General features: G+C 52.8%; 2 protein-coding genes across 4 annotated transcripts; both read left to right on the top strand.

Annotated features, from left to right (window-relative positions):
- Positions 1–4,360: 4,360 nt before the first annotated feature.
- PARVB (parvin beta) lies at positions 4,361–117,615 on the top strand. Of its 3 annotated transcripts, none has more exons than XM_057743114.1 (13): positions 4,361–4,527; positions 63,059–63,148; positions 65,986–66,056; positions 80,879–80,981; positions 87,767–87,907; positions 89,473–89,588; positions 92,660–92,718; positions 95,484–95,503; positions 101,798–101,859; positions 104,381–104,449; positions 108,863–108,964; positions 113,246–113,318; positions 114,600–117,615. In XM_057743114.1, exons 1-13 carry the CDS (start codon positions 4,413–4,415, stop codon positions 114,674–114,676), a joined length of 1,098 nt encoding a protein of 365 aa, XP_057599097.1. In that variant the 5' UTR covers positions 4,361–4,412; the 3' UTR covers positions 114,677–117,615. The 3 variants fall into 3 exon arrangements, with proteins under 3 accessions (XP_057599097.1, XP_057599096.1, XP_057599098.1); XM_057743113.1 differs by lacking the exon at positions 4,361–4,527 and adding an exon at positions 9,016–9,161; XM_057743115.1 differs by lacking the exons at positions 4,361–4,527; positions 95,484–95,503 and adding an exon at positions 9,016–9,161.
- Positions 117,616–127,562: 9,947 nt separating this feature from the next.
- PARVG (parvin gamma) lies at positions 127,563–151,570 on the top strand. Its single transcript, XM_057742511.1, has 13 exons — positions 127,563–127,696; positions 129,488–129,582; positions 131,175–131,239; positions 132,514–132,616; positions 133,187–133,327; positions 134,961–135,076; positions 136,294–136,349; positions 139,185–139,207; positions 141,381–141,439; positions 141,665–141,733; positions 143,854–143,955; positions 150,650–150,722; positions 151,181–151,570. Exons 2-13 carry the CDS (start codon positions 129,504–129,506, stop codon positions 151,288–151,290), a joined length of 996 nt encoding a protein of 331 aa, XP_057598494.1. The 5' UTR covers positions 127,563–127,696; positions 129,488–129,503; the 3' UTR covers positions 151,291–151,570.
- Positions 151,571–212,043: the final 60,473 nt, after the last annotated feature.

The following is a 212,043-nucleotide window of genomic DNA, read 5'->3' as shown; positions in this document are numbered from 1 at the left end:
CAGCTGAAGCATTAGGAAAAATGACATCTTCCTGCAATGCCCAGTGCCTGTCCATCGGTGGGGAAGACGTAAGAATGGCAAGAGGACCCGCAACTGCCTGGAATTGGCACGTGCTTGTGGAATGTTTGTTCCTTATTCTTAATTAAGCCGATAAAGAACTGGACCCTTTGGAAGCCACAGTTCAAATGCAAATCAAATGGTTTTCTGTAAGGGGGGGCAGCTTCATGTAATCTGATTTTCATAATTATTCTCCAAATGTAAAGTGCAAGCTGAGCCATGGCGCAGGCCATACGTAGGTGGCGCGCTAAGAAGTGGAAGGCCGAGTAGGTGGGGACAGGAGCTAAGATCATACTTCTGCTTCTTGTTAAATTATTTCTTATTAACAACCAGCACTTTCTGGGACTTGCCTGGTGGCGCAATGGTTCAGAATCCACGTGCCAATGCAGGGGACACGGGTTCGATCCCTGGCCCAGGGAAGATCCCACATGCTGCAGAGCAACTAAGCCCACGCACCACAACTACTGAGCCCATGAGCCACTACTGAAGCCCGTGCACCTAGAGCCTATGCTCTGCAACAAGAGAAGACACTGCAATGAGAAGCCCACGCACTTCAATGAAGAGTAGCCCCCGCTCGCCGCAACTAGAGAAAGCCCAGGCACAGCAACGAAGACCCAACACAGCCAAAAAACAAAACAAAAAAACCCCCAAACAAACGAAAAAATAACCAGCACTTTCCGACCTTCAAGTGAATATAGATGTTTGCTGTTCTGAAAGCAATTTGGAAAGCTGCTCTGGAGCGAGGGAAATTTTGGGGGGTTCAGATCACGGTCCCTCCAGCCTCTAACCCTGAAAAAAAACCCAAATTCATCCACAGGCAGCAAGTCATTTCTTGATTGTCAGCTGCTGCGCACACGAGTCAAAAAAAGCCATCACAACTAGCACAATAACAAATAGCTTCCAAGCTGCATTTGATAGGAAATCTGACTATTCTCCAGTCCGAGAGCTGGAAGGGAAAGAGAGCCCATGAGTGCAGCATTTTTGTCTGAGGCTGAGAGGGCCATCCCTCACCTCGGGGAAAGGAACGGCAATGAACTCTACTGAGAAGTAGCTGCTTTGCACGGATTTCTCAGCAACACGTGCCATGCTTGCATTGAAAATATAATTATGTTTCTATACACAAGATGTCTACAAAATTCCAGAACGCTACTGTCATGTGAGGCCCGGGTCAGTTCCTCTTACAATCGCGAATCACCTGGCTGTGGCGCGTAGTCCTTCCTGAAATAGGTGGGCTGTCGGCAGGACTTGAGTATCTTCTGGAAAGATTCTTTCATGGTGCAATGACATCTTTTAAAGTAGGATCCGACCCATCTTTGCGGTGTTCCAATTAGCAGTGACTGAATGAAAACTGTAAATTCGGTGTGCCCACTGGGAAACCAGACCCACTGCTGAAATACCCAAATGATGCATTATTCACTGGGCACTCACCACGCGCCCAGGACCTCGTTCAGGAGGTCAGTTCTTTCCTATTTTCTTTCCCAAGGTTTCTTTTCCGCTCACTCTCTCCTGATTGCAGACTACCCCACCAGCCACCACCCAGGATCTCTAGCTGCACCGAGGGAATTGGGAGGGTGGGGTGGCTGTGGGCCTCCGGAAACGCTGTGCAGCATCTGTGCGTGTGTTTCTTGAGTAGACAGTTGCCGGGATCAACTCGGCGACTCGAGGTGAGTGACGGGTGCCGCAAGCTTGAAGAAGACACAGACACAGACTGAAGAGAAAGATGGGACCGGGGGACTCAAGACCTCTAGGATCAAGAGCCTCGCTGATTGATCCCACGTTGCTTTTATTGAGTTCTCGGCATAGCCTAAGGGTCTAACACTCCCAGGTTAATCCCATAAACAATCAAAGGCCTCACATGACTGGGGGCAATGATCTTTGTTTGCCTCCTGGGTCCTGATTTGAGCTGGGCGTGGAGAGCAAAGCAGCCCTGGGGGCAGGAGACCTCTCTCAAAAGGATTAAGGGTCTGTGCCCCACCCGTGTTGGCCCCTCTGCGACTGTGCCTGTCTTAGGTTGTTCCTCCCTTGAGGAATCTTACCCGTCTCTGGCTAACCAGTCATCCTCCAGGGCCAAACACGGTGATATAAGGAAGGCTCTATGCACCACCCCTGTTGGCCCCTCTGCGGCTGTGCCTGTCTTAGGTTGTTCCTCCTCTGAGGAATCTTACCCGTCTTTGGCTAACCAGCCATCCCTCAGGACCAAACAGGGTGATATTAGTCTCCACGCCCCGCACCCTCAGCTCCTCCACTGCTCAAGCAGGACATTCTGAATCCCATCGCTTGGCCCACATACTTCAACATTTTCAATGTTTCAAAAAGTTTCCAGAATGTCTTCCCACAGACAGTCTGTACCTCATCAGATTCTCACAGGGGCCAGAGACCCCCTGCCCTAGATGACAGCCTCCCTCAGCATTCACAACAGTCTAGCCTTGACTGTGCCATGATCTCATCAGGACCTCAAGAACCACATTTACCATCATCCTGTGTTTTCCCCAGCGTGGTCAGTGACACCCCGAATCAGGCCATTCAGGTAAGAAGCCTTCACTGTCCCTAAAACCAGCATCCAATGCTTCCCCACATGTTGTGGTTCGCAGCCCTGCAAGTTCACTCCTTTTGTTTTCTGTTTTGTTTTTTTTTTCAGCCACGCTGCACAGCATGCATGTGGCATCTTAGTTCCCAGACTGGGGATCGAACCTGCACCCCCTGCAGTGGAAGCTCGGAGTCTTAACCACTGGACCACCAGGGAAGTCCCTGAGAGTTCGTTCTTATCTATCCCTTCCCTCTGCTATGGGGAACTCTTCCAAATTTGTCTCCGGCTTGCAGTTTTGCTTCAACCCATCTTCTGCATCAGCCCTCTGCTCAGACCCCTTCCGGGGCTCAGGGCTCCTGGTGCGGGATCACTGATCTCACTGCCTCACCCAGTCACTCAGTCACACCAGGCAGCCTGCATCCCTGGCTCACCTTCCACCTCCGAGGTACCCGGGTCTTCTCTGGCGTTCTCCCTTTCCGTCCCGAGTCTTCTTTCCATCGACAGAGTAAGGGCATCCGTGTCCCTTCATCTCCTGCACCTTCTCTGCCTCCTGCTCCCCTCCCACCTGGCTGGGTACCTAACTTCAGGGTGTGCATGTTCCCCTGGGTCACCAGCTCCTGGAGGGCAAGGCTCTGCCTCTGTGGTCAGCACATCCCTGTGGGAGGACAAGGCCTGGCACCGCTTGGCCGACAGAAACCTTTGCTGACGGGAAGTGAGGAGTTACAGAGCGTGCCGTGGGGCACTGAGCCAGTCCAAAGGGAGATGGAAAAACAACGTTAACCACACGTGCAGACCTGGTCGGCTGCCTCTGATAGGCCTATCAGCTGGTGAAGGACCCCACCCGCCATCCTGGGCCCAGCGGTAAACAGACTTAACTCTTCCCATTCCTTCGTGTCTGGGGCTCCTTCCACGTATGAGGGTCTCGAGAAACCTGTTCACGTCCCTCCTAAGTCACCACGGCCTCGGGACTGGTCCTCCGGCCTTACTCCTCCCCCACCCTTGGTCACACATCACCCGGAGTCAACTTTGTATAACCCAAGTAAGCCCGTCACCTCCACCTTAACCCCCTTCCTTGGCTTCCAGCACTTACAGGGCCTGCCTTGTCGTCGTCTCTCTCCTCCCTGGAGCCCCCGCACCTTCCCCGCTGGTCCTGCTCTTCCCTCCACCTGAACACCGGGCCCTGACTCCACACCAGGGCTCTTTCCTGTGTCTCCACATCACCTCTTCGGGAAGCACCCCGAGCTCCCCTAGGGCACTGCCCACCGTACTCCAAGCTTCTAGAGGGCGGGGATGGGTCACAGGGGTTTCCCCAGCCCCAAGCCTCGTTGTGGGTAAAAGCTCAGCGAGGCAAATGACGGATCTGTGCGGTTATTTGACGCACATCGGCCGCGCAAAGGTGGTGGCCGTGGCTGCCTCGCCGGCCCCCGGAGCCCAGGTCCGGTCTCCAGAGCCAGCCGGCCAAGCCCAGGGCTCAAACGTGTAGAACAAAAGGAGGCAGGGTGAGCCCTCGCTCTGTCCCGCCGGCGGCGGCCCTCAGGAGCCGAACCACCGCTCCACTCTGAGAGTGCGCGTGACGCGCGGCGTGGGAACGGCCGGCGGCCCGCGGGCTGGAAGGGGTGACCGCGGCGCCCGCGACGGCGCAGACCTCGGGCGGCGGGCGCCGCGGGGTCAGGGGCGGGCGGGGGGCGGGGGCCGGCGCCGGGGCCGCGCCCTCCCCCTCCCCCTCCCCCTCCCGGCCACTCCCCGGGGCGAGCGGCGGCGGCGGCGACCAGGGCGGCTCCCACACGCGCTGCGCCCGCGCCCGGCCGCCGGGGTCCCCGCGCGCCCCATGTCCTCCGCGCCCCTGCGCTCTCCCGCCCTGCGGCCCCACAGGATGAAGAAGGACGAGTCGTTCCTGGGCAAGCTGGGCGGCACGCTGGCGAGGAAGAAGAAGGCCAAGGAGGGTGAGTGCTCGGCCGCCGGCCTCCCGCCGCGCACGCGCCGCGCCCCGCCCCGCGGACCCAGGCGCGTGGCCGACCGCCCCGCGCGCCCGCGCGCCCGCCGCCCCGAGTCCCGCCGGGACCCGACTGAGTGGCAGCCGGGACCGCGCGGACCCGGGTCCCGCCGGGACCACTCGGATCCGGGTCCTGCCGGGACCCGCTTGGGTGGCTGCCGGGACCGCAGATCCGGGTCCTGCGGGGACCCGCTTGGGTGGCTGCCGGGACCACGCGGCCCAAGTCCCGCCGGGACCGCGCGGACCCGGGTCCTGCGGGGACCCGCTTGGGTGGCTGCCGGGACCACGCGGCCCGGGTCCTGTCGGGACCCGCCTTGGTGGCTGCCGGGACCACGAGGCCCGAGTCCCGCCGGGACCGCTCGGATCCGGGTCCTGCCGGGACCCGCTCCCGTGGCTGCGGGCACCGCGCGTCCGCTCCTCTCCCGGCCTCGCGCTCCCGGCACCCTGTGTCCGCTGGGCCCGTGCAGCGCGCAGCCGTGACCTTCGGGGCAGCCCTTGACCCTCGCTCGTTCCTCTTCTGAGACCTTTAAACGCCGGCCGGGAACCAGCCGCGAGCCAGGCCGTCCCCCCTTCCTCGTCCAGCCCCCGTCGGGCTCCCGGCGCCATCTGACGGCGTGTCGCCTGCTGAGGGCAGGGCGTGAGCCAAGGTGGGGCGAGCCCCGGTCCTCGGAGGACAGCGCCGCGCCCGCCGCCGCCGGAGTCGCCGTTTATTTGGTCCCCTTCCCCGCCCGCAGGCCCGCTCGTTCAGCTCTTGTGGCCACTCACTCGATGAGCATTTACTGGGCACCAGTGCTGGCCGGGCAGGCCGGGGCGCGCCGCTGTGCGTGGTGCGGGGCTCTGCCCGGGGTGCGGGTCCAGCCCCGGGGAGCTGAGGGAGGGAAGGGATGCGAGGAGGGAGGGAAGGGATGCGAGGCGGGCGGGCCGGAGGCGGCGAGGCCCGCCGGCAAGGACTCCGGAGGCCCCTCCATTTTTGACTCCACGTGTCCACGAAAATAATTCCGATAAACCTCCTACCACCTTTTACCTTTTTAAAGTTTTTTTTAGAGTTGTGAGGGATGTGACTTCTGACCTCTTGCTTGTGTTCTTTAAATACTGCGGTGCCCTAGGCCTCTCCCAGGGCTACATTCCTGAACTTTTCCTTTGTTCTGGCCGGGAGATTCCTCCCCTGGGCCAGATTCCCTGGGGGTGAGGGTGAGTTATGCTGGGTGGCTGTGAACTGGCTGGTGGGAGCTGGCCTCAGGCAGGATCTTGGGACAGAGTCAGGGGAGTGAGTTTCTTAAACCACCTGAGCCTGACCTGTGCTTTACAAAGTCTTCCTGTACCTGCAGGATGAATGTTCCCCCTCCAGGGACATGTGTACCCCAAGGACATACTTAAAGACACACCGTGTCCCCATATTAATTTCTCCCTTTGAAGTGTATATTCCTAGATGCCTGTGACACTTTACCTCTAGGGATGAGTGTGCTGCTATGCACTTTCCACCCAGGAATTTGTGTGTGGGGTGGGGGGAGGGGCATGCATTTCCTACCGGGGTTGCTTTTACCAAATTAGATGACTCAGTTCCCTGAGGGTAGGGCCTTTCACCTTTAGTTTATCAATGAAAAAATGTTGCCTGCCAAGTCAGTAGACAAAGGATGTTGCAGCCTTGGAGCCCCTACAGCCATCCCGGAAGGGGAGCCCTGAGGAAATTCAGGATGGAGAGAAAAACTCCTGAGCCCTCAGCCACTGCCCCCCCGCCCCATGTACCCAAAGAGACGCACCCCCATGGAGCTTAGGTGCATATTAAAGAAATGCCTTCAGTGAGCCAAGACTTTGCATCTTCCCATACATGGAAAAGCGCTAAATTCCTTAACTTGAGCTATCTGGTTTTCTTTAATTAACAGTAATGTTTTCATGTTCCGATTACCTGGTCTTTGAGGCAAAACCTCCTACGTATCCTGGCTCCCCTCTTGCCTCTTTGGAGTGGTCCCTCAGAGCTAGCTGAGAGGCAGCATCCTGGACTTATGTCCTCAGTTTCTTCCACTGAATAAAACATTCCTCTCAGCTTTTGGGTTGTGCACTTTTTTCAGTTGTTCCAAGCAAATTAGCTGCTCCTCCCTGAAGCCTGGCAGTTAGCATCCAGACTGGCTTGTATTAATCTCTGTCAAATCACACCTCCTAAAAGATGGTGATGAATGGCCTTCACCCCTCCCTTCATCATTCCCGCCACCTCTCTGACCTGCGGCCTCACTTGCGGTCCTTGCTGCCCTCACTAAAATCATTTCAGTTCCTCTTTATGCCTTGCAGCAATTATACACACAAACGTCACACCCTTTCCAATTCATTCATTGCCCGTTGTGGGACCGTAGGAAGAAATGACAGACAAGGCTCTCTATTTCATGGACCAGGGCATCATTGGAATACATAAAACAGACCAATCATGCTATAATGAGGTGTGCCAGGAGGAAGATGTGACAGTGCAATCAGACGGATGCCCACGGAAGACCTCAAAGCAGGTGATGTTTGGGTTGAGACCTAAGGAACCAGGAAAGCAATCTCTCGCAGAATAGCAAGTCAGCAGGATGTCCCGAACGATGACAGCTTTTTATAGGTGACATTTCCACTCTTGGAATATGAAGAGCACATGACCGAACTCGTGGACTGGCCCCAAGTTCCAGAGCGAGGTGTGTGTCCTTGCCTACATGAGCTGGCGTGCGCCTAGAAAATCGAGGGCCGATCTGGTTTAATTTATATATACCAAGAATCACAGTGGTCAGACCCATCCTGTGATGAATCAAATAGGCACGAAAACAGCAGGAGAGAGATGCTTCCTCTCTGTACAGCTGCGTTGTTGTTGTTTTCGGCCATGCCCTGTGGCTTATGGGACCTTTTTTTGTCTGTTTTTAAACATCTTTAAAAAAAATTTTTTTTAAAATTTATTATTATTATTGTTATTATTTTTTTGGCTGCGTTGGGTCTTCGTTGCTGCATGCACCCTTTCTCTAGTTGTGGCATTCGGGGGCTACTCTTCGTTGTGGTGCATGGGCTCCTCATTGCGGTGGCTTCTCTTGTGGAGAATGGGATCTAGGCGTGCGGGCTTCAGTAGTTGCAGCATTCGGGCTCACTAGTTGTGGCTCCTGGGCTTAGTTGCTTTTTGGCATGTGGGATCTTCCCGGGCCAGGGATCTGACCTGTGTCTCGATTCGAACCCCATTCTCAGCCACTGCACCACCAGGGAAGTCCCGGCTTGTGGGATCTTAGTTCTCCGACTAAGGATTGAACCCTCACCCTCGGTAGTGAAAGCGCTGAGTCCTAACCACTGGACAGCCAGGTACTTCCCAGCTGTTGTCCCTTTGGTGTGTGAGTTAGCTGAGTCCCCTGCCTTGTTTCTCAAGATTGGGGTGCCTGGCACCCTCAGAGGTTCCCCCCATACAAACAGAAGGTCACAAACACTAATCGGGCTCGGATGCAGGAATTTGGGGCGGACTGGCCTGGGAAGGGCTCAGCGGCTTCTGTCTGGTCTTACGGGAAGTGGAGAAGGAGGCAGGAGCCGGAGGCCAAGGTGCAAAGGCTGGAGAACGAGGTCCTAAATGACTGAGAGTTGCCAGTATTCCTGCGGGCCTGTTGCCTTGGCAACCTGCCCTTCCTGCCATTCCTGTGGTTCCCGAGATGGAGCAGGTCCTGGCCCGACTCGGGCCCTGTAGGAAGGCGCTCATTTGCCTGCCAGGAACCGATCCGGAAGAGGGGGCTTTGAGGTGTGCTGGGCGCTGCCAGCTGCCTGGTGGGTTTCGTTTCCTTTCTGTTAGAAAGTCCACAGTGAATTCAGGAGCATGGGTGGGGGTGGGGGTGAGGATGCTGGGACGAGGACAGCACTGCTGAGAAGTTAGAGGGTGGGGGCCCTGGGGCATTGGATCTGCCCCCCACCCCGCCCTGGTTGGCGGAGCTCGTGGCTGTGACAGGCACGGAGGGGCGTGCTGGGGTGAACGTCCTGGGGGGAGTCACATCGGAAAATGTGTTCTGGGGTTTGGAGGAACCCATGCAGGAAGTACCCATGGATGAATTGACAGCGTGATTAAGCCTGATGTTCTATGGGAGGGAACCAAGTCGCGTCATGTGGTGGCCTGGTTTAGAAAACGGAACTGTGACGAACTGTGGGGCGTTGGGAAAAGTAGCAAGAAACACTTAAAGAACCCCCGAGCTCTCCACAGAAAGCCTGGGGACTGTTAAGAGCCACTGATTGAAGTGGTCTGGTTTTACTGGTGCTGGACAGAGCAGGCGCAGAGGAAAACTCCCCACGAGGGCCCCCTGGTGACCACGGGTGACAGCCCACAGGTCCAACGGGCCAGGATGGACGAGGGGCACCCCAGGGACAGATGCCCTAGCTGCTGTGTGACGTCCTTAGAGGCAGGTGGTCACCTCTGGGGCAGGGAGGCCCTGGATGGAAGGGGAGGGGTGGGGTCCACTCTACCCATTTGCATGAGAGGACCCCACCTGCCCTTGGCCTCTGCCCTCTGCCCACACACCAATGACCACTGCTGGGCTGCGCAGTGCCGAAGCCATCACAGCCAAGCCCGGAGGTTCTGTCCCTCCTGCTTTTCCGAGGAAAGTAAGTATTAAGGAAGTTCCTGTTCCCTGATTACTTTTCTTTTTTCGTAATTGTATTTTTTAGAGCAGTTTTATGTTCTCATTCTCTAATGAATTATGATGTGCAGCACCTTTTTCTAGGCTCGTGTGTCGTCTGTACATCTTCTTTGGTGAAATGTCCTTTAAGATCTTTGGCCCATTACTTTTTAAAAAATATTTATTTATTTATTTACTTGCTGTGTTGGGTCTTCGTTGTGGTGTGTGGGCTTCTCTCATCTGCGGTGACTTCTCTTGTTGCGGAGCACGGGCTGTAGGTGTGCAGGCTTCAGTAGTTGCGGCACTCGGGCTCAGTAGTTGTGGCTCATGGACTCTAGAGCGCAAGGCTTGGTAGTTGTGGCGCACAGGCTTGAACCCCTGTCCCCTGTAGTGGCAGGCAGATTCTTAACCACTGCACCAGCAGGGAAGTCCCTGGCCCATTTTTTAATCAAGTTGTTTGATTTCTTTTAGTTGAATTTTAGGACTTTTTGGTATATTTTGGATACAAATCTTTTGTCAGGTGCGTCTTTGGCAAACACTTTCTCCTGCTCTGCAGCTCGTCTTCTGGTTCTCTTGACCCTGGTCGTCTTCTGAGCACTTGATGCAGAAATAGAGATAAATGAGCAAGATATTGACTGAAACCTCATGAATTAGACTTAAAGAGACACCAGGTGGCTGTGACCTTGAATTGAGGGTTGAAGGTATTACGTTTCTTTTGTGGGCTTTAAATAACTTCTAGGAGAGAATCTCAGTCTCAGGCCTGGGGGGACACACAGCCTGGATTTGGGGTTCTGGGTTTTGGCTGTTAACCCCTGTGTGTTCCCGTCAGTTTGCCCTGTTCTTTGTAGAGTGATGAGCTGCGTAGATGCTGTGTTGCCTCCAAATACCATCCCACTTCAGCACTGCTCTGTAATAAGAGTACCGGACAGGGACTTCCCAGGTGGCGCAGTGGTTGAGAATCCGCCTGCCAATGCAGGGGACACGGATTTGAGCCCTGCTCCGGGAAGACCCCGCATGCTGCAGAGCAACTAAGCCGGTGCACCACAACTATAAAAAGAAAAAAAGAGTACTGGACAGAGGTGCTCTGTAATTTAGCCCTGCAAGGTAGGACTTTTCACCTGCCTGCAAGTTACCTGCGAGGTGGGAATTTCCCCCTCATTTTACAGTTAGGGAAACACAACCTTAGCCAGTAGCCACTTCATGGAAGTTTAAACTAGTGGTTCTCAGCTGGGGGCGATTCTGCCCCCAGGGGATGTTGGCAGTGTCGACTGAGGTGGGGGTGCTAGTGGCATCTAGTGCCTGGGGGCCAGGAATGTTGGTAAGCGTCCTATAATGCACGGGACAGCCACACGCAACGTCGGGGAACCGTGCTGAGGTGCAGAAACCTGGTGTTTCTTTCCTGAGGTGTCTCCAGAACTGAGAGAAGGTTGGCCAGCCCCAGGGGTTGGGCAGCTCCTTGGGGCCTTCAACCACCAGAGTCTGGAAATGTCCCCCCACTGCCCCACTGTGAACCCAACCTTGACCCCGCGCCGGGGGCTCTCAGTTCAGTTTCTTGAGGGGGAGAATCCAGACGGCCCCCCGGACCAGGTGCACGTGGCTGGGCGCACATGGCCGGGCCAGCTGGTTACAGGCAGGTGTGGTCCAAGCATGGAGTCACCTGGGGAGCAGGGATCCTGGAGGGAGAGGGGTGTCCTTGGCAGACACCCCGATCTGGAGGTGACAGTGAGAAGAAATGGAAAACTTTTGTGCAGGCTCAGAGGAAGTGCAATCAAATCCTCCCTAATTGCTTCGGGTGGTAGATGGGAAGGAGGAGGCCAGGGCCCCCGTCCCAGAATAGCAGACGGAGGAGGTGCCTGTGAGCTCCGAAGACCTAAGGACGCAGGGAGAAGAAGCTTTACCTGGCAGCTGGGCTGGTGGCAGGCAGTCACCTGATCCAGGCCTGTCCTCAGGAGCCTGTGGATGCTGTGGGGAGGGGGCAGGCCAGTGTGGTGATGGACACCCAGGGGGGACACACAACCAGGATTTGGAGTTCTGGCTGGAGGAAGTGGTCCCCTGGTTGCATGTAAAGGCTGGCTAGGAATTAGGAGCGGGGCGGGGGTGGGGTGCCCTGCAGGAGACCCCAGCTAGTCCTGCTGGGGAAGTGCAGGCCATTCAGAGTGGCCAGGCTGTGGTGTGGCATGTGGGCCATGGTCAGCCTCGGGGCAAGCTGGAGTGGTCACTGGGCCCTGTCATGCCCGGCACGTGGGAGCAGTGGGCGCCAGTGACCCACCTCGGCTACTTTAGAGAGTCCAGTGTGGAATGAACCGGAGTGGGGCCACTGTTGAGGAAGCAGTTGGAGTGTAGGTGCAGGCCGGGTGGGCTTCCTGGAGGCAGCGTGCTGGCTGGGAGCAGCAGGATTCCTGAGACATGAGGAGGTGGCAGCTGCCGGGCGTGATGCAGAGGCAGTAACCCAGATGCTGCTCTGAGACGCGAGGAACTTTGCATAGAAACACATTAGACGAGGCCCCTGGCCCTGCTCCCTGTCACTCTCGGGGCTGATGCACCTGCAGAGGCGTGGCGTTCATGGCTCTTCGGGACATTTGCATAGAGAACTTTTGGGGGCAGATGGCGACTTTGAGGTGATTTCCACATCCTCTTTAAGCAGATCTCAACACACCCTCCCACTTACCTTTGAAAATAAAAATGGGATAGTATCCTTCTTTGCTGCAAGATAAGGGAAAGGATTTGTAATGACTTTGGTCTCCTTTGGCCAGGGAGGTGGGACTTTTGGGGGTTTCTTAGCGTTTCCAGTCCCCGTTTGCTCATGTGATAGCCTTGATGGTCTACCCTTAGGAAGTTAACTACAGATGATGGTTAAGGTGGATTGGACTCGTAACTTACAAGAAGGGAAAGAGGGTGGCTGGTACGAAGGGGAGGGAGGTGAGCAGGTGAGGGACCAGGGCCATGTGCATGGTGGGTTCTAGAATGTTCTATGGGAAGAGAAGTCCCTGTAGGTCCTATTTGAATTCAGTGGGCTGTGGGGTTCTCTGCAGACCCTGCCACGTTTCTTGCTCCAAACCCTAATGCCTCTTCTTTAAACAGAGCTGCCTCTGTCCGTGGGGGCTGCTCCTGGTCAGAGAGGGAGGTCAGTCTGTCTGCTCCTGTGATGCAGGCACTCCTCAGGGAGTCCCTGGAAGTCACTCTTCTGTTTTCCTCTCTCTGGCTGAGAGGAAGTGGCCTTCAGGGGGCTTGGTGTGGCTTTGTCAAGTTTCCTTTAATTATTATTCCGATTATAATCTTCAAATCCAGTTTTTCTCCTTGTTTGTTCCACCGATGTCCAGATGCACCCGGGGCATTTCAGAGGGAAACACGTAGGCACATCAGCGTGTCCCACACTGGGCTTTTTTCCTGGCCGTCTACTGAAATCGCTCGGAAACTTTGCTTCAACAGAGAACGGCAACGGTGGTACTGGGCTCAGAGTGATGACTTTATGTTCATTACCTTTCAGAAATGGCTAACTCTCTGTGGTCCTCCTAGCATGCTGCTTATACCTGCGTGGTCCCAGAAGACGCAGGTCGCCTTGGCAACCCCACACTCAGCAGAGGAGCTCAGCTTTGAGTTCCTGTCTCCACTCTGTGGAATTAATATTTATCGCGCAGCCCGAAGTTACTTGCCCTTGCCTTCCCTGTCCGGTCGTCAGAATGATTAAGGGATGGTTAGAAGATGTAAGTGGGTAGGCGCCTGCTGTGAGCGGATTCTAAGTGCTCCGTGTGATTGATTTCCCCCCGCTGCTGTGGTTGGCAGAGGGCAGGTACCTTCAGCCAGCCATCTTCTTGTTTTCAAATATGCGGTTCCATCACAGGAAAGATGTACCCTAAGAAAGCATGTTTTCTCCTTGCATTAGCCGTACACTGAACTTTTTAGGTTTTGGATGAAAAATGGCTTTACTTCCTAATGAGTATATTTATTATTTACTATGTTATGTAAAGGCTGAAGAACATATTAGTAAGTCTAGGAGTACCTTATATGTTGGCCTAGTGATGTTGATCTGCTAGTCTGTACTCAGTGCTGTTGGGGTAAGAGAATATAAAAAAGGACGGCAATCAGTTCTAGAAGCTTTTGGTGGCTTTTGCCTCATTGAGATGCTACTTTTTTTTTTGAAGTATAGTTGATTTACAATGTGTTAGTTTCTGGTGTACAGCAAAGTGATTCAGATATATATATATATATATATATTTTTTTTTCTTTTTCTTTTTTTGGATTCGTTTATATGTAGTGGTGGGTATATATTAATCCCAAACTCCTAATTTATCTGTACCCCCCCTTCCCCTTTGGTAACAATAAGTTTGTTTTCTATGCGTTTGTTTTCTTCTGTTTTGTAAGTGAAGTTCATTTGTATCACTTCTTTAAGATTCCACATATAAGTGGTATCGTATAATATTTGTCTTTCTCTCTCTAGCTCACTTCACTTAGTATGATCATCTCTAGGTCCATCTATGTTGCTGCAAATGGCATGATTTCTTTCTTTTCTATGGCTGGAGATGCTACTTCTTAGTAACATGAGAGGAGGCACCGCTTTCTGGTTTTAAGAGAAAATGCAGAGAGCGGCAGGTTGTGGCATCATCCGGTCCCTGGGGCTGCCAGCCCCCGAGGCGTCGCAGAATCAGCTCTGGGAAGCCAGCGCTCCTTTCGTTTTCTGCCTCCTTCAGGCGTCCGGGCCGTGGGATCCCCTTCGACACTATGTGTTTCGCTCTCTGAGTGTTAAAGCTTTGGGGCCTCACTTCCTCATTTGTGAGGTGGGGACATGTGGGGGAGGTACCAGCTGTGTGTTTCCCAGCCCACGCGGTCTCGCTGGTTCCCAGAAAGGCCATGCGTTCCTGGGGGAGGCTGTGCAGTGGTGGGTGGAGGCAGGCCTCCACTCACATCTGCATGCTGCGGCCCTGCTGCTGCGTCTCGTCCAGCCTCTTTGCCTGACCAGCTCACTGGATCACGGTGACATTTGCCCTTAGGTGACGTGAGGGTAAAATGCAGTACAGGTCTTATCAGCATTCGAGTGCTCAGTAAGTGTTAGTTATTGATAACGTTGACCAGTGAGATGTGGACACAGAGCTGGTTAGTGGTGGCACAGGGCCCTTTCCACCTGAGCGCTCCACTGATAATGCCTGCCTGCCTCTGTGTTAAGAAGGATTCTGAGGCTGCATCTGGGCCGGGGGAGAGAACGCTGGGACTAATTAGTCAAGCCTGCCATGTATATGGAAGGGTTAATTGCGGAGCGACTGTCCTCCCCAGAACACAAGCCTCTTCTCACTCTGGTCCTGTATGATGTCGGCCCTTCTGGCCGTCTCTGTCAATGTGTCCCGTGAAGGCGCTAGTTGGCAATTGGTAACAGAGTGACATAAAACTTTTACATTCTTTTCTTTTTAATTTTAAATTTTAAATTTTTTATTTTTTGGCCGTGTTGGGTCTTTGTTGCTGCTTGTGGGCTTTTTCTAGTTGTGGCAAGCGGGGGCTACTCTTTATTGCAGTGTGCGGGCATCTCATTTCAGTGGCTTCTCTTGTTGCAGACGAAGCACGGGCTCTAGGTGCTTGGGCTTCAATAGTTGTGGCTTGTGGGCTCAGTAGCTGTGGTGCACAAGCTTAGTTGCTCGGCGGCATGTGGGATATTCCCAGACCAGGGATTGAACCCGTATCCCCTGCATTGGCAGGCGGATTCTTAACCGCTGTGCCGCCAGGAAGATCCCTAAATTCTTTGCCTTTGGGGAATGTTGGGATCCTACTTCTTGTCCTGGCCCACTGTGACCAGGAAGTGCGGTGCACGCCCCCTTGAGGTGTGCGCTACAGAGAAATGGAAGTTGCCGTGCTTGCAGAGCAGCAGGTGTTCCTGAGCCAGGATGCTGTGGCCCTGGAGTGTGACACCAACTCAGCAGGTGTCCTTGCCCAGCTCGGCCTCCTTCCTTGTCAGCAGCCTGAGGAAGCAGAACGTTCGGCAAATCTGGGCCGTTTCTTATGCTTGCACGTTAATTAGCAGTTGAGTGCTTGCTCCTTGAGCTTAGGCGTTCTGAAATGATTGTGTCTGGTCTGGGTCTTTGAACCTTGACTTGCTAGTCAACCAGAGAGGGTCCAGAATGTTGGTTTCCCCAAGTAAGACCATCTTAACAGTTGACGCCTGTCATTTTCATAAGTTAGGTGTTTTCATACTTTCATTTGAAAAATTACAGTTCCACAGGATCTAGCTTTTAGTCTAATATGAAGTTATTAAAAAGTTAAAGGGGGGGCTTCCTAGGTGGCGCAGTGGTTGAGAATCCACCTGCCAATGCAGGGGACATGGGTTCGAGCCCTGCTCCAGGAAGATCCCACATGCCGTAGAGCAACTAAGCCCGTGCGCCACAACGATTGAGCCTGAGCTTTGGAGCCCGTGAGCCACAACTATTGAGTCCATGTGCTGCAACTACTGAAGCCCACGTGCCTAGAGCCCGTGCTCTGCAACAAGAGAAGCCACGGCAATGAGGAGCCTGCGCACCACAACAAAGAGTAGCCTCCACTCACCGCAACTAAAAAGAAGGCCCGCGCCCAGCAAAAAAGACCCAACAGCCAATAAAATAAATAAATAAATAAATTTATTAAAAAAAAATAACAGTTAAAGGGGGTGTGGAACGTTTCCTAAGTCCTAGGGCTCGCTTGAATCCAGCTCTCCCAGAAGCGGCTGTCAGGTTCGATGGAGCCGCTGCTGCCCTGAGTGCTGCTCCTCCTGTTGCCGTAGAGTCTGGTACAACCATCCAGGCACTGCTTTAAATACACGGGCAGAGCATCCTTTGAGCAGGCTGGGGAAGGGGACGCTGTGCGTGTGGTATTCAAAGTTCATTGTTGGTATAAATGCCCTTTGAGGGACGTCTTTCCCAAAATCTCATTGGAAATGTCTTCAGCCCTCTATTTTTTCATTTTGAAAATTAATATTATCTTTCAAAGTAAGACCTGAACAAATCCATACTTGATATATACATGCTTAATAGACGAACAGCTGGCAAGAAGTGAGGGAAAAGTTAAAAGAATAAAAAAAAAAAAAACCCCAAAACCCAAAAGACCAAACCCGTCCAGAATGGAGTCTACAGTGGTCGTGCTCACGGCCGAGGCTTGTTGGCATCCGTGGTGTTCCAGGCACGCTCCACGTGTGACCTCATTTAATCCTCACTCAAAGCCGGAAAGTGGGTACCGCGTGGTTACTCCCATTTTGCAGATGAGAAAACAGAGGCCCAGAGAAGTGACCTCCTTTGCAGGAGGTTCTGCCCCTGGGCCGGTGAGATTAAAATCTTGGCAGCCTTGGCTCTTAACTGCCACCAGCCTTGTCAACTGAAGAGTGATTCAAATGCAAGTGACCTTCCCAGCTGGCTGGCAGCTGAGTCATTGTCATTCCTGGCACTTGAGATGCACACAGCCCCTGGTAGGAAGATGCTCCCCAGGAGGCTGATGAGATCCAGGTTGTGCTGAATGGACTCCGTTGGCATTTGCAGAAAGAAGACAGGACCCGGCGGCTTTGTGCCACTCTAGGATACGGTCCAGGCCCCTGTTGGCCCTCCGTTGCCTGCCCCGCTCTCGCCCATCTCCCCTGTCCTCCTTGGCTTGGCGCCCTCACGTGTGCTGGTCCCTCTGCCTCGGCGGCTTGAACGTCAGCCTCCAGCAGGTGGGGGCCTCAGCTGCCCTATTGGCCTGTGCCTTCCTGCTGGAGGTGGAAGTCTCTGCGACCGTCTCCCGCTAGCCTGGGTCCCCCGGCCTGGTGTGTCGCTGTCTCATCTCCAGAGATGATAAGAAATGCTCTCAGCCACTTAACATGGTCTTTGTGTATTTGCTGAGTGAGTGAGAGGCAGTCTGTGCAGTGGTTATGGCCATTGACCTGGGGACCCACCTTTGAGGGTTGCAACTCATCTTGCTGTGCTCTGGGGCTTTGCCCTGGGGGGAGGTACTGCCCTGAGCCTCAGTTTCCTCTTCTGTAAAGAGTGCTTAACTCACAGGGTTGTTGGGGAACTGAGTGAGTTATGAAATGAAATGATGTAAATTAAACTGGGCCTGATGAAGCAATGGTGTGGGAGGAAATATTCCTGTGATTCAGGTACCAACTCCGCTTCCATCACCCGCCGTGATTCTGACACCAGTTCCGATGTGTGTGGGATTGTTGTCCACACCAAGTATTTCTCTGACTCTAGGGTCAATTCAGTTCTGACACTGTCTGTCCAGAGATGGCATCAGATTCCCCAAGCTAAGGACTCAGCCCCACAAGACTGGCCCCACTTCAGATGCCAATCACGAGTTCAGGTTATTTATTACCTGTGCTTCTCACCGACTGGCTATGAATCAGAGGTTTTCACAGCCCTCTCCTTGGGTTTGATTAATTTGCTAGAGCGGCTCACTGAGCTCAGAGAAACATTTTACTCACTAGGTTACTGGTTTATCATAAAAGGATATAATGCAGGAATAGCCAGGTGGAAGAGATGCACAGGGTGAGGTATGTGGGAAGGGGCACACCCTCACCTAGTACCTCTTTGTTCACCAATCCGGTCCTCCTGGGCTTTTATGGGGGCTGCATTATGTAGGCACGAATGATTAATTCATTGGCCATCAGAGATTGGCCAAATCAATCCCTAGCCCCTCTCTCCTCCTTGGAAGTTTGGGGGAGGGCCTAAAAGTACCAACTCTCTAATCACATGGTTGGTTCCCCCAGCAACCAGCCTCCATCCTTAAGTTACCTAGGGCCTTTCCAAAAGTTACCCCATTTACATAAGACATCTTTATCACTCTCACCAGTTAGGAAATTCCTAGGATTTTAGGAGCGGGGGCCAGGAATTCGGATGAAGATCAAATATATATATTTCTTTTTATAAATCACCATTATCCCAATTTCCAAGATACATGTCTGATAGAGGACTGTTGGATAGAGGACATGTCTGATAGGTGTCCAGGATATATAAAGAACTCCTTCAACCGATAAAAGAAAGACAACCCAATAAAAGAATAAAGGTTTGAACAGACACTCCATCAGAGAAGATGTACAAATGGCCAACACGCGTCTGGAAAAGACCTCAGCCTCCACATTGTTAGTCGCCCGGGAAATGAGCCACAAATTGGAAGCAGAGGGACACACTCTACACCTGCCAGCATGGCTGAAATGCTCCCACCAGGCCTCAGCGAGGATGTGGAGCAGCTGGAAGGATTGTGAATGCTGGGGGTGGGGAGGGGTTTGCAGTGGTGTCGTCACTTAGGGAGTCAGTTTGGTAGTTTCATAAAATCTAAACCCGCGTCCTCCCTATGACCCATCAATTCCAACCTGAGATATTTGCTCAAGAGACACGGAACCGTGTGTTCACAGGCAACCTGTGCCAGAATGTCCACAGCGGCTTTATTTGTGCTGGCTAAAACCTGGAAACAGCGAGGCTGCCCATCAGCAGAATGCAGAGGTGGGCGGGGCTACTGGGCAGTGAGAAGGAACAGGTACCAGTGGACACGACACGATGACCCTGAAAACCGCTGTGCTGAGCAAAGGAAGCCAGAACCCAAGGAGCACACACTGTGACTCTGTTTCTCAGCAGAAGGAGTTCTAGGCAGACACTGCTGATCTCTGGTGGTTGTCTGTGGTGTGGGATGAGACCTGGCTGGGGAGGGGTGGGACAGAATCCTCTGTGACTATGAAAATGTCCTCTATCTTGATCGGGGTTTAAGATAATCAGGTGCATGCATTTGTCAAAACTCCTTGAATGTGCACTTAAGAATGTGCATTTCAATGTATGCAAGTTTTAACTCAAAAGAAAAAAGGAATTATAAATAAACACTGCACTCTAGTTAGTGATGTGTATGTTTAGGGGGAGAGGTATCGTTGTCTGCTGTTTACTTTGAAGTGCATAGAAATTAAGATGGTGTGGCAGCCGACGAATGGCCTCCAAAGATGTCCACATCCCCATACCTGGAGCCTGTGGCTGCATCACCTTACGTGGTAAAAAGGACTTAGCAGATGGGACTTCCCTGGTGGTCCAGTGGTAAAGAATCTGCCTTCCAATGCAGGGCATGTGGGTTCAATCCCTGGTTAGGGAAATCCCACATGCCTCGGGGCAACTAAGCCCTTGAACCACAACTACAGAGTTTGTGTGCCTCAACTAGAGAGCCCATGTGCTGCAAACTACAGAGCCCACTCGTCCTGGAGCCTGCGCCCCACAACTAGAGAAGAGAAAAAACCTGCATGCCACAACTAGAGAGAAGCCCGTGTGCCGCAATGAAGACCCAATGCAACAACAAACAAACAAACAAACAAACAAACTTGGCAGGGCTCCCCTGGTGGCACATTGGTTAAGAATCTGCCTGCCAACGCAGAGGACACGGATTCGAGCCCTGGTCTGGGAAGATCTCACATGCTGTGGAGCAACTAAGCCCGTGCGCCACAACTACTGATACTGTGCTCTAGAGCCTGCAAGCTACAACTACTGAAGCCCATGTGCCTAGAGCCTGTGCTGCACAACAAGAGAAGCCACAGCAATGAGGAGCCCGTGCACCACAACGAAGAGTAGCTCCCGCTCGCCGCAGCTAGAGACAGCCCGCACGCAGCAACCAAGACCCAGCACAGCCAATAAATAAATAAATGAATAACTTTATCAAAAAAAAAAAAAAGGACTTGGCAGATGTGATGAAGTGAAGGAACTTGAGATGGGCAGATGCTCCTGGATTATCCAGGTGGGCACAGCGTCCTTATAGAAGGGAGGCAGGAGGTCAGTGTATGGAAAAGAGATGTGTCCATGGAAACAGAGGTTGGAGTTGGAGTGATGCAGGGCCACAAGCCAGGGAACATGGGTGCCTGTAGAAGCTGCGAAAACCAAGAAACAGATTCTGCCTACACCCTCCAGAAGGAGCACAGCCCTGCTGACGCCTTGATGTTAGCCGGTGAAACCTATTTTCGACTTCCGACCCCCAGAACTATAAGATAATAAACTTATATCGTTTTAAGCCACTACATGTGTGCTCATTTGTCAAGGCAGCTACAGGAAACAGATGCAGATGGATTGCTGGATAGATAGAGGGATGGATGGCTGCATAATGAAACAGTTACAGAAACATGTTAGCGGTAGACTCCTCCAGGCAGCGGGCGTACAGGTGTTCACGGTCAAGTTCTTTACATGTTTCTATATGTTTGAAAATTGTAATAATGAAATTTTTGGGAAAATGCCTGGGCCAGGCCCATAATAAGCTCCCCTAGGTGTTAGGCATCATTCTGTCAGCATCTCATTATCTTTTTTTTTTTTGGCTGCGCTGCATGGCATGCGGGATCTTAGTTCCTCGACCAGGGATCGAACCCGGGTGTCCGGCAGTGGAAGCACGGAGTCCTAACTGCTGGACCGCCAGGGAATCCCGTCATCATTGTTGTCATGACCACTATGGCCACTGCCCACTTTATCCATCAAATACAGAGGAGGTGCAGAAAGAGAAGGCCGTGGGCTGGCAGTAACTGGTTGGAAATAATAAAATATAATGGGACTATCATGACCTATTTGGACAGTTGCTTCCATTTAAGATAACTTGAGAGAAGAACTCAAATGAAGGGAGGGGAACTCAGGCTCCAGAGCACAGCCAGTGTCATTTGTGCCAGTTGGCCGATCGGGTCCAGGCTGCAAACCTGTGCAGAGATGGGACCGAGGACGGTACCCTGGGGGCTTTGTCTTCATCCTCAAACTCCCTGCGCTGCTGCTGCTTCTGAGGACGTCTGCGCTTTGTTAGGGGAAGACAGTGTTTTAGTTAAGTCGATGTAGAAAACATATTATTAGTATAATGAGATTTTAATGATTTGAAATTTTGTTGGAGCCGCACACAGAATTTCAATCTTATTGTGTGCAGCTGGGCTTGGTTTTATTTTATTTTTTGCTCGGACCCCATGACAAAGACACATTTCTACTATTATTATTAAGATTTTCTTTCTGAGAGCCCTGCTTGTAGGCTGCCCGTAGTTTTCTTGTTTTGAAAATCCCTTGGAAGGAAAGAATATCCTTTCTGTAAACACTTAGCTGACCTGATCAGAAGCAGAGATTTATGTCTGCTTAAGGGTATGCCAGGTGTCTGCTTATTATTCGTGGTTGCCACTAAGTGGAGACGGCCCAAATGTTCATCAACAGCTGAGTTGAAACACGCAGTGTGGCCTCTTCATATAGCGAAATATTATTTGGCGATAAAAAGGAGGGATGTACTGTACAGGCTGCAGCAGGGATCAACCTTGAAAACCTGATGCTCAGCGAAAGAAGCCAGACACAAAAGGCCACATATTGTGCGTTCTATTCGTATGGAATGTCCAGAACAGGCAAATCCACAGAGACAGAAACTAGACTAGTGATTGACAGGGGCTGTGGGCTGGAGAGTCGCGGGTGATTGGCGATGTGTCCGCGGTTTCTTTTTGGGGTGATGGAAACGTTCTTCAGTTGATTGTGGTGATGGTTGCAGAACTCTGTGAATAGAGCAAGAATCATGGAACTGCACACTTTATAAGTGCGAATTGCATGGGGTGTGAATTCTATCTCAATAAAGCTATTAAAAAAATAGTGTGACGCTGAGAGCAGGAGCTCAAAGCTTGTCCTGTGTCCCTCCAATTGTGAATCAGTGTCCTTGCATGTTTCCAAGGTGGGATCCTTAACCTGTGGGGGAGGATGGGGGACCCTCCATGAAGCGTGTTGACTTTTTCTATTTGATTCTGTTTCATTTCATTAGAGAAATGTGCTGGTCACAGCGTGTAGGACGGATTTCATGACCCAGAGGGTCCTGGCAATGATTTTCAAGTGTTGCTCTGAGAGGTGCAGGGAGGGGGAATGAGTCGGTGGGTGTTAAGGGGCTGAGTACTCTTGAGGGATTTATTGTTGGCTCTGGTGTCCGATGCTCCAACCTGGGTTCTCCGCTGTCTGGTTTGTTCACTGTTATTCATGAATCGTTGACCTTCCAGGCACGTGGTCATGTATCAGCGCATTTGCTGAGCTCCCGTGAGACCAGCTACCAGGGAGGGACGGGCGACCAGTGGAGTGGCCCTGCCCTGGACGCTGGCCCAGCCCTCTTGGTGTTGATACCCCCTTGCTCATGCTGTCCACTCTTTATCCCCTGCTGAATGACCTTGGCCCCCTTGCTAAAACCAGTTGGCCATCGGCTGTGGGTGTATTTTGGGCTATTCTGTTCCACTGGTCTGTGTATCTAGCCTGTGCTAGCATCACACTGTCTGCAGCTTTGTAGTCAATTTCCCCCACTTTGTCCTTCTTTCTTTTTCAACATTGTTTTGGCTCTCCAGGGTCCTTTGAGAGTCCATGTGATTTTTAGGGTGGATATTTTATTTCTGTAAAAATCGCCATTGGGATTTTGATAGGGATTGCATTGGATTTCAAGATTGGGTTGGTATTGTTGTCTTTTTTTAAAAAAAATAAATTTATTTATTTATTTATTGGCTGCATTGGGTCTTTGTTGCTGTGCATGGGCTTACTCTAGTTGTGGCAAGCAGGGGCTACTCTTCATTGTGGTGCATGGGCTCATCATTGCAGTGGCTTCTCTAGGCGCGCAGGCTTCAGTAGTTGCAGCACACGGGCTCAATAGTTGTGGCTCGCGGGCTTCAGAGTGCAGGCTCAGTAGTTATGGTGCACGGGCTTAGTTTCTCCATGGCATGTGGGATCTTCCTGGACCAGGGATCGAACCTGTGTCCTCTGCATTGGCAGGCAGATTCTTAGCCACTGTGCCACCAGGGAAGTCCTGTATTGTTGTCTTAACAGTATTGTCTTGCAATCCATGAACATGGGACGTCTTTCTATTTAGGTCTTTCTTCCTTCCCTTCCTTTCATGGGATTATGTAGTTCTCAGTGTGCAAGTCTTTGTCTTCTTGGTTAGATTTGTCCGTGGGTGGCCTGTCCCTTTAGATGCTGTTGTACATGGAACTGTTTTGTATGCCAGGTTTTGAACTGAGCGTGCAGCCCAGGTGGTGCCTGGTTCCTGCTCTTCAGGGCCCCTCTCTTTGGCCCACTTGCCTGGTTCTTGCCACTTTGCTGGGATCTCACCCCTGTGGTTGGATGTTGTTGACAACCAGGGGGGTCGTGCCCCTGGCTGCACTTGGCCGACGGGGGCGGGGTGGGGGTGGGGGGCTGACTGCAGGAGGGGTTGAGCCCGTGGCCTTGGAGTTGGACCAGGTCAGCTCTCAAGCGGCCACCTGGCAAGTCTGATAGAGGCTGGGGGTCTGGGCACAGAGGATGATGCAGTTGACAGTCATGAAACCGAGGCAGGCTGTCTTGATGATGCTTTATTTCCGTAGGCAGCCCCCTGGATACACCTGATTAAATGAGAGGCAGAGGGGCACTTACTACCCCGGTAGCGTCAGCTGGAGGGATGTGCTGACCAGGGACCGTTCTGCTGGATCCCGGGTGGGGCCACAGGGTGTTCTCACCGGCTCATTTCCTTCACTGGTTCAGGACAGCGTGGAGGGCGCGGCTGGGGACTTGGAGGCTGAGGCTGGCGGGCTCCTGGGCACAGAAGCTGTTTTTTTGGTCCCCTGTTTCTTGTAGGCAAGACTGCAGCCTCCCTGACCTTCCCTGGAGGGCAGGTTTGAGCAGTTGCTCATCAAGGGAGAAGCGGCCAAGAAACCACCGAGGGCAGATCAGAGGGCAGATCAGAGGGACCGGAGACGCTCCCTGGATTAACAACAGGGCTTCCATGCCCAGGAGCCCCACAGGGTCCTGCTGGGTTCAAGGCCAGAGTCTGCTGACCAAGCTTCAGGGCCCTTATCAGTGAGGTTGGGAGCGGCCGCCTGATGGCCGATGACCTTGAGGATTCAGCGAGGTCCTGCCCGGAAGGCTTGAGCACAGGGCGGCCTCGCGGGGGCTGCGGTTTGTCTTCCTTCTCATTTTCACTGCCTTCTCGGAGCCAGCATCCTCCTGCCAGCTCCCTCTCCGGCGCTGTTCACTCTCAACTGCTCCGTCCTCACAGCAGCCCTGGGGCCGGGTGTGTTGTGACCCCATTTCTCAGATGAGGAGTGAAGATGCAGAGGACAGGGGCCCTGTGGCTGGCCCGCGAGGAGCTGGGATGCATGTGGCACCTCTGTCACTCCTCGCTGTGGACGATACCTTGGAAGCTCCGGAAAGTACCTGGGCCGCACCCCGGCCACTCCCACACGGGGTTTTAATGACAGCTGGGGGAGTGACTGCAAGAGGATGGGCAGGCTTGTGGTTCCTCCACCGCCTTCTACTGGGAAAATGCAGTGTCATTCCTTCCTTCCTTCCTTCATTCGTACCTTTGTTGAGCAGCCTTGGGAATAGGGCCTGGAAAGTGCCGGCACAGCCCCTGCCCCAGGTGGTCCCAGAACAGACAGACTAGACCCCCCGATGCTCCCCAGGGACAAGGGGTCCAGCCCTGGCCTGGGGTCAGGGAGGCAGGTGCCCCTGCAGGGGTGGAACTTGGGCTCCGAGCTGGGGGATGAGTCAGATGTAGCAGGAAGGGTGGGGACAGATGGAGGGGACAGCACATGGGAGGGCTGAGAGGTGAGTGGGGTCATGAGTTGTGTCCCCTCGAGTTCAGGCATTGAAGTCCCTGGTTCCTCAGTGTGACCTTACTTGGAGGTAGGATCTTTGCAGAGGTAATTGAGTCAGAGTTAGGTTCTAGGGTGGTCCCTCATCCAGCGTGAATGGTGTCCTCATGAAAAGGGGAAACCAGGACACAGACACAGATGGAGGGAAGCCGTGAAGCCCCAGGGAGAAGGCAGCTGTCTGCAAGCCCAGCAGAGAGCCCTCAGGAGAAATCAGCCCTGGATCTTGGACCTCCAACCTCCAGGGCTGTAAGACAGTTTCTGTTGTTTAAGTCACCCAGTGGTGTGTGTACGGCAGCCCAGGACAGGAATACAGTGTCTGGTTGGAACACAGAGGCAGTGGCCAGGGATTGTGACAGGTGAGGCATGGGCCACGTAGGGCCCCGAGTCTGGGGCCCCTCTCTGGCTGTGACCACTGTTGGCAGAGGTGGCACTGTCCACTCAGGTTGAGGACCAGTGCCAGGCCAGTCCTGTGCCACGGGGAGGCCTGCTCCTTTCTGGGCCTCCTCTTTCAAGGTGTATTTATTTTTACAGAGAATGCCTGGCAAAGTAATCAGAGTAGCAGAGCTTTGCTGCAGTGTGACAGGAGGGAAGCAGGGCCGTTAACTTGGGGGCATTTGGTGCCGGGGGTTGGTCGCTGTTTGGGGCAGAGTGTGGCCCTGGTCGTGGGTGTCCGTCTCCCCACGGACACTCAGGGCCCTTTCCATCCCAGAGATGCGGGCGAGCAGCCTTTGCCGGAACCCCAGTGAAGAGAAACCAAACAAAATCCCCAAACCAAGACAAACCAGATCGGGGGCCTTGCATTGAAATGGGGTGAGACTTAAAAGAAATCCTAGAGGCTCAGCTTTGAGCCAGAGAGGCACAGGTCAGGATCGTGTAGGTGGTAAGGGACAGAGACGCAGCTGCATAATTTCAGGCAGAAAGCTTTGGCTTAGGTGGGTGAGCCTTAGAAGAGACAGAAGGGGCTGGTCTGGGGAGGCCTGGCCCAGAGATGGGCGCTGGTACGACCCTGCACTGCGTGTGTAGCTGGTATCCCACCCAGCATCAGGGCCCCACCTCCCCTCCCCTCCCCTCCCCTTCCCCCAGGTCAGGTCACATGTGCACCCTCAGCCCATCCAGTGTGTCCCACCCTGTCGCTGGGGTGGGCAGTGGGCTGTGCTTAAGATTGGCTAACTCCAGCACCGAGGCCTCCTGCTGCAGGTCCAGCTCTGTGGCTCCGCGGTTGTGCTCTGAGCTGTGCCTCCTCCCGAAAGAAATCAGATGAGAATTGAGTCTCACTGGCAGGTGAGGAAACTGAGGCCCTGAGAGGGGGTGGGAGCCAGGTCTCTTGTTGAATGGTCTTCTCCCTGGGGTCCTATGTGAGCTCATTGTACACAGGTGTCAAAATGAAGGCCACCGACTGTGAATGTGGTAGGTGATCAGCGTGAGAGGGACGCCTTTTCTCCCCCCTTCCCCCATTTCCGGCGCTAGCTGAGAATGGAAGGTCCATTTCTCAAGGTTAGCTGCGGTCTGATTCAATCTGGATATTGTTCCACACTTTGAACCGGGGTGAAAATATCCGCCCCGTGAAAATGTGAGCCGGGGAGGTACAGAGTGCAGAGGTTGATATGATTTCTCCAGTGGTAAAAGGCCCTCTGAGGCCGTGGCCTCACCGCTGTGGTGGCCCCATTGATTGCTTTTACTGCCCTGGTGTTGGAGTGATCCGATTTGAAGCACGATTTCTGAGCGCATTGCAAGCAACTTTGGGGACCGCAGCAGCCCTGGAGACTCACGCTGGAAATCAAGCTCAAATTGGTGCTTTGTTCCTATTAAAGGCGGCAGATTTCCGCCCAGGATGCGGGCTCAGGTGTCTGGAACAAGGAGCGAATGGAGCTTAGTGCCCGAGCTGTTGGCACCTGATTCAGCCCCTGCTTGTCTCTGGCGGAGACTGGACCTGGATGCTCCCACCGTGAACAAGCCCTGAGTTGTGGGCACGTGAGGCCCTGGGTGTGTGCCAGGGGCTGGACTCACCCAAATTCCTTCCTCTGCCTCCCTCCCAGCCATCATCTACAGAGGGGTCTGCAAACTTTTACTGTAACAGGCTAGACAGTAAATGTTTTAGTCTTGTGGCAACTACTCAACTCTGCCCTCGAAGCCAGCAAGGAGCCATAGGAAATACTAAACCAATGGGCCTGGCTGAGCTCCAATAAAGCTTTTTTAGCAAATTAAGCCAGGGACCAAAATTTGCCCCTGGGCCATAGTTTGCTGACCCCTGGACTTACAGCATAGATTCTACTCCCTCGATTTGGGGTATGTATTTAGTCCTTTATTTATTTATTTATTTAAATTTATTTATTTATTTAAATTTATTTATTTTGGCTGTGTCGGGTCTTAGTTGCAGCCTGCTGGGTCTTCATTGCAGCCCGCAGGCTTCTCTCTAGTTGTGTTTTGCGGGCTCCAGAGCGTATGGGCTCTGTAGTTGTGGCATGAGGTCTCTCTAGTTGTGGGATCTTAGTTCCCCAACCAGAGACTGAACCTGAGTCCCTTGCATTGGAAGGCAGCTTCTTAACCACTGGACCACCAGGGAAGTCCCTGTTTTTAGTCCTTTCTGCTTTCTTAAACTGATTTAAAAAGAAATCCCCCAATCCCCCTCCCCTGCAGCAATGTTCTGCACCCTTTAAGACTCCGTGTGCAGATTGGTGGGGAGAGGGAGACAAGACCTGGGTCACTTGTCCCCCCTTAGCTCGGTGACCTTGAGCTGGACTCAGCCCGTTCCCTTCTCTGAACAAGGCGATTGATGCCCACGCCTCCCTCGACAATCTCCAGGATTCCTTGAAGAATTACACCTGATAAACGTGTGAGAAAGGGCCTTGTGAACTCTCAGGTGTCATCTAAGTGTGTGCTCGTTTGTCACCAGGCGCATGTGTGGAGGAGCACATTGTGCAGGGAAGTGAAGACAGAAGCCGAGGCCGGGGCAGGCGGAGATTTATTCCACTTGAGCCACCCTTTTGGGGGCCGGGTGTCTGGCTTTTGCCGTCTAATGTGCAGAATCCCTGTGTTTCTCCCCCGTGCCACTGGCTTCCGAGCTCCATCTGTGCTGAGTTACGGCCACGGAGGGAGAAGCATAGATCTTCCGTGACACTTTAGCCATAAAAGTCCTTCTGCTGGTTAGTGGAAAAGGTCTCATTTGACAGGTGTCATGTAATCAAAGACATGTGCTTCGTGGCTGCAAATTCCCTGCTGCAAAATAGGTATAATTCTTACAAAGCGAGAGAGGGCCCGGAAGAGGGCCCACCACTCGGGCTGTTTATAGGCACTGGGGGATTAAGGACAAAGCAGAGAGTGTTCTGCTGGCCCAGCTGGAGCTGGATATAGCCTATGACTCCATCCCCAGGCGTCTGGCCACAGGCTGGACCTCATGCCAGGTCAGCGAGCATGTGAGCAGGTGATGGTAGCGAGTGGGCGTGGCCACGCCAACGTCCAGCTTTGCCCCCGCGGGAAAGCGAGACAGGCACTCCCTGTGTCCGCTCTCCATGGCAGGAGCCCTGTGGGTAGTCGGTTCTGCACGTAATAAATGAAACTCAGGCCAGGAAGTGCTTTTTTGCGGGGGGGGGGGGGGGCATGCCGCCCAGCACGTGGGATCTTAGTTCCCAGACTGGGGATCAAACCTGTGCCCTGTGCAGTGGGAGCACGGAGTCTTAACCACTGGACTGCCAAGGACGTCCCCAGAAGCACTTTGCTTATGTGAATGTTGTCAGCAGACCAAGAAGGGCCCCGAAAGGAACATGAATGAAGATATGTGTCATGGGGCCTGTGAAATGTGACCGTTTTAGGAAATAGGGTTTTTGCAGATGTGATTAAGGTGTAAGTAAACACGAGGTCATCCTGGAGTAGGATGGGCCCTAATCCAGGATAACTGGGGCACTTAGAAGAGGAGGGAGAGACGCAGTCCCACGAGGGGAGGAGGCCATGTGAGGACAGAGCAGGGTTAGGAGTGATGTGGCCACAAGCCAAGGACTGATGGCCACAGCCAGATGACAGGAGGAGGCAGGACGGGTCCTTCCCGGCGCCTCCGGGGCGGCACAGTCCCGCCTACACCGTGGTCCCAGACTTCTGGCCTCCAGACTGTGAGCGAGTGAATGTCTGCTGCTTTAAGCCACCCAGTCCGTGGGCGTGTGTCACAGCAGCCCTAGGACACGAATACAGCCTCAGCTGGCCTCTGACCTGCCGGTTGCCTGGTTCTCCAGGCAGTGCGGTTGTGAGTGAAATTCGAAGGTCGCAGGGAGAGGTCAGGTTAAACTGGAGGCACTACGTGAAAGCCCTGTCACCCGAGAGGTGGTGTGACTGGGACCGAGAGGCGTTGTGACTGGGACCAGCGGGCCGTGCCGGACTTGCTCAGATGTTGCTGGGTAGACCCTGGGGAGATGGAGGACCTCAGCCTCCCTTCCTCACCTGATTCTGAGAATGCAGAAAGGATTCCCGTTCCTGCTGTCACCCCAGCCCTAAGTCCTCCACGCCTTGAAAATATGAAGACTGTTATGGTTTTCGTTAATCATTGAAAGGTTGGCAATCTTTGTCTGTAAAGGTCCACAGGACAAATACTTGAGACTTTGTGAGCCATCTGGTTTCTATAGAAACGACCCAACTCTGCCCTGGTAGCGTGAAAGCCGGCGTATGTGATATGTAAACGTAGCGGTATGGGTGTGTGACAGTAAAAGCTCATTTACAAGAGTGGGTGGTGGGCTGGATTTGGCCCACTGGTTGCACCTTACCAATTCCTGGTTTAAACAAATAATGAAAAAATACCCATTTGTATGATCTGTTCTACTTTCTAGAGTGTTCTTAGGTGGCCATTTACTATATTCTGTTATTGCTACCTGTGCTTTTTACAGGGACCCCCTGAAATGAGTATCAGAGCGTAATGTGAGCATTGGACCAGTATCCTCGGTTACTTTCCGTGTGAGAGGATGAAGGGCCTGGTACCCGGGTGGTACTCAGTGTGTCTTTTCCCAAGCTCCCTTCTCCTTGGGAACCTGGGCATTAAAAAATAGATCGTAAAAAAAAAAAAAAAAAAAAAAAGTAGATCGTGACACAGCCTGACTAGCAACAGCCCCAAAGTGAAAGTAACCCATGTGGCCATGGAAGGAAGAAATGAAGCAAAATGTGGCGTATCCAGACAAGGGACTATGACTCAGCCTTAAAAAAGGAGGAAATCCTGACACAGGCTGCAGCACGGATGAACCTTGAGGACATTGTGCTGAGTGAAATGAGCCAGTCACAGAAGGACAAGGACTACGTGATTCCATTCACAGGAGGCACCAAGAACAGTCAAGTTCACAGACTATTGAAAGTAGAGTGGTGGTTGCCAGGGGCTGCGGGGAGGGAGAAGGGGGAAATTATTGTTTAATGGGGACAGACTTGGGAAGGTGAAGCGTTCTGTGGATGGAGGGTGGTGATGGCCGCACAACGGTGTGAATGGACTGAATGCCACTGAACGGTCTACTTAAAAATGGTGAAAATGGTAAATGTTATGTTACGTATACTTTACCACAATTTTTAATTTTATTTTTTAGTTTTTATTTATTTATTTATTTAGCCATGCTGCGTGGCTTGCGGGATCTTAGTTCCCCGACCAGGGATTGAACCTGTGCCCCCTGCAGCGGACGCACAGGGTCCTAACCACTGAACCGCCAGAGGATTCCCTACCACAATTTAAAAAAAAAAATTGGAAAACTCTCATGAATTATATTGCACCTACAAAAAAGTGTGCATGTGTGCAGTGTAAAGAATGATGGAAAAGTACCCACAGTCCTACCACTCGGCTTAGATAACACCGTCTGCAGCCCTCACCCTCGGGGCCGCTCCCTCCCAGCAGGGGGGACCACTGCCCCCTTGTATGTGCCCTTAGCACCTGTGCCTTACCTTGCGGTATAACTACACACACACGCTCTTCTGAGTTTCGGGGCTTTGCCTGACTTTGAACCTTACGTGCCTGGAGCCACACTGTGTGTCCCCCAAAACTCCGGAGATCGCCCACAGCTCAGCCCAGCTCTGGCCGGTAGCCACGCCGCCCACCTTGGCATGCAGTGTCACATGCCTCCCGGGACCACAGGAGCTCGGGAGAGGGTGATGCGGTGCCAGGGCTGCACGTGGATTTCCTGCGGCTGAGTTTTGATCTGAGGCAGGAAGGCACGTGGGGACGAGGGCTGACTCTGGGTGCTGCTGGGTGCCTGGCTCCCGGCTCTCCTCCTGATCTGCCCGGGTGAGTTACTCTACCTCTCTGTGCCGTCACCAGTTTCCCAAAGCAGGTGATGGGACAGCATCAGGGTGTGAGGATGACCATGTAAGATGCCCAGTGGGGCAGCCGGGTTAGCCTGGATGGCCGAGTTCTTGTTGGTTGGGCGTGATGCTGGTAGTTTCTCTTCTCACTTTTTTTTGGCTGCGCCACACAACTTGCGGGATCTTAGTTCCCTGACCAGGGATCGGACCTGTGCCCCCTGAATTGGGAGCACGGAGTCCTGACCACTGGGCCATCAGGGAAGTCCTCCCTTCTCACTTTTTTGCTGCTTGTCTCAACCTGGCAAGAAAGCTCAGCTTGTAACCTTGTTCCATTTGTGAGAAGATTAAACACATTTAAGAGCAAATTAAATTAGGGGATTTGTGATCGTTAGCTAAGTTAATTATTTTTGGAAAAATGTAATGTACCAAGCAGGATATAGCGCACGGTGGCATGCTCGATAAATATTTGTTAGAACGAAAGGGTAATTTGACAAGCCAATCAAGTCATATATAATGGGATTATTTGGCTCTAAAACTAATGAAGTGACAGCAGAGCAGTAACGGCTGCTAAAAATAATCCGTGTGCTTGTAGAACGTCCAGAGACAAGAGAAGAGGCTCGAGCTGGATCTCAGCCCAGAGCAAGGCCCAGAGTGAGCTGGTACACTGGGTCCCAGGAGGCATGCGAGGGGCATCTGGGACCGCCATCTGAAGCCTGAATTCTTCAGCGCTCCAAGCAGACCTGTCTCGGGGCCGCCCCTGCCTTAGCCACGCTCAGGAGCCTGTAGATAGAACCGGGACGCCACTTTGTAGTTTGTGGTGTGCCCGAAGTTCAGCTTGGATCCTGGGGGCTGGCGGCTGGGAGTGGGGGACCTTTCCTTACCTTTTCCTAGTTCCTGGTGGTTCTGGCAGTCCTTGGTGTCCTTGGCTTGTAGACACATCAGTCCAGTCTCTGCCTCTGTCATCACTTGGCCGTCTTCCCTCTGTGCGTCTCTGTTTCCAGATTTCCCTTGTCTTGTAAGGACACCAGTGAGGCCACCCTGAATCCTGTATGACTGCATCTTAACTTGACTACATGTGCAGAGGCCCTGTCTCCAGATAAGGTCATGTTCACAGGCTCCAGGTAGATGTGAAATTTGGGGGGACCCTATTCAACCCACAGTCCTGTGCACTTTGTAACTGTCTAAAACCTGTTACTTGTTATAATTATTTTTATTGATTGATTGATGATTGATTGATTGATTGATTTAGTGGTGTTGGGTCTTTGTTGCCGCCCATGGGCTTTCTCTAGTTGCGGTGAGCGGAGGCTACTCTTCACTGTGGTGCTTGGGCTCCTCATTGCGGTGGCTTCTCTTGTTGCAGAGCACAGGCTCTGAGCGCTCAGGCTTCAGTAGTTGCAGCACATGGGCTCAGTAGTTGTGATGCATGGACTTAGTTGCTCCGTGGCATGTGGGATCTTCCTGGACCAGGGATCGAACCTGTGTCCCCTGCATTGGCAGGCGGATTCTTAACTACTGCGCCACCAGGAGAGTCCCTGGTAGTTATTGTTACTATTATTATTTTCTTAGAAGAGCGAGTGATGGGGCTAAATCATATACACCTAGTGGTTCGTATTTCATCTTGACTCTGCACACTCTGAGGTTCTTCTGGAAAAGTGTTCTTGGTTTTGAAGGAAAAGGGAGCAGGAGGATGGGTATCTCTCGTTTCCTTTGAAAAAGACTGTGTGAGGCTTGTATTTGCACAGTGCCCACAGCTTACAAACCGATAAGCCCTTTTAGATTAACTTCTGCTTTATAATCTTGTCCTGTACACTTTCCCAGCCATGAGAGAAACAAACATTTTCTCTGACATGTACTCCACTCACTGTCACCTGGGGACGTTCAGTGATCTCGCCTCATGTCCCATCTTTGTTATTAGGGGAGGAGACGGCTGTGGCCACACAGTGTGCGTGTCGGGTAGAAATCCAGAACATCCTGCACATGGTCTCGATCGTTTTGGCTGAAGAGATGCCATACACCTCTTCCTTTTAAAAGTCTCACTTTGCCTGTTTGACAGGTATGGAGGACGCATCATTCAACAGATGTACGGGCTGCTGTCACTTGGTTTTAAGGAGCGCTTGTCACTCTCCTTGGGGCGCGTTGCTTAGTACAGTGTGGAGGGGTATTCTGTCCCAGGTCGCATTTCCTCCACCTCGAGGCTTCTCTGCTTGTAATGGGAGGAGACCTTCTTGCTTAAGTTCTGAGAAGGTGGAAAGGACATTCAGAAATGGAAGGTAGCTTCCTGCGTGAGAATTTCATGGCTGGTTGTCACGGGAGCATCTTCAGCTGCAATATCTGGGGTGAGAGGAACCACCTTCGATAAGAAACAAGTAAACATTTGAGCAGGAGAAGCTTGGGCTGAGCCAGAGATGAAAGAAATTGGTGATGAGAAAGGTGGGTGAAGGTGGGAGCTTCGGGGTCCAAATCCTGGGCTTTCGGGGGTGGGCGTGAGTTACACCCAGTGCGACTTACTCGGTCAGTGGCATCTGGTGACACAGCTGTATTAGACATTCATGCCTGCACGGAAGTCAGGATAAACGCGGGTTCTTTGAGCACGGGCCAGGGTGACACAGTTTGATGTCTCTCAAGGAGAGGAAGTGGAGGAAGAGCTTAACCAGACAGCCGAGGTGAGCTGCTGGACTCAGTTCATTCCTTCTTCTTTTTTAAATTTAGTTTAATTTAATTTAATAATTTAATTTAAAACAATTTATTTTCTAGAGACAGGGTCTTGCTATGTTGCCCAGGCTGGAGTGCAGTGGCTTCTCACAGGCGCGATCCCACTACTGACCAGCACGGGAGTTTTGACCTGTTCTCTTTCTGACCTGGGCCGGTTCACCCCTCCTCAGGCAACCTGGTGGTCCCCCGCTCCCGGGAGGTCAGCATACTGATGCTGAACTCAGTGCGCACACCCGATGGGCACAGCGCACTGCAGCCCGGAGCTCGTGGGCTCAGGCGGTCCTCCTGCCTCAGCCTCCCGCGTAGCTGGGGCTACAGGCGCGCGCCACCGCGCCCGGCTGCTGCTTAAATATATAGCCCTTCTCCTCATTCGCGGCAGTTGTAGCCTCTGATGGTGCTGAACCTCTGCTCCTGGGGAAACACAGAGGGAGGCTCCTGATCTATGTAGAACCTTGTTTTCTCTGTGCTTCTGTTTAAAGACACCGTATTAAATACGTAATTCTGATTCAGTGATGTTGAACTTCAGGCCACCCACACTGTGACTCGTGCCTGAATGAGGCTAATCTGACACCTGTGTTTTCTCCAGAAGGCCCATCGCAGCATTCCTGCCCGTGGAAACACTAGACAGCACTTCCCTATGCTTGGGGCCGTTTTATTTTTTTATTTTATTTTTAACATCATCTCAAATTTTATTAACAGTATTTTATTATTAACAATATTCTTTAGTATTAATAATATCTTACTAACAGAAGTAAGGTATAATAATTATGTGTTTAAAAATATATTTCATATAACCAGCAAAATGTATGTCGTACATTCAGTATGAAAACATATAGGAAATAAGGAGATCTAGTACGATCTTTTCTAAGGAGAAAAGAATGTTCTTTGTTTGAAATTGTATTCTCTGTCTCAGTGTCTCTTCGTCTCTGTCTCTCTGTATACAGCTAACCCATGAACAACTTGGGGGATGGGGCACTGAGCCTCTGCACAGTGGAAAATGCACATATAACTTCACAGTTGGCCTTCATATCCACAGTTTCACATCCTTGATTCAACCGATTGTGTAGTACTGTAGTACTTACTACTGGAAAAAAAAAATTGGGGGCCGTTTTAAATAGTGAAATCACCAACAAAAAGCACAAAGACGTGCAATACGTGGCCCTTAACGGACCACGGGAAGGATGCTTGTTCGTAGTACGTGAGTGGAGTAACATCATCTGGGAACGTGCACATCAGGCAACTCAAGTTTTTGACTGCTCTGCACACACGTGGCCGTGAATGACCACATACGTACGTGCCAGGAGGACTGATGGTGGGGGTTTACGGATAGTTTTCGTGAGTAGATGGACTCGCAAGTACAGAATCCACAAACAGGGAGGACGGACTGTACTTTGTCAGACAAGTATTCGTGTTTCCTCTGGGCGTCCCTCGGCGTCAAGGTTTGGAGGCTGGCGGAGGGGGATGGCTGGGCGGGAGAGGGCTCTCCGGGGCAGGGGGTCCCAGGGTCAGGCTCCTGCCCAGGCGTGGGGTGGTCCAGTGCTGTCACCGCTGTGTCTGGTCCATTCAGTCCACCTAGGCTGCTCTGTGTGGAGAGCCACACTCAGAAAGGACAGGGTCTCATTGCTGCACAACAGAAATTAACACAACATTGTAAAATAACTATACTTCAATAATAAAAAAAAAAAAAGAAAGGACAGGGTCTCTGCTCTCGAGAAGCCGGCCGTAGCTGCTCTGCATCTAGACAGAACTGCCAGCCACCAAGCTTGTAGCCACACCGTCCAGGCTGCTTGGCGACAGTCGAGTCACCGTCGAGGTCCTGTGTGGGGTGTGCCCCCCGACGGTCTTGTCTTCCCAGCCCTGGATTCTCGGATTCCTTTCCCCTCCGCGTGTCTTGTGGGTGGAATCACATACGACCTGGCAGTGGAGGCCACGTTAGCTGAGCAGATGGTGCAGGAAGTACCCATGGACTCGGGTTTGTGGAAAGGCCAGTGAGTCCCCCGAGGCCGGGCTTAGCGCTCGGGAGGGTCTGCAGCTTCGGATCCGAGGCCCTCGGAGGTTGACGGGCACGACCTTGAACGGGGCAGACCTCCGGGGCAGGGCTGGGAGGGTCCCTGGCTCAGAGCATCACTCAGCCGTGCAGCTTTTTCTTTCCGTTCATTTCCCCGGTGTGACCGATTGTACGCACTGCCGGGGGCTCTGGTGCAGGGGGTACTGGGTGAGTCCCCTGGAGCACCTGTGGGGCCGAGACTGCCTGCCCCCAAGAGGCTTGTGGGAGGCCATCCTCACTGAGACCTCTGGCAAGAATGACAGTGCTGAGGCAGTCAACATGTATTGAGCGCCTACTGTGTACCGGGCAGGCGGCTCCGGTGGAATCACCTGCCTTGAAATCACCATGCAGTCACCCATCTTTTCTCCTTCAACTTAATGCTTTGCTTTTTAGAACTTAGTATTGAGGGATTGCCAGTAGAGCACCCACGATTGATTCAAACAGAAGTGGGTAGAGAAACACCTTTCTCCCAGGCAGAAATGTTTCAGTAAAAAGGTAGAACTTGTACTTCTTTGGCTTTTCACAGATTGTATCGAAATGGATGTAATCCACCTGTCACAGGAAGTAGCAGTTAACCTGTGTAGAAAATAAACTTACAGTTATGGGGGGGTAAGGGGGGGAGGGATAAATTGGGAGATTGAGATTGGCATATACCCAGTACTATATATAAAATAGATAACTAATAAGGACCCACTGTATAGCACAGGGAATGCTCCTCAATACTCTGTAATGGCCTATGTGGGAAAAGAATCTAAAAAAGAGGGGATATGTGTATATGTTTAACCGATTTACTTTGCTGTACAGCAGAAACTAACACAACATTGTAAATCAACTATACTCCAATAAAAATTATTAAAATCAAAAACAAAAACACCCCAAAACAGTTAACCTGTACTTGGTTTAGTCTGAATTATCTTAGTAAAGTGTTGCCTCCATGCCCTTGCCTGTCTGCATAGCACGTAGCATCCTGTGAAATGCCGTATTTACTTATTGATGTACTTTTCTCCCACTTCGAAGGCGGGGCCTTTGTCCTCTCGCTGCCGTGCCCGGGCCTGAGCGACACCTGGTACGTCGTAGGTGCGCAGCGCACGTCTGGGTCAGGGTCCTGACCTCGAGCAGCCTGGTGCCCCCCTCCCTGCCTCAGTTTTGTCACCTGTTAAGTGGGGATGGTAATAAGAATCCTTTCTGGCTGCCTAGGGGGCTGTGATGAGGGTCAGATGAAATAATGGGTGTGCAGCCTCCTATTTTATTCTAAAAATGGCACAGAAGGCGCTGGCTGCCTGGCCCAGCATCCCGGAACCCCTAGCGCCTCGCAGGTAGGAGGTGCTGGGTGCGGAGATGGTGAATGGATGAAATGTGAGCTGCCCTTCAATTAAAATTGTCTAAACCTCGCCCTTTAAGATGGCACCGGGGTCTCCTGATTCTTTTATAATTTTTCAAGCACAGCCATGTTCCTTTAAAAGCGGGACAGTTTTCCTTTCGTGACGGACCCTCTGTTATCCTTGCCCCCCAGGAGCTGGGTGCTGGCTCCGGGCGTCTGCCTGGCCCAGCTGGCAGACGCAGAGGTGCTGAGATGGCCCCGCTCCCACCCTGCCAACCTCTGGCTGCAGACCTCTGAGGGGGCACTGGCACTCTGAGACGTGGCCATTTCTGTTCTCAGGAGGACCAGGGCCCTCCTTTCTGAGTGCCCACAGGATGCCCTCGTCCTGCTTGAGCTGAAGAGGCACGTCCTCGGGCACCGTAACAAAGTCCCAGGGCCTGGACGCTGAAACAGCAGACATCTGTGCGCTCATGGTTCTGGAGGCTGCATGTGTGAGATCCAGGTGCCGGCAGGGCTGGTTTCTGTCCTTGGCTTAGGGGTGGTGTCTCCCCTGTGTCCTCACCTGGTGATCCCCCTGTGTGTGTCTGTGTCCTCACCTCCTCTTCTTACAAGGGCACCCATCATACCGGTTTAGGGCCCACCCAGATGACCTCATTTAACCTTGGTCACCTCTCCCCAGACACAGTCATCTTCTGAGGGCCTGGGCGTGAGGACTCCAATGAATGGATTTTGGAGAGCACAGTTCACCGCAACAAGCTCCTTCATCAGGTGGCCCACACAGAGGAAACGGTAGACCACGATCCGCTTTGGGACCGTATCGACCTTGGGTTCCTCGAAGCTGCTGCCTCGGGTCCAGGGTCTCGACTCTGGACGACCGTTGGTTTGCACCAAGTCTGGGGGCATCCTGTGCTCCTGATGCCTTTGCCTGGGCTTGGCTGGGTCCACCGGATAGCGCTGGGAGCAGGCGGCCGTGTCCCATGACTTCCTGCTGCCCCAGAGCCCCTGCCAGTGGAGGGCCTGCTCCGGGCACCAGTGTCCCTGTTGGGCTCACGTACTCCCTGCTTGAGCAGACCTGGGGGCTGGCAGGTCCGTCAAGCCATGTTCTGCAGGAAGCATGAGTTTGCCTCTGGAGCTGGGGGTTGCTAATAACTGCCGGATAAGGGCGAGTAGTGCTTCCTACCAGGGCCCATACAGATGCATTTATCCCTGCGGCAACCCCGCGAGGTCGGTCACCATTAATCAACCCCATTTTACAGACTGAGGGAACCAGGTACGGACGTGTGGCCCGCCCAGGTCACCCAGCCGGTAGGTGACTGGCCCAGCTTTGAGGCCAGACAGTGTGTCCAGCGGCCAAATCGAAGAGGAGTTTAGGGCAAAGGTGGGTGTGGTTCTACTTCTGCATCCTCCCTCCCCATTCTAGCATCTTCCTCGGTCCCCCCACCCTGAGACGCCAGTGCTCCAGGAAGCAGATCTGCCAGTTCGGGCGGCCTCAGTTCCTGCTGTGGCTTTGTTTCTGGTGTTTGATTTCTGTTGTCATGGGAACAGGGTGACAAGCGTTCCTCATTAGTGCTGGGCCTCCTGGCAGTTGCATCCAAGAGATGCAGCGTGGGGGATGCGGGCCTGTGTTCTGCCTTCTCTTTGGGGCAGGAACAGGGAACTGAGTCCACACTCGGACCCTCCCGTCCACCTGCCCGGCAGCCAGGTCTCCAGGCCCAGGCCAAGATCGAAGGCTTATCTGAGGCCAAAGTGTATTGTTCAGCTTTTTTGCTGAGCCAGACAAACACGTCTTAAGTCACACACAGGAGTAGATACTCCCTTCCTTCCTTCTTCTTGCCTGTGGGTTGTTTCCTGGGGAGCAGTTTGCCTGCCCATTGAAGCCGTTGGCAGCAAAGATAGAAATAATATTTTGTGGTTTGCGGAGTCCTATCGTGTAAAAACAACCCCGTCCTCCCGGCAGCTTGATCCCTTGTGGCCTTCCTCAAAGTCGCCCGAAAGGGGCCTTTCCCTCAAATTGCAAGTCATGGCAGCGTTCCTGCCCCTATATCAGCACCCCTATATCATCGGGGCGTGTGTCTCCTCTGTCTCTCTGCTGAGTCCCCACTGGCCTCACGCTTGCCTGCACTTCTAACGCCTCCTCCAGCCGCACCTGCTTCACCAGTGAGTGCTCCCTGGTTTCTTTCTCATTGGTCTCAGCAGAAGCTAAGCCCGGGCCAGCCCTTACTCCTTCTCTGCTTTATGGGGGTAGGTCATTTAGACCAGAATGGACCCTGGGCCGGCCCTTGGACTTTCCCCTGGAAGGTGGTGAGGATGCGGTGTGAGGACAGAGGGGAAAGGGGGCCCTGGTATCCCCCTGGGCCCAGATGGGCGGGCGCCTGATTTGCGGAATGAAGCCTGTTGGGAAGTTTCCATCACTCTGGTGGATCCTGTGGGTCTTTGGGCCTAGACAGAGGAATGGTGTTGGGAGCGTTTTCAGGGGCAAGTTGCAATTAAGATTTTTTTAGGGCTATCTGTCATGATGGATTTCTCTCTGCGATCTTTTGGTTTTGTCTTTCCCTTAAAACTGGCAGTTCTTGGCCAGTATCTGACTCTTCTTGTCACCCCTGGAGAAGAGATTCGTTCTGCCTTTTCTTCAGTGAAAGGGGCTTTGCGTTGGGTGGTCTGGGGGCGAGCCCAGCTCTGCCTTGATTAGCACTGATCATGGCAGTTGGCGTGGTCCCTCTGACGCTCGGCTTTCCTGCCTGTGAAATGGGGACAGTGGTACAGCTGATGTGTGCTGAGTTCTCTGGCCCCAGGGACTATCCCAGTCTCTCTCTCCTTTTTTTAATACTAAACATTTATTTATTTATTTATTTATTTATTAGTGTTTGCACTTCATTTTTTTAAAGAACTTTTATTGAGATAGTTAATAAAAGACAATACATTGCATGTATTTAGAGTGTACAATTTGGTATCCCAATCTCCCAATTCATTCCCCCCCAACCCTCCCTGCTTTCCCCACTTGGTGTCCATATGTTTGTTCTCTACATCTGTGTCTCTATTTCTGCCTTGCAAACCGATTGACCTGTACCATTTTTCTATATTCCACATATATGTGTTAATACACGATATTTGTTTTTCTCTTTCTGACTCACTTCACTCTGTATGACAGGGATCATCTCAGTCTCTTAACGTGCTTTGTCTCATGCAATCTGTGTAACAACTTTATTTTACAGCAGAGGAGACTGAAGCACAGAGAGACTAACTAACCCGCCCAAGGTCACACAGCAAATGGGAATGGGAGTTGGGAGTTTAGTTGGAGCTCTTAACCTCGGCTCAAGGCTTGAAGGCCATCTTCCTGGAACCTGTTGGGGACAGAGTGAGATGATGGTTATTCAAATGCTCATGTGTCTCTGACACCAAGATGGCTCCCCCACCCGCTCCTTCCCCTCTGATGGAATAAAGAACATACATCTTCCCTGGGCCTTGCCTGGCGTGTCCTTAAAGAAGGGACGTGGGTGCTCTGGTCCGCAGGTGACCAAGATAGCCCTTCCCTCAAGGACACAGACTGATTTTCACCTTGATCATTCACGTAGGTGTGTTGGGACGTTTCTAGGGGAGAAACCAGCCACTGAGGGAGGGTTTTTTTGTTTGCTTGTTTTGTTTGTTTTTAATTAATTAATTGGCTGCATTGGGTCTTCGATGTCACACACGGGCTTTCTCTAGTTGCGGCGAGCAGGGGCCACTCTTCATTGTGGTGCGTGGGCTCCTCATTGCAGTGGCTTCTCTTGTTGCAGAGCATGGGCTCTAGGCATGTGGGCTTCAGTAGTTGCGGCACATGGGCTCAGTAGTTGTGGTGCATGGACTTAGTGGCTCTGTGGCACGTGGGATCTTCCTGGAGCAGGGATCGAACCTTTGTCCCCTGATTGGCAGGCGGATTCTTAACCACTGCGCCACCTAGGAAGTCCCTGAGGGAGGGGTTTAAGGAAAGTGAATGCAGGGAGGATCTTAGTTCACACTCTGAAGCAGCTCTTTGGGGACAATAGAGTTTACAATAAAAGGCAGAAAGCTATTGAACAGGCCAGGTGGCCCTTCACGGGCAGTGCCTGGAGGGGATGGGGGGGATGAAGGGGCTTGGTGGCTGATGGAAGGGCAGACCCTGTCTGCTCTCCTGGGGATGTGATGGACTTTGGTCCTCTTGCCTTTTTTCCCCCGAGGGGGTGGATTACTGAGTTCACCACCTTCGCCTGGGAGAATCACAAGGTGCATGGGCACAGTCAAGGCTCTGAGAAGTCCTGCAGAAAAAGACACCTGTTCAGCTCTGCTTCCCCCAGAATTTCCGCCACTTCTTTGACTCTGGCTTAATTCATACAAGACCTGTGAATGTCCACGTCTGTGAAACTCACTTGGGGAAATATTGATGGGGACCAAATAAATAGGGGTCCTGCTCATAGATATACTACCGTTTTCCAGTTTTTCTCAGGTTCTGTTGGACGTTAAAAAACTAATTTGAAAGTGGTGTTGAAATGTGTTTTCTCTGTCCGAAGAGTACAACTCCTGATGCGAGGAGGAGGTCTATTAAGTTTTCTGTTGGAAAAGGGGTCGCCAGGCTGCGAAAGCTCGGGAACCTGAGCCAAGAGCCGCCTCCTTCCGTTGTGGCTCCCTGGCCACCTCCCCCCACCCCCCACAGCCTGTCGATCAGCCCCCCGTTCTCTTTTTGCATCTGGAGGTCTTTTCTGGAACAGTTCTCATCACCCCTCCTTCCTGACTGCAGATGCTGTGTGTGAGGACAGAAGTGCTTGGGCTCAAGTCAATGAATGTGTATTTATTCTGGCTGCTGTGCTAGCGGGATCTGCAGGACAGGTCCCAGACCCATTTCTTACTACCCATGGGAGCTTGACTTTACCTTCCCTATCGGTAAAATGCCAAAGACCGAGGCGGCCCACTTGCTCCGTCGAGGACCCCTGCGGCCTTCCCCGCCTGCCCAGAGCGAGGCCCAGGAGAGCAAAGCAGTTGCTGCCTCTTCTTCTGCATCACTGCTGCCTGCTGCTTTGTTCTGCCTCCCCGCTAATTACCTGTCTACGGGATCCAAGACGGTAAGAACTTTCTAAGATGTAAGCGTCTGTGACTTCCCCATGTCTGTTATTTTGTGGAAAGGACTTTGCAGTTGGGTAGATTGGTTCCAGTGGAAATGCCAGCATTTAGCTGCCTCCTTGGCCAAGTCGCCTGCTTGCCAGGCCTCCGTTTCCTGGTCTGTAGTGGCACCCCCGTCCCCGGCTATCCCCTGGAGCCTGAGTGAGCTCATATGAGGCTGTGGGGTGGGCAGGACCTCAATAGAGGTGGACTTCCTTCCTCCCTGGCGTGGGCCTGTAGTCTCCATCCCCAGCCTGCAGGCCTTTCTGCATTGGGGGACTTCGAGTTACGCATGAAATGGGACAAGAGGAGGAAACTTGAGAATGAAGAGCTGGCAGTTTGCTGAATGGGACTTCAGAAGCATCCTCTCTCTTCCCGGCTTGCTGGCCAACCTCCTGATACAGGAGAATGACCCAGGGCAAAGGAACAACTTCCCCTGGCCACTGGGAATGTGAGGATGGAGACTGGCACTCTCTCTCTCTGCCCTGCGGGCCAGGCTCCTTGAAGACTTGACTCCAAGGTTACCTCCTCCAGGAAGCCTGCCTGGGCTGCCATTCATTCCCTTCTGGGTCCCCAGCACCCTCACGTACCTCTGTTATTTGTGTCCTGGACACTGAGGCCGTCCAGGCAGGGTCTGTGTCTAAATCGTTGCCCGGCCTGCCCAGCAGCAGGCCTGATGTTAGTGGACATCCACTAAGTGGTGGTTGGATGAGTGAATAGCGGGTGCAAACAGCCAAACTCCATCATGGTTACACTGGAAAACGTGCATTTAAAAAACAGACTTCTTTTACTAAGTGGAGGAAATTTACATTTGCACTTGAAACTAATACAACATTGTTGATCAACTATACTCCAATATAAAATAAAAAGTTAAAAAAAAGAAATAATGGATTTACTAACCTTCTACATTTGTATTTTAACACCTAAAACTTGCACCTGTTCATGTATGGTGCCCTTTGTTGAAAAATATTGTTTAGAAATATAGCCACTAAAAGGTATAAACTTTCGGTTACAAGACTGATAAGTTCTGGGGACCTAATGTATAGCACAGTGATTATAGTTAATTAACTATATTACATACTTAAAGTTGCTAAGAGAGTAGATCTTAAATGTTCACACCACAGAAAGAAATTGGTAATTATGTGACATGATGGAGGGGTTCGCCATGGTGGTAATCGTTTTGCAATATATAAATGTGTCAAATCAACACATTGTTCTCCTTAAATGCATACAATTTTATATGTCAATTATATCTCAGTAAAGCTGGAAAAAAGTAAAAAAAAAAAGTGGATTCATATAGCCACCCCTACTTTCCCCAGCTCTGCCGCGCTGACCTCTCAGTCACCACCTGCAAATAAAGGGAACTGAGAGATGAAGTGTGTCCCTCCCGTTATTTTCTCCAAACAGAAGTTTCCATGCAGCTAGGGAAGTGGGACACGCCTTTGAACTTGGGGTTCACTTGAACAGAAGCATTCATCGCTGGTAGAAGGCACAGAGGCAGCCTGGGAGGGGAGGGAACATCCTTCTGAAAGGGAGGAAGCAGATGGGCCCTAGCAGGCTGCGGTCCAGGACAGGCTCAGGGCCTGCCTCCCTGCCCTCCAGCCATGCCGATGACCTGTCTGCACACAGTAGGTCCTCAAAACTCTCACAGCCTATTTGCTGAGCATCTGCTGCAGGCCTGTGCCCTGCATTTTACATGTTCTCTCACGAGTCCACAACCTCAAGGGAGAGAGGAGGTATGGTTAGGGTACATATTTTACTTGGGATTCAGAGGACATCTGTTGAAGGCCTACTGTGTGCCAGTCCCTGAGCTGGGCTTCGAGGGTACAGGCAAAGGACCCTGTGCTCAGGGACTGTCTGTTCAAGCAGGAGACAGACCATTTCTTTTTAAAAATTTATTTTATTGAAGTGTAGTTGATTTACAATGTGTTAATTTCTGCTGGACAGAAAAGTGATTCAGTTATACACATATATAATAGTTTGCATCTGCTGTGCAAAATTCACAATCCATCCCTCCCCTACCCTACTCCCCCTTGGCAACCACAAGCCTGTTCTCTATGTCTGTGAGCGTGTTTCTGTTTTGTAGATACATTCATTTGTGTTGTATTTTAGATTCCACGTGTAAGTGATATCATATTCTATTTGTATTTCTTTCTCCAACTTAGTATGATAATCTCTTGGTCCATCCATGTTGCTGCAAATGGAATTATTTCATTCCTTTATATGGCGGAGTAATATTCCATTGTATAAATGTACCCTATCTCCTTTATCCATTCATCTGTCAACGAACATTTAGGTTGCTTCCATGTCTGGGCTATTGTAAATAGTGCTGCAGTGAACATTGGGGTGCATGTATCTTTTGAATTATAGTTTTGTTCGGATATACGCCCAGGAGTGGGGTTGCTGGGTCATATGGGAGCTCTAGTTTTAGTTTTCTGAAGAACCTCCATACTGTTTTCCATAGTGGCTGCACCAACTCACATGCCCGCCAACAGTGTAGGAGGGTTCCCAAGACAGACAATTTATTAAAACATAAAAAAACACTGTGATGACTTTGGGGCAGGAATGAGGTGGGGTGCTGTACCAGTCGCCCAGGGGACTCTGGGCTGTCTGTCCAGGAAGGGCTCCCTGGAAGCGTGAGAAGGGGCTGGTCATCCAAAGCTGGGGCACGGCTTCCGCAGATGGACCGAAGGAAGCCTGGCCACGTTGGAACAAGCCCTGTAGTTTTGAGCTCCATGGTCCATTCTGTTGACGTGGGGGAGCAAGGCTGACAGAAGAAGGTCCCTTAGCGCCGTGACCCTGCGCTTGGGTCAGGGGAGCCTCCGGGCAGCAGCTGTCTGGGCCACTCAGGATGCTGGCTCACACTTGGCTGGCCTGGCTGGCCTTGCCTGCCCCCAGCTGTCACCAGTGTCCAGAGCTCTCACCCTGCCACAGCCCGTGGCTTTCTTGGGGAGGGAGGGTGCCTGGTTGCCAGGGCAACCAGAGGTGGGAGGCCAGGCCCTCGGGCAAGTGGCTGAGCTGCCTGCAGCCCCAGGGAGCAAGGACGGGGTGGGAGTGCTGATCCTGGCCTGCGGTGCAGAACGGCGAGGACCCCCACTCGCATCTCGCACCCTAGGAAGGAAGGGGGTGCAGGACAGGGGAGCATCACTCGCTGTCTGGTCCCCCTGCCTCCCAGCTGCCTGCTGCAGTCCCTGGACGGGCTGGTGAGGGTGTGTGGGCGAGTGCCCAACACACAGCAGGTAATGAAGGTGGGTGGACATGGCCGTGGGGTTCGCCCTTGTCCTTGGGCCCCCACCTCATGTCCACACCAGGCCAGAAAGCAGAGGGACAGAGGAGGGACACACACTGCCCTCTGTGCCAAGGAGACCCACGCTGTGGGCCCCCTGGGGGCTGGAGGCTCTGGAGACAGGGACCCTGGCCAACCTTGGTCCTGAGGCTGAAGGATGCCCACACTGTACTTAGTTAGCGGAGTTAGTTTGAGAGCCAGGACAGCAGCCTGGGGTCTCAGTGTCCTGGGGCTGCTGGTACAAAGCACACACACGGGGTGGCTCTCACCACAGAAGTGTGTTCTCTTACAGTCTGAAGGCCAGGTGTCCAAAGTCAAGGTGTCAGCAGGGCCGCACTCCCTCTGGACCCTCTTCTTGCCTCTTCCAGCTCCTGGTGGCTCCTGTGCTCCTGGGCTCGTGGCCGCATCCCTCTGGTCTCTGCCTCTGTCTTCACGTGGCCGTCCTCTCTCTGAGTCTCAGTATCTCTGTCTTCTCTTCTTTTAAGGACCCCAGTCATTAGTGTGCCCACCCGAATGACCTCATCCCAACCTGATCACATCTGCAAAGACCCTTTTTCCAAGTAGGGCCACGTTCACAGGCACCAGGGGTTAGGACTTCGATATGTCTTTCGGGGGCTACAATTCACCCTTGATGCACGAGGAGTTCTCCCAGACCTGTCCGCCCCGAGTGCTGGGCAGCCCTCAGAAGGCTGCAGTCGGCTCGAGAGGCCTGGCAAGGGTCCTCCAGAAGGATGCGAAGGGAGGTGTCAGGCGGACACCTGGGGGCCATGCACCTGCCCAGGTGTTTGGGGAACTGCAGGGCTTCCTTGCTTGTTTGCGTTGATGGGAAGGTTGTCTGCTCACAGCTTTAAAAATCAGTGATAATATTGGCAGGTAGTTAAACTTTACAGCTGGGGAAGCAATTGTTTGAGAAGTGGTGGAAAGACATCTGGGGTTATTCGTCAGTTAGTGGTAACATAGGTACAAACAGCAGGGTCCTTGAAAGCCAGGGGCCATCGTGCAGAGCCACGTGGCAGGGAGCACCAGGTTGGAGTCCCAGGCTCGGGCCCTGGGTCCTGGCCCTAAGCCCTACAAGCCCTGTTTGCATCCTTCAGAGGCGATACTGTGTCGAAACAGCAGGAGCTTCCCCTACCCTTCCAGAGAAGCCCTGCCTTAAGGTCATGTCCCCATTTTTACTGATGATAAAACCTACGCAGGGAGGAGCGAACTTGCTCAAGGTCACACACCCAGATGAGTAGTTAGATCCGGATTCTCACTCCTGAGTGAGTCCTCTTCCCCGCTCCCCATAGCTCCCCACCGCCCCCGCCGCCACCCACCGGCCAGCATTCTCGTGTTGGAGCACACGTGGGAAGAGCAAGGGAGGAATCTGTTTTTGGTGACTTGAATGATGACCTGGGGAAAGAGCTAGTGAATCCTGCAAACATTTGAAAATAGCCAGTCTGCTACCTGAGGACCTCATGGGCTGATTCCTGGAAGGATGGTGGTGGGATGGAGAAGCCAGGTGCTCGCAGGACAAAGAGGGCACACAAAGGTCCAGGCCTGGGAGGGGTTGTGGGGCACAGCTGTGGCCGACAAGGTCAAGCCGTTAGCACATCCCTGGCTCCTGCAGGCCGAGGAGGAGAGCGGTGGGCCATCTGACCCCCTCACAGCCTTCGCCCGAGGCCTCTGGGCTGAGAAGCCGCTGGTGGAGAAGTGACTTCAGATCTTGCTGATCGTGAGGCTGTCCTGCTCTTTTTTTTTAATTAATTAATTTATTTTATTGGCTGTGTTGGGTCTGCATTGCTGCACACGGGCTTTCTACAGTTGCGGCGAGCGGGGGCTACTCTTCCTTGTGGTACGCGGGCTTCTCATCGCGGTAGCCTCTCCCATTGCAGAGCACGGGCTCTAGGCACGTGGGCTTCAGTAGTTGCGGCACATGGGCTCAATAGTTGTGGCTCACAGACTCTAGAGCTCAGGCTCAATAGTTGTGGTGCACGGGCTTAGTTGCTCCGCGGCATGTGGTATCTTCCTGGGGCAGGGATTGAACCTGTGTCCCCTGCATTGGCAGGCAGATTCTTACCCACTGTGCCACCCTGAAAGTCCTGTCCTGCTCTTTTTGCATGTAAGTTAGTACGTTCTAGTGGATTCGCCATTAAGCAGGCAACCTTCTCGGCCTCACAGTCACATGAGCGACTCATGGGGACAGTCGTGTGCTCATCCGCGGCATTGATCGGATGTGTTCGTTGTGCTTCTGTTTGTCCTGCTCATGTGACCGAGGCCATGCCTGTTTCAGTGACAGTCTTCTGCTCAGAGCTTAGCCTGGTGCCTCATGCAGAGCAGGTGCTCAGTAAAGCAGGTGCAGCCAAAGAATGTTCTGGGCCTTTTGAAATGACATGGAGTAGCTGGGGTGCCTTGAGGCGGTGTGAGTTTCCCGTGGCTGCAGGGTCAGTGGCTTGAAATAGCACACACTTTTTATCTTATAGCTTTGGAGGTCATAAGTCTTAAAATCAAGGTGTCGGCTGGGCCGTGTTCCTTCTGGAGGCTCCAGGGAGGTTCCTTTTCCTGGCCTTTTCCAGCTTCTAGAGGCTCTCCATCTTCCAAGCCAGCAGCCCTGCATCTTCCAGTCTCTCTCTGCTTGTGTTGTCACTTTGCCTTTTTCTCACTGACCCACCTGCATCCCTTTTACAAGGACCTTTGCGGTGCCACTGTGCCCACCCAGATAACCCAGGATCATCTCCCATCACAAGATCCTTCACTCGATCACATCAGCAAAGTCACTTTTGTTTGGAAGGTCACCGTTTCCAGGGATTAGGACGTGGACATCTTTGGGGGGCAGGGGAAATTATTCAGCCTACCATAGAGACCCCCAAAGAAGCAGAAAATAGCTCCTATGAGTTCCAAAAAGAAACACCAGAAAGGAATGTTGGAGTCCTGAAACATTTCTTCATCCATTCACCAATTCACTGTTAACTCACCAGGTGTCACTGAGTGCCTCCTCTGGGCTGGGCCCTGTGCAGGGAGCTGGGGAGACAGGCAGGCCTTTCGTCTGTCCTTACGGTGCTGTGGACACGAATCCAGTAGCACAGACCCACGTGTGCCTCAAACGTCATAACGCTGGGAAGGGAAGGAAAGGAACGGAACAGGGAGCAGTGGGGTCGGGCATGGTGGGTGGGGAACCCGGCTGGGCTGGGGCTGGCAGGGAGGGAGTCTCCACGTGCCTGTGGCTCCCACCTGCGCCTTTGGGGCTCTCCCTCCAAAGGCCCGTCCCCGGGAACCCCAGTGGGTCCTGAAGGTCCTTGTACTTTGTTGCCTTGAGTGTCGCATGCATTCCGGGTGGAGCCGCCAGCCCCAGGGGCGCGTGGCTTCATGCACCCCGGCCCCGAGCCGCCTGCCTTTGGAAGGCACCCCTCTGCCTGGCCGGCCGCGGATTCCCGTGTTGAGATGAAAGCTCCGCGGGCCGGGCCCGGCTCGCGGGTGCGGGTGCAGACGCGCCGCTAGAGGGCGCCGTGCTCCCGGCGCTTCCCGCCCGCGGGCCCCAGGTTCTCCGCGCTGCAGCGCAGGTGCACCGAGCATCGGGTCTTTTATCTTCAAGTGACTTACTGATTTCATCTTCTTATTTTGTCAGCAGAGCACACTTTGGGACAGTAACGATGAGGCTGATGAATATGGGTGTCGCGGCGCAGGGACCAGCCCCGCTTGCTTTTCCCTCTGCTGCTTCTGTTTTCTCTTCCCAAGCACGTTCTCTCTGGGCCTGTTGGCCTTGTGGGGCCGGGCCCGCTGAGCCTCCCGTGCCGCTCCGCGTGCGTGGGACACAGCACACGGCTCAGCTCCCAGGGGCTTGAGACCCTGGCCGGCAAACACAAGATGTTGATGTGACTTTTTCTTTTTTGAATTGAAATATAGTTGGGGACGTCCCTGGTGCCGCAGTGGTTAAGAATCTGCCTGCCAATGCAGGGGACGTGGGTTCGATCCCCTGTCCGGGAAGATCCCACATGCTGCGGAGCAACTAACCTCGTGCACTACAACTACAGAGCCCGTGTGCTGCAACTATCGAAGCCCGAGTGCCTAGAGTCCGGTGGCCCACGAGAAGCCCACGCACCACAGTGAAGAATAGCTCCAGCTCGCCGCAACTAGAGAAAGACTGCATGCGGCAAAGAAGACCCAACGCAGCCAAAATATATATATAGAGTTGATTTACAATATTGTGTTAGTTTCAGACCATTTGCAGCAATATGGATGGACCTAGAGATTACCATACTAAGTAAAGTAAGACAGGGAAAGACATATGATATCCCTCATATGTGGAATCTAAAAAATAATGCAAATGGGCTTATTTACAAAACAGAAACAGACTCACAGACTTAGAAAACAGACTTACACTTAACCAGAGAGGAAGTAGGGGGTAGGGGTAAATTAGGAGTTTGGGATTAACAGATACGGCTTTTTTTTTGGATAACTCTGAGTTTCTCTGGGGTTTCACCCCTCTGCTCCTACCTTCTGCTTCTTCTAGACTCTTTTTCCCTTATCGTTAATTAATGACAGATTTTCATGATCAGTGACGGAAGTCACTTTCAACGACTCACTTAGAACCAGCATGATTGACTGGTAGACATGTGACAGATGGCCCGTCCCCAAATCAGGGGAACAGAGCGCTCACATCAAAGGATTTGCCACCAGGTTAGGACGAGTGGAGCTAGGGTGCCGTGTCTGCCAGGAGCCTGAGCTAAGGGGGGCTGAGAAAACCAGAGGGGTCGGGGGAGGCTGGCCTTGGGAGTGTGGTCCAGCTCTTCCTCAGAGGGGTGGGGAACGCGCACGCACTCTTGGGGCCCCTGGCATGGCCAGCGCCCTCGCGCATCCCTGGACAGGTGTGTTCTCCTGACCCGGCCTACTCGGCCCCCTCCGCCTCTGGCGCGCAGCTGCATTTTAATTTAACCCCGAGTCAGCTAAGCAATGCTTCTGAGCCTCCTCTAGATTCTGAGCTTCCTGCTCTTGGTCACTGATCGCGGGTCGCATTGACGGCAGCTGGCCTGGCTCCGGGAGGCACGTCACGCTTGACACTTTTCAGGACAGGCGTGGGGAGCTCAGGTCAGGCTGTGTTGCTGGCCCCGTCCAGCTGCCACCCCGATGTTGTACGTAGAGTTGCAGTTCTGTTCTAATTCAGCCTAATTAGTGTCTGTTTTAAATGCTCAGCGACCTGCGAGATGTTCGTGGTGATGTCTGAGCGGTACATGCTGGTTCTTCAAGGTTAGATACGCCTGGTTTGCAGTGAGGGGGATGTGTCAACGTCTGGATTCTTGGAGAATTGGTGACCTGGGGGTATGTGGCCCCTTGTCAACCCGAACAGTTAATTAATGAGGCTGTTTCACACCTCGACGCTGGCAGATAACTCAGGCTTTTGGGATCTGATTTGATTTGGTTCCGTTCAGGCAAGCACAGTTTTGTGGGGTCTCCTCTGTGTGTGGGGCCCACCTCTGGGGGCTCAGGGGTGATAGGACTTGAGCTCTGCCTTTGGGGAATTTATAATCTAGCAGTCAGACATCCACACATCTGCTAGGTTGGTAAACCCAGGAGCTCAGGGGCTGTCTGACCTTGCAGCCGGTATGTGCCTGGTGGGCCTGCAAACTTGCCGAGTGGGTGACTGTATAGGACACCACGCGCTCCAGGTTACCCAGTGCAGGGGCAGGTGACGGTGTGAGAACTGGAGAGATCCAGCGTGTACCACGTGACTGCTGCTGGATGCACCATTTTGTTTGTTTGGCTTTTTTCGGCTGCGTGGGGTCTTCGTGGCTGTGCACACGGGCTTTCTCTAGTTGTGGAGACCGGGGGCTCTCATTTTGGTGTGCGTGCTTATCATTTTGGTGGCTTCTCTTGTTGCGGAGCACGGGCTCTAGGCTCGCGGGCTTCAGTAGTTGCAGCACGGGCTTCGTTGCTCTGGGGCATGTGGGATCTTCCTGGACCAGGGCTCGAACCTGTGTCCCTTGCTTTGGCAGGCCGATTCTTAACCACTGTGACATCAGGGAAGTCCCTGTCTTGTTAAATTAGTTGTCACAATGCAGGTTTGGTTCTGACCCCTCTGCAGAGGAGAGGTGGTGAAAGACGGAAGGACTTAAAGCCCAAGGTCATGGGATGTTCTGTGACTGTCCTCCAAAGCCTCCCCTCTCTCTGCTATTCTGTCTGCACCGGCTTTGACCCTGGGCCAGGGATTTGGAGGAGGGACAGGTGCCTCTGAGCAGGGTCACAGAAGAGGGGACATTTGTAGTGAGCTTTGCAGCTGGGCATGGAGGTCCTGGAGGGGGTACAGCCTGGAGGGGTGACCGTGCCTGGCCCTGAGCTCTGCAGTGGGAGAGGGAGGGGGTGGGATGCTGTGGGGAGGGGTTTGGGTTTTGTTTGGGGAGCGGCGGAGGATCAGGACGGTGTGTGGGCAGAGGAATGACCCTGTGAGCTTGTGTTCTGGGGACGAAGTCTGGAGACCTTTGTGGGGGGCGGAACTGAGGAGGGAGAGACCAGGAGCGCCACCTGGCCGTCCACAGATCCATCCCCGTCTCAGGTCCCCGGGGATTCTTTCCACCTGATGCATTCGAGAGGTGACTTGAATAAGCTGACCCACTTGCTTTCTGTCTGAAAAACCGACCGAGTCATCACTGGTCCCTGAAGGATCAGTCATCCTTTTTTGAGCAAGTAGCTCAGGGCCCCTCCCGTGTCCTGCTTTCTGCTCGCCAGGTGGTTTATATGGTAAAACCTGACATTGAAGTTTCACCTAGAAGTCTTTCTTCCTGTTCTCCTTCCCACAGACAATTCATTTTTCTGTGGTTCTCACATTTTTCTGATCATGCAGGGTTAAGGAGAGGAAAAGGACTGCTTCTGAGCCAAGGGAATCATCTGTTTGAGCCCCAGCTTTTTCTGTATTTATACCTAAGCAGCCTTTGCTATTCGGAAGACCTGCTGTCCCAGAGCGGGGCAGACCGCTTCCTTCCCGGTGGTCCCCACTTTGGATGCGGCAGCGGGTGGCTGGTGGGAACGCACTCCAGCGGGTGAGGTTTGGGGATGTTGCCCCAGAGGCAGCCTGTCCCAGTAAGTCCCTAATTGCAGAGCAGAATCCTTCCTCTTGAGGCCTCACCCTCCGCACGGCCACATAGCAGTAATTGGGTTCTTGGTGACCCACGACGCTCAGGCTAATGTAAGCCTTAATGGAAACGCTCTTTTTCCACCCAATTAAGTGGCTGGAGGTGGAATGTTTTGCAAGAACAGCTTGTTCTCAGTTCTTCTGACTTTGTGTCTCTTACCTAAATTCTCTTCTCAGCTCCATTTGCCTCTGTAAACGCATTTACGGTCATTTTATTTACTCTATGACTGTTTATTGGAGGCTTGTCACATGCCAGCTTTTGCACAGTGCCCGGCCACTCCTTGGTGGGGCAGGGCAGTGGGCACGCCACGACTTCCTGTCAGGGGATATGGGTTTGTAGCTGTCACGTGCACAAGGAGCTGTGGGAACCCAGAGGAAGGGCTCTCACTCTGCCTGGGGGGGTGGGGGGACAGAGAATGCTTTCCTGAAGAATCTGGGGGACCTGGTGGAATTGGCCAGATGTAACACGAATGGCATTTTAGGGGGTGGGGATAGTTGGGGCAAAGGAATGGCCTCATTGGAAGGTGATGCAGAAGCGTGGGAACTGCCTCTGTGTCAATGAGAGATGGGGTTTGTTCTCAAGAGTCTTTGGGTACCACTTTGAGGGGTTTGGGTTTTGCCCTGGAGTTGGGGGGAGCTCTGGGATGCTGTACACCAGGGAGTGACAGCCAGACAGTCCGCAAGTGACAGAAAACTCAACTCAAAGTAGATTAAGAGCAAAATGGAATTCGTTGGTACCTTTGACAGAAAGGTCCAGAGGTGGCCAACCTCAGGTAAGGCTTGATCCAGCAGACAGGCAGCATGGTTAAACTCTGTTCTCTTAGCTCTGTGGACCCAGTGCCTTCATTTCCAGGTCCTGTGTGATGGTAAGACGATGGCACAGCTTCCACTTTCATCCTTTCTGGGTCAAGGCCAGAGGGAAAGAGTGCCTGTCTCATTCTGCATTCCTAGGGAAGTCTCCTCATAGCTGTTGGCTCTAATTGGGCCAAGCCCATCCCTGACTGTGTTCTGGAGAGGGCAGTGTGCCCACTGGCTGAGGTCTGGGATGCCTGAGAAGGGCATACGGATGCTGGGGAGGAGAAAAATTGGAGTCCAGGTGGTCACCTGCAGAAGGGGAGAGGCTGGCTCAGGGTGGGAAGAGGCCTAGGAAAGGTCTGTGGAAGGCTGGCTGGCCATCCAGGTGAGAGGTTCCCTCCCCGCCCCACCCCCTGGTCTCCCCAGGGACAGGACACAGATGCAGAATCTTCAGAGGCCGGTTCTAGGTCCCGCATGTTGGTCCTTGCCTCTTTCTTCTTTGCACTTGCGCACATGTGGGGGCCTTTTGCCTTCAGTCTTGGTCCTAGGATCAGGTTATCATTTTGTGTGAGCTGTTTTGCGTGATCGGGGCTGTGCCGTGTGGTTCCCTCTCCCAGTTTCTCTCTCCTTTTCGTTGTTGCTATGTCTCCTGAGGCTGGCAGTGCTGCCAGGAAAAGCCCCCGAGCCTCCCCTGTGTCCCAGAGCCATGTCTGCTGTTGAACTCATTCTGCTGGGGTGTGGGAAGCAGCCCTTTGAAATACAGGGTCCTGGGAGAAGCCAGGGTGGCCGGTGGACACGTTTGTTATTGCTGCCGAGACGGCAGCTCTGCATTTGGCCCAAGAGGGATAACAGGGATTCATGGAGAAAGAAGGAACGTCTGGATTCTCTCCGAAGGCGGGACGTGCTCTGTGCTTCCCTTTGGTCCCACTGAAAGCTGGGTGATTATGTGGTTTTGGGGTACCGTGGGCCTCGGGTCGGTTGAATCCATCCCTGAGCAGCTGGGCCGGCTCGGTGTGACTCAGTCTTTCAGGGAAGACCTCACCTGTCATGGGAGCTCAGCATGATAGCACGTGAGGTGGGCGCCCAGTCCTTCCTTCCTGAATACCGGAGCCGCGGCGGGTGCTGGCCAGTTTGGGAGTTGTTGAAACCTGGCCCCTGAGTCGATCTCTAAAAGGAGCGCAGAGAGTCACTGGCCAGCTCGGGTTTCAGGAGCAGGGAATGTCCTCTAAGTTCTTGCTACTGAGGTGTGGTCTGCGGACCCACATCAGCAAAATCAGCTGGGGGCAGGTTAGCGACGCTGAGTCTCGGACCCTCCCCAGACCTGCTGGGTCAGGACCGGCCTCTGAGCCCAGGGCCGCCTCAGTGCTTGGACGTTTGGCACCTGGGCTGAGTGTTAGGAGGGTGAATGGTTAGCCAGCCTCCTGCTGGTGATGGGAGAGGAGGTGACAGGGAGGTCCCCATGGAGACGGGGTCACTCGTGGGTGCTGTCCCAGAGCTGGTCCTTTCCTACCCCGCAGGTCTCCCGTGCTGGGTTCCCCGAGGACGCGGGCCCCTCAGTGCCCCTCACGCAGCTTCCCCTGGCACACCCAGGTGGCTCCGCCCCGCCCCAGCAGCGCCCCAGACAGCGGCTGTGCATTGATCTGCTCAGTAAAAGCGCAGTTGGGCTCAAAATGGTCCTGAGGAAAGGCGCTTCCTCCTAGGTTCTGAGCAGTGTGGAGGCCCCTTGCGTTCAGAAGGGGTTTTCCTGAGCGTAAGCGGTGTGGATGGAATTGCCTGGGGAGATCAGTGACTCCACTCCCCAAACCCACTGCTCACACACAAGAGGCGTGGTCTGTGTGGCCCTCTGTGACTCCCTCTGGGGACTGCAGCTGACACACGGGCTCTCTCCCTGCAGACCCTCCTGAGGGAAGCCCAGGGTCTGAGGCCTCCAGGCCAAGGCATCGCCTAAGGCAGGTGGGGGCCATCAGGTCTGGACGGCTGCACAGCCTGGGTTCTAGTCCTGCATCTCTGCCTTTAGAAACCTACCCAGGGGCTGAGTGCCTCAGGCTGGCTCAGCTGCCCCTCTGGTCTCCTTCCCTGTAGAGTTGGCTGTCACCTCCCTTGGGTCCCTGCTGTAGAGCATCTGTCTGTTGTCTGTTCTTTTAACTTTATTGTAATTTTCACAACTAATGAATGAACACAGTCATGGCAAAGCCTTCCCAGTCTCCTCCTTTCCTGCCATCCCTCATCCCTCCCAGAGGTGATGCTACTCTTGTCCTGTTGGAGCACATCCTTTCATTCCTTTTTCTATGAATTTAGTTGTGTACACATAAAAACACACAGTTTTGAGTTTTTATTTATTTGGCTGTGCTGCAAGGCATACTGGGTCTTAGTTCCCCGACCAGGGATCAAACCCATGCCCCCATGCAGTGGAAGCTCAGAGTCCTAACCACTGGGCTGTGAGGGAAGTCCCAGTTTTGAGTTTTCTGATTCTGTACTTTATATAAATATGCCGTATTATTTTGAAAACTGCTTTTTAAAAGTCAACTCCAGGACTTCCCTGGCGGTCCAGTGGTTAAGACTCCACGCTTCCATTGCAGAGGGCATGGGTTTGACCCCTGGTTGGGGAACTAAGATCCCACGTGCCACGTGCTGTGGCCAAAAAAAAAAAAAGTCAGCACTGTCATACATATATTGCACTTAATTAATTGTTTGTGTGTTCCTTAAGAGCGTTCTCTGTGCCAGGGGTTAAACCAGGCTGCTGGGTGGGAGTGGCGAGGACACATCCTTCCCCCTGTCTGCGCCTGCACCGGACTGCCCCAGCGCCAGGGCCGGCCCTGTGGGCCTTCAGCCAATGTTCATTAGAGCGGCACTGTGTAAAACCTGAGGCTTGTCACTGTCTGAACAGGACACATCTTTAGCTGCGAGCTCTTGATGTGGGGCCAGTGACACCTGTTGACCTCCTTTGGATTTTGCCTATTGCCACGCTCACGCACTTATTTCACCTCGAGAAACGGCATGGAAACTCGTGGCCCAGCAGAGCAAACCCCGTAAGTCAGATGTTCAGGCCGAGTGATCCTCACAGCCACGGTGCCTTCTTCTTCCTATGGTCTTGTCAGCACAGTTCAGAAACTCATCCTCCGCTGAGCAATTACAGCGAGTTACACGTACGTAAATATACCGAGCTCATTACCATGGGCTGGCATCCCCGTGACGAGGCCAGAATCTCTTCCTCAGTGAAAACAACCAGACCTGCCACTTTAAAGGTTAAGAGGCTCTTTCTTGTATGTTTCGCTACATGCATCTCTGAAAATAATTCCCCCCTTCCCCACATCTGGGGCAGGAAGGGCAGCAGCTGTCTCCGGGGCTGTTAGTGCTCCCCACCTTTTATCCTGGGCAGGATGCAGTCACCCATCCCTCGCAATCCCTCCCATCTGGGAGACAGAGGCTGGAGTCCTGACCTCCAGTCCTGGGAAGGGCCGGGCCTCCTTCCCAAGGCCTTTACGAGGATGATGCGCCAGAAGTAGCTGACCTGTTTGAACTGTGATTGGTAGGTCATTTGATCACCTTGTCTTTGGATGCCAGGAAGGTTGCCCAACAGCATCACCCCCCAGCTGTCTGGACTGTGGGTGTCATTGTTCTTGTTTAGATCTTATTTAGGCCCTATTTTCACTCTGCTGAGCTGTGAGATCTTTACATGAAGTACAATTTGATTTATTTTTAGAAGAACTGTTCTCTTAAGAAGACCTTCATGGCTGATGAATTTAGTTATTCTGATAAATTGTAACTTCTGCAAAGAAGCCATCCCTCTGAGCGCAGATGGGTAGTGGAGATTCATAGAAAGTTCTCCCTTCCCCAGGGAAACCTGGAAAGCCTCATTGAACAGAGATTTTGTCAGGTCCTTCTTATACACAGAGTTAATCCCGGCTCCCTGTCCCCAGCCGGGGGTCTGGGGGCCGTGAACTCACGTGGGGACACTCTTTCCTTTATCCTCCTTTATTTTCCCTGGTGCCTCTGAGGACCACTCCATTTCTTTGAGTAGGATCAGTTGTAACTGCAAGTGGGTACGTCTTGAAAAGGGCTGCTTAAGTGTCCAAAATTGAGGCAGCTCTCCTGCCGTTTCCAGATTCTTCTTTTAGCCATGGAGCTGGGTGGGGGCAGTGGGGCTGTTTTTGTTGGCGTTTTCTCTTTGATCTTGGTTCAGACGGCCCTGCTGGAAACTCTCCCCCTGCTCTTTTGTTCTCTGTGAAAACCAGGATGTGTGCATATGATGTAAAAAGCCCTCATAGGTGGCAAATGTCTCTACTGTGTTGAAATGACACACTTAGCAAAATGTTGCAGAGTGGAGTTGTCACCGCTTCAGCCTCCAAGGGCTGCAGCTCGCCCACCACGGGGTCTTTTTATCCTTGCTGAACCCCCCGCAGGTGAGCCCCAGGGAGCTTCCTGCACCCCGTCTTTGCAGGGGGTGCGGTTGTGGTTGCCCCCTCCTGCCCCGGCACCCCTCACGGAGCGAGAAGCCTTTGTGTTTTCAGATCTGTGCTTTCCCTTGTGGGTAACCTTGCTCTTTAAAAGCAGCCTGCTTTCAAAGCTGCGTTTTCCTAATAATGTCAAAAGGAAAAAAAAAAGGCTGCCTAAAAGCCTTTTTTGGGGAAAGAGCCTGGGCATAAATAAATAAATAAATAAGTGAAACCCATACAAAGAAAAAGATAAAAAAAAAAAAAAAATCAGGGATGGGACCTTCGCGCTCGGCCTAGGGTATAAATGGCAGGCTTTTTGTGAGATGTTTGAGGTTTTAGATTCTGATTCTCTTCCTCCTTTTTATGCTCTTGTCATTCCAATCAAGAGAGGTGGTGTGCTTTTTAAACCTTGCCTGGTCTCTGGGTGGAGTGATGGAAAGAGAACAGGCTTTGGAAACACACATCTCCCTCCGTTCAGCAGAGGCCGGAAGCTGGCGCTTACCGAGCGCGTATCGCAGGCCAGACATTGTTCTGCATGTCAGGCGTGTATCACCCCATTTCACAGATGGAAACTGAGGTACAGAGCATTTACGTAGCTTCTCAGTGACCGAGCTGGGATCTGAAACCAGCAGGCTGGCGCCCGGGTTCTAAGCCCTTCATTGTGCTGCTCCTTCGATATAAAGACCTACTATGTGCAGGAGCCGAGTTAGCACTGGTGTGGGCACACGGTCCAGGAGAGGGGTAGTTACAGGGCTGGCTGTGTGATGTGACCTGGGCAGAGGGAGCCGGGGATGGGAGGGGAGCACCCAGGAGGGCTTCCTGGAAGAGGTGGCCAGCAAGCTGAGGCTTGAAGGTGGGTAGGACTTAGCTGGGCATATTGCGTGAAGACCAGGTTGAATTGGGTTTAATCCTGATCCTGGGGGCTTATGGTTATGGTATATCAGATGCCTGCTGGGCCAGCAAGGACCAAGCTGAGACTAGCCACTCCCTCACAAACCTATTAGGAGATTAGATGATGGAAAGTGTAGAAGGTGCCTGGCACATAGTAGGTGCTCAGGAAATGCTAGTGGCCCTCTTCCACTGACAGGCAGGGATGTGGGTCGGACATTTACTGCAGCCTGGGGTTGTAAACCGGCGGTCCCTGGCTGGCCCGCAGAATTTGAATTACTTGCTCACATTTACAAATTGGGAGAGTCTATACAAAACCCCAAATTTCTAGCTTTTTTGGAAAGCGCCTGAGATTTGGCGATTGTGGTCTGCGTCGTCCACTCGGTGCCCTGGGGCTGAGCAAGGCGTGGCTGTCCCCAGAGGGGCACTGGAGCTGTCACACACGCTCCCTGGTCTGCCTTCTGAGCCTCCTCCAGCCTCTGTCCCTCCTGGCACTTCCCCAGCCCCGTGTCCCCCGTGTGGCCCACGGCCCAGAGTGTCACTGCAGGAAGGTGGACCTGGGTGCCTTGGGAACGCATTGCCTGTTGGGTTTAGGGTGGACAAGGACAGACACTTAGGACAATGATGAATCCCTGGCCCCGGGACATCGAGCCCCAGGCCCTTTGAATGCCCACACCCGCCGTGCACACCAGACGCCAGTGGATCTGTCTCCGTGACTCAAGATAGTTGGCATTTCCAGTCTTTGAAGTGCCTGATTTTCTGGCAAATGGACCAGTACTTTCAAAACCAAGACATTCCTGGGATGAGTGGAAAGCCACTGACCTGGCAGAGTGGGAGAAAGGCTGTGGTTCAAGGGGAGGCCCTCCTTCCAGATGCCAGACTGACCCTCAGAGGATGGTAATCAGATTTTGACTGAAGGCTCCTCAGTGAAGGGGCCGTGTCCCTCAGGGAACCCAGGCCGTGGACGATAGCAGAGCCCTTGAAGAGGCATTGCTGAACCCCACTGTGGTTCAGCAATGTATGTGGCCACCATGTACAGCTTCCAGAATCCCAGCTCTGATCTGCCACCCACAGGCTTTGCATGGAGTCCCAAAGTCCCTTTTTCTGGATTCTTGCCATCTTTCAAGGCCAAGTTCAATTACTGCTTCTTCCAGGAAGCCTTCCCTGGTTCTCCCTGGGGTGAACTCACTTATTCCTCAGAAGCCCCTGTGAGGTAGGTACCGCTGCCACCCCCACTTTCCAAATGGAGAAACTCAGGCTGAGCAAGGTGAAGGGACTTGCTGGAGGCCACACGCCAGCACATGGCACAGTGAGATCCGAACCCGGGGCTCGTGACCACAGACCGACCTTGTTTTTCTCAGGGCGTTCTGCTTAACAGGCCTGTGGAATGTGCCTTTGGCCCCGAGTCTGGGCGGGTCTGTGAGAGCATTTCTCTATTACAGCCACAAGATCGGCCCTGTTTAGTGTTATCTTTGATGTTCAAGGGCGGTGTGGAAATTTCTCTGTTTTCATGTGACCCAGTTCCTCTGCTTTGAAAATGCCGTTCCCGTTCTCCTCCCCGCTCCCTGTTTTTGAGATCAGGCAGCCGGGCTCCTGGAAGCATCTCTTTATCGCCACACCCCCACCCTACCCGCCACCAGTCGCTCTGGCCCACGTGCCCTGTCCAGGTGAGCCGATGACCCGTGTGGCGGCTCTGGGGCTCCTGGGAGGAGCTGCGGGCTTGTAGTAAGGGCCTCACCTGTGCCCTGAAGCCCACCCGTGCAACCCTGCACTCACAGGAAACCGGGGTCTCTCGTCCTTCCGCGGCCGTGAACATAACCATCACAGACGGCCTTGACTGGGAGGGACCTCCCTGGCCTCTCTGTCCCCCTTCCGTGATGTCGGCCCAGGAAATGCGAGTGAGGAGCCCGAAGCTGCTGCACACACCCCCTTGCCGAGTTCGCGTACACGTCTCTCCTGCACACGCGGACTTTTGTGAAAAATCCCCTTTTCCTCCTTCCCTTTTCTGCCTTGGAAAGCTCTTTGCTGGTTAGAAGACTTTGTAACTTGTTATATAGTAAAAATAATTGCTGAAATTTGGTCTGTTTTCTCCGCGGGTGGGTCCGAGTGACCGGTGGGGGTCTTTGGAATGTTGTTAGGAGAACTGGCGGGGGCGGGGTGGGGGGATGCTCAAAGTCGTTTGCTCATGAAGGTGTTTAACACGTGTCTGCTTCTTGCACAGAGACAAGCTGAGGGTTTGGGGGATAAAAAGATGGCTGGGGGGGGTCCGCTCCTGGGATGTGGGGTGGGGGCGGGAGTGGGCGGGGACTGTGCCTACCTCCGACTGCAGGGCTGACCTCCAGATCAGAATAGTGTTGCCAGGGGTCCTTTTTGTCTTCTCTCTTCTTCTAAACTGTGGTAAAATATACATAGCATAAAATTGTACCATTTTAACCCTTTCTAAGTGCACGGTTCAGTGGGATACAGTTCGTTCACACTGTCACGCAGCCATCACCACCCTCCATCTGCAGCACACTTTTTCATCTTCCCAAACTGAAGCTCTGTCCCCAGTAAACACTGACTCCCCATAACTCCCCTCTGTTCCCAGCCCCTGGTACCCACCATTCTACTTTCTGTCGCTGTGCATTTGACTCCAGGGACCTCACGTAAATGGAATCATACAGGGTTTGCCATTTTGTGTCTGGCTTATTTCACTTAGTATAACGTCCTCAGGGTTCATCCACGTGGTAGCGTATGCCAGAATTTCCTTCCTTTTTTCGGGTGAATAACATTCCATGGTGTGTATGGACCACATTAGTGTATCCACTCATCCATCAGTGGACACTTGGGCCCTTGCCACCTTTTGGCTGTGAATCATTGTGTAAGTCATTGCTCTGTAGAACGTGGGTGTACAAGGGAGCCCACACTTTCACAGTCTCGTATCAGGGCCTTCCTGATGTTAGAAGCTGGCATCCTGGGCCCCACTGCCATGTTCCTTGTGAGAGACAGAGAGTGGCTTGTCCCCAAAGCTGGGTCGGTGGCTGAGTCCGGAGGGCCCACCGTGTGCCCGGCTTTGGCCGTGGAGCCTGCCGTGCGTCGTTTCATTCTGTCCTTCCAGGGATCCTGATGCTTTGAGGAAACAGGCAGAGAGGTTACCAGACAAGCCTGGGGTTGGACCACCCTGGCCTGCCTACCCCAAGGCTATCATGCCCAGTCCTCTTGCTGCTCTGGCCCCGTCCCTTCAGGTCCCCGAACTGGAGAGGTTCAAGGTTCCAGGGGACCACAGTATTGAAAGAGGAAGTAGGTTTCCACCTCTGAGGATGTTTCATGACAGAGGAGAAGGCCTTGAAACTACCACGACATTGTAAATCAACTACAACTATAAAAAAAAAAAAAGAGGAGAAGGAAGGCCTGGGCACTTGTCCCTGGAGATCGCTGAGGGAGAGCCCGGTTTTGTGGCGTGTGGTCAGGGACTGTCCCCCAGCAGTCCTCGGCCAGGGCTGGAAAGGTGCCCAGCGCCCCCTGCACCCACTGAGGGGGGCCTGGCGGCTGGAGCCTGGAGTCTGATGCAGTTACGGCTGGTGGAAGAAACGCAGTGTTGAACGGCGAGGCTGTTCGCCTCTGGTGTCTCAGAGTGACCCCCTGGCCAGTGTGCCTGGAGGTGCTTTCCTAGAGGATCTCAGTGCGGGGGTCGAGGGATCCTTCCTACACCGTGGAATCCAGCCCGCTCCTGTCATCACTGTGGTCCCTACGACTGTTCAGGGCGCCCTCCTCCCCAGCCCCCGGCACCCCGTCTGCCCTCTAGACACGGTCCTGTGCTTCCAGCTCCGAGGCTCTGGACCCAGCTCGTTGGATTCTGCTGTCTGTTCCACTGTCCCGACCGTGGGCACTGCCTAGCGTCAGACCAGCCAGATTCTGTCCTGTGAACATGGCCACGGATGACAGCGCTGCCCCCGATTCTGGGCTCGCCTGTGTGCTGCGTGCCGGGAGGGGCTTCACACCCGAGTCCGCGGCCAAGGATGCAGCTCTCCAGGCGGGGGAGGGGAGCCTGCCCTCTGCGGACCCTGTTGCTGTGATCCAAGCTTCGTCCATCCCAGCAGCCTTGGGCAGATCTAGAGGCATCCAGAAGCTTCCGTGTCTTAGTCATGGATTCCGAAGAGTGGGGAAAACAGCCTGGCAGGGCTTGGCGGGAATCGGGAACTCTCTGGCGTGGGTGAAGAACTGCAGAATGTATTCTTGGTTCGGAGCATTTTTCCTCAGACTCTTTCTGGGCAACCAGCCATTTAGGAATGTTTGTCAAATGCTTAAAAAACAGGAGTTGATTTCTCTCTGTTTCCACTGCCAACATGTGAGGCCACAATATTGCATTTATACTAACCGGCTTTTTCCTTTCTCTTTCTGCCCGACAGTGAGTGACCTGCAGGAAGAAGGGAAAAATGCCATCAACTCGCCAATGTCCCCTGCCTGGGTGGAGGTCCACCCTGAAGACACCTTGCTCGGTAGTATCGATTCCTCCAGCTCCTTGTCGTGGGCGGGTTGAGCTTCCTGGGTGTGTGGTTGGCCTGGGAGGGGCTGAAGAGGAGCACGGCAGTCGTGGCCTTTTGATCAGACATCTCACCGGGCTCTCAGCTCAAGGTCATGTTTAGAAAAGTCTGTAGGAAAAAGGCAAGCCTTCCCTTGTAGGTTTCTGCCTCTCTGATTGCAAATGTCAGTTTTATTGTTATTTAAGTCCGATGAGGCCAACAGATCTGGAGCTGACTGCCGTTGAAAAGGTGGTTTGTTAAACTTATGGCTCCCAAGGTGATGGGAAGGGCAGCGGGGGCGGGTGGGAGGCAGAAGGAGTGTGGGGAAGGCACAGCAGGAGGCTTTGTTGTGGTTTTCACGGGAAGGAGTGGGTGAGGCCGGGTCAGTTAGCAGGTTTGGGTGGGCTGGTCTGGGTAATTTCAGGGGCCTCTGGGGCACAGGGGCTGCCCTGAGTTGTCTGTACCTGGTCCCAGGTGATTAGGGCTGGAGGGGTAAGAGCCCTGTGTGAGCTCAAAGAGGTGGCTGGCGGGGAGTGGGGGGGTGGGCTCTGGGTGGGTTGTTTGCACATGAAAGGCACTCACAGGGGACACGTTTGCTGTCTTGGGAATCAGCTGGCTCTCAAGGGGGAGTCCTTCTAGGTCCCCCAGGCCCCAAGATGTCAAAGCGTCAGAAAATATAGAACATAAGAAACAGGATTAACACCCCTCACCCCCATCTCTGCACAAGTTGGAGCGGCCCCAACGCCAGGGGCTTGCTGGGTGGGACCTGCCAAGTGGTAGTGGCCCTGCACGCACCTCCTCGGGACTGCATCCCAGCTGGCACCGAAGCAGTGACGGCCTGGACACACTTTCCTTACAATGTGTTTTGGGATCAGATGGATCTGGAAGGCAGGCTCGGAACATTCTGCATCTTTCCAAACCCTATTTCAAAGAGAAGTCCCGGCTGATGCCCCTGCTGTGGTTCTCACCACGGGGCCAGGCCAGCAGGAGCTGCCGGGGAAGAAGTGCAGAGGCAGGTCCAGGCAGCCGACCCGCAGCCAAGTGCTGGATGGGCTCAGAGGTGCCGCCGGGGCCCGCCGCAGCTCCCTTCTGCTCTCGGGAGAGCGTGACCCTTCGTGGATGCTGTCATGTTTTGTCTTCGGTCTGACTGCAGCTGCTGCCCAGGCAAACAGCTGTCTTCTGGGGAAACTGGGGACAAGCACTGTTTGGAAATGACCCCGATTCAGAGCAGGGTCCCCCCGCCTCCAACAACCCCAGTACTGTGGACATTTAGCCCTGGATAATTCTTTATTGTGGGGGCTGCCCTGTGTGTTGTGGGGTGTTGATGAGCATCTGTGGTCTCTACCCACTAGGTTCCCGTAGCATATTCCACCCCCCCCACCCCCACCCCAGGCCTCCCCCTCCTCTCCTCTGTTGGGACGACCAAAAATGTCTGGACGTTGCTGCGAGTCCCCTGGGATGGGGGTTCGGGGGACTTGATTGCCCCTGGCTGAGGACCCTGCTTTAGACCAGGAGTGCTAGAAAATAGATTTACTGCCAACGTGTGGCAGGCTGTTATTTTCTCAATAGGCCTTGAACCTGCCTTCCCCTGGGCCCTCACCCTCCTGTCTTGCCATTTTCTAAATAGCTGCTCTTGGGCTGGGAGCTGGCGTTCTTCCGTTTGCTCTGTAAGCTTCTGCTGGCCCCTGAAGCTCTCATGACCTTGATAAGAAGTGGCCTGGTCAGCACCTGGCGCTGAGAGCCTGCGGGTGAAGGGGGTGTGACGTGGCGGGGAGAGGGTGTTAGACAGGAGCAGCACATGCAAAGGCCCTGTGGCCGGTGGTGGTGAGAGGCTGGCTGAAGGGCCAGCGAAGGCGGGAAGGGCTGGATCAGAGGGTGCTGGAGGGAGCTGGGAAAGAGGCTGCAGAGGGCCTTGGGGGCCACGTGGAGTACGCTGGCCTTGATCCCAGGAGTGGCGGGAGGCTGCTGAGGGCCTTAGCAGGGACATCACAAGCGACCCCTCTGTGGTCCCCTGCAAGGTACCTGGGGCATCGCTCTCAAGCAGCAGGTTGGTGTGACTCCAAAAATAGTTCTTCTACTTTGTCAGGTTTTAAATTCTGCTGTCACTCAAAGCCATTTCAGTGCCACCTACGTGGACAGGGTCCAGTCGTGGGAGCCTGCGTGGGCCCCAGGACCCTGGGCATCTCCACCTGCACGTCCAAGGGGCCAGAGGTTGTGCTTCTTTTCCGTCCGTTTGATGCCCCCGGCCAGTTTTGTTCGGCAGCATGTCTGGCCTCCGTGGGTCTTTCCCCTCAGCTGTCCACTTAGTGCCACTATCTCACTCCCTCTGTACAAGCTTGCTTGTGCCCGTGGTCCATGGGTCAAGGCCAGAGCACAGAGGGAAAAACAGACATAAACAGAAACAGAATATGGATAAACACACTTTGCTGTGAAACGTCCCTTTTTTTTAACTTCTTTTTTTTTTACTACCCCCCCCAACTCCACGGTCTTTCTTTCTAATATACTTGTCCATACCATCTTATGTACTGGCGCGCTTTCTTGGTGAAAGACAGCTCTGCTCCGTGTTTATTAATAGTGACTTTTCCCCGTGGATCTGATTCAGCCCCACCCCCTTCCATCCCTTCTCCTGAAAGGTGGGGGCGGATGCCCCATGGCCTCGCAGAAGGCAGGCCGGCCCACCCGGGCCGTGTGACTGGCTGCAGGGCTGCTCACGGAGAAGGCCATGGGGTCTCTGCTCTCAGTCCGCCCCCATCTGTGCGAGGGAGGCCGGCCGCCCCCACCGGTGCTAACCCGCCCGTCCTCTGTCCCCGCAGAGGAGAACGAAGAGCGCATGGTGATCGACCCCACCTCCAGGGACGACCCCAGATTCAAGGAGCTGGTCAAGGTGAGCACGCGTGTCCTGGCTGGGACGTTTCTGCGAGGACAGATCTTGGGGTTCAGGCTGTTGTGGGCCAAAGGAGCAAAGCCGGGGGCTGATCAAGGGCCTTAATGCTGTGTTCACTGGAGGGACGTGGAGAATGAGGCTGGACGGCCTGGAGTATCTCCCCGGGGCCCAGCCCCACGGGCGCCTCTCTGACCACTCGCTCACACTCACGATGGACCCAGTTACGCGGGGACCCTTTGCTTAAGACTTGGAACCAGCAGCTGCAGTGAATGCTCACGGCGCCTTGCAGGCGGGTTCAAGGCGTTCAGACTCTTTATGGAGCGAGAGGAGGGGTTCAGAGGGGGCTCTGAAAAGCGGGCATGTGGGCCTCTCTGGCCACTCCTGTGATCCTCACCAGATGCTGGTGCCCCTGCGCTGGGCAGCGTCAGATTCTGCAGTGTCCGGACGTGCGGGGACCGGCGAGGCCAGAGGACCACCGCCTGGTTCTGGAAAGTCAGGGAAGCAAGGCCAGGCTGGACCACTGGCTCTGGGCTCCTTCGGGATGTGGTAGCTGCTTGTCTCTCCCCGCAGGGGTCATTCCTAGCGTTGGCCTGTGTCTGAGCGTGGATTGCAGTTTTTTTTTTTTTAATAAAGGTTTGTTTTTGTTCGTTTGTTTGTTTTGGCTGCGTTGGGTCTTCGTTGCTCTCTAGTTGTGGTGAGTGGGGGCTACTCTTCATTGCGGTGTGCAGGCTTCTCATTGCGATGGCTTCTCTTGTGGAGCATGGATTCTAGGTGCGCAGGCTTCAGTAGTTGTGGCACGTGGGCTCTATAGTTGTGGCTCGTGGGCTCTAGAGCGCAGGCTCAGTAGCTGTGGCACACAGGCTTGTTGCACCGTGGCATGTGGGATCTTCCGGGACCAGGGATCGAACCCATGTCCCATGCATTGGCAGGTGGATTCTTAACCACTGCACCACCAGGGAAGTCCCACGGATTGCAGTTTGATTGCTCTGATCTAAACCACAACAGGGCTTCAGAGGGAATTCCCCAGCCAGCAAGGGCTCCAACAGCATCCTCACCCCGTGAGCCCTGATGCCAGCGGACCCAGGCTATGCAGACGCCGTTTAGCACAGGGCACATATCCTATGAAAAGTGCTTTTCGAAAGTTTTTTCATCTTAACCACTGCAGTTGGGCCCAACGAGGGGCACAACCGCCTTTTCACGAGGGATCCTTCAGGAAACACAAACCCTTTGCAAGTTGTAGCTTTTAAAAAATCGAAATGGAAAATGTCCATTTTAGGGCCCACCCCAAAATGTTGATCCTGAGCAACTTAAGTTGCCTAGTTTATTGATTTCTTTTTTTTCCCCCTGAATACCCATGGTGTTATTCTGAACAGAAGCATGTCTGTGAGGAAGAGTGACCCTGCATTTCAGTCACCAAAATGGTATCCATAGGCGATGTGTAGGTAGTAGAAGGGGATGCCCTGTGTTTGTCAGGGTTCTCCAGAGAAACAGAATCGGTAAGCAATGGCCCTATCTCTACCTCGCTATCTCTCTCTCCATCTCTTTCTATATGTCTATATCTATCTATCTATCTATCTATCTATCTATCATCTACTTATCTATCATCTATCTACTTATCTATCTATCATCTATCTATCTATCATCTATATCTATCGCTGTATCTATATCTCTGTCTCTCTGTAGAGATTTCTAAAGATTGGCTCCTGTGATTATGGTGGCAGCTAAGTCCCACGATGTGCCCTCTGCAAACTGGGGACTGGGAAAGCTGGTCCAAGGGCCTGAGAGCCCAGGACAGGACGTGGACATCCCAGACAGAGAGAGGCGAGTCCAGCCTTCCTCCACCAATTTTTTTCTGTGTGGGCCCTCCCTGGATTGCATGCCTGCTGTCACAGCAGCCAGAGGAAACCAATACACCAGACCGAGCTCCCTCCCGTCCCTAAACTGCTGGCCTCCTTAGCTGTAGCTCAGGGTCTCCGTCCGCTTGGGAGCAGGGCCGGCCTTGCTGCCTTGCCAGTTTCCAGGAAGGGCCAGCTGCCAGACACGGAGAGGTCTGCTCCCATGGCCATCCCCCCAGCCTGGAGCGCACATGGCTGGAGATGGGCAACTTCTGGAAGGTTCGTATGCTCTCAGACTGCAAATTGTATCTGGAGGCTGGTGGCTTATTTTCCAAAACAAGCATAAACACAGTGAGCAGGACAGCAGCGTCAGGCTGGCTGGCTGTGGCTTGTCGGTTGCCGTCGTGGCACGTGGAGGGGATGTACGTGAGATACTAGTTCTCGCTAACTACAGGGCTTTTAAACAGAGACGCACGCATGTGGGTGGGGGCCTGGGAGATGCCTGGGCTGAGCGCCGGCTGCCCTGCTTGGTTCTTGTTTGTCAGGTAAGGGGGGGCCTCAGCGTATCCCTGAGTCGGGATTCACTGGCGACAGGGAGCTGTCAGTGCCGCCTTCTGCTGGCGTGGGGGGCAGCTGGGTGCAGGCCCGGGGCCGCCTGCACGCGCAGTCCAGGGTGAGCTGCCCGTGGCCTGTCTTGGGGTGCTGCCAAGCCGGGCACCCTCCCACGTGCTCTGGGCCGGCAGCTGTGCCGCCTCCCTTCTGCCCCCCCCCCCACCCCCCAGCCCCTGAGCCTCCTTGCCCCTCCTTCCTTGCGCAAGCGGAGCACCTGCCCGCCCGGGTGTGAGGTCAGGAGGCTGTTCCCCTCAAGCCCAGCCCCACCCCTGACACCAGCTGTAACTTTGGAGGCCCCAAGGTGACCCAGAGTTTTGATAGTTTGCTGAAAGGACTCTGGTTATGCTCACGGGCTTCATTATGGTGAAAGGATACGGGTTGAAATCAGCCGCGGAGGAGGTGCAGGTTGTTTTGGGGGCAGGGCATGGACCACATGCAGGCCTGAGCAGGTTAGGGTGGGGTCCAGCTGGCATCCTGACTGCTGGCCACATCCCAGCCTTGGGACCATCGGGACCTTTCTGAGGAAGCACGCTCAGCCCCCTGGCTTCCTCTCTCAGTTCTCCATCATCTGCGCTTTGTTACCTCCTGTCTTGGCCCCTGTCCTGTCTCTCTCTGTAGACGTACCCCTGCTGACCCTCCCACCTCAGCACTGTCGCCGTTTAAAACATGGTGAGCTGCCCTCTGCTTCCTGTACAAAAACCCTGGCTCTGGCCAAGTCAGGCGTTAAGAATGAGGCCGTTCGTTGAAACGTTCTTTTCGAGCACCTGTTGTGTATAAGGCAGGGTGAAGGGGTGAAGGGGTGGGCACGGTGGGCTCTGGAGCCGGCTTCCTGGATTCAAATCCCGGCTTGGACTAAAGTGGGGGAACCGTTATGCCTGTCTGCAAGCATGAGGGTGACGTCAGGTGCCACGCGCCTGCTGTCTGGCAGGTGCTGTGCCGGGCGCTGGAACACGGACTCAAACAGGGCAGGACAGGGAGGTTGGTGCACGGGCAGGTCTGTGGTTCGAGTTTAGAAGTGAGTATCCTGTGGGCTCAGGAGCTGAAAGACTTATCCTATCTCCTCTTTGCAGGTGTTCCGTCCTGCGGTCCTTTTCCCTAGCATCCTCCAGGAACGCCCTGCATCTCTTACAGGGTGAATAGCTGGTGCTGCCCGGGGAAGATAGCAGTTTATCGATGAGATCCTTTATATTGTTAATGATCCTTGAAAGAGGGAACGGCACTTCTCGTGCTTCCCAGAGTGAATAGCCAGAGAGGGGCCTCCACACTTGTGGGTGTGTTGGTCCACGGCTGGTGGCCATGTCATCGCCGGGGTACGCAGCCTTTCTCCCCGTGAGCAGATTTCACATCTCATCTCCCAGTTTAGTGGACAAGACTCCTGTGGGTTGTTCAGTTCTGTTTTCCCCTCTGTTTGCCCCTGTGAAGAATGTCAGCTGCACGAAGATGGTCTTCTGGGCAGAAGATGGTCCATTATCCCTGCGTGGAGGTGCCTAGTGTTGCGGCTGGCACTGCACTTGGCCGCGACAGCCTCCTGCCGGTTGCCATAAGCCTGCATCCTCAGTGTATTAAGCCACCATAAGCCTGTTTGGACGTAATTAAAACATAACTGTCATAGCTTTGGGGGAGACAGGCTGCAGGTCCCGATTATCATTCAGAAGGAACTCAGGGGGAAGTAATTTTTTATTCTGGTTAAAGCAAGCTTGTGAAAGGTCTGTGCAAAGAGCCCTGTGCCGAGGGTGTCATTAATAAATGTCCTAGACCTGCGCCTGCAGGATTCGGGGTTTGCAAATGAGTACGTCCCTAAAAATAAGGACTGGTGCCATCTTTAAAAAGTGTTTTGTGAAATGGAGGATTAAGACGAATGACCTGGGCAGTATGAGGACAGGGTGATCGATGGTGGCCAGGAGGGGACTGCACCTCTGTGAGGACGGCAGTGAGACTGGGCAGCGGATTTGCTTTTGCTTTTCCATAGCTGTCCTCCGAGGCCCGTTGCGTGACATGTGACTTTCATCCCTTTCTGTCTGTTGTTTTCGTATTTGGACTTTGACCAGGTCAGAAATCCAGATGGGATTTTTCAAGTTTTAGTTTCTCCATAGCAGAAACATCCCTCATGTGTTTTCAGACAGGACCTTGCTGTGGGCCAGGCAGCCTCTGGAACCAAACGTCTGCATGCCTGAGAGACCTTTCTAGGTCTGTAGGCGGCCCTGCGGTTGGTTTGAGCACCTTCCACAGATCTGGTCCTAGTTTAGCCCCTGCGGCGATGGCCTTGAGTGGGCTGGCAGACATGTCGAGGGACAGATGAATATGTGACCAGGTGGCACAGACGCTTGGAAGGAAGCCGAAGCGGGAAGCAGGGTGGTCTTCTCTCCCCTCTGTTTTCGGTACCTAGGGCAAGTTCAGAGGCCGCATGGGATGCACGTGCCGGCAGGTGTGAGGGCCAGAGAGGGGGGCAGTGTGGCTGGAGCCTAGACAGCAAGGACGGGGGTGGTCAGAGGATCAGAGAGGTGGCAGGGACGCAAAATGGTGTTTGACTCCCGGCGGGGGGTCAGGGCTGGTGGGGGGTGGGGTGGGGGGTGGGGTGGGGGGGGTGGGGGAGGACTAGCTCCCTCTAGTGGCCATGAGAGGACCAGCAAGCAGCTGCATCACCGTAACTGCCCCATGTGGGGCAGAGACTAGGTCAAGTTTCTTTACAGCTCCAATGCCTAGGGTGGTGTCCACGTACACTAGGCTGCTAGTTATGCTGAGTAAATCAGAAGGGGGCTTCTGACATGCCGAGAACTCCGGGGGTGGTGATGCTGACGCCGGCGTAGGTCACTGGTTTTGATTAGCACTGGCCACTAGGTCATCTCACCAAATCCTCACAATAGCCCTGCAGAGGTAGATGCTAGCACCTGCCTTCTAGAGATTAACTTCTTGATAACAGGGTTATTGAGGTAGAATTCCCGTACCGTACAATTCAGGGGTTGTTAGTGTGCTCCCAGAGTTATTCCACCATCACCTGAGTCAATCAAGGTCATTTTCATAACCCCCCAAAAAACCCCATACCCATCAGCCCTCAGTCCCACATCCCCCTTCTTGGTCCCTGGCAACCACTTTTTCTCTATAGAATTATTCCATCTCTGTAATTTGCATACTCTGAATATCTCATATAAGGGGAATCATACCATATGTGACTTTTGTGTCTGGCTTCTTCCCCTTGGCTTCATGGTTTTAAGATTCATCCGTGTTGTAGCTTGTATCAGAACTCCATCCCTTTTCATGGCTGCATAATATTCCATTGTAGGGCTATACCACCGTGTGTTGCTGCATTCTTTGTCGATGGCGTCTGGATTGTTTTCACATTTTGACTAGTTTGAATAGTGCTGCTATGAACATCCCTGCACAAGGTTTTGTGTGAGCTTGTGTTTGCAGTTCTTTTTGGTATATACTTAGGAATGAAATTGCTAGGTCGTATGGTAATTCTGTGTTTAACCTTTTGAGTAACTGCCAGACCGTTTCCGTAGTGGCTGCACCATTTTACACTCCCCCACCCCCCAAGCAGTGTATGAAAATTCTTCTACTTTCTCCTTGGCAACAGATGTTGTTGTCTTTTTTAAAATAAATTTATTTATTTATTTATTTACTGGCTGCATTGGGTCTTCATTGCTGCGTGCGGGCTTTCTCTAGTTGAGGAGAGCAGGGGCTACTCTTCTTTGTGGTGCACGGGCTTCTCATTGCAGTGGCTTCTCTTTTTGCGGAAGTGGAGCACAGGTTCTAAGCACACGGGCTTCAGTACTTGTGGCACATGGCCTCAATAGTTGTGGCTCACGGGCTCTAGAGCGCAGGCTTAGTAGTTGTGGCGCACAGGCTTGGTTGCTCCGTGGCATGTGGGATCTTCCCAGGCCAGGGCTCAAACCCATGTCCCCTGCATTGGCAGGCAGATTCTTAACCACTGCGTCACCCAGGGAAGCCCCAACACATGTTGTTGTCTTTTTGGTGATAGCTACCCTAGTGGGCATGAAATGATGTCTCGTTGTGGGTTCGATTTATATTTCCCTGACAGCTCATGATGTTGAGCATCTTTTCATGTTATGGCCATTTGTATATCTTTTTTGGAGAAAAGTCCATTCAGAGCTTTTGCCCATTTTTAAATTGGGTTGTCTTTTTATTACTGAGTTTTAAGTGTTCCTTATATATTCTAGATACAAATCCTTTATCAGGTATATGATTTGCAAAATCTTCTCCCATTCTATAGGTTCTCTTTTTATTTTCTGGATAGTATCTTTTGAAGTACAGATGTTTTAAATGTTAAGTCAAGTTTATATATTTTTTTCTTTCTTTCTAATAAAATATTTGTATACTTATTTATTTGGTTGCACTGGGTCTTAGTTGTGGCAGGTGGGCTCCTTAGTTGCGTCTTGCTGGCTCCTTAATTGCAGCTCATGGGCTCCTTAGTTGTGGCATGCATGTGGGATCTAGTTCCCTGGCCAGTGATCAAACCCCAACCGCCTGCATCGGGAGCACAGTCTTAACCACTGGACCACCCCACGGAAGTCCCTATCTATTTTTACTTTCGTTGCTTATGATTTTGGTGCCATAGCTAAGAGATCATTACCCAGTCCAAGGTCATGAAGATTTACCTCCATGTTTTCAAGGAGTTTTAGTCCTCACACTTATCCGTCTGAATAGAGGTCTTTGATGTGTTTTGAGCTGATGTCTGTATATGGTGTGAAGCAAGGGTTCAGTTTCACTCTTGCATGTGGCGGTCCAGTTAGCCCAGCACCATTTGTTTAAAAGACTGTCCTTTCCCCATGGAATTGTCTTAGCCCCTTATAGATATCAGTTGACTGTAATGTAAGGTTTATTTCTGGCCTCTCGGTACTATTTCATTGGCCTCTATGTCTTTCCGCCAGTATCAGACATTTTGGTGTTCTAGCTTGCTGGTGAGGTTTAAAATCAGGAAGTGTGAGTTCTCCAACTTTGTTCTTCTTTTCCAAGATTGTTTTGGCTTTTGGAGGGTCTCTTGACTTTCCATTTGTATTTTAGGATTTGTTTGTCAGTTTCGGCAAAGGAGCCATCTGGGTAGTGATTAATTTTTATAAGTGGCATCTATTATTATTTTTTCTAATTACCAAAGTAATATTTACTGCTGAAAACCTGGAAGACAGAAAAATCAAACAGAAGGCAGTGGTAATTTTTAAATTTGTGTCCCTCCAGACTTTTTCTTTTGTGCATTCAGCTTCTCCTACACAAAATTTGAAATTTACCAATTCCCGAGTTGGTAAATGTCTAGGAGCACATTTGGATTGTCACCTTAGGAGAAACTTCTGGAATAGGAATTGCTAGGTCACATAGCACACACAGGGATAGAAAGTGATTTGTCTTCTTTTTAATGAAGACTCTGAGGAACCAGAGAGGTTAAGTGACTGGCTCAAGGTCACACAGCAAAAACTCTGGTGAAGCTGGGTTATTTGCATATGAGGCTTGTGCTTGGACTTTGTGATAGTGGAATGCTGTTTGTATTAGTTTTCTATTGCCAGGTAGATTAATGTTATCAATGCAGTGGCCTAAAGCAACATCTGTTTGTTAGCTCACAGTTCTGAGGTCAGAGGGCTAGCGTGGATGGCCCGGGTGCTCTGCTCAGGGTCTTGTGAGGCTGAAATCAGGCTGTCAGCCAGGCTGAGTGCCTTTCTGGAGGCTCTGCTCCTGCAGGCACCCACCTTCCTCCCCACCCAACTCCCTCCCCACCCTCAGAGCCGGCGGTGGGGGGTCCCCATCCTTGTAGCCCTCTTCTGCCATCTGGGTCTCTGACCTCTGGATCCAGATTCGAAGGACTCACCTGATGAGGTCAGGCCCTCGGACAATCTCTCTTTCCTGAGGTCAGCTGTCCTATAACGGCCTGATCACAGGGTGCAATTCCATCATTTCACTGTCCTGGGGACCTTGTGGGCCTGTCCACTGAGATCTTTGGGGCCGTATAAACATTCTGCCTACAAAGCTGTTCTAAACTCTTGGCTAAAAATTACCAGTGACCTTGGGAGCATCATTAGCGGTCACTTCCCTGGTATTTATGACATCTGGGGGTGGGGTGGGGTTTGAGGCAGCAGGTGTGGTCCGTGGCCTCAGGGCGCTCTCAGTCTGCCTGAGGGTCAAGGGTCAGCAGGGGCCCCCCCTGCCCCCCGCCAAGGAAGGGCAGAGGGGCCAGGAGGAGGGGAAAGCTGCTTGGGCAGGGGGTCCGCAGGTGAGAAGCAGGGCGGGCTGGGAGGACTGGGGGAACCCCTGGTGGGGAATCATTCTGACCAGAGTGGAGCCAGATGGGTGGGTGCTTTGAAGACCAAAAACGGGGATTAGGATCCCTAAGCCTTGCATCTCTGCGCTTACTTTTGTATCTTAAGTTTAAATCAGACACTTTCCAAAAAGTTACAAACCAATAAAATCTCATTAAGTGGCCAGAATAGGCCCCGTGGAGGCATAGATGCTGGGGTCTCAGGTCCGTGGATGTGGGAGTGGATTCTGGGGTCCAGGTGCTGGGTCAGCCTCCGGGGGCCACGGCTGGTGACATGACAGATCTCGTGGTCTTGGGGGAGAAAGTGTGGTGTTTGGACTCGTGCCCCGGGACTGCTGACAGCACGGTGATGCTGTGATTGTCCGAGACGCCGGCCCAGGTGGAGGCTGTGTGGGTGGCAGCTCCGTGCCCCGATGGGCGTCAGCCCCTCCTGGCCTCCCTGCCGAGGCCACATCTCGCCACCCCCACTGCCAGGCCCTCTTGCCCCGACCCCCAGGATCCCACTTTCTGCTCCGCTGTTTCCTATCCTGCCCTTGAATGTGGCTTCCTCTGCCCCGGGGGCTGTGTGACCCTGCAGGTCAGATTTCTTTGTGACCGCTCTCATCTCCCTCTGCCGCGTCTCCAGCTGGACCTGGACTCCTGGAGGGCGGGGGACACGTCTCCTTCACCCCCCACGGCCTGACGCCAGGAATGTGCTCAGTGACGGGCATTGAGCTGAGTGTATGTAATACGGTTACTCTGCTCCAACAGTGGCTGTGAAACCCCTGATGAAAGGACGAGGTAGCAGATTCCTAGAGCTTTGTGGAATTAAGGGCCCGAGAATCAGGGCGCCCCTGCCAGGAGCCTGGTTGCTGGTGGCTGGGAAGGTAAAGTATGGGGCAGGTCTGTCTGTGATCCCGGATCTGCTGATTTCGGCTGTGTAACCTGGGCCCAGGGGGGTGGATGCTGGGGCCTGGAGAGCTCGGTGGGTCTCTGCTCCATGACGTCGGGGCCTGGATGGGGCAGGTGTCCTCTCAGCTGCTTCCAGACCCCCCCCGCCCCCGGCATCGCAGTGCCGACTGTGCCCTGCCACCGTACCTGGTTTCCCCTTTGTTCATGGATACCTACATCCCCTGGCCCAGCGTCTTCCTCTCTGCCCCGCCTACACCATTTCCGGCCACTGCATCCACAGAGATGCCCCGTTCCCCAGCTCCTTCCTCCATCTCCCTCCTACCCCCACCCCTTACCCCTCCGGAGCCTCCACACCCAGCCCCACTCCCCCTAGTGTCCGCTCATCCGCCGCCTCCTCCCGTCCTGGCTGGCCCAGGTGAGAGTCCAGGGCTGGGCCCCCCGCCCCTGGCCCTGGAAGTCCCACCCCCGACCTCCCAGGTGGTTCCAGAGCTACAGCTCATCCCACACCTCCTTCCTGTCTCTGCTCAGGTGCCACCTCCTCTGAGAGGCCCCCCGACCCCCCCCCACCCGATCCCCAGTGACCCCTCTGCCCTCTCCATCCCCAAACTCTGTCTAATTCTTCTCAACAGACGTTTTAGAACCGTTTTCAATTTACAGGAAAATAGCAAAGGTAGTGTGCGTGTTCTCATATTCCCAATTCCCCCCTTATTAACATCTTAGATCAACACAGTACATTCGTTATATTAATGAACCAATCCTAATACATTATGATTAAATAACACCCACCATTTATTCACACTTCCTTAGTTTTTACCAGACGTACTTTTGCTATTGCAGGAGCCCACATGACATGAGTCGTCCTGTCTCCTTAGCTCCTCTGGGCTGTGATGGTTTCTCAGGCTTGCCTTGTTTTTGGTGACCTTGATGGGCTTTTTTTGGGGGGGGGGGGAGGGGGCTTCCTTACACTTATTTCAGTTTAATATTGTTTTTTAGTTGATTTACATATACTATCAGGAAACACTGTAGTCTCCTCCATACCTAGGTCCTTGATGGTTTTGAGGAGGACTGGGCAGGGGCTTTGTAGGATGTCTTTCTATAAGGTTTTTTTTGTTGTTGTTTTTGGCTTTTTTTGTTGTTGAAGATTTTTTTGATGTGGACCAGTTTTAAAGTCTTTATTGAATTTGTTACAGTATTGCTTCCATTTTATGTTTCGGTGTTTTGGCCACGAGGCATGTGGGATCTTAGCTTCCCACCAGGGATCGAACCCACACCCCCCTGCACTGGAAGGCGAAGTCCGAACACTGGACCGCCGGGGAAGTCCCTATAAGGTTTTGTCTGATCTCAAGATTAGGCTGGGCTTGTGGGTTTTGCGGGGAGACCACAGAGGTGAAGTGCTCTCATCCCATCTCATCAGGGCACACGCGACAACGTGCTTGATCACCATGATGTTGACCTTGACCACCTGGCTGAGGTGTATTCAGGTTTCTCCACTTTATTCTGACTTGGTTTCCTCTGGAACATCAATCACAAACTGGAAGTATGCGTATATTTGTAGGTCTTTTAATGTCTGATTGGAAGGTAAGGTCCTCAAGAACAGAGACCTCTCCTGTATTATTTATTCCTGGAGCCTGGCTCATAGTAGGTGCTCAGTAAGTTAACGGATGAATGCAATGCCTACTTAAGGAGCTCCAGTGCCAGAAGTGAGTGCTGGAGACAGAGCCACAGACAAGAGGTCATAGTTTCTGCTCTCACGGAGTTTAAAGTCCAGCAGGGAGATCATTGCAAACAAGGATGTGTTCCCATTGCAAACATGAACAGGGTCGGGGAAAAGGCCTTTGGGTGCACTGAGAGCCACGATTTGGGGATGTGGCCTTGGTGGAGTCAGGGGTCAGAGAGTGATAGAGAGCTTGAGACATGAAGGATGAGTATGGGCTAGCCAGGCAGTGATGAGGGGGGTGTGTTCAAGGTGGAAGGACTAGCATGTACAAAGGCCCTGGGGCAGAGAAGAGCTTGGGGATTTGAAGAACACCAGTGAGGAGACAGGGTGCTTGGTGGGGCTGTGGCAATGGCCCGGGAAGGTGGTTTGGACAAGGGCAATGGGAGAGGAGATGGTGGGAAATGGATGCAGTTAAGAAGTGGGATGAAGGGGTGAAATCCAGGCTTCTGAAGCTGGAGGATGGTGTCCTGTTTCCTTCTCAGAGAAGGGGCAGGTTTGAGGAGCAGCGGGGCGAGTTCAATTAGAGATGCTCATGGAACACCTGAGCAGAAGAATGGTGCAGAGATGGGGCTGGACGTTTAGGGGTTTCTGGGACAATGTGGGGGAGGGCATTGGACGTCACGGACGGCATGAGCTGGCCTTGGAGGAGAGTGGAGAGAAGGCAGAGGAGCTGTCCAAGGTGATGCCCTTTAAAGATCTGGAGGAGAAGGAGGTGTCAAGGAGGACACCCTGACACAAAGAAATCGGGAGGGTGGTGAGAGAGGAGGGCGGGAGCTGGGTGATGGGAGAAGGTGCTGAAAGGTGGGAGAGAAGGCAGCTGGGTGGGGAGGTCCAGCTCCCAGCCTCCCAGGATGCTTGCCCACCAGGAAAGGAGATGGAGCAGGGCTGCAGCATGGAGTCAGCTCCATCCTGCCAAACTTGCGGGGATGGCTTTGACAAAAGCAGAATGCCACAGGGCTGAATCAGAGCAGACCCCTGTGGTCCTTCCCTCCCACCCCTGAGTCCTCCGCCTGCTTTTGTCTGTGGAGAAACTTTAGCCAAAGAATAAGTTTAATCGGAGAAGTGAGAAAATGCAGAAACAAAGGAAAACAGTCAAAGGAGACCAAATAATAATAGGTTAGTCATTAAGCAAAGTCAAGGACCTTTAGTTCTTCCTCAAGGGCTATAGAAAGCATCCTGAGCCGTTTCCTGTGAGCTGTCTTGTAGATACTGAAACCCCCACCAGGTGGACGAAGTTAACTGCATGATGACCAGGTTGTAGCCGTGACAAAAGCTGCCACAATTCCGAGAATTGGCCTCAAAGAAATGGAACAAACTGACCCTGGAACTGAAGATTAACTGTACCTAAAACAATCAAGATGACGCTGGTCAGACCACCGATGACCAATTTCAAGATGACTGTAGAGCTGATTGTGCTGTTTCTTTTTTTATATATATAAATTTATTTATTTATTTATTGGTTGTGTTGGGTCTTTTTTGCTGCGCACGGGCTTTCTCTAGTTGTGGGGAGCAGGGTCTGCTCTTCGTTGCAGTGTGGGGTCTTCACATTGCAGTGGCTTCTTATTGCAGAGCATGGGCTCTAGGCACACGGGCTTCAGTTGTTGTGGCTCACAGACTCTAGAGCAAAAGCTCAGTAGTTGTGGCTCACGGGCTTAGTTGCTCCTCGGCATGTGGGATCTTCCCAGAGCAGGGATTGAGCCTGTGTCCCTTGCATTGGCAGGTGGATTCTTAACCACTGCGCCACCAGGGAAGTCCCTGACTGTGCTGTTTCTGCATGTAGTCCCCTCCCTCTGTCTGTAAACGCTCTTGCCCACTGGTTGTCATTGCTGGGGGAAGTCAGCCTTTGGGCACGAGTCTACCCTCCCCCATCCCCGTTTGCTGGCATCCAAAATAAAGCAAACTTTCCTTTCCACCATCCTTGTCTCTTTATTGGCTTTTGAGCAGCGAGCAGCCAGACCCCACTTTCGGTTACAGGGCTGCTCTCCTCTTTCTTCCTCCACTCTCCCCTTTAATTTACTTTTACTTCTATTCTTCACAGGATTGTGTGTCTGATTTAATATTTTCGAGTTAGTGGGAAAATAGAATATACTTCACAGAAGTTTGCTTTGCGGCCCATTTTGCAGGTGGCATCTGTATCAGAGAGTGACAGAGGGTACTCTCGTCTGGACGTGTGTCCTTTTGTTTATCTCTGAGAGGGCCAATCAGCGCTCATTTCCAGGAGGTTATTGGGACTGATTAGTTTTATTGGTTTTTCTTGCACAGGGAAGCCATGGGCTACGTATTGTTTTGATCAAGCCTGTTCAGGCATCCAGTTCATTTTGCGGAGAAGCGCCTTAAGCAGCGTCAGCCAAATGGAATTCTGTTCAGTGCAAATCTTATTTCTCCATAGATATTTTCACGATGGAATCTGTCTTCTTTTATGATATGTTACTCTGTGAATAGAAGGAAAACTTGTTGAGAAAAGGCTGGTCTAGAGAAATGAACACGTGTCCACATAAAACTTGTACACCCACGTTGATCGCAACACTGTTGACAACAGCCCAAGAGTGGTGACAACCCAAAGAGTCCATCAGCTGGTGGATGAATCCTAAAGATGCGTCTCTCCACACAACGGACTATGATTCAGCCGTAGGAAGGAACGAGGTCCTGACATGTTGCTGCCACCTGGGTGAAACTTGAAAACAGCACCATAAGTGAGAGAAGCCAGACACGAAAGAAAGATCACGTAGGATGTGATGCCTTTCCTTTGAAGTATTTAGAACAGGCAGATCCATCCAGAAAAAGCTTTTGTGGTCCGCAGGAGCTGAGGGTGGGGGATAGGATGGGGAGTGCCTGCGGATGGTACAGAGTTTCCTTTCGGGGTGATGAAAATGTGCGTCAGTGGAGCGTGGTGATGGTTGCACACCTTGTGAGTGTATGGGAAACCACTGAATTGTACGCTTCTAAAGGGTGAATTGTGTGGGATGGAATTCTATCTCAATAAAGCCGTGAGAAACACAGTGTGCTGCTGGCAGCAGGCTCTCAGAGCTTGTCAGTAACGGCCACTTAGGATCCCCTTCTCGCCACAGCTTTGGGCTGAGGGCGATCGGGGATGGTTTTGGTGCAGATATTAAGGGCAGGACAGGGGTGGATGTTTTGTGGCTCACCTTGTCCTGTCTCAGGCCCTGGGGGGCAGTGTTATCGACGTTTTCTCATTCAATCCCCTCTTCTCCACGCCGTGGTGAAGACCGTTTCCTTTGGCTGAGTTCCCGCAGGTACCCAAGTCCCTGCTGGGAGGAGGCCAGTCTTCCCACGGTGCCGCCCCCCGCCCACCCTCCCGTGAATCCCACGGGAGCCCCCGCAGCCCGGGTGGGAGCCGCTTGCCCATCCCTTGGGCTCACCTGGCGCCTGCGCTGGGGGCGTCTCAGTGTCCAGCGGCTCTCCGTGCCAGTGCTTGCTCTGGTCACCGCCCGGTCCTCCTGGCACCCGCAAGCGAGGCCGTAATGCCCGTCCGTCCGCCCCGCAGGTTCTCATCGACTGGATCAACGATGTGCTGGTGGAGGAGAGGATTATTGTGAAGCAGCTGGAGGAGGACCTGTACGACGGGCAGGTGCTGCAGAAGCTCCTGGGTGAGTCCACGGAAAGGGCGGCCACTGCGCGGGGTGGCCCCGGGGCTGGACCACGCGGTTCTCTACGTGTTGACATCGGTCACTCATCCGTAAGCCACAGCCTTGACCCTATGGCTCCCAGGTGCTGGCCCCCAGGGCCCTGGGCCTCATTTGAGCTCCAGGTCGCCTGCCCTCTCACCTCTCAGGTGGGCATCCCACCGGAGCTGTGGCCACGGGGCTGCAGCGGGTCACGCACAGCTTCCAGAACTGTCTGAGGCCTTTGTGCTATTGGATGCACGCGTCTGAGGGCAGCACAGAGACGGGGCACGAATGGGGCGCCATCTCCTCTCTGGGGCAGCCCTCCCTGCTGGCCTGCACCCAACCAGCTGTGAGCACCTCTGGCCCGTGCCGGCTCATCCAGCGTCAGGGTGCTGGAGGGGGCAGCCCCCAGCCGTGCCCTTGAGGGGCATGATTTAGACGGCGGAGGGCGGAAGAGGCGAGGAGGCGGACTGGCTGCGGATGCTCTTTTTATGTCTGTCCATTGGGGACTGAGTTCCTCAGTGAAATAACGTCTGTGGAGCACTTAGCACAGGGCCGGCCACACGACCTGCAACAAAGACAGCAACAAAGACAGAGAAATGAGGTAATTAACAACAGCGACAAAGACAGATAAATGAGGAGGAAGAGCAGGGCTGGCAGGCCCCCTGCATTCCTCTGAGCACCGGGCACTCGGTGACCATGTGTCAACCAAGTGAGTGAAGAAAGCCCTGCAGTTTCCTTACCTACAAGGACGTGGGCTCCTTTTAGAGGAAGTGAAAAGGGACCAGATAGGGGAGTGTTTTCAAGTGTTTGTCTGGGTCTGTTGGACATCAGCACCTTCCGCAGTCTCCCGGAGGGACCATTTGCTGAACGGCCCCCAGGAAGCTCTGGTATATTTTCAGGGTCCCCAGATCCCTGCGAGGGTGGCCTGGCAGACTCAGCGTCCCCTTGTCCATTAGGATAACTCACCTCCTAAAGGTCCAGGGGCCCCCCCCGGCATCGGTGGGGTGCACACCTGCTCCCTGGGCTGTTCCTGCTCACGCTCCTCACCCCTAGGGACCCCACAGACAAGCACTGTCTTGTGCAAGGGACCACCTGCAGAGTCACTCCTTGCAGCACTGGGATGGGATCACGTTTTCCTCCAAAGGGATGTGCTGGACTTCCTAGGAGGCGCAGTGGGTAAGAATCCGCCTGCCAATGCAGGGGATGTGGGTTCGAGCCCTGCCCTGGGAAGATTCCACATGCCACGGAGCAACTAAGCCCGTGCGCCACAACTACTGATCCTGTGCTCTAGAGCCCATGAGCCACAACTATTGAAGCCCACGTGCCTAGGGCCCATGCTCCACAACAGGAGAAGCCACTACAATGAAGAGTAGCCCCCACTCCCAGCAACTAGAGAAAGCCCATGTGCAGCAATGAAGACCCAACACAGCCAAAAAATAAAATAAATAAATTAAAAAAAAAAAAAAAAAGGGATGTGCAGGGGCGGGGGTGTTGGCGGTGGCGGTGAGTCAGGCACCTGGGGTCTGCGGGGTGCTTTTGTGGGGGAGAGACGCTGAGGGAGAGCAGACAAGAGGGGCTGGGGCTGGAGGGGAGCATCCCGGGGACGGCTGAGCTTGGACCTGCAGGATGCACCCCTGCAGCTGCCCAGATGTGGCCTTGGCTCAGCCCTGCATCCTTCCTCGGACCCGGGTCCTTCCAGGCGGGTTTGCACGTGCAGCACAACGGCTCTTACAGACGGTCTGATCTTGAAAGAAAATGTGCAGGGTCGTGGGGAGGGGAACCGTGTCACGTACCTGGCTCTGAGGACGTGGTGGTCCATGGCCCACACGTTGTTTTGTCCTTGTTTAGTCAGTCCTCAAGAAACACATTAGGAAGGAGAAGATTTTGTGTTTATTTTGGTTATTCCTTCGTTTGTTGCATGAATATCCTTTGGCCTATTGTGTGGCAGGTGTGGGGATGCAGTGGTGACAGGAGGGAGGAGGTCCCCACGTCCCACCACCGACACCCGTTCTGGCAGAGGGGAGAAAGAGAACCTTTGTGCAGCGGGTCAGCCTAAAACACAAATAGATGCTTTAAGAGAGTGACAAGCCCTAGGGAGAAAATCAGAGAGGGTTAAGGGGTGGTGGGGCTGGGTTGGGTGGAGGGGCCAGGCGGTCAGGGGCAGCCCCTCCCACCGGGGAGCTGACATCCAAGCAGGCTTCTGCACAATTGGCATGGAAGGAACATTCCAGGCTGGGGCTGTGGAGAGAGGAAGAGTCTGTAGTGTTTAAAGTGAAAGGAGGCTGCAGGAGGCGGGGTTGGACAGATGAGGCCAGATCACGTCCAGCCCTGGTGGACAAAGGCTTTTATTCCAAGTGACGGGCAGCCGCTAGAGGATTTGAGCAGGGCCATGACAAGATCTGAATTAGAGTTTTAAGAGGTCGCTTGGGCTTCTGGGTGGATGGACAGGGAGGAGGGTTGGGAAGGGGGGAGGTCTATTAGGCCACTGGGAGGTCAGTTAGGACACTGTCACGGTAGCTGGGGCATCAAATGAACTGGCTCCGTCCAGGATGGAAGCAGACAATATTTTGGAGGTTAAAGCTGTCGGAGGCCTCAAGGCTGATGGCCAGGTTTGTGGCCTGAACAGCTGATGAGTGAGAAGGTCTGTGGGGGGTGGGGATGAGGAGGTGGGTGTTGCATCTGCCAGGGCTGAGATGCCCTGGGCCAAGAATTAAATCTTTGTCTAAGCTGGGAACCCCCATCTTAGAATGAGCTTCTTTGGTACAAGAGTGAATCTGAAATCTCATCAAGATTGTTGAGTAACTGTCACAATTTTGTTTTTAAAAGCGTTGGTAGGAGGATTTCCCTGGCAGTCCAGTGGTTAAGACTCCGAGATTCCACTGCAGGGGTCACGGGTTCGATCCCTGGTAGGGGAACTAAGATCCTGCATCTTTTTTGGCCCTGTGGTGTGGGCAAAAAAAGAAATGTTGGTTGGAGCTTTGTGGTTTTCTAGTATATCGTTGGTCCAGCCATTCTCAGCGCTGTCAGGTGCTAGAGTGCTCTCGAGGTCATCGAACCGGACACTTGTGATAATAGACGGTCACTTGCAGCAGAGAAGGATGGAGGAGGGCGTGGCTCTTAGGCGGACACTGTCCACAAGGATTCTACTGATGGTGAAGCCGACCTGGGTATCAGCTTCCCTCCCTCTCTATGTAAAGACCTTGGACTTGAAGACTTGGCTGTTGGTGACAAATGATTGTTTGTTGAAGCAGTCCTTTGAAACTGCTGCTTTGCTCACTGCCCAAAGGAGATGCTTTCTAAGATTTTCAGAAGCAAACGTAAGCGTGTTGTGCTCACTTACACTTTTATTTCTGATTCTTTCTGCATGCATCACAATTTTTTCAAGTGATTGGCTTCCCTCACCCAATCACCTGAAAAAAACTGTGTCCCTAAGCCTTAGATCTAGCCATGTGGTCGTGGAAGCCTGGCTCTCAGCATCATAGGACCAGTTCTAGGTGGGCCTCTGCATCTCAGCCTTAGCCGCCTGTAAATGATGCCAGCGCCCTTCCTGGGGTAGAGTGTCAGGAGCATCTTAGAGCAGGTACCCTGTAAGAGGTCCTTGCCTGATCCAGGCATATCCTTTTGGTCCCCTCTCCAGTTGGCCCCAGCAAATGTGGCACTTGATCTGAAGCTGCTGTGGCTGTCGGTGAGTCCTGCTACATCTGTTTTGTTATTTGTAAGGCATAGCAGGAGGCTGACTTTGGCTCAGGCAGCCTTTTTTATCGCAAAGTAGCTGCCATTCCATCCTGTTTGAATATCGTGCATAAGTACTCCTTGATAAGGCAATTCTACAGTCTCTGTGTGTCAAGTGGTTTGACATACCACTTTGTTGAAGAAGAGAACAATGGAAGAGAATATCCAGATATTAACGGAACATCACAAGATCTTGCCTGGTCATATTAATGATGCTGTTACGCTGATGAGATGCCGTAGTAAGCAACGTGGTCACATGATCCTGGGGCCCGGGGATGCCAGGAATGATACTGATGGAGGCATTCAGCTCTTTACTTTTCAAAGGCAGAAGCTAAAACCAAATAGGAGATTGCAGCTAAATGCCAAGGCCAAAGCTGACTTCTGTGCATCTGTAGAGAGAAGAGGTCTGAGGACTGGGCCCAGGGGGGTGGTCAGTGGTCAGAGGAAGGGCCAGCACAGGAGTCTGAAGGGTCCAGGCGGGAGGGAGGAGGAGCCAGAGGAGATTGCACTCAGGAGGGACCGAGGAGGAGGTGGAGGAGGTAGGAGCGAGGGAGATGAGGACAGAGAACAGACCTCTGGGTTTGGCCAGCTGTGAGTCACCAGTAGGCCCCCAGATGTGCCCATCTCCTTAAGAAAACCCTGTGCCAGGGCAGGTTTCAGGGGTGTAACTCTCCTGCACTTGCAGTGTTGTCCGGGTGGACCACCTGTGGGCAGTGACGATGCCCACGCTGGAGCACGGAGGGGGCTCCGGGCTGGCTGTTGTCCTGCTTCTGACTCAGAGCACACCCTTCTCCTTGTGGAAGGCAGGCCCTTCCTCGTGCAATAAGTGTTCACAGCCCCGCATTCAGCCGTTGCTCATGTTTTCCTACCACTGCTGAGCGTCCGCCCCATCTTCCCCTGGCTCTTTCCACACTAGGAAGAGGGGGGCCTGGCCACGCCCAAGCCCTGGGCTGCTCATCGGCGGGCAGAGGGAGGCCGGTGAGGCGGGCAGCCAAGGACCTTGTTCGCTCCCACACAGGGGCGTCGCCCGAGACGCGGCGGCAGGTGGCACCCAGGCACGGCCAGCCTCCTTGGTTTCTGTTATCAGCTAAGTTGCATCCCCGCCAGAATTCGTCAGACCTCAGGGTGTGACTTTATTTTGAGACAGCATCTTTAAAGTTAAAATGAGGTCGTTGGGGTGGGCCCTCAACCCATCGGATTGGTGTCCTTTTAAGAAGAGGAGACTAGGATGCAGACACGCATAGAGGGATGATCAGGTGAGGATGTCTACAAGCCAAGGAGAGAGACCTCAGGGGGAGACCAACTCTGCTGACACCTTGGCCTTGGATTTCTAACCTCCAGGACTGTGAGGAAGTACATTTCCACTGTTTCAGCCACGCATCCTGCAGTGCTTTGTTACGGCAGCGCTAGCAGGCTGAGGCGGTTCCCTTCCCTTCTTCACGGATGACTCCTCCCCGCCCCCCGACCCCGGGTGTCATGGCCATGTTCAGTCTGCGGCTTTGGCTGGTGGAAGGGACAGCAGAGATGGGCCAGGCTCCCTGTCTCTCCCCGTGGGCGAGACTCTCGGACCACCTGACTCTCTAGGGGCCTGCTTCCTTCCCCAGGGGCCCCTGCTCCATCCTGTCCCTGGTTTTTGAGCACCCGGGACCTGCTGTGTATTTTCAGAGGGGTCATGTGGACAGACAGCTGTGAATTATTCAGCTAAGGCCCGTTAGATACAGATGGAGGGAATCAAAACGTACGAACAGGAATCATTTCCGTCCTCTGTTGAGCTGCTTGGTTTTGCCACTGGCACTCCCTGCCCCCCAGGTTGGTGTTCTTCAGGTTGGCTGACCCCCCACCAGAGCTTTCTCGTGCCTGTGCTGCATCCAGTCCTAGGACAGTGCCTGGCGCACAGTAGGCGCTCAGTAACTGTTTCGTAAGCGAAGGAGTGAATGAATGATTGGAGTGTCCCGAGCCTGGCGGGTATTTTAGAGTAACGATAGGATCCTGATGGGGGGATATAGAAGCCGCTTGTTTTTGTTCTCATCGATGGAGGGGAGGACGTGGGGGAGACAGTGTTGACGTGGCAGGGCCTCTGGAGAAAATACCTTAAACAGAACTCTGCTGGGGACCATGTGCCAAATGGAAGCCCGACTTGAGCCCAGCCTGGACTCCACTGCCTCTGCACCTCCTTCCCATCAGGGCCGCTGCCAGCAGCTCGGTGCTGAAGGCGCGCGGTGCGTCAGGCTCCGTGCCCAGCACTTTGTTGTCACCCTCCCAGTTCCTGATCTCACCCTGTCCTGGACGTCGCTTCTGTTGTTTTGCAGGATCTATCGGGAAACCCCCGGGTCTTGGAATGAGTGAATAGGCAGGAAGCCTGGGAGCCTTCCTTGCCTGCCCTGGGCAGGTGTGGGGTGAGGCGTCCCTCCTGCTCCGCTCGGGAGGGAGTGCAGGTGCACAGGCTGGGGCTGGGGTTCAGCCTCGGTGATTGAATCTTGAGCAGACATAACCAGGCTTGTCAGCTCCTCCAGGTTGCTTCCCGCTCACTCTGGGTGAGAAAATTGTCACACGTATCTCAATATCTCATAATCCTTCTTACCGTGGAGCCCGAGTGTTAGAGAAAGAAGAACGGGAATGAGTGCGGGGAGGCAGAGGCAGCACCCGAGGCCCTTTTTATTTTCTCATCAAAGTCCTCTTCCCTCTGGGAACCCACCGGCCCAGCCTCCTCACCTCCGGTCCCGTCTCCGCAGGTCACCTCCTTGCCTCCCAGTGGCACCTCGAATCACCTTGTTCATTCCCTGTGCCTAGACTGTTCCTGGGCGGGACGCCCACACTTTCATCCTTGAACTCCCGCCCTCCCTTTCATCCTGGTGTGATTTTCTCAGGAAGAGGAGTGACTTGAAAGTTCCGAGTTCCGTGGCTTAGCATCCTGGTGGTCCCCACCTCACAGAGGATGGGGAGACCTTGCTGCAGCCGGTTGACCAGGCGGCCCTGAGTCCCTCCAGCTTTTCCTGACACTCTGCCTTTTGCCCTTGTCCTTCTCGTTGCAGAAAAACTGGCAGACTGCAAGCTGAACGTGGCCGAGGTGACCCAGTCCGAAATAGGGCAGAAGCAGAAGCTGCAGACGGTGCTGGAGGCCGTGCAGGAGCTGCTGCGGCCCCACGGCCGGGCGCTCCAGTGGACCGTGGACTGTAAGCGCCTCCGGGACGGCGGGGGGAGTGGGGGTGGGGGGGTAGGGGAGCCGGGCCTCTGGGCTTCCCGCCACGTCATTCACGTGCATGTCCAGCCTTGCATTTTAAAACCCGGTGACAATCCTGCTCTGAGAGAGGCAGCCAAGAGAGGACGATGGTGGCGTCCCCACTCCCGGGAGCCCGTTGATAAGGGACTTAGCTACGCCCGCGGTGCTCTGGTTTCCACAAGCTTCAGGGTGGAGAGGCACCGTTTCTGGTTGGGTGGGTCAAGAGAGACTTCCAGAGGAAGGGTGGGGATTTGGGTTATAAGACAGAGGCAGCTCTGTGGGGTTCTTGGAAGGACCCCCACCCCGGATACCAGTGGCACCAACACCCAGTGAGCTGTGTTAACTGATGACTCACCGATGCACGGCCTCAGGAGCTGATTCAGGTCGGCCCCCGGTACATGTCTCGGAGCGCGCGGGCGATAGGAACACGTGGCATCACATATTTCCAGGCAGGACATAAACCCGGAAAAGGGAGGCACTGACCAGGACCGGCTGGAAAGGGCTTTGTCCTGCTGCCCCTCCCCCAGCCTCATCCCCAGGGCGGGGCAGCCGGGGTGGCCTAGAGGCTCTCCCTGCCGCCAGGGTTCCCCATGCTTGGGTGAGGCCAGGGTTCCCCATGCTTGGGTGAGACCAGGGCTGTAGTCAGGTTCGCCCCTGGCTGCTTGGCAGCGAGACCTAGGACAGACCCAGGCCTGCCTCCTGGGTTGCGGGGCTTGGGGAGGGGAATCCGTAAAGCCCCGGACAGGCTGATGATAACCTTCCACGCCCTGGAGAAGAGCCGGTGGCCAGGGATGGCAGCCAGGGCCCGAGCAGGGCGGGAGTCCCGTCTCACACCCCCAGGCGCCGTTTGCCCTGCACAGCCTTCCCCGTGCAGACGGCTCATTGCGTAGAGGGAGAACTTTTAAGCCCCCGAGATAATAACAGCACGCTGTGGTGGTGGGTAAGCGGCCAGGTGACCCGTTTTCCCTGATCTTTCCCTTTTCTTGTGCTGACTGTATGTTCCTACTCACCCTCTCTCCTCGCCACCCAATTCACTCCTTTTACGAAAACAAGCTTTTGAAAGTGGTTGCATAAGTCACCTGAGGCCAACAGGAAAGAAAAAATTAGAAGCTGGAACTAAATTCCCACCGGCTGCTCCTCAGCTCTTCTCCATGTTTCCACGGCCTGTGGTTCTGCCCGGGGTTTTCCTCTGAGGTCTCATTTGCACTCCGTGTCTTCATTGCCTCCCTGCCCCCCCCCCCACCCTGCCCCCCCCGCCACCCCTGTTTTTTTCTTTTTAAATTGGAGTATAGTTGATTTACAGTGTTGTGTTACTTTCAGGTGTGCAGCAAAGTGATTCAGTTACACATACGTATCTATTTCTTTTAGATTCTTTTCCCTTATAGGTTGTTACCACATAGCGCGTGTAGTACCCTGTGCTATGAAGTACATCCTTTCTGGTTTCACTGCCGTTTGGAGGTGGGCTCGGGGTTCCCAGCTCGTGATCTAAAGCGGCCCCCTTCTTCCCTCCCCGGCTAGCGATCCACGGGAAGAACCTGGTGGCCATCCTCCACCTGCTGGTGGCCCTGGCCATGCACTTCCGGGCCCCGATCCGCCTTCCCGAACACGTCTCCGTGCAAGTGGTGGTCGTGCGGGTGAGTATCGCCAGCCTGGCAGTCGGCGTGCCCGTGGCTCCGCCCCAGAGGCGTGGGCGCTTGTTCCTCCTCTAGTCTGCCTGCTTTCTTCTTTTTCCCCTGAAGAGGCTACCTTCTATTTTTCCTCTTGACAAAAATGTATGCCTTGCCCTGGCTTCAAGGTAAATGATGGCGCAGGAACAATGGCATTGATTTGAAGAGAGGCGGATTCAAAGGCACGAGTGCGTGGAGGTTTCATTTTCCACATTTTTGAAAAGAGCATTCCTTTCCTCTGCAGAGCCAAGTAGCTGGAATTCAGCCCTCTTGAGTGAGCTTATTACTGGAGAGGGCTAAGGCAGGCGGAATGAAACAGATACCCCGATACTCTAACCAGAGGCTGTCCGCATCCCCTCCCCATCACATCCGTCATCCCCCGTCATCTCTTTCTGAGGGTCGTTTCTCTTGCTTCACTTGGGAAAATGTAACTGGGGGCCAGGGTCCTTCTGACAGAGGTGGAGTCACCTGTCTTGTCGATTTCCCCTGCGTGTAAGGGCGCAGACCCTGCTCTGGCTTTGTGTGTGCAGTCTCGTCCTGTATATGTGTATTAAGCATCTACTGTGTCCCTGGGTTCTGAAGCATCCGCTGCTTCTGCCAGAGTGCTGAGGTTACGCTTGGAACTTGGATGCCTCTCGTGTTTCTGTCCCTGGAGGTTGCAACTCCACGCTGTGCTCTGGTTTTTAAATGTATCAGTCCTGTGGCCTCTGTGGTCTGCAAGGCTCTGGCTTGACCCTGTGTTTTCTGAAGCCATCTGACCCTCTGTTACCCCGGGAGCTCAGCCCCAACCCAATGGGCAGGAATGCCCCTTTCTGCCATCAGGCGAGTTTTACCTGCCACTTGGCCCCGTTTGGGAATGTTTGTGGTCCGTGGTGGTGATGGGGACAGGGGACCATTCCTGCTGCCCTCATCTTGGATGCTCAGTCAGAGCGGTTGGCTGGGAAAGGCTTCCCAAGGACACATGAGAACATGGTTCCCAAACCCATGTACGTCAGACCCCGGGCCTCAAGAACACTCCACAGCTCAGGAATCGGGGTATTTCCTTTCAGGCCTGCACTTTGGTCCAAGAAAATCTTTGGGGTTTGCAGAATGTTTTACTGGCCTGGGCAAGCACTCGCTGGTGCTTCCTTCCTTGACCAAGGTCACGGGAGGACTCTTTGGACTACTCCCAGAGGGGGATGAAGGGGGCAGGGGAGGCCCCTGGGGACTGCCCCTGGCCTGTCCCTCCACGCCAGGTTATCCAGTTGAGATGGGGAGATTCAAGAAGGGTAGCGGTTCGTGGAGGGAAGGAATGAGGGAAGGGCCGCATTTGCCACCCGGCAGCGTGGCCTTGGGAGATCACTTGATTTTCCTGGGCTGCAATGCTTTCCCCATAAAGTTGAGATTCTACTACAGACTTTTAAAATATTCAGCCTCATCTGCCCCATGCCCAGCCCTGCGTCTGGTATCTAGTGGGTGCCTGATGCACATGTGATGTGTAAGTGGATAAAATGTCTCTGCCCTCCCCACCCCCACCCCGTGGGCACTCCTGGGAGTCAGCCAGGTGGGGCCGTGCAGAAGCTGACAGCCCCTGATGCTGGTTAATCTTTATTGATTGATTGATTGATTGATTGATTGATTGGCTGTGTTGAGTCTTTGTTGCTGCATACGGGCTTTCTCTAGTTGCTGCGAGCAGGGGCTACTCTTCATTGTGGTGCGTGGGCTTCTCAGTGTGATGGCTTCTCTTGTTGCCAAGCACGGACTCTAGGTGCACGGGCTTCAGTAGTTGCAGCACATGGCTCAGTAGTTGTGGCACACGGGCTTAGTTGCTCCGTGGCATGGGGGATCTTCCCAGCCCAGGGCTCGAACCCATGTCCCCTGCATTGGCAGGCAGATTCTTAACGACTGCGCCACCAGGGAAGTCCCTGGTTACTCTTCATTCGCTAAAACCAGTGGTGAGAGTTCCCTGGAGGCCGAGCTCAGGAAGGCTTGGGGAGCTTGGATCTCAACAGGTGTCCAGGTGGACTGCCCATCAGGAAGTGAGCTCCCCGTCCCTTGAGGGGTTCAAGTAGGGGCTCGAGGTGGGGGTTGGGTTAGCAGGCCGCCAAGCTCCACCCTGAGGTCCGGGACATGCAGGCTTCCCCTGCAGCACCACCCTCCTTCCTCTCCCCCACCATCTTTGCCTCTCTGTGCTTGCCGTGCTCCAGGACAGGTGTGTCACACACCGTGTTAGTGTCCTAGGGCTGCTGTAACAACATCCCACAAACTGGGTGGCTTAAAACAGCACATGTTTGCTCTGTCACATAACGGAGGCCCGAAGTCCAAATCAGGAGGTCGACAGGGTCCCTCTGAAGGCTCTAAGAGAGAGTCCTTCCTTCCCTCTTCCAGCTTCTGCCGGCTGCCGGCACTCTCGTCATTCCTTGGCTTATGGACACACCCCTCCTGTCTCTGCCTCCGTCGTCACGTGGCCTCTTCCCTCTGTGTCCAGGTTCCTGTGTCTCTGTTTTCTCTTCTTCTAAGGACACCGGCCGTTGGATAGGACCCATCCTAGTCTGTTATGATCTTATCCTAACTCATTACATCGGCAAAGACCCTATTTCCAAATGAGGTCACAGTCTGAGGCTCGGAATGGACGTGACTTCCGGGGGGACCCTGCTCAACCCAGTGCACGTCTGTGGTTTCATCTGGTGCCTCCCTCATGTCGTGTGTGCTCCTTCACGCTGCTCGCCTCTCCCAGCTGCAGGACGTCGAGGATTCCTGCGGGAGCTGGGTGTTTCTCCTGAGACCCCCACAGGAGAGCAATGCCGGCTCTCAGAGCGATGTGGAGAGCGGAGAGCGGGGGAGCGGATTGGGGGCAGGTTCTAGCCACCAAAGGGTCACCCGTGTGGTCACCTGCGGTCCATCCCCGGGCGTAGCTCGGGTGTTGAGCCGAACCTTTGTTCTCTGCTGTCCCCGAGCTGGTCTCCCGGCCCCGGGGCCATCTGTACACGGCTTCAGCTGCCCTCCTGCCCTGTCTGCCTGCCTGGGGTTGATTTATGTGTTCATTTTGGGGTTTTCAGAAGCGGGAAGGCCTGCTACACTCCAGCCACGTCACGGAGGAGCTGACCACGACCACCGAGTAAGTGGACCCTCACCCCTGCCCTCAGGCCCGGCTCCAGCCAGGGACCCGCACACGTGGGGCCGTTTCCCATGCCGTGTCCCTTGACCTTGGGACGGGATTTTCTCACAAGCGTCCACCCTAGCTTTCTATCCTGTGTGCACTTTCTTCAAAGTCTTTTTGTTTGTTTTGTTTCTGTTTGTTTGTTTGGTATTTAAATGAGGAATTCCAGCTCTTTTATTTCTTCCCAAAGAGAAAAAATGAGCAAATACATGTGGCATAGGAATTAGAACTTATTTACACTGCCTGAAATCTTTTCTGGAAAAAGACAGGGAATAATAAACAAAGAAAAATATAATTGATCACCTTCAAAATCTCTTATAACGATGAGGGGAAATTTAAAACAGTGAACTTTCTTATAGGCATGCTAAAGACATCAGAGTTTTTAATGTGAGAACTAAGTTATTCTCGAAAGACTCTGGACTGCCATTCCTTATTTTGGAAGGTGAGCTTGAAGAATGTTGAGAGAGAGAGAGTCGGGGAGAGGTGTTTAGAACGGTCCGAGGGACCTGTTGTCCTGATTTATTTATCTGTCTACCTTAGTGCCGTCGGAGGGAGGGGGCCACGCCTCTAAACTAGAACCTTCCTTGGAGATAGTCCTGAGCGAGTCCTTGCCTCTTGGAGAAGGCCAGAGGGCAAGTTTTAAGACGTCTAAAAGGCTTCAGATCTGTTGAAAATAACAAATCAAGTGGCTCTATTTTGCGTGTGGCTTTTGGGAGGCCTTACACCACCTTGTGAAGGATTTTTAAAATCCAGTGCATTTGTGCCTCCCGACTAAACCTGTTTCAGATGAAACAGAACGTTAAAAATTGATCGTCTGAGCTCACCCACCTGCTCAGTTCAGGGAGTGATTAATTACTGTGTCATGAATTCATGTATGGGCTTTCAGAAAGCGAGCTGACACAGGAAACCACTCCCGGCGTGGGAGCTGTCAGGTAGACGGGAGAGACGTGCAGCCTGGCGTGCGGCCTGACGCGTGTGCACATCTGTTCCGAGCCCACGGGAGGGGACGGGGTGGGGGAGCTGGGGAGGGGGTGGGGACGTGGTGCCGAGCCTGGCATTGGTGGCCTCGGGCAGCTGGCTCAGCCGTTCGGAAGCAGGAGGAGGGCGGCTTTCGGGGAATCAGGAGCGGGCTGGCGTCTTGGTTATCCATCATTGTGTGACAAACCCCCGCAACCAAGGGGCTTCAAACAACAGTCATTTTATTTGCTGACAGTTCTGCGGGTCAGCAGTCTGGTGGTTGCCGCTGGCGGCTGAGTGCCTCTGTCCCTCCCGTGTCTCTCATCCTCGCGGATCTGGGCTTCCCCCTGGGTGCCCTAGGTTCCCCAGGGAGTAAGAGGGCAGCCGCGGGCCCCTGGACCCCTGCACGCTGTGTCCCCACCTTCCGTGGGTCAGAGCAAGTAACGGTCACCCTGGACGGGAAGGGGGAGGCAGATGGCCCACCAAGGAGGGGAGTGGCCATGCCCGTGGTGGGGGGCACGGTGGAGGGTGAGCAGCAGTGGGACGAGGGAATGCCCTGCTTTCCTGGTCTCGCGGTGGGTGAGGGAGCCCTGAGAGGTCGGCAGGGGCCAGCGGGAGCTCTGTCACCAGAGCCCGCCCCTGGTAGAGCAGCCTCCGCGATTCACAGCAGTAGCCGGCACACAGAGGGCCTGCTGGGCGCCCGGAGGACGTGGTCCTGCTCCTTGAGGGCTGGCGGTGTAGCTGGCAAGAGAGGTCGTGTCCGCAGACATGTGAAACCCAGCCCAGGGGCCTTGTGGGAAGTGCTGTGTGACCCTCAGGGAATTTCCGGCAGTGGGAGGAGCCCCCCAAAGTCAGGGTGGAGAGAGGTTTCCAGCAGAGGCCACCCAGCCTCCTGCCTGGTCTCCCAGACTCCCGGTTTGCTCTGTCCTGTGGGTCCCCTCCTCCAGGAAGCCCTCCCTATTTGCCAAGCAGGAGGGGACTGGCTTCCTTTTAGTCCCTGTAGCATCTGCTGTGTCACATAGTGCACGCGGGCTGTGTGGACGTGTGGGCTTAGGAATCTCTCTCACCACCAGGCAGGGCCATGGGGTATTTGTTTCTGTATCTCCGTGGCCTGAACATAGTAGGTGCTTGAGAGACTATGTGTTACATGGGATGGAGGCAAAGGACGTGAGTCTAGAGGGATCTGGGGATGCAGTGAAGGTGTCTGTCTCTCAGGAGGCTGGTGCGTGGAAGGGAACCGGGCGTTCGTGCTCTCAGACCCTCAGGGAGGAGCCAGCCGCCCGCCCTTCGTGGTTTCCGCTCTCACCTTGACTCAGGGCCCAGCCCGTGGTTCTCCAGGATCCCTTAGTTTCACGATTCCCTGGAAGTACATCCTGACCCCTCACCGAAATGGGACCTCTGGGTCATCTGCACCCTGGCATTTTAAAGTTGAAACTCCAGGTGCTGGGAGACCTGTTTTCCGCTAAAACGTTCTCCGTGTTATAACCGCTCCTGTGATTAAACGGGCCCCCAAATGGCATTAAAGGGGTGGTTTAAATAACGATGGCGATTTGCTGCTGGTTTTGTGCCAACATCTAGACTCCACACAGCACCTCTCCTTTGTAATTAGAGCGGGAGAGAATTTATCAAAATGTGACGGACATTTTTATAAATAACCCTTCGACGGGGCAGCTGGGGGCTCGCACCTGCGGGTCGCTTCCCCCACCTCCCACCGTGCCGCCAGTGACTCGGGCCCCGCTGATGGTTCTCTCTGCTCTTGTTCGCAGGATGATGACGGGTCGGTTCGGTAAGTAACCCTGGGCTGGGGGAGGGGTGGGGAGCCTGAGGACACTGCGGGGTTGCCCCGGGAAGCCCCCGGGGTTGCACTCGTGGCGCAGGGGCAGCAAGGCCCTGGGTGCGTTGCGGCGTGTGGGTGGCTTCTCAGAGCCATGGGAGGCTGGGCGGGGATAAGCAGAGTGCGGTGGGAGGGAGGGAACCGGGGTAGAAGGGGGCTGGCGATGTCCGCTGGAATGGACAGCAGAATCAGCTAGCCGGAGGGAGCTTCCCTGTGCCACGTGCTTTCATATATAGTTTCCACCTTAAAATCTCCGGCTTCACAGACAGAGTCAGGCGACCTTGGCCCTGGTCCCAGCCGGGTGGCCTTTGGCCTGCCCCTTCACCTCTCTGTTGCCCGTCTGTGAGGTGGGACCTCGGGGTTGTTGAGAGGATTTCATGAAATAATCAATGTTCGCTCTACTTGGCCCAGGGCCCGACTCTCTTTCTCTGTTAGTGTTAGTTTCTCTATTACTGCTACTGTTGGCGGCCGTTCGCAAGGAGCTCTTCCTTGCCCCGTTACAGCCCCACGACCCCATCTTCATCTCAGCAAGGGACGGCAGTTAAAGGGACAGCTGTGGCAGCGTTTCAGCCCTCAGGGATGGGAAGCCCCCAGCTCTCGGCTGCCGCCGAGCAACCTGAGCCAGGCTCACCGCTTTGGGGAAGATTTCAAAACAAGAAGCCCTCGATTCCTCCCCCCTCCCGCCAGATACTGTGTCCTCCAGGGAGCTGAGAGGGGAGCGCGGCTGTTAGAAGGAAAAGTGGAAACCAAATAGAAGTCTCCCCCGTGCCTTGTGAGCTTGCTATCCAGAGCTGCTCCCTAGCTGCGGGGGCCTCGGGGTGAGGGGTGCACCCCAGAGGCACCCACGGGCTTGGCCCCGGGGCTCTGTGACCTCCTGGACGGATGGCACTGCTGCTCCTCCTGTACAAAGAGGGGGTGCGGCTCTTCAGTTCTCAGAGACTTTGAACGAGAGAAAATGCAGCAATTACATGTCCTTAAGCTTCCTTAAGTAGTTCTTGAGCTGTGCTGGTCTAATGCAGCTTTCACTATTTTTTTAAGTAGCAATTCAGTTCTTTTTTATGTCTTTATTATTAAAAAACATTAAAAAAGGGAGAGGAAAGAAACCCTCCTGTGACCAATTGCTGAGAGCACAGAGCAGAGTGGGGAGTGCAGCTCCTAGGGCCGGCGTGGGGCGCCCGGAGTAGGTTGCCCCGGTGAGGGGCACGGTGCCTCCTTCTGTCGCCTCCCTGTCCTTTCTGCGTGGAGGGGCTCAGACCCCATGCGACTGTACAGGCCCAGAGTGGACTTGAGTGGGGCCCTTGGAGCATCGTTAAGTGCTGCTTTGTTTTCTGTGTGTCTTCACTTCCCTGTGCAGGACCGGCCTAGTTTGAGGTTTGGGGGACTTGGGGAGACTCCGTTCAGCTGGGGGCTGAGTGCAGCCTCCTGTGCAGAGGGGGTGGAGGCTCAGCCAGGAAGCACCTGGCAGCCCTGAGAAGGTGGACAGGACGGTGGCTCCCTCTGAGAGCCACGGGAGACGGTCGAGCATCGGGGGGCTGTGGCACCCCGAGAAGCCGAGGAGTCTGGAGTCCTTCTCATTACTCTCGAGGCCTGCCTGTGCTCGTGCAATGCAAGCAGGCCGTTAGTGGGTGACAGGCGACTCGTCCACCCCCAGCTTCCGCTTCGGCTGACGCAGGCCCCGAGGTCTCCTGGTTACCCAAACACACGGCCGCTTCAACCTCCCCCCAGGGGTGCTGGTCCCCCACTGGCCCCTCGAGTTGGTTCCCCCTGTACCCCATAATCCGTCACTGTTCTCCCCACCCCCAGCTTGCCGTAAGCTAAAGCCACAGCTCTTGCAGGGGCTTCCGAGACCCCTTAGACCACCCCTCCTCTCTGGCCTCCTCACTGCCCTGCATGTCTGTGCACCCACAAGAGCACCCAGGGCACCCCCTTTCCAGCTTTTGCACGTGCGGTACCCTTGGCCTGAAATGCTCTCCCTCTAGATCCCCCCATGGCTCCCTCCCTCAGCTCCTCCACCTCCACGTATCAGGGAGGGCATCCCTGACCCCCTGCTGGAGTCACCATCAGTCCTCTGGCTCGCCACCCCCGCCCCCACCTAATTATTTCTTTCCTCCTCCCCTTGCGCACTGGGAGCGCTTTGCTTTGCTCGGTGCCTGGCAGACTCAGGGGGCCTGGACAGTCGGGCACCCTCCCTTGGCCCTCCCCTCTTTCCCTTCACACGTGGCTCCTTGAACTGTAAGAGTCCTGTGGGCTGGGGCGTGTACCCGTCCCCTCCAAGTGCATCCCCAGCCCTGGGCCACACACATTCCGGGAGCTTCTGGAACAGCAGGCAGACCTTCCTTGCTTGGCTAATGTCTGCCAGGGAGGGGAGGGGGCTTCACAGGAGCCGAACTCTTGGCCTCCGTTTCTCACATTAGCACTCTGAGTGGGGGGTGGGGGGTTCACTGTGAACCTCCCCCAGGGGCCCCCGTTACCCGCCTCCTGTGGGCATCACTGTCCTGGCTGAGGTGGATGGGAGGCCTGTCTCTCCCCAGGGGAGCTGGGGAGCTGCAGCCTGGTCTCCATGGCGACAGGGCTTGCTGGCTACGTCTCCTCCGCAGGCGCCCCTCCCCCTCCCAGGCTTCAGGATGTTGGGGAGAAGCTTTCTTCCTCTTCTTCCTGGTCTCCACGTGGCCCCTGGTCTCTCCCCATCTCGTCTCCCCATTTCTGCTAATAGTGCAGCTGGATCACACCATTCCTGGTCACCACCCTCCACAGCTCCTTTCCCTGAGGGACCCTGCCCCTGTTAGCCTCCCCTCAGGCCCCTCTGGCTTTCTTCCCCCTCTGCCTGGAACGCCCTTCCTCCTCCTCTTGCCCCAGCGAGCCCGGCTCAAATGTCAGGGCTTCTGTGTGAAGCCTTCCTCCAACTCCGGGCCTGTGTCCGTGTCCTCAGACTCAGGTGCCCAGGGACCAGGCCGGTGATAGGAGAGAGGGAAATGGCTAGAAGATCAAATGAGGAAGGGCTGCCCCTCAGCCTCCGTGTTGTGTGCGGTGGGGAGTGCTGGGGTCTGGGGCAAATGGGCGAGTCTGCGCCCCCGCTTCCGTGGGTGACTCGTCGATGCCGGGCACAGGGGTGGAGGCCCACTGTTGCCTCAGCTTCCATTTCTTCAAGAGAAGCCAGAAATTCAGAACTTTTGGACAGACCTTCCAATTTTTTAAAAAATGTTGACTCAAACACACAAAAACCACTTTATTTGGAGTAAACCTAGCATCCCTGAAAGTTGAACTCGGGCAGATTCTGGGGGCCCCTGGCTGATTCGGCCACTTTCTGCATCTTTCTGGCCTTTTTGGTACCTGTCCTTTTGTACTGCCTCCCCCAGCCTGCGCCCCTCCCGGGGGTGGGACTGCTTCCTGTTCATCCCTGTGACTACGGCGCTGATTAGGACGGGGGCCGGACAAGAGGGCGACCTGAGCGACAGCGACACACCTGCTGGGCAGTGGCTTGGCTGTTCATTCACCGCCTTCCTTAGTTCTTACACCAACGGTGAGCTAGGGACTATTTTCACTCCGGCCTCGTGGAGGGAAGCACTTTGCCTAAGTCACAGGCACCAGGCTCTCAACCGGATCTGTTTACATTCCCAAGGCCAGGCACACGGCCCGGCCGTGACGCCATCCAGTCCCCCGGGTGCAGGTGAGCGGCGCCGGCCTCCAGACCCTGCGATGGCTCCCCTGCCGTCCTGACTCTGCCAGCCCAGCGGTGGCCCAGCTAAATATACCCGGCTGACGTCAAGGCTGCTCTGCTCCTGGGGGTTTTCTTAAGCTGCATTTAAAGTTTGTGTTTTGCTTTGTAAAGACTTAGCTTTTTTTCCCCCGCTCTTAGTGGGCTGTCTTATTGAGTATAATCTGACTTAGATGATTATAAAAATAATTTACAGCTGCTGCGGTAGGAAAGCTGGAGGAGGAAATTCTGCAGGGTTGGGCCTTTGGGTCGCTGTTGGCCTTTAGGTGAAAAAAGCGAGGTGCCCCTCCCCAAATGCCCCTACGCAAGTGCGCATGTGTGTACATACCACACACACACACACACACACACACACACCATACTCACACACACACCTTCCTCTTTACCCCTCACCTTCCTTCCTGCCGCCCACCCCCAAGGCCAAGGAGGAGGCTTCCTGGTCTGGGCTGGACCAGGGCGTGAGCTGGGGTGGTGGGGGGTGGGGGGGAGCGAAACGGCTGGGATGCTTCCCCCAGGAGAAGCCCCAGCTCTGGCTCACTCAGCTGTGACCTGCCTTCTCTTTGTCATCTCCTCCCCCACCCACTCCCTGGGTCAGGCAGTGTGGCCCTGAAGCAGGCCCTGGGTCATCTCTGGTTCTGGGCTCCAGCCCCATCTTCCTGCCCTGGGCCCCCAGAACTCCTCGTGTTTGGGTCCAAGCCCCAGCAAGTAATACAGAGTGTCTCTGCCGGCCGAGGTCCTCTGAGCATACATCACCCCCAGGCACCTTGGGGGGATGGGTGGCTTCTTGAGGACAGAAGTGGGAGCCCCAGGGCCTTCAGTCCTGACAGCAGCTCCCCACAGCCCTGTGTCCACCCTGGAGACCTCAGCCCTCCTGCCTGGGCTCCGGGGTGCAGTGGCTTCTGTCTGCCCCCATGTGACCTGCCACGGCAGTGTCAGGAATCAGGCCCCCGGCCTCCAGCCAGCCCTATTCTTGTCTTGTCCAGCGAGAACAGTGTTGCCTCGGCCTCCAGTGGTCTCACAGCTAAAAGAGAAGGGGTTGAGTCTCTGTTTTTTGGAAGGTGGGTTTAGGCCTGTGAGTGGCAGCGGGATCCCTGGGAGAAGGAAGGTAGGTGGGACATGGTGGAATGGGCCACTTCAGGCCCTGCAGATGTTCCCACAGAAGCGGACACCCCAGGAAGAATAGCTGTGGAGAGTTCTGGGCAGGATTTCCTTGTTCTTTCCTTTGCTCTGAGCCCTGGCTGTGGGCCTCTCACTCTTCTGGAGCTGGTGACAGTGCAGGAACGAGTGAGACAGTGATCTGGCCTGCGAGGGCTGACAGCCCAGCAGATAAATAAAAATAAAATGTGCTCTCAAGTAGTGAATATGTGCTGTGAAAATTGTGCCAGGGTGAGAGGACAGATAGCGGAAGTGAGGTGCTCTTCTAGCAGATGGTCCTGGAAGGCCCGTTAGAGGAGGTGACATCTCAGAGCACCCTGATGGAGGTGAGGCTGGTGAACAGCAGGTGCAAAGGCCCTGTGGTGGGCATGTAATGGAGGAGCAGCTGAGAAGCTGTTGGGTGGAGTGAGGTCAGGGGGGATGAATGTGTTAGGGGGTGATGCTGAGCTCATGGACCCTATAGGCCCATGGGAGAGAGTGAATTTTATTCTATGAGTGATGAGACACTGGTAGAGAGTTTTAGTCAGGGCAGGGAGGGGGAGGGGCAAGGAACGACCCAGTTTACACTTTAAAGGCCTCACTGCCTGCGGGGAGAGTGGATGGGAGGGGCTGGGAGTGGGGGAGGGAGACCTATTAAGCAGGAAGTTGTAGCCGCCCCCATGTGAGGGGCGATGGGGCGTATATGGGGGTGGCAGCTGTGACCAGTGGGGCAGGTGGTCACATTTTTTTTTGTTTTGCTTTACTTTTATTTTATTTATTTATTTTTGGCTGTGTTGGGTCTTCGTTGCTGCGCGGGCTTTCTCTATTTGTGGTGAGCGGGCGCTGCTCTTCCTTGCAGTGCTCAAGCTTCTCAGTACAGTGCCTTCTCTTGTTGTGGAGCACGGGCTCTAGGCTCCAGGGCTTACGTAGTTGCAACATGCAGCCTCAGTAGTTGCGGCGCATGGGCTTAGTTGCTCCGTGGCATGTGGGATCTTCCTGGCCCAGGGATCGACCCTGTGTCCCCTGCATTGGCAGCAGATTCTTAACCACTGTGCCACTAGGGAAGTCCCCGAGGTGGTCAGATTTATCAGTAAGATTTACCAACAGACAAGGAGTGTGGGAAAAGAGAGAGAGGCAAGGACACCTCAAGTTCTTGGATGTGACGGGGGCAGCTGTATTGCAGGTTGAAAGATAGAAACCAAGTTAGAAGGACCCTTCGAAGCATCTTTTCCTTGATTTTGCTCCTCGACAGACCTGCCCCTGGGTTCTGGCAGGAATGCAGACGATTCTAGGCCGGTTGAACATCCTAAGGGATTAGAAGCTGCCTGGTTCCTGGGATGGGCAGGGGATTAGAGCAGCACCCGTGTCTCCTTAAACCCTTCTCTGTGTCTCCACAGAGCGGGACGCCTTCGACACGCTCTTCGACCACGCCCCGGACAAGCTCAGCGTCGTGAAGAAGGTGAGCTCTCCATCGGAGGTGTGTTTCCCTCCATCTCTGGGGTTTTTTTTTACAGCATGAACTCCATGCTGGGAAGAAGGTGGGAAAATGTTTGAAATCTCTGCAATGTTTGCCACATGGATTGAAGTGTAATTATAGTCAAAAGTGTAACTGCAGTGCATAAAATTAGCACCTTTTAACTCAGCATCTCTGCTCCTGGGTATCTTCCTGCCCACCCGCCCCGCTGCTGTGGAGTGAATTACCCCGCCAGCGCCAGGCGGAGATTCATTCTGAATCAAAGCTTTTTTTTCAACGTGGAAATGTTTTCCAGCGCGTCAGCCTGCTGGCTCGCACTGGCCCCGTTCCTGTGAAGCTGCATTCACAACATGCCTGGTAAACAAGCAGGCGCTGCTGGCAGAGCTGTTCTGAGCTGCATTTGGCCCATCTCCCCTAGACGAGAGCACCAAGGGGAGGCCCTTCCTCAGCCCAGGCAGCCTCCTGGTCAGCCTACGGATGGAAAAAACCATGTGAACAAGGCTCCGGAGTCAGGGGCTGGGGAGTGGCGAGCTTCCAGGGGGATCTGCCCGGATGGCTTGTTCTCCCCGCCAAAGGAATCAAGACTCGCTGCACATCGAGTTATCTAAGCATCCGTAGACCTCTCAGGAAGGCAGTGGTGGGATGGATCTGAGCCTGTAAAATCTGAGCCCTTGACCCTGGGGAGAGCGCTCTCTGTCTTGGACAATTTCCCCACACAGGTTTCTTAATGCAGGACTTCTCAGTGCCTTTAAGATGCTGACCTGTTTTGCAGGTCTCCAAGAGGGGGCTTGGTGGGAAGCATTTTCCAAGCTTGGTTGTCCGTAGGGAGATCTGTTTATTTGGGGATAGAACACATTAAATTCCCATGGAACCCACGTTGGGAAAATGCTGGTCCAGGCTGGGACAGTGAGATTATTAGTTCTTGCAGCACTTTGCAAAAGGCTGGCAGGACCATCCCAGTGGTCCTCCTGGGGCGGAGCCATCTTAGTGTCCTTGGGTCAAGAGCGACACTCCCTGGGGTTTCAGAGCCGTGCCCCCCACCCCCACCCCGGCCACGTCCGGCCCCCAGACCCTGCTGGAACCCATTCAGTGGATGCACAAGAAGAGGATTCATATCTGACCCCCCAACTTGTCATCTGTGTGACCCGGGCAAACAGTAACCCCTTGCCACAGGGCCCCATCGGTCAGGACGGAGGCAGCCCCTGTGAGAGTAAAATGCGATCACTCTCTGCGAGGGCCAGGCACAAAGTAGGCAGTTGCTAGATGGTGCTGAATGTGATGTGGAGTAATGTTCCTCTTTCAGTAGATCTGATGCTAATTCGTTCTTTGGAAAGGCATGTCTTGGGGACCCCAGCAATAACCAAGGCAAAATCTTTTTCTCGCCTGACAGCTTCCTGCTTCCAGCCTGGCCCTTCCCACCCCGACATTGGGATTTGTTGCGTGAGGGGCTCCTGAACCCCAGAATAAAAGCGGGGGGACCCTGTCCACCACTCCAGGTCCCTCCAGGGTCATGCCCTCCTACTATCTCCCATCCCACCCACATCCAGCCCCAGCTGGAAGATGCTGGAGGGGTTGCACATGGGTGCGTGGCCTGGGTGGCTCCTCCGCCCACTCCCCTCACTCCCATCTCCCACCTGCCCCCTCCCCCTTGCCCCCCTCCCCCCCGCATCTTCCAGGGATCCACACACTTTTCATCAACACCCCCCATCCCGCCCCGACTCCGTGTGTCTCACATGCTTTGCTGTATCTCTTGATTCTGCCTTGCCTCCACGGGTGTGTTTGGAGCACTGTGCCTCGGACTTCAGGGCAGGGCTCTGTCTTACACACTGTCTTGTGTCCCCAGCAGCAGGCAGAGTGCCGGACGCACAGTAGATTTGGTTGGAATGGATAAGGGAATGACATCATGTGCGACGTAGGCAGGAGCGGGGGGGTTAGGTGTTGAGTTTCCATTAAAGTTGGGTTTGATTACTGAGAAAAGTTGCAGGTGGCAAGTTTTAAACTTTCGCCCGAGAGGAGAAGCCAGTGGCCCTTTGTGCATTTATATCAGGGCTCAGAAAATCTCTGGCGCCTCTTCCTTTACTGAAACTCTGATGGGCATGGCTCCAGGCAGCCTTTCTCTCTCAGCCTTTTGTAGTTCAAGGTTACATCTAGCCTACGTTTAAGCATTTTATCATCTCCCCCCTGACAGTCATATTCTCCTTGAGGGCACTGAGTGTTCTTCTGGAGGGTTCTTAAATGTGGTGCGTGTGTGGGCCGCAGTGTGTGCACGTGGGCTGGGGAACAGAGATGTAAGTTTCTTCTCCGGCTGGGGTAGGCTTAGGCATCATCCCATTAAAACCAAGGGTTATTGTAAGAACGTTTTGTTTTAAACACGAGCCTTTTATTTTAGCAAACAGAGGAGATTAGGAAGCGTTTCACGGCGCCAGGGACGGCAGATGTTGCATCTGTCCCCCCACGTGGGAGCTGAGTCTCTCGCTCAAGGTTCCCGTGTCTCTTTGCCTTGCAGTCTCTCATCACGTTTGTGAACAAGCACCTGAACAAGCTGAATTTGGAGGTCACGGAACTAGAGACCCAGGTAAGCCGTGTTCTGGGCCAAAGGAGCCTTTGTCCGGTGTCGTTTTCAGCCAGCTTTCTGATCCCCGGTGGGCCGTGTGAGCAGAGCAGACAGTGTCGTGTTCGTCTAACAAGGAATGCCCATCCTCTGCAGCTGAACAGCTCCAGCCCCAGCCATCCTGACCTTCCTCAAGACCCTCTGTCTTAATTTCTTGGAGCTACCAGAACAAAATAGCTTAAACAGCAGACATTTATGTCCTCATAGTTCTGGAGGCCAGAAGGCCCAGATCAAGGTGTCTGCAGGGCTGGTTCCTTCTGAGGCTCTGAGCGGGATTCTGTGTCAGGCTCTCTCTCCCCCAGCTCCTGGTGGCTTGCTGGTAATTTTTGGCGTTCCTCAGGTCATTCGATGTTTCATCCCAATCTCAGCATTTCACGTGGTGTCTGTATCAGGATTTCCCCTTTTTGTAAAAACACAGTCCTGTTTTTTTAAGACCCACCCTAGTGTCCTCATCTTAACTTGATGTCTTCCTCAAAGACCCTGTTTTTCTAAATAAGTTCACACTCACAGATTCTGGGAGTTAGGATCCCAACACATCTTTTTAGGGGGTTACGTATCAACCATGACACCTTCCAAGGTGCCACCGCACCCCCACCAGAGCCTCTGTGTGGGTCCCTCAGTGTGGAAGGTTCGGCCCCCCTGCTTCTGCTCTCCTTGGCTGCTCTACACTTGGCGCCGTGGCTGGCACCCAGCAAATGCTCGCTAATATCCCGCGAGTGAACACGCACAAAATATTTCCCCTGCAGTCGGTGTAGAAAGTATACTCCCCACCCCCACTCAGAGCGAAAGCAGTGTCGTGAACATATGTTTCGAGCACTCAGCAAGCATGAAAGACAAAATATAATTTTCCCAGGATTAGCTGGGTGCTTGAATTTGGTGTTTTTTGAGTCCTGGGTACCAATTTCTCTAATGTGCAGCTGATCCTTCTTAAACCCCTGGGCGATTGCATGCGTTCCTTTCTCTTTCTTTAACTTTTCTCATTTGCTTTTCTAATTAAAAAAGTAATTCAGGTTCACTGTAGAAATGTCTGAAAATGCAGATAAGCAAAACAAATAAAAAGCATCCATAATCCCATCACCCAGAGATAACAGTGCCGGGGATTTATTCCACATTTCTCTACACGGAGAGCTCATGGCGGGCAGCATGGGTCTGTGTTTGAAAGCCAAATGGTCCGCTTTTACTGCGTATATTTATTTGGGCATTGTTTGAAACACTCCTGTTTTTCTAGCAGTTTACTAAAATATTGCACATTGAGCCTCTGAGTATTTGCGGCTTGGTATATTCACAGTCCAGAGATGTACTCACAGAAAAGGGACGGTCCTTTTTTCTATGCTCCCTAAACTGCCCCGCCATCCTCTCCAGAAGTAACGAGCTACAGTTAATGGTTGGCTGTGTCCTTTTCTCGGTGGTTTGTGTGCAGAGGTGTATTATTGGAAGCGGCAGTGGGTCACACTGGACAGCTGTTTTGTAAAGTGGTTTTTGTTGCTAAACAGTGTGGGCGTCTTTTTGTGTGAGTGTGTGTGTTTCTGTCGAGTCCTTTTCATCCTCTCGTGTCGTCTGGTCTGTCTGTCTGTCTTCATCACTTTTAGTAGCTGCCTTCTATTCCGTCCTAAGGGTGTGCTGCGTCCTCACGATAGGACGTTTCCCGACCGTGTAAACAGCTGCACCGCGGGCATCGTTGCACCCGGGTGTTTGTGACCTGGTCCGCTTGCTTCGGATAAACTTCTAGGAATGGGGTCGTTAGAGCAAAGGTCGGTGGTAACACGGAGGGCCCAGGAAGGTTTGCCCGCAATGGTGAGAACCCACATCCTCGCCAGCTGTACCCTCCCGTCACTGCCCAGATGGCTCCGCACACCAGTATTAATAGCCAGACATCTTAGGCTAGACTCCGAACTTAAATTTGCCTTGCTCTCTATTTACTCAATATGTCCATTTTTTTTTTCTATCACCACACAATATGACGTAATATCCTAAAAATATTTTGAACCAGTGGTCCACCAGAAAAGATCACTGGCCACGGAAATGTAGATTTTTTTCGTTTTGTTGCAAAGGAATCTGGGTATTTTTATAAATATGTTCATCATTAAAGTCTTGATGTCCTGGAGGTCAGAGGCTCAAATTCCTGCTCAGGGTGTGTATGTGTGTGTTCTCCTTTCTTTTTATTATAAAACCACTTTTATATTGTGGGCGGCTTCCTAGCTCTGGGATACTGAGCCAGTTCTTCAGCCTCTCTGAGCTTTCCCCCACGTGTTTAAACTGGAGACAGTAGATAATTGTGAGGCTCAGTGGAGGTAGTGCATTTGAAAGGTCAGTAATACGTGATGAAGACATGTCACAGGAGTGTGGGAGAGATGGTCACGCAGAAGAGAAGGCAGGGAAGGGACGTGGTACCCAGGGGTGAGTTAGAAGATGCCTTGGAAATCAGCGAAGACTCTCCGGGCATGTCTAGGCATCTTGGTGCCGCAGTACCCACTCTCCACACCTCCTGGCAGGTGATGGGGGCAAGTTCTTCTGTTTCCCTGGATTGGCTCGCTGTTGATGAGAGAGCAGTTTTGGGGGTGCGCTGGCTCAGTGTTGCAGGGGGAAGAGCTGCCAGTGCGTTGCACCAGCACTGTCGGCCAGAACCAGCTACGGTGAGGCGCACGGAGGTTTTAGAAACCCTTCTGATCTCCTTAAGGAGATGAGTAAGCGACGTCCTCACGGTGTGGAAGCATGAACCTCGTGACACGCAGGCCAAGGGTCATTGATCAATCAGATCATGTTAAACCAGGGCCTGGAACGCTCTCCCCGGGAAGGACCTGCCCCTCCACACACGATGGCCGTGTCCCTCTGCTGCAGCCGTTTCTTAATGTCCCCGTCCCCTTCCCCTTCCAGAGGACAGGGCTTTGGAATGTTGGATGCTTTTGATTTTGACTTTGTATCTAATGTTGGGGGCCTCGGTGGCCTGGGTAGGATGGCGGAGGGAGTTGCCACTGTTTCTTTAATAACGACATCCTCCCTCCGGCAGGTCCGCTTTCTACTGCTGCAGTTGCTGGTCTAGGAAGCGGAAAGCCTCCTGGTGTCCGGCCCCTTGCAGCTGTCCCGTTGTCCTGCGTGGCAGCCTTCTAGCCCAGGGCTGACCAGTGGCACTTTCTTTGCTGATGGAAATGTTCTATCACAGCATCACCCGATCCAGGAGCCACTGAGCCACTGGCCACGCGTGGCTCTTGAGCACTTGAAGTGTGGCCTGTGTGATGGAGGAGCTGAATTGCGTACTTTAATTAAATTTTTAAAAATTTAAAGTTAAGAGTTCTGGAGATTGGTTGCACAATGATGTGAATGTATAAAACATGACTGAAACCTACACTTTCAAATGGTTAAAATGGTACATTTCATGCTATATATGTTTTACCGAAATAAGTCAGCATCATTCCAAAGAGTTTGTAAAAATTTCAGTAGGTGTATGCGGCCAGTGGCTACTGTATTGGACCACACGGTTCCAGAATCTGGAGTCTGGGGTCCTCACTCATCTTCCATCTGAAGGAGACCTCAGAGATACCACGTCAACCCTCTGGGAGGATGGGCGGGTCTTGCCTGCCCCCAGGTGCTGCTGGTCCACGTCCCAGAGGCCAGGCCGTGTCTCCTGAGCTTGGTCTGCCCCTCCCCTCGGGCAAGCTGTTCTGCCCTCATCGGTCTCCATCGCCGTATCTCTAACAGGAGAGGTGCTGCCTTTCCTGGCTTATGGGGGCGGGGGGTGGGGCCCGGACGGAGAGCAGAGTCTTTTGTTCTAGACCCCGGCCCCCTCTTGTGCATGGGGGGTGGTGCTGGGCCAGGTGGCAGGTGGGGGCTGGGCATGTGGGGTGTGGCTGCAGCCTGCTGATTAGGGCCCAGCTAGAAAGCCCTCTGTCACCAGGGCATGGGAAGGCCTCACCCTACACTGTGAACACGCGAGAAGGCGCTTGGGCAGCTGGCAAAGGGAGCAAGCAGAGCAGGGCAGCAAACCCCAAACCAAAGCACAGGGCACCCTGCGGGCTGTGGATTAACCACGCTCCCAGCTGGCACTGACGGAGCACGCCCTCTGTCCCTGCCCGGCCCCTCCTGCCCCACAGGGTCCCCATGACAACCCAGAGAGATGGGGGACAGTGTTCTCCCCAAGGTCAGTGGTCTGGTCCTTTCCACGTGGCTGCACTCCATCCCAGACACACATCATCACATCCAGTCTCGAGCACCCGCTGTGCACCCTGGTCCTTCACCTGATTGCAGGCTCGCCCTCCTCAACAAGGGATGGATTTTTTTTTTTTTTTTTTACTTTAAAACATTTTCCTCCTTTCGAGTGGCTGCAGAGTGTTCACCGACTCCACACGCGGCCCAGAAACATTACCACGTGTTCCTCTGTAGTTTGCAGATGGCGTGTACCTGGTTCTGCTCATGGGGCTTCTGGAAGACTACTTTGTTCCCCTGCACAACTTCTACCTGACCCCCGACAGCTTCGATCAGAAGGTACGTGTGTGCATGGTCTCCGTCCCGGGAAGGGTCCGGGACGCGCTCGTCCGAGTGCACAGTGTAGAGTCCCCTGACCACTCTTTCTGGAGTCTAGCTGCATCCTCTAAAACATACATGCTGCCCAGAAATTGGTGTTGCAATTAGCCATGACCCTCAGGAAAAGGAGGACACCCGTGGGCAGTGTCTGACACGTCCAGGTGTCGTGTGCCACGTTCTCTTCGGGATCTTCCCCCCGGGACGAAGCCGGTTTTAATAATTGCAGCCAAATGTCACTAGCCTTGCAAATCCTTCCCCTGTTTGTGCCGTACAGATGTCCCGTCTGGTTTTCCCGCTGCTTCATGAGCTTCCTGTAATCCCGTCTTCAGTGGCTGTACAAAGTCCACGCGGTGGCTCCGATGCTACTGTCTCCCTGTCCCTCACTTTTGGGCAATCAGCTTGTTTCTTTATTGTTATTAAAATAGAAGGCATTGTCATGAATACACACACACACACACACACACACACACACACACACACACACACACGTGTGTGTGTGTGTATATTTTTTTTCATTCCTGTGGATTGTTTTCTAGGAAAATGCCTCAAAGAGGATTGTTTGGGTCAAAGGGCATGACCTTCACATGTGGGATGCCCTTGTGACCAGGTGGTTTGCCTCCTGCCAGGGCTCCCGGAGGTCCAGCCATCCCAACAGTATCGAGTGCATCACTTTTAGAAACTTGGCTTGTGGACTGACCGTATTGCTTGAACTCGAGAGCATCTGTGATTTAATTTTCCCAAAGCTCTAGACCCGCGAGTTGGGGCGGCAGACAGTGCAAGCGGGTGGCGGCAGCCAGAGAAACCTCCGGAACCGGGCCAGTGTTTATCAATCTGCCTGCTTCTGGCACCTCGAGGGCGGTTTGCTCGCAGCCAAATGTCGCTGCCATCTTGCCTGCTGAGATAGAATCAGGGCAGATGAGCGAGGTCCTGGCAGGTCCTCGTCCGCGGTGAGCGGAGGGAGTGGGGATGCTCGGGGCTGTGCGGGGCCGGTCAGGAAGCAAGAAGACGGGCAGTTCGGTGCCGGGGCTCATCTTGCATTTCCCGGCCCGCGTGGCTGGCTGCAGAAGCGTTGTTTTGGAGAGGGCTTTTCTTTGTTCAAATGAGTACAAAGACTGACGAGAAGGGTGAATTCGGCCAGGCTGTCTGCAGCTGGGCTTCTTTCCGGGACAGGCTCTGCCGGGGCAGGGGCGGCCCCTCCCAGCTCGGCCTCCTTCCCTTTGAAACGGGATGACAGTCTCTGTCCGTCACTCTCTGGCCTGGGAGGCATGAGGCCTGTTTGGGCCGCCTTCATCTCTGACTGGGAATCAGGAAGGGAAGGATGCTCCAGGGGACGGCGCCCAGTGTGGTGTTGGCCCGTCGACCCTCGCAGAGGGGACCCGTTGGTGGTGGCCCCGAGGGCCACTGGAGCTCTCCTTGGAGGAGGCCGGCCTTCTGCAGGGTCCTTATCCGGCCGCGTTAGCCCCCAGCCCCCACCCGTGGACTGTCTGCTTTCCGCCCCATGGGGGGGGGTGGCATTAGGGCACCGCTGGGAGGTTCCTCATGAGCCGTGGTGGTCATTACCCTGCAGGTCCTCCTGACCACCTTGCAGGTGGTGGCTTTCCCTGCTGCGTAGACCTGAACCCACTTCAGGCTTGTCCCAGTGCCTGAGCTCCCAGGCACCTTGTCCAGGTGTGGCTGGGTGGTGGTGACGTGCAGAGGGACCATCACGGAGCATCCCCGGGGACTGAGACTCTGCGAGGCACTGGGAGTTTTTGCAGCAGTGAGAGGGGGGTGGGGGTGTGTGTGTGTGTGTGTGTGTGTGTGTGTGTGTCAGAGCCGGAAGAGCCACTCCTTTTCGGGACCCTCTACTCTTCTCTCGCCTGGCCAGGTTTTTGAAAATCCTTTGCATTGCAGAGAGGATGCACTTTAGGGTCCTGCCTGTGGGCTGGTTCCCAGGAGCAGAGTGGGGCTTTGGGGTTTGGTGCATGGCCGGGGGAAGGGGTCTCACACTCTGGGATCACAGTCAGGGAGGTCGCCCCACATCCTGGTCAGGAGCTGTTTGCTCTTCTTTGTGCCGAGTCCGTGGGGCCAGGCTCCGGGGATGCTTCTCTCCCCGGGCAGAGAGGCTGTGGGGGCTGAGGCGTGGCTCTGAGAGAAACGGGAGGAGGATGGGGGGGCAATTTCCTACCTGGCGGTTTCCTCAAACTGAGAAGAAAGCAGAAGGGAAAGCTTGCTCAGAACCAATCATGGGACTTCCCTGGTGGTCCAGTGGTTAAGACCCCACGCTTCCAATGCAGGGGGTGTGGGTTCGATTCCTGGTCCGGGAACTAAGATCCCACATGCCCCATGGTGCAGCCAAAAATAAATAAATAAGTAAATAAATAAAGTAAAATAAAAGTTCAAAAAAAGTCTACAAAGTATTGTTACTTTAAAAAAAACTAATCGCTCTTGGGCTGAGCAGCTGCGGAGAAGCAGGACATGGAAGGGTGGTCCCCCCACCCCCGCCAGCTCGTCTCTCCGTGGGGCAGGGGTGGGGCCGCCTAGACTTTACCTCGCTCCACACCTGTGCTGGGGGCGGATCCTGCAGGCCTGCGGCCCATGGAAGACACCTGTTCCCACGCTGGGCTGACGTCTAACCTGACTCTTCTTCCGTTTCTTCCTCTTTGCCACCCTGGCTCCGTGTTCTCTTAGAGCCTGTTGTGCGTGTGTGAATTCGGGGATCTGGAGGGCGGTCAGCTGATGGCCGAGGAGGCAGGATGCTCTTGGAGAGAGGGCACAGGTTCTGAATACAGACCTGGGTGGGCTGAGTCCCAGCCCCATCTCTCGGAGCCTTGCGCCTTTCTCGGCGCAGACGTTTAGCCCCGGCACCTCCTGTGTACAGTGGGAGAGCACTGACCCTCCTGTCCGTTTCCCGTGCTCGTCCCACTCCCGAGGCCCAGCCAGGTGCAGCCCTCCCTCCAGGCCGGCTCCGGGCTCTGCAGGTGGGGCTCTGGCGGCCAGCCTGCTGTTCCCCCTTGGCCTCGGACACGGCCCGCGCGTCTCTGCTCATTTGCAGCCCGCCCAGCCCTGGGTGTGAGTGGCCCGCCCCTGCCCCGCTGCCCTGGAATGTGCCCCCCGTGCCAGGGCCCAGCTCCTGTTGATGTTTGGCAGACGGTGGCATCCTTTGCTTCGGTGAGCGCTGCCCACCCGGTGTCGCCGTGGCCCGGAAGCTTCCCTGCCATACGCTGAGTTCTTGTGGGCTTCGTTAACTGGGGGTTATTTTACCAAATGTCTTTTTCCTGGTTAGTTACTAAACCACATCACATGCAAACCCATGTTTCTGATTCATTTGCGGTGAAATCATGAAAATGTTATTGCTTGAAGGATAGTTGGTTACGAAGAGCCCTAAAGTCCTTTCTAGCTTGGACATTGGTGATTTATTTCATTTTTTGGTCCCCCGCCCCCCTTTCCCACCCCCACCCGCAGGCTTTGCTCGAAGCAGGCGTCTGACTGGCTGTGATTTGGGTGCTCACCAGCATGTCTGTGGTTCAGGTGGGCTTTAAATGCAGCAGAGAAGGCTCTGTGTCTAATCTCTGCAGCAGCTGGTAGCCGGATGCGAGCTTCGAGCATCCTTGGGGGCTGAGAGCCACCTGGAGGAGGTCGTGCGGAGCCGAGAATGTGTCCACCTTTCTGGGGCACTGAGCAGGTCGAGGGGCAGGACCAGAGCCCTGCTGCAGCCACCCGTGGCCCGACTTCCGTTCCAGCAGGGTCCACGGTGCGTGCCCCGGGCCAGGGCCGCCCCTGTCCTGCTGAGAGCACAGCTGTCACACTCGGCTCGTGTGAGGCCCTTCCGGCAGATGACAGTGGCTGCTGTGTGCTGGGGACGGTGCAAAGGGCTGGGCACCTTTGGGAAGTGACTTGTCCTCTCTGAGCCTGGTTTCCTCACCTGTAAAAGGAAGTCCCTGTCACTTGTCATCACCTGGATGGGTCGGGGTCTGGGGACTCCCAGTGCTTGAGGGCAGGCTTTGTGCCTGCGTCCCTGCCTGTGCCAGCTGCCCCCTGGCGCTGGTGAGGGGAGTGAGGACTGCCTGGTGAGTGTGCGTCGCCCTCAGCGGACTCCCTCACCCTCCCCATGCCCACCCCGTGCCCTGCCCTGGGCACCCCGGTCCTCATGGGCAGTTATTCCAAAGGCTCCCTCTGTCCACACTTGCTCCCATCTCGTCCTTTTAGAAGGAAAGCAGATGGCTGTGGCCCTGGTGCTCACTTTCCTAATTTCCTCGGCAGGTCCACAACGTGTCGTTTGCCTTTGAGCTGATGCTGGACGGAGGCCTTAAGAAGCCCAAGGCTCGCCCCGAAGGTAACGCCCTGGCCTGGGTCTTAGAGGGACTGGAAGGCTGGCCGTGTCTCTCCCATCAGGTCCTGTGAGAGTGGCTCAAAGGTCGGGCTCTGCTGACCCCAGCTCCCCATGTCCTCTGCGCTCAGGGTTTCAGGAACCAAGATACCTGTGCTGGTGGAGCCACTAAGGCTGATTCTTTAGTAATCACCAAACTCGGAGGACGTAGCCTCGGCACCACGGCCTCAGGACTGAATAGCCTCTCTAGGTGCCGTTGCTCAGACTGGAGAGGTCGCTTCGTATCTTGAAAGGATATTAAAGATTTTCTGCAGTTTAATGCCTGTCGGGTCGATGTCCTGATGGCCAGACAGTGCTCGCGAGCAGGGGCGTGGCTCGATCATGCCCCGTGAGGTCTGAGTGGCAGTGGAGGCCAGCAGAGCCCTGGTGAGGGGCCACCTTGCTGCCGTACGTGGCTCCTATGTGAAATGACCTGTACCAGGAATTCTCACTTGAGTGGGCATCTGAATCCCTGGTTGGCGGGGGGGAGGGGGGCTTCTTCAAACACAGCTTCTGATTTGGAGGCTGTGGAATGGGCCCTGCATGTCTGACTGTAGCAAGTTTCCAGGGGATGCCAGCGCTCCTGGTCCGGGGACCCCACTTTGGGAGTCACTGCCCTACGGTGACGGCATGAGTTCTGGGTGGGGTGTCTTGGTTATCCTCCAAACACACACCCTCTAGGAGGCTCAGCAGCCTCGGCTGAACACCCATCCAGGGACAGGAACTCCATCCTGTGACCCATGAGCCACAGCCCCCCCCCAAGCCCCCGGTCTGAGCTCACAGAGCACGTGAGGAGAGGAACCAGGTGCCCGACTCCCAGGAGGACAGGGCCCCTTCCTGCCAAACAAGGTGCCCAGACTTACCGGGCCACACCGTGTGCCTGACCGTGAAGAGGGCAGGACAGCAGCTCCCACCTGCCCTGCCCCAGGAGGCCCACGGTCCTGGCACAGGATGGTCCATGAGTGTTTGGTCCCCAGTAAATGTCCTTGGCTGTCATAGACCCCACACCACGCAGGCTTGTCCGATGCAAATCCTGGAAGTGATGAAGGAGCAGAGCATCCTCACCTTCACGGGGACTCATTCTGCGGGTAGCGGCCTGGGGGCTCTCGCGGCAGTCTATGGGGGGGGGGTGGCAGCAGTGCCCTGCCGGGGACACAGAGGATGTCCCACATGTCTCCCAAGTGCCGGCACCAGGGCTTGGGGCTCACTCTGTTGTCCCCCAAATGGTCTCTGTGTTTCCTTCTGCAGATGTGGTGAACCTGGACCTCAAATCCACCCTGCGGGTTCTTTACAACCTGTTCACCAAGTACAAGCACCTGGAGTGATGGCGGGGAGCGGCAGAGACCGAGGCGGGGATGGTGCTTCGGGAGGTGCCCTGGCCTCCCCTCCAAGCCCGCGGTTCTTCCCCACCCCCACCCCACCTTTGTCTGGTGGATGCTCTTATCCTCCTTTCCCTGTAATTCCCCAGCGGGCGGCATCCTTTGAAATGCAGGTTGCAAACACCAGTGCTCAAGTTTGCAGCCTCCCTTCACCTGGGGTGCTGAGTCCCTTGTTGATCAAAAGATGCAAAAGAAAGAAGCCAAAACCCCAACCCTCAGCCCCAGGGAGGGGGCGTCCGGCGCTCCTCCTGACAACCTTCAGTGATCACAGGGGATTGGAGATGCACTGGCAGGTTTGCAGCGTGGCAATGGCTTGTCTGTCCTGGTGGAAGCTCCTGGGTGGGGCTCTCCTAGCAGCCAGGCCTTTTTACTAAAAAGCATTTCGCAGTTTGAAAAACTTCACTCTTAAGTCCCAGAAGCTTTAGTTGTGACCAGGGTCCACCCACATCCCTGCTTCTCGGCCACTCCGTGCTGTTTTCTTTTAGCTTCTGCACAGACATCTGGAACCCAGAGGACCTAGCTGCCACGGTCCGTGGGAGGACGGATTTCTGAGGCATTTCGTTATTTCTCTCTGCGGCCGAGTGGGCTGTGTCGAAGCCGGCTCTAAAATGCAGCTGGAGACGGCTCCGGTGGGAAGTTTCCAGTCCCGGAGGCCCTGTTTGGGGATGGATGCATTTTCAAAAAACCTTTAGAAAGCAGGGTGTTTTAGTTTGCTTGGGCTGCCGTAGCAAAGTGCCACAGACGGGGGGCTTAGACAGCAGACATTTCTTCTCTCTCAGCTCTGGCAGCTGGAAGTTGAGATCAAGGTGTCAGCGGAGTTGGTACCTTCCGAGCCTCTCTCCTGGGCTTGTAGATGCCATCTTCTCCCTGTATCCTCACGTGTCTGCCCTCTGTTTGTCTGTGTCCTAATCTCTTCTTATAAGGACACCAGGCAGATTGGAGTGGGGTCCACCCTAATGACCTCATTTTACCTTAATTACCTCTATGAAGACCCTGTCCCCAAATACCATCACATTCTGAGGTCCTGGGGGTTAGGACTTCAACATGTGGGTTCTGGGGAGACACAGCTCAGCCTGTAACAGGGAGACACGAAATGTTCACCTCTCTCCTCCCCAGGTCCCAGCTTTCTGGAATCTGTGGGCATCCTTGGGGCACCCTGTTGAAAGAAATGGGATTCCTCATTTGTGTGCTACTCACCCCTCGCCCACCTTGGCTCGGGAGAGAAATGGGGACCCATTGACTAGGTCTCAGGCGGGTCCTACGCTGGGCTGCCCGTCCCCCAACCCCTGGCCCCTGAGCTGAGGTTTTTATGACACGCCACAGGAAGATGGGCCTTTCCCTACTCTTTGATTTTCGCCTACCTGCTGTAGATCAGAGCTGTTGAGTTAGTTGTTAATATTAAATTGAATACCAACCTGCAAGACTTAGAAAACACTTTCATATTCTGTCTCAGCTTAGGCAGCTGCCAGGCTGGGGATGGGTTCAGAATAGCCATTTTGATGGAGGTGGTTACCCAGCGGGGGAAAGAAATAATTAAAATGGCATTACGGTGTCTCCTGCGGGATGCGGTGACATTTGAGAACCACATTGAGAAAATAGCCGAGGCTGGAACATTCTGTGCTGCCTTCTTACACACGTAGAATCACGGTGACTGCGGCCGGTGGAGGCCCGGCCACCTGCCTTGTTCACAGGTGGGCTTGGCAAGGGTGTTGCCAATTCCTGGGGGCCCTGGGGGAGGTGGGGCGATAAAGGAGGTGAGGTCGGGGTTTGGAAAGAAGCCTGGGGCGTTCAGCCCAGGTGGGCAGCTCCGGTCTGTTCTTAAGCCTTGGAGGGGAGGGATTGGTTACTCTGGGGGTGAGCGTGGGGTGGGGGGTTCAGCTCCCGGGGCAGGGAGCCCACCCTAAGCCATCTGTGTTTCAAGTAGGAGAGTAACAGGAGTGCTAATGTGGGAAAACTGCAGACAGGCACTTTCGTCCCGTCATGCTGACTGCTGGCCATGGTCCAACCAAGAATGTGATCTAGTCTCCAAATTATTTTTTTTCAGACTGGTGCGAATGTGTAGGTGTGCCTTCCGCCCGCCTGTGAAGGGCCCCCTTGGTCCGTTCACCTCTCGTTTCCCTCCCTTCACTGTCTGGTTTGACAGAATTGAAAGCGGGGCCTGGATGGACGCAGGGGTGGGGGTGGGGAAGCAGTTCCCCGACAGAAGTCAGGGTGAACTCTGTGGAAGGGAGACTCCTCCTCTTGGGGTCCACCCATCGACCCTGTTGGCTGGAGGACAGTAGTTGCCTGGATGTGAGTTTCAGGGCCTGGGATGTCCCCACTGTGGAGTGCCACACGCTGAAGCATCTTCCTGGGGTAACTGAGGCAGCAGAAACCACTTCCTTTTGATTCTTGTTGGGGGTTCCTTGGAATTCAAATGCTTCCCTCTTAGTCCTTAATTGAAGAAAGTTCTGGAACGCTTCCTCCTCCACAGACCCCCATTTTTAGTGAATGGCTTCCCCCCCTGAAGAGGGACCCTTCTCCTCAGGGACTACGTGGAAGCAAGATCCTTTGTGTCCCTGCAGCGATGGGCCAAGGTTGTGAAATGCCTCCTTTATTGTTCTCAGGGTGGCGTGTCTTTGAACCTGCCCCAGTGGTTCTGGGGACCCCCACTGGTTTTGGGGAACCTGCTCACAGCCCTGGTTCCCCCCAACAACTGCACAGCAGCACGCAAGCACTGAGCCCGGAGCCCCACACGCCCTGCGGTCCTCACTGGATGTGACACAGAGCTGTGTTGTTTTAAAGCAACCGAATCCTCTTCCCCGGTTTGTGTGCCAGTATTTTTATTGTCCTTTTAATTGTTTTCAGCAGTGTTTACTTTGGATTTCTGGGTATTAAATAAAAGCCACTGAAACCTTGGCTGTGTTGTCAACCTGCCTGTGGGCTGGCGCTGCGATCAGATGCTGTGATGTGGTTTATCCCAGTAAAGGCCGCTGCCTCCGTCTGGCTGCCGTGGTTTCTTTCATGCCTTTAGCTGTCAGGGTTGTGCCAGCCCCGTGCTTGGTGCTGGGGCCACACGATGCCAGCTCAGCCCGGCTCCCCAGGAGCTGCCAGCCAGGCGAGGAAGGAGCCAGCTCACACCCCATGTGGGGAGTGGGGCCCTCGGGGGCTGCGACCAAGGGTTTCACGGGCGGGAGCCACAGGGAGGGGAGGGTGGCGGAGTCACAGCCTCAGCTGAGTCATGATAGAGGCCGAAGCGGGCAAGTCTGCCCACGCACCCGGTTCCAAGCCGGAGCAGGAGATGCCAGCGGCCAAAGGCACTGGCTGGATGAAAGGGCCGCTATGGGGACCTGGCCCCCTCCTTACACTTTGGGGCCAGGGACCCCATGGTGACCGCGGTGGGGCCAGCTCTTTGGGGCTGCACGCCGGCGCTGCTGTAAACCCTCCCCGCAGAAGTCGTGAGATGCTTCAGGTGCATCTGACTTTTCTCTACGGAAGGTTAAAACTGTGACTGAAAGTGTGGTTATCCCGGGGGATGAGACAGCAATACTATTAACAAATGCTAAAAATGACGAGCTGTTGCTGGAACGATCCTGGACTTTGGAGAAACACCTGGGTTTCCATCCAGCTTTGTTCCCGTGTGACTCCTGGCAAGGTAGTTAACCCACACTTTCCAGGGTCACCTCTCAGCAGATTCACCCCTCCCTCCCTTAAAACCCTGACCAGGGTGGTTCTCCCTCACTCCACCCCCCGCATGTGGCAACATCCAGACACAGCTTGGGGTGGGGGGCTGCCACAGGCACGTGGGGGGTGTTGTCCCAGTAGCTGGTAAGCGTCCCGCCATACACAGGACAGGCTCCCCTCCCCTCACAAAGAATCTCACCCCCTCCACTGCTCAAAAGGTCCGAGGTGCTGAGGTTGAGAATCCCTGCTGGGAATCGCCTGGCCCTTGATCCTGTCTAGCCTGTGGTTTTATTGGATGGGATTATCTATTAATATTGATGAGGCTAAAGCATTGTCCTGTGATGTCAGTTCTTTCAGGCCAGCATCAGTGTCTGACCTTCCAGGGGTCTTCCGGTTGGTCCTGTTCAGGAGATGTTCCTTGAGGGTCTGGTTTGTCCAAATCGCCATTGACACAGCCATGGAGAAAGAGACAGTCGTGTGGATAATTCCCAGGGAGAACCACCATGACGGAGGGGCCCTGGATGTGGCCGGGAGAGGGTAACACTGTCGGGGGAGGGGCAGCGAGGACTTCTGCAAAAGGAGTGAGCACAGAGTGCTTCAGGTCGACCCGGAGTGGAGGTGGGCACGCTCTGGTCTGGTCTTTTATAAGTTCTGTCCGCATTCTTCCTGGCCTACCCCCTGGTGTGAGCGGCGTGCCCTAAGGAAAGCTGCCCCATCCAGCCGTCTCCTCCCTACAGGGATGCTGCTATGGGGGGTGTATCTCTGCTTCCATCAGGGTCCCTGCCTGTGGCCAGTCTCTGGGGAAGTGTGACATTACATGTCCACCTGCCCCTCAGCAGAATTTGTAGACTCTGAGAACTCACAGAAAGAAGGGGCCTTCTGAGGTCATCTCGTTTAAGCCTCTCCCAGTCAGGAGCTGGCTTGGCGCTGACAGAGGGTCGTGGACACTGCAGGCATGGGGACTGCTCCTTCTGCAAGCACGGCGTCTTGTGCTTGGGAAGCTCTGATTTTGTCAGGTTTTGTTTTAAGCGGAAATCCACTCTTGGGAGTATCATTGGATTCAATAAAGCATCATTACCCTCCCTCGTGGCCAGGGTTAGGTGTTACCCTGGGGTGGGATGTGGGGGTCCCCACGAGCTCTGCACAGTTGGAACTTGAACATCCACTTACTCCATATTTATTGAGGGCTGACTTGTGCCAAGCTAGGTCCTGGGGATGCAGCAGGGAACAGGGTGGACACAGCCGCTGCCTCCAGAACCAGAGCTTAGAAGCATATGCGGACGGGGTGGGGTGGACAAGGTAGGTGCAGATGAGGCACGTTCTGGGAAGAAAATAAGACCGTGATGTACTAGAGAGATACAGGCAGAGTGGGAGACTTTGGAGGCAGAGGGATTTGAGCTAGGGCCCATGATTCACACATCCCCGTGCCCTTCTGGACCTTGGAGGGCCCCGTGGCTCGGTCCAGCAGTGGGCTGTGGACAGCCATGATAGGGTAAAACGTTTAAGTCACATCGTGCATCTAAGTCCATGTCTCCTTTTGCTGACACTCCGTGTGCCTTTCCAAACACCTGTGCAGGATTCTGGTTTTCTACATATTTGAAATGTAGCTTGAGATTGCTTCCTACATCCATTGTTTCAATGCATGGATGAGGTGAGCCTGAAACTTTATGCCAGAGAGCCAGGAAGGAGTACGCAAGGAATGATGGGACATGTCATAGGTCGTGGGAGCTATCTTATGTCCATATCATGGACAGTTGAGCATCAGAAAGTATAACACGCCGAATTAAGAAAATCCATGCATCCCAACTAAAGATGAAGGTGAGGACCTTCTTTTTCTTTTAACATGTTATACTTATATATTTTCAGACTTAGAGAAAAGTTGCCAGAATAGTTTAAAGAATTCCTATATTTACCCCAATGCCTGTAAGTGGTAACATTTTACCATATTTGCTTTATCCTTTCTACCTTCTCAATACAGATATAGATACACATATGTAGATATAGGTCAATCTATGTAGATAGAGATCTATGTATCATCTGTCTGTCTATCTAGATAATTATCTATCTTTCCTGAATCTTTGAGAGTAAGTCACATACATACACCTTTTATCTCTAAATACTTTGATATATGTTTCCTAAAAACAAAAACATTCTCTTACATAATTTTAGTACAAGTGTCATTACCAGGAAATAACATTGATACAATAGTATTATCTAATCTAGAGGGCTTAATTATGTTTGCCCAGTTATCCTGATAATGTCCTTTCATTTTATTTATTTATTTATTTGTTTAGGCTGCATCGGGTCTTAGTTGCAGCACGCAGGATCTGCGTTGAGATATGCAGGATATTTTCACTGTGGTGCGGCCCTAGTTGTGGTGCGCATGCTCAGTAGTTGTGGTGTGCGGGCTTAGTTGCCCCGTGGCATGTGGGATCTCAGTTCCCCAACCAGGGATTGAAACAGCATCCCCTGCATTGGAAGGTAGATCCTCTACCACTGGACCAGCAGGGAAGTCCTCCGATAATGTCCTTTTACCCAAAGAAACGCGTTGCAGTCTCGTCACGTCTCCCCAGTCTCCTTTGATCTGGAACCGTTTCTCAGTCTGTCTTTACTCTTCGTGACATTGATACTGAAGAGTACAGGCCAGATATTTTCTAGACGGTCTCAGGCCGCATTTGTCTGATGTGTCCCTCATGGTTAGATTCGGGGTGTGCATTTTTGGCAGAAGCTGTTTGCTCTTCTCAGTGCGTCTAATTATCTCACGGGGGGAAGGATTTCTACGGTTATAGAGTTAACTTTCCACCAGAAATAATTAGAAAAACTGGGCGAAAATGTAGGAAACAACTTTTTCAGACATTAGACCAGAGGCAGGGCAGGTCTGTGAACCTTAAAAAAAAGGGGGGAGACAGATGATGTAAACCCTACCATTGCCTAGACTTCCTGCCTGGACGTGAGCCCTGGACTGGGGTGCAGGAGGGGGAGCTCAAAGAGAGCCCAGTGGTCTCACTGAATTGAGGAGACAGCGATCAGAGTTTGAGGAGATCAGGGTTAAAAGCAAACTTTAAACATATCAGAGTAATTGACAATTAACTGCCTGCCAGAAAAATGCCAGCAGTCTTTAAAGGAATGCAGCGAAATTTGCCCAACAACATAAAATCCCTAGTATCTAGCATTCAATGTAAAAAATTACTAGAAATACAAGGCAGAAAAATGTTACCCATAACCAGAGAAGAATCAGTCAATAGAAGCAGAGGCAGAAATGGCAGAGATGGTGAAATTAGCATTCTACAAGACAACTGACCTGGGCTCTTTAAAAATATTCAAGTCATGGAAGACTGAATTAAAGGATTAAAAGACTCTAACGAGAGTAGCATTGACATATATACACTACCAAATGTAAAATAGATGGCTAGTGGGAAGCTGCTGCATAACACAGGGAGATCAGCTTGGTGCTTTGTGACTACCTGGAGGGATGGGATAGAGAGGGTGGGAGGGAGGCTCACGAGGGAGGGGATATGGGGATATATGTATACATGTAGTGGATTCACTTTGTCGTACATCAGAAACTAACACGACATTGTAAAGCAATCATACTCCAATAAAGATGTATTTAAGAAAATTAAAAAAGAAGACTAAAGAGATGATAGCCAAATGCCACCAAGTGGAACCTATGATCCTGCCTGGATCTTGGAGTAAAAAAAATAAACAAAACCCCTGGAAACAGCATAATAATAATCGGGGAAATTTGAATATGGACGAAATTATTACTATTTCAGTGTTAATTTTCTTGGATATCGTATGGTATGTGTCCCGCAGAAGAATATCCCTTTTTCTAGGACATAAATTCTGAACTATTTAGAGGTGATGTGTCACAGTTCCTCCCTGCAATTTATTTTTAAATGGTTCAGAAAAAGAGCGAAAGAAAAAGCAGATGTAGTAAAATGTTAAAAACAACAACAGAACCTGTATTGAGATTTTGGGATGTAAATATCATTTACATACTTTATATAGTTATGTATGTACAGCTATGAGAGATTACTATAGTTATATAAAATAATTATATAGTTTCCTATATAAAATTCAAATTAAAAAATTGTATTGAGAGAGAGATACATTCTATGAATTGGGATATTAAACACTGAAACATTGGGACTTCCCTGGTGGCACAGTGGTTAAGAATCCACCTGCCAATGCTGGGGACACAGGTTCGATCCCTGGTCTGAGAAGACCCCGCATGCTGCAGAGGAACTAAGCCCGTGTGCCACAACTGCTGAGCCCGTGTGCCACAACTACTGAAGCCCACACACCTGGAGCCCATGCTCCATAGCAAGAGAAGCCACCACAATGAGAAGCCTGTGCACCACAACGAAGAGTAGCCCCCACTGGCTGCAACTAGAGAAAGCCCACGTGCAGCAATGAAGACCCAACACAGCCATAAATAAATAAATTAATTTAAAAAAAAACAAAGAGCTGAGACATTACTAGGAAAATATGAGCCCAGGAGATGTTCTGCAGGTTATGTATGTGAGTATGTGCACTTTTATGTGCCTGTGTGTACGTGTGTGTAACTTCACAAGGAGGAAAGTATAGGTAATCATTAGTTCTTTCTGCAGCTGCTCAGGGGCCTGTAATTATATTTAGATCTCCTTTTTCACTTTTTACTACACATTTGTTTTGCAACACGCCCCCCCCCCCCAAACCGTCAACCAAGACCTCAGCCGGTCACTATTCATTCCCTCGTGGGGAACCTCAGTCTTTCTGAGGGTCCTGAGTCTTTCCTCATCCTGTCACTACGCAGGGGGCATGGTTTACCATTCATTTCTAGCACATGACCTGACAGTTCTAGGAGGTGCCCTGAGGACTTTCCTGGGTTCCAGATCCCCTCCTCCAGGCCCCTGCCATGTTGCAGTGACCCCACTTCCCCTTAAAATAATCAGGCTTACATCCCTATCCAACATGGAAACCATCTTTTTCTTTTCTGCCCATTGGCCCAGTGGCAATAAGACACCCTCACAGCCAGGTGGCCGTTGTGTGCTCCTGGTGAAATTATTCCTCTCTTGGGTACTAAGCCTCTTAACTGGTACAAGCCAAGGTGCATTCCCCCTGTCGTCAGGGCTGACCCCGAGGGAGGCTCTAACCCTGCAGCCTCCACTTCCAGATCCTCCCAGTCATCTCTGGCCACAAGCAACTTTACCTGTTCAGCCAAGATGCCAAACAAATTCTCTCATTTTCTCCCATGATGTGACACAGCAGAGATTTGGAAAGTGCTTGTGCATCCAGGCTTACTCTCTCTTCTTGTGTGGAGACTACCATGTAAACAAGCCCAAGTGGGTCTGCTGGAAGATGGAGCCCATGTGGTCAACATCCAGCCTGCCATAGCCAGACCTGTGAATGAGGCCATTCTGGACAACCTGCCACCAGCTGACCACAGATGCATGAGAGAGCCCAGCAGAGATCACTCAAGCTATTCCAGACTGGAACTGCTCGGCTGACTTGTGGAATCACATGCTAAATAAAACAGCGGTTGTTTTGAGCTACTAAGTGTTGGGGTGTTTTGTTATGCAGCAAAAGCTAACTGATACACCCACCTTGCCTTAGGTAAACAAAGGCTGCCCATTGGCCTCAGCTCCACTGAACTTGGGGAGCCCGTCTCAATGGCAGCTTCTCAACATCATTCCTGGGCTACTGAGAGTGGCCACTGCAGTGCCCTCTGGGTCTTCTCAGGGGACATGGTCACATGTGACAAATCCACTCAAATACCCTCCCACATTATACCAGGGCATGCCTGTCATCCTATTTACATTCAGTGGAGGCCAGTGCCAAGTCCATTTTCAATAACCAGTCTAGCAAGTGGATTAGAACCACTCCTAGCTGGTCCCGCTTGTACCCCGGGACTCAGACTCCCCAGTGAGTGCATTTCAATCAGTGAATGCTGCCCGATCTACAGTGTGTCTCTTCTTCCCTGGCCCAACACCCTTCCCATACATTTGCCCCTTTTTGCTGACATAAATTAGCAAATGTTTACCATTTTAAAAAAGATATAAACCTCTCTTCTGGGGTTTGTCCACACAAGTCTGCCCTCCAGGACAGGCAGGGACTGACTGTAGTTTTAAGTCAGGGGACCAGGAGGGTGACGGGGATGGTGCATAATAAGAGCCGGCTAGCTCTTGCAAGGTAGACCTCCATGAAATCATTACAAAGTTTCCTGGGAGGGGAGAGCCCCTCCCGTCAGACATAGGGGCAGGGCTGCTCCGGCTGCCAGGATTCAGGCTTGGGAGCTTGGACTTCACTGCAGGTGACTATTCCATCCTTAGAGTCCCTCTCCTTTCCCAAATGATGCCCTGCCTTTCACACAGGAAACTTGGCGAGGCTGGGGATTTAGTCCGTGCTGTGATTCTGCAGCACAGAGGATTAGATGCAGCATCTGATTTGCAGCTGTATCAGCCTTGCAGCCCCAGGAGACAGGGATTCCTTTAGGGCCATTACAGGGACTCCCTGGTACTCTAACCAGAAGGTAGTACCAGGTAATCTGGACCAAGGATTTAAAGCCCTGGGACTATTTTTTTCTTATTAAAAACTCCTTGTATGACAGTAAAGAACCAACTCATCCTCGGTCCTTGCTTAGCATACTGTGTACGGAAGCCACAACACAATCTGCCAAAGCTAGGGATTTAACAGGTACGTAGTTCTGGGTGATTATAGGTAACTGTTTTGCCACCATGTGCCCTAATCTACTAGAATTTCATTCTCTGATGGTTACTAGATCCTCACTGTCTTGAAATCAACCAGGACTAGTACCCAATTCCAGGTCCTCATCCTTGAGCGTACGTAGCCTGTAACTATATCTGGTAACCAATTCTATATTAATCGGTTTTCAGTTGCAGATAACTAGAACCACTTTAGCTGCTGAAGCAGAAGGGAATCTAACACAGGAAAGCAGGTGATCACAGAGCCATGGAAGCTTCGGGAGCAGGCTGGAGAGGAGTCCTCCAGCAGCAACTCAGAGTAACCCTGCAGGGCTGGCCACCTCTGCCACCACCACGGAGCTGCCGAATCACTGCTGGCTCCAGAGCACGATTTCAGGACCAGGTATTTTCTGTTCACCTCTCACAGCCACTCACCACTGTTTCCTTGTGGACTGTCGCATCGACGGGCTTTCTGGCCTCTGATTTCCAGTTGGATTTGACCAATGGGAGGCTCTGGCAGGAAAAAGGGGTTCGAAGGAGAGTGAGGTCAGGGTGTTTATCCCTCTGGCTCTGCCCCTCTGCTGGGCCACGGTGGGTTGGCTGCATCCTTTACCAGAAGCCACAGCCCCTAGCTGCGGCCCCTCTTAGAGCATCTGTTATTCTCCTCCGGGGCTCTGGAATCCACTCCCGCCTCTGCCCCTTTAGGCTTCGGAGCTGGGACAGCTCCTCATGCTGCTATCCTCGGGGTGCAGTGCCGTGTCTTCTGGGTTCCCCAACCCTGCCCCAGCAGCCCCTTTACTAAACACTCTCCAGGTTCCACATTTGAGTGTGCCGTCGCTTTGCTGCCAGGACTCTGGGTGACGCGCCTACTGGGCTGTGATCCAGGACTCAGGAAGCCGCTACCCAAGCATGGATTCAGAGTCATGCTCTGCCCACGACACCTGCTCCAGCGAAAGGGGTGTCCGGGCATGGCTCCTTCTCACCACATTTTGTCACAAATCCCAGTCTTCCACAGGTGGGACAGAATGGCAGACTAAACCATGCACCTACATCTTCCTCTGTCACGTGGGGATGAAAGAGCACCTGCCTCCTAGCCCAGGCTCTAGCAGAATTAAAGCCCTGACAATTACGTTTGTTTCCTCATCAGTTACTCAACAGATATTAGCAATAACATCAGCAATACCTTCTGCCGTTTTCATAACCTTTCATGAAGAACCTCACTTCCCTGCTTGCACACTTCTCACCTGCTCTGCCCCATTTTCTGCAGGATCTGTCAGCAGAGAAAGGGTGCTTAGCTTCCGGTCACCCAGCACTGTCACCTGTTGCTATGGAAACTCATGATTTCAGCCTGGCTCATGAAGAGTCAAGCTCAAGAGACCAGCTTGAGTTTGCCCTGCTGTCCTGGGATCTCTCCTTCTTGAATTCCTCTAGTCCTTTGCACAGGCTGTTCCCTCTACCTGGAATGTTCTTACCCATCTTCTTCAACTGGCAAACTCTTATTCATCCATCAAAGCACACTTTTCCGGAAAAACTTCCTGATCCCTTAGACAACAGCCATCGATATTTATCCATTGAGCCCACTTTGTGCCAGGCATTGCTCTAGGCACTGGGACAAAGGAAACCTTGAGGGGCTGTTGTAAAGAATCATGAGAAGATCTACTCTTTCAATAAGACAGTTCGGGAAGGCTTCCTGAAGGAGGAGGCACTTAACATGATGCTAAAAATGAAAACTCAGCCCTGTTAAAAGCTGGGATGGGGGATTCTAGGCAGAGGGCACAGTAAGCGTGAAGACCCCAAAGCAGGAAAGTTTGTGGCAGAATACCTTCTGGGTATTTCAGGGAATAGAAAGGTTGTCAGTGTGGCTGGGAGGGTGCAAGGGTGGAAGAGAATAGGAGATGAGGGTGGAGATGGGTCAAATGGGGGTTCTAGCGGCTGAGCCGGGCAGACTGGGTTTCATCTTAAGAGCTTTGGACAGCACTGGTGGGTTTTGAGTGAGCTGGGATGTAAAGTGGGTCCTCTGTTTGCTTGTGAAGAACAAACTCAGGGGTGGGAAGTGGGGTGCGAGTGAAACTGGCAACACGGGTGCAGCCAGGAGGCTCCCGTGTGGTCCAGGCAAGAGGAAGTGGGGCCTGGCCAGGCTGGGGGTGGGGAGCTGGAGGGATGAGCTGCAGGCAGAGCTGACTGCTGACAGTAGGGATGGGGGGCCCGGGGGACGCCGACTTCCAGCCTCTGGCCTCAGACACTGGCTTGGTTTGCGTATCAGGGAGGGGAGAGGGAGAGAAAGAAATGTTAACTTTGAGGTGCCTGCGAGGCATCTGGGGAGCCCAGAGGTGTGGCTGGGCCGTGGGGCCCCAGGGGCAGAGCTTTCCGGTGGGGCTGCGGTGGTATCGCTTTCAGAGCATCAGGCCCTACAGCCCGGCAAGGAGGAAGCTCCCTGCAGACACAGCCTGCAGGCCCTGCAGAAGCCAGGAGGAAGTGAGCCTCTTGCCCCTGCCTCCCGGCTGACCCCTGCGGCCTCCGTCGACCCAGAGAACCCGGAACCTGCTTTGGTTTGGAATCCGGGGACCAGCGTTTGAGCTCCGTGGCCTTCGTTTCCTTGTGTGAAGGAAGCAGCCAGGTTAGTCCTCGGCTCTGGGGCTTTCTGCTCGGCCGTGATGCTTGGGTGCCTGAGCTCACACAGAGAGGGAGGGCTCCGAGGGGCCTCATGGAAACAGAGCCCAGAGAGCAGAATCTTAGAGCCAACAGGAAGGGAGCCGGCACAGCAGACCCTGCGCCTCAGTGGCCCTCCCGCTGCCTAGGCTTAGAGGTGGCCATTCCTCCCGTGCTGGAGGCCCAGACAGGTGGAATGGCACCGTCCCACCTCTTATGCAGCCAGGCGGACAGTTTCCCTCTCCACCCTGTCATCTCCACTAAGCTTCATCCAACGTGTTGGGGAGAGAGGCCACCCCCAGTCTTCAGATGAAGAAACTGAGGCCAGCTCAGGGAAGGGACTGCCTGGGGCTGCTGATGGCTGGAGGCAGATCCCAGCTCTGTGTGCACTTGGCTGCCTTTGGCGAGAATCGAGTCCAGCCCCTCCTTGTAGGGAAACATCAAGACCAGAGAGGGGAGGGTGTTTGCCCAAAGTCACACAGCCAGAACGAGGAGGAGCCAGTCTGGAACCCAATCTCCTAACCCCCAGGCCAAGGTCTTTCCTCTCCTCTGGCCACATCCTTTGGACTGAATCCCGTTCAAAAGGAGGCTTGGGAATACAGGGGATGGAGTCAGCCCAGCAGCTGTGTTCTCCCCCCTCCCACACTTTAGGGCAGGACGGAGCCACAGGCAGTGCCCTGGTGTCCCCAGGCTGGCTGCCAGGGTGACAGGCTGGCTATAGCCCTGTGCATGCTTCTGCCTCCCTGCAGCGCTGGGCCCTGCTGCTCCGGCCAGGCCTCCCGGGGGCTGGAGCTGACTACCAGCTTCCGCTGCATGAGGCCCCTGCCCCCTGTGTCTGCTTGGGATTGAAAGCGCTGGGGAAGACCCAGAGGCTGGAGAGAAAGTGGGAGGGCGGGGCCGTCAGCCGGGCAGGAGAGGAAGTGAGTCCAGGGCACCAGGAAGGAGGTTCTGAATCTGCCTGGCCCTGGGCATGGGGGGAGCCTGGCCTCTGCCCCCCCGCGAGGATGAGGAAGGGTATAGGCAGGCTCTGGAAACACCGGCTCTTCCCAGCGAGCCAAGAGACCCTCAAACCAGCACAACAGACTGGGGTGACAAACCCCACTGTGGTGAACCTTGCTCAGAGTCGGGGCCAGGTGGGGCCAGGCCACCCCCCTGAGAGCACAGCCTGCACCCCGTCCCGTCTGCTCACTCAGAGGCTTCGGTGCCGCTCTGTGCCCCCTGACTCGGGCTCAGGGCCCAGAGAGGACAGGCCTGCTGTTCCCCACCCCCGCCCCCGCAGGAGCTCCCGGTCTGCAGATGTCACCAATCGGGGTGTTCGCTGCAACCAGCCACACCGGCCCCACGCGGCCCGCCCAGATTTCCCCCTAGAGCTCAGCCCGGGGGTTTTCTAGATCCAACAAGGTCTGAGGGGTGGGCCGCCCCCTTGGTCTTACTGCCTGGGGTGGGTGGGGGCTTCCTATGTGCTGGCGGGGGGGCCGTGGCTGGTGCACTGCGTCTGACCGAGGACCCCATCTCCCTGCCAAGACTTTGCTCAGGCTGCGACCACAGGCGCTGCCTCCCTCCGCCCGGGTGTCCTGCAAGGACTGGTTTAGAGCTTCCTTCTCACCAGGGGCCCTGGTCCCTTGCCTGGGCAGCATGGGGCCTTGTCCACCCAACGCCAGCTCCCACCCTTTCCCCGTGCCTCCTGGTCTGGAGGAAACGACACACAGTGGGGTTTAGGGTGATGCGGATGGTGACGTCCTGTTTCCTGCATCCCCAGGGCCAGAAAGGCAGTGATGGAGCCGGAGTCCCTCTACAACCTGCTGCAGCTCCCCGGAAAGGTGGACCCACCGGCTCAGGAACCTCTCTCACAAGGTGCCGGGCCGGGTGGGGCGGAGGGGGAGGGTCTGCGTCGCAGGAGCTGAACAGGCCGCACCGGGCACTGCATTGCCTTCTAAGTTGTCAGCTGGACACCCAGTTCTGTCCAGCCCCTGCCTATGCCTTCTGCTTTATACTTGACTCCCTGCTTCTGGAACCTTCCCCAGAGTTACCCCCATATCCCGCATAACCGCACACCTCCAGGGTGATGGTGAGGTGGTGAGGGTACTGATTGCTGTGTGTGCTGAGCACTTCTACGCAGCATCTCACCTATCACCCTGAGGATGGGTGTTTTTACCTCCTCTTTACAGACGAGGAAACCGAGGCACAGAGAGTAACGTAGCAGAGCACCAAGTCCAGGGTCAAGTGGCTGGCTTCATTAACTGTCTGGTGTTCTCAGTTTATAAATGCTTTCAGGTTGGAAAGCATCGCGAGGAAAATTGCTGTTAGGGTGGTAGGGATGAGTGATTTGAAAAAATATTTATTTTTTGTTTTAGAGTTGGTTTAGAGATACTTAAAGTTCTGGCAGGCGGAGCTGGACCTGGCATGATTCAGAGTGGCGAGAAATCTGCTCCAGGAAGGGCTGTAGCCATTCACACACTCACTCCCTCCCCAGGCATCTGTCAAGGGCCTGCCCTCCTCTCGTCAGAACACACAGGGCTAGGTGGAACGTGAAGGTTTTCAGAACGTCTGGAAGTCTCCAGCTGGGCCATGGGAACACAAAGGTGATGCAGTTTGTGGATGTGGGCCAGGCCAGCCCCACGTGGTGACTCAGTTTTTCCCACATCCACTGGGACTGGGTGATCTCAGGGGCCCCCCTCGGCCCTGACCTTTGTGAGTTCCATGGTTCTTAAACTTAGGGGAGAGGCTGACCCAGGTCTTGGGGCTCAGAGGACGAGCCAGGAGGCCTCCGCGTCCTGCCCACACCGGGGAGCCAGACAGACGCGGGTGAACTCTGCCTTGATCCCTTGGAGCCCGGGAACCTCGGCCTGTCTGAGTTGTCGCTCCTTCTTGTATATGTGGGTAGAGTTGCCAGATAAGACCTGGGATGTGCAGATAAATGTGAATTCCAGACACACGAGAAACAGTTTTCAAGTTTAAGTATGTTCCCAAAATGTAAATACTGCAGTGTCTGAGGATGAGCCGGTGTTCATGAGGGAAATGTGGGGAAGGGCATTCGGGGGAGGCTGGAACAGCATGGGCAAAGGAAGGGAGGTGCAGAGGACGAGGCATGTCCAGGAAACCCAAGTCTCTTTGGAAATTTGGTGCTCAGGGCGTGTGTGCGTGTGTGTGTGTCTGCATGTGTACATTTGTGTGAATGTGTGTGTGCTTGTGTGCATGTGTGTGTGCCTCTCTGTGTGCAAGTGTGTGTACACATGTGTGCCTGTGTGCGTCTGCGTGTTTCTGTGTGTGGGCGCATGTCTGTGCATCTGTGCGTTTGTATACATGTGTGTGCAGGGTGTGTCTGTGTGTGTGAGTGCACGTGTGTGTGTGAAGCAGGGGGACCCATTTCTCCTTGTGGTCGAGGGGACAGCTCAGGGGCGACCTGCAGGGTCCCCATGCACATGTCAGCTCACCTCTGCTTCCAGGAGAAAAGAAGAAGTTCCTGCCACCCACTTCCCGGAAGGATCCCAAATTTGAAGAACTGCAAAAGGTGTGGCAGGCTTCTCTGACCTCTTTCTCTGCAGGAGTCTTTTTGTCTTCTTGGGGTGGGGACCACGGGCCGCCCCCTCCCCTCCCGGACCTCAGGTTGGTGGGTGGTGATCCCACAGGCCTCTGGGAGACCCGTTGAGTGGCTGTGTGAAGGGATACTTATTGAGTACCTACTGTGTGCCTTTACATACATGATCCCAGCAAGCCTCACGGCGGTTGAGAGGCAACTGTTGTCACCTGCATCCCAGGGAGCACATAGTGAGGCTCGGAGAAGTACCTGACCTGGGGGCACACACAGCTGGCCAGAGACAGAGCTGGGCTTTGACCCAGGTCTTTGGCCCCAAATCTTGTGCTCCTCCTCTGGCTCCACTGTCCAGGGCAATGGACAGCTGGCAAAGTGGGTGGGAACAGGTGTGCATCACACACTTCTCAGTACTCTTCTTGGCTGCAAGACCAGCTGGGCACAGCCTTGGGGCCTCTGTTCTCCTCTGCCCATCTCCACAAGGCCTTTCTGTTGCCTCCTCCAGGGAGGCCTCCTGGGCTGCACCACCCTTGACCCCCCAGAGAATTTGTGGCCCATTTTCCATCCCTTTCTTCCTCCCTCCCATTCTCTCCATCCCTCCCAGCCACTTTCCCCTTTATTGGGCCCTGAGACACAGAGGAAAACCTGGTGGGGTGTTAACACACCATCTTAGTTTGGATTCCTCCAGAAGCTGATCCTGAACTAAGGATTCAGGTACAAATAGTGAGTTGGGAGGTACTCACAGGAGACAAGGAAGGGGAGCGGAGAAGTGAGATGGGCGGGAAGGAGCCACTCAGGGTGAGTGATGGAGCAGGTGACGGTTGTCGGCACTCAAGACCGCTGGGCACCTCTGGGAGCCAGTGTGGAGCGGGTACCTCGGGGGCTTCCCCAAGTCCCATGTAGCTCGGGCTGCTCCCTCAAAGGGATGGGGTGATGCTTCTCTGCACTTCTGACTTCCAGGGACAGCCCTCGGGCTTTGCTGCAGTTTGCAGGAGGGGGTGGAACACCAGTGCCCCGTATTACCAAAACCTTCTGCTGGACAAACAACAGCCCGCAGTGCCCAGGGCTGCGGGAGCCCAGAGCAGGCCCCTGACTCAGCCTGGGAGATCAGAGCAGGCTTCCCAGAGGAGGTGACGCTTGACCTGGCCTTGAAGGTTGGGTAGGAGTTGGCTGGTGGGAGGAGAGCAGTGCTGAGCCCAGTGAGAGGCCGGGTGAAGAGTGGCTCCAGGTCAGCTGTCCCTTGGGTCCCGCAGGTGCTGATGGAGTGGATCAATACCGAGCTCCTCCCGGAGCACATCGTGGTCCGAAGCTTGGAGGAGGACATTTTCGACGGGCTCATCCTTCACCACCTTTTCCGTAAGTGGCTGCTTCCAAAGCTGGGTAGACCTGGAGGGCACGGTGGTCCCGACTCCCCTTGGGCCAGCCTGGGGCCTACTCAGCGCCCTCTGCAGAGCTCTTGGCAGATGGGCTGCAGGACAGTCCCACCAGCGACGGCTTCCTAAGCCCTTGCCACGGAGCAGGTGTGGTTAATCCTCAGAACAACTCTGTCCTGTGACTGTGCCCATTTTACAGACGAGGAAACCGAGCTCTGAGAGGCTTGGTACCTTGTCCAAGGTCTCACCATGAAGAAAGCAGGGGAAGTCAGGGGTCTCTGCCTTAACCACTGGACCACACAGCCCCATAGGAATGAGGAGCACGTTGCTGTATGGGAGGCTAGAGGGGTGGGGCACAGGGATGGTCAGGGTGAGGTGGCCAGGAGCAGAGTTCGCCCAGTCATGCAGCCTGCGTGCGCCGTGAGGAGAGGCAGCGCCCTGACTCCCTGGAGGAAGCAGACTGGCTCTGGGACTCCTACAAGGGCCCCAACTGTCCCCGCCTCCATCCCCCAGCATTTCCCACCCTCCCGCTCCCTCCCTCTCCCGCCCTCAGAGAAGCTGACCGGAGTCAAGCTGGACGTGGAGGAGATCGCCTTGACCTCGGCCAGCCAGAGGCGCAAACTGACCGCGGTCCTGGAGGCCATCGGCCAGAGCCTACAGCTGGAGGAGCCGCAGGCCAAGTGGAACGTGGAGCGTGCGTACAGCTGGTGTCAGGGAGAGTGGGCGAGGCAGGATTACAGCCTCCCTACCTGGTGCAGGGGGTGCTGCCTCGAAGCACAGCCTCAGCCATAGTGCAGCCACTGCTTCCTGAGTCCAAGCACCACACACGCGCCCATCTACCTCGTCAGAGGCACACTAACCGTCCACGAAGGGATCTAAGTTGCATCTGCAGTCCCTGCTCGAAAGAAATGACCCTGTGTAATAGTTAGAGACATGCAAATCAAAACCGCGATGAGGTCTCACCTCACACCAGTCAGCATGGGCATCATCAAAAAATCTAGAAACAGCAAATGCTGGAGAGGGTGTGGAGAAAAGGGCCTCCTGCACTGTTGGTGGGAATGTGGATTGAGTCAGCCACTATGGAGAACCGTATGGTGGTTCCTTAAAAAACTAAAAATAGAACTACCATATGACCCAGCCATCCCACTACTGGGCATATACCCAGTGAACACCATAATCCGAAAATATACATGTACCACAATGTTCACTGCAGCACTATTTACAATAGCCAGGACATGGAAGCCACCTAAATGTCCATCGACAGATGAATGGATAAAGAAGATGTGGCACATATATACAATGGAATATTACTCAGCCATAAAAAGGAAGGAAACTGAGCTATTTGTAGTGAGGTGGATGGACCTAGAATCTGTCATACAAAGTGGAGAAAGTCAGAAAGAGAAAAGCAAATACTGTATGCTAATGCATATAGATGGAACCTTACAAAACGGTACTGATGAACCTAGTGGCAGGGCAGGAATAAAGACACGGACGTAGATAACGGACTTGAGGATACAGTGAGGGAAGAGGAAGCTGGGACGAACTGAGAGAGTAGCATTGACATATATACACTACCAAATGTAAAATAGATAGCTAGTGGGAAGCTGCTACAGCACAGGGAGATCAACTCAACGCGTATCAATACATGTTGATATATGTATAAATATAGCTGATTCACTTTGTTGTACAGCAGAAACTAACACAGCATTGTAAAGCAACTATACTCCAATAAAGATCTGGAAAAAAAAAAAAAAAGAAACGGAGAGTACAAAGCCCCACCCCCTCAGCCATTTGGTATGAATTCCTGCCATTCCAATCTCAACATCCTCCCCGTTTTCCAGAATGGTTTTCCATCATGGTTTATCACAGGGCATTGAATCTATTTCCCTGTATCAAACCCAGTTTTGGTTGGGCCCCCTGCCACTCCCTTTGCCGCTGTGTTTCAAATCTCCCATTCAATAATTGATATTTGCAATGTTAGTCCCGAATCAGGTCACATTCAGCTTAAATCTAACAACTTGTTCACCCAGGGTCCTGCCATAGGACACTTAGTTGTTCAAACAGCACTGCAGTGAACATCTGTGTGTTAAAACCCCATCCATAGGGTGGCGTGTGCGCTTGGGCTGTATTTGCAGAAGCAGGATGACCGGGGCAAAGTGTGACTGTTCTTAGGTTCCGAATGTAGATCTCCGGACCTCTGCTCCCCTGAAGCCTGGACGCAGAGCTTCTTGGTCTGCAGGGGGTGGTTGTGATGCTAAGGAACCCAGCATGTGGTCCCAGCTTTGGGCATCCCCCGGAGCTCTGACTTCATGCCCCTCCCCTCCCAGGCATCTTCAACAAGGACCTGCTGGCCACCCTGCATCTCCTCGTGGCCCTGGCCGAGCGCTTCCAGCCGGACCTGCCCCTCCCGACCAACGTCCAGGTGGAGGTGATCACCATGGAGGTAAGGGGCAGGGCACCGGAGGCTTCCTGCCTGCCGGCCAAGCATCTCGGGGCCACAGCGCCGCATCCTGGGTAGGGGCGTGCTGCACGGGGCAGGGCTGAACTGGGGTGAGTTCCAAGGAGCTGTGAGAAGTACCAAATCCCACCAGGACAGCAGTGGGGGCTGGGCTGGAGCCGTGGGCGGGAGATGCCGAGAGTCTGGTGGGGCCACGCGGAGGTGTGTGGGCCGGCCAGTCCCACTGACTCAGCGTATGGCCCCTGCCTGAGGCATCACGAAGGTCCTGGCTGACCATCTGTTCACCGCCTTTCTAGTGACTTCACACCACCGGGCCTCAGCCACTGCCCTCTCACAGTACGGGTCCCATCCCCCGTCGGACAGGTGCAACGAAGGTTCCAGGGGCTTTTCTGGGTTTCTCTACCCAAGGGCTGCTTTCTCTCTAGCATGTGCGGGACTTGTGCTGTAGCTGATGCTCCGGGAGTCCACACTTTCTCTCTCAGACAGACCCCCAGCACCACATACAGGCCCCACCTGCCCCTGCTCCCCGCTCTCCCCTCCCCCAGCCCCTGGGGACCTCCCTTTAAGCCACCCGCCAGAACACACCGAGTCCAGCCAAACTCAGGAGAATTCATTCTTTCTTTTTCAAAACCGCTGACTTGAATTCTCCACTGAGCAGTGTCGTGGCTTTGTTTACACGTATGTAAATCAGAGATGACTTCATTCCTTCCTGCATTCACCCACTCATTCATTCATTCGCCCACCCACCCATTCATTCATTCACCCACCCACCCATTCATTCATTCACCCACCCACCCATTCATTCATTCACTCACCCACCCACCCATTCATCCACTCACCAGCTCATTCCTTCACCCACACACCTACGCATTCATTCATTCACCCACTCGTTCATTTGCTATTCAGATGAACCGCGTCCATTGACGCCCTGTGAGCCTGGCAGTGGGCAGACTTTGGGGATACCTGGGCAACGAGGCAGACACGCTCCCCATCCTTGTGGGGTTCAAGGCCCGTGGGAAGAAGGACGGTTAAGCTGGCCCCAGTGGTGACGGCTGCCCAGGAGGCCCCATTGGGCAGAGGATGAGGCAGAGTTAAATGGGTCCCTCGGGGCTGCTTTGGCCACTACAGTCTCCTCTGGAGGCAGGCGTGGGTCCTAGAAGTTTCTGTGGTTACTTCTTTCCGTCCCCTTTTCTCTTTCATAGAGCACCAAGAGCGGCCTGAAGTCAGAGAAGTCAGTGGAGCAACTCACTGAGTGCAGGTGAGGGAGGGACCAGGGACTGCAGCCATCCGGGCTGTGCTTTCTTGGGAATGGGTGGTGGGGCCTGGGGCTGGGGACGGGGCAGACCCGCCTGACCTTGGGAGGGGTCCTCACTCTGCTGGCCCCTCTAGATGCTGCACGGCCCTCATGTCACAGACCCTCACAGGGCTGGCCCGCCACCCTCCGCACAGCCAGCGAAACAGCCAGAGCTGGGGTCAGAAGGGGCTCTGGCCCTCAGTCATGAGGTCACATTGCAGGCGCTGGGGGCCAGGAGGGACCTGGAACTGGGGTCCCTGGACCCCATCTCCAGGTTGGTTTCCTAATGCCCGGAGCCAGGTGCTACTGGGAGGCCTTGCCCTCATCCGCGGCGGGGAAGTGCTGCAGCCAGGAGGCGAGGGCACTGAGCGCTCACTCGTACCACCAGCACTCAGTGAGCACCTCCTGTGTGTGGGGGGGGCTGTGTCCTGGAGTGTCCAGGTCAGCCAGCTGTCAGCCTTCTGTCTGTCTGGGCGAACAGGACACTGGACGTTGATCAGCCTATGTGCTCTCCCCTCTGCCTCCTCCTGGCGGTCCTGGCCAGCAGCGCCGCCCACACCCACCAGCACCGCGCGTGCTTTCTGCATGGAAACAGTCACATCGGGATGAGGACCGGGCATGCGGGCTCTGCAAAAAGACAGCCTCAGAATCCTGGGGTCTCAGAGAAGCAGGGGCTCCCATTAGGCATCTCTGAACTGCAGGCTGGGCCGGGCTTTAGAAGGGCCTCAGCGGTACGGGGCCAGGCCTGCCTGTGGCCAGAACTCCTGACCTGCCCGGCTGGTAAGGGAAACCATACATGTACCTCGTACCCCCACCCAAACCCCCCAACACCCCAGCTGCGTCGTCTCTCCAGGGAGACTTGGCCGTTTTGCATTCTCAGACTCCCCTTTGCTGGAGATTATAATTGACCTCAGCCAGGGGTCCCTCCTGCCACCTGTAAGCTCACGCTTTTGGGTACCTGACCAGGTCCTTGCCCTATTCCCAGGGTGGGGACCCGGCCCTGCTGGAAGCCCTTGGGTTTGGGATTCTGGTTCTTTCCCGTAAATTGTAGAATCTTTATCTGGTACAGGCAGAATGTTTCTCATCTTTGTAAGGTTGCAAGAGCTGCAGAGGGTCCCCAGCTCTGCCTGCCAGGCAGTATTTCCCCAGACCCTGCCATGTGCGGCTGTCTGGCTTCCCCACTTCGCAGCCCGCCCCCGTCTGGTCCAAAGGTCTTTCTGGTTTGATCTGAGAGTGGGCTCCTTGCAGGAAAGTTGTGGATGCTCCTTTCTTGTCTAACACTTACTGAAGGCCTACTATGTGCAGGGCACTGGGCTGTTTCAGCTCCCTTGACCCATTTTACCCTCACCAAGCCCAGCTGGGCGAGTTCAGTTCTTTTCTGCTTGCAGGCTGGGCAGCCAGCCCTCCAGCCTGGGCTGAAATCCCGGCTCAGCCATGTCTGAGCTGTGTGCCCTTGGGCAAGTCACTCCCCCTCTCTGAGTTTCTTCACGCCTCTGATAAAGGGGAACCCATCCCTACTTGTTGGGGCTGTTGTGAGGATTTTAGACGATGCATGTGAGGCGACCTTCCCCTCCTGTACGGCCCCAGCCCTGAGGTCCTTCTGGTCTACGGCTCCTGGATGTCCACTGGGGACAGGGGTGGGGGAAGGGCTTGAAACCCTGCAAGTTGATGATAGCTAAGGTCTGTGGTCCAGGCGTATGAGCTGAGCGTGGCCAAGGGTGGAGGAAGCAGACCTCTGCTGGTCCCTCCTGCCAGTGGGGCCCAGGCACTTGTAGGCCCAGTTACCTTCCCAAGGTCACCCGGGGAGGAGGGCTTGTTGGTGAGGCTAAATGACCTCCCCATCACCCAGCCACTGAGTGGCTCTGCATGGGGCTCCTTCAGTGCTGAAGCTTCAGGGTCTGAGTTTGGGGAACTCAGAGGGAGGGTGCAGTTAGCGGTCGTGGGCGCCACACCCCTCCCCCCTTCACAGCCCTAAAATCTCCCTCTCATCCCTGATGAGCTCCGAAATCTCTGTGAGGACCCACCCCTGGCTCTCAGCTTGTGTCACAGGCAGCAGAGGGACCTGTGCCCCTCCTGGCAGCTGCCTCCGTGCTGAGCCCTGGGTCTCAGGCCGCCCGCCCTTTCCACCCCCCGGGCCACGGTTGGAGGGGCCACCCGGCTCTCCAGGGAGATCTCGGCCTACTCGGGGCCCAGAAAGAACCTTGCTTCCAAGAGGTGTGGCTGGGGTGGAAAATTTAACAACAAAGTCAAAGAAAAACCACTCAAAAACAATAAAAAGCAAGTAAAAGAAGCCAGACAGGAGAGAGTACCTACGATTGCATTTCGTAGACGAACAGACGAAATGAAAGGCCAGCCAGACAAATCAGACAGTGGTAACCTTTGTGGGGGTGTAATGGAATGGGGAGCATATCGGGGATGTGAGAAAGGTTCTGTGCCTTGTTGGGGGCGCTGAGTACCCAGGTGTGTGCATATGTAAACACGCGCCAGCTCTAAAGTTAGGTTTTGTGCATTTTTATTGTGTGTATGTAACACGCTCCCCTCCCAAACTAAACCAGCAACCACAGAAAGGACACGATGCAGACATTTCTAGGCATGGGGGCCTCAAGGGAAGGTTTGGACCTCGTTTGCCATTTGCTTTTCACGAGGGCTGCCTGCTCACAGAGCTGCCAGGAAAAAGCCGCTCCCCCGTTTCTCTGTCAACCTTCCCACTGCCGGGTCTTGTCATATGAAGAGACTACAGATCTGAAGATTTTTTTTAACTGTGTGTTTCCTTCTTCCCCCCTACAATTTCCCCTTTAGCACAGACAAGGACCAAGATACGAGTGAGTACTTTCTGAGTTCGGGGAAATCTTTTTCTCCTGGGTACGTGTGGAGACAGATGTGTCGTGATGACAGGCTGGTTGTTGGATGCACTCACAGTTCCTTTGTGGTCTTCTGTGTACATCTCCAACCCTTTTGTTCATTTGTCCCACCTTCTGTCTGTCTGTCTGTCTGTCTGTCTGTCTGTGGAGCTGGCAGCTTCTTCTCATCATACTGCTCACATGGGTGGAGAGATTTATAATTCCCATTGGAGTTACAACTATGGAGTTGCTCAGTGTGTGGGCTCTGGAGCCAGGCAACCTGGGTTCAAACACTAATTCCCCCATTTATCAGCCATGTGAACTTGGGCAAGTGCCTGAACCTGTCTGTGCCTTGGTTTCCTTATCTGTAAAATAGGATAAATAATGGCACCCAACTCTTGGCTGGTGGTGAGGGTTAAAAGATACCTTGTGAAGGTGCTTAGCACAGAGTAAGTGACTAATAGTGATTGTTCACTAATTTGGCTGCTACTTTTGTGACAGAACTCTTCACCAGTCGACTGATTAACCCAGCATTTCCTTCTTCATTCATTCATTTCCTAGTCAGTCTGCCTGGCCAGTTGGTCATCTACCAACCCATCCATCCATTCATTCATCCATCCATCCATCTATCCACCAATCCATCCATCCATCCATCCATCCATCCACCAGTCCATCCATCCATCCATCCATCCATCCACCAGTCCAACCATCCATCCATCCATCCATCCATCCATCCATCCATCCATCCACACATCCATCCATCCATCCACCAACCCATCCATTCATCATCTATCCGTCTTAACATTATTTTTCCTCCTTGAAGCTTACCCACTTGGGACAAAGAGCTGTATGGGCAAAGGGTTTTTACCTGCAAATAGTAACCTGTGAGGGGCTTCTGAGAACAGGAGCTGAGAAAGGTTGAGTGGGGGAAGGGAGGAGAGGGGAGGTACGAAGAAGACTGGTCAGATGTCTGTGTGTGTGTGTGTGTGTGTGTGTGTGTGTGTGTAGGGGCAGCCTGAGAATGTGGGCATTGCCCAGGGAGCAGTGCTTGTTAGGGAACTGCATGAGTCACACAGAGAGGGGCAGTGGCATGGAACAGGGCTTCCTTAAAACTGTTTCTAGCATGTCCATCCTGTTCTGGCCTGTGCCATCCAAGTGCACATTGGCCTCTCAATTCCTGGCTCCTCCGGGGACACAATTTCACTGAGCACAGGCCCAGAGGCCTGGCAGGGATCATTGGTGTTTCCGCCATGTTTATTGGTCTGTGGGGCATTTTGACGTGTTGATGCTATCTGGTGCTACTTTTCTCCCTTCATTAATGAGGAAACTGAGGAACCGAGAGATCAAGTGACTTGTTCAGAGGCACACAGCTGCTGAGTGGCAGAATCAAGAAGAAAATTCTTCGACCCAGTTTAGGTATTCAGTGCCTGAGGACCAGTCTCCCCAGGGGTGGCGTGCTCGCTGCAAACAGCAGGAATGCAGCTTGTGGGAAAAGGGCATTAGTTTGAGGACTTGGCGCCTCTGAGGCTGGACCGGGGGCCTGAGCTTCTAAGATGCTCCCATGGGCGTGACTCAGCTGCTGAGAGCGCTGGCATCTTGTGTGTTGCAGTGCAGTTCAGACTCTGGGAGGGCTGGATGCCCTTCTTCTGCCAGTCTGCAAACGCTGGGGAGGAGACCTCTGTGGGGCCAAGAGTCAGTCCGGGGCTGGTCCCGGCTCAGCCATCATGGCCACTCCCGTGGACTTGTGGGTGGAGCAGGGAACCGAGAGGAGGCAGGGCAAGTTCCCAGGGGAAGAGATGGCGTCCACAGCAGAAACGATCACCGTTTATTAAGTCCTACTGGGTGCCCAACGACCACGATATGTGCTATCTGCTCCCAGACTTGTTATTTGCAGTGACCCCAGCTAGTAGGTATGATCAGCCATACTTTACAGATGAGGAAACTAAGGCACAGAGAGGGGAGGTGATTCCCTCCAGGCCACACAGCCAGGGGAGCAGCGACTCCAACCCAGTCCTGTTCTTTAATTCAAGAACCTTGAGATAAAGCTACAGCTCCCTCCAGACTGGTTATTCTGAGAAACTTTGGTGGAAGAAATTCCCTGTTTGGCACAAAGGTAATAGTGTCGTAATGAGGTGTTTCTTGGATCTGTCTGCAGAGGATGCATTTGATGAATTATTTAAGTTGGCTCCTGAGAAAGTGAACGCTGTGAAAGAGGTGAGAGAGATCAAAGCTCCAAGAGTATCTCCTGCTGCCTGCCCACCCACCCACTGCCCACCTGTCTTGAGTCTGGGGGTGGGGGTGGGGCAAAGGGGAAGGAATCGGGCCCTCACATTGCACCTGCTGTGTGCCAGGTGCCACATGGGGGCCTTTCTGTGACCCCAAGTGGGAAGGTCGCAAACCCAAGCTGGGGGCCTGGGGCCCTTGTTCTTCCCTGGGTAGGCCATTGTGAACTTTGTCAACCAGAAGCTGGATCGCCTGGGCCTGTCCGTGCAGAATCTTGACACCCAGGTAGGGACTCAGCTGCAGTGTCCGGGGCAGGGAAGGGCTGTGCAGAGGGGGTTCCGCAGGGCACTGGGAGCCTGGGCCACCCTGTGTGGCCTAAGGTGTGTCACCTCTCATGTGTGCTGCCTTGGGGTCCTCTCTCCAAGGGGCGTGTTGGCGGTAGGCAGCTTCTCCAAGCAGGGGCACGGCGGGGAGCCTGTGAAGTGGGGACCTTGGGGTTCGTCTACATTGTGATTACTTTTCACTGTAATCATTTTTCAGCTCTTTTTTCAAAATAATCTTAGACTATCCGATACCAAGACTCAAAGCACACGAAGTTTCCCTGTGTACGTGCCTTTGCTCACAGGGTTTATTAGGTTGCGTTGTGTGCCTGGTGGGATTGTAGGTGCCGACACAGTCCCATGTCCGCGGGCTCCCCCAGTTGCCCAGCCCACGGTGGCTGACGTATGCTGAATCGTGTCAGGCAGGAACAGAATCCCAGGAGGTCAGCCTTCTGTGGGGGGCTGTGGCCTCCCACGAGGCTGCTGTGCCCAGTGGTTTTCCCCAGCACAGTGGGGATCAGGGAAGCTGAGAAGCTAATGGCCAGCCCAGGGCCTTCAGGGCAGGGATGGAGCCTGCTGGACCCTGGACGCATTAACTGGACGTGGCAGTGCAGGGGTTGGGCCACCTGGCTTCTGCTCGCACAGCATGACCTGGGGCAGGTGGCGAGGTGAGGTCAGGTCCTTATAGTGAGCTTAGCCGGCACTGCTGATGTCTCGGACACAGCCTGACGTTAGCCAGTGGGGCGCGGGGTTGATATTCCCCTGTGCCTGGTAGCTAAAGCCGATAAAGCCCTCACTATATGCCCAGCCCTGAGCAAAGTGCCTTGCATGCATTAACTCACTGACTGCTCCCAACAACCTCCTTAGGTGGGAACTGATACTATCCCGTTTTACAGATGAGGACATTAAGCACAGGGAGGTTAATTAACTTGTCCAAGGTCACACAGTGATTAAGCGGTGGACCTGGGATTTGAACCCAGGCTGCTGCAGCCAGAGTTTGTGCTCCATCACCACATCACATGGTGGCCACGTGAGAAGTCTGTGTGTGACGTGGTGTGGTGACACCGCAGGGTGGAAAGAGCAGACTCAAGCCAGATGGGCACGTGTTGCCCCTGGGCTCTGATCACACCTCCTCCACCTTAGCTGTGTGGCTTTGGACCTGACCTTCTCTGAACCTCAGGCTCCTCTTCTTTTAAAACGGGTGCAAGGATACCAACCTCGTAGAACTGTGAGTAATAAATGAGAGGATGCATCTCGAGGTGTTTTGTGTATTCCCTGGCTCACTGTGGACACATAATAAACAATATATTTGTGGTTTTATTGTATTTTATGTGGGAATAAACAGGATGATTTCCTAGGTTTACATCCTGCCTGTTCCATCTTTATCTCCCCATTGGTAACATAATGTAATTTGCAGAATAATGGCACATGTGAGGATGGTATTTGGAGACTGCTGGATAAAAGGGGATATTAAAGTCCCCGGTATCTCAGTGGTATTACCAGGGAATATGCCAAACTAATAGCATCAGAACCGACCTAATATAAGAAATTCCATTAAGGACTTCGAGTGGTGGCTTTTCCTCCAATATCCAATCTTGTGTTTTGTGTCTTTGAAGAGACTGAATAGGATTATATTAGCATATGCTGGGCTGGTGCTGGTGTGACAGCTTTATCTCTGAACATACAGACAGAACAGACAAATACAAACGTGGCAGCCAGCAAAATGAGCCCAGTGTGCTGTTCCCTGCCTTTTCCTGATAGAATTATTTTCCACTTAACTCTGTTTTCTCCTGGGCTTCTGTAGTTCATGGAACAGTATGTGGTTTGAAAAATGATTCGAGGCTATTTCACAGAAAATGTAAAAATAGCTCATTTTATTGAGCACGTGCTCTGTGCTAGGCAACTGACAACTGCTTTATACCTGCCGCTGTTTACAACAATGCTGCGAGGTCAGGGTGTTGTGTCCATTTCTCAAAAAGGAACCTGAAGCACAGAGAGGTTATGTGGCTCCTGTAGGGCCACACAGCCTGTAAGAGGCAGAGTGGGAGCCTCCAGACTATGTGCCTCCAGTTCCCTCCTTTGCAGTTTGCAGATGGAGTCATCTTACTCTTGCTGATTGGACAACTGGAAGGCTTCTTCCTGAACTTGAAGGAATTCTATCTCACTCCCAACTCTCCTGCGGAAAAGGTAAGTTTTCCAAAGATTTTCCTTGTGGGTCTACCTCTGAGTAGATAGATCTAGGAAATTGGCATGATCGGTCTTTATTTATTCACTTCCAGGTGAAGTAAAGGGTGAAAGAAAATTTCATTTGTTTGTCCATATATCTGCCCATCAATCCACCAGCCTCACCCGTAGACCCTCACACCTACCCACTGACTTGCCCATTCACTCATTCACCCAATTCATCCAGCCATTCACCTGCCTGCCCATTTATCCACCCACCTGCCCATCCATGCATCCATCCATCCACTTATCCATCCATCCATCCATGCATCCATCCATCCATCCATCCACCCACTCATCCATCCTCCTGCTCATCCATGCATCCATCCATCCACCCACCCATCCATCCCCCCACCCATCCATCCATCTGCCCATCCATCCATCCATCCACCCATCCATTCATCCATCCATCCATCTACCCATCCATCCATCCTCCTGCCCATCCATGCATCCATCCATCCTCCTGCCCATCCACGCATCCATCCATCCCCCCAACCATCCATCCCCCCACCCATCCATCCATCTGCCCATCCATCCATCCATCCATCCATCCATCCACCCATCCACACATCCATCCATCCGCCCATCCATCCATCCACCCATCTACCTGTCTACCCACCCATTCACCCATGCACCTGATCCCTCATTTTCTGAGTTCCTGCTTGGTGTCAGGCCCTGTGGGCCATAAAAACAATCCACCACAGCTCCTGCTCTCAAGGGCCCCTCAGTCTCCACCCACTGCACTCTCAATGATGCATGGTCTTCTAGGGCCACGATGAAGTGCGTTGGTGCATGGTGGGTAGGCGGGTGGGGGACCTAAAAGAAAGTGTGGTTAGTAGGATGTGCAGGAGTCAGGAGAGGCCTTGCATGAGAGGTGGCCATGAAGTTGATTAGGGCTTGGTTTGCAGAGTTAACTAGGGAGGGCACCCCCAGGGGAGGTAACAGTGTCAGCAAAGGCTTGGACGTGGCAGGGGTTCTGGCCTCGTGGGAGTCAGGAGTTCCCATGTGGACCCTGGGGTCTGGGGCCTAGTTGGGAGACGGCTGCATTAGTCCAGGTGGTGGTAGGGGGGTGGGTCTGTGCCTGAGCTGGGGAAGGGCGATGGTGAGATTGATGATGCTGGTGGAAGGGACAGAGTGTAAGATCTGACTGCTCATGGCCTCCGGGCCCCCTGGGGCTCCTGCCTCCCCAGCCACCCAGGCCTGTCACGTGGAGCCTCTGCAGTTCCTTGATCTCTTCACGCTCTCCCACCTCTGAGATTTTGCGCAGTCTGTTCCCCTGCCGGGAACGTCCTTTCCATATGGGATACCTGCCAGTGAGAGGAAGGGATTCTCACGAGTCTCCAGAGGAGGAAAGCGAGGCCCCCAGGGGCAGGACCCACCTCGGTTGTCTGGCTCTGTGTCCAGGTGGACGTGGCAGTGGAAGGAGAAGCCTCGGCTCTGGTCTCTGCCTGTACCTCAGGCTTCTTGTCTCTAAAATGGGCTCACAGTCCCTGACCTGCTTCCCCTCAGACCACACAAGTAATAGGAAAGAGTTTGGAGCATCACGGAGGTGGAAGCATCCAGGGACGTGTGGTCCCTGGTGCCCCAGACCTGCCCAGGACCCCAGGTGGCCGATTCCTCTCTGTCTGCACTAGGGTCCCTCTGGCCGGCTCAGCAGCAACCCAGGGCAGGAGGGCACCCCTTCATCCCTCCGCAGAGAGGGGACAAGGCAGGGCTGAGTTCCCAGTGCCAGCCTTGGGGCATTTCTGGGAAGAGGAAAGATTTCCGTCCCTTTGATATGCCCGTGGCTCTGGGGCTGGTTCAGAGCTCAAGGCCTGCCTGGAGTGGGGGGCGGGGGGGTGAGCCTGTACCCCTTTGACCCTGGCCCAGTTCCAGGCTGCATCTCTGCCTGGCCCCCATGTATCTGCAGCGCTGTCTCTCTCTGCTTCTGGCTGCAAGCCTGACCTCCCTGGTTCCTGCCGAACGTTCCAGGCCCACCTCCCCAGTCTGCCTGCTCCCAGCTGCACCCTCATTGCCCGCCTGCAGTCCTCCCACGGCCTGGGCCTCTAGCATCTCCACGTCTTTCCCAGGCCTTTCTCTCAGCCAGGCTGCCTCCTGCTTTGCTCCAACGCGCTTAGCCGGGCAGTGGGTCAGCTCTGACCACCTTCTCGTCCGCTCTGAGCTCCTGGGCATCCTATCGGGCCCCCAACCACAGCTCCTTTCACATTCTCTTGGAGTTCCTACCTGCATCTGGCCTTACCTGGCTCTTTACCCCATTTCTCCCTCACTCCACACCCACGTGAGGGAGGCAGGGCAGGGTTGTATCTCCATTTTACAGAAGAGAAAACTGAGGCCGCAGGGGCTGTGGGACATGCCCAGGGCCATCCAGCTGCTCAGCGGCAGGTCTGACACTAGGCCTGGCCTCCAGACCTTCAACCCACGTTTTTCCCTTTGCAGCAGGAAGGTGTCATTTAGGTGGGCATCATCTCCACCTTCCCAGGAGGCAGGGGTGCTCTTGACTCGAAGATTGATTTGGGGCTCAGATTCCCAAGAGCCGAGGAGCAAATAGGCTGGAGCAGTGCAGTGTTTGTAGCTCTGGTGGTGGTAGAAACAGTGATCGGCACTTATTAAGTTCTTGTCCTTCACCAGGCACTGTATTAGTCAGCTCTTGCCATGAAAATGCTGTGTAACAAACTGCTCAAACAACCAGTGGCTTAAAACTGCAATCCTTCATTCTCACGCATCTGCGGGTTGGTGGGGTTTGGCTGCTCTAGGCGTGGCTGGAGCATCCCTCATGGGGGATGGGCTGGGCGTCAGGCCATCTAGCTGGGGTCACCGGGACGGTTCAGCTCTGTGCCATGTGCCTCTCATCCTCCTCCTAGGACCAGCAGTGAGCCCGGCATGGTTTTCTTGTGGCAATGGCAGGGACACAGAGACGAAGCAGAACACACAAGGTGCAGGCTCAGACCTGGGGTGCCGTCCCTTCCTCTTTATCCTCTTGGCCAGAGCAGACCCTGCAGCCTCTGTGCGGAGGTGGGAGAGCCCTGTGTTGTGTGGGGCAGGGAGGATGCAGAACAGGGGCCAGGGAGGCGCTTGCCCTCAGGCACCGTGGATGAACTGCTAATTCCTCCCCACGTGGGGCCTCTGAGAAGGAACTATTCCCATCCCCATTTCTCTCCAAGGAAACTGAGTTCAGAGAGAGCTAGTAAGCCGGTCAGGAGCACACCACCAGTTAGGGTCAAGGTCAGACTGGCATCCAGGCTTGTCTGTCTCCAAAGCTAGATCTGCCTCCTCATGTCCTTCCTGGGGAGTCCAGGGTGAGCTCCATGGGAGATGGGGGGCGTGAGCCTTTTGAAGACCAAGAAGGAGGCATGCCTGGAACTGCAGGGACAGGGGGGCTTAAGCGGGTCAGAGTGGGGCTGAGACCGTGGCACTGACCTTCATCCAGAAGGCAGGATGCTGATGTGTGATCATGAGGGAAGGTGGGAGGACGGAACCAGGCGGGTCACATGCAGGCCCCCTGGAGACAAGGGGCTCAGAATCGGGACCCAGAACAGCACAGGGGTCCCCGCTTTGTTACTCAGGTGCTGGGGCTTCACAGGATGTCAAGGTGTGACCAGGACTTTGCTCACCTCCAGCCCTCAGTTACAAGCCAGGGACAAACGTCCTGACTTCTCAGGCCCCTGTGTGCAGGCAGCCTGCCGACTCCACCAACTTTAGGGCCAGCTTCCAAAGCTGAACCACAATCTACTTGGGGGAAAAGAAGTAGCCTCTCAGCTCAGACCCTAAGAAGGCATTTTTATGGACTACTGTAGGAAATCTCAGCTGCAGGAACGTGTAATAAAAATGCTGACGAGGTCATTAGCTGAACAGGGCGGGAGCAACGGCCCTTTCCGAAGGTGGGACCCCTGAGGAATTGTTATCTCGGCAGCGCGGCCTCTGGAAATTGAATTTCTTGTTGTCAGACCTTCTTCACCAGTGGCGTCTACATGGGGCTGCCATTTGGTGCGGGAAGAGGAGTAGGGGTGGAGGAGAGAGGTGATCATTTCCTCTGCAGAAATGAAAGCACCGGTGCCAGGAATCTCTGGCTTCCTCCCACGTGCAATTACTTCTCCCGGGGAAGATTTCAATGCATCCCCTGGGTCGTCACCTTCTCTCAGCTCCGGGGAGCGCGGCTGCTTTACTTTCATCATCTCAAACTGTGCGCAGAAGGAAAATGATGCTTTGGGTAGAGCGTGGTGCGGTCGGGCAGGAGCCTGGGGCAGCTGCTCCTGGTCAGCCTGAGCATCGCTGAGGAGTGTGACCCACAGAAGTGAGCACGATCAGTGTTCTAGTTGATGGTGGCGATTCTCAGAGCAGGAAATCCACTGGGGCAGGCAGTGGGTCTGGTTTTGCCCCTGTTGCATGGCCAGTGCATAGCACATGCTGAACAAATATTTTTTAAATAAGTGAATGAAGGAAGTATTTCCGAGACCCTGGTCCCATGAGCTGCTCTGTGACAAATGGATCCTATGGTCAAGTCACTTGGGAAAACATGTACAGCCTTGAGGACTCACGGCGCATCAAAACATATTCAAGGCTCTGAGAAGTCCTGCAGTGGAGGATTTCCATATGACTTTGTTGAAGCCAACATTTCCTGAAGCCATTTGGTCACAGACACCTTTTCCCTTCTGTACATCAAAGGCGGGGCTGCGAGGCGGGAGAGCCCAGCCTGGGTGTCTCGTTCTCGCTCTGACATTTACTTTCTGTGTGTCCTGGGAATAGTGTTCACGATGAGAATGAGAACAATAGCCATAGTTGCAATCCTCATTTTCCAGAATTTTCCAGCCTGGTGGAAGACTTGGGGACCCAGGGGCGGGACAAGCGGTGGAAGTCTGACCCCCTCACTCTGAGGTTTGCTTCCACCTGGCCTGGACACCCCCAGAGGTGTGTCCCGCCTGCTTGGGAGCCTTGGCGCCTGTGACAGCCTTGGTTTCTTCTTCTTGATGGACTCTAGAGGGGACAGCCTCGTGACCCAGCCTCTGCCACTCTCTCTCTTGCATCTTGGACCCGCTTAGCTGCTCTGTCCATTTGAAGCTCTGTCCACTGTCCCCCGTGGGGAAGGGCCCTGCTCACTCTGCCTTCCGGTTCCCTGTGGTCCCTGCACGGCCACCAGCTGCCATGGAGGACTCCGGCCCCTTGCCCGGGATGCGGCAGGAGTCCTTGCGGGGGACAAGATGCTACCCCAACTCTGCCCTGGACCCTTGGACCAGGACTGTGACCTGGCCCTTTCCCCTCAGACAGAATTCTTTCTCAGGGGCTTCCGGGCCTCCTACACGTCTCACTGCCCAGCCCTTGTAGGAGCCTGGACAGGCGGAATTTGCAGGGAAGCCCTGGCTCTGCCTTCGGTATTCCACGCTTGAGTCTTGCCTTGTGGTTCCAGTGCTGTGTCCACCGTCACACTGACCCACATGGAAGCTTGGAGAGGCCACTGGAAGACGTGTTATTCCCCTTGTGTGTACAGACGAGGGGACGAAGGCCCAGGCAGGACACGTGCCTTGTCCGACCTGTGACTTGTGACCTGGTGGGGTGGGTGCACAGACATCCAACCCAGATTGCCCAGACCCACCAGGAAGGGACCAGAGGCGGCCTAGGCAGGGGGCCTTCTCGGATGGGCCTTGCTCACCTGCTGCTCTGCCAGCCGGCCCTCTGGGCCCTGGCTAGGTTGCCATGGGACCTGCCTGGTCTGTCTGAGGTGGGCTTTGGGGCTGGAATGGTTGGCAGATGGGGAGGGAACGGGACCCGCGTGGCCGGCCACCAGCCTGGGACGTCTAGTCTGCACGGTGGACCAGAGACCATTGAAGGAAGGACCTGCGTGAGGTCCCAGTGAATCGGGGACTCAGCCAGCTTTAGACGTGGCTCGTCCGGCCTCGCCCCACACCCTTTCTACCACCCCGGGTGGCTGCCCCAAGGAGAAGGGCGGGGGTCTTTTCTGCTGGATCTGAGGCCCCAGGGAGACACTAGCTGTGAAAAGGCAGGACTCCACTAACAGAAGGGCTGCTCAGAGCTGAGAGCTGACGGGCTGCCCACCCAAGTTCCCGTATCAGGGGAGACGGTGGAGACCCCGCTCTGCAGGGAGCAAACCGAGGCCTGGAGGTACAAAGGGACTTACTCGAGGTTCCCCAGCACCGAGCCGGGATCTGAACCTGGGTGGGCCCGCCTCGGGCCCAGGCCCTCTCTGCGGTGCTGGAGGCCGTGTTTTAGGTGCCAGCCCAGGCAGAGGGGTGGCAGAAAGGGCAGGCACCTGGATGGGGGTGGCTCCTCCAGCCCCCAGTGTGCTTTGAAGGCACCTGGTTCCAGCACTTTCTGTCTTGTGAGTTCAGATGAGCCCCGGGGCCGCTCTGAGCCTCGGTTTCCTCTTCTATGCTTTACCTGTGGAACTCAGCTGCTTCTGAGGGAGTCTCTGGTGTTCACAGTTTCAGGGCTGCATTGGAAAAGGTGGGGGTGAACCCATGCTCCTTTCCCCGGCTAAGTCCCCTCACCTGGCAGGACTCACTCCCAGGTGTCGCCTCCACCGGGAAGCCTTCCCTGATTCCTGGGCTGGGTGCCTTCCTTGGGGACTGCCTTTGCCACTAGAGGCGGCCTCCTTGCTGCCCGGTGGGTTGTCTTGCTGACATCTGATGGGGTCTTGTCATTGCAGCTACACAACGTCGCCCTGGCTCTGGAGCTGCTGAAGGATGAGGGCCTTCTTAACTACCCTGTCAGCCCCGAAGGTGAGTGCAGGGCACACGAGGGCAGCCGGCCCTGGGCACAGGCGTGGGGACAGCCGTGTCGGTGAATTGGTGAACCCTCTCGCCTGGTGTTTGCTGAGTTTTCCTATGAGGGGGCACTGCACCCACAGCCCCCGCCCACCCCAGTGGAGGATGGTCCTGGGGAGAGGAGACGCGGCACGAGGTCCCTGGGGACGGGCTGTCCAGAGGGCCGAGGCCTGGAGGAGTTGCTGGGTTGGGGGCCCTGCAAGAGGGTGCAGGGGAGGGGAGATAGCAGTGACTTGTGATGGGTCCTGGGACTCAGGCCTAGCTTCACCCTCTGTCCTGGTTTGCCGGGGATTCTCCCGGGTGTTGCACTGACGGCCTGTGTCCCAGGAAACCCCTCGGTCCCGGGCAAGCCTGGACTGTTGGTCACCCCCTGCCCAAGCCTGACCGCTGCCCTGCTCTCCCCCGGCCCACAGACATCGTGGAAAAGGATGCCAAAAGCACGTTGCGGGTCCTCTACAGCCTGTTTCGCAAGCACAAGCTGAAGGAAAGCATGGACAGGGGGTCTCTGGGATCCCCAAAGTAACCATCACAGCCCCCATAAGCTGCTTCTCACAGCTGGTGCCAGGCCCAGCTGGAGGGCCTGAGGGCCGCGGAGGGATCCCCCCACAGTCCAGCCAGCTCTGGGCCCCCGACTCTTTTCCTGTGTGTCTATGGCACGCCCGTGCCCCCCGCCCTCCTGCTTCCATCCATCTGAATATCTTTGAACCCACTAGGCGTGGATTCGTTCTGAGCCAACCTCTGGCCTTGCTCAGTTTATTTTAACAAATGTATTTCTGGGAGGGTTTTGGGAGCCTGCCGGTGTCCTGGGAAGGGCCCTGTTAAATAAGCATGAATATGAGCTGACAGCCCCCCCCCCACCCCCATGCAGCCTCCCTCCCCACAGGGCGGGCGTGGGAGGGGCTCAGGGGTTCGTCTCTGAGGCCACTCCCGGGGGTGGCCGAGAGCCCGGTGGTGCTGACCTTCACTGGGGCCGAGGGTCCGGCCCTGGAGCAGGAGGGCCCCTCAGGTGTCAGGGTTGACCGCTCACACTCAGCTGCTGCAGCCCGCTTGCCTCTCCCGAGGGGTGATGGGCCCAGCATCACCTGCAAAGACAGGAGCCCCACGTGGCTCCAAAACCAGGCCTCTGTGCCCCTCGGGAAACTCAATTCAGTTACTTGTCAGAGGAACCGTGGTCCAGGGCCAGCTGTATGGCCACGATGGTGAGCTTTGCCCCAAAGTCACAGAGACGACGCCTTTGTGGCTGACAAGTGGGTCAGATGGGCTCCCAGTCTGTCCCCAGGGAGCTGCCGTGCACACGTGTGTGTGTGTGTGTGTGTGTGTGTGTGTGTGTGTGTGTGTGTGTGTGTCTCCCCTCAGGGAGACTCGGCACCTGCTGTGTACATTTCTCAAAGCAAAAGTCCCTGTAGGAGGATTGAACAGGGGTCCCCAGAACTGACATCTGATGGGAACCAGCCTGGAGGAGGCCGGGTGGGCAGGGATGAGGGCTGTCAGGAGAGGGCGGGGGCGGTAGACCCTGGCTGGCACTGGGCTCCCCCTCCCTGTGCTCTCCCAGCTCCAAGCCCCCAGGGCGGACAGAGCCTGTTTAGGTCTGGGATTTTCACATTTTGACAGCCTTGGATTGGGGGAGGGGCTTTGGGGCAGGGGGCCAGCGTGGGCCAGGCCATCTTTGCCAGACCAGCTGGTGGAGCTCAGAGGACAACTCAGAGGGTGTCTGAGTGTGAGACGGTCTCAGAGCGGTCTTCCCTCCACCCCACTCCCCTTCCACATGCTCCCCTTACCTCCTGATTCACAGGTAATTAGGTGTAGATGAGGCCATGAGGGTGGGGCCCCCATGATGGGATTAGTGTCCTTACAAGAAAAGAGAGATCAGAGCTCTCTCTGCCACGTGAGGACACAGCAAGAAGGTGGCCATCTGCAAACAAGGAAGAAGCCCCCACCAGGAACCAAATCATCTGGCACCTTGATCTTGGACTTCCCAGATGCCGGAAATGTGAGAAATAAATGTCTGTTTTTAAAAGCCACCCAGTCTATTGTATTTTATTCTAGCAGCCAGAGCTGACTAGCACAGGTTATCAGTACCATTAGTCATTAGGGAAATAAAATCAAAACCACACGAGATCTCACTGTACACCCCCTAGAATGGCTACACTGAAGAGGCTGAGCATAACAAGTGGTGACAAGGCTGTGGAGCAATTAGAATTCTCATTCATTGCTGGTGGGAATGCAAAATGGTACATTTCCTTTGGAAAACAGTTTGGCAATTTCTTATAAAGTGGTGCATACACTCATCATACGACCCAGCCATTTCGCTGCCAGGTATTTATCCAAGAAAAATGAGAACATATGTCTACGCAGAGACTTAGACATGAATAGCAGTACTCTTCAGGCAAACCAAAGACGGGGAAGGACCCAAATGTCCATCGCCGTCAAAGGCATAAACACATTCGAGTGTGACCATACGATGTGGGTCTGCTTAGCGACAAAGAGGGAGGGTGTTGATACCAAAACAGCCTAAATGCTCTCCATAGCATTAGGCTAAGTGAAGAGAGTGAGACACGCAGGGCTACACATTTATAAGAAATTCTAGAAAAGGTGACTCCCTGGTGATAGAAAGCAGATCAGGGGTTTCCAGGGCTGGGGGCCGGAGAAGGGGATTGACAGCAAAGAGGCCGGAGGGAACACTGGGGTGACGGGCATGTTCTGTGCACGGTCGTTGTGGCCACATGACCGCCCACGTGTCAAAACTCAGCAAATCGTACGCTTACTGGGCACATTTACCTTTTGTAAATGATTCCTCAGTAAAGCTACAAAAGTCAGTTTAAGTTTTTTTTCTACTTTGCTGTCAAACTGAACAAGGGTGAGGGTGGACAACCTGCAAAGAGGGGCTGTAGAAGGGAGGAAGTAAAGACCCCCGAGAGGGGGGACTTCAATTTCACGCTTTCAGGGAACCTGGTGTGAAGTTGGTAAAGTGGGGCCTCGGGGGATGTGACCGCTCATGAGTGCAGAGGGCTGAGCCTGTTTAAATGCCCACAGGAAGGCTCTGGAAGAGAAAAGAGGAAACATGAGAGAGAGCATCTTACTGGAGGGAGGTACCTGGGCAGGTGACAGAGCTGGGCTCCAGGTACAGGAAGGGGTACCTGGGATGGGAGGCTGGCAGGAAAGGGGCGACTATCAGAACAGACAGAGAGAGAGAGGGGGGGAAAGAGAGACCACCTAGTGCCCGCCTGCACGCCCATCGGGAATTGTCATGGCATTTTGATGTCCTCTTTATCCTTTGTAATATCTCTTGCTCCGAAATCCACTTTGATTTTAACACAGCCACTCAAGCTTTCTTTTGGTGTTAGCGGGGGATCTTTTCTATTCTTTTCCTTTTAAATGATCCGTGTCTTTATATTTAAAGAGGGTTTCTTATAGACATAAATAGTTGTGTCTTTTTATCTGATCTGAATACCTCTGCATTTTAATTGGAGGGTTGAGTCCATTAAATTTTTTTGAATGTGGTAAAATACACATAACAAAATTTTCCATTTTAGCCACTGTAACGCATGCAGTTCAGTGGCATTAAGTACCTTCGCCCTGTGCGCCGCCATCACACCATCTCCAGAGCTCTTTTCATCTTGCAAAACCAAAACTCTATACCTGTTAGACAGTAACGCTCCACCCGCCCCCTCCACCGGCCTCTGGCAACCACCATGCTCCTGCCTGACCAGACCCACAGTTTGAACTGCCCAGGGCACAGGGCTCCTTGGGGTTTCCACCCCAAACTCACCAGATTGAAGTCAGAACTCTCCCTTTCCCCTGTCCTGTCTCCTGAATGCCCAGCCCTTTTTCCAGCCCCTCCAATCTCCTGGTCCCCAAGCCTGAGACCTGTGATTCTCTCTGGCCCCTACCCTCTCTCCCACCTGGGCACCAAGTCCTTTCTGCCCTTTGCCGGCCTTTCAAACTCCTCCCCTCCCCTCTGCCCCTGGAAGTCCAAGCCCTCACCATCCACCGGGGCAGGTGCAGTAACTCCCTGGCTGGGGTCTCTGCCGCTCTCCCCTCTGACCCCAATCCCACAGCAGCAGCTGGAGTTTTTCTGTCCTGGGAATCCGATCCCATTACTGTCCTGCTCAAAACCTCCCCTGCTCCCTGATGCTCTGGGTCCTCCTGGTGCTGCTGGTTTCATGTCTTCCTGCTGACCACGCTCTATCTCCTACCCCACTCCATCCTTTACAAACTGTTTTCAGTTCGTTCCCTGAAAGCCCCCAGGTCTTTCCAGGCTCTTCTGATGCTCTCATCCCTGCCTGAGATGCCTTCCTCCCACCTATCCCGGGAGCTTATCCCTCATAAAAGGGGTGGGGCACCCTTGGGGAGAGACTGGAGGAGGGATGAGCTCTGGGAGCGGGTGGATGCCTGGGGGTTCCCAGGGCTTGGACTGGGTGGGGGGACTGGCTCCCACAAAGGAGCCTGAGAATGGGGGGCTGCGGAGCCCACTGCCCTCGCCTGCCTTTCTCCTGCATCCCACGAAATCTGACCCCAGTTGGAGTTGCAGCAGGAGCTGGAAGCAGCATAGTTACCGTGGGCTGAACTGGAACGCGTCCAGGGCCTGAGAAGGAGCTGGCCATCTTGGGCTGGTGTGCAAACAGCTTCGGAGTGACGGGAAATGCCTCGAAGGCTGGGGTGCCTTAGAGCTGAGCTGCTTCCCTAAATAATCCAGGGGGCAGCCGTCTCGGATTCTGAAACTCGGCCCGGCTGCCCGAGCTGCAGGAAGCCCCAGGTCCCACACCAGCCTCACTCTGGGAACAGATGGTACTGGGAATATTTTTTTCTTTCACCAAAGTCAGCTGGTAAGCGAACAGCTTGTCTGGAGAAAAGTGTCCCTCCCCGCTCTCTTTTGGCAACAGAGAGAAGCTGCCACCTCCCCTCCCCTGTCCCTGCCCCTCGGGCCTTCTTCCTTGTAAGACCGGGGACATCACAGGCGTTCTCACCTCAGAGCTCAGGGGGCCCTTGCCCGCTGGCGGGTTTGACTCAGGGAGCAGCCAGGGCCCCTTGCTCTGTGCGGGCCTGGACTGGGCTGGGACATCAGATTCTGGGAGGCCTGGCTGGTTGGAGAGCAGACAGTAGGGATGTCCAGAAATGATTCTTTAAGGAAGAGGCAGCCAAGAGACCTGGGTTGGCCAGCAACTGCTGGCTTTTATTCATTTAATTACAATGGTTTCAAAGCGACTGATACGCTTATTGCCTGTAAAGGGGACACGTCAATGCACAGGTGGGATTTCTGCATCTGCACAGATCATCGTGCACGAGCCATTCCTAAGAGGCCTTCCTGAGCACCTACTGTGTGTGCAGGCCCCGGACTCGGAGCTGGGGACGCAGGGTGAGCTCAATGGAGGCTCTGTCCTGGAGGCAGCACGGTGCAGTGGTTAGAGCACAATGCTGGAGTCAGAGGAGTGAATCCTGGGTCCATCCGCTACTTGCTCTGTGACTCTGGGTGAGTCACTTACCTCCCTGAACCTCAGTTTCCTTCTCTGTCAAATCAAAGCAATTAGGAATCTACTCCTTGTAGGGTTATTATAAAAGTTAAAGAAGAGAACCCATCTAAAGCGCTTAAACATTGCTGGGCACAGAGCGTTCAGTCATGCCAGATGACATCGCCATCACCGTCATCACCATCCTCACCACCACCACCATCACCACCACCATCATCCTTACACCTGTAAAAAGAGAACTGACAGCCCCTCCCTCCCTGAGTCCTGGTGAGCATGCCATGATAAGGGGTCAGGGCCCTGGCACAGTGGGCGCTCAGGGCCAGGCACCAAAGAGCTAGCTCATCGCGTGAACCCTACCTGGGTTCCCTGCACCCACGCTCTGCTTGTTGGAACCCACAACTCCCAGCACATCAGAGGCACTGTGCAAATATTTGCTGGCTGACCCACTGACTGTGACCTCTTACCTCCCCTGGGGTCGGGCAGATCCAGACCTGCCATCTTGAGCCCAGCCAGATGGCCTCCCTGATACCCCAGGACACCAGCATTAAAGCTGAGCTCCGCTCAGTTCACTGCTCTGACCTTGAGCTTGTTCCATCGCCCCTGGGCTGGGCCAGTGTGTTCGCCAGCACAGCTGAAAACACGGAGGCAAATGGAGGACCTCTGGCTCCAGGACCTCTCTCCCTTCCCCTTGTCGTTTGGAATGAGAGACAGTGTTGTGATGTCATGGGAAGTCTTGGGCTCCAACCCCTATTGGGCTACTTAAGCAGCTGTGTGGTCTTGGGTAACTCACTGCCCTTCTCTGAGTGTGTTTCCTTTTCTGTAAAATGGGAGTGATCCTCGCAGCTTAGCTTACTCCCCGGGGTGGGGATTGTAAAGATTAACTAAAATAATGACGGGGTGGGGATTGTAAAGATTAACTAAAATAATGACGGGCAGGGTTTGGAAGAGTGCTGTCTGTAACTACCATTTACTGGACCCTCATCCTTCTTTAGCTGCCGTGGTCCAGACAGCCTGGCTGCTGACCAAACCCGCTTCCTCCTCCTGACAGGCATGCAGACAGACTACATTTCCCAGCCTTCCTTGCAATTTGTGTAACTGAGTCCTTGTCAATGAAATGTGAATAAAGTAAGATGTATTGTTGCTGGTCCCCTGCAACCCCCTTGGTTCTTCTTGATGCCCAGATGATGCCAGCTGATACAGACAAGTGTGGTGATCTTGGGAGCCAAGCGCTGGAGCCACAGGTAAAATCGCCCTGGGAGGAGACCTGTCTGCCAGTCAGGAACACCTGCTTTGAACTGTAGATGAGCAAGAAGTGTTTGAACTCTCGTCTATCTGGTGTCGGTTTCAGCAACTTGACTAAAACAGCTGTGCTGACTCTTGTTTAACCAATTTATTTTATTTCAATGATATAGTTTTTTGTTGTCTCCAGAAGTTTCCTTTGCTTCCTTTTCAAAATTTTGTGGCCATTTTGTAGTCTCTTGTTCCTTGTTCATGTTTTTGATTCCTTCTTTTAATGCTTTCTAGACACAGGTGTCTATAATTTATGTTCTTGTCTGAGGATCTAATGCGCTGGGCCTGTCTCTGCAGCCGGATCCTGTGTGGGCTGACTCTCGCTCATGGTGCTTTTTCCTGTGTGTCTCCTGTGAGCCCTGCCTGTGTCCTTTCTACTTAATCACCGGTAATTCTTCGAGGCTTATCCTAAAAATGGGAACCTCCAGAGATAATTCACGTCTGCTTCAGCTGGACAGTGAGGGTCACTCTGAGTTGCCTCCCCTTTTTTTTGTTAAAGATTTTTTGTTTTGATGTGGACCATTTTTAAAGTCTTTATTGAATTTGTTACAATATTGTTTCTGTTTTATGCTTTGGGTTTTTCGCCGCGAGGCATGTGGGATCTTAGTTCCCCAACCAGGGATTGAACATGCATCCTCTGTATTGGAAGTCGGAATCTTAACCACCTGACTACCAGGGAAGTCCCTGCCTCCCTTTAAATTTAAGTCTTAGTTTGGGATTTGTGGTCCACAGGGCTGGTGTAAAACCTACACCAGGGCAGGCTGGTGATTATGATTTCAGGGAGATTCTTTTTTCTTTTCCCCGCCGGTGCCAAGCTTGACGCAGGCTGGTGTCCTTGCTTTTTCCATCTTCAGGCTTTTTGCTACTCACTTATTCCAATAGTGAAAGCACAGCCCTCAGGAGAGTCCAGCTGTACTTGGAGCTCCCTATCTGACTCGTGCTGGGCGGTCCAGGCTTTTCTCCTGCCCCAGACCCGAGTGTGGTTGTGGCAAAGGACGATCAGGTGACCAGCCTTGGGGAATGTCCCTGGGGCAGAGCCAGCTTCGGCAAATACTCACCTCTGGGAATGTCCAATCTCACTCCCAGTTCTCTGGCCTGTGAGGATTTTCCTTGTTCTTGCTTGTTCAGTGTGACGCATTTTAGTGTATATATTACATACGTATATAGGCATGTATATAAAAAGGTGTTCACATGCGTAGATACGTATGTTACTTTGTTATTGCTTTGCTTTGCCATGGGACTGTTGATCCAGGATTAGTCTTCCATGTGGTGGAAAATAGAGCTCACTTTCTGGTTGTACAATGTAGAGTTTTGTTTCTTTTTTTGGCCACACCACATGGCCTGTGGGATCCTAGTTCCCTGACCAGGGGTTAAACTTGGGCCTTTAGCCGTCACAGTGCTGAGTCCTAACCACTGGACCGCCAGGGAATTCCCATTGTAGATTTTTTAAAAATTATTTATTTATTTATTTATTGGCTGCATTGTGTCTTTGTTGCTGCGTGAGGGCTTTCTCTACTTGCGGTGAGTGGGGGCTACTCTTCATTGCAGTACATGGGCTTCTCATTGCAATAGATTCTCTCGTTGTGGAGCACGGGCTCTAGGAGCACGGGCTTCAGTAGTTGTGGCACACAGGCTCACTGGTTGTGGCTCACGGGCTCTAAAGCGCAGGCTCAGTAGTTGTGGCGCACGGGCTTAGTTGCTCCTCGGCATGTGGGATCTTCCTGGACCAGGGATTGAACCCGTGTCCCCTGCATTGGCAGGCGGATTCTTAACCACTGTGCCACCAGGGAAGTCCCCCCATTGTAGATTTGTAATAAGCAGCAAAGTATCTTTAAAATTCTCTCTCCATCTTTGCCCTCCCTAAGTCTCCCTGTGGAGGCAGGTATCTGCTCCCCCATCCATTCACCTCCATTCTCTCCTCCTTTCCAAGACCCCCTCCCCCACCCATCCTGTCTCCCAGCCCAGACCCTGGGATCTGGGTCCAGCCAGATAATGGTGGGCCGTCAGCGTTTCTCTGTAGATGATCTCCCCTGTCACAGCAGCAATATGCCGCCCACAAAAGGCTTCTCAAGGACAAAATTAGTGTGAGGTGTGCAGGGACTCTTGAATGGCCAGCCCTGGCTCTTCTAGGGGACAGGACCTGCCTAGGGACAGAGTGGGCCAAGGCAGCAGTTCTGGAGGGAGTAATAGGCCTGAGGTTTCAGGATGGAGGAGTTAAGAAATAGGTGCAGAGGAGCCAACAGCCTCAGGTGGAGATGAGGCCCCACAGGCTCTCCTGTGGGAGGCACAGGCCCCCGGGTGTCATTGGCCAGGGTGCAAGAGGCAGATTCAGTACTGGTATCAGGCAGAGCTCTCTAAAGGCAAGGCCATGCAAGGGCTGCCTAAGAGATGCGTGAGAAAGGGAGGACCCCCCACCTTTTGGGGATCCTGCACGGGGTTCCAGCATCCCAGGGGCAGGCTGGGAATGGACTCCACCTAATGGGTTGAGTGCAGCACCCTGGGCCAGGTGCTTTGCCCAGACCCAGAGCCCAATGCCCTGTCTTTCCTGCCTTGGCATCAAAATCTGGGCAGGGGTGGTCAGGTGGGGCCTGCCAGCTGATGTCCATCCACCACTCAGCGCCCGGGGGACAGGCGGTTCATCGTGGGTAAGTGACCACGGGGAGGACCCAGAGCCCCCGGGTTGCATATTACACACCAGGCACGTTGTTCTTGCTGCTTGAACCTTACGTGCACGTAACTCACGTGGGTGTCAGTGCAGACTCTGCGCTGCTGACAAGTCCTGGGTGATCCCGTTGGACTCGCCTGGTCCCGGGCTCCCCCCGGAGATGTTCTCATTCCCTGATCCAGGTGCAGTTTAGACACTGGGAGATCTAGAGCCTGTCCAGGTGATTCTAACACACAGCCCAGTTTCCAAACCATGGCTCCAGACACAAAGAAGGGGAAATCCGTGGCCCCTTTGTTCACCTTCTATTTCCATAGAGAGATGGGCTTGAGGAAGCATCCATCTTCTCTGGAAAAAACCCGCACATGTGGTACTAAGCAGTGACTTGCTGGCCTAGGACAGGAGGCCAGTGAGAAGTGCAGACGCAGGAAGGGGCCCCGCAGGGCCTTGGACAGCCACTGCCGGGCAGAACGGGAGGGCAGGGAGGGGACAGCCTCGGGCCTGGCGGGGATTTACTTCCTCCTTGTGTGTTCCAGGCTCCCCAGACTTGTCTCTGTTCTTGTCCTGCCATCTCTGGGCCACGGCTGTCACTTCTCGCTTTGGCCTTGAACTCACGCTGCTCGTGGCCTCTGTGCCTTGACCCCCTCTGCTGCAGCCCGAGTCCCCGGCTCCGTGAGCGCCATGTACGGGGATGGGTCTGCCTCCCCACTGAGCGCCCCATGCCCGGCACAGGTGGGTGCGAGGAGGGGTTGGTGAGCACCTGCTAGCGATGGGGACCCTGTGGAACAGGTCACGGTGGGGCCGTGCTGGTCGCCCCAGTCCTCAGTCACCATGGCTGTTCTTGTTAACTGAGTGTGTTTCTGAGTGTGGACAGGTGTGTGCCTACCTGTTCACGTGGTCCTATGTATCTATACAGTTTGCAAGAGGAAAATACGTATTTTTGTGTTCCTTTTGTTAAAGCATCTCCCCTACCAAACTGTAGAAGCTTTGGGCCCTGTGACACCAGGACCCTGTGCTGCTGAGATGGGGCTGTGCTAGACAAGCTCATCCTCGGGACCCCCCCACCCCCACCCCTCCTGCAACTTCCTCTCAGTGGAGCCTTGTGACTCCCTCGTCTGCTCAGACCCCTTCCTGCCTTCCCACAGCCTGGGCATCCCACACAAAACTGCCCTCTAACAAAGCAGGAACCAGACATGCAAATCCCGCCTCTGCCCTTTATTTGCCCCTGACCTCGGAGAGGAACCGGTGTGTCCTAAGTCAATGTTTCCTCTTGCAACGGCGGGGGGGGGGAGGGGGGTATTATTAAGAACAACTTCCTCCCTCCCAGTTTCTGTGGCTGCTGGTAACCTCATTTCTTACGCTCCTGGCCTCGGTGGGTGAGGAGTCCAGCTCAGCTCTGCCCCCGGTGTCTGAGGCCTCAGATCGGGAGGCTGGGGTAGCTGGAATCACCCAGAAGCATCTCACTCGCATGTCTGGACCAAGTCCCGGGGCTGCTCTGTGCGCCTTGGGCTTCTCGCGGTGGGAGAGCGGGGCTCTCAGTGTCCCAGGAGGAAGCTGGTGGCCTTTGGTGACCGGGACTGGAAGTCACATGCAGAACTCTGCTGTGCTCGGTGTCTCATGCCAGCATGTGCTGCTTGTGGACTTGACCACAGAGCCTGAGATGCGTGTGAAGTGGGTGTGGTTTATTCAAGACCAGAGCCAGGGACCCCCGAGGGGGTGAGAACCTGGAGAGCAAATGGGATTGTTGAGAGGTTCTGGCCCAAGATGGACCAAGCTGGTGAGCCCAGCAGGGGAAGGAGCCTCGGGCAGCTGGGCTGTGTCACACTGTTCCCTGCCGGGTGGATGACCCAGGGCCTCTCTTGGGTGAAGGTAGAAAATATTGTGGACGTGGTTTTCCTCGATGGCATGGCTTCTCCGGGGCCAACTTGGCACATCCAGGGATGTTGGAGGAAGGTGGCCAGACGCTGGCTTGGAGGCCTGTGGGCGATTTATCCTCCAGACACAGACAGAGAGCCCCAGTCGTGGCAGGCGTGCAGGGACAGGGCCTGGGGCTGGGTCCTGCTGGACATGGTGGCTGTGACCGGTGCCTCCGGTCCCACTCCGGGATGCGTGGTCTGACAAAGGACATCCCCCCTTGATTCGTGAGTGTGTTCCTAGGAAAAATCTTCAACAAGCATAAAATCCTTTAAACACACTTAGCCACACATTCTACAGGCTGCCTCTGTTGAAAAGGATAAAATGACACATAAGAAACATCAGCTTTGGGCAAAAATACCCTCCAACCGGCATGTATCATTTTGGTCCCTTGTTGAGATTGCAGGTGCTTTGAGAGGTTTGTACTCTGTGGCTGCTCCCTGAGCACCTACTATGCACCAGCCCCTAGCTGCCTGGCTTGCAAGCATCATTTCAAATCCTCATGATAACCTGAAAGGGGAGCTGGCATACACTCACTTGGCAGGAGCCCAGAGAGGGTGATAACGTGCTCTGGGCCACACAGCCACAGTATGACTGAGCAGGAAGACTCAAGTGTGACAGCCCTGGGTGACCCAGGATGGGACTTGGGGGCTGAGACCAGATGCTAAGCGTGGACATGACCTTGTCACGTGAACAGAAAGCGGAGGCACAGGATGTGGGCTGCTCGACCATGCCCTGGACCTGCCCCTCCTCCATTAGTATTCGCGGGCACTCGTCACGAGAATGGTTGTCGATCTTTGTAAGAGTCTCCCGAATTGTTGTAACAATTCGCCACAAGCTGGGTGGCTTCGTACAACAGAAACGTATTGCCATACAGTCTGGAGGCCGGAGTCTGAGATCAAGGTGTTGGCAGGGTTGGTTCCTTCTGGAGGCTCCGTGGGAGAATCCATCCCCTGCCTCGGTCCCAGCTTCTGGGGGTCCCTCGCTTGTGGCCACATCACTCCAACTCTGTCATGAGGCTTCCCCTCGGGGTCTCTTCTGTGTCCATGTCTCAAATCTTCCTCTCCTATCTCTTTTAGGGACACCAAACATTGGATGGAGGGTCCACCCTAATCCAGGATGACTTTATTTTAATTATATATGTAAAGACCCTATTTCCTAATAAGGTCATGTTCACAGGTGCTGGGGGTTAGGATGCAGACATGTCTTTTTGGGGGATTCTCTTCAGTTCGTTACAACCTTGGAGAAGACCCAGGAGGGATGGAGTTGGCCTTCTTCAGGTGTGTGCGGGGCTGTCCCTGGGCAAGGGAATTAGGCCTGTGGACTCTGAGGGCAGGGCTGGGGCAGGGGGTGCGGTGGGAGGAGCTGGGTTTGGACTTGGTGCCAGGAGGAATTGCAGTCCAGTCTGGGGCCTCCATGGCTCTCAGGAAGGGGCATCTCCAGGGTTGGCGTGTCAGCCAGACCCTCTGCTCTGAGCCCACCTCCAGCTTCCTCGCAGCACCGCTCAGAGTGGCGGGAGGCTTACAGAGACCTAGAGTGGGTGGGGGCGGGGATGGTGGGGAGGTGACCGGATGGGGAGGGCACTGCTCATGGGTAGCACACACCCAGACAGCCCCCACCAGGCTCGCCGAGGAGGTCCTGCTGCCAAATGCCCATCGTCCTGGTCCAGTTTCCGCTTCAGGGATGGATCCTCTCTCGATGTGGACGTCGAGGATGGCTGCCCGCCTCGGGGTGGTCCCTCCCATCCTCAGAGGCTGGCGGAGCCCCATGTCACATCCCTCTGCCCAGAACGCTGTCCTTGCTGGCCTCTGCACGCATGGCTCCTTGACCCAGTTCTTGGCTTAGTGGTCACGGCTTCTGGTCACCAAGGTGGAGCAGCCCCGCTGCTCTCTCTCACCATTCCAGAGCCTCTGCATTTGTCACTAGCTCACACCATCCTACATCCTCTGCACTGCCCAGCACTAGCTGGTACCTCCTCCCTCCCTTCCTTTTGCTGTCTGTGTGGGTTCCTGCTTAACTAAGGGCAGGCACCCTGTAGGTCTTATTCACTGCATCTTGTCTAAAACAGTGCTCAGCACATTATAAGAATTCAAAAAAGAAGTCTTGCAAAGGAAAGAAAAAAACTTTCTAACATTCTGTACCATCTAACAGTGGAATGATCTGCTTGTCGGTAGTGAGCTCCCCGTCATTGGTGGTATTCAAGTGGTAGTTGGACGATCACTTGTCAGCGTGCGTTAGAGGTAGAACTCAAGCTTAGGGCAGTCACCGCTCCCTTCCAGTGCTCCCTTCCCTGTTCTGCTAACATCCTGCTGTGAGATGCTGGGCGCCACCCTCCCCGCTCCAGCCCCAGTCTCACCACAGTTTTAGAAAACAAGAGGCGGGAGCATCTATTTGGTGGAACCACCCAGATGGGAAAGGCTGCAGAAGGAGAGGCCAACATTTACTCACTATCACATCCAGAAATTAGACTGGGAGCCGCAAATAGACATTTCTAACGAGCGCCCGTCTGGCCCTGCCTCCCGGGCTCCTGCTGCTGGTTCCTCTTCATGTCACGTCTTGCCTCCCCCACGGGGGTTTGGCTCGAATATTTGCCAGCCACCTGGTTATTTTCTCAGGCGATTAATAGGGAGGTGGGGCGTCCAAACTCAAGCAGGATGGGCTTTTACAAGGACACGTGCTGCTCCCAACAAGGACCCATCTGAGCGTGGTTCAGAAGCTCTTGGAGGATGTGGGCAGCGCGGGAAGAGCCAGGGCAAGTGGAGTGAGGGAGGGGTGCCACCCAGCTGGAAAGACCCATTGCAGCCGAGAGGCTGCACGGGAGAGGCCACGTCTGTTTCAGTCCTGTCATGCACTTGGCCCTGGCCCATCAGTGCTGGGCTCAGGAGCCGTGCGCTGCCAGTGCTTCCCCATCAGCTCCTAGCATCACCTCGCTCCCAGCTATTTCTCCCATCTTCAGAAAGCCTTCCTCTCCCACTTCTTCTGGCCTCCACTGCTGTCTCCTTCCCCCTCTTGATAGCAAAGCTTCTTGAAAGACCAAAACTCCTCCCCATCTTTCTTCAATCCACCCCCCAGCCTGCTCCAAGCCAGCTTTTCGTGCCACGGAGTCCCTGAAACTGCTCTAAATCAAGTCAGCAGTGACCCTGACCCCTCCCCATCCTGAAAGCCGAAATCCAGAGTCGGCCATCAGACCTCAGCTTCCTGACTGGCCACCTGCCTCCGACTCTGCTGGTGGGTCCCTCTCTCCTCCTGGCTGCCCCTCCTAGCCTGGCTCCCAGGACCCCACATGCCCTCTACTAAGTGTCTCCTCACTTCCTGGAGAGTTCTTCCTGTCTCCTCGACCTTGAACACGTTCAGTGTTCAGTCCTTGGACTGTGTTTCCTTTTATTAACCTCTTGCTGCCTCAGTGGTCCTGTCTGGTGGCTTTAAAACCATCGAGATGACAATGCCTCCTCTGTTGGACCTTGAAGAGGTTTCAAACCGCCTCTGTGACGGTTTCACTTAGATGTCAAAGCCACCTCTTCTGAAGCTCCACACGTCCACCCTGGAGCACCTGATCTCTTCCCAGCCTTCTCGTCTGCTGGCGGCAGCCCCGTCCTTCAGTTGCTTAGGCCAAGAGCCTTGCTTTCATCCGTGGTGGCCCCCTTTCTCTCACACCCCACATCCAATCTGTCAGGAAATTATATTGGTTGTACCTCCAAAAGGCATCCAGAATCTGACCGCTTCTCACCACCCCCTCTGCTTCCATCCTGGTACAAGCCACCTTCATCCGTGCCCCCCTGCAGTCTGTTCTCAGTCCAGCAGTCACAATAATCCTTTAAAAACAGTAAGCCAGAGCAAGACACAAAACTTTACAAAGGCTCCCACTTTTCACCTGAAATACAGCCAAAGTCCTCACAGGGGTCTATGAGGCCCCGTATAATGTGACCTCCTGTACCTTCTCTGACTCCACATCCTTCACTCACCCGCTAGCTCACTCATTCTTAGCAGCCCGTCACCATGCAGAGAGGGAGCCCAAGCAGCTGTGTGAAGATGCCCACCTGGAGGCAAACAGAAGTCCCTGCTGGGTAGCGCCAGCTGAGCTCCCAGCCTGGAACTAGCATCACCTGCCAGCCCATCACGCCACAGAGGCCATGTCGACCCTCCAGCCACCCCAGTGCCCCAAGCCAACACCACTCGAAGCAGGAGACTCACAGGTTCAACCCACAGAATTGCCACAGTGAACGGTTGTTGGTGTTTTAAGCTACTAACTTTTGGGGTGGTTTGTTAGACAATAATAAATAGCCTAAATAACTGTCCAACTGAGGACTAGGTTTAAAAATATATTTTAATGACGTGAACACACACATGCGTATATTATACACAAATGCCAAAATGTGTTAACATATGTGCGGGTTGTTTTATTGGCAGCCTTTGTGTTCTGTTTTCCTATTTTTTTCCTTTTTCTCCTTCCCACACTTCCCACCCTATGTCCTCAAATCATGTTGCCTTATTCTCCTGAATATGCAGGCGATCATTTATTAGTACACACAGACACGTATAGGGAGGATTTGCTAGAGGGTAGAGGGCTTTTTTTTATCAAAATGTGACCAATATTATACTCTCTTGCCTATATTTTGCTTTTCTTATTGGACAATTCTTTGTGAAAATCCCTCCAAATCCCCAGTAGAACCCCAATTCATTCTTTTAAATAGTTGCGTAAAAGTCCACGGTGCGGCCATTGCGTACCGGTGAGCCATTCCCAGGGGTGCGCTGCAGCTAGCTCAGACGGGCTCATGAAAGCCTGTTGTTAACGTTCCGGGAATTTTGTGAGCCAATTATTAAATGCAGCCAGTAAAAAAATTAAATTCTATAAATGCATAATTAAATATACACATTATACTAAAAGCAAAGGTAACAAATAGTCCAAACAAATCACTCCCTAATTACTTTACTATTATTGAGGCGCCAGGTTACTTACTTCTGTTATAAAATACAACACAACGGCATGCTTCCGGGCACTTTTTCATGAGTCTGTGATCGGACGTGTCCTGGAGGAGGTTTAAAGCTGGCCGGGGCGAAAGCACACACACCACAGAGTGGCACCCATTACAAATCAGGGCTTGACGGACTGCTTTCTTGGTTGTCTAGACTTAAGAAACATTAACGTTAATGATGCAAATTCAACTTAAAAGTGAGTCACGTCTGCAGCTATTGCACTGTGACTAGCAGAAAAAAAGTGAGCAACTATTCTCCCAGGATTTGAAAACTGTTATTCATTTCAACAAAGAGGGCACACAGGCCACTGAAGAATGAGTGAGGTGAGTGAAGTTTCCCTTTCATCTTACTTTTTAACAAAAATGAACATTCGTGTTGAACCAAAACTCGTTCATGGGTTCCAGCTATAGATTGGCTACACAGACAGAGTCTGGCAAAAATCTACAAAAACATTCTGTGAGAATGAGTTGACTACATCAAATTTATAACAAAGGGTGTTGTATATTTTATTATTAGTTGTAAATGCTAGGCCACACATGCTTTTTGTTAATACATTTTATGATAAGTACACATATATACATAGAGACATGTATGTTTCCTGGAGGGTGGGTTGTTTCTCACTTGGCAACTCACCACTGACTCTGTCTCCCTGTGGACAAGCATCATTTTGTTTCCCTTCCAACAAGGAATTCCATTCCATCCATGCCAGGTCAAAGGGTGGATATAATATTTTTTAATTTATTTTTTAATTAATTTTTATAAATTTATTTATTTATTGGCTGTGTTGGGTCTTCACTGCTGTGCGCAGGCTTCTCCTTAGTTGCGACAAGTGAGGGCTTCTCTTGTTGCCGAGCATGGGCTCTAGGTGTGTGGGCTTCAGTAGTTGTGGCACATAGGCCCAGTACTTGTGGCTTGTGGGCTCTAGAGCGCAGGCTCAGTAGTTGTGGTGCACGGGCTTAGTTGCTCTGTGGCATGTGGGATCTTCCCAGACCAGGAATCGAACCCGTGTCTCCTGCATTGGCAGGCGGATTCTTAGCTACTGCACCACCATGGAAGTCTCCAGATGTATGTAATATTAATAGATATTTTCAGGTTGTTTTCAACAACGGTTATAACAACTCTCATTTCTATCGTCAGTGCACGGGTACCCTTTTCCCATACAGCTGCTAACCATAGAGTTATAGATTTATATTTTTATCAGTCTGATGTCAAGTGGTATCATTATTTCACTTTGCTCCCCTCCCCCTACCTCTGCGTGTGAAGGTCTTTTCGTATGCTTGTTGCCTTTTGGATTCGTTCTGTGAATTGCCTCTTGGTGTCCCTTTTTTTTCCCTATTGGGTTGTTTATTCCCTTTCTGCCAATTTCTGCATGCTCTCTGTAAATTAGATGTAAGCCTTATATGTGTTCTCTGTGTTTAAATCTCTTGTTCACATATTGACTTTTTTTGTCATAGAAAAATTAATTTTTGTATTACTGTTTATCATTCCTTCTATAGCTACTGGGTATCTGGTCTTGCTTAGGTGCATTTCTCTCCACTGAGAGTGTTCATACAACCCTTTAGAATTTCTTCCTGAATTTTTATTGTTTGTCTTTAATACGAAGTTTGATTTTACATATGGCTAAAAACAGGAGTTCAATTTAATTTTTTTCTGATAGCTAGCTAGTCATGCCAGTATCATTTGGAAATATTTGTGGTTTAGTGAAACAATAATAATAATTATATATTAATGGATAATTCCCCATTGTATTGAAATATTACTTTTGTTAAGTTACTGTGCATACTCACATATATTTCTGTATTCTAATCTGTCTATTCTCAAGCCAACAGCGTATTGATTTGATCCTCGTGTCTTTATAGTAGGTTTTCATTTGGGGGGTTTTAGGAAGACAATATATCATACTGTTTCTGGGATGAGGTCGTTAAGAGAGCCTATGTTATGTTGCTATGCCCCTTTCAGCGGTATTTACCACCGGGAGGCTCTGTGTTGAAATTGTGGAGGCAAAAGTGAAAGAGGTTGGATCCCTGAGTCACTTGATGGAAGAGGTTTTCCGGGAGCGTAGCCTGAGGGCACCATATTTGCATGCGTGATAAACAACCCTTTGTTTGGAACTCAGCATAGTCTATCCTGTCCTGATGGGTAATTGATGTTGCTGTATTTCAAAGCCAGGAAACACCGCATTAGCTTAGTGGCTGGTGGTCGGTGCCAGGGAAACTAATACTGAAGGCTGGGTGTTGGCAGCTGAGGTTATAAATGCTAACTCATTTACATCAATCAGTTTGCATTAATTTATAGCCATTGAACTTGAACACTAAAACAAGAGGTGAGAAAGCAGGGTATTATAAGTGTTTTGGCTGTGGACTACCCTCAGAAAGATTTTGCAAGATTTCAGGAAGGAAGTGGTTAGTTTGTAACCAGGAATAAAGAGAACAGAGAAATTCCATAAGTTAGGGGCTTAGCAAAATTGGAAAGCCAGAAATAACTGGATACAGGATGGAGAAAGCCATTGAACAAGAAGGCTCAAACTACCTCAGGGCCAAAAGCAGATTTAAAAAGGTCCCAATAGACTCAAGGTAACTGCCATTATATTATGAGTGACTGAGATTTGGGGGTAAAAAGGCAGAAAAACAAAATTGAGATTGATATCTCAAAAAGAACTTTTGGGTGGAGGTATGCAACATGGAATACGTTGGAAACAAATAAATTGGAAGCTTATTAACTTTTTAAGGAAATCACTTTATGAAAGAAACCCAAAGCTTGGACTAAAATAAGGCTTTGACTGTTCTTGACTTCAAACAAGCCTTGGGTCCCCAGTCATTCGTGGGCAGATGGCAGCTGAGAACTTCACGGCCCCCAGTGATGGCATGGTCTCCTATGTCCACTTCAGATGTGTCCAGGGAGGATGCTTGGGCAACACAGTCAAGGGCCAGGAAGACCATTGAACATGGGGCTTCCTCCCAGAGAAGCCTAATCAAGAAAGCTGCGCCCGCACCCCCCACGGTGGGGGCCTTGGCAATGTCCACCCAGCGGGGTTTCAGAATTGCTACAGAGCGGTGACCCTACTTCCATTCTTCCCATTTCCACGTGGATGTGTTGACCGCAGCTGTCCTGACCCCCCCATCAGTGAACACTGGGTCTGTATAGGAGGCAGATAACGTCTCTAGATTGCCGACTGCAAAAAAACATGCGCAACCGAATAACAGAATTACCTTTTATTCAGCGAACATTCTGAAGACTTCCAGCCTAGGACACCGCATCTCAGATAATGCTGAGAAACTGTTCTGAAGAGGCAAGCGGGGGAGCCAGGATATATAGGGGGTTTTTGCAGCAAAGGAACATCAAAGCATTCCTGTTCATAAAAGAAAACCAGATATCTCAAGTTGAGGAATTTAGCACTTTTCTATGTATGGGAAGATGCAAGAGACTGGGCTCACGGAAATCATTCCTTTGATATGTACCTCAGCTACATGGGGCCAGCATCCTGTGCTTTCTCATCCTGAGTCCCCTCAGGGCTCACTGTCTGTTGGCGGCTGTGATGTGGTGGCTTGATGGCTGATGCACCCTTGGTTTACTGATACGGCAGCAATATTTGAGTTCACAAGATCTCCAGACCATGAGGAGGCAGGTACAGACCCCCCGGAGAGCACCACGCAGGCCACTCGCTTGAAGATCCTAGATCTCAAGCTGGATGTGGGAACCCATGGCAGTTGGAGAAGGTGCAAGTGTGACTTGAATATCTGGGGACGCTGGGAGACAGCACTTCCCCGTTCCCAGGCAGTCAGGGTGGGGCCGTGTGGCTGGTTCCAACCAATAAAATGAGAGTGGACGTGTGACACCTGTTACTTCCAAGCCAAAGCGCTGGAGGACTGATGAGCTTCCCTTACACGCTGTCTTTTGTTGCCATGGCGACCCTGGAGACCACAAGATGAGATGCTGGTGGACAGGAGGGTGCCTAGATCCCAGAGTGGCATATGGAAGGCAGAGCTCACCAACCTGTATTAGATTTTGCTTGAATGAGATATTTCTTTTTATGCTTAGCCATCGGGTTTAATTTAAATTAGATTATTTTGGATTATCTACCTGTACAATCATATCATCTTGAAAGGTGACGTTTTAATTTCTTCCATTACCACCCTTCCACCTTTTATTCCTTGTCTTTGCCTTACGGTGCTGCCAGGGTTTCATGTTCAATGTTGGATTGAGGTGGTGATAGCAGGTCTTGTTCCTGTTCTGAAAGGAAAGCTTTCAACATTTCAAGCATTCAGACCTGTAAGAAGTTTTCTGTAAGTTTTTCATGGGTGTCTGTCGTCTGTCTTAAGAAAGGTCCCCTCGTACTCCCAGCTTGTTTAGCATTTTCAAATTCAAACGGGTGTTGAATGTTATGTTTTCTTCCCTGTCTATTGAAGTGATCATGTATTTTTCTCTTTGATATGCTAATGATGTGGCTTATATTGATTGTTTTTGGATGTTAAACCAACCTGACACTTCTGGGATACCCCTGATTAGGTTGTGCTGCATTTCATTTGCCATCTTTTGATTGAATTTTTGCATCTGTGTTGATGGCTGAGACTTGCTTGTCAGGTTTTGGTATCAGGGTAAATCTGCCAAAATGTGTTGAGGCCACTTTATACTCTTTTATATTCATTTTATACTTTTTTTTTCCTATTCTCTAGAATAGCTTGCTTAAGATTGGTATTATTTCTTCTGTAAATGTTTGGTTGAATTTGCAAGGCCTGGAATTTTCTTAGTGGAAAAGATTCAATTTATTTAATAAATATAGGTTTCTTCAATTTCTATTTTTCTAGTATCAGTTTGGGGAATTTATAATTTGTAAAAGACTATTATCAGGCTTCCCTGGTGGTGCAGTGGTTAAGAATCCATCTGCCAATGCAGGGGACATGGGTTCGAGCCCTGGTCCGGGAAGATCCCACATGTGGCGCAGCTAGACCTGTATGCCACAACTACTGAGCCCACATGCCGCAACTACTGAAGCCCATGTGCCTAGAGCCTGTGCTTGTAACAAGAGAAGCCACTACAATAAGAAGCCAGGGCACTGCAATGAAGAGTAGCTCCTGCTCTCTACAACTACAGAAAGCTCACGTGCAGCAACGAAGACCCAATGCAGCCAATAAATAAAACAATAAAATAAATAAATTTTTAAAAAATTAATAAAAAGACATCCATTTGTTTTCAATCTTCAAAATGTTTTGGATACAATTTCTCATAACAGTCTTTTATCTTTTTTATGTTTTCTGGATGTGCTGTGGTATCTTTCTTTTTAAAAAACCTTTATCAAGATACAATTGACTACAATAAACTGCATATATTTAAAGTGTACAATTTGATTTTTTTTTGCTTATTAGTAATGCATACATGGCAATCCCAATCTCCCAATTCATCCCACCCCATTCCTGATATTGGGAATTTGTGTCATCTTTTTCTCTTGATGAGTTTTGCCAAGGAGTTATCAATTTTATTAAACTTTTTCCCCCAAGGAACTAGCACATGGCTTCTCTGATTCTCCATTATGCTTATTTTCTTTTTCATTAATTGCATATTTATTTTCATTGTTCTTTTCCTTTTCCTTTGTGTTTATTTCACTATCCTGTTTTTAATTTGCAAAGAGTACAGCTAAGTCAGTTTTCAATCAGTTGAATTTGTATATAAATTTGGAGAGAATTGATATCTCTACCATGTTGTCATCCAATCCATGAAAACAGTATGTCTCCTCATTTATTAGGTCTTTGATTTCTTTACCAATATATGCTTTTAAGCCTGAATTTCCCTTTAAGCATGAATTTAAGTGCATCACATACATTTTAATAGTATCATTTCTTTTATGCTCAAATATTTTCTAATTTCAATTATGGTTTCTTCTTTGACTTTAGGCTATTAATTTTCCAAACAAGTGGGAATTTTCTGGGAATTATTTTTCCTCATAGATTTTTATTTTAATGGCATTGTGGTCAAATAATGTCTTTTGAGGTTAGTAGAAACTTGCTCAATTATTTGGTATATGGTAACTTTTCACAAAGGTTTTGTGTCTGCTTGGAAAAAATGTGTATTTTATTATATTTGTTGGATGTATTGTTTTGTATATGTCCATTTGGCAGGTTTCTTAATCATGTTCAAGTCTTCCATATTCGTACTGATTTTTCATCTTATTTACTAGTAATGAATTCTTTCAATTTTTATTTTTCTAAAAATATCATATTTTTACCTTCGTTCTTGAGAGTTAGTAGTCCTGGGCTTAGAATTCCGAATTGGCAATTACTTTCTTCTGGCACATCAAAAATGTGGATCTATTGTCTTCTGGTTTTCATTACTTCTATTGTACAGTCTGCAGTCTGTCTAGTTGTGCTCCTTTGAAGGTAATCTTTCTCCCTCTCCCCTTTACCTCCCCCTCATTCCCACTTTTTTCTTCTGGCCATACTTAAGATTTTCTCTGTCTTCTGATTTAGTTTAATAGGGCTTCTTGAGTCTGTGGCTTGATTTCTTTGATCAGTTGTGGAAATTTCTCATCTGTTTATCTCTTCAAATATTATTTCTTCTCCATTCTCTTTCACTTCTCCTTCTGGAACTACAGTACATGTCAGATATATGTTTCCTATGACAGCTAAGTGCTTTTCTGTTTTCCTTCTTTTTGTCTCCATGGTCTTTATTCTGGGTACTTTCTTCTAATACATCTTCAGTTTCATTAATTCTCTCTTCTGATGTTTCTAATCTGCTTTCTTAAATTAAACTTTTCCCTTTTGAGATGCTTTGTATATCACATGCAATTGTAAGAAACAATGCAGAGACCCTTTACCAAGTTTTCCCCAATGGTAGTTTCTTGCAAAAGCTATATTACAATATCACAGCTAGGATACTGATCTTGATACAGTCAAGACACATAACATTCCCATCACTACAAGGATTCCTCCTGTTGCCCATTTAAAAAAAAATAAATTTATTTATTTATTTTTTATTTTTTGACTGAGTTGGGTCTTTGTCGCTGCATGTGGGCTTTCTCTAGTTGCAGTGAGCAGGGGCTACTCTTTGTTGCAGTGCATGGGCTTCTCATTGTGGTGGCTTCTCTTGTTGTGGAGCACAGACTCTAGGTGTGTGGGCTTCAGTAGTTGCAGCATGTGGGCTCAATTGTTGTGGCTCACAGGCTCTAGAGCACAGGCTTAGTAGTTGTGGTGCACAGGCTTAGTTGCTCCATGGCATGTGGAATCTTTCCAGACCAGGGCTCAAACCTGTGTCCCCTGCATTGACAGGTGGATTCTTAACAACTGTGCCACCAGGGTAGTCCCCTGTTGCCCTTTCTTCTAAAAAAATTTTATTTATTTATTTGGCTGTGTCAGGTCTCATTTGCCACGTGTGGGCTCTAGAGGGCATGGCCTGTGGCATGTGGGATCTTAGTTCCCCAACCAGGGATCAAACCCACATCCCCTGCATTGGCAGGCAGACTCCTAACCACTGGACCACCAGGGAAGTCCTTCCTGTTGCCCTTTTATAGCTACATTTACTTCCCTTGTGCCTTCACCTCTTCTTTAATCCTTGAAAATCATTAATCTGTTCTCTACTTCTATAATTGTGTCATTTCAAGAATGTTAAATAGGACTTTCTAGGTTGCACAGTGGGTAAGAATCTGCCTGCCAATGCAGGGGACAGGTGTTTCATCCCTGCCCCAGGAAGATCCCACATGCCACGGAGCAACAAAGCCCGTGCACCACAACTATTGAGCCTGCGCTCTAGAGCCCGTGATCCACAACTACTGAGCCCATGTGCCACAACTACTGAATCCCACGCACCTACAGCCTATGCTCTGCAACAAGAGAGGCCACTGCAATGAGAAGCCAGTGCACCACAACTAGAGAAAGCCCTCGTGCGGCAATGAAGACCCAAAGCAGCCAAAAAAATAAATAAATAAAAGTTAAATAAATGGAATCATACAGCAGGTAGCCTTGTGAGATTGGCTTTTTTTTTTTCACTCAGCATGATTCTCTGTGGCTTCAACCAGCTCACTGCACACATCAGTAATGATTGTTGAGTAGTATCCTGTGATGTGGATGTACAGTTTGTCTAACCATCCACCAGTTGATGAGCATTTGGTTCCTTTCAAGGTTGGGGGTATTACGCATAAAGCTGTTATCAACATTCACATATAGGTTTTTGTGAGACCATCAGTTTTAATTTACCTGGAATAAATGCCCAGGAGTGCAATTGCTGGGTTGTGTGGTCGTTGTATGTTGAGTATTTAAAGAAACTGCTGAACCGTTTTCCAGAGTGACTACACCATTTTATATTCCTACCAGCAACCTATGATGGTTCCAATTTTTCTACATCCTTACCAGCATTTGTCACCACTTTTAATTTTTGCTATTCTGATAGGTGTGTGATGGTATCACGTGGTGGTTTTGATGTATATTTCCCTAATGGCTAATGATCTTAAATACCTTTTCATGTACTTTGTTGTTGTCTGTATTTAACAAAAGAAGCACAAAACTCACACTGTGAAAACTGCAAAGCATTATTCAAAGAAATTAATGAAGACCTAAATAAATGGAAAGACATCCCATGTTTTAAAATACTTAATATTGGAAGTCTTCATGGAAGACAATATTTTTAAGATGACAATACTCTAAATTGACCTATAGATTCAACAAAATCCCTATCAAAATCCCAGCTTGCACCTTTGCAGAAGTTGACAAGCTGAACTTGAATTTCATATGGACATGCAAGGGACTCATAATAGCCAAACCAATCTTGGAAAAGAAGAACAAAATCATAGGACTCACACTTCCCAATTACAAAACTCACTCCAAAGCTACTAATCAAAAGTGTGGTCCTGGCATAGGAAGGTCATATCACTCGATAGACTAGAAGTGAGAGCCCAGAAATAAACCCTCGTATTTGAGATCAGTTGGATTTTGACAAGGGTGCCAAGACAATGGCAAATGGTGCTGGGACCCCTGGATGTCTACAAGCAAAAGGATGAGTTGGACCCCCATCCCTCACCAAAATTAATTCGAAAGGATTCAAAGACATAAATGTACAAGCTAAAACCGTAAAGTTCTTAGAAGAAAACATGGGGGGAAACTGTCCTGATCTCAGATTAGGCAATGGCTTCTTAGATATGAAGCCAAAAGCATAAGCAATAGAATACAAAATAAATAAAATGGACTTCATCAAAATTATTTGTCTTCTGGAGATCCTCCTTCATAAAATGTTTCTTTATAGCTGATAGGATTGCTTGGTTTTTTTTTTTACTGTTGATTTAAATTTTTTTTAAAGTTACTCAAAAAATTTTTAAATTAAGGTATAATTGATGTACAACATTATATTAGTTTCAGGTGCATGACATTATGATTCCATTTCTGTTTTCTTTCCACTTTTGAGAGTTCTTTATATATTTCAACTACTAGTCCTTTGTTGATTACATGACTTGCAAATATTGGGTTGGCCAAAAAGTTCCTTTGGTTTTTTAAGTGGAAATAAAAGACATGTTTTTCATTTTCACCAAGAACTTTATTGAACAACGTACTCACAGTTTTGTTCCACTACATTCTGCCATTTTTCAGGCAACTTCATAATTCCATCTTCCCAAAACTTTTTATCTTTTTGAGCAAAGAACTGCTTCAGGTGCCTTTTACAGTATTCCAGGGAATTGAAATATTTTCCGTTAAGAGAATTTTATAAAGACTGAAATAAGTGTAAATCCGAAGGGGCAATGTCTGGTGAATGTGGCGGATAAATCAGAACTCCCCAGCTAAGCTGTGATACTTTTTGCCTGGATATCAAAAACACGTGGTCTTGTGTTATCCTGAAGACTGCGTTTTCTGTTGACTAATTCCGGATGCTTTTCATCGAGTACTGTTTTCAGTTGGTCTAACTGGGAGCAGTACTTGTTGGAATTAATCATTTCGTTTTCTAGAAGGAGCTCATAACAGAGGACTCGCTTGCAGTCCCACCATATACACAACATCACCTTCTTTGGATGAAGACCGGCCTTTGATGTGGTTGGTGGTTCTTTTCACTTGTCCCACAATCTCTTCTGTTCCACGTGATTGTACGGTATCCACTTTTCATTGCCTATCACAATTTGTTTTTGTTTTTTTAAATAAATTTATTTATTTATTTGTTTATTTATTATTGGCTGTGTTGGGTCTTCATTGCTGCACATGGGCTTTGCGGAGAGCGGGGGCTGCTCTTCATTGCAGTGCACGGGCTTCTCATTGCAGTGGCTTCTCTTGTTGCAGAGCACAGGCTCTATGTGTGCGGCCTTCAGTCATTGCAGCACGTGGGCTCAATAGTTGTGGCTTGTGGGCTCTAGAATGCAGGCTCAGTAGTTGTGGCGCACGGGCTTAGTTGCTCTGTGGCATGTGGGATCTTCCTGGACCAGGGCTCCAACCCGTGTCCTCTGCATTGGCAGGCGGATGCGTAAGCACTGCGCCACCAGGGAAATCCCCACAGTTTGTTTTAAAACAGAACATTTTCATTACGTTTAAGTAGAGAATAGCATGCGGAAATACAGTCAAGAAGATTTTTTTCACTTAACTTATGTGGAATCCAAACATCAAAGTGATTCACAAAACCAAGCTGGTGCAAATGATTTTCAAAGCTTGATTTGGATATTTTGAGTATGTCAGCCATCTCCCACGTGGTATAATATTGATTGTTCTCAACTAATGTCTTGATTTGATCACTATCAACTTCAACTGGTCTACCTGACTGTGGAGCATCGTCCAGCAAGAAATCTCCAGCACGAAACTTCACAAACCACTTTTGAAACGTTCACTCAGTCACAGCACCTTCTCCATCCACTGCACAAATCTTTTTTTGCGTATCAGTTGTGTTTTTACCTTTCTTGAAATAATAAAGCATGATATGCCAAAACGTTGCTTTTTCCCTTCTATCTGCAATATGAAAATGTCTACCCCCAAATTCACCAATTTTAAGTTATTTATTTATTTATTCATTCATTTATTTATTTATTGGCTGCGTTGGGTCTCTAGTTGCGGCAAGCGGGGGCTACTCTCTGTTGCAATGCTCAGGCTTCTCATTGCAGTGGCTTCTCTTGTTGAGGAGCATGGGCTCTAGGCTCGCCGTCTCAGTAGTTGTGGCGCACGGGCTTAGCTGCTGCTCGGCATGTGGGATCTTCCCGGACCAGGGATTGAACCTGTGTCCCTTGTATTAACAGGTGGGCTCTTAACCACTGCGCCACCAGGGAAGTCCCCATAAGTTTTTTTTTCATTGTACACTGACGTGACAGCTGTCACAATACAACCTAACAAAATCGTTTTGAATGAAGTTGGAGACATCTAAGCTCTACTAGAGCCATCTTACAGAAAAAAACGAACGAACCTTTGGGCCAACCCAATATTTTCTTTCAGTCTATAGCTTGTCTTTGCATCTTGTTAACAGGATTTTTCACAGATCAAAAGTTTTAATCATGATGAGGTCTGATTGATCAATTTTTCCTTTGAAGAATCATGCTTGTTTGCTTAGTCCTAGATGCTGAAGATTCTCTCATGTATTTTTCTGAAGTTTTATAGTTAACATGTGAATCCACGATCCATTTTGAGACAATTTTTCTTAAGGTGTGAGACTTAGGTCAAGATTCCATTTTTTTTAATTCCCTCTTTTCCCCCCCGTGAATGTCCACTTGCTCTAGCACCATTTGTTGAAAAATCTGTCTTTCTCCCATCAAATAGCTTTTGCTCCTTTGTCGAAAACTGGTTGGGCATCTTGGTGTGGGTCCGTTTCTGGGTTTTCTATTTTGTTCCAGTGTTCCGTGTGCCTGTCCCTCCACCAACACTGTATAGTGTTGGTTACTGTAGCAACATAATAATCTTGAAATTGGGTAGAATGACTCCTCTCACTTTATTCTTCTTTTTGAAAGCTGTTTCAGCTTTTCTAGTCCTTTGTCTTTCCATACAAATTTTAAAATAATCTTGTATATGTCTTCAGGAAAATCTTCCTGGGATTTTGATAGGAGCTCTGCTAACCTTATATATCAGTTTGAGAAGAACTGACATCTCTCCTACGTTGAGTCTGCCAATCCACGAACAAGGTACATCTCCTTATTTATTTACATCTTTGATTTCAGCAGCATTTTATAGTTTTAGCATAAAAGTCCTGTACGTGTTTTGTTAGATTTACACTTTAATTTTTTAAAGAAATTATAAATAATATTGTAATAACTTTAGCATTCATATGCCCATTGCTAGTACCTAGAAATACAACTGATTTTTGTGAGTTCACCTGCAATGTTATTAACTCACTTATTGGTTCTAGAAGTCTTTTTTGTAGCTTCCTTGCCTTTTTTTTTTCTTTCTTGGTAGAAGATCACATCATCTGCAAATAGGGACAATCTTAACCCTTCCTTTCTCATCTGCATGCCTTTTATTTCCATTTCTTGCTTTTGTTGCACTGTTTAGAACTTCCAGCAACATCCTGAATAAGAGTGGTGATAGCAGACATCCTGGCCTTGTTTCCAATTTAATCTGCCTTTAAACCCATTTATTGAGATCTTTTAGTTGTTATATATATTTTTTTAATTAATTAATTTTTTATTTTTGGCTGCATTAGATCTTCATTGCTGCACACGGGCTTTCTCCAGTTGCGGAGAACAGGGGCTACTCTTCTTTGTGGTGCGCAGGCTGCTCAGTGCGCCAGCTTCTCTTGTTGTGGAGCATGGGCTCTAGGCCCGCAGCCTTCAGTAGCTGCAGCACATGGGCTCAATAGTTGTGGTGCACGGGCTCTAGAGCACAGGCTCAGTAGTTGTGGCGCAAGGGCTTAGTTGCTCCGAGGCATTTGGGATCTTCCTGGACCAGGACTCGAACACATGTCCCCCGCATTGGCAGGCAGATTCTTAACCACTGCCCCACCAGGGAAGTCCCAGTTGTTATATTTCTTTATTTCTATAATTTCTAATTAGTTCTTTAAAAAATTTCCTGTATTATATTTTTATGGTTTTCAGTGTTCGGACACAATTTTATACATTTTGAGCGTATTAGGTACCATTGTTTTGGAGGCTCTGTGGGTCTCTCCTGTGACCCGTTTCTGCTGTTTCTTATGCGTATTGCTGTGCTGTGTGCCTGGTTACCTCTGAGGGTGCGCCAGAGAGAACAGATCTGATAAATCGTTTGTGGAACTATTTTGAAGCCTAGGCTGATGAAAGCTCTCTGCAGGAAGATCGGCGTATGGTGCTATCAGTTCCGTGGGCGTACTAGCAATCTGGGATCCCTTTAATGCAATTTCAGGCTTTGGGTGTCTCTGGGCCCCCAGGTGAAATGGAACTCAGTGCAAGGGGGCCCACCCTTACTCCCATGGTGCAGCCTTTGGGGTCCCCATCCAAAGTGGGGGTTACACAGCCCCTCCCTCCAGCGGTCCTGCACTCCAACACCCTCCCCCCAGCCTGCTAAGCTGGAATACCGTGGCTCATCCTCTCAGCCCCCTCTTTCAGAATCAACAAGTCCCCAGAAAAAACGCAGCCCCAAGTGCAGACCTCATCTTGCCGAGTTTCTGTCTTCTCCCAGACCTTGAACTCAGAATTCTTTGCGGCCTTGTCAGCTCTCTAATGCCCTCCGGTAGTTTTAAAAAATACATGTGGCCCAGGGCTTCCAGCTGTTTCTCACGGTTCAGGGGGAGGGGGAGGAGGGGGATATACGGTCTGAAGACCTGATCTACCATCACTGGGGCTGCATACTGGAGTGTGCCTTGCAGAAGGGTGAAACGAGGGCATATTTGAACGCTGGCGGCAATGACCCAGCAGAGGGGGAGATCTGTGATGCAGGATTGAGGGGGAGGGTGTCGTAGGCAACGGGGGATGGAACCTTTTTTTTTTAAATTGGAGTACAGTTGCTTTACATGTTGTGTTCGTTTCTGCTGTACAGCAAAGTGAATCAGCTATATGCATACATATATCCCCTTTTTGGATTTCTTTCCCATTTAGGTCACCACACAGCATTGAACAGAGTTCCCTGTGCTATACAATAGGCTCTCATTAGTTATCTATTTTATACATAGTATCAAGAGTGTGTATATGTGAATCCCAGTCTCCCAATTCATCCCACCACCCCTTTCCTCCCTTGGTGTCCATAAGTTTGTTCTCTACGGTCTGTGTCTCTATTTCTGCTTTGCAAATCAGATCATCTATACCATTGTTGATTCCACATATATGTGTTAATACATGATATCTTGAGATACAACTCCGTGTGGATGGGAGCCTTCGTTTTGTGGTCGCTCCGTGCCTGTGTGGAGGACACAGATCCTAGCAGGACCTCTTGGCCTGGTCACGGTGTGGAGGCAGGTGGCCCTTGCTTCCTGCAGACCTTTCTCTCTGGGGGGAATTCCCGGTAGTCCAGTAAGGACCGTGGGCTGTGCTTTCTCCCTACGAAAGCTCCAGTTGGCTGTATCCCACAGCTCAGGAGTTGAGCAGGGGAGGAAGGATGTAAAGCGAAGCTGTGGAGGTCCTTGAACAAACAGGGTGGGAGCCAGCAACGCTCAGCTACTCCGCCCTCGCAGAAGGCCACCAGCGTGCGAAGCCCTGGCCGGGAGCGCATCGTTTCCACGCCCAGAGCCCGCTACTCCACAGGACGGATCCCGCGGCGTCTCTCCATTGCGCCCGGCCTGCGCACGGCTCCCCAGGCCCACACGATCCAGTCCGAGACGTTCAGCTGGGCGCCCGAGGCCCTGAAACATCTGGAGCTACTACTATCCCTTCTCATGTTGTCACCCCGCCAGCAGCTGGGGTCAGATTCGACTCTGCCCCAGGGTAAGGGACAACTGTGAGAGAGAAGGCAGCTTTCTAGCACAATCTTCACTGAGAAGGTTATTGTGTCTCCTCCCCAGCACCAAGGCAGGGAGGTGTGTGAGGGTGTGTGCATGTGAGCCTGTTCGCATGTGCGTGTGGCTGCGTCCTGGCCCGGTCCTCCTTGCCTGGAAACAGGAGCATGAAAGACCCCCAGGGAGCTCTCCAAAGAAGCCTCAAGGAGCCCCAAGAACGTGCCTGCAGCAGCAAAATAGTGACATCAGTCCTGCCCCTCCCCCCAGCCTTTTCCTTGTCCTTTCCTTTGCCTCAGCCACAAGGCTGGTGGGGTTGGGGAGGAGGGGGGTGTGTGCTGAGAGTCTGGGCCATCGGATGGGACTCAAGTGCTTTGGCGGGGAGGGGAAGAGTTTGACTAGCACTGAAGACGGAAGCTCTGAGCTGAGCTGGATCCGGCCAGAGGGCCACTGCTCTGGCCAAATTGGGGATGGGGTGGAGCATTGGGTGGGAAGCGGCTCCAACGTGGCCCCCTTGGGCAGCAGTTGTTGGAGACACAGAACCCCTATTTGCCCAATAAGTGCATCTGGCCCTGCTGGAGCAGGGGGGCTGGTCATCCTCTGTGGACTCACCAGCTGGAGGGTGGGGCTCAGTCACTGCGGGCTGTCTTCTGAGCCAGGCCTGGATCACTCTGACCTGCAGAGCTGTTCTCACGCTGCACCAGCCCCAGGCGTGGGGGGAGGGGGTGGGGATGGGGGGGTAAGGGCATCGCATCCCCAGCAATTCTCCCTGACCCGCCTGCAGACTCACGGCCCCTCCTGCCACCTGCCAGTGCCCCCTTTGCGGCTCTGTCTCCCTTCTGACTTGGCTCCTGCCCTCTGGGAGGTGGTACCCATCTGGCCTCTCCATCTGCCCTTGGCTCTGGACCCTCTGAGGCTTTATGGAGGGACTGGTGTGACCTGCTGCCCCTAACGCCGCCTCCGGCAGCTCCTCAGCTGAGACCCCAGGCCCTGGTCCTCCACCCTCCCGACAGAGTAACAGCACATGTGAGCGCAGCTTCCCCAGAGCACATTTTTGAAACATTAAAGCAGATTTCAATACAGGGACCAGTCGACGTGACACTCCTTTATTAAAACCTAAGGACATCTTTATAAAAACTACTGTATATAAAGACAAAAGCAGTGCAACAGCGGTTCGTGTAAAACACATTATTATTATTATTACATTATATTATTATTAGGAATATTATTGGTTTTTGGTTTTCCCAGTTATCAGCTCTCAGAGAGACCCCATGCCTGCTCACGTGACGTCGGGGTTTACAGGAGAGAGGCGAGTCTGTCCCACGGTGTCTGCACCCTTGTCCGGCTGACGCTGGGGAGGACATGCCAAACTGGGGGCGGGTCCTGCCTTGTGAGGGTGACTGGGCCCCCCACCCTCACAGTCCGCACTTCGTTATTGCCCGGCACTCAGACCCTGACTATTTGGTTACTTGACCGTGACGTATCCCACTAGCTTTAACCTAGAAGATGGGGAAGAGACAGCAAGGAACCGAGGTTCCAAGAAGGAATTTTTTCGGGGGCACCAGTTTGGTTCCAGTTGTGGCCACACTGGATGCCCACAGGGGCCGTGCAATCTGTGCCTTTTGATCACATGCATGGTGACCCTCCCTGGGGTTCACTGACTTTGATGGGATCCTGCACCTTTCGGAGAGCAGTGTAGGGCAACTCACAGGGCATCTCCCTGCACCAACTCAGGGGTCGCTCTTCACAGCGCAGTCTGTAGAAACGGTGCCCCCTAGCGGTGGGCACTGCAGCTGCCCTGAATTTCAGCCCATCAAGGGCAAATGGGTCAGGGCTTTGACATGAAGATAGGAGTTTTAGGTACAGTGTAACTAATAGTCAAAGCTGCTCACTCACCAAGCATCTACCTAGCACCAACTGTCTGGCAGCATCTTGGACTGGAACCTTGAGGGCGGGGGTGGGGGTGGGGAGACAATGCCACCTCCAAGGTCACTTATTCTCCTTGTGGACTTGAGCATCCCTAACTGTTAGGCACAAGTCATTGCACAGGTGATCCCAGCCTCTCCCTCCGGACATGGCAGTTTCCCTGACATCTCCGTCTACAGCAGGAACTGCTCCCGGAGGGGCACTGGGTAAATATGTGTTGAATAGATGAATGCATGCATGAACACATGGATTTTCTAGAATCTTCTATCTCACTTGACTGTTCAACATTCGAATTTTCAGGCCATGGGCTCCAAAGCTGTGTATGTTCGCTTACTTACAGCGTTTGTGCTGTAAGGAGGGGTGGGGGTGCCTGGTGTGGCGTTGGTTGCTTGGAGGGTGGGCGGTGTTTGTGTTCTGGAGGGGACAGAGTATCACCCCAGCCTGGTGGTGAATTCTGGGGCTGCAGGTGGCAGTGACCAGAGTGTCACTCACTGGCTGAGTGGCTGCCCTGCTGAGCTTTTAGATGGCCTGTGGGGACAGGTGGACAGCATCTGATGCTCGCCACATGAGCAATAAGATAAGAACACCCAAGGTGGCCTCAGAGAGGAGGGTGGGCAGAGAGGGGGGCCCACCCCATCCAGATGTCTCTGCCATGAGGTGGCTTCCCCTCCACATGGACAAGAAACGCCCCAGCATCTCTGCTTGGGGCTGTCCTGTCAGCTTGGATCCTTGCGGAATCTGCAAATCCACTTCTGAGGGCCCCCTAGGGCGTGGCTTCTCCTGTTGGTGGGAACCAATCAGCCAAGCTGAAAAAATGAAAATAAACCAATAAATTTTTTAAAAGGCTGTCACTCTGGGAAACTCGTCTTCTTTTACGGCATGACTTCCAGCAGACACAGTAAATGGGGTCCAGGAGACAGAGCGTGGGCAGGGACCATGGTCTGCAGGGACAGCAGAGGGACGGGACCCCTGCCTGGCGTGGCCAGGAAACTGGGGGCCTGCTGGGTGCATGGGAGATGGTGCCAGGCCCGGCCACACCCATAATCTCGATGTGACCGGAATGGCCTAAAGGGAGCTTTTGATTTGACGGTGAGCTGGGAAACATCTCGTGGCAGAAGACGTCGGTTAACCCCCATTCCTGGCCAAGTTTTCCCTGATACCCTCAAGTCCTCCTTTCCAGCCCTGGGGCTGAATTTGCCTGAAGGGTTTTTTGGATGAAGACGGGAAATGCCACCACCCCAGGAACACTAGCTGCCTACCTGCTATTTCTCTAAAGCATTAGAGACGGGCTCATCAGAGAGACGGGATCTACCTGCAGAATTACGTGTTCATGTGTGCGTGTGCATGTGTTTTCAGTTAAGGCCTGTTTCCTATTGGTTGCAGTCAGCATCAGCTGTCAAGCTGGCAGCTGGTGGCCCTGGGCCTTTCTGCACTGGTGGGCTGCTCCTCGAGGTCCGGGGAATCTCAGAGGTTCAGGTGAGGGCAGAGAGGCCCAGGGGTGCTACCAGGTACTGGTTCTGCGTAGAGATTCCAAAACACACAATAACACTGTACACAGATGAGAAGGAAAGCATAAAACTGCTCGTTACAACACACAGTTCCCAGTGGGAAAAAGTCCTTACAAATACGGGGAGTCAAAGACAAGTTCCGCAGCGGATGTATTGCCATCTTCTTTCTCTTCTTTTTGTTTTTCTTTTCGTAGTATTATTGTTATTTTTACAAATTACGTGGTAATAGCCAGAAGCTCACAGTAAAAAGTAAAAGTAGGCAGCTTGAAAAATCAGGTTAGGGAGTCACTAAAAAACGCTAACTCTGTAAATCTCTACTTGAACTTGTCGCTACCCTGCCTCTTATCCTTAGGGACACGCTACTCACTGGCATGTCTGCCTGCCATGGTAGGATGTGGCAGGTTTTCGTCAGGATGGCCCCTGTCTCGAGGACTTTGAAGCGCCCTTGACATCAGGAGGGACTGAACCGCACATGTGTGCCTTTCAGATGGGTGTTCACACCCACGCTCACTGCCCTCACCCCTCGACCACTCTGTCCCATGCCCCCACCCACACACTTGACAGGTGAGGCTCAGAGAGGTGAAGTGATTTGCCCAAGACCACCCATCAGGGAAGGAGCAGCACTGTGGGTCCCTGCACTCTGTGCCCTGCATCACAGGCTGCCCCGTGTTGCTTTGCTAAGTCTGTGATGTCTGCTGAGCTACACGGTGAGGGGCCACCTGCTTACAATAGTGTCCTGATCCCCATCCTGGCTGTGACAGTAAACCTCCACGGGGTCATCAGTTGCTCCTGGAGAGACCTCTGGTGCGGCCAGGAGCTGCATCTTGCAAGTTCTCAAGCCCAGGGATGCAAATCAGAGGAACCCTAGCCCTTGCTGGTCTCCGTGACAGTGACCTCTGGCTCTAGAGTTCAGGGCAGAGAGGCAAGGCCACCAGCTCCTTCTTGGCAGAGGAAATGCCTCCATATGAAGAGCTGCATAAGCACCACCCAGAACCACAGAAAGCCAGAGATGCAAGACCCCTAAGAACACCTGGTCTGAGCCCTTCCCTTTAGTGAAGGCAGAGAAGGCACAGGACTTGCCTGAGGTCACACTGGTCTCAGTGCAGAGCTGACATCAGAATCTGGGTCTGTGCCCAGCCCCCTCTCACCAAGGCTCAGGTTTCTCTGACTCCCGAGGCTCTGCACATGGGATGCAGGTGGGGGCTGATCCAGCTGAGCTGAATGGCTGCCAAGCACCCCTCCATGGCAATTGCTGCTCTGCATGGACAAGGCCCTGGGGCAGGTCGTGGGATGACTCAGCATCCAGGGTAAAGGAAGCCGTGCCTATCCCTAATCAAGACCCCGAGCAAAGGTTCTCTGGCTTTGCCTCTGCCAAGCTGTCCACCTGGTCCCTGGCAGCACTTCCTGGAGAAGACAGGACTCATGCCATAAGTCTGGGTCTTGCTCAGCTTGCCTGTGTGACTTTGGGCAAATCACTTGACCATCTGGGTCTCAGCATCCTAGTCCACAAAATGGGGAGAGTCCCTTCTTTAGGGGCATTGAGAGGATGAAAAGCCAGGCTGGATGGAAAATGCTTAGTGCCTTAGAAACTTCTTTCTGCTTCATCAAAGGGTGGGCGTTACGTTTGTCCAGCCTACAGAGACTCACAGTGAACCACAGCGTCTGGGCTCTCACCTGCCTCTCTCCCTGCCCTTCTTCTGTGTCCCAGCCAACCTGGATTTCTTTCAGATCCTTGAAACCATCAAGCCAGTTGCTGCCTCAGGGTCTTTGCACTAGCTGTTCCTTCTGCCTAGAATGCTCTCCTGTCTTTAATGTCCATGCCTGGCTCCTGCTTATCCTTCAGACCTGAACTTCACCTGTTCAGAAAGGCCTTCCTAGACCACCCAAGCTCAACAGGACCCTCACAAACAGTGTTTTGACCAAATTCTCGGCTTAGGGTTCACCATTATTGCTACCTTCCTTATTCATTGCTTATTTCTCCCCTGTCCTCTCCTCCAGCCAGGACACCAGCACCGCAAGCAGGAGCCTGCTAACCACCACATCTGATGGGCAGAGGGTCTGTGGGAGACACTGGGTCCGGCTGAGTGAGGGGACTCGAGCAGAGGAGCAGGGCCTGCTCAGCTGGGCGCTGGGGGAGGTTTGGCATCGCTAATACCAGCAGAGTGAGGGTGTCTACACCGCCCGCTTGGCCCTCGGGGATTTATGTGATTACTTCTGTGGGTGTGCCCTGCGTCTGAGCTCTGTGGACAGATGTTTCAAGCATCCAGGTTTGCATGCAAGTCCTGCTTTAAATGGGAAGGGCTTCTAGAACCTTCCCCTCTGCAGTTCCATAGTGCTTATCACTCTGTCCAGCAAAGATCTGTGTATCTCTCCCCACAGGGGGCAAGGACAAGGCCGGCCTGACCCATCTTCCTTCCCGATCACTGCCCAGCACGGGGCCTGGCACACAGCAGGTGCTTAACCAGAATGTGCCGCGTGTGTGAGGGTCCCGGGGCAGCGACGGTGGAGAGCTTGGGATGATAGCCTGTCCACTGAGAAGCCACTGGGGAGGCGCTCCAGGAACAGTGCTGGGGGTACCCTGGGCTGGGGAGCTTGGACTTTGGGTTCTTATACCTCTGAGGTCAAACTGCGAACCAGGTCTCCTGACAGTGAGCCCTGGGCCATTTCGGCAGGGAGTTCATCCCACCCACCTCCCAGGTGATGAGAGAGGGTGTGTGTGAAAATACTCTAGTGCCTGCCCTGCAGATGGCCTGAGACATGTCTCTCATTATCACTGTCATTATGGGAACAAATTCCATAAGAATAAACTCCCACCAGCATCTCTGCATCCCCAGCACCCCCCGAGACTCGGTGGGGCTGTGCCCCGTGCCTGCCAACTCCATCTGGCTCACAGCTGCCAGCAAGAAGCTGGAGGCCGGTCGCTGGCCCAGACCCCCACCACGAGGTGACCCGGGCCCATCAGAGAACTTGGGGGGACCCCAATAAAGCCAATCAAACAGAAGGACACCCCTAATTTCACACACACGCACACACACACACACTCACATTCACTATTCTGACATGGATAGGCCCACGGGCCACTACTAGAAGGAGTGGAGGCAAGGGAACCACAGGTACGACACGCGACCTGAATCCTCCTGGCGTGACTCGGCCAGAGCGGCCCTGTCGGTCATCCTGAGTCCACAATGGTGCCACCTCTCGGAAGCCACCAGCCCAAAATGGGACTATTGCTTGCGGATGGGTGGCTCAGAAGCCCCTCCCTGCACCCCGGCCCCCACCCCTGAGTTTGCTCCTAGTCTTAGAAGTCCAAGGAAGGGGGTTCAGGCACAGGCAGCATTTTCTCCTCCGCCACCGCCGCAGCCATCTTGGCTCTCCCTGGCATCTTGAAGTTGTTCTTCTTGCAGGCTGAGCCAGGTGCTTTGGGTCTCACCTCCCCCATCCTGAGGCACGGCAAAGGGTTTTCTAGGGAAGCAGAAGGAAACAAAGTATCATATGGTGTCTCCTGCATGGGGACTCACTGGGGACTTTTCTCTCCAGCATCAGTGCCAGGAGAAGCCAGGTTTTTCTCTGACCACATGACACCTTTGTCTTTTAGATACTGAGAACCATTTGACTTTAAGGCTGGAAGCAAGACAAGCAGGTCTGCCATCACTGTGGTTCCATTTAGCCCTAGTGTCCCTGGCCCAAGCAATAAGACAAGAAAAAAGCATAGTGTCAAGAGTAGAATAGAAGAACCCTAATTACCATTATTAGCAGATCATGTACATAGAAAACCCAAGAGAATCAACAGGCTAATTATTAGAACAGAGAGTACAGATATAAAGACACAATTTTCAATCTGTGAGACACCTGATTGACTTAGAAAAACCAACAGTTTTTTTTTTTTTTTTTTTTTTTTTAACCTCAGCAGTTACCAGGGTAATTATATGTCTTGGCTTAGGACAGTCCCAGTTAATGCTTATTGTTCTGACATAGTTTTTAATATTGTTCCCTTTTCACCCTCAAAAGTATTCCACTTTGGATGACAAACCTTATGGTCGCTCTTGCTACAACAAACTAGAAAGTATTAATAACAGATACAGATAATACTTGTAATAATAATAAAAAACCATTATGAATCTCGGTGTCACACCACTGGATATGACCATATTGTACAAAGTCATGGAAAGGAAACCAGGATACTCCTGGCACACGGATGGGTCAGGAGATCACTGGGATAAGATCAGGAGTGAAAACGTCAGCCCATGGGGCATTTATAGCTTTGATGGGCAGAGTTGAGTTGCCTTTGTCCTTCCTCCTCTTGAGATCACCTCCAAACAAGGGTAATGAGGAACAGGAATACAAACTCCATCTGTGGCAGACACAGTGAATCCCCTGTCCTATATCCATTTATAGGGGCAATTATCCAATCACAGATATTCATCTTCCCATACTCCCTTGCAGACAGGAGTGGTCACATGACCCACTCCAGCCAATGCCATGTAAGTGGAAATCTACTGGGAAGGGAGCATGAGAACAAAAACCTTCACTGATGTGGGTGGAGTATGAAGCAGGGAGAAACCTGGTTCTGGTGGCAGCCCCAGACTGTCCACCTCCACACCATTGTAGCTTGGTTTCTGCTACTTGCATCTGATTACAGCTACTAACAGATAAACCATCTTCAACCAAGCTCCAGTGTGTGTTCCAGGGTCAAAGGGGGAAGTTGACAGAAGGGCTCTGACTTAGCCAGTAAAGGTCACCTTTCCAGAGTGAGTGGTACTCCAAAGGGCAGAGCCAACACCCCACTCTGATCACTGGGCTCTGGGTGAGAGATTCTGTGGAACTGTCTCCTCTACCTCACAGAACAAAGCCAGTTTCCCCATAGACTACTTTATCTTTCTCCATAGACTTATCTCAGTCTAGCACACCAAATATTTTACTTACTGGTCTAGCTTATTGTTTGTCCCTCCCAACTAGAAAATGAGCTACAGGAGGGTCATGGTGTTTGTCTGTTGTGTTCATTTTTGTACTGCCAGGGTCTCAAGCAGTAACTAGCACACATAATAAATCTTTGTTGAATGAATGAAGCAAGAATTTAAAGCCCGGATGAACCAGATTTTAAGTATAAAGTCAGCAGAAAAACTTTTAAAACACATTTTTGAATTAAAGCTCCCATAAGCCCTTCTTGCATAAATTAATAGCAGACACACTTAGGATTACCAAGGGTAAATAGAGCAACTCTGGCAAGAGCACAGGCAATGAGAATCTATTTAACTGTAGGACTATGTCTGAAACTAAAGTATTGTGACTATTACAGAAGAGAACAACAACAACAAAAAGGAAACAGAGAACTGATATAAACTATAGTAGGAAGGGTGGAGGTCAGAAGGAGAGAGGTAATATATGTAAACTATGTCTTATTTATTTATAGTTGGGAGTCCAAAAGGATCATTTAGAGATGGAAATAACATTAGAGGTACAAAAGTAAATGGGAAAACTAATATAATATAATCAACTAAAATCATTTGATGGAAGGGAGAGAAGGGGAGGGAAAATAGAAATATTCTAATTTGGGCATCATTCATAGTAGGGAGAAAATAAACACTGTCTAAAGAAATAGAGGATTAGGATATCATATGACAGTATAATTATGAAGATAACTATGGGATGAAAAACACAGCTTTCCAAATTGTCAGAAGACATATACACAAAAAATAAAACAAAGAAAACAGAGACCATATGGTGAAAATTGACAACCCCCACAAAAGCTATAAAAGCAGAAAGCACATCATAAACTATGATGACAGGGCTAAGACTAAGTGTAGCTGCCATATTAGTAAATGTTAATGAGACGTACACACTTGCTGAAAAAAAAAAAAAAAAAAGACTCAGACTGGATTACAAGCAAAATCCATGGAGGTAGAATGATTCAGAAAGGTTTCATATAATAGGATGGGTAGATGATGAAAAAGTTTTGGAGATGGATGGTAGTGATGGTTGTATAACAATGTGAATGTACTTAATGCCACTGAAGAGTACAGTGGTTAAAATGGTAAACTTTGTTATATGGTTTACCACAATTACACAAAAAAGAATAGACAGAAACAAGACAAATACAGACCAAGAGAAACCAAGGGTCTTGACCCGAATGTTAGACAAAGCTTAAGTCAGAGCAAGAAATAGAATGAGAAAAAGAAGGCACTGTGTGGGAACCAAGGAGGACAGTCACCATAAGGACTTAAAGTAATGAGTGTCTTTGCACCACATAGCATAGCCTCAACATTCACAGAGCAAGAACTCCTGGAAATGTAGGAAGAAAAAGACTGAGTATGCTAGTATTGGTGTATTTTAATTCACCTCTCTCAGTCCCTCACAGATTAAGTTGACAAAAACATAAATCAGGTATAGAGAGCCAAATAACCTAATTAATAACATAGTATATGTGTGTATGTTGTGTATTAAACAGAATCTACCTTCTGTTCAAATGTTCTTGAAAATGCACACACAAAAAATTATCAGGCCACAAAGAGAGTAAATTCCAAAAAGTAGATGTAAGACAACATTCTCTGATTACAATAAACTAGAACTTGAAAATGTTAATAACAAAACCACAAAACAAAACCCAAGAAGTTCAAAAATGCTTTAAAATAACTCGTGTCAAACATAGAGCAAAAAATCAAAGTTGCAGAGTATCTAGGCAGTAATGAAAATAAAAAGATTACTTTTCAGAACTTGTGAGATGCAGCCAAGGCAACGCTCAGAGGAAAATTTATAACTTTAAATATTGATACTAATAAATAAGAAAACATGAACTCGCTACCCAGCTCAAAAGTTAGAAAAAAGGAAAAATACTGAAGGAAGGCATAGGAAAGCAATGGATAAATGAAAACTGAAATGAAGTTAAAAACATAAAAGGAAGAAAAAATAAATAAATCCAATTTCTGATTCTTTTTGAAAAACAAGGAAACATTAACTGTTGGTGACTCTAAGAAAGCAGGAGAAAGTAACCATTTAAAAGTTATCTGTACTTTTCCTTTCCAATTCCACTTCTCCACTATCTCTCAACCCCTCTAGATAAGCTTTTGACCCAACTATTCTGCAGAATTTGCCCTTCTTAAGGTCACCAAAGACCTCCATGTTGCTAAATCCAGTGGTCAATTCTCGGTCTTCCTTTTACTTGTCCTCTTGGCAGCACTGACACAGGCTATCACTTCTCCTGCTCCCAGGACACTCCAGGCACCTCTCTTGTTCTCCTATTTTCCTTGCTGCTTTTTCTCAGGCTCCTCTGTGGGTCCCTCCCCATTTTCTTGGTCTCCTCTTCTCCCTTCCATCTCTACTCACTCCTGAGGAAATCATCTCCTCCCAAGGAATTAAACACTCTACATACATTAATGTCTCCTTCAGCCTCAAGCTCCCACCATAGCGTCAAACTGTCTACTTGACATCACCAACTGGATATTTAATAGACATCTCAAACTTCATATGCTCAAAACTAAAATCCTGATCCTCCACCCCAAATCAGCTTTTCCCACAATTTTCCTGACGTCAGTAAATACAACTCCATCAGAGTGACAGAGCATCTTTGGCCCCCCTCTCTCTCACACCCACATCCAGTCCACTAGTAAATCCTTCAGATGTATCCATCAACCCTGCCCTTCTGCCACCTCCATTGCTCCTACCGTGGCCTCCTCAGTCCTCAAGCCCTCTGTCTCTTCTCCACACAGCAGCCAGAGGGATCCTGTGAAAATCCATATCACATCATGTCACTCCTCTGCCCAAAACCTTCACTGGCTTCCATCTCACTCAGAGTAGAAGCCAAAGACCTTCCTCTCCATCCTCTCTGGTCACGTCCCTTATCTTCTCTCTTCTGCTCACTCCGCTCCCGGTGCGACGGCTCATTTCATGTGTCAGCTTAACTGGGCCATGGGGGTGGTGCCCAGATATTGGATCAGACGTGGTCCTAGGTGTGTCTGTGAGGGTGTTTCTGAATGAGATTCACCTTTGAATCTGTAGACTGAGTCAACTGGATCACCTCCCCAAGGCAGGTAAGTCTCCTCCAATCAGTTGAGGGCCTGGATAGAAGAAACAGGTGGGGAAAGGGGGGATTCTCTCTCTGCCTGCCTGTCTTTGAGTTGGGTCATCAGTCTTTTCCTGCCTTCAGACTTGGACTTGGACTGGAATTTACACTATTGGCTCTCTTGGTTTCAGGCCTTCAGACTTGGACTAGTACCAGGCCATCAGCCCTGCTGGGTCTCCAGCTCACCAACTACAAATCTCGGGACTTCTCAGCCTCCAAATCTGCACGAGCCAATTCGTTTGAGTAAATCTCTTTATATATATAGCTATCTCTATGTAGATTTTACATATTTTATCTGTATTATAGATAGACATATATTTATATATAATCTATCTATATCTAGATTTATATATAGACATCTACATCAACATCTGTGTCTATACCATATCTATGTCTGTGTCTATATCCATCCTGTTGGTTGCATTTCTCCAAGAACGTAGACCAGTGGAGCACCTGCACCAGCACACTTCCGTCTCTTCTCCCAGATCAACACATGGCGATTCCCTTACGTCCTTCAAGTCACCTATTACTGAGACCTTCTCTGACTACCTTATTGAAAGCTGGACTCCATCATCAGCTCCCTCCCTGCTCTCAGAGTGTTTTTCTCCCTAGCACTTATCACCATCTAACAGTCCATGTATTTTATGTATGTATTTTATTTTATTTTATTTTCTATTTGGCCATGTTGCCCTGCATATGGGATCTTAGTTCCCTGACCAGAGATGGCACCGGCGCCCCCTGCAGTGGAAGCACAGAGTCTTAACCACTGGACCGCTGGGGAATTCCACACATATTTTAAATTGTTTGTAGGCTCCACATAAATGGGGCTTTTCATTGGTTCTGGCCTGCTACTCTATCCCCTGGACCAGTAACGACACCTGGCACAGAGAAGGTGCTCAGTAAAGATGGGGGTAACAGACAAATAACAAGAGAAGAACGAGGGAACCTACCCACTCAAACAAGGCCAACGAAATCGGAAAACTTTGGAGATGGGTGAATTTCCAAGACAAGAGAAATTACCCAAAGAAAACAGGAAAAGAGAATCTAAACAGACCAATTGCAAAGAAGAGAGAAAGTGTCCAATGGCAAATCCAAAGTCTAAAATAAGAGAAATGGAAATGAAAGCCATACTGAGAAAGCATTCCAGGGCACAGACCAAAGGAAGTTTCCACATTCCTCCACTCATCACATCTGCAAGGATCAAAAAGGTTGAGCGTACCATTTGTTTGCTGGTTTGGGGTGGGGGGAAGCCTCTGCTTCTTGCTGATGGGAGGGACATTGGGTCAGTTCTGGAAGGCAGCTTAGCGCGTACCAAAGTTACAGATGCACACGACCTCTGACCCAGTAATTCCACTTAACCATTATCCTACAAATACGCTCACAAGGGCAAAATTCTTACGAGCTCATTTACTGCAGCAATGTGGGTAAAAGTGGAAGATTAGGATCAAAGAAATGTCCAGCATTGGGGAACTGGTTCAAAAATAATGGCTCCCCATGCAATGGAGGCCAAAGCAGAATGATGCCTTCTGGAAGCTCCTGTGGGTGGCATCTTCTGCCAGGCCCGGGCTGAGTGCTGGGACACAGACCTGCCAGGCATGGGCCCAATGCTTGCGGGCTCTGAGCTGGTTGGGGGAGCCACACTGGCACCCCCAAAACAAGAGCAACAGATCTGCACTGCATCAGTGCTGAGTACCTGGGGGTGTGGCTTCGATGGGGGTGGGGACCCAGGGAAAACTCAAGGTCAAAGGCAAGGAGGGCGCGGGGAGGGGCGGGGGGAGGTACTCCAGGAGGAGGGCACAGCTTGAGCCAAGGCCAATCAGAGGGTCACAGTGGGCGGCACAGGGTGTTCCTGGAGGGGAGGTGACTCTAGACGGGTGACAGCCACCAAGCACTTCGACTACCAGGTGGAGACACTGCACGTGACCCCAGGGCTCTGGACATGGAAGATCCTTCCTAATCCCAAGAAAGGCCAGAGTTAGCGCTGATGTGACGGGGTATTTCTTCTGGGCTGGGCACTGTCCAAGCGCTTTCCATGCCTAGCCTCCCTTTGTTCTCCCAACAGCCCTAGAAAGCGGGACCTTTATTTCCCCCATTTACAGATGAGGAAACTGAGGCTCAGGGAGGTAGTGTGACTTGCCCAGAGCCAGGAGTCCAGCCTGTGCTGCACGGCCACCCCTCCTGGACGGGCTGGGCAGCAGGGCTGGAACTCGGGTGGGGCCCTCCAGAACGAGAAGGGTCTCTAGCTGGCTTCTGCAACCTAACTGGGGGGAAAAGACAGAGCACCTGGCAATTTGAATAACAATGAACGTTTCCAGAAGGCTGAGACTCTATAACAATAACCGCTCATGACAAAAGCAGAGGCGGCACAGGCACAACAGGACTAATTGCCAGGTGAGCTGCAGATAACGTGCGCTCGGCACTGATTACAGCTCAGCCTGGATTTAGCGGGGACCAGAAGCCTGGCGTGGGGACAGGAGCTTTCAGCTCGATTTCGACTGCGTCCTCACAGCAACTTGAGAGGTGGAGGCTCTCTGACAACATCTCCCAAGGGGGCAAACAGTGCGGGACCACTGGGGGTGGGGAGCGGGTTTGAGAGCGGAGCTCCCCAGCGCAGAGCTCCTAGCGGCAAAAGGTGTGGTCATGGGGGGCTGTCTGGAGGAGGTGTGCCCGTGTAACGATGATAGAAAGTGAAACGAAGCATGGCGAAAATGCAATGTAAAGCTGCAGGGAGCTGCCCTACATGCCCCTGAGACAACAGGCTACGCTGGAAAAGACTGGGGAGGAGGCGGGAGGAGAAGGAATGCTCACCCACCCCCTGGGGGAGGGCAAAGTGGTTCCGCTGCTTTGGGAAACTGGGGGGAGGCAGATGCTGAAGCCAAACGTATGCCCTGTCCCGTGACACCACATACACACCTGTGTAAGCACAACTCAGGCCCCCAGAGAGGTCCCCGGCCTAATCCCCAGAAGCTGTGAGCGTGGCCTCACGTGATGAAAGGGATTCTGTGGGTGTGACTGGGTCAAGGGCCTTGCGATGGGCAGACTGGTTACCAGGTGGGCCTGCGGTCATCACAAGGGTCCTCAAAAGAGGTGGGCAGGAAGGTCAGAGTCAGAGAAGATGTGAGGAGAGAAGCAGAGGTCAGAGCGATGCCATGGCAGGAAGGCCCACGGGCCACGGAACACGGGTTGCCTCCAGAAACTGGCAAAGCCCAGGAAACAGGTTCTCCCCGGAGCCTCCACGGAATCAGCTCTGCCCGCACCTGGATATCAGGTGCTCAGAGGCTCATTTTGAACTTTTGCCCATCTCAGAGGATACACGTGTACTGTTCTAAGCCACTGAGTTCATGGTCACTCATTGCGGCAGACACAGGACACTCGTGTGACACCCAAGAGAAATGTGTCCACCTGTTCACCAGAGGACTTGGCCGTGAATGTTCAGAGTAGCTTTATGGATAATGGCCCCAAAGGGGAAACAACCCAAATGTCCTCAACAGGTGAAGAGATAAGCCGGGTGTGGTACCTCCTTGCTGAGGAATACTACACAGCAGTGAAAAAGAACGGGCTCTTGATACGCCCAACAACACGGAGGAATTCACCTCATAGATAAAACGCTGCATGCGAGACACTGACCCCAGGCCCCCACCACCCAGTTCCAGCCTAGGAACAGCCCACGGTCGGGCAAAACCACTCAGGGGCTGGATGTCAGAGGAGTGGTGCTCAGGGGACTCCAGGAAGCCTCCTGGGTGTTGGAAGGTTTACCATCTCAGGTTGAAACTCACTGAGCTGTGCCATCGAGATGGGTACTTTATGAACTGTAACTCAGAAAGAGTGAACAACCTCAGGAAATGAACCCCTGACCTCAGCTTGCACACCCCAATGACGGGGAGCTCACTACCTCGCTAGGAAAGCCGCTCTGCTGAGAAGGGAGTTGCCTGGAAGGACGTTCTTCCTCTCCTGACCCTATGACCTGCTTCCGGCCTCCTTCTTCCCCTGCTGCCAGCTCAGCCTTGGGCTCCCTCACTCCAGTGCTGCAAACACGTTCAGGCTTCACGACCCCCAGAGCAATCAGGCTTCTCTGCTTCACGGCTTCCTTTCATCCTTCCCCGCTTCAGGCGAGAGCTGTCTGGAACGAGGCAGGGCCCAGGCCCCCTGGGGTCCCGGCAGAACCTCGGTGCATGTCTGCGATCACTGCTGGCCCCAGCCAACAGTTACCTACCTCCAGGAGCTTTGGTTTACTCTTCTGCTAACTGGGGATGTTACAGGAGGCAGAGCGTACAAAAGCACCTCACACACAGAAAGCGCTCAGTACACCGGTGTCCTGTTTCATGGGGAGAAAAAGGATTTCACAAAGTGGATGTTAGTGACCCTCTAGCAAATTTTTATTTTGCCTTTAGCAGGACAGCTTGCTGGTCCTCTAGACGGATGAAGATAGGCAGTGACCCTGGGCTCACTGGGTTCCCTTTGAGACCCAGCCCCGTGGAGGTGCTCCCAGCAGAAGGTAAAGAACCCGACCGTGGAATCAGGTCGCTTCTCACTGGCTGTTTGACTTCAAATGTGCCAGCGACCTCTCAGAACCTTAGTTTCCACATCCATAAGACGGTCAGAAAACACCTGCCCTGACAGGCTGCGGTGCAGGTGAGAAGGACAGTGCTTGCACCTCAGCTGCGGGGCACTGGGTCTCCAGGAAAAACGAGAGACCATCAAAACAAAGGTCTTGTCTGTGGGCAAATCAGAATGAGTTGGGGTCATAAGGCACTGTTTCATTTTAAAGAATCGAACGTGAAACCTCACTTTCTTCCTGAAGAGAGAAGCCAGCTGTCATCCTGGGAGCGTAAAAGGCCAGGCAGATGGGGAGGGGATGCCCACGCCTTTTGGTGTCAGACAAGTTGCCACCTTGGCGGTTTGCAGGAGCCGCTAACTGTGCCGTGGGATGGGGACGGGGCATCGTGGGAGCAGCGGGCAGAGGGCAGGGTCCTGGCATCCAAGGCTGACCGCACGGCTCCAGGGTCCCCCCGCCTTCAGGCTTCCTGGGCTCCATCTGCCTCGGCGGCTGCTCCTCCCCAGGCTTCTTTGCCAGCGTCCCCTGGTCCATTCCCACACACTTCATCCTCTCCCCAGGTGACCTCCTGGCCCCTCCACGACACGATTCCGTGACAAGCCCCCTTGGCCAAACCCAAGCTGGGACAGAGCCCAGGTTTTTCTCCCACTTGTCTGTGGCACTGACATCACCCTGTCTACACTTGCAGGCACCTCAAACTCCAGACATTCCACATGGTTGATCCCTGAAGCCATGCCTGCCCCTGGGTCCCCATCTCGGAAAATCCCATCAGCATCTCCCCAGCGGCTCAGGCCAGAGTCTGGGACGTCGTCTGAGGAGCCGCTCACCCCCACCCAATCCACCAGGAGGTCCTGTGGGCTGTCTGCGTCCCCTTCCTCTGCTCCTGCCGCAGCCCAGCCTGTGAGACAGAGCCGGCCTCTGCTGGACGGCCAGATCCCTGCCCCACTCACTGCCAAGGGGAGCTTTTAAAAAGGCACCTGTCCCTCTCCTGGAGGGCTTCCCCCATCTCTGGATCAAGAAGGCTACTCCTCGCCATGGGCCTCACATCAGACCCCCCTGCATCTCCCACACCTCCCCTCCTGTGCTCCCCTCCTATCCCCACACTCCTGCACCCCAACGTTCCTTCTGATGCATGGATGGTCTTGCTCTCTCTGCCTCAGTGCCTTTGCACATGCCACTCCCAGTGCCTGAAACCTTCTCAACTCCCCCCTCAATCTCCTCCAACCTTGGCAGTTCACTCTTTTCCATTCTAAAGGTCTCAGCTACCCAGAGAGGCAGGAGCCAGATTACAGAGGGCCATAAATGCCAAGCTGAGGGCCTGTTCTTATCATGCAGGTCACAAGAGCCTCAGAAAGGCTTATGGCCGAGGAGGGCTGCCCAGGTGCCTCTGCAGATGCAGGGCTGTAGGCTGCTCCGGCAGGGGCAAGCAGGGTAGAGGAGGGGTCTGCAGGGCGCTGCATCTGGCTCTGGGGACATCACTCTTCATGCCCTGCACGTACCCTTCCTGCTTGTCACTTTACCCTTCTGCCTTGTGGCATTTCTCAGGGAGCTCGGGGTCTTTAAACCTCTGCATCCTAAAGGTTAATTTTTAATGCTGCTTTGGTAAATATTTGATGCTGTTGTGTTCCCGGGCACTCTGCATTCTGCATTAAATGCCACAAAGTGCTCTGGACACTGTCCTTTTCTTCCGCTGCTTCTGTCCATAACTACCCCCTCCTTCTGCTCTACAAAAAAAAAAAAAAAGACAGACTCTCTCCTTTGCTTCCTGCTATGAATTTTTCAAAGTGCTTTCCACATCCGTTCTTGTCCCTGATCAGCGTCTCCATTAGCCAGGCAGAAGGTCAGAGAGGTTTTAAGTTGAAAGAGACCATAGAAGCATCTGTCCCTTCCCTCGACTTACATGAGGGGACAGTAAAGTTCGGGGAGGGACGAGGCTGCCCAAGGTTAAACAGCGAGCCAGGATGGAGGAGGTTGAATGAGCAGCCATGACTCCCAGCCCAGGCTCTGCTCTGGGCACTGGCATCTCCAGCAGGACTCAGACTGTCCTTGTTCTTGCCCAGTCCCGTGGGCACAGATGTGATCACAGACCGTGTGGTCCTGGATGTGATGGAAGCGGGGGGCAGGGGGAGAAGTCCTCCAGAGGATGCTGGAGAGTGACCTGAGCACTCCAGAGGATGTTGGAAGTTTTGAGAGATGAGTAGGAGCTCATGGGGAGCTGGGTAGGGAACTCAGTGAGGCCACGCTTGGGTGCGTGTCTCATGGGCAGAAATGGAGTCTGATCCATTCTATGTCCTCAGCCCTGGCCCGGGACCCAGGCTTTGGTCCACATTTTATAAATCCCTGGGAAATTAATGTGCCTCTTTGCCCTGGGGACATTCACACCCTGCCCTTGGCCGTCCGTGGCTCCCGGTGCCCTGGCGCTGGCACCGTCCACGCCTCTACGCTCCCTCAGTTGGGTGCAGCAGTATTGGCCTGGTCCTATGTTACTACAGCCCTGGCCCCTCCCCCACGCCCTCCCCACCGCCCTCGGGTCAGGACAGAGGCGGCAGGAGGGGGCTGAGGCTTGGGCCAGGGTCACACCCGCGCATAGGAGCACATGTACACGACACACACACGCACACGCTACGTGCCAACCACACACGCTTACTCCACACGCACCATCCCCCCCGCATGCTGCACGTGACCACTGCACACGCACACCACCCACGCCGCACACACAGGCTGCACTCTCCCACGCACACCGTGCGCGCACATCCCCCTCGTCTCGGCCTTTCCCGGCCGGCCCCACAGCCAGGCAGGAGGCCATCTCTCCAGGGGAATACGTCCTGAGTCCGCCATCCCTCCTGGGGCCTCCGTCTGCCCCCTGGCACACACCTGGCCCCTCCATCTCCAGAGCCCTCACGATGCATGTTCCCCCTTTACATGCCCCTCCCCCCCGCAGCCCCTGCCCCGCCTCTCCTCTTGAGTGTCCTTCCCAGGCTGTGGCCACAATGCGCAGCACCCACATCAGACCCCACAGTGGTTCTTGGCGCTCCCTCTCCCCATCCCCACATCCACTCCCTCCATAGGTCCCGACCAGTTCACCTCCGATACTTCCAAATCGGTCCATTGCTCCCCATCACCGCCCACCCACCCCCAGCCTATACCCACCATTCCCTGGGGCACTGCAGCGGCCTCCCCTCAGCCTCCCTGCCTCCACTCCTGCCTCCTACTATCAGCCCTGCCTGGAGCGGGGGTGGGAGGAGTACCCAGCAAAACTCCCATCAGACGAGGTAGCTTGATGCTGAAGGCCCTCTGCCCACCCCACGTTTTCCTTAAAGTCATGGACACACTCCCACCCGTCACGAGGCCGCCCTGCGTTTCCCCCTCCCAGATGTGCCAGCCGTGAGTCGCACTGTCAGCGGGAACAGTGGCTTCTCATGAAGCAGCAGCAGAGCTCCACCAAATGTACACAGCAACGGGGGCACATCTGGAGGTGAGAGACGTGCCCCCTGGAGTCGTGGGAGTGACAGTGTCGGTCAGGGTCACAGGGACACAGCCGCTGGGACGCTATTGTAGGAACTGATGTGGCCGTGCTTAGGGGCAGGGAAGGTCCAGAGAGCAGGATCGAAGGCTCAGAGGAGGGTCACTCTGGATGGGAGGTGCTGGATGGGAGAAGGGGGCCCATCTGGATGGGAGAAGGGGGTCCACCTGCAGGGGGCTGGGAGCCGAGTGGCAGCTGAGGGGATCTATGGAAGGCTCTGGCCTTCTATCAGCTCTCCAGGACGCGTCTGCAGGGTCTGCAGGCCTGCGGGCAGCAGTCAGGAAGGAGGGCTGGACACAGACAGAAAAAGTGAAGACAGACGGGGGCCCCGGGGCCCCTCTGCAGCTCTGCCTCCCAGGCTCTGAGACCACCTGGGCTGGGGACGGCTGTCTCCAGCCTCCCAAATCTCGGACAACTCTAGCCAGCCTCACCGGGGAGTGGATTCTGGGATGTGAAGACCCCAAGGTGATCAGGCCCATAATAGGAAAAACTAGCACCATATCCCCCTTATCTTGTCTGGTTTGATGCATTGTGACATTAAACCCTCAGCAAACTCAAGCTGAATGGGGGGCATTTGGAGGGGACCTCTTTTCCCACTCACAAAGTGAGCAGAGACAAGGAAAGGGGATACTTTGGGCGTCTTTCTTATGAGCGGGGTGCTGGGTTAAGTCCTCTGCACACCCTCTCAGATTCCGTCTCCACTCTCCATCGCCCTGCCAGGTGGGCATTACTTGCTCTCCCACCAATGCCTACCTTGCAGCTCAGAGAGGTAAAGCAACTTGCCCAAGGACACACAGCTGAGCAGCCCAGAGCCCAGTGCCAGCCCAGCCCAGGGGACTCCCGGGCTGCAGCACCCAGAGAGTCCCAAAGGCACGTCCCAGGACTCAGGGAGGGATGGAACTGCTCCCAGAGCTCGTGGCCAAAGTGATCTGGCTACAAGCTCTCCCCAGCACCTTCCGGGTGCCTTAGAAACAACTGGAAGCCCATCCAGGAAGGCGCTGATGGGGGGGGGGGGGGGTTGCCCTCTTGGCCCACAGGAAAGTGCTGGTTTCCATCGTTTCGACGGGGCTGGAATGCCCACGTTGGGAGACATTTGCTGCACCAACAAGCGTCTATTCTCGGAAGCAAATATTTTAGCAGCTGAGGCCGGAGTGTTAATGGCGGGGGTGGGGGAGCATGATAAAGAAGGAAAGCATCTGTGGTCGCCCCCCTCGGCCCACACGGATGGAGATAAATTCCTTCTTCCCCTGCCCTCAAGCTCCTGATCTGGGAGCTGGGCCTGGGAAGAGCCTCTGAACTAAACGGTTTGGGGAAACATAACAGCCACCAGCCCAACCACAATTTCCCTCCCTGGTAACCCCACTTTCTCTGGTTACACCTGCCGCAGCCCAGAGGGCGAGTCTATGGAATTCTGGTCAAACTGACATAAAGGAGCATCCTCCTTTCTTGTGGGTAATGACCCCCAGGTTTGCTCAGGCCTTCACGGAAACATCTCTGTGTTAACTGCTCAGGCGAGATGGCATCTTTGTTTACACAGTAGCCACCGCAGTTACTGGGTTAGGGAATTTTAATTAAGATTCCAAACTAGGGAGCTGGGTGGGCCATGTGGTGCTTCTCCGGGTGAGGGCAGGATTGCAGGAGGCTCTCCCAGGATGAGGTGGGTTTGAGCGGCTGCCTGGCAGCGTGTCCCAGGAAATAGGGGCGCCACGGGGCTGAGCACCTGCTCTGGGCCAGGCTCTCAACGGGCCTCGTCTGCGTCCTCCTGACGCCCCCATGCTCACAGACAGATGAACAGGCTTGGGAGGACTCAGTGACTGGCCCAAGGTCACAGGGCCCACGGATCTGGTTGGCCAGACCCAAGGCCCTCACTCACCCACCCCCACTGAGCTGCTTCCTGGGCCCAGAGACAGCGGGTCTAGTTCACTCTGGAAGTGCATTTTCAGTGATTTCCCCAAAACCTTCTTGGAGGTATATTTGCCCTGTGGCTGAATACCTTGATTTTCCAGGCAAAGCACGCAGAGGGTCAGGATTGATTTCCTGTCCATCACCAGCCGGCATTCCCTGTGGGCAGGGCTGAGCCTGTTTCATCTTTCTACCCCCAGCACTTAGCACAGCCGTGACCTAGTGCCGACCTTGGATAAAGGGCTGGTTGAATAAATGAAGGAGTTGAGGCTGCCTGGGCTGCAGCTGCACAGCAATGCAGACTGTTTCAAAGAAGGAAGAACAGGGTGGAGCCGCCGGGGACTCCTGAGATGCTTCCTCGGGGGCTGAGAGTCAGATGTGTGACAGGGAGGTCCGACCAGGCTCTCTGCCTTCTCACCCCCACTGCTTTCTCTGCGCCCAGAAGGATGTGGAGAGGGTGGATGAATCTCCCTCCAGAACCACCTTGCTTCTTATCCCGGCTACCACTGTCCGGATGCCTCTCTATGGTTCCGGGGGGACCCTGCTTTCACAAGCATCTAAGAGCACGTTTGCTTCTCCACAGTAAAGGGGCACAGACCACTGGGGTAGACAGATCATTGGGGGTGCCAGCATCACGTACAGCAATAAGCTGGTAAACATTTAACGACCAGTTCTCCAGGGAGAGAAAAAGCCCAGATTTGTAGCATTTACTGCCCATTTCCATGGTGTAAATACTGCCAACATGATGTCGCTGACTGCGGAGTTGGGGAGAGACGGGCGGTAGCTACCATCGTACACGTTTCCATCACACAGATACAATAGACCTAAAAACTCAACAGCATGGAAAGTAGCAGATGTAGCAAAATAATTAGGAAGTGAAGGGTTTTGAGTATCTATTACCTTTGAGTTTAACATGTTTAATGGGAAGTTTATATCATTGAATTTTTATGGTGGTTTAACAATGGGCTTTGAAAATTTCTCAGAATTTAACTAGCAGTGCTGTTGAGGTGGCCCCAGCAACGCTTGCATGTGTTTATGTATTTGTTTTATGTGTATTAGGAAAAATGTAACATTTTTTAATTGAAATATAGTTGATTTACAATGTTGTGTTAATTTCTGGTGTACAGCAAAGTGATTCAGTTATACATGTATATACATATATATTCTTTTCCATATTCTTTTCCATTATGATTTATCACAGGATATTGAATATAGTTTCCTGTGCTCTACAGTAGGACCTTGTTTTTTATTTTATTGAGTAGTGTGGGGACTTCCCTGGTGGCGCAGTGGTTAAGAATCCGCCTGCCAATGCAGGGGACACGGGTTCGAGCCCTGGTCCAGGAAGATCCCACGTGCCATGGAGCAACTAAGCCCATGTGCCACAACTACTGACGCCGGCGCACCTAGAGCCCATGCCCCACAACAAGAGAAGCCACCGTAATGGAAGCCTGCGCACCACAATGAAGAGTAGCTCCCACTCACTGCAACTAGAGAAAACCAGCGCACAGCCAAAAAAGAAAAAAAATATATATATGTATATATTAGTGGGTATCTGCTAATCTCAAACTCCTAATTTATCCCTCCCCATCCCTTCCCCCTTTAGTAACCATAAGTTTGTTTTCTATGTCTGTGAGTCTGCTTCTGTTTCATAAAAAAGTCAGTCGTATCATATTTTAGATTCTACATATAAGTGATATCATATGACATTTGTCTTTGTCTGATTTCCTTCGCTTAGTATGAAAATCTCTAGGTCCATCCATGTTGCTGCAAATGGCATTGTTTCATTCTTTTTTTATGGCTGAGTAGTATCCCATTGTGTACATACACCACACCTTTATCCATTCATCTGATGGTGGACATTTAGGTGGCTTCCACGTGTTGGCTATTGTGACTAGTGCTGCTGTGAACACTGGGGTGCATGTATCTTTCTGAATTGAAGTTTTCGTCTTTTCCGGATATACGCCCAGGAGTGGCATTGCTGGGTCATATGCTATCTCTATGTTTAGTTCTTGAGGAACCTCCATACTGTTCTCTATAGCAGCTGCATCAATTTATATTCCTACCAATAGTGTAGGAGGGTTCCCTGGAAAAACGTAACGCTTAAACCAAAGATACGATTGCTTAGAGCAAGTCTGAGCTTTCTTAAAAAAGTAGCTTGCTCTAAGGTTGATTAAAAATGTAGTCAGTAAGTAGTACAAGGGAGAGAGGTACACAGACAAGAGGAACCCTAGGAGCTGAAGTTTGGGAAATAAATGTTGCTGATGGAAATGGCTTCAATTATCACCTGCCTTGGGGGACGCAGTAAAATAAGTGGGCATCGCACAGGAGAGGAAATACAATTAATTAACAGATGAAAGGAAAGGTGTTCAACCTCACTAACGATCAAAAAATGCAAACCCCGAGCCGGAGAGGGGGCTGTGAAATGAACGTCCTCAGAAGCTGCTGGCGGGTGACAGTCCCTTTGGGAATGAGGCTGGCTCTGATATAAAGAACCATGAAACGGTCACACCCCTAGACTCAATAATTTGCCGGTCTGGAATCTATCCAGAGGAAATAATTCAAAGAAGGGAAAACCATACACACTTAAAGGTGTTTGTTGCTGCCCCTAATTTTCTAGAGTATGTGCCTCCCCCCTGCAATAATGTTGTCATAGTAGAAAAAATTGTAAGCTGTATAAATGCCTTGCTGTAGGGGAATGGCTAGATTAATGCCAGCATATGAAATCTAGACTACCGAGGAGCTGCTAAAATGATGTTTAGAAAAATTAAGTTAAAACTGCAGGATAATGGCTAATTTGTTAGGTGAATAAAATTAGAATGCAAAATGATACATACAGTTGTCCCCCCATAATCAAGGGGGACGCATCCCAGGACCCCCCATGGGTACTTGAAACCACAGAGAGAATCAAATGCTATGTACATTATGTTTTTTCCTATGCATACACACCTGTGATAAAGTTTAATTTATAAATTACGCACAGCAAAAGTTTACAGTAACTAATAATAAAATGGAATAATTATAACAATCTACTGTGACAAAAGTTATATGAGTGTGGTCTCTTGCTCTCAAAACATCTTATTGCACAAATTTAATGCATTTTCCATCTTAATTAAGCACTTGTGAGGCACTGTGGCGCTTACTTTTTTTTGCAGTTTGAGGTGTGACAGCAAAACTAGCACAAATGTCTTTTTCCTTTTTCACAATTTCACAGGTCGAACATTCGTTCTTACCATAGATCTTAGCAAGATCTTAGATTTTTTTTTCTTTCCTTATTGAGAACTTTCATCCTTTCACTTAAAGGAAGCACTCCATGGCTTCCCTTTGGCACAACCAACTTGCCAGCACCACCACGCTTGCTCCGAGAGGCCATTATTAAGTTGATAAGGGTCACTTGAATGCAAGCGCTGGGACCCCGCAGCGGCTACAAAGTGACTGATGGATGGGACACCCCGGACAAAGGGGTGTTTCACTTCCCGGGCGGGAGGGCATGAGGTTTTATCACAGTACTCAGAATGGTGTGCAATTTAAAACTTATGAATTGTTTATTTCTGGAATTTTCCATTTAATATTTTCAAACTGAGATTGACCACAGGCAACTGAAACTTGGTAAAGTGAAACTTTGGATAAGGGGGCACCACTGTACATCATTCTTGGAAGTATGTATTGATAAAAGCACATGCATAAGAAAGCAGAAAATGCAAAACACCTGTGTGTGTGTGTGGGGGGGGGGTTCCTGTGGCTTTTCTTCTCTACTTTTACTCTTGCACTAATAACACACCAATCATTACAACGAGCATTTACAGAGGCCCTGTTCTAATCCCCAAGGTCACCTTGCAGGGTTAGTCTACTGTGTCCATTTTACAGATGGGAGAACTGAGGCTCAGAAAAGTGAAATAATTTGCCCGAGGTTTCCCCTTAGCCCGCAGAGGCACCATCTGAACTCAGCTCTGACCCTAAGTCTATGCAGCTTGCCTCTCTGCAAGTTTGCTGGCCGTGGTTGTGAGATTTTTGAGGCAACATTTTATATAAACCAGCCTGCACTGTTTTTGCTTCTGTGTGGCTGGATCCTCCTCTGAGGGGGGCAAGGTTTCCAGAAGAAGGAGGCAGGTGGTGAGCGGCCAGGTAGACGGATGGGGATCCCCGGCTGTCTCAGCCCCACCTTGGGTCTCTAGAAAGATAATGAGGGCAGGGAAAGACCTTCACAGATGGTGCAAGGGAAAGGATAAAGACCCCGAAACCAAACCAAGCAAAACCAACCAGACAACCCAACCACATGCACGTGGCACCCAAGACAAGCCGGAGCAGGGTCGGAACCCATGTCATTTCTGGTCGATACTGGGTCCAGGCCAGAGAGGTGCTGGTGACTGGAGCCCCAGACCTCATGCCCTTTGGAGGACCCTCAGAGTCCTGCCCCAGGGTTGGGTAAGGCCTGACTTGCACAGAGAGCCCATCACTGGGTCCAGCATGGGGCCGGAGGCTTTGTGAGCACCATCTCAGGGTGCACCTCTCAGAAGTACCAGCGCACACCCTGCTTCCCATTCCAAGAATGTGGGCTTTGGAGTCGGCTAGACCTGGGTGTGAATTCCAGCTCAGCTGCTGTGCAGCTCTGGGAAAGTTGCTAACTCTCTCTGAGCCTCAATTTCGTCCTCCATGCAAGGAGCTCAGGATGGTGGCCAAGCTGGGGACATGAACTGACGCCATGTGCTGCAGCTGCTCGTTTCCCCAGCTCCTCAGTAAGTGCAGCTCCTGTTATTAACAGCGATGATGCAATTCACTCATCCGTCTGACATTTACTAGGTGCCTACCACGTGCCAGACTTGGGCAGATGAAGATGCAGTCACTCAACACTTATCCATTGAGCACCTACTTCTAGGTGCTGGGGGCACAGCTAGGCACAAGACACACCAATCCCAACTCTCTCAGGATTCCTTACAGCACAGGAGACAGCAGACAAGAAACCAACACAACCGAGGTGGTGAGCTCCAGGTAGAAACCAAAAGAAAAAAGGGGGAGTAGAGCGGGATGGTGGGTGGGGGGTTGTGGGGAGGCTGTTGCTATTTTATAAACCTTGGCCAGGGAAGGCCTCTTGGAGGAGGTGACATCTGAGCAGGCGCCTGGTGGAAGAGAGCGAGTGAGCCCTACAGGTATCTGGGAGGAGCTCTTTGGGCAGAGGGAGTGGCACGTGCAAAGGCCCTGAGGTGGCGGTGAGCTTGGCAAGCTCCAGGAACCACAGGGAGGCCAGTGTGGCTGGAGCAAGTGGGGGAGAGGAGGACAGAGGGACTGGGGGGGGGTATCAGGTCAAGCTGAGGGCCAGTGAAAGAAATTTCTCCCCTAGTGAGAAAGCCATGGGGTGGGGGTGGGGGGGTTGATTCCTGTTTTAAAAGGATTGCTCTGCTGCTGTGTGTGTTTGGGTGGGGGGAGGGGAGGCAGAGGAGAGAAGCAGGGAGAGGTTTGAGAGGCACTGTCTCAACCCTGGTGAGAAGATGGACTGGAATGGTTGGGTTGGTCTGGGGAGATGGGTGTGGAGGGCGGATGCTGGGCTCATTTTCTAGGTATCGCTGACAGGACGTGAGACGTGGGAAGGAGAGGGTGGGGTGGGTTGGCTCCCAGATCCTGTCCCGAGGAGACGGCGGGAGGGGGCGGGGGTCCCTGGATGGGCTCGTCTGCTGTGTCTGCGGAACCTCCGGGCGAGTCTGAGTCGGGGGAGACGCGGGGGGAGATGGACTAAGGGGTCAGGTGCAGCTGGACAAGACTGGAAACGTGGGCCAGGTGGGGTTCCCGGAGGGGCTGGAGGTGGGAAGCAGGGGTTCAAGGAAGGGCCCTCCAGTGTCTGAGGCTGGGGAGACGAGGACGGAGCCGTAAAGTGGACTGAGAAGGGGCGGCCAGTGAGAGGCCGGGAGCCACGACGGGTGGTGTCCAGGACCTGCGGCTCCCCGGGGGCTCCCTGCTTTTCCTCAGCCTTTGCCCTCCTCTGGGAAGTTGCAAGCTGCTCTCTCTGCCCTTTCCCCACTTCCGGAAAACTCCTACTCATCCACTGAAACCCTTTCTAGTGTTGACTGCTCTCTGGTACTCAGCCGAGAGGGCTGCGGACCCTGGGGACGGCTGACTGGCATCTACAACATTGCAGAGCCTGCCACCACCCGATGCGATGCCGGGGAGGATGCGAAACATTTGTACAGCAGTTTCTATAGGCCTGGCTCTTCCCCACGTCTCGTTTAGCCAGACAGCACCTTGTGAGGTCCATTTCATCACCCCGCTTTCCAGGTGAGGGCAGTTTGGCTAAATCGCTTGCTGGAGGTCCTCTGGCCATCGAGAAACAGGGGAGCAAGATTTGAACCCAGGTCCGTCGGCCTCCAAGAGCCTCTGCCCCTCAGCACTCTGCTTCCTGGTGTAAAGAAATAGAGCTTCGAAGCGGGCGGAGTTGTTCAGACACAGGCTTTCCAGGAGTGAGTGCTCCATCCCTGGGTGGAGCACGCCTGGGCAGGGATGCGGAGGGGCTTCCTTGCCAACACCAGAGACCCTCTCATCCTGGAGGCCGAGGGACCCGGGGCGTGAGCAGAGCAATGCTCTGAGAGGGCGGGGAAGCCCCCAGGGGGCCCGAGACACGGCAGTGGGTCGTGGAGCGATGCCCCGGCGTCTCCCAAGGCACGAAGAACGCAGCCGTTAAAGCAGCGCTGATGAAAACGTCTCAAGAAGGCGGGCAGCTCACTGTGACATCATGTTGAATTCAAAACCCAAGACACAATTTTATGTGCGAAGGAACAACTATAAAGTGAAACAATGCGCTGACGACAAGAGAGGGCTGCAGGGGAGAGAGGGCGGCGTTTGGCAGCGAGGCCACTTGGTCCACCCCTCACGCGCTGTCCACGGAACATGGGCAACGTCATGATGCAAAAGTAGGCGTAAAAAAAAGGCAACAGTGACGGCTCCTTGGTGGGGGGCTGAGGCGAAGGAAGTCACAACTAAGACCCCCGATAAGGACCTCCCACCCCCACCCCCGCCACCGTGCTCTGCCTCCGGGCTGCCCCGCCTCTCCACGTATCTCATCACCCCCTCTCAAGACCTGATGCTGCAGGAACTGCCCAGGTCACGTGACTCAGGAGGGCAGGCGTGGGATCTGAACGCTGGACGGCTCGTGACTTTCCCTCCCAACCGATTCATCCACCCCCTTCCCTTCTGCTCCAATATCACAATTTACTCATTGCTATGAGGGGGAAAACCCACCAGCGTAGCCCCAGGTCCCTTTGGACGTGGCCTGGTCCTTCCTTCTGGATCCTGGGGGCTGGTGCAGCCTGAGCACCCAATCTGTTTCCTTGGAGGGCTGGGTTAGGGTCTCTGTTGGGGTTTATGGCCCTCAGGGCAGGGAAAGAGCAGAAGGAGAGAAGGCCTTGAGCCCCAGAAGACTTTCTGGGGGGCATTTCTGGCCTCTTGTGGAATATTATTGTGAAGGGGGTTTCACCAGAAAAATAATCTGATTATCTGATTACTCTATCAGAGAAAAGAACCCCGAGGTACACTCTGTTTCTGGACAGCTCCTCCGTTCGGAGACCCTGTGGGTGTGACCTCCTCATCTGGGCCTTTGCACATGCTGTTTTTCCTCCCAGTAACACACTCCTTCCTTCCTGACTGCCTTCCTGCCTTCCTTTCTTTCTTATCTCCCTAACTCCTACTCATCCTTAAAGATCATTCCAGCCATCACCTCCTCCAGGGAGCTCTCCCTGATACCCAAGTTGGGCAGGTGTCTCCTCTGGGCTCCCTTCGATCAGACCTGATCGCTCATTGGCACTGTCTGCACCCGAGTCAGTTTCACCGTGTGTCCAGGTGCCTAACTCAGGGACTCGCCCAGGACAGTGCCCCTGCCTGGACCAGAATTGGACCCCACACCCCATCTTCCTCCCGGCCCCTCCTCCGGCCCTCGGTCCTGCCCTGGCTGCAGCCTGCAGTCTTCAGGGGCATGTAGGGCCCCTCAAGCTCTGTCTCCGGACTCCCCCCTACTTCTCCCATCTGGCTTCATGGCCAAGGGGACCAGGCTGGAGATCTGGCCCTGACAGCCTGAGCTGGAGCCGACTGCCTAGGTTCAAATACTGAGTCTGTGGGTGACCAGCTGGGTGACCTTGGACCCATTACCTAACCTCTCTGTGCCTTGTGTGACTTATTCGTCACATAAGTGTTTGAGAGCTGGGAGCAAGGCATTGAATCAAGCAGACAAAACCCTCATTTTTATGTTCACCAGGGGGTAGGGCAGGAACATAGGACCTCCGATCTGAGTGCTGGAGCGACCTGTGCTCCAGGCTTGCTGGCATTTTAAATTCACTCCCCAGCACCAAACCCAAGTGTTCCCTCTTGGGCCAACCCCCTGCCCCAGCCCCCTGCTTTTCTTTACTGAGAAGTCTGGCTCTCTGCCCTCCCCAGGGTAAGGAGGGACAGGACAACGGGTGAGGGGTGAGGGGGTGTTCGCCAGGAATAGGATCAATGCTCCCTGCAGCCCTACTGTGTGCTCGGCCTTGGGCTGGGCCCTTCCGTCACCTCTCATCACCACTGTCCAGAGTAGATACGAGACTCAGAGAGGGCCAGCAACTCATCTGAGGACGCACAGCAAGTGAGGCCTCTGGTCTGGGCTTTCTGCACCCCTCCCCATCCCTCATGGTACCCCTGGTCATAGAGCCGTGCAAATGAACAGACACTCTCCTGGGTTTTCAGCAAAGCTGTGTGAACAAGTTGGAGAC

The sequence above is a fragment of the Hippopotamus amphibius genome, chromosome 7 (genome assembly GCF_030028045.1).
Source record: "Hippopotamus amphibius kiboko isolate mHipAmp2 chromosome 7, mHipAmp2.hap2, whole genome shotgun sequence".
Taxonomy (NCBI): Eukaryota; Metazoa; Chordata; class Mammalia; order Artiodactyla; family Hippopotamidae; genus Hippopotamus; species Hippopotamus amphibius.
Note: the sequence above shows the minus strand (reverse complement) of the source record. Positions and strands in the feature narration are given on the sequence as shown.

What these genes read in the sequence shown, in the direction of transcription:
- PARVB (XM_057743113.1), top strand. Translation starts at nt 9,032, where the DNA reads ATGAGAGGACCCCACCTGCCCTTGGCCTCTGCCCTCTGCCCACACACC. An exon ending in CTCCTGCTTTTCCGAGGAAA is followed by an intron (nt 9,162 to 63,058) that starts GTAAGTATTAAG and finishes TCTGCCCGACAG; the next exon opens with TGAGTGACCTGCAGGAAGAA. An exon ending in TCACGGAACTAGAGACCCAG is followed by an intron (nt 104,450 to 108,862) that starts GTAAGCCGTGTT and finishes GTTCCTCTGTAG; the next exon opens with TTTGCAGATGGCGTGTACCT.
- PARVG (XM_057742511.1), top strand. Translation starts at nt 129,504, where the DNA reads ATGGAGCCGGAGTCCCTCTACAACCTGCTGCAGCTCCCCGGAAAGGTG. An exon ending in AATTTGAAGAACTGCAAAAG is followed by an intron (nt 131,240 to 132,513) that starts GTGTGGCAGGCT and finishes TGGGTCCCGCAG; the next exon opens with GTGCTGATGGAGTGGATCAA. An exon ending in CTACCCTGTCAGCCCCGAAG is followed by an intron (nt 150,723 to 151,180) that starts GTGAGTGCAGGG and finishes CCCGGCCCACAG; the next exon opens with ACATCGTGGAAAAGGATGCC.